The sequence below is a fragment of the Saccoglossus kowalevskii genome, chromosome 7 (assembly GCF_978046115.1).
Source record: "Saccoglossus kowalevskii chromosome 7, keSacKowa6.1, whole genome shotgun sequence".
Classification (NCBI taxonomy): domain Eukaryota; kingdom Metazoa; phylum Hemichordata; class Enteropneusta; family Harrimaniidae; genus Saccoglossus; species Saccoglossus kowalevskii.
In genome coordinates, this window is record NC_140647.1 from 39,992,085 (window position 1) to 40,219,965 (window position 227,881).

A 227,881-nucleotide genomic window follows, 5' to 3' on the forward strand; every position below is an offset into this window, starting at 1 on the left:
CTGTTTTGTCTAGTCATCCCTTGCCTCAACTGTTTTGCTAGTCAGCCTTTACCTCAACCGTTATGTCCTGTCAGCCTTGTTTCAACTGTTTTGTCTTGTCAACCCTGCCTCAACTGTTTGCTAGTCAACGCTGCCTCAACCGTTTTGCTAGTCGGCCTTGCCTCAATCGTTGTCTTGTCGGCCTTGCCTCAACTGTTTTGTCTTGTCAGCCCTGCCTCAACTGTTTGCTAGTCAACCCTGCCTCAACCGTTTTGCTAGTCAGTCCTTGCCTAAACCGTTTTGCTAGTCGGCCTTTGCCTCAAGCGTTTGGCTAGTCAACCCTGCCTCAGCCGTTTTGTCCAGTCATCCCTTGCCTCAACTGTTTTGTATAGTCAGCCCTTGCGTGAACCATTTTGTCTTGTCATCCCTTGCCTCAATCGTTTTGCTAGTCGACCCTTGTTTAAACAGTTTTGTGAGTCGGCTTTTGCTAGTCAGCCTTGTCTCAACAGTTTTGCTAGTTGGCCTTTGCCTCAACCATTTTGCTTGTCACCCTTGTCTCAATGGTTTTGCTAGTCATTCCTTGCCTCAACAGTTTTGCTAGTCAGCCCTGCCTCAACCGTTTTGTCCAGTCGGCCTTTGTCTCAACACTTTTGCTAGTCAGCCCTGTCTCAATCGTTTTGTCTAGTCATTCCTTGCCTTTGACCGCTTTGCTAGTCGGTCATTGCCTAAACTGTTTTGCTAGTCGGTCCTTGCCTCAATCGTTTTGCTAGTCAGCCTTGCCTCAACTGTTTGGTCCAGTCAGCCCTCGCCTCAACCATTTTGTCTCGTCATCCCTTGTCTCAACCGTTTTTCTTGTCATCCCTTGTCTCAACCGTTTTGCTTGTCAGCCCTTGCCTCAACCGTTTTGTCTAGTCATCACTTGCCTCAACCGTTTTTTCTAGTCATTGCTTGCCTCAACCGTTTTGCTCGTCAGCCTTTGCCTCAACCGTTTTCTCCAGTCGGCCTTTGTCTCAACACTTTTGGGGCTAATCTGCACTGGCTCGGAAGGTTGTAAATGATTAGCTAGTTTGAACTTGCATAACAATACTGACAATGAACGTGCATTCAACGCCACAAGTTTTTTTGTTTTTTTAGCCAATCAGAATTCATCTTCCGAGCCAGTGGAGATCAGCCGCACTTTTGCTCGTCAGCCCTGTCTCAATCGTTTTGTCTAGTCATTCCTTGCCTTTGACCGCTTTGCTAGTCGGTCATTGCCTAAACTGTTTTGCTAGTCGGTCCTTGCCTCAATCGTTTTGCTAGTCAGCCTTGCCTCAACTGTTTTGTCCAGTCAGCCCTCGCCTCAACCATTTTGTCTAGTCATCCCTTGTCTCAACCGTTTTGCTTGTCATCCCTTGTCTCAACTGTTTTGCTTGTTAGCCCTTGCCTCAATCGTTTTGTCTAGTCATCACTTGCCTCAACCATTTTGTCTAGTCATTGCTTGCCTCAACTGTTTTGCTAGTCAGCCCTTGCCTCAAACCATTTTGTCTAGTCATCCCTTGTCTCAACCGTTTTGCTTGTCATCTCTTGTCTCAACCATTTTGCTTGTCAGCCCTTGCCTCAACCATTTTGTCTTGTTATCCCTTGTCTCAACCATTTTGCTTGTCATCCCTTGTCTCAACAGTTTTGCTTGTCATCACTTGCCTCAACCGTTTTGTCTAGTCATTGCTTGCTGCAATCGTTTTGCTAGTCAGCCCTTGCCTCAACATTTTTGCTTGTCAGCCTTTCCTCAAATTCTGCTTCTTAGACATATTCACTAATATGGAGGAGAACATTTCTGGAATGATGGAAATTTTAAAGACAAAATCAGAAGATTAAATAGTTTTTAAAATCTACTGTAGTGTTGATTCTGATTGACAGTACCTCCCCACACTTCATACTCTTTGAAAGTGAAAAAAATCAAAAAAAAAGAATTTTTTGGGACAAAACAAACAAAACATGGTTTTATTCAAAAATGAATACAATTTTCTTCAATAATAGTGTTGAGAGAAAATATAAACCATAGGTTTGAGTACAAGTGTCAACAAACAGGGAAACTACTTTATGTGAAATTACTCGTATCAGCCAGACAATAGTGCTGTAACCTTCATCTTTGGCAGTTTTTGTAGAAAGTATTGAGAATGGAAACAAAGTAAGGGATTGGTCAGTTACTAGGGGGGTCGGCAGATTCTATTTTGCCAGCTGTAAATCTCAGTTGACCCACATCCTATCAAATAAAATAAAGTGGGTGACCCCCCCTCAAACATTATATTTTAAAACATGCTACCCCTCCTAAAAAACAAAGAAACATTAACAGTTTTGTCTCCGACATGATTACAAAATGTATTATATGTGCATTGAAAATATCATGGTTTGCCATAATTTTGACATAATTTTTAGTGTTTGCATTTAATAGACCTTAGGAGGGGAGGGGAAGCATAAAGCCAAAAAAGGACTACAGAAAAGGTTGCAGGAAGGAGGGAAATCTATGCTGCTAAAGATAGTAAATAAAAGCAAAGATGTGGAGTACTTACTCGATAAACGCCCTTATAAGATAAGAAAAGAGGATTTGAATCTAGGCGGTTTGAACTCTTTGAAAACTAAGCTGGATTTAAAATATCTTTCATATCTTATAGACCAGGAAAGCTTTACACCCGAAGCACAGTCTGTGCTCATGAAAACAAAGAAAACTTTGTTTTTTGCTTAAATTTGTGTTGGGTTTTGATATTTTACAGAGCAAAATATGGATATTTAAAAGTTAAAAAAACAAAAAAACTATTTATTTATTTTTTCATCATTTATTTTAATTTATATATCAACATTTTCACAAATTTAACTTTTTTGATTTTCTGAACAAAAGCTGTCACTGCTTTTTGTACTAATCGCTGTGTTGTCTTTCCGTCTGCTGTTATAATTGGATAAATCCAGTAAATATCTTATACGAAGGTGACTTCAGACTTTAAATAAAATAATCTGATACCAGCAGCACATGGACTTGGGATGTGTTTAAAACTTAACAGTATAATTGGGGTTATAGCCACATTGCATAATCTGTTTTTTGGCAACTTTAACCTCAAAATATTTAGCCTATAACATTTTTTGCATCAAGAAATTTATAGGTAATATAGGTAATAGTTATTATTAAGAACACATTTGTACAATTAACTTTTTTATCGTTTGTTCTGAAATAAAATTTAAAAAAATATATGCATGAGCACGTGTGTGAAATCCCCTATTCGCACAATCAAAAACAGGGTAACCCCCCCCTACTGATCCGACGACCCCCCAGGCCGAAGTAACTGATCAATCCCTAAGCTTACAGGAGTGTCAATAAAGTGGCGAAAAATGAAAGTAACTGATAACAAAATTATATTTCCTATTGTCAGAGGTCACAAGAAGAAGTATTCCAATCATTCGCACTCTATAATAATATGTAGTTCTAGTATTTACTCTATTAGAAGCACAAGAAAAGTATGTATTGTATAATGAATAATATATACTTTTTCTTCTAGTACTGATAGCAAAAATATGGGAGTCAAATTTCAGAAACAATATTTAAAATTCTCTTCTCGCACATAGACTAGACAACATGTGATAAACAAAGCATGTCCACATACGGTGTATATAAACACCATTATTTAATTACCTAGAGGGTCTTACTACAACAAGGCTACATAACTTACTTGTATTGACATGAGACATTTCTGAACGCATGATAACTGCTGCTTTACAAGTATTACAGATACTAATTATTTTGAGGTATGTTAAAAAACAATGGATATACATGTACAAGATGCAAATCACTAAAAGAGTTTTGTTGTAACTGAACATTTTAAAATTCTGCCTATAGAGGGCAGCATTGCAGGATGCTATGATTTCTTGGTTGTGCTGAATATGTTACCAGTGATCGGACAGACGTATTTATTCTTGGCACACTGTGTATGAGTGATGACTCCATTTGGGTACCGCGCAAATGTTGTATCATTGAATCGACGATTGCATACTGAACACAGCCTGAAACGAGACAAAACAAAAGAATTTTTAGTCCTAACCTCAGTGATGTTAAACACAGAATCGGATTGGATGGCACAGGCAATACCTCACAAGGTTTACTATTAATTTAAATGAAGACTTTGACTGGAATACCATTATAAATAGCTCAAAAACAACCAACCATTTACTACCACAAATGACCCTTTTAAAAAAAAAATATTCCACACCCTAGCTACTCATTTAAAAACATCACAAGAAATTCTTGATCCACATAACATAAGAACAAGCCATGATAACATTTTCCCTATAGAGAGTGGATAGTATTGAACAATGCAAAGAAGAATGATATTATTATACAACCAGTAGAATACATACGGTTGTCATGGAGAAATGAACTTATATTGTGTTATGACTACTCCAGAGGAAACTTTGTTAATTCCAACTACAACACAAAGGCTGGATGTGACGAGGCAACCCACTTTATACCCACTGAACCCAAACCACTTCTATGGGTTACCAAAAATCGATAAAAAAACAATGTATTACAAGTATCACTATCATCCCACATAGCTAGATACATCTACTATCACCTAATAACCATTGTGAGGTCATCACCATAGCAACCATAAATGTGGTTTCACTGTACACACATCCAAGAAAGTTATGATTGATCATAACATGACAAAATTCTACCCAAAACTTAAAGAATTTGTTTTGATGAATAACTATTTCGCATTCAAAAAAAAATTTTATCAACAAATATTAATATAAGTGTAATATAAGTGTAAATACCAAATGCTTCAGCATGGTATTAAGAGTTTGTTTTCAGGAGTGGGTGATACCAATGTGGAAAATGGATATGGGGTAATTCCTGGAATTGCAATAGAGAGGATTCAGGTTGAAATAAAAATATGTAGTGTTTACATAGAAAGAGGCTATTCCATTCTATGCAGGAATAATTGGGATTAGAATATGTGAGTATTATACTGGTTTGAAAATGTTGAATTTACATGCTTTGTGATGTTTTTTTTGTTTACTGAAAAACGCCCCTAATGGTTGAATCCGGGTTTGAAGGAGAATGGAACAGCTCACCATGTGATTCGTTTGAATACAATGGTGAAGGATTGGCATGATAGGCCGCTGTTCGATCTCGTGGAAAATTTCGAAGTCAGTCATACGTAGTTTAAATTTATGTTGAAGTTAAAAGTTCTTCTACAGAATTTTGCATTGGCAAACATGCCGTGCAACTGCAGTACTCCACTGACAGGATGACTTTCGTTGACAGCGGTCGACACTGACTGCACACTACAACTTCATTTGCGATTTTGCTTGCTAGCCGTGGATTTAATGAACTTGATTACCGGTTAAAATGTCGCTCATTTATTTGGAACTGGGTAACACCGCAACATCTCCAGCAGAAACCTCCTAGTACTTTGATGTTGATGGTTGTGCCTCCACGGCAATCACTAATTTTACTGCGGGTGGGTCTTCCGAGAGTCCTTCAGGGTTTATAAAACTCAGTTTCTAGGTGGTCAACATACATCAAGTTCTCACAATCGTAGTATTTCATGTGATGTACACCTAATATGCCAAAAATGTTGCTGAACGATTTGAACTGGATAAAAATAGCAGACGAAAATTTTATTACAAAATAAAAATAGTTTGGTTGCCAATGAAAATACCATGTAAATTTGCATATCGACTGTGAAAATACCGAAAACATCATGCATGGGTGATATGCAAATTAGTTTTAGTAAAAATACCAGTAAGTGACTGCCTAAAAGTAGCATTACTGTTGTTCAAATTTTATTTCACTCTGCAAGTATATTCATGTGCCCCAAGGATAAAATATCGTACTTCTAAATATTGCTTATTTCTGCTATGTTTCGAAAAAACTACTCCTGAATGAACTGTTTGCTCTCAGACCTCATTTGCATATGGGGTGTGGAAATACCGATTTTGATTTCAGGAACGAATCAAAATAAACTGCAGTACATATGTAATAATGTAGAATACTTCATTTTCACTGAAAACATTTTTCCGCTATAATAAATTCCAGTGAAAATGCCATTTCTCTCATATTGAGACTAGACGCAGCACAGTGAAAATTAGATACACACATAATGCTTGAAAACTTTTCAGCCTAAAAATAAATTAAGTGAAATTCTATGCGACTTCCTGAGAGTTGGAAATGAACAAATTATATGACACCACCCCTACATATACACTACACCCCTAAAACATCATTTCACCAGTGTATTCTATTTGACTTCAGGAGAAATTGAAAAAACAAATTATATGAAAACGAACGTAATTATAATTTCAGCCTCAAGTTCGACACTGATCAAATAAACTACCTTGTCTTTATGCCAAGTTATTCGTTGCCTACATCAGAGACTTCAAAATCTATGTTTCAATCCCAGGAATTTCACTTGCTATTAATTTCATGGGAGTGCCAGTCTTTTATTTCCTATTGTAATGTCAATTTCGTGCGATTACTTAAAACATGAAGCTGTAATCACAGAACATCTAGATGCTGTAACTACATCCTGGTATAGTAAGCACCGGTTAGGCAGGCTTGAACTATGCATGTGAAGCCAGCTAAGATATATATCTAATCCTATAGATTTCTAATTGTTTGGTAACTATTTGCTGCAAATGTAACAAAAATGATATAAAAACATTACCTACACAGTTACTTGTATAAATTAGTAGTTGCATTGGACAATAACAGTCTACTACATGCTTACAATAGAAGATGGAAGAGTCCATTATTAGTACTATAGTAGATAGAACAGTCTACCACATAGGTACAATAGTAGATAGAACAGTTTACCTCATGGGTAGGAGAGTAGATGGAAGAGTCCACCACATTGGTACTACAGTAGATAGAACAGTCTACCACATGGGTACAATAGTAAATAGAACAGCTTACCACATGGATAAAATAGTAGATAGAACAGTTTGCAACATGGGTACAATGGTAGATGCAACAGTTTAACACATGGGTACAATAGTAGATGCAACAGTTTAACACATGGGTACAATAGTAGATGGAACAGTCCACCACATGTGTACAATAGTAGATGAAACTGTTCACCACGTGGGTACACTAGTAAATAGAACAGTACACCACATGGGTACAATAGTGGATGGAACAGTTTACCACATGGGTACAATAGTAGATAGAACAGTTTGTCACATGGGTACAATGGTAGATAGAACATTCTACCACATGGGTACAATAGTAGACAGAACAGTGTACCACATGCGTACAATAGTAGATAGAACAGTACACATAATGGGTGCAATAGTAAATAAAACAGTTTACCACATGGGTACAATAGTAGATAGAACAGTACACCATATGGGTACAATAGTAGATGGAACAGTCTACCACATGGGTGCAATAGTAAATAGAACATTCTACCACATGGGTACAATGGTAGATGAAACAGTTTACCACATGGGAACAATATTAGATAGAATAGTCTAGCAAATTAGTACAATAGTAATTGAATCAGTTTCCACATGGGTACAATAGTAGATAGAACAGTACACCACATGGGTACAATAGTAGATGGAACAGTCTACCACATGGGTGCAATAGTAAATAGAACATTCTACCACATGGATACAATAGTAGATAGAACAGCAAACCACATGAGTGCAATAGTAAATAGAACAGTTTACCACATGGGTACAATAATAGATGAAACTGTTCACCACATGGGTACACTAGTAAATAGAACAGTTTACATGTGTACAATAGTAGATAGAACAGTTTAACACATGGGTACAATAGCAGATAGAACAATCTATCACATGGGTACAATAGTAGATGGAACAGTTTACCACTTGGCTACAATAGTAGAAGGAACAGTTTACCACATGGGTAAAATAGTAGATGGAACAGTTTACCACACGAGTACAATAGTAGATGGAACTGTTTACCACATGGGTACATTAGTAGATGCAACAGTTTACCACATGGGTACAATAGTAGATGGAACAGTTTACCACATGGGTACAATAGTAGATGGAACAGTTTACCACATGGGTACAATAGTAGATAGAAAAGTTTACCGCATGGGTGCAATAGTAAATAGAACAGTTTACCACATGGGTACAATAGTAGATAGAACAGTACACCACATGGGTACAATAGTAGATGGAACAGTCTACCACATGGGTGCAATAGTAAATAGAACAGTTTACCACATGGGTACAAGAGTAGATGAATCAGTTTACCACATGGGAACAATATTAGACAGAACAGTCTACCAAATTGGTACAATGGTAGATGTATCAGTTTACACATGGGTACAATAGTGAACAGAACAGTCTACCACATGGGTACAAAAGTAGACAGAACAGTACACCACATGTGTACAATAGTAGATGAAACTGTTTACCACGCGGGTACACTAGTAAATAGAACAGTTTACCACACGAGTACAATAGTAGATGGAACAGTTTACCATATGGGTACAATAGTAGATGAATCAGTTTACCACATGGGAACAATAGTAGACAGAACAGTCTACCACATGGGTACAATAGTAGACAAAACAGTGTACCACATGGGTGCAATAGTAAATAGAACAGTTTACCACATGGGTACAATAGTAGTCAGCATAGTCAACCACATGGATACAATAGTAGATGAAACAGTTTACCACATGGGTACAGTAGCAGATAGAACAATCTATCACATGGGTACAATAGTAGATGGAACAGTTTACCACATGAGTACAATAGTAGATGGAACAGTTTACCACATGGTACAATAGTAGATGAAACAATTTACTGCATGGGTACAACAGTAGATGGAAGAGTCCACCACATGGGTACAATAGTAGATGGAAAAGTTTACCATATGCGTACAATAGTAGATAGAAAAGTTTACCACATGGATACAATAGCAGATAGAACAATCTATCACATGGGTACAATACTAGATCGAACAGTTTACTACATGGGTACAATAGTAGATGGAACAGTCCACCACATGGGTACAAGAGTAAATAGAGCAGTTTCCCACATGAGTACAATAGTAGATGGAACAGTTTACCACATAGGTACAATAGCAGATAGAACAGTTTACCACATGGGTACAATAGTAGATGAAACTGTTCACCACATGGGTACAAAAGTAGACAGAACAGTGCACCACATGGATACAATAGTAGATAGAACAGTACACCACATGAGTGCAATAGTAAATAGAACAGTTTGTCACATGGGTACAATAGTAGATAGAACAGTCTACCACATAGGTACAATAGCAGATAGAACAGTTTACCACATGGGTACAATAGCAGATCGAACAATCTATCACATGGGTACAATAGTAGATGGAACAGTTTACCACTTGGGTACAATAGTAGATGGAACAGTTTACCACATGGGTAAAATATTAGATGGAACAGTTTACCACACGAGTACAAGAGTAGATGGAACTGTTTACCACATGGGTACAATAGTAGATGCAACAGTTTACCACATGGGTACAATAGTAGATGCAACAGTTTACCATATAGATACAATAGTAGATAGAAAAGTTTACCGCATGGGTGCAATAGTAGATAGAACAGTACACCACATGGGTACAATAGTAGATGGAACAGTCTACCACATGGGTACAATAGTAGATGGAACAGTCTACCACATGGGTACAATAGTAGATGGAACAATCTACTGCATGGGTACAATAGTAGATAGAATAGTTCACCACATAGGTACAATAGTAGATGGAACAGTTTACCATATAGATACAATAGTAGATAGAAAAGTTTACCGCATGGGTGCAATAGTAGATAGAACAGTTTACCACATAGGTACAATAGTAGATGAAACAGTTTACCATATAGGTACAATAGTAGATGGAACAGTTGACCACATAGGTACAATAGTAGATGGAACAGTTGACCACATAGGTACAATAGTAGATGGAACAGTTGACCACATAGGTACAATAGTAGATGGAACAGTTGACCACATAGGTACAATAGTAGATGGAACAGTTGAACACATAGGTACAATAGTAGATGAAACAGTTGAACACATAGGTACAATAGTAGATGGAACAGTTGAACACATAGGTACAATAGTAGATGGAACAGTTGAACACATAGGTACAATAGTAGATGGAACAGTTGAACACATAGGTACAATAGTAGATGGAACAGTTGAACACATAGGTACAATAGTAGATGGAACAGTTGAACACATAGGTACAATAGTAGATGGAACAGTTGAACACATAGGTACAATAGTAGATGGAACAGTTGACCACATAGTACAATAGTAGATAGAACAGTTTACCACACGAGTACAATAGTAGATGGAACAGTTTACCATATGGATACAATAGTAGATGAATCAGTTTACCACATGGGAACAATAGTAGACAGAACAGTCTACCACATGGGTACAATAGTGGACAAAACAGTGTACCACATGGGTGCAATAGTAAATAGAACAGTTTACCACATGGGTACAATAGTAGATAGAACAGTTTGTCACATGGGTACAATAGTAGACAGCATAGTCAACCACATGGATACAATAGTAGATGAAACAGTTTACCACATGGGTACAGTAGCAGATAGAACAATCTATCACATGGGTACAATAGTAGATGGAACAGTTTACCACATGAGTACAATAGTAGATGGAACAGTTTACCACATGGGTACAATAATAGATGAAACTGTTCACCACATGGGTACACTAGTAAATAGAACAGTTTACATGTGTACAATAGTAGATAGAACAGTTTAACACATGGGTACAATAGCAGATAGAACAATCTATCACATGGGTACAATAGTAGATGGAACAGTTTACCACTTGGCTACAATAGTAGAAGGAACAGTTTACCACATGGGTAAAATAGTAGATGGAACAGTTTACCACACGAGTACAATAGTAGATGGAACTGTTTACCACATGGGTACATTAGTAGATGCAACAGTTTACCACATGGGTACAATAGTAGATGGAACAGTTTACCACATGGGTACAATAGTAGATGGAACAGTTTACCACATGGGTACAATAGTAGATAGAACAGTACACCACATGGGTACAATAGTAGATGGAACAGTCTACCACATGGGTGCAATAGTAAATAGAACAGTTTACCACATGGGTACAAGAGTAGATGAATCAGTTTACCACATGGGAACAATATTAGACAGAACAGTCTACCAAATTGGTACAATGGTAGATGTATCAGTTTACACATGGGTACAATAGTGAACAGAACAGTCGACTACATGGGTACAAAAGTAGATAGAACAGTACACCACATGTGTACAATAGTAGATGAAACTGTTTACCACGCGGGTACACTAGTAAATAGAACAGTTTGTCACATGGGTACAATGGTAGATGAAACAGTTTACCACATGGGTACAATAGTAGATAGAACAGTTTACCACACGAGTACAATAGTAGATGGAACAGTTTACCATATGGGTACAATAGTAGATGAATCAGTTTACCACATGGGAACAATAGTAGACAGAACAGTCTACCACATGGGTACAATAGTAGACAAAACAGTGTACCACATGGGTGCAATAGTAAATAGAACAGTTTACCACATGGGTACAATAGTAGACAGCATAGTCAACCACATGGATACAATAGTAGATGAAACAGTTTACCACATGGGTACAGTAGCAGATAGAACAATCTATCACATGGGTACAATAGTAGATGGAACAGTTTACCACATGAGTACAATAGTAGATGGAACAGTTTACCACATGGGTACAATAGTAGATGAAACAATTTACTGCATGGGTACAACAGTAGATGGAAGAGTCCACCACATGGGTACAATAGTAGATGGAAAAGTTTACCATATGCGTACAATAGTAGATAGAAAAGTTTACCACATGGATACAATAGCAGATAGAACAATCTATCACATGGGTACAATACTAGATCGAACAGTTTACTACATGGGTACAATAGTAGATGGAACAGTCCACCACATGGGTACAAGAGTAAATAGAGCAGTTTCCCACATGAGTACAATAGTAGATGGAACAGTTTACCACATAGGTACAATAGTAGATGGAACAGTTGACCACATGGGTACAATAGTAGATGAAACTGTTCACCACATGGGTACAAAAGTAGACAGAACAGTGTACCACATGGATACAATAGTAGATAGAACAGTACACCACATGAGTGCAATAGTAAATAGAACAGTTTGTCACATGGGTACAATAGTAGATAGAACAGTCTACCACATAGGTACAATAGCAGATAGAACAGTTTACCACATGGGTACAATAGCAGATCGAACAATCTATCACATGGGTACAATAGTAGATGGAACAGTTTACCACTTGGGTACAATAGTAGATGGAACAGTTTACCACATGGGTAAAATATTAGATGGAACAGTTTACCACACGAGTACAAGAGTAGATGGAACTGTTTACCACATGGGTACAATAGTAGATGCAACAGTTTACCACATGGGTACAATAGTAGATGCAACAGTTTACCATATAGATACAATAGTAGATAGAAAAGTTTACCGCATGGGTGCAATAGTAGATAGAACAGTACACCACATGGGTACAATAGTAGATGGAACAGTCTACCACATGGGTACAATAGTAGATGGAACAGTCTACCACATGGGTACAATAGTAGATGGAACAATCTACTGCATGGGTACAATAGTAGATAGAATAGTTCACCACATAGGTACAATAGTAGATGGAACAGTTTACCATATAGATACAATAGTAGATAGAAAAGTTTACCGCATGGGTGCAATAGTAGATAGAACAGTTTACCACATAGGTACAATAGTAGATGGAACAGTTGAACACATAGGTACAATAGTAGATGGAACAGTTCACCACATAGGTACAATAGTAGATGGAACAGTTCACCACATAGGTACAATAGTAGATGGAACAGTTGAACACATAGGTACAATAGTAGATGGAACAGTTCACCACATAGGTACAATAGTAGATGGAACAGTTCACCACATAGGTACAATAGTAGATGGAACAGTTTACCATATAGATACAATAGTAGATGGAACAGTTCACCACATAGGTACAATAGTAGATGGAACAGTTGAACACATAGGTACAATAGTAGATGGAACAGTTCACCATATAGGTACAATAGTAGATGGAACAGTTGACCACATGGGTACAATAGTAGATGGAAGGCAATCATGAAACAGCCTAAAAAAATTACCTGTCATCTGAAATGTAGTCAGAATGCTTCATTTCCAACATAGTACTTGCTTTCAGCTGTAAGTTTTCACCTCGTGCCAGCATTCTTTCAAGCTTGACAGCTCTGTGAGCATGCATGTTTGTCCGCAGAGTTTTCCCTAAGAAGTGTTGCAGAAGTCCAATTGACCAGTTATCAGGCAACATCTGGAGAACCTGTCAGATATACAGACATCAAAGCCTGTGAATACTGGTGCACAGTGAGAACTTTCATTAAAATATTATGAAGAATATTTTTCTTTAATTTGCGTATTACATGTATTCCATGTAATACTGGACAATATATCAATATTTTAGTTTAGTTTAGTTTACATAAAAATGACATTTACCCATTGCAAACAGCAACGTGTGACTCACAAATACTGCAACTTTCACATATGATATTTTGGCAAAGTTACTCACAATTGGAGAGCTGTATTCAGAGAATTGTGACAATAACACAATTAAAAATTGTGTGTCAGCCATCTATAATCCCTGAAATAGTGTGAATGGGTGTGTCAGCCATCTATAATCCCTGAAATGGTGTGAATGGGTGTGTCAGCCATCTATAATTCATGATGTAGTGTGAATGGCTGTGCCAGCCATCTATAATATCTGATGTAGTGTGAATGGGTGTGTCAGCCATCTATAATCCCTGAAATAGTGTGAATGGGTGTGTCAGCCATCTATAATTCATGATGTAGTGTGAATGGGTGTGTCAGCCATCTATAATTCATGATATAGTGTGAATGGCTGTGCCAGCCATCTATAATCTCTGATGTAGTGTGAATGGGTGTGTCAGCCATCTATAATCCATGATGTAGCGTGAATGGATGTGCCAGCCATCTATAAGCCCTGATGTAGCGTGAATGGGTGTGCCAGCCATGTATAATACATGATGTAGTGTGAATGAGTGTGTCAACCATCTATAAGCCCAGATGTAGTGTGAATGGGTGTGCCAGCCATTTATAATCCCTGATGTAGTGTTAATGGGTGTGTCAGCCATCTATAATCCCTGATGTAGTGTTAATGGGTGTGTCAGCCGTTTATAATCCCTGATGTAGTGTGATTGGGTGTGACAGCCATCTATAATATCTGTTGTAGTGTGAATGAGTGTGTCAACCATCTATAATATCTGTTGTAGTGTTAATGGGTGTGTCAGCCATCTATAATATCTGTTGTAGTGTGAATGGGTGTGTCAGCCATCTATAATATCTGTTGTAGTGTTAATGGGTGTGTCAGCCATCTATAATATCTGTTGTAGTGTGAATGGGTGTGTCAGCCATCTATAATATCTGTTGTAGTGTGAATGAGTGTGTCAGCCACCTATAATCCCTGATGTAGTGTTAATGGGTGTGTCAGCCATTTATAATCCCTGATGTAGTGTGATTGGGTGTGACAGCCATCTATAATATATGTTGTAGTGTGAATGAGTGTGTCAACCATCTATAATATCTGTTGTAGTGTTAATGGGTGTGTCAGCCATCTATAATATCTGTTGTAGTGTGAATGAGTGTGTCAACCATCTATAATATCTGTTGTAGTGTTAATGGGTGTGTCAACCATCTATAATATCTGTTGTAGTGTTAATGGGTGTGCCAGCCATCTATAATATCTGTTGTAGTGTTAATGGGTGTGACAGCCATCTATAATCCCTGATGTAGTGTGATTGGGTGTGACAGCCATCTATAATATCTGTTGTAGTGTGAATGAGTGTGTCAACCATCTATAATATCTGTTGTAGTGTTAATGGGTGTGACAGCCATCTATAATCCCTGATGTAGTGTGAATGGGTGTGACAGCCATTTATAATCCCTGATGTAGTGTGATTGGGTGTGACAGCCATCTATAATATCTGATGTAGTGTGAATGGGTGTGACAGCCATCTATAATATCTGTTGTAGTGTTAATGGGTGTGTCAGCCATCTATAATCCCTGATGTAGTGTTAATGGGTGTGTCAGCCATTTATAATCCCTGATGTAGTGTGAATGGGTGTGTCAGCCATCTATAATATCTGATGTAGTGTGAATGGGTGTGACAGCCATCTATAATATCTGTTGTAGTGTTAATGGGTGTGTCAGCCATCTATAATCCCTGATGTAGTGTTAATGGTTGTGTCAGCCATTTATAATCCCTGATGTAGTGTGAATGAGTGTGACAGCCATCTATAATATCTGATGTAGTGTGAATGGGTGTGTCAGCCATCTATAATATCTGTTGTAGTATGGATGGGTATGTCAGCCACCTATAATCCCTGATGTAGTGTGGATGGGTATGTCAGCCACCTATAATCCATGATGTAATGTGAATGGGTGTGTCAGCCATCTACTATTCCTGATGTAGTGTGATTGGGTGCGCCAGCCATCTATAATATCTGATGTAGTGTAAATGGGTGTGCCAGCCATCTATAATATCTGTTGTAGTGTGGATGGGTATGTCAGCCACCTATAATCCCTGATGTAGTGTGGATGGGTATGTCAGCCACCTATAATCCCTGATGTAGTGTGAATAGGTGTGCCAGCCATTTATAATCCCTGATGTAGTGTGATTGGGTGCGCCAGCCATCTATAATATCTGATGTAGTGTGAATGGGTGTGCCAGCCATCTATAATATCTGTTGTAGTGTGGATGGGTGCGCCAGCCATCTATAATATCTGATGTAGTGTGAATGGGTGTGCCAGCCATCTATAATATCTGTTGTAGTGTGGATGGGTATGTCAGCCACCTATAATCCATGATGTAATGTGAATGGGTGTGTCAGCCATCTACTATTCCTGATGTAGTGTGATTGGGTGCGCCAGCCATCTATAATATCTGATGTAGTGTAAATGGGTGTGCCAGCCATCTATAATATCTGTTGTAGTGTGGATGGGTATGTCAGCCACCTATAATCCCTGATGTAGTGTGGATGGGTATGTCAGCCACCTATAATCCCTGATGTAGTGTGAATAGGTGTGCCAGCCATTTATAATCCCTGATGTAGTGTGATTGGGTGCGCCAGCCATCTATAATATCTGATGTAGTGTGAATGGGTGTGCCAGCCATCTATAATATCTGTTGTAGTGTGGATGGGTATGTCAGCCACCTATAATCCCTGATGTAGTGTGAATGGGTGTGACAGCCATTTATAATCCCTGATGTAGTGTGAATAGGTGTGACAGCCATTTATAATCCCTGATGTAGTGTGAATGGGTGTTTCAGCCATCTAATATCCATGATGTAGTGTGAATGGGTGTGACAGCCATTTATAATCCCTGATGTAGTGTGAATGGGTGTGTCAGCCATCTATAATCCATGATGTAGTGTGAATGGGTGTGTCAGCCATCTATAATCCCTGATGTAGTTTGGATGGTGTGATGTACATCAGGGAAATATGACCTAAAACATTATTTAGTGACAAGACAAATCATTTTTGTCATAAGTGTTTAAAATATTATCAATATGAATGTTTGCTAAATAGCGATAATTTCATGCATTGACAAATTTGCGTCTTCGTTATAAAGGTTTCAGCGTTACAACCATATTGTGGCAATGCACACACTCACAACTGCTTGCCAATTTACTGTTGATATGCTTGGATAACACTGTTAGAGCTGGCCCACAGTTTATGTTATTTAGATCTAATCTTCATGCTCAATGTAACTGCTAAACTATACTGTTATTGGCCAGTATTGGCTGTCACTGTCACTCTATGAATATTAGTACCATGTTTTATCAAAATTATTCTAATCATCTGCGGTTGTGGACATGATCAAGCATTAGAATTTTACATCCAAGATGGCCACTAGTCAGCCATATTTGTTGATTGAATCAAAAACAAAACTGATGTGCACAATTATGACAACATGCGTCGTTTTTGTACCAACACTGAAAGAGATTAGTCAATGAATTTCTGTTCCAGAACTGATGGAAGAATCCAAATTAATAGTAAAATGAACAAATTTGTCAAAAACACAAATCAGTACAGATGTTTGTTGTGGAAAATATTCTGGTATATATATATACATTTATAATTTGGTATAATAATAACATTAGATTTATATGTAATCAGACAATACGTGAATGATAACAATAAATGGAGGTTATTTTATTTTTACAATATCTGACAAAAAAAAAATAAACATTCAAGCACTAGAACACCAAAGCGAACTTTTGACATTTTTTACAAAAAGACAGTATTCAACAAGCCATGCATGGCACAGACCCTGTTAGTTATTACATTTACATTTAAGATATATAGTCTTGTTTATAGTAATATAACTGGAATATAACCATATCAGGAATATGATTTTTTAACATTAAAATGATTGACATTTGTATCTGATCGTCAAAAAGTACTTGTCTATATTAAGAGATATTGCTCTGGAACAGTATTCAAAATCAGCCATTTTGAATACATGTATATATATAACATGACGTATAACGAATATATAAAATTTGAATATACTCAGTCAAAGAATTTAAAAGATATGGCTCTAGAAGCCCAATCATTAAAACAAAATGGCCGCCAGTCAGCCATTTTGAATCTTATCAGAAAGAACAAAATTATTTGCATCAAGGTTCCATAATGTCTAATGCATATACAAGTTTTAACAAAATCCATCTGTAAACAGCCGAGAAAGGCTTGATTTTTAGGATTTTTTAGCACAAAAATGGCCGATTTTCGGTCATCTTGAATCAGATCGTGAAACAAATTGACGTGCATATGTATAATATCATGTATGATGCATGTGTGAAATTTGATTGTAATTGGTCCAGGCATTTCTAAGATACAGGGCCGGACGCACGCACACACGAGGTCAAAACATAAGTCCTTGTTTTCGGACTGTGTCCGAACGGGGACTAAAAATGTAGATTAAATATTTTCATGTAGTAAAAAAATAAACAATTATGAACAATATGCAAAATTTGCTTCAAAATTAATGAAAGTTCAAAGGATTAATGAAAACAGACATATATAGAAACCAGTTCTAGACATAGTCGTTATAAACTTAAAACACTTACCCTAATTGTGTCAAACTGTGAAGAGTTACTGTTCAAAAGTGATACTGCAGGTCCTACCAAGGCATCTTTAATTCTGAATAAAGTAAATTACATGTAAATATTAACAATCTGGAAAGTATCACCACATAATGAATGCACAAACACCTTTGTTGGCTGATATAGCTGCACTCCACAGTAAATAGACAAGATAGAAGACTAGAATTTCACAGTGAACCCAATTCAATGGATTAAAAGAATAAATTTTGCAATTACCTCTACCCATGATGTAAATACCCAAAACTAAAAATGTGCTTAAACATAATGTGCCTTAAAGATACTAACGAAAATTGAACCAGTAGAATAAGTTTGTAAGTAGAATATGTATTCTGTTAAACACAGAAATTGTCATCATTTAGCCATCTTGAATCAGATCATGAACCAAATAGACATACATACGTCTCCCAAGATGTGTTATGTATTAGAGAAGTTTGATAGTAATTGGTTGATGCATGCCCACAATACAGGTCGGGATAAATGTGCAAACACAAACAAGCATATACGAATATACAGAGGTCAATCAATAATTAGAGAAAAAAGTCACAACTAGACCAAATCTGAAACTTCATTAACAGCAAAGGCTAAAAATTGAAGCATCATCTAGCAACAACAAAGAATGGTTATCAGTATCTTATGCAAGAGCCATCATTAACAATGTTTTGTAACAGAAAAATTTACACTGGCAAACCTTATATATAAAGTCACAATAAAATTAGGTCTTAGGAACGACATTAACAGTGAGAGTGTCACTGTCTTGGGAATGCCATTTAAGAGTAACAGAATCCATAATTTTTCCTTTGGATGAACAGACATAATTCACTAATCATTTTGAACAATTCAGCAAAAAATTCTGATCAACTAACAAAAGCAGTGACACAGATCTTACCCCTCAAGTGGATCTAAATAAACACCTAATAATATATGATAAAGTCTTTGTCTGTGTGTCTTATCTTTCCCTGATGAGTTAACATTGCAGTAATTCTCAGCAGCCCCGTAGTCTTTCAATTTATAGACAAGTATTCTCAATGCCTTGTCGTGTTCTTCCATCTGAAAATATTTGACTTAGTTCAGTCTGTGAACACTATGGTTATTCCACACAGCATACATCACAATGGTTATTCCACACAGCATACATAACTATGGTTATCCCACACAGAGTACATCACAATGGTTGTCCAACACGGAATACATCACTATGGTTATCCCACACAGCATACATCACAATGGCTATCCCACATAGCATACATCACTATGGTTATCCCACATAGCATACATCACTATGGTTATCCGACATAACATACATCACTATGGTTATCCCACATAGCATACATCACTATCGTTATCCCACATAACATACATCACTATCGTTATCCCACATAGCTTACATCACTATGGTTATCCCACATAGCATACATCACTATGGTTATCCCATACAGCATACATCACTATAGTTATTCCACATAGCATACATCACAATGGTTATCCCACACAGCATACATCACTATGGTTATCCCACATAGCATACATCACTATGGTTATCACACATAGCATACATCACTATGGTTATCTCACATAGCATACATCACTATGATTATCTCACATAGCATACATCACTATGGTTATCTCACATAGCATACATCACTATGATTACCCCACATAGCATACATCACTATGGTTATCACACATAGCATACATCACTATGGTTATCCCACATAGCATACATCACTATGGTTATCACACATAGCATACATCACTATGGTTATCTCACATAGCATACATCACTATGATTATCTCACATAGCATACATCACTATGGTTATCTCACATAGCATACATCACTATGATTACCCCACATAGCATACATCACTATGGTTATCACACATAGCATACATCACTATGGTTATCCCACATAGCATACATCACTATGGTTATCACACATAGCATACATCACTATGGTTATCTCACATAGCATACATCACTATGATTATCCCACACAGCATACATCACTATGGTTATCCCACATAGCATACATCACTATGGTTATCACACATAGCATACATCACTATGGTTATCTCACATAGCATACATCACTATGATTATCTCACATAGCATACATCACTATGGTTATCTCACATAGCATACATCACTATGATTACCCCACATAGCATACATCACTATGGTTATCACACATAGCATACATCACTATGGTTATCTCACATAGCATACATCACTATGATTACCCCACATAGCATACATCACTATGGTTATCACACATAGCATACATCACTATGGTTCTCACATAGCATACATCACTATGGTTATCACACATATCTAAATGTATATATAAGTATATGATCTTCTCCAATATAAGCAAACAGTAAATGATCAACATGGTTCAAGACATGTCAATGAACCTTACCTTTCCATAAAGTATTGCACATTCAGCAAACATATCAGTTTCCTTGACTTTCCCAAGAATTAATTGAACACGATATATTGTTGAAGTTTGTAACATGTGTCGTAGCTGAGATCTCGCAAGATCAAGTTGTTCTTTTGGAGTATTTGGATTCTTCCGCAGCTGTAAGACTACATCTAAATACAGTACTGCTAAATGAGTGTGGTATTTCTCTTTCTGTGAAGACAGCAAACAAATCAAAGAAAGCTTAGAAAAAACTCCAATGTGCTGAGAGTATTGGAGACACATTAAATATAATTCAAAATTACTTAGCTGAAAACTAATTATGCAAATCAGAAAATTAATATGAACAGATTTGAGTGTAAAACTAATGAGGTCTGCGCAATGTAACAGAAAATCTATCTTTCCAAGTTTATTTGAAATGTGATTAGAACCAAAAAATTATGAATTATTATGCTTATTAGGGAATTAATATGAACAGATTTTTACTCCAAACTAATTAGGTTTGTACATTGTCCTAGAGCATCTTTGTACTAAGTTTCATTGAAATTGAATAATTAGTACTTTAGATATAAGTGTGAAAACTTAAAATTGATTAATTATGCAAATTAGGTAATTAATATGTACAGATTTTAACCCACAATTATCCAGGTCTGTCTATTGTCCTACAGCATCCATGTACATTCATTGATATGTGATGAATAGTACTTTAGATATCAGTAGAAAAGCTGAAAAGCTGAAAATTAATTATGCAAATTAGGTAATTAATATGCACAATTATTCACCCTAAAACTAATCAGGTCTCTGCATAGTCCTAAAGGATCTATGTACCAAGTTTCATTGAAATGCGATGATTAGTACTATTAGATACCCATGGAAAAGCTGAAAATTAACTAATTATGCAAATTAGGTGATTAATATGCACAAATATTTATCGGAAACAATCAATCACTGCATAGTCCTTGAGTATGTAAGTACCAAGTTTCATTAAAATATGATGACTAGTACTTATATCAAATGCTGAAAATTAATTATGCAAATTAGGTAATTAATATGTACTGATATTACCATAAAAACTATCAGGTCTGTGCATATGACATCTATGTACCAAGTTTCATTGAAATATGATGATTAGTACTTGAGATATCAGTGGAAAAATCGAAAATTGACTAATCATTATGCAAATTAGGTAATTAGTATCCATGGATTATTACCAAAAACTAATCAAAACCTAGCATTAGTTAAAGGGGCACCTTCCAGTTAAGATTAATTTCACAACAAATTTAATTTCTGGATTAAAATAACAATGGATAACAAAAGATAGACATTGTAAACAACATAAACAATAGTGTCCCATGATTCTTTGGTGCAATCCATGGGATTGAGCGGTTCCCCTTTAAGAGCATGTATGTACAAAGTTTCATCAAAATCCAATGAGTGGTTGTTTAGATATCAGTGGAACAATCATGGAACAGCTAAAAATCAGCTAATTATCATGCAAATTAGGTAATTAATATGCACGGATTTTTACCAAAAACTAATCAAATCTGCGCATATGTTCAGAGCATCTATGTACCAAGTTTCATCAAAATCCAATAAGTGGTTGTTTAGATATCAGTGGAACAATCATGGAACAGCTAAAAATCAGCTAATTATCATGCAAATTAGGTAATTAATATGCACGGATTTTTACCAAAAAGTAATCAAATCTGTGCATATGTTCAGAGCATCTATGTACCAAGTTTCATCAAAATCCAATGAGTGGTTCTTTAGATATCAGTGGAACAGTCATAGAACAGCTAAAAATTAGCTAATTATCATGCAAATTAGGTAATTAACGAGCATGGATTTTTACCAAAACCTAACTAAATCTGCGCATTGGCACATAGCATCTAATCACCAAGTTTCATCAAAAAACGATGTATGGTTCTTGAGATAGCAGTGGAACAGTCGGACACACATACACACACACACACACGCATACACACATGCTTCGCACATGGGAGTCAAAAAGTTGCATCAAGTAATTTTCAATACACAGCCTCATCTAGCGCATAAGGTCAAACTAATTGTTTTCTGATCTACTAAAAATAATAAACATGCCTCTACTACACTATATTCCTTGATGTTTACTAAACAAAAACATACAATCATTTAAAGCCTTGACCATTCTAATGATGCGCTAGCTGCATAAATTAATTCAACACAAAATATGCCAGCACAGTACAAGCATTGACAGTCCTTTTGTAGTTTCATATTATACAGTCGATCCAAAGTCTACTAAATGACTTATAATATGTATGACAATTTGAATGCAGTATGTCTCAAAGTGCTGAGACTGACAAAATTGTGTGATTCTAACCACACAGAAAGAGAAACGAGCATGAATACCATAAAACATAAGATAACTATCACTACGTTACCTCTTGATATTAATAAATAAATAAATTTAATTTAACTTAAAAATGAATACAAAAAAACAATGTACTTGCTGCCTGATATTTTTTTTTCCTTTTTACTTCTGTGACAGTAATAAATCTTTTTCCCTGATTGATCAAAGAATTGTGATGTTTTTGGTTCCTCTAAATGTAATCCATCTTCAATTTATAATCTAGAACCTATTCTCAACTACTTTAAATAAACACGAATGGAGGAAAATACAAAACATTATGCAAAATTCAACTTAATTTTATCGCGAAGAAATATTTAGCACTCTCAATTGATTTTGGTGAGGGAAATACTAACCAACCTTTTGACGAGGAAAGTAATAAAATGTAAATTTGTAAATTGGACTATATCTTACAGAGGAAATAGCATGAAAGAAAAATGCAGCCAGTCGGGTATTGTTGATCAAGTATCTCCAAAAGAAATATTGCTTGCACCGTAACCTAATATGTAAGGTCATCATTCAAAGTTTGATTGAAAACGCCCTATTCAACTTTGAACTGAATCAGGCCATATCGCCCTATTCAGCTCCAAGAAACAGTTCCAGACATGTTACAGAATGATATTTTTTTTGACAAAATGGCCAATATTTCGAAACATGGTATTGCGTTATCTTTAAGTATAGTACCTATGTACAAACTTTGAACTGAATTAATCTTATCTTATAGAGGAATCGGCACAAAAACGGGGAAAAACCAAATGGCCGCCAGTCGCCAACTTGGACCAAATCTTGGAAAACAAGACATGACATGTCATGTCATAGCCCCCGCTAAGAAAAATACTTAAAAACTTATATTGAACTTGGTTTGTGTCAGAATGAATTAATTCATCATGAGCTGTATTAAAATTCCGTTATCGATCGTTCAGAATTGATGTGTTACAATTTTAGGGGATGGGGTAAAAATTTATTCATTTGGTTTTTCTGAGACAATTTATAGCTTGTTAAACATATAATGCGATGTGCACTTGTAAACAATTATTACCTGTCCCTGTACCAACTTTAAACAAAACATATCTGAGAAAAAGCTGTTAACAGCTAGAAAAAGCTTGTTTTTTTTAGATTTTTGAGGGGAAAAATGGCCTCCAAGTCGTAAAAATTTATCCAATCAAACAGGTCATGAATAACACTGCCTTCACTTGTGGTCATTTGAAAGTTGCAACATATAATTTGTCCAGTTTTTGGCATGGACATAAATTGGCAAACATGATTTCTATGGCATTTTGAAGTTTATAGCACTCTCCATCCTGGTCTCAGCAAGAACACCAGAGAGCAACAAACAAGTACAAAAGGTAAAATGACATGCAAGTATGCAAATCAGATCTACAAATATGTTGAAGAGGCAGTGTTGTGTCTGTTTGGATAAACTTCCTTGTACAACTGTATTCCTAATACAAGAACACTGTCAATCACAGAATTGTTCCAGCAAAAAACTTCTGATATTTCAAAAAGTAACAGGGCAAAGATACCGTTTGTCATACTATCACCAGACGAGGAACTGAGAAACTGCAATGATCCTTGGAGTACGTTACCTGTGTCAACAACTTTACTTCCCATGTACTTCATGTACAGATCTACATGTAGTTTGTGGCCCTGAATTAGTTTCAATATCTCTAAATAAAGACAAGAGTACTTCTCATATGACAATGATACAAATAAAGTGCAAGAATCCAGAAAAATATTGTCAAGTTTTTATTATCATACAGTAATATTAACAAATCATGTGAAATTGAACTTTTATGTACAGAGAAACACATATTTATGCTTTGGTTGACAGCACTTCTCAAAGAAAAAAAAAGACGGCCTGCAAAACTTTATACAATTGTCAGACATGCAGCGAATAGTATGCTTTTGTAATATATGCAGTTTCAGTGGCTTTGCTTTCTGAGAAAAAATTCTGGCCTTGCACCTGAAAAAAAACAAAAAAACATTTAGTCAAAAGTAAGCAGAGGTTGTAGCATATACATGTATGCTCCCATTAGCTGTTAAATTTAATTAAAAAAGATATTTGTGTACCATCTTTTCAGTATGAAAACATATTACTTAATATATTTATACCAGCCAGAAAGAAATTGCAAGTTTTCACTGAGCAATTAGGAATATACATGGACAACAATTGATGCATGTCTAGCAATATACTGTTTGAAAGGCTGCAAGATGTAATGAAATAGCAAACCAATCACTACTCCAGTCTGACTGGCTGGGAAACTGCACAATACATATAAAAATGTATGCAAATGATATATGAGTAGCTCCACCAAATATAAAATCAAAGAAAGCTTAGAAAGAACTCCCGTGTGCTGAGAGTATTGAAGACACATTAAAAATTACCTGTACATGAGATATTGATAGAAAAGCTGAAAACTAATTATGTACATCAGGTAACTAATATGAACAGAACAGAACAAAAAAATTACGAATTATTATGCTAATTAGAGAATTAAGATGAACAAATTTTAACCCAAAATTAATCAGGCCTGTCTATTGTCCTAGAGCATTTATGTACCAAATTTTATTCAAATGTGATGATCAGTAATTGAGATATCAGTGTTAATTAATTATGTTAATTAGGTGATTAATAAGCATAAATATGTACCAAAAACTAATTGGATTTCTGCATAGTTCTCGTTAAAAGTTTAATTAAAATCCAATTTGTGGTTCTTCATATATCAGTGGAACATTATGCAAATTAGATAATTAATATCCAATTAAAACTAATTAGGTCTCTGCATAATCCTAGAAGATCTATGTAGCAAGTCTCATTGAAATATGATGATTACTACTTGATATATCAAAAGCTGAAAATTAATTAATTATTAATTAGATAATTAATATGTACTCATATTACCCTAAAAACTATCAGGTTTGTGCAGTGTCCTATGACATCTATGTACCAAGTGTCATTGAAATGTGATGATTACTACTTGAAATATCAAAAGCTGAAAATTAATTAATTATGCAAATTAGCTAATTAATATATACTGATATTAGCCTAAAACTATCAGGTCTGTGCAGTGTCCTATGATGTCTATGTACCAAATTTCATTGAAATGTGATGATTACTACTTGAAATATCAGAAGCTGAAAATTAATTAATTATGCTAATTAGGTAATTAATATGTACTCGTATTACCCTAAAAACTATCAGGTCTGTGCAGTGTCCTATGACATCTATGTACCAAGTGTCATTGAAATGTGATGATTACTACTTGAAATATCAAAAGTTGAAAATTAATTAATTATGCAAATTAGGTAATTAATATGTACTCATATTACCCTAAAAACTATCAGGTCTGTGCAGTGTCCTATGACATCTATGTACCAAGTGTCATTGAAATGTGATGATTAGTACTTGAAATATCAAAAGCTGAAAATTAATTAATTATGCAAATTAGGTAATTAATATGTACTCATATTACCCTAAAAACTATCAGGTCTGTGCAGTGTCGTATGACATCTATGTACCAAGTTTCATTGAAATGTGACAATTACTACTTGAAATATCAAAAGCTGAAAATTAATTAATTATGCTAATTAGGTAATTAATATCTACTGATATTACCCTAAAAACTTTCAGGTTTGTGCAGTGTCCTATGATATCTATGTACCAAGTTTTATTGAAATGTGGTGATTAGTACTTGAGATATCAGTGGAAAAGCCGAAAATTGATTAATCATTATGCAAATTAGGTAATTAATATTGCACAGATTTTTACCCAAAACTAATCAAATATGCGCATTAGTTTGGAGCATCTGTGTGCCAAGTTTCATCAAAATCCAATGAGTGGTTCTTTAGATATCAGTGGAACAGTCATGAAACAGCTAAAAATCAGCTAATTATCATGCAAATTAGATAATTAATATGCATGGATTTTTACCAAAACCTAATCAAATCTGCGCATTGGCCCAGAGCATCTATGCACCAAGTTTCATCAAAAACTGATGTATGGTTCTTGAGATATCAGTGGAATAGACGGACACACATACACACACACATACACACACACACACGCACACGCACACGCACACACACGCACACGCACACGCACACACACACACACACACACACACACACACACACACATACAGACACACTAACTGCAAAGACTCCCTTTTTGTGCTTCGCACACGGGAGTCAAATATTCTTTCCATAGTTATGACTCTAATGTGAATGTGATTTTCCACTCCTTAGCAATAGTAGTTAGTGTATTGTATTGTACTGTATCGTACAAGTTTATTGTGATTCTATATGTGTTTGTAATATTATTTAGCTTTATTTAGCATTCTGTTTAGTTGGTTAACTTTACTGTATCTTAATGTAGTTTATTTTATTTTTATACGACCATAGAACAACTCAGTCACTGTCGTTCGTTTTAATGTTGAATAAAAATTAAAATCAGTCACTGTATAGTGGTGATGTATTGTGCGAAATTGTTGCAAGGACAATACGTTTCTCGATTTGCGTGCCGTCGTGTGTCGATAACAAGTGCATTATTGCAATAGTCAGCAGTATCGATCAAGTTCGTCTAGTGTGACATTCGTGGCTGGCGAAAAGCAAGATGTCGTATAATCGTTTAAATAGGCATCAAGGAGGAGTGAAAGGCTCTAATTTGGTTCTACAATAGGCGTCATGAAATGTTGGAAAATCAAAAAAACTGTTCACATGACAACAAAAAATATTCACTATATTTATTATGCATTATTTTTCTGTTGGTAGGAAATGATCACGGTACGGTAGCTTACATTTTGTACTTGTTTTCGAAGTGTTGTAATTGTTGATTAGTACTCAGTAGTGATTATATTAACGTACAAAAAATAAATTTGTTGAATTGTTATGAAATGCAAGTAAAATTCAACTTAGTTTTATCGTAAGCAAATGTTTTCGGTTACATGTCAACGCTCGATGCGATACGAGATCCGCCATGTTATCCATTTGCACGAGGCGTGTTTATTGACCAGATAGGTAAAGTCGCTAATCAACCAATCAAAATGCTGGATAGTGCCCATGTGCTCAAATTACCATAAAGCGACAGTTCAGCGACCTCATAGTGAAAGCAACATGGAAGACCAGATTTACTGATGTTTTAGTGCGATCTTTTGCTTCGTTTTTCATGGGGAAAAAGGCATGATTTTTTTTTAATGGGCCCGATTTAGAAAAATAAATAAACGGACGTCCCAAATAAGAATGTACCGGGTGGAATTTTTCTGAGAAAAAAATAAATGTACCGGTACGTTTATTTGGGACATTTAGCGTTGTGGGCAAGTTCTCCTGAGTAGCAACATATTTTTAACTTCGTCTATGGCGTGATCAGTGGATTACGTAAATAAACCAACACTTTCAATGAGTACATGCCAACCCAACTAAACTTGTTTATGGCTGTTTATGAACAGCGAGGACGCATCTCATAGAACAATCATAAACAAATGTAAATGTTGCGGAAATCAAGCATGGCGATAATGATTTTGAGCGAGGCAAGCGTCTCAGAGCAGCATTGCGCCGACACCACCACAACGTTTGAATCCCGGTGAGAGCACTGCAAACCTCTTAAATCACAAGGTAAACTTTCAATTTACACAATACATAATCAGTTCCTACAATAATAGTGGAAAGGCAGTTTTTCTGGCGAAGCTCTCGCCAGGTTAGCAAGAGTTTCTTATGAGACATAAACGATAATATAAAGTGTATAAATACAAAAATGTACCATAACAAGCACAGTTTCTTACCTTTGAAATTGACGAGACACAATTTTGTCCATATAAGCGTTGCGCAAATAAAGATACAATTCCGGGATACAATATCCTCACACAAAAATGACTGTGATTTCCACTGAGACGAGAACTGCATATACGTCATCAATACTCGGATTAAACTTGGGTAATTACGGGAAAATGTTGAAAATCAAAGGAAAACACAGTGAAACTTTGAAGAATCGAAAAAATAACTCGATGTGCATAATAACACCATCAATTCCTGTCTCTGTACCAACTCTGAACTAAATTGGATCACACATATGTGAGAAAAAGCTGGTAACGTGAAAATGTGCACACACGAATGCACAGACACGACCCAAATTAATACCCGGCAGGTATAAATAAGGTAATAATAATCGCAGATCCGGCGGGGGCTAAAAAGTGACGTGCACCTATAACCCAATATGCATGATCACCATACAAAGTTAGATTTAAATCACCCTGTTCAGCTCCGAGAAAGAATTACGGACAAGTTTAAATATCAGAATTTAGCAAATTTGAAGGACAAAATGTCTGCCAGTCAGCCATATTTATACGAATCAAAACGAAAATTGGTGTGCATAGATTGACGGACAAAACCCACAATCAATAGTCGAACAGGGACTAATAAACTGAACTGTTAATAGTGAAAAGGAGAAAAAATACACATGCAGGGCAAAAATGATAGTTATGTAAATACAAAAACTATGAGGCCATCTGTAATTATGTAAAAACAATTATTATTATTCATGTAAGTCACTTGCACTGTATTAATCTAAGGGTGCCTTTAAGAATAATACCTGTGGATTCTTGTGTCAGTCTTTAGTCTTACCACTATCTCAAGCTGACATGGCTTACCACTATCTCAAGCTGACATGGTTTACCACTATCTCAAGCTGACATGGCTTACTACTATCTCAAGCTGACATGGCTTACCACTATCTCAAGCTGGCATGGCTTACCACTATCTCAAGCTGACATGGCTTACCACTATCTCAAGCTGACATGGCTTACCACTTATCTCAAGCTGACATGGCTTACCACTATCTCAAGCTGACATGGCTTACCACTATGTCTAGATTATATGGCTTACCACTATCTCAAGCTGACATGGCTTACCACTATCTCAAGCTGACATGGCTTACTGCTATCTCAAGCTGACATGGCTTACTACTATCTCAAGCTGACATGGCTTACCACTATCTCAAGCTGACATGGCTTACCACTATCTCAAGCTGACATGGCTTACCACTATCTCAAGCTGGCATGGCTTACCACTATCTCAAGCTGACATGGCTTACCACTATCTCAAGCTGACATGGCTTACTACTATCTCAAGCTGACATGGCTTACCACTATGTCTAGATTATATGGCTTACCACTATCTCAAGCTGACATGGCTTACCACTATCTCAAGCTGACATGGCTTACTACTATCTCAAGCTGACATGGCTTACCACTATCTCAAGCTGACATGGCTTACCACTATCTCAAGCTGACATGGCTTACCACTATCTCAAGCTGGCATGGCTTACCACTATCTCAAGCTGACATGGCTTACCACTATCTCAAGCTGACATGGCTTACCACTATCTCAAGCTGGCATGGCTTACCACTATCTCAAGCTGACATGACTTACCACTATCTCAAGCTGACATGGCTTACTACTATCTCAAGCTGACATGGCTTACCACTATGTCTAGATTATATGGCTTCCCACTATCTCAAGCTGACATGGCTTACCACCATCTCAAGCTGACATAGCTTACCACTATCTCAAGCTGGCATGGCTTACCACTATCTCAAGCTGGCATGGCTTACCACTATCTGAAGCTGACATGGCTTACTACTATTTCAAGCTGACATGGCTTACCACTATCTCAAGCTGACATGGCTTACTACTATCTCAAGCTGACATGGCTTACTACTATCTCAAGCTGACATGGCTTACCACTATCTCAAGCTGACATGGCTTACCACTATCTCAAGCTGACATGGCTTACCACTATCTCAAGCTGACATGGCTTACCACTATCTCAAGCTGACATGGCTTACCACTATCTCAAGCTGACATGGCTTACCACTATCTCAAGCTGACATGGCTTACCACTATCTCAAGCTGACATGGCTTACCACTATCTCAAGCAGACATAGCTTACCACTATCTCAAGCTGACATGGCTTACCTCTATCTCAAGCTGACATGGCTTACTACTATCTCAAGCTGACATGGCTTACCACTATCTCAAGCTGACATAGCTTACCACTATCTCAAGCTGACATGGCTTACCACTATCTCAAGCTGACATGGCTTACCACTATCTCAAGCTGACATGGCTTACCACTATCTCAAGCTGACATGGCTTACCACTATCTCAAGCTGACATGGCTTACCACTATCTCAAGCTGACATGGCTTACCACTATCTCAAGCTGACATGGCTTACCACTATCTCAAGCTGACATGGCTTACCACTATCTCAAGCTGACATAGCTTACCACTATCTCAAGCTGACATAGCTTACCACTATCTCAAGCTGACATGGCTTACCACTATCTCAAGCTGACATGGCTTACTACTATCTCAAGCTGACATGGCTTACCACTATCTCAAGCTGGCATGGCTTACCACTATCTCAAGCTGACATGGCTTACCACTATCTCAAGCTGACATGGCTTACCACTTATCTCAAGCTGACATGGCTTACCACTATCTCAAGCTGACATGGCTTACCACTATCTCAAGCTGACATGGCTTACCACTATCTCAAGCTGACATGGTTTACCACTATCTCAAGCTGACATGGCTTACCACTATCTCAAGCTGACATGGCTTACCACTATCTCAAGCTGGCATGGCTTACCACTATCTCAAGCTGACATGGCTTACCACTATCTCAAGCTGACATGGCTTACCACTTATCTCAAGCTGACATGGCTTACCACTATCTCAAGCTGACATGGCTTACCACTATGTCTAGATTATATGGCTTACCACTATCTCAAGCTGACATGGCTTACCACTATCTCAAGCTGACATGGCTTACTACTATCTCAAGCTGACATGGCTTACCACTATCTCAAGCTGGCATGGCTTACCACTATCTCAAGCTGACATGGCTTACCACTATCTCAAGCTGACATGGCTTACCACTATCTCAAGCTGACATGGCTTACTACTATCTCAAGCTGACATGGCTTACCACTATGTCTAGATTATATGGCTTACCACTATCTCAAGCTGACATGGCTTACCACTATCTCAAGCTGACATGGCTTACTACTATCTCAAGCTGACATGGCTTACCACTATCTCAAGCTGACATGGCTTACCACTATCTCAAGCTGACATGGCTTACCACTATCTCAAGCTGGCATGGCTTACCACTATCTCAAGCTGACATGGCTTACCACTATCTCAAGCTGGCATGGCTTACCACTATCTCAAGCTGACATGGCTTACCACTATCTCAAGCTGACATGGCTTACCACTATCTCAAGCTGACATGGCTTACTACTATCTCAAGCTGACATGGCTTACCACTATGTCTAGATTATATGGCTTCCCACTATCTCAAGCTGACATGGCTTACCACCATCTCAAGCTGACATAGCTTACCACTATCTCAAGCTGGCATGGCTTACCACTATCTCAAGCTGGCATGGCTTACCACTATCTCAAGCTGACATGGCTTACTACTATTTCAAGCTGACATGGCTTACCACTATCTCAAGCTGACATGGCTTACTACTATCTCAAGCTGACATGGCTTACCACTATCTCAAGCTGACATAGCTTACCACTATCTCAAGCTGACATGGTTTACTACTATCTCAAGCTGACATGGCTTACCACTATCTCAAGCTGACATGGCTTACTACTATCTCAAGCTGACATGGCTTACCACTATCTCAAGCTGACATGGCTTACCACTATCTCAAGCTGACATGGCTTACCACTATCTCAAGCTGACATGGCTTACCACTATCTCAAGCTGACATGGCTTACCACTATCTCAAGCTGACATGGCTTACCACTATCTCAAGCTGACATGGCTTACCACTATCTCAAGCTGACATGGCTTACCACTATCTCAAGCTGACATGGCTTACCACTATCTCAAGCTGACATGGCTTACTACTATCTCAAGCTGACATGGCTTACCATAATGTCAAGCTGACATGGCTTACCACTATCTCAAGCTGACATGGCTTACTACTATCTCAAGCTGACATGGCTTACCACTATCTCAAGCTGACATAGCTTACCACTATCTCAAGCTGACATGGTTTACTACTATCTCAAGCTGACATGGCTTACCACTATCTCAAGCTGACATGGCTTACCACTATCTCAAGCTGACATAGCTTACCACTATCTCAAGCTGACATGGCTTACCACTATCTCAAGCTGACATGGCTTACTACTATCTCAAGCTGACATGGCTTACCACTTTCTCAAGCTGACATGGCTTACTACTATCTCAAGCTGACATGGCTTACCATAATGTCAAGCTGACATGGCTTACCACTATCTCAAGCTGACATGGCTTACTACTATCTCAAGCTGACATGGCTTACCACTATCTCAAGCTGACATAGCTTACCACTATCTCAAGCTGACATGGTTTACTACTATCTCAAACTGACATGGCTTACCACTATCTCAAGCTGACATAGCTTACCACTATCTCAAGCTGACATGGCTTACCACTATCTCAAGCTGACATAGCTTACCACTATCTCAAGCTGACATGGCTTACCACTATCTCAAGCTGACATGGCTTACCACTATCTCAAGCTGACATGGTTTACTACTATCTCAAGCTGACATGGCTTACTACTATCTCAAGCTGACATGGCTTACCATAATGTCAAGCTGACATGGCTTACCACTATCTCAAGCTGACATGGCTTACCACTATCTCAAGCTGACATGGCTTACCACTATCTCAAGCTGACATGGCTTACCACTATCTCAAGCTGACATGGCTTACCTCTAGTTTCTTCATAAAAACTAAATATTCTAAATATCTAATAACGGCATTTGGGTATTTATGTAAATAATCAATGATGTCATCCGGTCGCAATCTTTCACTGGGTGCCTCATTGGCTGGTCTCTCTGTGAACACCTGGGTGAAAAGCAAAAGAAGATAACATTTGTGAAAGTTTTGCATAATGTCTCACATTTCATGCTGATCAGAACCAAAACAAAACATGTGTACTGGCAGTGCTAGTTATAAATCAATACTGAAATGAATATTTCCCCATATTTGCATTCAGTCACATTAAATATTCTCTGAAAAAAATTTAAACATACAATGTATGTATGTTCAATATATGTACAAAAATGAACAACAGCTGTTCATACCAGAAATGCTTGAATTTGATGCATTTTAAATTGGCCATTATTCAGTCAACTAGAATCAGATCAAAAAACCAAATTAATGTACATATATGTATGACATGATGCATCTATAATTGGTCAAACAATGTTAGAGATATGAAACCAGAACTGCATTCATTACTAAGTCATTTTTACTGCTCTGAAAGCAAAATGGTTGATTTTGACAAACACAGACAGGCACAGAGGATGATTCATAAGTTCCAGCTTTCAAACTGTATGTGGCACACTTTATCAGTATGCAAATTTGTATTTTAAGGTTTTAAGAATGTGGTGATAGAAGCAAAACTTTTTTAAGCTTAAAAAATAAATAATTAATGCAAACAGTAAATGAATTTTACATACAATTCTATCTCATTTCACCGTGAAACAAACACTGTATAAAAAATTGACATATAAAGACATGTTCTTACTTTTACTCCAATAAGCTCATTTTTTTGGAGTGCCCATCCCACATACCTCAGCACCAACTCATGATCACTGAGTCTGAAATAAGAAAACATAATTATCATAAATATCATATCATAAGTGGTAAGCCATGTCAGCTTGAGATAGCAACATATACTAGGAGACAGACTGTTATAGCAACATATACTAAGAGACAGACTGTTATAGCAACAGATACTAGGAGACAGACTGTTATAGCAACAGATGCTAGGAGACAGACTGTTATAGCAACAGATACTAGGAGACAGACTGTTATAGCAACATATACTAGGAGATGGACTGTTATAGCAACAGATACTAGGAGACAGACTGTTATAGCAACAGATACTAGGAGACAGACTGCTATAGCAACAGATGCTAGGAGACAGACTGTTATAGCAACAGATACTAGGAGACAGACTGTTATAGCAACAGATACTAGGAGACAGACTGTTATAGCAACATATACTAGGAGATAGACTGTTATAGCAACAGATACTAGGAGACAGACTGTTATAGCAACAGATGCTAGGAGACGGACTGTTATAGCAACAGATGCTATGAGACAGACTGTTATAGTAACAGATACTAGGAGACAGACTGTTATAGCAACAGATGCTAGGAGACAGACTGTTATAGTAACAGATACTAGGAGACAGACTGTTATAGCAACAGATGCTAGGAGACTGACTGTTATAGCAACAGATACAAGGAGACAGACTGTTATAGCAACTGATACTAGTAGACAGACCGTTATAGCAACAGTAACTCGAAGACAGACAGAAACAAAACATCAGCAGAAGAGAATATTGTTTAAGTACTTACTTTGCTAGAAAATCCACTACAAAATCCACTCCAGGAAATGAGGGATCATCAAACTTCCCATCAACAATACTGTAATGAAATGAAGTAAATTGTATAAAGTTTCATAAACAGTAGCAAAATGTGCAACCAGTAGCCAGTCATTTTCAATAGGAACTAAACTGATGTATAACTTAAGTGTAAAGGTTGATTTGATCCTGATTTAGAATATTAGAAATCTAAAAAATATAAATTATGTGATGAAATGACAATGTCCTCCTTGTTGAATAGTAAGAAAACTAAAATGACTCACCATTTTGAAAGAAAACTTGATACAAATAAATGTACATGCATTCATTAAAACAAAATGGCCATCAATAGAACATGTAGAATCTGATTTCAATTAAAGAAACCTAACAAGCAACTTCTGTGTGCTAAGAGTATAATTTGGCAACATAGACAACAAATCAAATATATATTTCAAATTAATTACAGAGTTAGATTGACGGAAATCAACTCTGAATTAAACATGTATGTGGCCCAACCACAGAGCACCAATGTATGAAGTTTAATTGAAATTTAAAGAGTGGTTGATACATGTATATCAGAAAACTTCCTAATCCTAAGTGGTCATGGAGCATGATGAATGGTTCTAGACAAATAAAAGTGTTTTAATTATACAAACCCTAACAAATATCAAGACAATTGGGCTGGTAGTTTTCTAGAAAAAGTCTTGTTACTTTTGGTAAAAAATGCTATTTTTGGCTATTTGCTAATAACAGAGAATTGAAGATAAACAACGTGTATCAAAACTCATTAAGTTAATGTACAGGAATTCAGCTCCGGAAATTTAAGCATAAAAATGACCACCTTTTAGACAATCTTGAATCACATCATGAAACAAAGGGACGTGCTTATGTGTCTCAAGATGTATGTGTGAAGTTGGAATGTAACCAGCACAGGCATGTCCAAGATAGAAGGTGGGCTTGGACACATGCATGGACAGACAGACTCACTGAATTAAATAAGGGACTAGAAAGGTTCATTTTTTGAGCAGGTGATCAACTAATTATTAGCAATTTTTGGTCAAGTACAATTATAGTAAACATTGTTTTGAACACCATAAAATCATACCTCAAAATAAGAACTGTCTTATGTAACTTTGAAGTATTTCTTCACATAATTGGTATGTTGTCACCTTGCCTTAATGTTATTATTTTGGCAACTATGGAGCACAACCAACACAATTTTTATTAAATTTCTATCAATAGACAACTGAGATTGGCAGAGATGCTTGATTTTGATGAATTTTGAGCACAAAATGGCAGCCATTTGTCAACCTTGAATCTGATTATCAAACAAATATATTTGTATCTGTGTGACATGATGTAAAATGTATATTTAAGGTTTAGACATGATGGGTCAGAGCATGCAAGAGATATGGCTCCGGGATAGCAATCAATAACACATCATAGCAGTTACTTACCCTATCCAAATCTGTATAGTTTTTTCATTATCACCATGGTATTTGCAGAGTAAACCTAAAGCGTAGTATCTATGATATTTTTCTAAAGTTTGTATACAGTCTTGCAGTGAGCATGAATTGTTGTCTGAAATCAAATCTATTAACTCAGGTGCATTGATCTCAGCATATAGTTTTACTAAAGCTGTGTCAACTTCCTAAAATGAAAAAAATAAATTTATCAACAAAATGTGTAGACAAATCTACCCATAACAGATAATGTATAATGAGTTTGATTTTGTTAACTTGATGAAACAAGCAGGGAACTTGCTGAAAATGATAGAATCAGTTAGACATTGATCAAATTGGCATCATGGAATATTTGCTACATGACTGCACCATTCACAGCAGCCTGAGGTAGTCAGTTACCTACTACATGACTGCACAATTCATCGCAGCCTGAGGAAGTCAGTTACCTGCTACATGACTGCACCATTCATGGCAGCCTGAGGTAGTCAGTTACCTGCTACATGACTGCACCATTCATGGAAGCCTGAGGTAGTCAGTTACCTACTACATGACTGTACCATTCATGGAAGCCTGAGGTAGTCAGTTACCTGCTACATGACTGCACCATTCATGGAAGCCTGAGGTAGTCAGTTACCTACTACATGACTGCACCATTTATGGAAGCCTGAGGTAGTCAGTTACCTACTACATGACTGCACCATTCATCGCAGCCTGAGGTAGTCAGTTACCTGCTACATGACTGTACCATTCATGGAAGCCTGAGGTAGTCAGTTACCTACTACATGACTGTACCATTCATGGAAGCCTGAGGTAGTCAGTTACCTGCTACATGACTGCACCATTCATGGAAGCCTGAGGTAGTCAGTTACCTACTACATGACTGCACCATTTATGGAAGCCTGAGGTAGTCAGTTACCTACTACATGACTGCACCATTCATCGCAGCCTGAGGTAGTCAGTTACCTGCTACATGACTGTACCATTTATGGAAGCCTGAGGTAGTCAGTTACCTACTACATGACTGCACCATTCATCGCAGCCTGAGGTAGTCAGTTACCTGCTACATGACTGTACCATTCATGGAAGCCTGAGGTAGTCAGTTACCTACTACATGACTGTACCATTCATGGAAGCCTGAGGTAGTCAGTTACCTGCTACATGACTGCACCATTCATGGAAGCCTGAGGTAGTCAGTTACCTACTACATGACTGCACCATTTATGGAAGCCTGAGGTAGTCAGTTACCTACTACATGACTGCACCATTCATCGCAGCCTGAGGTAGTCAGTTACCTGCTACATGACTGTACCATTCATGGAAGCCTGAGGTAGTCAGTTACCTACTACATGACTGCACCATACATGGCAACCTGAGGTAGTCAGTTACCTACTACATGACTGCACCATACATGGCAACCTGAGGTAGTCAGTTACCTGCTACATGTACATGACTGCACCATACATGGCAGCCTGAGGTAGTCAGTTACCTGCTACATGACTGCACCATTCATGGAAGCCTGAGGTAGTCAGTTACCTACTACATGACTGCACCATACATGGCAGCCTGAGGTAGTCAGTTACCTGCTACATGACTGCACCATACATGGCAGCCTGAGGTAGTCAGTTACCTGCTACATGACTGCACCATTCATGGAAGCCTGAGGTAGTCAGTTACCTACTACATGACTGCACCATACATGGCAGCCTGAGGTAGTCAGTTACCTACTACATGACTGCACCATACATGGCAGCCTGAGGTAGTCAGTTACCTGCTACATGACTGTACCATTCATCGCAGCCTGAGGTAGTCAGTTGCATACTACATAACTGCACCATTCATGGAAGCCTGAGGTAGTCAGTTACCTACTACATGACTGCACCATACATGGCAGCCTGAGGTAGTCAGTTACCTGCTACATGACTGCACCATACATGGCAGCCTGAGGTAGTCAGTTACCTACTACATGACTGCACCATACATGGCAACCTGAGGTAGTCAGTTACCTGCTACATGACTGCACCATACATGGCAGCCTGAGGTAGTCAGTTACCTGCTACATGACTGCACCATTCATGGAAGCCTGAGGTAGTCAGTTACCTACTACATGACTGCACCATACATGGCAGCCTGAGGTAGTCAGTTACCTGCTACATGACTGCACCATACATGGCAGCCTGAGGTAGTCAGTTACCTGCTACATGACTGCACCATTCATGGAAGCCTGAGGTAGTCAGTTACCTACTACATGACTGCACCATACATGGCAGCCTGAGGTAGTCAGTTACCTACTACATGACTGCACCATACATGGCAGCCTGAGGTAGTCAGTTACCTGCTACATGACTGTACCATTCATCGCAGCCTGAGGTAGTCAGTTGCATACTACATAACTGCACCATTCATGGAAGCCTGAGGTAGTCAGTTACCTACTACATGACTGCACCATACATGGCAGCCTGAGGTAGTCAGTTACCTGCTACATGACTGCACCATACATGGCAACCTGAGGTAGTCAGTTACCTACTACATGACTGCACCATACATGGCAACCTGAGGTAGTCAGTTACCTGCTACATGACTGCACCATACATGGCAGCCTGAGGTAGTCAGTTACCTGCTACATGACTGCACCATTCATGGAAGCCTGAAGTAGTCAGTTACCTACTACATGACTGCACCATACATGGCAGCCTGAGGTAGTCAGTTACCTGCTACATGACTGCACCATACATGGCAGCCTGAGGTAGTCAGTTACCTGCTACATGACTGCACCATTCATGGAAGCCTGAGGTAGTCAGTTACCTACTACATGACTGCACCATACATGGCAGCCTGAGGTAGTCAGTTACCTACTACATGACTGCACCATACATGGCAGCCTGAGGTAGTCAGTTACCTGCTACATGACTGTACCATTCATCGCAGCCTGAGGTAGTCAGTTGCATACTACATAACTGCACCATTCATGGAAGCCTGAGGTAGTCAGTTACCTACTACATGACTGCACCATACATGGCAGCCTGAGGTAGTCAGTTACCTGCTACATGACTGCACCATACATGGCAGCCTGAGGTAGTCAGTTACCTGCTACATGACTGCACCATTCATGGAAGCCTGAGGTAGTCAGTTACCTACTACATGACTGCACCATACATGGCAGCCTGAGGTAGTCAGTTACCTGCTACATGACTGCACCATACATGGCAGCCTGAGGTAGTCAGTTACCTACTACATGACTGCACCATACATGGCAGCCTGAGGTAGTCAGTTACCTACTACATGACTGCACCATACATGGCAGCCTGAGGTAGTCAGTTACCTACTACATGACTGCACCATACATGGCAGCCTGAGGTAGTCAGTTACCTGCTACATGACTGTACCATTCATCGCAGCCTGAGGTAGTCAGTTGCATACTACATGACTGCACCATTCATGGAAGCCTGAGGTAGTCAGTTACCTACTACATGACTGCACCATTCATCGCAGCCTGAGGTAGTCAGTTACCTGCTACATGACTGTACCATTCATGGAAGCCTGAGATAGTCAGTTACCTACTACATGACTGCACCACACATGGCAGCTTGAGGTAGTCAGTTACCTGCTACATGACTGCACCATTCATGGCAGCCTGAGGTAGTCAGTTACCTACTACATGACTGCACCACACATGGCAGCCTGAGGTAGTCAGTTACCTGCTACATGACTGTACCATTCATGGAAGCCTGAGGTAGTCAGTTACCTACTACATGACTGCACCATTCATGGAAGCCAGAGGTAGTCAGTTACCTGCTACATGACTGCACCATACACGGCAGCCTGAGGTAGTCAGTTACCTGCTACATGACTGCACCATTCATGGAAGCCTGAGGTAGTCAGTTACCTACTACATGACTGCACCATACATGGCAGCCTGAGGTAGTCAGTTACCTGCTACATGACTGTACTATTCATGGAAGCCTGAGGTAGTCAGTTACCTGCTACATGACTACACCATTCATGGAAGCCTGAGGTAGTCAGTTACCTACTACATGACTGTACCATTCATGGAAGCCTGAGGTAGTCAGTTACCTGCTACATGACTGTACCATTCATGGAAGCCTGAGGTAGTCAGTTACCTGCTACATAACTGCACCATTCATGGAAGCCTGAGGTAGTCAGTTACCTACTACATGACTGCACCATACATGGCAGCCTGAGGTAGTCAGTTACCTGCTACATGACTGCACCATACATGGCAGCCTGAGGTAGTCAGTTACCTGCTACATGACAGCACCATTCATGGAAGCCTGAGGTAGTCAGTTACCTACTACATGACTGCACCATACATGGCAGCCTGAGGTAGTCAGTTACCTGCTACATGACTGTACCATTCATCGCAGCCTGAGGTAGTCAGTTGCATACTACATGACTGCACCATTCATGGGAGCCTGAGGTAGTCAGTTACCTACTACATAACTGCACCATTCATCGCAGCCTGAGGTAGTCAGTTACCTGCTACATGACTACCATTCATGGAAGCCTGAGGTAGTCAGTTACCTACTACATGATTGCACCACACATGGCAGCCTGAGGTAGTCAGTTACCTGCTACATGACTGCACCATGCATGGCAGCCTGAGGTAGTCAGTTACCTACTACATGACTGCACCACACATGGCAGCCTGAGGTAGTCAGTTACCTGCTACATGACTGTACCATTCATGGAAGCCTGAGGTAGTCAGTTACCTACTACATGACTGCACCATTCATGGAAGCCAGAGGTAGTCAGTTACCTGCTACATGACTGCACCATACATGGCAGCCTGAGGTAGTCAGTTACCTGCTACATGACTGCACCATACATGGCAGCCTGAGGTAGTCAGTTACCTGCTACATGACTGTACTATTCATGGAAGCCTGAGGTAGTCAGTTACCTGCTACATGACTACACCATTCATGGAAGCCTGAGGTAGTCAGTTACCTACTACATGACTGTACCATTCATGGAAGCCTGAGGTAGTCAGTTACCTGCTACATGACTGTACCATTCATGGAAGCCTGAGGTAGTCAGTTACCTACTACATGACTGTACCATTCATGGAAGCCTGAGGTAGTCAGTTAGCTACTACATGACTGCACCATTCATGGAAGCCTGAGGTAGTCAGTTACCTACTACATGACTGCACCATACATGGCAGCCTGAGGTAGTCAGTTACCTGCTACATGACTGCACTATACATGGCAGCCTGAGGTAGTCAGTTACCTGCTACATGACAGCACCATTCATGGAAGCCTGAGGTAGTCAGTTACCTACTACATGACTGCACCATACATGGCAGCCTGAGGTAGTCAGTTACCTGCTACATGACTGCACCATACATGGCAGCCTGAGGTAGTCAGTTACCTGCTACATGACTGCACCATTCATGGAAGCCTGAGGTAGTCAGTTACCTACTACATGACTGCACCATACATGGCAGCCTGAGGTAGTCAGTTACCTACTACATGACTGCACCATACATGGCAGCCTGAGGTAGTCAGTTACCTGCTACATGACTGCACCACACATGGCAGCCTGAGGTAGTCAGTTACCTGCTACATTACTGCACCATTCATGGAAGCCTGAGGTAGTCAGTTACCTACTACATGACTGCACCATACATGGCAGCCTGAGGTAGTCAGTTACCTACTACATGACTGCACCATACATCGCAGTCTGAGGTAGTCAGTTGCATACTACATGACTGCACCATTCATGGAAGCCTGAGGTAGTCAGTTACCTACTACATGACTGCACCATTCATGGAAGCCAGAGGTAGTCAGTTACCTGCTACATGATTGCACCATACATGGCAGCCTGAGGTAATCAGTTACCTACTACATGACTGCACCATTCACGGAAGCCAGAGGTAGTCAGTTACCTGCTACATGACTGCACCATACATGGCAGCCTGAGGTAGTCAGTTACCTGCTACATGACTGCACCATTCATGGAAGCCAGAGGTAGTCAGTTACCTGCTACATGACTGCACCATACATGGCAGGCTGAGGTAGTCAGTTACCTGCTACATGACTGCACCATACATGGCAGGCTGAGGTAGTCAGTTACCTGCTACATGACTGCACCATTCATGGAAGCCTGAGGTAGTCAGTTACCTACTACATGACTGCACCATTCATGGAAGCCAGAGGTAGTCAGTTACCTGCTACATGACTGCACCATACATGGCAGCCTGAGGTAGTCAGTTACCTGCTACATGACTGCACCGTTCATGGAAGCCTGAGGTAGTCAGTAACCTGCTACATGACCGCACCATTCATGGAAGCCTGAGGTAGTCAGTTACCTACTACATGACTGCACCATACATGGCAGCCTGAGGTAATCAGTTGCCTACTACATGACTGCACCATTCATGGAAGCCTGAGGTAGTCAGTTACCTACTACATGACTGCACCATACATGGCAGCCTGAGGTAGTCAGTTACCTACTACATGACTGCACCATACATGGAAGCCTGAGGTAGTCGGTTACCTGCTACATAACTGCACCATTCATGGCAGCCTGAGGTAGTCAGTTATCTGCTACACGACTGCACCATTCATGGCAGCCTGAGGTAGTCAGTTACCTGCTACATGACTGCACCATTCATCGCGCCTGAGGAAGTCAGTTACCTGCTACATGACTGCACCATCCATGGCAGCATGAGGTAGTCAGTTACCTACTACATGACTGTACCATTCATCGCAGCCTGAGGTAGTTGATTACCTGCTACATAACTGCACCATTCATCGCAGCCTGAGGTAGTCAGTTGCGTACTACATGACTGCACCATTCATCGCAGCCTGAGGTAGTCAGTTACCTGCTACATGACTGCACCATTCATGGCAGCCTGAGGTTGTCAGTTACCTGCTACATGACTGCACCATTCATCGCGCCTGAGGAAGTCAGTTACCTGCTACATGACTGCACCATCCATGGCAGCATGAGGTAGTCAGTTACCTACTACATGACTGTACCATTCATTGCAGCCTGAGGTAGTCAGTTACCTGCTACATAACTGTACCATTCATCGCAGCCTGAGGTAGTCGATTACCTGCTACATAACTGCACCATTCATCGCAGCCTGAGGTAGTCAGTTGCGTACTACATGACTGCACCATTCATCGCAGCCTGAGGTAGTCAGTTACCTACTACATGACTGCACCATTCATCGCAGCCTGAGGTAGTCAGTTACCTGCTACATGACTGCACCATTCATGGCAGCGTGAGGTAGTCAGTTACCTGCTACATGACTGTACCATTCATGGCAGCGTGAGGTAGTCAGTTACCTGCTACATGACTGCACCATTCATGGAAGCCTGAGGTAGTCAGTTACCTGCTACATGACTGCACCATTCATGGAAGCCTGAGGTAGTCAGTTACCTACTACATGACTGCACCATTCATCGCAGCCTGAGGTAGTCAGTTACCTGCTACATGACTGCACCATACATCGCAGCCTGAGGTAGTCAGTTACCTGCTACAGGACTACACCATTCATCGCAGCCTGATTTAGTCAGTTACCTGCTACATGACTGCACCATACATCGCAGCCTGAGGTAGTCAGTTACCTGCTACATGACTACACCATACATGCAGGAATGTAAATGTACGGTAAAACAGCCATTGCGACCATCGCTGCAAATTCACAATGGCGAAAAAACAGGTGATTGCGAGTTCGCAATGGCAAAAAAACTGACGATTGAGAGTTCGCTTTGGCAAAAAAACTGACGATTGAGAGTTCACAGTAACACATAAAACAAAAGGCTGATATATATTGTTGAGCGTTGCCACAGTGGAAAATAGAAAACAGTTTTGAAACATCGTGTGAAACATCAAAGGTATGCGACAGTCAACCAATGGTAGATGTGGATTCACGCAACTCTGCTGTTACATTGTACCAAACATGAAGCAGAGAGATTTGACACAGCATAAACAAGACATGACATGTCATGTCATAGCCCCCGCTCAGAAAAAAATTTAATCAAAGAAAGCTTAGAAAGAACTCCCGTGTGCTGAAAGTTTTGGAGACACATTAAAAATTAATTCAAAATTACTTATACTTGAGATATTGATGGAATAGCTGAAAACTAATTATGCAAATAAGATAACTAATATGAACAGATTTAAGTGTAAAACTAATAATGTCTGCACAATGTATGAAGTTTCATTGAAATGTGATAAGAACCAAAAAAATATTAATTATTATGCTAATTAGAGAATTAATATGAACAGATTTTAACCCAAAATTAATCAGACTGTCTATTGTCCTAGAGCATTTATGTACCAAGTTTTATTCAAATGTGATGATCAATACTTGAGATATCAGTATTAATTATGTTAATTAGATGATTAAGAAGCATAAATATTTACCAAAAACTAATATGGTGCATAGTCTTACGTTCATTGAAATGTGATGGGTACTCTTTAAAAGTTTCATTGAAATCCAATGAGTGGTTTTTAGACATCATAGAACAGCAAAAAATTAACTAATTATGCAAATTAGGTAATTAAAAGGCACAATTATTTATCCCAAAGTTTTAGCAGGTCTCTGCATAGTCCTAGAATATCTATGTCGCAAGTCTCATTGAAATGTGATGATTAGTACTTGAGATATCAGGTGAAAAGCTGAAAATTAACTAATTATGCTAATAAGGTGATTAATATGCACAAATATTTACCCAAAAACTAATTAGATCACTGCACAGTCCTCAAGTAACTATGTACCAAGTTTCATTGAAACGTGATCATTACTACTCGAAATATCAAAAGCTGAAAATTAATTAATTATGCAAATTAGGTAATTAATATGTACTGATATTACCCTAAAAACTATCAGGTATGTGCAGTGTCATATGACACCTATGTACCAAGTTTTATTTAAATGTTATGATTAGTACTTGAGAAATCGGTGGAAAAGCCGAAAATTGATTAATCATTATGTAAATTAGGTAATTAATAATATTAACAGATTTTTACCCAAAACTAATCAAATCTGCGCATTAGTTCAGAGCATCCATGTGCCAAGTTTCATTGAAATCCAATGAGTGGTTCTTCAAAAATCAGTGGAACAGTCATAGAACAGCTTAAAATCAGTTAATTATCATGCAAATTAGGTAATTAATATTCATAGTTACCCAAAACTAATCAAATCTGCGCACTAGTTCAGAGCATTCATGTGCCAAATTTCATCAAAATCCAATGAGTGGTTCTTCAGATATCAGTGGAACAGTCTTGGAACAGCTAAAAATCAGCTAATTATCATGCAAATTAGGTAATTAATATTCATAGATTTTTACCAAAACCTAATCAACTCTGCGCATTATCCCAGAGCATCTATGTACCAAGTTTCACCAAAATTTGATTAGTGGTTCTTGAGATAACGGTGGAACAAAAAAAGTGACATACATACATACATACATACATACATACATACATACATACAGACAGGGTAACTGCAAAGACTTCGCACACGAGAGTCAAAAACTTATATTGAACTTAGTTTGTGTCAGAGTGAATTAATTCATTATGAGCTGTATTAAAATTCTGTTATTAAATGTTCAGAATTGATGTGTTACAATTTTAGGGGGTGGGGTAAAAATTTATTCATTTGGCTTTTCTGAGACAATTTATAACTTGTTAAACATATAATGCGATATGCACTTGTAAACAATTATTACCTGTCCCTGTACCAACTTTGAACAAAACTGGATGACACACATCTGAAAAAAAGCTGTTAACAGCTAGAAAAAGCTTGTTTTTTTTAGATTTTTGAGGGAAAAAATGGCCTCCAAGTCGTAAAACTTTATCCAATCAAACAGGTCATGAATGACACTCCTTGGTGTACATTACCTGTGTCAACAACTTTACTTCCCATGTACTTCATGTACAGATCTACATGTAGTTTGTGGCCCTGAATTAGTTTCAATATCTCTAAATAAGGACAAGAGTACTTCTCATATGACAATGATACAAATAAAGTGCAAGAATCCAGAAAAATATTATCAAGTTTTTATTATCATACCGTACATTACCATTAACAAATCGTGTAAAATTGAACTTTTATGTACAGAGAAACACATATTTATGCTTTGGTTGACAGCACTTCTCAAAAAAAAAAAAGCGACCTGCAAAACTTTATACAATTGTCAGACATGCAGCGAATAGTATGCTTTTGTAATATATGCAGTTTCAGTGGCTTTGCTTTCCGAGAAAAATATTCTGGCTCTGCACCTGAAAAAAACAAAAAAACATTTAGTCAAAAGTAAGCAGAGGTTGTAGCATATATGCTCCCATTAGCTGTTAAATTTAATTAAAAAAGATATTTGTGTACCATCTTTTCAGTATGAAAACATATTACTTAATATATTTATACCAGCCAGAAAGAAATTGCAAGTTTTCACTGAGCAATTAGGAATATACATGGACAACAATTGATGCATGTGTAGCAATATACTGTTTGAAAGGCTGCAAGATGTAATGAAGTAGCAAACCAATCACTACTCGAGTCGGACTGGCTGGGAAACTGCACAATACATACAAAAATGTATGCAGATGATATATGAGCAGCTCCACCAAATATAAAAATATTCTTTCCATAGTTATGACTCTAATGTGATCGTACAAGTTTATTGTGATTCTATATGTGTTTGTAATATTATTTAGCTTTATTTAGCATTCTGTTTAGTTGGTTAACTTTACTGTATCTTAATGTAGTTTATTTTATTTTTATACGACCATAGAACAACTCACTCTAGTTTGTTTTAATGTTGAATAAAAATTAAATCAGTCACTGTATAGTGGTGACGTATTGCGCGAAATTGTTGCAAGGACAATACTTTTCTCGATTTGCGTGTCGTCGTGCGTCGATAAAAAATGCATGGAATGGTAGGCAGTATCGATCAAGTTCGTCTAGTGCGACATTCGTGGCTGGCGACAAGATGCCGTATAATCGTTTTAAATAAATAGACGTCACGGAGGAGTGAAAGGCCATAATTTGGTGCTACAATAGACGTCATGAAATGTTGGAAAATTACAGTCAATCAAAAAAACTGTTCACATAACAAAAAATACTATATTTATTATGCATTATTTTTTTGTTGGTAGCAAATGATCTCGGTACGGTAGCTTTAATACTTGTTTTCGAAGTGTTGTAATTGTTGATTAGTACTCAGTAGTGATTATATTAACGTACAAAAAATAAATTCGTTGAATTGTTATGAAATGCAAGTAAAATTCAACTTAGTTTTATCGTAAGCAAATGTTTTCGGTTACATGTTAACGCTCGATGAGACAATATCCGCCATGTTATCCATGCCCATGACGCGTGTTTATTGACCAGATAGGTCAAGTCGCTAATCAACCAATCAAAATGCTGGATGGTGCCCATGTGCTCAAATTACCATAAAGCATTTAAATATGACAGTTCAGCGACCTCATGGTGAAAGCAACACGAAAGACCAGATTTACCGATGTTTTAGTGCGATCTTTTGGCTTCGTTTCTCATGGGGAAAAAGGCATGATTTTTTTAATCGGATTTAGAAAAATAAATAAACGTACCTTCCCAAATAAAAATGTGCCGGGTGGAATTTTTCTGTGGAAAAAATAAACGTACCGGTACGTTTATATTGGGACATTTAGCGTTGTGGGCAAGCTCTCCTGAGTAGCGACATATTTTAAACTTCGCCTATTGCGTGATCAGTGGATTACGTAAATAAACCAACACTTTCAATGAGTACATGCCGACCCAACTAAACTTGTTTATGGCTGTTTATGAACAGCGAGGACGCATCTCATAGAACAATAGCTGTGGAAATCATAAACAAATGTAAATGTTGCGGAAATCAAGCATGGCGATAATGATTTTGAGCGAGGCAGAGTCTGGCAAGCATCGCAGAGCAGCATTGCGCCGACACCACCACGACGTTTGAATCCCGGTGAGAGCACTGCAAACCTCTTAAATCACAAGGTAAACTTTCAATTTACACAATACATAATCAGTTCCTACAACCATAATAAAAAGGCAGTTTTTCTGGCGAAACTCTCGCCAGGTTAGCAATAGTTTCTCACGATCACCAAACCCGAGACACAAACGATAATACAAAGTGTATAAATACCATAACAAGCACAGTTTCTTACCTTTGAAATTGACGAGACACAATTTTGTCCATAGAAGCATTGCGCAAATAAAGATACAATTCCGGGATACAATATCCTCACAAAATTGACTGATTTCCATCGAGATGAGAACTGCGTAAGCGTCATCAAAACTCGGATTAAACTCGGGTAATTTCGGGAAAAGTCGAATTTTGAAGGAAAAATGTTAAAAATCAAGGAAAAAGAATCGAAAAAATAACTTGATGTGCACCATAGCACCATCAATTTCTGTCTCTGTACCAACTCTGAACTGAATTGGATCACACATGTGTGAGAAAAAGCTGGTAACATGAAAATGTGAACACACATTGCACATTCGCTACAGTAAACAATAAGCAAACCCTTCACTCTAGGTCGCAACCACAAAATTGTAACATTAGTGACTGGCGACATAAATGCTACTACTGATGCGTAGAAATAGTAAAGATAATATATATTTGAGACGATGTTTCGTGAAAAATACGGTTAGAAAGCTACACATCAAAAGACCAAGTTGAGTTCATCAGGGTTCATTGCCTGCTACATGAATTCACGTCTGTGATTGGATAATCACTTGACGCGTTGGCGAGATCCCATGCCCAGTTGATAAGTTTTTTTTTTTTAGCATATAGTTTTTTTTTAACGATTGTTTTCTGCATATGGCCCGCAATCGATCTTTTTTTGATGAGATAGTTGTTGGGTGTTTACCAACTACATACTTCAAGTTTCAGAAACAGATCATATAGGACTATGTGCATTCGTCATGACACACAAGTCATTGAAAATGACACAGTCCCCGTTAAGTTCTCTTTGTGCTCGTCATATTAAAGCGGAGGGGTTGTCGCGAGCGTGTCCTTGAAACTTGAGTTCCAAGTGGCGTATACAACAGATTGTTTATTTACATCAAAACATGTGTTTCGTGTCATAGTAATATGGCCAAAATAAAAACAGCCGTTATTCAGCCATCTTTGATCTGATTATGAAACACACTGATATGTATGATGTATGTGCCAAATACGAAAGAAAATGGTACATAAATTGTGGAAATATAGTAGTAAGGCCAAAAAGTCAGATGGCTGTCAATCGGCCATCCTTGACCAGATTTTGAAACAAATTGACATGGACATGCATCCTAACATGTATAAAGTACATGTATGTGCCAAATTTGAATGAAAACTGACAGAGCACGTCCAAGATAATGCATAAAAAAACAAAAACAAGATGCCTGCCAGTCGACCATCTTTGATCCAATTGCGAAATAAATCGTCATGGACATGTATCCTAACATGTATAATCTATGTACCAAGTTTGAATGACAACTGACAAAGCATGTCCAAAATACAACATTTTCAAAAAACAAGATGGCTGCCAGTCGGCCATTTTGAATCGAATCGCTAAACCACTGCATGTGCATATGTCCCACATAAGGTACTAGGCACATGCAAAGAATGAACGGAATCGGTCCACAGGATTCTGAAATATGACGTTGGATACACTGACACACGGACAGACGGACACACGGACGATCGGACGGACAGACTCAGGAACTCACGGACGGTCGGGGACATGTATCCTAACATGTATGATCTATGTACTAAATTTGAATGAAAACTGACAAAGCATGTCCAAAATACAACATTTTCAAAAAACAAGATGGCTGCCAGTCGGCCATTTTGAATCGAATCGCTAAACCACTGCATGTGCATATGTCCCACATAAAGTACTAGGCACATGCAAAGAATGAATGGAATTGGTCCAAGGGATTCTGAGATATGACTCCGGACGGACGCACAAACACACGAACGCACGGACGCACGGACGGACGGACGGAGACCGAATTATAAGTCCCCGTTTTCGGACTTCGTCCGAACGGGGACTAAAAAACTGAACAGGAAACATCGAAGCTACAAATGTACCTATGGAATTGACCTACATTTACCTCCCGTGGTATGGGCAGAGCTTAGTTTTTTTTTTTAATTCGACTGATTATTCAAGTACAGCAAACGTTCTCTGTGCACAGATAGTCAGCATGCGCGCTTATTGTTTGTGTGTACACAGTTACTAAAAAAGACCGTGTAACCGTGGTGTGTATAAACTGCGTGAAGTAAAACAAACAAGTAATTTCTGCCGACAAGGCAACTTGTGAGAATCCGAATTCAAGTCAGGTATATTCACAGTTCCGTCTAGATTGACGTGGTCTACGCTGCTGTATTCAGTTTTAGGACCTGACGTCTTTATTAGCGAGCGGACACTCTCCTCAATTCATCGTCCCTCAACACCGTGGTAGGGCCACTCATTACAATCACGTGTGATCTCAGGAACATGATACCGTCCCTTCCCTGCTGATCTGCACTGGCTCGGAAGATGAATTCTGATTGGCTAAAAAAACAAAAGACTTGTGGCGTTGAATGCACGTTCATTCTCAGTAATGTTATGCAAATTAGAAATTCAAACTAGCTAATCATTTACAACCTTCCGAGCCAGTGCAGATTAGCCCTCCCTTCCTGGTGAAACAAACATCTCGTTATCTGGGAAATACGTACAAATTATTTATTTATAACAAAAATAAAATGACGCCCAGGTTTTTATATTTGTGACAATTCAGATTGCAGTGCAGTTTGCCGGTGAAACGTACTGCTGTCTGCAGACTGTACGCCATGTTCAGGGTCGTTTTGTAATTCGAACTATGGATACAATGGTTCTGTGGAACGCTGTGAATTACATCCTGTCACAACGTTTTTTCCTCAAATAATTCACCAAATGAAACATCCTCGCAAGAGAGTTTGACTTTTATTATGTTGTGTCAAATCTCTCCGCTTCATGTTTGGTACAATGTAACAGCAGGGTTGCAAGAATCCACATCTACCATTGGTTGACTATAGGCATACCTTTCTATTTTCCACTGCGGCAATGCTCAACAATATAAATCAGCCTTTTGTTTTATGTGTTACTGTGAACTCTCAATCGAGTGTTTTTGTGGCATTGTGAACTCTCAATCGTCAGTTTTTTTGCCATTGCAAACTCGCAATCGCCTGTTTTTTCGCCATTGCGAATTCGCAGCGACGCTCGCAATGGCTGTTTTACCGAACATTTACATACCTCATACATAGCAGCCTGAGGTAGTCAGTTACCTGCTACATGACTACACCATACATGGCAGCCTGAGGTAGTCAGTTACCTACTACATAACTGCACCATACATGGCAGCCTGAGGTAGTCAGTTACCTACTACATAACTGCACCATACATGGCAGCCTGAGGTAGTCAGTTACCTGCTACATGACTGCACCATTCATGGCAGCCTGAGGTAGTCAGTTACCTGCTACATGACTGCACCATTCACACCAGCCTGAGGTAGTCAGTTACCTACTACATAACTGTACCATTCATGGCAACCTGAGGTAGTCAGGTATCTGCTACATGACTGCACCATTCATGGCAGCCTGAGGTAGTCAGTTACCTGCTACATGACTGCACCATTCAAGGCAGCCTGAGGTAGTCAGTTACCTGCTACATGACTGCACCATTCACACCAGCCTGAGGTAGTCAGTTACCTACTGCATAACTGCACCATTCATGGCAACCTGAGGTAGTCAGGTATCTGCTACATGACTGCACCATTCATGGCAACCTGAGGTAGTCAGGTATCTGCTACATGACTGCACCATTCATGGCAACCTGAGGCAGTCGGGTATCTGCTACATGACTGCACCATTCATGGCAGCCTGAGGTAGTCAGTTACCTGCTACATGACTGCACCATACATGGCAGCCTGAGGTAGTCAGTTACCTGCTACATGACTGCACCATTCATGGCAGCCTGAGGTAGTCAGTTACCTGCTACATGACTGCACTATACATGGTAGCCTGAGGCAGTATTGGCATAGATACAAAGAAGAATGTGCATGACAACCAGCTAACAGTCGTTGTTTGCTAAATAAACTGACATGTACTATGGAATCAGTTAATGTTTTGTTTACTTTACTTTATGACAAGAGTGCATACTTAGCGTATGCAATGCAATCCACATCACGTCATCCAAATGGGAGACATAACTTACCTCTCTGTGTCCAACTGTTAGTCTAGTACATCTAATATTTTTCAAATATGAAATTAAGAACTCTTTACATTTGGCTAATTTCTCTTTATCGTGTCGTACTATTTGGTTAATGTCTGCAAATTCATGTAAAAGTGGCACAGATCTTGTAAAGTTGGAGTTTGCTGGCAGTAGTAATGGAAATAAATTAATTAACTGAAAGAAAAGACAAATTATATTAAATTAAATTATATTATATTATATTATATTCCAGCTGTACTGTCTGAGTGCATACTTTGAGGTATTCTCGTAATAACCTTATTATTATACATCTTTTCCTACCAAGGATACACCATGGGAATGATGAAATTCAAAATGTTTAGAACAGAATCAGCGAACTTCTTTGTGTGGAGTCCGGTCAAACTCTGATGGAAGCCATGTTTGTTTTTATTATTATAGGAAGCTTACGCACGTAATCATTCCATATTTGGAATTTGCATTTCCTTGTATGATAGGATGAAAATACTCTGTAAAATACTGCAAAATTACGGCACGCTGTAACAGTTACAGATGTATAATAATATATTATATTTGGATGTTTACAAATCCTCATCTGTTAATTAGTATGGGCAAAATCACACTGTTATGTTATTGATTCAATCTGCTACGATGTGTGATTTGTAGAACTAGTTTAATGCTTTAACACAGAGGTTCATCGTACAATAACATACAAGATGGCTGATATTCGAACTCCCTAACCTGACCTTAATATTGTACTGATAGAGGGCGCACTATACAAATAGCAATATGTTGTCTATAGCAATAAATAACAATATTTCACACACAAAAGAACTTATTATATTTTTATTTTGTTCTCATAACTAAGAGGCAATTCCTTCAATTACCAAAAATAGAAGGCAAAGACAAAGTCAAGATTTACAATGTTATATTTTACTAGTAAAACATAAAACATTCATTAATGTAGGAAATATTTTGTCTTAGAAACTATACAAAACAAAGATGACACTGCCGTATCATTGTATCAGTGACTGATGTGATTAACAAAAAGATGATCAAGGTTCAAGAAAACAAAACCACATCCAGAAAAAAAAATGTACGATAATAAGTTACTGAAAGAGTTCATGCAGACACCAGCAATACAAGAGCCCAGAGAAATACATGTACCTCCATGTAAGCTAGAAAAACTATTGGCAAATTCATCATCAGTGTTCACAAACCTAACGGCAACAACTATGAGCTGAGTGCGCTTTGATCTATGGTGTCCATGAAACAGAAAAAACAAGCAGCCTATCGGCTGAGATAGCTCCGCTGTTAGAAATGCACATTTCAATTAAAGAACTGAAGACATCATCAGAAAATGAACAATATGTATAGTATCAAAGCAATCGGACTTACAGTTTTTAACAAGAAGTCGAAAATATCACTTTTTACCAAATATGACAAAAATATTCACCAAAATTATAGAATCCAAGATATCATCACAAAATGAACAAATCTGAGAGAGGTCCACATGTAGTACCTATATATGTAGTATCAAAGCAATTGGACTTGCGGTTTTCAACAAGAAGTCGAAAATATCACTTTTTACCAAAAATGATAAAAATATTCACCAAAATTAGAGAATTAAAGATATCATTACAAAATGAACAATTCTGAGAGAGGTCCACATGTAGTACCTATATATGTAATATCAAAGCAATTGCACTTGCGGTTTTTAACAAGAAGTCGAAAATATCACTTTTTACCAAAAATGACAAAAATATTCACCAAAATTAGAGAATTGAAGATATCATCACAAAATGAACAAATCTGAGAGAGGTCCACATGTAGTACCTATATATGTAGTATCAAAGCAATTGGACTTGCGGTTTTCAACAAGAAGTCGAAAATATCACTTTTTACCAAAAATGATAAAATAATTCACCAAAATTAGAGAATTAAAGATATCATTACAAAATGAACAATTCTGAGAGAGGTCCACATGTAGTACCTATATATGTAATATCAAAGCAATTGCACTTGCGGTTTTTAACAAGAAGTCGAAAATATCACTTTTTACCAAAAATGACAAAAATATTCACCAAAATTAGAGAATTGAAGATATCAACATGAAATGAACAAACCTAAGAGAGGTCTACCCAAGGTACATATACACCAAGTATCAAAGCATTCAGGCTTGTAGTTTTCAAGAAGAAGTCGAAAAAGTAAAACATTGACACGGACGACGACGACGGACAATCACTCATATGATAAGCTCCGCTCGACAAAGTCGACAGCGGAGCTAATAAAACCAAAAGAATTGAAGAAAGATGGGAAGGGTAACCTACCAAGAAAAACAGGAGCTACAACAGAACATGCATTTGAAATACTATGGAAACCAGAACAATTTGGTTTTGCAACAAGGTCTATTTTGGTTTACGTGGTGATACCAAGCACCATAATATGTGTTGGGTAGACATCTAGTTACATACACACTGGTAAGAACAATAACAGAAAAGTCAACCCAAGGATGTGGACCCTCCATACAAACCAAGAAAGATGCATCCTTGTGGCCTGCTAACTACTCATATGCAAATGACCCGTTTCTGTATCAGCACTCAGTCTCTGGGAATATCGAAACCAGGGCAACAAATTGGTATCAGTAATGAAAAAGATGGCAACTGCAGCTAATCTGTTTTGAGAAAACAACTAACAAACAAAACTGCAAGGAAAAATCTCTTCCAGAAATTAAGCGAACAACACACATCATGCAATCAAAGTTAAACTGTAAATAGTTCCTGTTTGATCAGAGCATGTATTATAAAGGTATAGGCTTGCCTAATAAGTGAATGTAATTGCATGTAAGTCAATCCATCAATAAAATTGATCAAGATGTCTGAGAATCTATGACATACTGTATATGGAAACACACGATTTTGATATGGGCATTTTGAAAAACATGCAAGAACACTATACTTGTAAACAAAGGGCACTAATGAGGCACTCTATGAATGAGGTATTTCTAGAGGTCGGGGTTTGTCTCGTCTGCAGTTGAATAATTTTTGCTTTGATTTTCTTATGGTTTTTTTTTCCCCAATGCGACTTAATTTCACTTGTTTTTTTAATTCTTGGTAATTAGTGTCATTAGCGATGGAGTAGTAAAAACCGCAATTAACCTCAGTGCAGCAAATCGGAATAGATCTTCCTGACGCAATGGGCAAATTTCGCTATTTTCGCTGACAAGTAAAATCTGCTAAATTAAACCTACGTGAACATGTAAAATAACAGCAGATTGTTTCCTTGACAGATTCTTGAAATTAAATCATCAAAATAATACAACTAAAAATTCTGTACAACATACCTAGAACAGATAAATAAAAACATCGTAGTTTAATGTTCGTCCAGACTTTGAGCCATTGAAAGTAAGTGATCCAGCCCTTACATATGCCAACGATTGAAATTTGTTTAATTGCTATCAAATTGTCACTCGAAAAAAAAATATTTCATTTGTGAGACGTGCTTTTGATACAAACCGAAGATCGCGATCGACCATAAACAAAACTACCGCTATTTTGTCTTCCTTGTCCTCGTTCGGCAAAAACAAAAAAACAAAAAAAACTCGCATATTTACTATTTGTTTAATGAGTGCATTTTTGTTTAAAAATATCAAACACTAAGTAAAATAGGAATCAACTGCTTCGTTTTATTTGAGTAAGATGGAAACCATGCGAAAACAAATGTGAAACATTACTGTATGCTCGAGGAGAAGACACTGGGAGTCGTGTGCAAAGAGATTGTTTACAAATTAGATCACATTGGAAGTGCTTTCAGTCACATTGTGTAGCTCCAATGCGTAAAATAGAAAATTTATATCTTGAATAAAACTGGCAAACTTCCTTGCTGCTGCTGTCGGTGTCTGCCTTATACATGGATTAAGTGTAGACGCGAGGATTCAGCTTTCTTTTTCTCTGCTCATGGCGTCACAATAGCGGTGAAGGTCAGTACTGGGTTGAACCGACAGCCATGGCCACTATATTTTGAATGATCATAAATACTTTTTGAACCCAATAGTAGTAATCACTGTCATTATTATATAAATTTCTTGCAAAGTCTGGAACTATACTGAAAAAAAATCGTTGATTTCCTTCTATATTCATGTTTGAAAGTAGGCCGAAGTATCCGCAGACCCACAGGTGAATACAAGTATCCAGATAATAAGCTAGCATCGATCAGTTCACACGAATTGTTCTGTTCTGATTCATCATTGCAAAACAATGGCCTGGAAATGGCCCAGCTTGAGGGAAACAGTATCGTGGAAAGAAAGAACAGTATCGGACACGATACCCTTAAACGACCTGATGAGAACACTGCAGAATCGCAGGCGAAACAAAAGTTATGCGGCTATTGTCTAAGCAATGCAGGCCCGAGGAGAATACTGTACATGTAACCAGAAAATTTACAAATCAAGATAGGCAGAAAGTTGTACGCATCTGTCTTTGATTTTGACTATTGATGAATATGATGCACAAAATGAAATTGAACTTGCGTTCATGAAAATCGGAAAGGGTACTGCTTTTTCGTCAAACTGAAAAAATGGCCGCGTCACTCTTGTAACTGCGCATGCGTACTCCCCATACTCGCATACATTTGATGTTTTTATTTGATGCTCAAATAACATCCATTATGATATAATAAATCATTATACACTAAAATTCGCAAATTTGCAGACCTTCCAATGAAATATTACCAGTTTTTTTTTGCGACAGAATACGTTATTGCAATATGCAAATTAGGCTACTCACCCTAGTCAAATATTTGTTAAGAAACTTTAAAGACTAAGTTATAAATTAATTAATGCAATAATTGACTAATTAATATGCATGGAATTGCACCAAAATCTAATCAGCACATCTACTCATCATATATTAGCTGTGTGCCAAATTTCATTTGAATTGAAATTGTAGATCTCAAGTTATCAGTGGAACAAATTTTAGTCACAGAGTCACAGAGTCACAGATACCGGTACCACATAAGCCCCGTTTAACGGGAGCTAAAAAACGGTCACTGGAATATCCAATCGATCATCCAGTACAGTACCATTTCCAAGATGCAACATACTGTAAAATGACTGATTTTCACTGGGTTTAAATTTGGCTGATTTATCATTTCAGGCATATTCAGTGGGTTATAATTTAGATAATGTGTTCTACACTAAACATTACATATTCACTGGGTTTTAATTTAGCATATTTTCCAGTCAGCGAAATAAGCAAATTTAAAACCCAGTGAATAATTAACCCCTTTACAGTAAGCAGATTTCTGACATTCTAAATAATACAGAAAACATTCGAAATTGTAGCATGTCACATGACCAAATATCCATCCAATCTACTCAACGAAGTAAAACCACTTCACGAGTCTACGACAGCACCAATACTTGGTGGTCTAATTTCCAGAGGTGTATTTAATGTACATGTATATTACAAGTCAACCAGTCCAACAAAAAATGGAGAATATGTGAATATGTGGAATTCTTCATTCATGACACTGCACTGCACTGCGACTTGAATATTCCTTACTAGTATTTGACACTTTTGATACATGACCAGCCATCTACAGTTGCCAGAAATTACATATATTATAACCATGTCTACTTTAATATGGCAGTCAATTTCTTGTATTTTATTCAACTTTTGTCATTGTAGTTTATTGTTGTAAACTCCATGATTATTAAAGTTACATGTTCATGCAGTGTTCTAACAAAGCCTTGTTATTTTTGTTCAATCGACTCGCTTAGTTTTAGAACAAAATTATTATGCAGATGTTTATTTTGTCGTTGTCATGACAGCTGTCGAAAACTTAATTGTGACGGTAATTTACTGATAACAAATACATGGAATAAATAAGAAACAATTGACAACCAACCCACCTCTCTCACATCCAGAGCACCAGTTTTAAACAATTCAGCAGCTTCTTTGAACCGTAACTGTGAGAATTCAATGAATCCAGCTTGCTGCTGAATTCGTCGATAAATCTGTGAAAAGACAAATACAGTAACATTTGTTGAGAGGCAACTCATAATATTTATACTTGTAGTATGAATCAAAGTTTCACAAAACCAATATTTTGTGTTCAGAGAGAAGCAGTACATAGTCAAACATAGTATTGTATTGTATTTGACTAAAATATTAAATATTTTTTTAAATTGCCATCCAGTTGGTTAAATAAAATAGAAACCCCTCTTCAGGATGCATAAAGCCAAAGTTCATAATACAAACAGAAAACAAAAGGAACTGCAGTCATTGGTTTATCCCAGAGCATCTGCACCATGTTTAATTGAAATCTTAGACTGATATTTGGTAATTGAGATATTAAGAAGTTACCCAATTTATGCAAAGTGGTAATTAAAATGCATGGATCTTGTAACTGTAGATTACCCTGTACCACCATGATTTATTGAAATCTGGTGAGTGGTTATCACAATATTTGTCAATGAGCATATCTTAACTATTAGAATCTTGCACATTGAGAATTTGGATTAAATAACAAATATGTATCGATGGATAACATTCTTATCCTTGCATGGAAAAATTGCGTATAAAAGTGCTTAAACAATGAAATAATATAATATTCTATACATTTTTCAAAAAAAATAGTGGTTTAGATGTAACCATTTCTAATCAAAAAATAAAAAGCAATGAAGTCATCATACAAGGTAAGGAACTTTTGGAATAAGAACAGGGAATATTTAAACTTAATTCCAAATTTAAGAAGCCTGAATGTGATTTACAGCATTGAAGTTTATAATTACAGTATCACAAAACAATTTTATTAAAACAAAACAAAATACATTTGATTTGCAGTTTGATTTATTCCAGAGAACCTGTGCAAAAAGTTTAATTTAAATCCTATTTTTGAGATATGCATACGAGGTGAATAATATGCATTGTTTCTGTGACATGCCCCAGAATATCTACATTGAAATCTGACTTGTGGATGTGATGTATTTCTGTGTTTTTACTACTATTAGGATTGTGCTATTTAGTTTTGTGTTTTTAAGAATGTACCCCATAACTTTTCTATAAAGGGGTCATCAGATTTGAATTTATGGTCATTCATTATTCTCATGTTGCTACATGGTGTGCAAGACAATCAAGTACCAATTCACTGCATGTATTCCAACACTGTTGTGTATAGTTGTACACTCCCAATGCTGAATATCCGACACAGTAATTTACTTCAAGTTTGTTGTCTGACTACTTCAATCCTACAGCTAAAGAACTACAAGGTGCGTGAACATCATCGTCGTCTCAAGTATGTAATTCTACGTTGCCGTTCCAGCATTATTGTACATTGCTATGTTACTATGGCAAAGATATTTCTTATGGAACTAATCTTTTTCATGAACTGTTTTAAGAAGCAAGCATTCTGAATAATCATGACATTATCAGAATATAGTTAGAATGTTTGCTTTATGAGAGTGTAATTTATGTAGTGATTAATGTGGTTTGGTGGAGTTTCTGAAGCATTGTTAAAATAATTGAATTGGAGTGCATCTTTTTAAAACCTGGCCGTAGTCAGGTGTAAAGATAATATATTCATGGGATGTTCTGAATGTTTGGCTCATATTTGTAGTTGTATTTATAGTCACATACAGTTGAAAGTTCTTGATATTTGAGGTACGTATTTGTATTTGACTGATAATGAATGTATAGTAATTCATTGTAAATAATTTTCATATATTGTACAATCCAGTGTACCTTGTGTGCACAGAACAAACAAATTTATATTCTGATAGTGAAATCATCTTTCTTTGTCAATCCTTAGCATTGGGAGGTCACATCTATTGCTGTAACAGTGACTCAATTTATTTAAATTAGGTTAGTAATACAGTGTACATGTGGTTCATGGATTACTCTCAGAGCATCTATACACAGATTTCAACTAACAAATAAACAGGACTGTGGAAAATTACAGAACACTTGTGTACATTGAAGAACTTGTTTCAATAAAGCTTTTTTTACAACTCTAACTGACCTCTCAGCTGACCCATTGGATTGTGGGTGATAAGGTGGAACCAAAGTATACTTTATGCCATTTTTACGCATAAATTCAGCCAACTCTACAGAAGTAAACTGTGGCCCATTATCAGACACAGCCTCTTTAGGTAAGCCATGGTCAGCAAAAACTAAACACAACTCATCAATGGTACGCTCAGCAGTAGTAGAGGTCATATGTTTCGCCTCAATCCACTTTGAATGGCTATCAACTACTACAAGAAAATAATCACTACCTTTTTGACAAAAGTCAATATGGATACACTGAAATGGTCTAGTTGGCCATTTCCAAGTAATAATTGGTGCACTAGGTGGAGTATTTCTCACATTTTGACATACTGTGCAAACTCTCACACCACCTCTTCAATTTGCTCATCCATTTTTGGCCACCATACACAAGTACGAGCAATTGCTATCATACTACATATGGATGTTCCCAGTGCAATTCTTTTAACATTTTTTCCCTTAAAACTGACGGAATAATCACCCTGGAATCTCAAAGAACACAATTTTGCTCACAAGACAACTCAAGTCTTCTACATGTATTATGATATGGTTTAAGAGTCTCGTCACTACAACTCTTTGGCCACCCTGACATAACAAAATGAAATACTTTACTAAGTACTGGATCAACATTTGTAGCTTTCCCAATGTCCTTTGCTGTTATTGGGAAATCATCATTGATGGCACTCGCTTGATATATCGCACTCTGACTACCCTCTCTGGAGTCTCCATGTGGCAACCTGGAAAGTGCATCGCAGTTAGCATGATCTTCAGATCTTCTATATTGAATTTCATAGTCATATACTGAAAGTATTAACCCCCATCTCTGCATACATGCTGCTGCAAGGGTGGGAATTGCTGAAATGAGTGATAATATTGGATCATACTCAAAAATGATCTCAACTCACTAACATTGAGTGAAACAGGTACTTGTTTTATAGCATCAATTTTCTCACTCCCAGGATGCAAACCATCAGCATTTACTTTCAATTCTAAGTAGATCACTTCAGGTTTCAGAAATTCACACTTTTGTAGTTTCAAGTGAACATTGTTTGCGAAATCTCTCGAAAACATCAACTAGGATTCTCCTGCCAGTTATCACCACCAATGGGAGCGTCATCTTGTTTACACACTCATTTCTTTATCCCCTTGTAGCATCTGATCCATTTTAGCTCGGAAAATTTTAGGAGTAGATTTGACCCCAGAAGGCAACTTGGTATAAGAATACAGTCCTTTATGCGTGTTAATTGTCAAATACTCTTGACTCTCTTTATCAACACTGAGTTGTGCATATGCATGTGACAAGACAAGTTTAGTAAAAAATTTAGATCTAGCTAGCGCTGCATACAAGTCCTGAGTAGTAGGAAGTGGATACTGTTCATCCTCTACAGCTTGGTTGATGGTCACCTTATAGTCACCACAAATTCTCACAGACTTATTAGATTTTGGTACAACCACTATTGGACTTACCCAATTTGATCTCTTCGTTTTCACAATCACACCGTATCGCTCCAGTTTGTCCAACTCTTTTTCAACTACATTTTTCAAAGCAAACAGGACTTGATGTGGTTTTTGTTTACAGGTTTCACACTATCTTGCATAGTTATGTGGGCTTCAAACCCTTTCATACCCTCATAGCCCTCTTTAAATAGCTTGCTATGTCTTGGTAACAGCTCATCAAGTTGAATTTTGGCACTGGAAGATTCCAATTTAGTGACACTAAATATCTCAGCCCACTGAAGCTTTATATGGTTCAACCAGTTTTTGCCTAACAAAGTAGGTTTACCTTCATAATTTGCTACAATTATTGGCAATATATACTTATGACCTTTGTACAGAACATTACATCTCATCTCATCTCTCCACACACCTTAAGCATTTCACCAGTATATGTTTTCAACTTAACATCTGATAAAATAAGTGGAATATTACTAAATTTCTCTTTGTACATGCTCTTACACATAATTATTCAATCCACACACAAACAGGTCTCTCAATGCTCGATTCAGGAAATGTCCGTAATTGCAGTGAATGGACAGTTTCTTCAATGACACAATATAGTCACTGATCGATTCGCCTGGTTTCTGATTTTGAGTTCCAAAATGAAAACTCTCAGCAATTTTTAATGGTGCTGGATTATAATATCGCTCTAGTGTTTGTACGATGACGTGTAATTGAATGTCTTTGGGCTTTGCTGGCACTAACAGCGTTCGGCATTAAACTCGATCGATGAATGCTCCAACGTCTGCCATCTCGCACACATTGGAAGTTTTGGATTTACGAACACAATCCTTCTCAACTTAGGGAAAATTCACACTTTTTTCTCCTAGAAAACTTCAACACTTGTTTGGCATTCATCCACATAGGAATTGAACATTCTCGTCACCAAAATGTAATATATTGACAAGTTTCAAGATTCAAAATGGTGAAACACTCTTACTGTTTATTAGCATTGAACTCTGGGTAATTAGAGCAGTGACGTAATCATACTCAAATAGAACCTTTAAAACATTACAGCTTGTAGTACTTTTTTCAAGTTATTTTCTCGGATTTTAAAACAATCATATATATACTTAGCATTTTGAGGAACCAATTTTGTACTACCATTGTTCAGTATTGCAACTATTTTTTCTTTGTAAGAAAGTTTGGGAGGTAGCAGCAAATTTTTGAGAAGTTCATTTCTATCTTTTTTTATAAAAGGTGCATTTAAGAAGGAAGTGCTTCATTTTCATTTCGTTAATTAACAAAACTAACATTTTCTATTTCTATTCCTATTCCCACATTGTTTTTAGATGTCTGTATGTACGGAATTTATTCTGATGTTTTGTTTGTAAAGTTTGAATGTGATGAGTGATTCTAGAGATACCTGTAGAACATTTACAAATTGGCTAATTATTATGCAAATCAGCTGTTTAATATTCATTTTCCACCAAGAAATATCCAAGTATGTGGATTATGCTAGAACATCAATCCAACTCAGCTGTCAATCAGCAATGGCCTTACAGTTAGATGACAATTTTGGTTTCAAATACCCAGAGAAAGTGTTCTTCATGATATTTAGTGTTTGTATGCAAAATATTTTTCCACACAAAAAAAGACGAATTCGTCCAAATTTTGTTTGGTTTAATATTACTTCAATGAAACATTTGACTGTGAAAGTGTGGTATGTTTTCCCTGATTTGTAAGAATCTAAAAAACATGTTTCTCAATTTGTCCCTTATTTATGCCGTATTAAAGATGGCAGCCCCTTGTAGTAAATATCAAATTTATTTTATTATCACTTGTACGCTAGCAGACTGTGACCATGGAGTTTAGATGGTTCATACCTTTAGGAATTTATCTTTACTCAACCCTGCTCGTTTTGCATTCTTGGCAAGAGCAAGTGCCTCATCAACACGCTTGTCATGCAGCAAGGCTTGTATCTGAAAATGAAGTAAATATGTATATGTGTTATTTGCAATGGTATGGTATGTATGTATTTGCAACTGTTGCATGTTATACAAAATGAACAAAACTAACAGTGGTCCATCCAAGGTACCTACATACCAAGTATCAAAGCAATAGAACGGATAGTTTTCAAGAATAAATTAAAAAATAGCATTTTTTACAAAAAATTACAAAATATTCGCCAAAAATAGAGAATTGGAGATATCGCCAAGAAATGAACAAATCTGACAGAGGTCTACATGTACCAAAGATATATACATACCAAGTATCAAAGCCGGCAGTTTTCAAGACGCAGTCGAAAAAATGTAATTGTTGATGAATGAACAGACTAAAACCAAACCTGCATCAATGCCTTAAAGTGCCTGTGCAATGCCCACCCTCACGTTTCCCATTTTAGATCTGTATCGCACTGAAATGGGCAGTTATAGATTTTTTTGCTGAAAATGATTACTCGTATCCAAGTGAATTTGAGATATTTCCCGTGTTGTAGCCACGCCCACCTATCCTGAAATGGTCGACTGTTTCCGGATTTCCGACTCTCGCCGAAAGTGCGCCACCAAATGCCAAAATGTGAGAGGAAGTCATACCCCTGAGCCGTAATAACACTGGTCATTCAGTATACTTTTAAACGATAAACATTTTTCAGTCGGCGTTTTTTTTTCTTCTTTTTTTGTCTATTTTCTTTTTTTTTGGAGAGAGAGCAGGTTTTTAGATGTTGTGTTGTGGGCAGTTGCAGTGAAACGTATTGTCATAGTGTAAGTATTCACACGTTTCTAATCGATTCGAAGGTGCGACATCAGTGGACGAAAGCCACTTAACCTCAGATTCATTTTTTGGAAAAACTGTCCTCGTCCATGATAAAAACAACTAGGTTTAAAGAGAAATGTCGACAACATAAACCTTGTGCAACACTTTTGAAAGAAATAGATTCCGGACCATGATCACCGAGGCGAATTTCAGAAGAGAGAGAGACGTCCGGCAAGTGTTTCAAATGAGTTGACTTTTTTGCGATCGTGATTATCGTTTTATAGAGACCGCTTAGTAAAAGGTAGTAATAATTTTGACAGTGACACGAAAACAAAGCGTCGGACAAACAAGAAATTACACAGCCCTTACACACTGCTAATTGTTTTCATTTTCGAAGGCTAAAAGTTTCTGAATTGTTTGGTGGTTTGTGTTGAATGTCGAATTCACACCTCTGTTCTTTTTTTACCTCCATGCTTGCAGCTTGATCTGCGTAATAATTTCTGAAATAAGAATCCGGGCTTGGTCAATGCTGTTCCACCAAATAAAGTTTTAATATGATGTTATAATTATGACAATCACGCCATGGATCACGCTAACTCGAATCCACTCTGAATTCATCTGTATGTGTGTCGATCTTGATTATTTTTGTTATCCAATTAAACGCCGCTTTTAACGCACTTGTCCTCTTTGTGACCCGACGCGTTCACCTATTTCAACAAAATTTCAATTTATTTCCACGCGGCTGTCATTTATTTAGTAACTGTGATTAAATTATTTTATAGTGATCACTATGGTCTAATGTTTAGAATGTCAAAATATGTTCTCTTTTATTTTAATTGTGAAAGTTTTACTCAGACGATCGATGAAATAAAACAGTGTAGTGACGTGCCTAGTAACCTCCTAAATAACGAGATAATTCCCACGTCAAATTCTATTTTGTCCAGCGACAGTGTACAAACGTGCGCCGCTGACGATCACGGTGACCAGCTACACCAGAACGAGCACATTTCGCATCTAACTCAACCCCATGCAACAAAAATTGATACTATGTGTTCATTATGGTCCATTCCCCCTCGACGAAGTACATAAGTGAAAATTTAGTCAAAGACGAGAAAACTGCAGAAGAAATTTGCCTTATTTACACGTATTGGCAATGCAAGCTGCCATGCGACTTCCCCTACTAACGTCACAAGGGGAATTTCTGTATGCAAATAAGAAGCTAATGAGGAGCCTCGTTTTAAAATATATATACACAAAAAATAAAGTTGCCGTAGATTGAGTTTAAAACACATTTTTTCACTTAAAAAAATAATTCATGCTTAGAAACATAAAAAAATAATAATATTTATGTATCAATGGATAATTTTAGGCGTGAAAATAGCAGCTATTTCACAGGCACTTTAAAAAAGTCATTGTACAATTCTTTTTTTTTCATTTATTTTTAATAACTACATTAACACACACATGTATCTGTCATATATTATTATCACAGTATTACTTTGTTCATTTATTGGAAAGCAGACATGATTTTGATTCTTAATAGCTAATTTCCACTTTCCATTATCACACAGTGATGATCTACAATTTAATATGACAATTCAATTGATGAAAATTATCTGTTGATGGATATGGTGTACATTTAGTTGTTTATCTGCTTATACAAACAATCCTTACCTGTTTATCGACTGGCACAGGCACTAAAGAATAGACTTCTTTATTGGATGCAACAAATAATCTCCCCTCAAAATTATTCATCACCTTCCCTCCCTGGAATGGAATGGTCTGTTTTTGCTGTTGATCTAAGATACTAAATAATAAAAAATAATCAAAGAAAGCTTAAAAAGAACTCCCGTGTGCTGAGTTTCATTGAAATGTCCCAGTTACAGGCAACAAAGATTTCATTGAAATGTGATTAGAACAAAAAAACTATGAATTACTATTAGAGAATTTATATGAACAAATTTCAAACCAAAATTAATCGGGCCTGTTTATTGTTCAAGAGCATTTATGTACCAAATTTTATTTAAATGTGATGAGATATCAGTGTTAAGTATTTTAATTAGGTGATTAATAAGCATAAATATTTACAAACAACTAATTGGGTCGCTGCATAGTCCTAGATTCATTGAAGTTTCATTAAAAGTGGAACATTCATGGAAAAAAATTAACTAATTATGCGAATTAGGTAATTAATATCCACAATTATTTACCCTAAAACTAATCAGGTCTCTGCATAGTCCTAAAGGATCTATGTAGCAAGTCTCATTGAAATATGATGATCACTACTTGAGTTATCAGGCGAAAAGCTGAAATTTAACTAATTATGCTAGGTAAAATTAGATAATTAATATGCATGGATTTTTACCGAAACCTAATCAAATCTGATTATTGGCCCAGAGCATCTATGCACAAAGTTTCATCAAAAATCAAAGTATGGTTCTTGAGATATCAGTGGAACAGACACACACACACGGGAGTCAAAAAATTCTTAGATGGAGTTCAAGTCATAATGCATTGTGTGTGTCATATGCAGTATGTTCAAAATGTTGCGCAGTGTTCAACATCTCAAGCAGACTGTGTTCAAGATGTAATACAGTATGTGTTTAACACGTCCTGCAATGTGTTCAAGACATGCCAGGGTAATTCAGTACTGTATTTCAAATTGTCACACAGTATTTTTTTTTATTTATACATTAAGCAGATCAATGGTCAAAGAACAAACTCCAACTTTTGCGAAACCATGTCTAAATTGTAACTCAAAGTTCAACTTGGAGTCACGGGCAACATACATTTTTGTTTTTGTTGAACGCAAACTTTAATTAACAGTTAACCGAACGTCCCAGTTACGGGCAACAAAGATTTTGTTGTTTTCTATCAAAGCAGAGTTGACCTTTAGTCGAAGTGTTAACTATCTGTTTTCTCCTAATAGAACATGTTTTGCACTACAATTACAATGTAGTAACATTAACCATATGTATATGTCACAATGCTTCAAATCCCCTAAGTAAGAAGAATTACAGAAGAAACAACTAATCCTCACTGAGAGGCTAATCTAAAAGTGTTTTTATATAAGGCAAATGTGTGTTTAATATTATCACATGCAATACATTTCGTTACTGAAGAATAACAAATAACCTTGCTAAACTATACCTATGAACTGTGATAAATTCATCATCTAGTGCAGACACATATGGGAACGTGAATCCTGTTGCCATGACGCTACTTGACCATTGTAATGGTGGCCGTTGTGATATGCCTTCACAAGTAACAAACATACCAAGTGCATTTGGACCACTTAACAAAAACTCTCCCTACAATATAATAAATTTTAAAATCCAAACTGTGAATACATTAAAGGAGCTAACACAAAAATAATGTTAAGATAATAGACATTAAAAACAATTCATTGAAAATGACACAGTCCCTGTTAACATTATTGCACTTGGTAACGACTTTTAATAACTCTTAATTTGTGATTTATTTTATCATTTTATCAAGTCATTACATAGCACCATTTAACATACTAAGTTTATTCTTTTTACCAGTGATAAACAGAATCACTCAAGACGTGATCAAGTAATCATTAAACTAATACAGTCATAAAATTCACAAGTCATTGTTAATGACACAGTCCTCGTCCCAAATTTTGTGATCTGACATATCAATTTGATGCTGATGAAGTCATTGAGATGAGATTGAAACCATTAATAGGAGATGGATTTGTAAAAAAATATGATTTAGTGCTTTTACACAAGAATTGGACATTGGGCAGTCATATTGAATCAAATTACAAAAAACAAGTGGCGTATACAACAGATTGCTTATTTACATCAAAACACGTGTTCCGTGTAGTAGTAATATGGACAAAAATAAAAACAGCCGTTATTTGGCCATCTTTGATCTAATTATGAAACACACTGATATGTATGATGTATGTGCCAAATACGAATGTAAATGGTACAGAAATTGTGGAAATATAGTAGTAAGGCCAAAAAGTCAGATGGCTGTCAATCGGCCATCCTTGACCAGATTTCGAAACAAATTGTTATGGACATGCATCCTAACATGTATAAAGTACATGTATGTGCCAAATTTGAATGAAAACTGACAGAGCACTTCCAAGATACTGCATAAAAAACAAAAACAAGATGCCTGCCAGTCGACCATCTTTGATCCAATTGCGAAATAAATTGTACTGGACATGTAGCCTAACAGGTATAATCTATGTACCAAGTTTGAATGACAACTGACAAAGCATGTCCAAAATACAACATTTTCAAAAAACAAGATGGCTGCCAATCGGCCATTTTGAATCGAATCGCTAAACCACTGCATGTGCACATGTCCCACATAAGGTACTAGGCACATACAAAGAATGAATGGAATCAATCCACAGGATTCTGAAATATTACTATTGACAGACTGACGCACGAACGGACGGACTGACGGACAGACTCAGGAACTCACGGATGGTCGGGGACATGTATTCTAACATGTATGATCGATGTACTAAATTTGAATGAAAACTGACAAAGCATGTCCAAAATACAACATTTTCAAAAAACAAGATTGCTGCCAGTCATCCAACTTTGATCCAATTGTGAAATAAATCGTCATGGACATGTATCCTAACATGTATAATCTATGTACCAAATTTGAATGAAAACTGACAAAGCATGTCCAAAATACAACATTTTCAAAAAAACAAGATGGCTGCCAGTCGGCCATTTTGAATCAAATCGCTAATCCACTGCATGTGCACATGTCCCAGATAAAGTACTAGGCACATGCAAAGAATGAACGGAATCGGTCCAAGGAATTCTGAGATATGACTCCGGACGCACGCACGGACCGAATTATAAGTCCCCGTTTTCGAACTTCAACGGGAACTAAAAAGAAACTGGCATATACACCATGAAACACATAATGGGAATAACCAACCATATCACAGGAAAGTCAATTTGGTGGGAATGATGGCATTCAAGGGTTAAACTCAATACAGTGAGAATCATGGCATTCAAGGGTTAAATTGAATTGAGTGGGAATCATGGCATTCAAGGGTTAAACTCAATTTAGTGGGAATGATGGCATTCAAGGGTTAAATTCAATTGAGTGGGAATGATGGCATTCAAGGGTTAAATTCAATTTACTAGGAATCATGGCATTCAAGGGTTAAACTCAATTTAGTGGGAATGATGGCATTCAAGGGTTAAATTCAATTGAGTGGGAATGATGGCATTCAAGGGTTAAATTCAATTTAGTAGGAATGATGGCATTCAAGGGTTAAATTCAATTTACTGGGAATCAAGGCATTCAAGGGTTAAATTCAATTTACTGGGAATGATGGCATTCAAGGAATAAAGTCAATTTACTGGGAATGATGGCATTCAAGAAATAAAGTCAATTTAGTGGGAATGATTGCATTCAAGGGTTGAATTCAATTTACTTGGAATGATGGCATTCAAGGGTTAAATTCAATTTACTGGGAATGATGGCATTCAAGGAATAAATCCAATTTAGTGGGAATAATGGCATTCAAGGGCTAACTTCAATTTAGTGGGAATCACGGCATTCAAGGAATAAAGTCAATTTAGTGGGAATGATGGCATTCAATAGATGAATTCAATTTAGTGGCAATGATGGCATTCAATATATAAAGACAATTTAGTGGGAATGATTGCATTCAAGGATTATACTCAATTTAGTGGGAATGATGGCATTCAAGGGTTAAATTCAAGTTGGTGGGAATGATATCATTCAAGATATAAAGACAATTTAGTGGGAATGATTGCATTCAAGGATTAAATTCAATATAGTGGGAATGATGGCATTCAAGGATTAAATTCAATATAGTGGGAATGATGGCATTCAAGGGTTAAATTTAATTCACTGGGAATCAAGGAATTCAAGGGTTAAATTCAATTTAGTGGGAATGATAGCATTCAAGGGATAAAGTCAATTTAGTAGGAATGATGGCATTCAAGGGTTAAATTCAATTTAGTGGGAATGATAGCATTCAAGGAATAAAGTCAATTTAGTGGGAATGATGGCATTCAAGGGTTAAATTCAATTTAGTGGGAATGATGGCATTCAAGGGATAAATTCAATTTGTTGAGAATGATTGCATTCAAGGGTTAAATTTAATTTACTGGGAATCAAGGGTTAAATTCAATTTACTGGGAATGATGGCATTCAAGGGTTGAATTCAATACAGTGGGAATGATGGCATTCAAAGGTTAAATTCAATATAGTGGGAATGATGGCATTCAAGGGTTAATTTCAATATAGTGAGAATGATGGCAATAAAGGGTTAAATTCAATTTAGTGGAAATGATATCATTCAAGGGTAAGTCAATTTACTTGGAATGATGGCATTCAAGGGATAAATTCAATTTAGTGGGAATGATGGCATTCAAGGAATATATTCAATTTAGTGGAAATCATGGCATTCAAGGGTTAAATTCAATTCACTGGGAATGATGGCATTCAAGGGTTAAATTCAATTTAGTAGGAATGATGGCATTCAAGGATTAAATTCAATTTAGTGGGAATGATGGCAATAAAGGGTTAAATTCAATTTAGTGGAAATGATATCATTCAAGGGTAAGTCAATTTACTTGGAATGATGGCATTCAAGGGATAAATTCAATTTAGTGGGAATGATGGCATTCAAGGAATAAATTCAATTTAGTGGAAATCATGGCATTCAAGAGTTAAATTCAATTCACTGGGAATGATGGCATTCAAGGGTTAAATTCAATTTAGTAGGAATGATGGCATTGAAGTGTTAAACTCAATATAGTAGGAATGATGGCATTCAAAGGTTAAATTCAATTTAGTGGAAATCATGGCATTCAAGGATTAAATTCAATTTACTGGGAATGATGGCATTCAAGGGTTAAATTCAATTAACTGGGAATAATGGCAATTAAAGGTTTAAACTCAATTTACTGGAAATGATGGCATTCAAGGATTATATTCAAGTTGGTGGGAATGATATCATTCAAGGATTAAATTCAATATACTGGGAATGATGGCATTGAAGTGTTAAACTCAATATACTGGGAATGATGGCATTGAAGTGTTAAACTCAATATAGTAGGAATGATGGCATTCAAAGGTTAAATTCAATTTAGTGGAAATCATGGCATTCAAGGATTAAATTCAATTTACAAGGAATCAAAGCATTCAAAGCTTAAATTCAATTTAGTGGGGATGACATCATTCAAGATATAAAGACAATTTAGTGGGAATGATGGCATTCAAGGGTTAAATTCAATTTACTGGGAATGATGGCATTCAAGAGTTAAATTCAATTTACTGGGAATGATGGCATTGAAGTGTTAAACTCAATATAGTAGGAATGATGGCATTCAAAGGTTAAATTCAATTTAGTGGAAATCATGGCATTCAAGGATTAAATTCAATTTACAAGGAATCAAAGCATTCAAAGCTTAAATTCAATTTAGTGGGGATGATATCATTCAAGATATAAAGACAATTTAGTGGGAATGATGGCATTCAAGAGTTAAATTCAATTGACTGGGAATGATGGCATTCAATTTAGTGGGAATTATAGCATTCAAGGGCTAAATTCAATTTAGTAGGAATGATGGCATTGAAGTGTTAAACTCAATATAGTAGGAATGATGGCATTCAAAGGTTAAATTCAATTTAGTGGGAATCATGGCATTCAAGTGTTAAATTCAATAAAGTCAATTTAGTGGGATTGTTGGCATTCAAGGTTTAAACTCAATTTACTGGAAATGATGGCATTCAAGGATTATATTCAAGTTGGTGGGAATGATATCAATCAAGGATTAAATTCAATTTACTGGGAATGATGGCATTCAAGGGTTAAATTCAATTAACTGGGAATGATGGCATTCAAGGGTTAAACTCAATTTACTGGAAATGATGGCATTCAAGGATTATATTCAAGTTGGTGGGAATGATATCATTCAAGGATTAAATTCAATATACTGGGAATGATGGCATTGAAGTGTTAAATTTAATTTACTGGGAATGATAACATTCAAGGGATAAAGTCAATTTAGTGGGAATGATGGCATTCAAGGGTTAAATTCAATTTACTGGGAATGATGGCATTCAAGGGTTAAAATCAATTTACTGGGAATGATGGCATTCAAGGGTTAAACTCAATTTACTGGGAATGATGGCATTCAATTTAGTGAGAATTATAGCATTCAAGGGCTAAATTCAATTTAGTAGAAATGATGGCATTCAAGGAATAAAGTCAATTTACTAAGAATCAAGGCATTCAAGGCTTAAATTCAATTTAGTGGGAATGATATCATTCAAGGATTAAATTCAATTTACTGGGAATGATGGCATTCAAGGGTTAAATTCAATTAACTGGGAATAATGGCATTAAAGGTTTAAACTCAATTTACTGGAAATGATGGCATTCAAGGATTATATTCAAGTTGGTGGGAATGATATCATTCAAGGATTAAATTCAATATACTGGGAATGATGGCATTGAAGTGCTAAACTCAATATAGTAGGAATGATGGCATTCAAAGGTTAAATTCAATTTAGTGGGAATGATGGCATTCAAGGAATATATTCAATTTAGTGGAAATCATGGCATTCAAGGGTTAAATTCAATTCACTGGGAATGATGGCATTCAAGGGTTAAATTCAATTTAGTAGGAATGATGGCATTCAAGGATTAAATTCAATTTAGTGGGAATGATGGCAATAAAGGGTTAAATTCAATTTAGTGGAAATGATATCATTCAAGGGTAAGTCAATTTACTGGGAATGATGGCATTCAAGGGTTAAATTCAATTAACTGGGAATGATGGCATTCAAGGGTTAAACTCAATTTACTGGAAATGATGGCATTCAAGGATTATATTCAAGTTGGTGGGAATGATATCATTCAAGGATTAAATTCAATATACTGGGAATGATGGCATTGAAGTGTTAAATTTAATTTACTGGGAATGATAACATTCAAGGGATAAAGTCAATTTAGTGGGAATGATGGCATTCAAGGGTTAAATTCAATTTACTGGGAATGATGGCATTCAAGGGTTAAAATCAATTTACTGGGAATGATGGCATTCAAGGGTTAAACTCAATTTACTGGGAATGATGGCATTCAATTTAGTGGGAATTATAGCATTCAAGGGCTAAATTCAATTTAGTAGAAATGATGGCATTCAAGGAATAAAGTCAATTTACTAAGAATCAAGGCATTCAAGGCTTAAATTCAATTTAGTGGGAATAATATCATTCAAGGATTAAATTCAATTTACTGGGAATGATGGCATTCAAGGGTTGAATTCAATTAACTGGGAATAATGGCATTAAAGGTTTAAACTCAATTTACTGGAAATGATGGCATTCAAGGATTATATTCAAGTTGGTGGGAATGATATCATTCAAGGATTAAATTCAATATACTGGGAATGATGGCATTGAAGTGTTAAACTCAATATAGTAGGAATGATGGCATTCAAAGGTTAAATTCAATTTAGTGGAAATCATGGCATTCAAGGATTAAATTCAATTTACAAGGAATCAAAGCATTCAAAGCTTAAATTCAATTTAGTGGGGATGATATCATTCAAGATATAAAGACAATTTAGTGGGAATGATGGCATTCAAGAGTTAAATTCAATTTACTGGGAATGATGGCATTGAAGTGTTAAACTCAATATAGTAGGAATGATGGCATTCAAAGGTTAAATTCAATTTAGTGGAAATCATGGCATTCAAGGATTAAATTCAATTTACAAGGAATCAAAGCATTCAAAGCTTAAATTCAATTTAGTGGGGATGATATCATTCAAGATATAAAGACAATTTAGTGGGAATGATGGCATTCAAGAGTTAAATTCAATTGACTGGGAATGATGGCATTCAATTTAGTGGGAATTATAGCATTCAAGGGCTAAATTCAATTTAGTAGGAATGATGGCATTGAAGTGAAACTCAATATAGTAGGAATGATGGCATTCAAAGGTTAAATTCAATTTAGTGGGAATCATGGCATTCAAGGGTTAAATTCAATTTACTGGGAATGATGGCATTCAAGGATTAAATTCAATTTAGTGGGAATCGTAGCATTCAAGGGATAAATTCAATTTACTGGGAATGATGGCATTCAAAAGTTAAATTCAATTGACTGGGAATGATGGCATTTAATTTAGTGGGAATTATAGCATGCAAGGGCTAAATTCAATTTAGTAAGAATGATGGCATTCAATGGATAAATTCAATATAGTGGGAATGATGGCATTCAAGTGTTAAATTCAATTTGCTGGGAATAATGGCATTCAAGGGTTAAATTCAATTTACTGGGAATGATGGCATTCAAGGATTAAATTCAATTTAGTGGGAATCGTAGCATTCAAGGGATAAATTCAATTTACTGGGAATGATGGCTTTCAAGGGTTAAATTTAATTTACTGGGAATGATGGCATTCAAGGGTTAAATTCAATTTACTGGGAATGATGGCATTCAAGGGTTAAATTCAATTTACTGGGAATGATGGCATTCAGGGTTAAATTCAATTTAGTGGGGATCATGGCATTCAAGGGTTAAATTCAATTTAGTGGGGATCATGGCATTCAAGGGTTAAATTCAATTTACTGGGAATGATGGCATTCAAGAAATAAAGTCAATTTAGTGGGAATGATGGCATTCAAGGGTTAAATTCAATTTAATGAGAATTAAGGGTTAAATTCAATTTAGTGGGAATGATGGCATTCAAGGGTTAAATTTAATTTACTGTGAATGATGGCATTCCAGGGATAAACTCAATTTACTGGGAATGATGGCATTAGTACTTACTTGTCCGATTCTTTTCACTATAGGATTTGTTAGGTCAGGTTCAAATGGAAATAAATCTGTTGATTCTAAGTTATCAAAATTGACCATTACATAATTACATGTATGTGCCACACAGATAAAATAACTGTCCATATCCTAATAAAACAAGAAATAATATAAGCATAACTTTTCCTTCACTTCAACAAAGAATGCAGATTATATGATCAATATGCACTAAAACTAAATAATCATATTGTATGCCATTAGTCCTCTCGGATTAATCACCATGACAACCTGTTGTACTTCACATTTTCCCTTACAGTCAACATACTATGGTCTTATGTATATGCCTTGAATATAACAATCAGAAAATTGAAAAATGTGTTGCTTACCAGCGTAATTGGGATATCTACAGTTGTTATGTCTTTATTTAAAATCATTTTATCTTCAGTGACAGTGTATAACTGAATTAATCTTTTTTTTGTTGCCACACAGACCTGTAACATATATTACAACATACATCATTATAAAGCAACACTATACAATACTATTAAATAAGCAAAGAAACTAGCTTGCTTTGAATAATTTTATTTGTTGTGGTCATAATAGCTAGTGACACACCTAATTTACACTTTACATTTTCCAGTATAAACACAAGATTTGTAAGTATGCTTAGAAATACATTTATGCATACTAATGAGGTTATAAGGTACCCTCAGTGATAGTATGCTTCGAAATACCAGGTACATTTATGCATACTGATGAGGTTATAAGGTACCCTCAGTGATATTATGCTTCGAAATACCAGGTACATTTATGCATACTAATGAGGTTATAAGGTACCCTCAGTGATAGTATGCTTCGAAATACCAGGTACATTTATGCATACTAATGAGGTTATAAGGTACCCTCAGTGATAATATGCTTAGAAATACCAGGTACATTTATGCATACTAATGGGGTTATAAGGTACCCTCAGTGATAGTGTGCTTAGAAATACCAGCTACATTTATGCATACTAATGAGGTTATAAGGTACCCTCAGTGATAGTATGCTTCGAAATACCAGGTACATTTATGCATACTAATGAGGTTATAAGGTACCCTCAGTGATAGTATGCTTCGAAATACCAGGTACATTTATGCATACTAATGAGGTTATAAGGTACCCTCAGTGATAGTGTGCTTAGAAATACCAGGTACATTTATGCATACTAATGAAGTTATAAGGTACCCTCAGTGATAATATGCTTCGAAATACCAGGTACATTTATGCATACTAATGAGGTTATAAGGTACCCTCAGTGATAATATGCTTAGAAATACCAGGTACATTTATGCATACTAATGGGGTTATAAGGTACCCTCAGTGATAGTATGCTTCGAAATACCAGGTACATTTATGCATACTAATGAGGTTATAAGGTACCCTCAGTGATAGTATGCTTCGAAATACCAGGTACATTTATGCATACTAATGGGGTTATAAGGTACCCTCAGTGATAGTGTGCTTCGAAATACCAGGTACATTTATGCATACTAATGAGGTTATAAGGTACCCTCAGTGATAATATGCTTAGAAATACCAGGTACATTTATGCATACTAATGGGGTTATAAGGTACCCTCAGTGATAGTATGCTTAGAAATACCAGGTACATTTATGCATACTAATGAAGTTATAAGGTACCCTCAGTGATAATATGCTTCGAAATACCAGGTACATTTATGCATACTAATGAGGTTATAAGGTACCCTCAGTGATAATATGCTTAGAAATACCAGGTACATTTATGCATACTAATGGGGTTATAAGGTACCCTCAGTGATAATATGCTTAGAAATACCAGGTACATTTATGCATACTAATGGGGTTATAAGGTACCCTCAGTGATAGTATGCTTCGAAATACCAGGTACATTTATGCATACTAATGAGGTTATAAGGTACCCTCAGTGATAGTATGCTTCGAAATACCAGGTACATTTATGCATACTAATGAGGTTATAAGGTACCCTCAGTGATAGTATGCTTCGAAATACCAGGTACATTTATGCATACTAATGGGGTTATAAGGTACTCTCAGTGATAGTATGCTTCGAAATACCAGGTACATTTATGCATACTAATGAGGTTATAAAGTACCCTCAGTGATAGTATGCTTCGAAATACCAGGTACATTTATGCATACTAATGGGGTTATAAGGTACCCTCAGTGATATTGTGCTTAGAAATACCAGGTACATTTATGCATACTAATGAGGTTATAAGGTACCCTCAGTGATAATATGCTTAGAAATACCAGGTACATTTATGCATACTAATGGGGTTAGCTTTGACAGTATGCTTAGAAATACATTTATGCATACTTATGAGGTTAGCTTTTATAGTAAGCTTAGAAATACCGGGTACATTTATGCATACTAATGAGGTTATAAGGTACCCTCAGTCAAAGATCATTGTGAACTACAAATTTAAGTCATGTCATGATATGACTGAGTTCTTGATGTAGAACAAAGCAGAAATGAATCTGCCATATTAAATCAGAACTTGAAACAAATTTGAACTAATAAGACATAGTAACATTTTATAACATATGGCCAGTACAAAGTATAGCAATCGATCAGGAAATAAAAAGAATATGTCTGTGATCTTGGCATACAATATCCACATCAACCATGTTTGCAGTAAAGTTTGTATGATCTATAGAAATCCTGGGACAAACATTTAATGAATACACTGTGGAAATTTCTGATTCAGCCACCCCTGGAGTATTGCTTCCACTTATGGGCACCATCAAGTACTGATCAAACTAAACAAATTTGCTCACACTTCAAAAAATAGCTTTCTCAGGCATCCTAATTAATGGGAGAGATTACAAGCTTTAGGCTTGTCATCTGTAGAGCATGAAATGGAGCAAAAGTATCATATAAACATGAAACCATAAGTTCTCTGTTTATGGAAGAGTATCATATAAACATGAAACCATAAGTTCTCTGTTTATGGAAGAGTATCATATAAACATGAAACCATAAGTTCTCTGTTTATGGAAGAGTATCATATAAACATGAAACCATAAGTTCTCTGTTTATGGAAGAGTATCATATAAACATGAAACCATAAGTTCTCTGTTTATGGAAGAATCTGTATCATGCACATATCAGTACCCAAGTCACAACAGCTGCAGTAAAATCACTTTCTAAATCCAGCTAGTAAATGGAATCAAACTTTTCAACTGTCTGTCTGACTATATACATTATGTTATACAAATAATTTGTATACTGTAAAATACTTTATTTTCGCTGGAATTAATTTGCACTGAAAAGGCTTTTCGGTGTTTTGTATGGAATTTATTTTCACTGATTTTTGATGAGTTGAATGTGAAATATAGGAAAAAGGGTATATTCGCTGGATTTTATTTTCACTGAATCAGCCCTTCAGCAAAAATAGCGAAAATAAAGTATTTTACAGTATCGACCGAGGCTGGGGTCAATATTTGTATTATTATACCGAATAAAACAATCATTTTGTAAAAGGCTGTATTACAAATATGTCTTGTCCAAGTTTTAAATGACAACATCCAGAATGTTCTCCATTTACATGTACAAGTAACTGTTGCATCACACTTCAAATAGTTTGTATGAATTTCAATTCCATAATCGCTTCCTAAATTGTTATCATATTTAAGATTTGTGTAGGTATCAACTAGCTACAGACGACTGTCTGACATTTTAAAAGCCAAGATTTTTATACATGAAGCGCATGCAAACAAACAATCAAAGAAAGCTTAGAAAGAACTCCCGTGTGCTGAGAGTATTGAAGACACATTATTAAAAAATAATTAAAAATTACTTGTACATGAGATATTGATGGAAAAGCAGAAAACTAATTATGTAAATCAGGTAACTAATTATGAATTATTATGCTAATTAGATAATTAATATGAACAAATTTTAACCCAAAATTAATCAGGCCTGTCTATTGTCCTAGAGCATTTATGTACCAAATTTTATTCAAATGTGATGATCAGTAATTGAGATATCAGTGTTAATTAATTATGTTAATTAGGTTATTAATAAGCATAAATATTTACCAAAAACTAATTGGGTCTCTGCATAGTTCTCTTCAAAAATTTCATTAAAATCCAATTCATGGTTCTTTATATATCAGTGGAACATTATGCAAATTAGGTAATTAATATCCAATTAAAACTAATCAGGTCTCTGCATAGTCCTAGAAGATCTATGTAGCAAGTCTCATTGAAATGTGATGATTACAACTTGAAATATCAAAATATGAAAATTAATTGATTATGCAAATTAAGTAATTAATATGTACTGATATTACCCTAAAAACTATAAGGTTTGTGCAGTGTCCTATGACATCTATGTACCAAGTTTTATTGAAATGTGATGATTAGTATTTGAGATATCAGTGGAAAAGCCAACAATTTATTAATCATTGTGCAAATTAGGTAATTAATATTGCACAGATTTTTACCAAAACCTAATCAAATCTGCGCATTGGTCCAGAGCATCTATGCACCAAGTTTCATCAAAAATCAATGTTCTTGAGATATAGTGGAACAGACACACACACACACACACACACACACACACACACACACACACACACACACACACACACACAGACAGACACACTAACTGCAAAGACTCCCCTTTTGTACTTCGCACACGGGAGTCAAAAACAGCACACAACAGTGGTCAATCAGACCTAAATACAATATAATATAACAACATTTCTGTTAAATGAACAATTCTGAAACCCACATGTATGTACAATACACGAGTACTGGTAGTAAAATTACCTTGATGAAATAAATAGAAGTACTAAACTTCAGTATACAACATCAACAATTCCTGGAATGTCATGACAACCAGAATATACCAGTCGTAAAAATTCAAACTCTATTCTGGCATGACAAAAGTCATAGAAGATACAACAGCCATGTCTGTCTATGTCTAAGCTGGAGCCTGAGTTTATTCATGCAAACTTAACTATGAACTAATATACCGTTAAATATAAAAACAAACATGCGGCCTCAAACTTGTTGATATTATTTATTTTTTAACTACTGGTATGCTATTAGGGTTATTTATAATATGTAGATATTACCTGAATGCTGAATGGATTACTACTCGTTGGATTCTCATTCACACAAAATGATGTAACCTACAATAGAGCAGTGTTTACAGTGTTAAACCTAATAATACCATACATGTACTATGGTAACATATTTTATGGCAACTTTATGGATAATTTAACGTTTTTAATTCCTAATAAATTTATTAAATGCAAATTTTGTGTTTTAATATACATTGTACTTTAAAAATACAACCACTTAATTATTTAGCAGATATTTGTAATTTACTGGACCAGGTGTAAACTGAGAACTGACTTCTCAGAGTAAAGTGAACCAAGAAATTATTGGTCACCAAATCCGGGAGGAGAATGACGCACTGGAGAGAAGCACTTGTAACTAAGATGTTTATTACTCAACTGCTAGGCCTGGAACTGAGCCAAAGTTTTCAAGAGATGTTCCATACAATGTATCAATAACATTATGCAAATGACTAAACTTGTGTCATAGCCTCAAATCATCACAACTGGTTTCTGAAATTCTAGAAGACCTTTCAAAGCATTGTGCTGTTTTGGGTTCTCTAAAACTGTTGGCAGTGATTTTGCTGCTCAATTATCACTTGTTAAAAGGTAAACATGTATGGAAAAAGTTTTTACAGCTTTCATAATGATAATAGATATTTGTAAACCATTTTGTGACTGTGTTTTGACGGAAATATTCTGTCAACTAATGATTGTATCATGTATGCCACCTAATTTTTTTGTAGTCACTGTTTTCAACAACCAGTTCAAAATGTCAATGTAATTTTGTAAAAAAAAACTAATTATTTAAAAGCAGTTGAAATTTTCACAATAGATTAGTGAGAATACTTACCCCCCTGATCTTGGCACCACTTAACATTGGCTACAAAAAAAGTTCAATATAGAGTAGTAATCCCTTGAATGTAGAGATGGTGGCATTTTGATTTTGAACACATTTAACACATTCTCCTATTAGTGCAACATTTTTAATTTCCTTGTTGATTTTCCACTGAATTAACCATATTTATCTGAAAAATCACCCATGGGTGATGAATCAAATCTTTGGTGAAATAAACACAAAATAATTGTTTTTTCAAAAGTGTGAAATAAAAAAATACAAATTGACAATCACAGGATCGGTGAGAAAATGAGTGTTGTACCGAAGATGTGTTGACGTCCGGGCTTAGAAATGAGGCGTGATCTTTCAGATAAATAAGGAAATATCCCATGGGTCTTAATAACATTTTTTTTTTTAAATATAGCAGCAAATCATAACGACACAATCCTCATCTGTTTCCATTTCAAGTTCATATAGGAATGCATGTGTATATGTGTCCCATGATATAACATTAGGGCATGTCATAGATACATCTGTGGAACAGCATTGGTTAAATATAGATACGCACCAGTCAGCCATTTTCAATCTGATTTAAAAGCCAATATGACAAATGACCACATAATTTCTATACTAAGCTTGAACCAAATGTGTCTATGCATGGCAGAGATGTGGTTTTGGAATAAAGGAAATGTTAACTTTCAAATTGAAACAATTTTAAAGTGTTGTCATGGAATGTTAACAAGATGTCCTTTCGCCAACTCAACTTTTTGCGTTTTTTTGCCAAAAACAAACGAGCCATGCATGGCACTGTCCTCATTAGTTATCAAACTTAAGATATATAATTTTGTTTATAGGAATATAGTTCAAACATAAACATGTCAGAGATATGGATCCAGAAGCTGATGCTTGATTATGATGATTTTTTAACATTGAAATGATTGATATTCAGTCATCTTGTATCTGATGGTCAAGTACATTAATTAAAACAAAATGGCCACTGGTTGTATATTTATAACATGATGTATAATGAATATATAAAATTTAAACTTAATCAGTCAAATCATGTCACAGATGTGGCTCAAAAACGGCATTTATTAAAACAAAATGGCCACCAGTCAGCCATTTTGAATCCGATTTGAAAAATAAAATGACATGCATCAGGGACCCATAATGTCTTACCGGTATGTATGTACCAAGTTTGAACAAAATCTATCCTTAAACAACCAAGTTTCAGTTCCGGAATGACAGAAATGCTTGATTTTTTAGCACAAACATGGCCACCATTTGGCCATTTTAAATCAGATAGTCTAGTCTAACAAATACATCTGTATATCTATGACATGATCTACAATAAATATATAAAATTTAAACATAATCATTCAAAGCATGGCAAAGATATGGCACTAAAACTTCATTATTTAAAAAAAATAACCACCAATTGGTCATTTTAAATCTGATCTGAAAAACGAAATGTGCACCAAGGATCCACAATGTCCGACATATGTACCGAGTTTGAACAAAATCCATCCATAAATGCTTGATTTTGATGATTTTTCAGAACAAAAATGGCCGCCTTTCGGCCATCTTGAATCAGATCGTGAAACAAATTGATATACATACATGTATGTATAATATTATGTATGTGTGAAGTTTGAATATTATCGGTCAAGGCATGTCTAAGTTATATGTTCGGAAGCATGCACGAGTGCATGGACGTGCAGACACATGGATGCACGGACACACATAAGACGCTGTTTTAGGACTGTGTCCAAACCTGGACTAAGAAAATATCGCAAGTCCAAATTGTGTCATTGTCAACATCAACAAAAGATTATTAGTTACTACAAAGTAACCAACAATGGCAAGGTTGCAAAAAAAAAGAATGCCATCTCTTGATTCACATATATTCTCTGTGGTTAGTTATTGTATGTTACATCAGTGTCAAAAAAAACACAGAATTGAAACAATGTTTGGAGTGGATTGAATAAAACAATATATTAACACAGCTACATTGTAAAACAATAAGACAATGTGAATAGCACATTACTCATATTAATATTACTTTTAAATTATTATAACACAATACTAATATCCAAGTCTTACCTCCAGGTTAAACATATTAAGTAATGCTACAGTATTATCACATAATACTAATATCCGAGTCAACGCAGAGGCAGCTTTCAGTTGAATTACTGGCTTTTTCTGAAAAAACAAACAAGTATTGTTACAGAATCAAGAGTGAACATTTAGCCCCAGTAATGAAAATAGTCCCCAGAGATCTATTAATCAGTCTATACATACACATTCTATTTGCACTTCTCAAGACACAATTCATTTTTTGATCTGATACAATATCTGATGGTAAAGTAAAATTTCCATAGCTCCTAAAAACTAATATGCAACCAATTTGACAGTGAACAAGTCATTGAAAATGACACAGTCCCCATTAAATTTTTGAAAGTTCTCTTTGTGCTCGTCATATTAAAACGGAGGGGTTGTCGCGAGTGTGTCCTTGAAACATTTACGTCAAAACACGTGTTCTGTGTAGTAGTATTATGGCCAAAAATAAAAACAGCCGTTATTCGGCCATCTTTGATCTGATTATGAAACACACTGATATGTTTGATATATGTGCCAAATACGAATGAAAATGGTACTTAAATTGTGGAAATATAGTAAGGCCAAAAAGTCAGATGGCTGTCAATCGGCCATCCTTGACCAGATTTTGAAACAAATTGTCATGGACATGCATCCTAACATGTATAAAGTACATGTATGTGCCAAATTTGAATGAAAACTGACAAAACATGTCCAAAATACGACATTTTCAAAAAACAAGATGGCTGCCAGTCGGCCATCTTTGATCTAATTGTGTATTAAATCATCATGGACATGTATCCTAACATGTATAATCTATGTACCAAGTTTGAATGAAAACTGACAAAGCATGTCCAAAATACTGCCAGATGGCTGCCAGTCGGCCATTTTGAATCGAATCGCTAAACCACTGCATGTGCATATGTCCCACATAAAGTACTAGGAACATGCAAAGAATGAAAAAAATCGGTGTAAGGGATTCTGAGATATGACTCCGGACGGACGCACGGACGAAAGCCGAATTATAAGTCCCCGTTTTCGGACTTCGTTCCAACGGGGACTAATTAAAAAAACATTTATTCTTTAACCGGCACATCAATTATTAGCTGAAACATGTACTCACCACTGCTAAGTATTTGTGGCTTTGTTTCTGACTGGTCAGGATAACCTTGCCATTAGGCTGTGTCTTCTCTTCCAGCAGAAAATGAATAACAAAACTGAAAAGACAGGAAATCAGGAGGAATGCACAACTGTGAAAAAGCAGGCAGGTAACTAGTAATTGCCATATTGTTCTACTAGGCTGGGATTTCAGCCCAAAGGCAAACTAAGCAGGTCTGTGCATTGTTCTAGAGCATTAATGTACTAAGTTTCATTGAAATGGAATAATTAGTACATGTGATACATGTATCAGTGTAAAAGCTGAAAATTGGCTAATTATGCAAATTAGGTAATAATATGCACTGATTTTAACCCAAAACTAATTCGATCTGTGCATTGTCCTAAAACATCTATGTACCACGATTCATTGAAATGGGAAATTAATACTTGCGATATCAGTGTAAATGTCGGAACCACAATCGAACTGCGGAAACCACAAAGAGATACGTTATGTACTTAAGATAATTATTATTGAGTTAGTTGATTGGGTACTCAGTAACGAGTTACGTAAGCCCAAACTTCCGGCCACACTGTATGTATACTTTCAACACACGCTTTATTCGGCAGTAGCTGTATAGTATTCGTGTAGTCTATATCGTATAATAAAGTCTCCTTCCTTGACTTAATCGATCGTCTCCTTTATCCTGTAATTTCGATTCCCACAGTAAAAGCCGAATTAGTTGAATAATATGCACAGAATTTTATTCAAAATTAATCAGGTTTCTGCATCTACACTAGAGCATGTACCAAGTTTCATTGAAAAGTAATGAAGTAATAGTACTTGAAATATCGATAGCTGAAAATTTATTAATTATGCAAATTAGGTAATTAATATTTTACATATCTGTGTGTGGGTTGTCCTATGTATCTAAGTAAATTTCATTGAAATGTGATGATTAGTACCTGAGATACGTACACGCACACACACACACACACACACACACACACGCATGCACGCACGCAAACATGCACGCACTCTTACCAGTCACTAAGATAAGAGTAGGCATTGATTCCACTTACCAGTCACTAAGGTAAGAGTGAGCATTGGTTTCACTTACCAGTCACTAAGGTAAGAGTGAGCATTGGTTTCACTTACCAGTCACTAAGGTAAGAGTGAGCATTGGTTTCACTTACCAGTCACTAAGGTAAGAGTGAGCATTGGTTTCACTTACCAGTCACTAAGGTAAGAGTAGGCATTGGTTTCACTTACCAGTCACTAAGATAAGAATAGGCATTGATTCCACTTACCAGTCACTACGATTAGAGTAGACATTGATTTCACTTACCAGTCACTGGTCCCAATGTATAAATTCTTACCACAGCATTCAATACATTCTATCTGTAGATACAAACAAGTAAACAATTTTTTAAACATTACATTGTGAAAATCAGTTATCTTCTGATTACAATGAAATTTCAAACTGAACATGTACATAGGGCCAGTATGTAATGTCCAAGTTTTAAAAGCTTATTTTGATTTGCAGTGTTTTTTGTAGTGAATGTCTCGATAGCAAGGTTTAGTTTTTATTGCATTTGTAAGAATACCTCATACAGTAATAATAAGTGTGCCAGTGTTAATGTTCTCATTAAAATTTATCCATTTCCTACTCGCAGATTCTGCGTTTTGCTATTTATTAGTATGCATTTGTACAGAATTAGTATTCAAATTTTGTTGACATATTTTAAATGTTAGCAACAACACAAGCAACATAGCAGGTAGAATTGATTCCAGTAGGCTGCCACTTGTCTATTATTTAAAGTCATTTACATATTTCAGACACTTGGTTTCATTGAAGGAAGACAATATTGCATACGATGCATTGATTGAAATGCAAAATCACACCCAGGATGATCATTGGCTGTCACAGTCCCCATCATTTAATTCTAAAATACTCATGTTAGAATAATACATGGAACATCTGCAAACAATTGAATTAATATGTACTCTATGTGGGTACAATTCATCATAAAGTGATGCTGCACTATGATTTATAGGAATTTTAATCAATAAATTACACTACTAACAAATACGTTAATTTTGTCATGTTATATACCATATAAAAGTTTCTTGTCCTCCTGTCTCCTCGCTATTTGAGGCCAAAATGACGATGTGGTTTTTGTATTGGTGATCGAAACTAGATGAGCGTCTGTTTCCTTTGCCGATTGCTCACCTTCCCATAATTTTCTTTCTGTTAATTTTGAAATGTTTTCCATTTTGTTTCTGAGAATCTACCTTGCTCAACAACAGTCACCATTCAAATATCTCAACTCAGAAAACTCCCACAGCCTTGTCGCATCTTTTCATGCAGGGTCAAAGGTCCTTTCCCACAGGTACAGGTCGCGGCTTTTTCTAAGTATTAGTTCAGGAACATTAGGTTGATTATTCTCAGGACTGAGGTGGGGACGAACCCCTTGACTCAGTTTGCCGGCGAAAACACACGTGTCTAAGACCGCGTCTTGTTGCACAGTAGTGGCCCCGGCCAAGAGAGCCAGGTGACACTAGGGGATGTCGCACGTAGATCTCAGAGTCCTGGGCATGCACAATAATGCGCTCAAGCAACTCTGCCCTCAGGGCGTGATGGATTGTCTCAGATTGAGCTGTCGGTTTGCCAAATGGAAATTCGTGATACCGGGGTCTGGGGAAGGAACCCTGGGATCCGGTTGGGAATGTTTTGGTCTGATCCCACACTTTGGGGTCTGATCCCAAAACCACACCGACCGGGTACCGTTTAGTCCAGTTTGTTGCACAAGATTTTACCCCACCCAGGGGCCTTAAGCGTTACCTCCTCCGCTGCTGACCAACGTTCGCCCATCAACACCGTTTGCACGCCATGCGCCCCACTCCGCACTCGGCCGGACAGTGCCGATGAGGTTAGGGTTGCTTTGGATCCCAACACCCATGATCCCATAAGCGTTGAAGCAACTGTAAGTGGTCGCCTTAGGATCAAGGGTGGGGGTATTTACATCGTATCACTAGGATCGATGATACCTCGCATCACCCAAATGGCGTGGCTCACCGAATCGTAATGAATGGAAGACTCTGGGAGATCGCCCGAGGTACGGGCTGTATCCGACGCAAGTGAACTGTCTCCTTTCCACTTAAATATGTGAGAGAGAGCGTGTTCGACTGTGCTTCTCATGACAAGGTCGGTTCCTACTGGGGACGCCCGTGGGTCAGTAAGAAGAAAGTCAAAACCCACAGCGAAGACCGAAGATCTTCGTAAGATTACATTGGATTACGTAACTCCCTACGCACTCTTTTATCTCCTTCCATATTTCTCCAGTGTAATCAGCAATACTTTACAGAAACTTCCAAAACGTTCACAGATTGTGAATTTTCCAAATTACCAAATTGACCAAACTTACAGAATGATGCGTAATTGGTGTATACAATTTGTGTTTCAGATATTAAATATTATCAAAGATATTCTATCATTGATGCAGCCTTTGAAGAATTCAAAACTCTTGACCTGTGGCTTAAGTTTATCCGTAAATTACTAGCGATAACAGATTGCACTAATAATAATCACCAAATTATTGCAAAAGGTATCCATAACAAGCGCTAACAAGTATCTGTCAATGCTAGAGTGGGGTAAGTGGGGATATGTCATAGTCCTGCACTTTGTGCTGAGCAGTCACAATTTTGAGTTTACGACTTTGATTATCACATTTCTGCAAGATCAATGGAAACAATGTGTAACAATGCACAGCTAGGAATTACGTTTGAGGTGTGAAAGTGTCACATGAGGACCACTGCAGCTTTATCAAGTGAAAATCCAGTTGAACATTATTTAGCTTGTTAATAAATTTATGTGTTTTGTAATCGTTTTGCAACAAGGAAGTTATTTTCACGAGTGATGCGGTGTATCCTGCGGCCGTACTTTCACGAGCGAAGCGAGTGAAAGTACAGCAGAATACACCGCATCTCAAGTGAAAATAACTTCCATACGCAACGAAAGCCACGGGGAGGGTGTGGGGTTCTGTTATTATTACATATGTTCCATACTCGATTATTTCGTATTAAAGAAAGAACGTGCAAACCGTTGCACCCAATAATTTAGGTCGGGGAACCCCATTGCCCATTAATATGTTCCAATATAAGTGTTACGCCCTAGCAGCGCAAGTCAGTGTAGAACGCGCCCGGAGAACGCGTGTCACTGTTTGTTTGAAATTTAAATAATCAGACGTCTAATCTGAGTCACTGTCCGAATAAATAACTCGTTGACGTTTAGTTGGGACCACGGCAGAACCAGAACTTGAACTGGATGACTATGATACACAGTTTATGTTGAAGTTAAAAGTTCCGCCACAGAATTGTGCATTGACAAACATGCCATGCAACTGCGGTACTCCACTGACGGGATGACTTTCGTCGACAGCGGTTGTCGCTGAGCTGCACGCTACAACTTCGTGTGTGATGTTGCTTGCTGGTCGTGGATTGACTGAGTCTTGATTACCGGTTAAAATGTTGCTCTTTTGGCGTTGGTATTTTTTATTTAGAACTGAGTAACGCCGCAACGTCGCCAGCTGAAACCTGGTATCTCGATGCTGATGGTTGCGCCTGCATAGTAATCGCTGATTTTACTGCTGGTGGATCTTCTGAGAGCCCATCAAGGTTTATAAAACTCGGTTTCCAGGTGGTCAACATACATTAAGTTCTCCCAATCGTAGTATTCCATGTGATGTACACCTGACCTGCCAAAAATGTTGTTGAACGATTTGAACTGGATAAAAATAGCAGACGAAAATGTGTTTATAAAATAAAAATAGTTCGGTAGCCAATGAAAATACTATGTTCATTTGCATATCGACCGTGAAAATACCGAAAACATTATTGCATGGGTGATATGCAAATTAGTTTGGGCCAAACTAAGTGACTGCCTAAAAGTACCGTTACTGTTGTTCAAATTTCATTTCACTCGGCAAGTATATTCATGTACCCCAAGGGGAAAATATCATACTTCTAAATATTGTTTATTTCGAAAAACTGTACTCCTGAAGGGACAACTTTGTTTGCTCTCATACCTCATTTGCATATGGGTTGTGGAAATACCGATTTTGATTTCAGGGACGAATCAAAATAAACTGCAGTACATATGCAATAATATATTTTATTTGGAACGTACCCTAAAAAAATGAAGTTAATGTCCAAAAGAGCAAAAAGACATTACTACAAGACTAAAACAAAATTGGGCCATTCCAGTTTATATCTGCACCCCCCCCCCCCCCCCCCCCCTGTTGATGAGGTCGGATTTCCAGCACTGTATGATGGGGAAAATACCCCGGAATTCCAACTGTATATGGAGAAACAGAATCTGGAAATCCAGACGTGTATGGAACAATTTTTCCTGGAAATCCAGGCAGTTATGGCTACTAAATTAAATGTGGCCTAGTTTATCTCGCCACATACCGGTTGATGAGGTTGGATTTCCAACACTGTATGACTAAAAAAAACTTGGAATTCTGATTGTGTATGGTAACACAATTTGGCCAGTATGAAATATGCATTACTGAAATTAGATGGCCACTCAACAGAATGGGTCTAATAATTATCTTTACATAGCAGTTGATGAGGTTAGATTTCCAACATTGTATGGCAAAAAGGCAAGCTATGGCAGTATTTAAGCTATATCTTTGAACACAAGTTTAGCTGCCACTATATCAAATGGGAATCTGTTTTTAAGTTTAAACTTAGGAAAAAGATTAAGGAAAAGATGATTGAATCTGTCTGACAGGTACATTTTTTAATCCACCAATGTGTTACATGTATCATGAAATAAATTGCAAACTATCTCCTGCAGGAGCCACAGGGTAGCCACACATCAAATACTCCATGGTTATCGTAACTGTGTTTAATTAAGACTGTTATAAAACACATAAATGATACTACATTGTATTTGATGAAATATTTGTAACTAGTTAACACACTTAATTTGTGGCAGGCATGGATAATAATATACACCGCCTTTTGGTTTAAGAGTGGTATATGAAATAGTCTGTGCATATAATATTAATATCATTGTTATATTGCTTCGTTTGTGATGTTACTAATGTCATATAATGTTATAGTCTTCATAGTAAGACTTTTAAACATTTTATTGACATTGTAGACACTCTGAAATCATTATAACATCACAAAGACTAAGGAAGTAAACAATTTCATGACTTCAATACTAGTACGGTATATGCACCAGACCAGTGTTTTTTTAAGGGCAGTAACCAGGTATTGCCATTTCACCTGCCCCCCCGAAATAGATGTAAGGATAGGATATGAATATTTTACGTGTTTCCTCCAAATTGTTACTTATGTTATCCTACCTTAGCAAAACCACTGCATGTTGTAAGACAGGTTGCTCAAATATTTAGAATATTATACCACTGCACATATAATAATAATTTTCTTGTGTGCTCACTGGCCAAAATAACACTTTTTACATACCATGTTTTATTTATTCAGCTTTAGGGGAGAGTATGAAATCAAACGAATGGTGATCACATTTTATGCAAATGTATGCATAGATTCCATGGTGCCAGTTGACCAGTCATCATGTATGTTAGTTGCGCGTGGAAAAGGTGAGGCGCAGTTTTATATATGCCACTCAGCACATACGCGCAAATCAGACTTTCGCGTGGCATTCTAATCATAATCTTCACGCAAACCAGACTTGCGTGTGGCAATAAAATACAAGTTAGAACAAAGGAAATGTACGCGAAAATGAAATGAAAGCACAAAAGATCCAGAAAGACATAGAAATCAACATAATATAAAATATGATCGCATGATTATGTGAATATACATCATGCATAGTCTAAGAAAATGTTTACAAAGATTAATGTTTCGCGTAGACCATAATCACGCAAAGTATAAATTCAAAGTGTTTTAATACATTGGTGAGAGATCGCATTTTATGTGAACAAGAACATGCACTAAGAAGGAAAAGCAAGCCAAAGTCGAAACGGGGTGTATCATGGATTATAAAATATGCTGCGACATCATTTTGGAGTGCAAATGAACTTCAAGTGCGTTTTTGCGAAACTTGCTTCAGGCGATGCTGACATCAAGTGTGTGTTGGCCGAAGTTTGATCTCCAAGTCACGCGCTGAACTGGCGCGTTACCTTAGCAACCTTTTTCTTTCGTGCTCCGCGCGTCGAACTAGTGAAATTGTTATTATATCTCAAGGCACTGTAATTACGCAACTCTGTACTGGCTTTGAATATTTCAAAATCGTTTACTTAGTGCGCTGCTTTTCTATTTAGGCAAATTTGTTTACAATATTGTACCGGCTCTGAATAGTTCAACATTCTAATTGCTTTCATAATAATTACGTAAACTCAACGTATTGGGTCTGTGAATATTGATATATTACTGACTTGACAATGCGTTGCATTCGTAACAATTACGCAAACTTAAACATGGACGCATTTAATACCAATAACATAAGAAGATATAAAATATTATAATAAAATGTATACAAGTGTTGTAATGTTCGGTGTAATAGCTAGATGTTGAGTTGAGTTTTAAATTTGAATGTGAAGTATTCCAGTTCATGGGTGGCAATAAAAGTTGAGAAAAACTGAAAGGTACAAGTCGGACTCTTTGAAAGAAATGAATCAAGAGTATACACAAGATTATTTGCCCCAACACATTGGTTTATTCTTTATTCTAAGTTGCGTCCGTATAAATAAGTATCGGCAGTCTTGTGATTGGTTGTTGACAAACGCTGAACAGGCCACGCCTCCAACTGTGCTGTGCGTTCGGGCAAACCGTTAGGAATTCCTAAATGGAGTAAATTTGTGTAGTTTTCTTGATTTATTCTGCAGATATCGGTAAAATGTAGGTAGGGCTTTGGTGAAATTTGAAGGAGCAACTAATATTCTTCAACCTGGTATTTTTTTTAGATTTTATTTTTCATTCTTTCCATCTGTTTTTTCGAGTTTAAAAAATGTGAGCTGGCTGGAGCCTTCATCCCTTGTCTATTTCTTACACTAGATACCAGCCGATACCCCCCCCCCCTCGCTCAGAGACTGCGTATTACAGTTGATTATAGTTCCTGGGCTCCCTGTGGCGAGAGCCTTTATCCCTGTTTCCTGTAATAGGAATACAAATATACAAATATACAACAAATGATGCATTTCTAGAAATATACAAATCTTTGTTTGTCAGGCCGCCAGATATAGTCAAACAGCAAACCAATCACTACAATGATGATGTATTCCACTTTGTCGAGCGGAGCTTATCATATGAGTGATTGTCCGTCATCATCCGTGTCAATGTTTTACTTTTTCGACTTCTTCTTGAAAACTACAAGCCTGAATGCTTTGATACTTGGTGTATATGTACCTTGGGTAGACCTCTCTTAGATTTGTTCATTTCATGATGATATCTTTAATTCTCTAATTTTGGTGAATATTTTTGTCATTTTTGGTAAAAAGTGATATTTTCGACTTCTTGTTAAAATTCGCAAGCTCGATTTCTCTGATATTACATATATAGGTACTATATGTGGACCTTTCTCAGATTTGTTCATTTCAATATGATACCTTCACTTCTCTAATTTTGGTGAATATTTTTGTCATTTTTTGTAAAACGTGATATTTTCGTCTTCTTGTTGAAAAGAGCAAGTCCGATTGCTTTGATACTATACATATTGTTCATTTTCTAATGATACATGTATCTTCAGTTCTTCAATTGAAATGTGTATTGCTAACAGCAGAGCTATCTCAGCTGACAGGCCGCTTGTTTTAAAATGCTAATTCTGTGACTAATATGATGTCCCTCCCCTTTACCGCAGTTGGAGTTTGAACTTGGAAAACTGGCATCATATGACGAGAGTTATATTTGGAAATCCTGCTCTGTATGGTAGCACGAATGAGCTCATCAACACCGTGAATCAGGACTAGTTTGGATTTCCATTATCAAATATAAAATTTTGAACTTGGTAAATTAGCATATGATGAGAGTTATATTTGGAAATCCTACTCTGTATGGTGGCACAAAGGAACTCATCAACACCATAAGTAGGAACTATAGTTTTGGATTTCCATTACTGTATGGTGAATGGTGATTTGGAAATACAACTTTGTATGACTTATACACCCATGGAAATTATACCCTGTATGAACTAAACACACAAACTCATCAACAGGGGGGGTTGCAGATATAAACTGGAATGGCCCATTGGAAAAGATAAACTTGTTAATACTAAAATTTTGAAAAAGTGGCTCATTAATAAAGAGAGCTGAGAAAAATTTCTGTCTATAGTCTCTGATAATGCTATAATGACAATGAAATATGTAACGTTTTTTATCTCCAATCTTGTTACAATCATAGATTTTACATAGCCTTTCTTCTCTCTTAATCTCTGAATGTCTCTCAGATTCAACTGGTCCTTGTCAGAGCAATCCTGTGTATTTTTATTTGTAATGTCATCTAAATACCTTTTCAAAAACATATTTATCACTCTTAATTTTTTTTGTACAAGTCTAATTTTTGTTGCCCTGTTCATCTTTTTGCCACTTAATCTGGTACACATTCCTTATTCTTTCTCTGAAAAGAACATTGAAATTGTTAGCTTTAAGATCAGTAGAACTAAACTGAGTAATTTCCATTAATTTATTAATAATACTAACCCAGGGATCATCATTCTGACTATTTTCCACAAAGTCAGTTATTAGTTTGTTGACAATAAAGTCTTTGATAAAATCACCATCAAACTACAAATGTCAATGTCAACCTAATTCAGGTAGCAAACTTGTCAGAAAACAATTATGAAGTAAATTTATCATTTTCTATAACTGATATTTTTGCCTGAACCATCAAATATATTCACATGAAAAATTCCCTATATATCTGCCCCATACAGTAAAGTGAGTTTGACCACAGAGTCAAAAAGCTTGTTAGCTAATCTCACAGAAAAACATTCATTACAATCCCATGGCATTTTGTACATATCAAAACAGTGTTTTTTGAGCCTTGTCATAAAGTCTAGAGGTAGCTGCACTAAATTTACCATTAGACTGGAAAATAATTCCAAGATAACTGTAATTATCAACATAATTGATTGGCATTGCATTCAGATAAAACTGAAATTCTTTCTCTAGATTTTTACCTGACCCATTGAAAATCATCACTTTGCTCTTTTTAACATTAACTTTGAGTTGCCACTTTTGACAATAATTACTGAGCATTAATTCCTTGTTTCTCTTGACTTGTTAATAATAAATAATCAGCATACAAAATACAATTAAATTTGACATCATTCACAGAACTTGATCAAATCCATTCACTTCCTCACAAATGTCATTTAAATACCGGTAGACTAGGGCTAAGGTTATATCCCTGTTATAAGGTGTGACTCCCTGTTTCAATTTAATACTTTACTTGGTATTGATGTAAATAGCCTTAACAACCTTATAATAATAATATAATAAAAAAGACTTTTAAAATAATAACAAGATATATGTCAAGTTATTGAAAATGACACAGTCCCCGTTAAACTTTTAAAAGTTCTCTTTGTGCTTGTCATATTAACGCGGAGGGGTTATCGCGAGCGTGTCCTTGAAACTTGAGTTCCAAGTGGCATATACAACAGATTGTTTATTTACATCAAAACACGTGTTCCTTGTAGTAGTAATATGGCCAAAAATAAAAACAGCCGTTATTCGGCCATCTTTGATCTGATTATGAAACACACTGATATGTATGATGTATGTGCCAAATATGAATGAAAATGGTACATAAATTGTGGAAATATAGCAGTAAGGCCAAAAAGTCAGATGGCTGTCAATTGGCCATCCTTGACCAGATTTTGAAACAAATTGTCGTGGACATGCATCCTAACATGTATAAAGTACATGTATGTGTCAAATTTGAATGACAACTGACAAAGCATATCCAAAATACAACATTTTCAAAAAACAAGATGGCTGCTAGTCGGCCATTTTGAATCAAATTATAAGTCCGAACGGGGACTAAATAAATATTGTACAAAAAACAAAAGAACATACATGTAACTAGTATTTAAATGTTAAATAAATCTTTTTGTGTGTAAGTATAATTGGCAAGTTCTATGATTATGCCAGGATCTTTGCTTGAGAGTACAATAATTTGTTTGGAATATCAATCCTCATTGGTTTCTCCAAACAGTCCCGACGTCCATCATTCAACACAATCAGCATTTATTTACCGTAATTCTTGGGGATCATGTCCCGTAATTTGCGGGCTGTAAAACCAAATAATTAAATAAATACTATTTATTATATTTTTTTTTACCTCACGAAACTACAACACAGCGTAGAGTTGTCACGGTGAAACAGTCGCCTTGAAATCGATGGAACTTCAATTCACAGTCAGCTGGCATCGGTGTCGCTGGTTGTATATAATAGAGGGAAGTTATGCAACGAAATTTGCAGAGTTCGCAGATTTTCGCCAATAAAAAAATAACCGAGGCAAAAACTCACGGTTTTTCAGCATTTTTGTAATAAAGACATTATTCTCTATCAATAATCCGCCCAAAATAGGAACATTTCTACTAATTCTTGTGTTTTTTTTCGACGTTTTTCGAAAAACCTGTGATTAGGCTGCAAAAGTAGAACATTCCGGAAGGGGTGAAACGAAAGAGCATCGGCAGGCGATGGACGCGGGGCTCTTTGGCAACGACCGCAAACATATCGTGTCCAGTCATTGGTTGGCCACATAGAGGTCAAAATACGCATTCTATTTTTACACGTTAAATGTGGATTTATCACGATTTTCCTTGCAGTCAATACGACACTCGTCACCTTGCAGATTGCAATGTACTTCACAAAGTTTTTGGTACCCAATACTCACAACATTAAATAATTAAACAAGATATCTTTTTAAAATGTCATTTTACTCTTGGTCATATTATTTTATTCCCCTTACCGCCTTCAATTTTCAAATCGATTACATATCGAACTTCTGTGCATGTGTTTTTCTCTACTGCCTTTCCATGTGAAAATAATGAGGTCATACTCATGTCACAATACTTTGAAGCTGATGCCATGTTGATGCCATGAGATTGCGAAGCTGAGGCGACAATGAAGCCACAAAAGCCAAAGCTTTCGCGAGAACTGTACTGTATATGTGAACTGTATATTTTTATTTTTTGGATGAGAGTAGTGTCATAATTTTTTCGATGAAGTTTTCCCTGTGTGTGTAATATTTTGGGCAATTCAATAGAAAATGTTCTTCATCTTCAATTGAGTTTGTGTCAGTTATTGCATATTCTTTTGTTTATAGGGTTCTTAGGAAATGAATATCTGCCTTCCTCTATTGCCAAGTTATGGTTCTAATTCTAAATTTTGTCAACATTATCTTCTTACAATGTATGAGTGTCAAGTTCATTCAAATATGGTTCAAAGATGTAATCTGTTTTAAATTTAGCATATGTTCTCAGTTTGCCATTTTCTTTGAAAATCATTTCTTTCCAGAAACTGGCATATTTATTTTCAAGGGAAATTTTTAAAATTTGATTAATTTGATTTTTTTGTTTGATAGTGAATGTTTTTTTTCTTTTATGAAGTTTAGTGAATTGTCTTTCAATATTGTATGTATTGAATTTAGCCATTTGTATTGTATAGTATTGTGTTGTGTTGTGTTTGTTCTAGGTATGCCCGTTTTGTTAGATTCAGCAAAACTCCCATTTGATTTTATTGTGATTCCTAAATATGTTAATAATAGTCTTTATTGAAGTTGTATCCTAAAAATAGACATAGATCTAAGTACAATAAAGCATGGTTGTCATTCCATGTTAGAAACATTCAGAATATAAAAAAAGAAGATACACTCGTATAAAAAAACTAAACTAAACAAAACTAAAACAAACTTGCCCGAAAGTGGACTAGAAATGCAAATTAATAAAAGTAAATGTTAGGATTACTTATTTAGATATCTGTGAGGCAGCTGTTTATGTTGAAACATTCGTATATATATTTTGCTAGACATTTTCAGTATTCTTTGTGCATAGTATGTTGATAAAGCTTGTATCAGTGTATCACTTTCTAATTGTGTTGAGAAGGATCTGTCTTTCACGTTTGTATAACTGACATTTTAACAGAAAGTGCTCTTCATCTTCAATATCATTTGTATTGCATACAGGACAGCTTCTTTCGGTAATGTTAATTTTATGGTATCTGCCCATTTCAATTTGTAAAACATGTGCGCTTAATCTTAGTTTGGTCATTGATGATCTTTGTAGTGGGTTATTTACTGTCAGCAGATAATTTTCAAGTCCAAATTCAGTTTTTAATTTTCTATAAGTACGTAGTTTATTTCTGTGGTTAATACCTTTATTGTCATTGTTTAGAGAATCCCTACTGTTTATTTTGAAGTTTGTTTCAAGTGCTGTAGTAATATTATTTATTAGGTATTTGTTCTCATTAATCTTTACATTTTCCCACTCATGTTCCATATTAAGGTCTTTGAGAATCGTTTTAAGACAATTGACCCAATTTTGGCTGTCTGAGTTATCCATATTGATTGCCAATCTGTATGCTTCATTAATGAGGCTGTTTTCAAGAATATTGCGCAATCTCAACCAATATTTAAACATGTAGTTATTAGGGGGTATCGTCCCAATTCTACATGTAACAAGTCATTGTCAACGACACGTCCCCGTTCCATTCATATGTGCGTGACATATACATTCAGAGCAGATCATGATCGAAATCTCAGACCACTTTCAGTGGTATGATCCGAAATACACCTGCATATGTACAACACATTGTACTAAATCTGAACAAAATCCATCCATGCATGACTGAGATCCGGTTCCGGAATTGTGAAAATACGCGATTTTGATGCATTTTCGGCCTTAAAATGGCCATCATTCAGCTATTGTTAAGCGGATCATGAAACAAATTTGTGACATGATGTACCACGTGTGTGTGAAGTTTGCATTTGATCAATCCAGAACTGAATTCTTTAAAACACAAGCCATGCATGGCACAGTCCCAGTTAGTTATCAAATTTAAGACACATGTATATAATTTTGTTTATAGTAATATAGCTGGAATATAACCATGTCAGGAATATGATTTTTTTAACATTAAAATGATTGACATTTGTATCTGATCGTCAAACAAGTACTTGTCCATATTGATAGATATTTCTCTGGAACAGCATTCAAAATCAGCCATTTTGAATACATGTATATATATATATATATAACATGATATATAATGAATATATAAAATTTGAATATAATCAGTCAAAGCATTTAAGAGATATGGCTCTCAAAGCCCAATCATTAAAACAAAATGGCTGCCAGTCAGCTATTTTGAATCCAATCTGAAAAATAAAATGATGTGTATCAGGAACCTGTAATGTCTAATGTATGTTATACGTTTGAACAAAATCCATCCATAAATGCAAGAAATGCTTGATATTTGATTATTTTTTTAGCACAAAAATAGCCACCATTTGGCCACTTTGAAAAGGATCGTCAAACCAATATATTCGTATATCTATGACATGATGTATAATGAATATTAAAAAATTTGAACATAATCAGTCAAAACAAGTCAGACATATGGGTCTGGAAACCCATTCATTAAAACCAAATGATCGCCATTTTGAATCTGATCTGACAAATAAAATGATGTGCATCAGGAACCCGTAATGTCTGATGTATGTACCAAGTTTGAACAAAATCCATCTATAAATTTGTAATTTGTAATTTATTCATTTAGAATAGTACATCCATAAATGGTTTTTCATGCACAGCATATAGATGAATAAAAATTAACATAGAATTAAACAAACCACTGCAAAAATGACGAGAACACAATAAAGTAAAGCATAAATAGGGTATAAAATGAGATGACTACGAAATAATATGATAAAATTACAATAAAAAAATGACAATAACATAGCAGTCCGAACAAAACGATAAAATGCATAAATGGGGTAAATATGAATTGACAACAAAGTAGTAAGATAAAATTATACAATATTATTAGAAGCTGTAGCTGCGCGATATTTAAAAGAGCGAGTGTGAGATTTTGAAATATGAAATCGATTTCTGGTATTGTAGGAATGGATGGCAGAGTTTGAAATGAGAAGGTCAGATAAGTATGGTGGGACTAAATATTGCTTGCATTTGTAAACGAGTTTATTAAAGTGTTTAGTTTGTCTGTCTTGAATGGTTGGCCAACCAAGAGCTGATCTTGCAATGGAGACAGGTTCATGTCTTTTTAAGCACATTGGATGCATACAGCAAGGTTGATGATACATGTACGTTGCAGATTACTTTTTAGTGTAATGCTGCAGTTAGAATACACAGTGTCACAGTAATCAAGTAGTGAGAAAACTGTAGCAGAGATAATGTCCTTACAAGCTTCCTCAGGAATGCAGCGACGAGATCTTGCGAGGCGTGATAGGCAGAATCCACATGTCCTACGAAGGTAGGCTATACGGTTACACCATTTTAATTCAGGATCCATTCTCAGCCCAAGACAAGTTGCAGATGTAGTTGAGTGAATTGTTTGATCTTTTATAATGAAAGTTTTGATGTGAGCAGGTACTTTCTGTAGTTGTTGACGAGTGCCAAACAGCATATACTGATATTTTGATAAGTTGGGTTGAAGTGAGTTAGCAGAAAACCACAGTAGAAGGCAGTTACTTTCTTGTTCAATTTCATTGTGAATGCAGTCAAGGTTGGTGTAAGTAGACGATTTGAGGAGATTGAGATCATCAGCGTAGCCATATATTGGTGAAGAAGATTGAAGCCAAGTTGGCAGATCATTGATGTAGATGGAAAGTAAAACAGGTCCACATACACTACCTTGTGGGACACCAGTCTTGACACCAATGAGCTTGGAGTAATGGCTACCAAGTTCAACACACTGAGTGCGGTCAGAAAGGTAGCTACGGAACCAATGTAAGGTTGTGGGATGGAAATTGTAATGCTTGAGTTTGTGGAGAAGAATATCATGGTTGACGGAATCAAATGCTTTTGATAGGTCTAACATTAGAAGACATGACAGTTTCTTATTGTACATGTTTTTGAGAATGTCATCTGTAAGGCGTTGTAGAAGTGTAGTTGTAGAGTGCTTTGGTCTGAATTCCGAGAAGGTGGGATGGAGAATCTTATTTGCTTCCAGGAATTGAAGTAGTTTGCAGACTAGTTTTTCTAGTACCTTTGATAAGGTTTGTAAAAGTGAGATTGGACGATAGTTCTGGAAATCCACCTTATCCTTCTTGCCTTGTTTGAATATTGGTGTAATAGTAGCCTTCTTCCACATTGATGGCATAATGCCCTGTCTTATAGACATGTTGAAGATATGAGTGAGAGATGGTACAATGGTTGGTATGGATAATTTGATTGCTGTAGTATTAATATCACCAGTGGTGGAGACTTATGAGAAGGCAACAAAGACAGTGCATTCAGGACTTCTGTTTCAGTAATACAATGTAGTTGCGAGTTGAAATGAGTTCTCAGGCTTAGGTATATGGTCCAGTAGGGGAGATGTAGGTGGAAGGTTTTGTTGTATAGTGACACCAATATTAGCGAAATAGTTATTGAAGTTAGTAGCAACAGGTGATGGATAAATGCTAGAAATGCTTGATATTTGATGATTTTTTTAGCACAAAAATGACCACCAATTGTCCATTTTGAATAGGATCGTCAAACCAATATATCTGTCTATCTATGACATGATGTATAATGAATATTTAAAATTTTAACAATCAGTGAAAGCCAGTCAGACATATGGCACGAGAACGACATTCATTAAAACATTGAATCATTGAATTCATTGAATCTAATCTGAAAAACAAAATTATTTGCATCAAGGTCCCATAATGTCTAATGTGTACACCAAGTTTGAACAAAATCCATCTGTAAACAGCCGAGAAATGCTTGATTTTTATGATTTTTTGGCACAAAAATGGTCGCCATTTGGCCATCTTGAATCAGATTGTAAAACAAAATGATGTGCATCAAGGTCCTATAATGTCTAACGTATATACCAATTTTGAACAAAATCCATCTGTAAACAGCCGAAAAATGCTTGATTCGACCATCTTGAATCAGATCGCGAAACAAATTGACGTGCATATGTATAATATCATGTATGATGTATGTGTGTAGTTTGATTGTGATTGGTCCAGGCATTTCTAAGATACAGGTCCGGACGCATGCAGGCACGCAGGCAGGCACGCACGGACACACAGAGGTCAAAACATAAGTCCCCGTTTTCGGACTGTGTCCGAACAGGGACTAATATTGGCCGCCAGTCGGTCATTTTGAACTTGATCCGGAAAAAAAAATGATGTGCATCAAGGTCTATTATGTTTAATGTATGTACCAAATTTGAACAAAATCCGTCCATGCATAACTGAGATCCAGGTCTGGAATGGAGAAAATGTGCGATTTCAATGCAATTTCGGCCTTAAACTTAAAGCGGCTGCCATTTGGCTATCGTTAATGAAATCATGAAACAAATGCACATACATATTTGTGACATGATGTACCTTGTGTGTGTGAAGTTTGAACTCGATCAATCCAGGCATGTCTCAGATACGGATCCAGAACTGAATTCTTTAAAACAAAATGGCCACCAGTCAGCGATTTCAAACCCGATCCAAAAAAAAATGACGTGCATCAAGGTCCTATTATGTTTAATGTATGTACCAAATTTGAACAAAATCCGTCCATGCATAACTGAGATCAGGGTCCGGAATGGTGAAAATGTGCGATTTTGATGCATTTTCGGCCTTAAAATGGCCGCTATTTGGCCATCGTTAATCGGATCATGAAAAAAATGCATGTGCATATGTCCCATATAATGTGTGATGTACGAGTGAAGTTTGATCCACGCATGTTCGAGATACAGGTGATCACGGACGGACGGACGCACACAGGGCAAACCATAAGTCCCCATTTTCGGACTACGTCCGAACGGGGCCTAATAAGCAGGCAAGGTTTGTGGTCCTGCAGTTTACCTTCAGTATGTACTTGCAAACTTTTAAGTGCATTTTTTCCATTGGTGACAATAAGTGCATCAGATTGTTTTTATTTGTTATTATGTCACATGTCCAAATTGCTGCACAATATGTGAGTATTGGTTTGATCATAGTGTCAAACATTTTCAGATAGATTTTGATGAAACTTGTGTTTCCGAGTAGAGCATCTGCTTCAGTTTGAAAATAGCCTTCAGAGCCCAGTTTTTCGAGTCTACTTGTGCTATATCTAGGTTCCAAATTGAAATCAAAGATTATGTAACTGCCGTAGGAAATCTGAATGCCCCTTAGACTTAAATTGTTTACAATCGGCCTTTACCAAGCTAATATCAGACGGCAAGACAACAACAAGAGTGAAACATATGTGGGACTAACAGGAAATGAATTTAAAACCCGGTACAGAAACCACACTGCATTGCTACACAACCAATCATTGAGAAACGCAACAGAGCTCAGTAAATACGCTTGGTCATTAAAAGACAATAACATCAATTACGACATCAAATGGAGAGTGTTATCGCGTGCTGCACCATACAATACTTCAAGCAAATGTTGCAACTTATGTATTAGAGAGAAATATATTATAATTTTCCAACCACATTACTGTAGTTTAAATAAAAGAAATTAGCTTTTTTCTTCCTGTAGACACAGAGCCAAATCGTTGCTATGCAACAACTAGTTTTAATATCGTAAACACACTCCATTGTTATGCAAATCTGTAGCGCTTATAACGTAGTCTGTTTCGGTGGTTTATTTAATAAAGTCTTAACTCCTGATGAGTGAGGTACTCCATGTACCTTACGAAACAGTACTGTAGAGTGAACTTTACTCATGTAGTCGTGTCTTAATTTCTCTGTCCATGTATGTAAATCTGCTCTACAAACTCATCGTTTAGTATCGAGCACTCTCACCTGGAATAATCGACTACCTTCCTATATATATATATATATATATATATATATATATATAGAAATACAACTTATTTCTATTATTGAGTTACAATTGTCCAAAAGATTGACAATTTGGTGTTTTTACTTGTGTAAACTATATGCATGCCATAACCTGTTAGTGTACAACCCTAATCCTAATGCCAAGACACGTTCCTGTTAATAATTGCTCAATAATGATACTCTGTTGTGCACTGTCTGCGGGTAAGTTGCATTGATGTCAACTGATTAAACAAGTCGCGTTTAATTATTTTACATCATTACAAGTTGTTAAATTGAGAGAATAAATGTATGGACTAATATATTTAAGACTTATTTTGGTGTAGACAAGTCGCCTTTAATTAACTTTCACCATTACAAGTTGTTAAATTGTGAAAATAAATGTGTGGACAAATATTTGCGGTCCTACTACTTAACACGCGGGCACGCGAGGGAGTGTCCGGTCACGCGAGGGAGTGTCCGGTCACGCGAGGGAGTGTCCGGTCACGCGAGGGAGTGTCCGGGCACGCGAGGGAGTGTCCGGGCACGCGAGGGAGTGTCCGGGCACGCGAGGAAGCGAACAAGGGGGGAATACCTAATGCGCGAGGCAGCGGCAGCAATCCTTGTACTGTATAATATCCGTGTATGCTCAAAATTTAAACCAGAGTGGCGAATTCAAGCAGCTATCCACACTTTTTATGATCGACGCCCGGGCATTCCGGCGAGTCTAGTCCGCCATGTTGTTTACTAATTTTGGTTAGCGTTTAACAATAGGACAATACCATTCGATCCATGGGGGTGACAGTCTTACGAATGTGCCGACATTGTCAAAGGACAAGGACAGGACAAGTTTGTGCAAGTGTGGCGAGACTCTCGTAGTATTGTTTAGTAAGATTCATTTAAAAATGACCATGTAAGACGTCTGTTATGCAGAAATTATTCACTTCATGTAGTTTTCTCATTGTTATGTGTCCCCATAAACACAGCATTGTATGCAGGTGACAATGCTACGTACACATGCTATGAAATAGGTATACTAAGAATATTGTAACGTCTTTGTGTTTCCTGTTGCAGTGCAAGTTTGTATACGGTAAATATCGAGAACGGTACAGAGGGGACATTTTCGTAGGCTGTGGTCCAATGTTTTTATACTTTGTAATGTAATTCAAACAAATAAAAAACGTATATTCGTAGCCATGGACAAGATTTAAATGTAATCAATAGTTTTATTCATCCATGATTTGTACAAAGATCGTATATTTTGTAAGTGTACATGTATAAAGCATTTTCCACATTAAGCTTCCAATATAGATTCTTAAACACAAAATATCAAATATATCTTTAAGTGTAAAAATCGATTTTTTTACTGTAAATTGTAACTTCCTGTAAAAACTTAAGATGCCTTTTTTTATTTCCTGCATCCTGTACCAGTCACCCACCCCCTGTCCCCACTCTTACAGCATGCGGTAAATTTCGTATTGTACAAGCAGTTTACGGTAAACCTGGTTTATACCTCTTGTCGAAAGCACAGAGTTTAGTCAATCTCGTGCACAATATAGCGTACAGTATATTACATTTCGTCCACATATTTCAAAGTGTTGACGCCACGACACGTATTCAGCTGTGATTGACACTCTATTGTACAACTACAACATGGAGGGAACATACACTGTTCCTAATTCGGTTCAACCACGGTCACTATTTTTTAGTAACCGTCATTCAACCCAAGCAAGGAACTTTTTTTTTTCAAATAAACATGACATACCAAATATGATACACTTGTGTAATTCAGAAAAAATTTTGTCATTTGTTCCAACATTTACATAACCAGGGCGAGTTGCGTTTAGAGACAAAGCATTTGTTGTTTCTGTTCAGAGCTGTAACAGGTAACAAAAGGTCTTGAATAAATTAATGGCGTGATAAACGCACCTTGTATTTCTATTTTATGGAACCTCTTGTAGTTTGTTTGTGTGGTGTACAGTTACAGTAGATTATTTACAAGCTGATCCCAGACCAATTTGTAACGGCCGGGCTCGTAACACAGACCACATGATCCCCGAGCAGGGTGTGAGTCCGGTATGTGAGCTACTATAAAATCGCGATGCGACGGCTATGACATCTATTCGCAAACATGCTTCCGGTGCGCTAATGTAACCTGCCATTAACAATGAAACTGAAACTGAATGACGTTCCCACTTTTATTAAATATAGGTAGTAATAAAGAGAGTATCACAACGCCTTGGAAGCGACACATCGAAAGGTCAAGTTCAGTTCATCGCCCGCTGTACGAATTCACGTTTGCGAATGAATGACCACTTGATGTGATAGAGAGATCCCAAGCCCAGTTGGCGAGTTACATACCAGTAGTTTTCTGTATACACGCCCCGTGAGCGTTTTTTTTTTTTTAAATCAGTGTATGACGTTGCTTTTAGTATGAACAATTTAACTTGCCGACATGATAATGTTTTTTTTTTCAGAACTATTATTATGCCATTGTCTTAGGTGTGAACGATTGAACTTGCAGACGTGATAATGCCGTTCTTTGGAACTAATGGGAGGCATGCACAATTGTACTTCCCCGTTAATATTTTAACTTGGTGTTCTGATACTGCATTATAGCGACAATTTTGTTAGCCAGGATTTATTTTGTTTATAATCAAAATGCACAAGTCACGCAGACTTTACCGTCGACGTAGAATATAATATTATTGCTGTCGTATCCTGTATTTGAGGTTTTGATGAAAAGTTTAATAAAGTGATACTTTCTAAAAACATGTAAAAAAGTGCAGTGCAGTGCAGTGCAGTGCAGTGCAGTGCAGTGCAGTGCAGTGAAGTGCCAGTGCAGTGCTAGTGCCAGTGCCAGTGCCAGTGCCAGTGCCAGTGCCAGTGCCAGTGCCAGTGCCAGTACCAGTACCAGTACCAGTACCAGTACAGAACTAAGGCGCTCAAATTTCCAAACATAGAAAAAAAAAGGTTGATTTGTATTTTCTGAAGCAGCTGGTTTAAGCATTTCACTTTTAATTGAATTTTCTCGTTATGACGTTTTCATCTTTATTATTATATAAAGTATTAAATAATAACTGTTCATTGTTTTTGTTGTCATGAATAATGTTGTGTTTTTTAATTGTTTGTAATTAAACAGGGGCATTCCCATAGTATGATCAAAGCACAACAGTATGTATTGTTGACATCATAAATATAACTTGGGTGATACATACTGTGTGTAACATAACGTGTTTTTAGTGGTATTTGTTGACGTAAATATAATCATTTACCTTGGGCAATTCCAGTGTACAGATGTTTTCGTGGAGATGTTGAAGGGTGGCCTCAGGTGTGAAACAATTGACAATCGGATTCTTTTAATGTTTTCATTCATACACCACCAACCAATCATTTCAATCATGTCTGTCTATTTACAATACATGTTTCAATTTTCGTTTTAGTTGACTTGTTCTTCAGTAGCATATACAAGACTAATTTTGAATAAAACTATTTTATGTTATGCGAGTTTTAATTTTCGTTTTAGTTTACTTGTACTTATTTTGGCGGTTTGTTTTGATTTTGGCGGTTTGTTTACTATACATGTTTTACAGTGGGCGCAAACAAGATTCAAGTTTTACTGAACATTGCAATATAGCGAGACTTTCTTAGCGGCACTGTTTTGAAAACGATTTGCTACATTTTGCGACAATCTCACTTTTCCTGGCAACACTCGATTATCGACAAATTATGTTTTGTCTCAATACATATTATGACTGAGTGGTCTGTTTTCACATTGTAACATTATTTTGACTACACAACCACGACGCTCTTGGATGCTAGCCCTGCATACAGTGCTGTGTGTAAGGGGGCACGTTTGGTTGATAGACGACCCAACCACAGCCCGGCATACCTCCATAGACTGTATGCAGGACTACCTAGATCCATGATACGATACAATATAGCACAACAATGAGAAACGATGCTTTTTTTACAAGAGGTAAATAATTTCTGCGTAACTACGGGAGTCTCGCCACACTTGCACAAACTTTTCCTGTCCTTGTCTTTCGACAATGTCGGCACATTCGTAGGACTGTCACCCCCATGAATCAAATGGTTTGTCCTATTGTTAAACGCTAACCAAAATTAGTAAACAACATGGCGGACTAGACTCGCCGGAATGCCCGGGCGTCGATCATAAAAAGTGTGGATAGCTGCTCGAATTCGCCACTCTGGTTCAAATTTTGAGTATAAATGAATATTATAAAGTACAAGGATTGCTGCCGCTGCCCCGCGCAATGCAATTGGTCAGAAAAAAATAAAAAAAAAATAATAAAAAATACATAAAAAATGCTAAATTTTAATTAAAATGTAAAATAACACAATGAATTTAAGCAGCCAATCATTAGTAACATTCTTACCAAGTTGTATAAAAATCGTTTTAATGCTTCTTGAGATACAACTGAAATAGCTTAAAATTCACACATTATTATGCAGATGAGCTCATTAATATGCATGGATGTCAACCAAAAACTAATCAAATTTGCGCATTGCCCCAGACAAGCTATTTCATTGAAATTCGAACATTGGTTCTTGAGATATCGATGGAACAGACACACAGACACACTAACTGCAAAGACTCCCTTTTTGTACTTTGCACACGGGAGTCAAAAATTATAAACAAATATTTTCGTAAATAATACTGACCGTGAAATACACCCTTCAGAAGTGTTACTGACAAAATATTTTATATTGCAATTTCTTTCAATTTTATTAGTTGTATTGCAATGCATTAGTAATAATGTAAATATATAAATATACATTTCTTTATTTCTTTGATGAGACTGAGTTTATATATCTGTCACGTACTATAATTTATCTATATTGGAAAACAGTTATGGGGATTATTAATTTTAATAATAAAACAATATTCAACTATCCTTTGCAATAAGATCATAATGATAATGTTTCTTGGTTTTTGAAACTATGGGCATTATCAGAGCATGGGTCTTACCAGTATTATGGAACTCCTGCCGGAGCAACATCACAAATCAAAAGGACAAATTAATAGCTTCTAGGAATGGTATTCCCAGAATAGCACAAGTTGTTAAAGAAACATAAAACAACGATGAAAAGACAGTTACTGTGAAAAAGCTCTACACCCTGCGAGACCCACCCAATACGAAACCCACTTACCGCGAAAGCCACTTACCGTGAAGCTACTAGTTAAAATAATGAAATAAATATACTGGTATCATTGGATTTAATTGTGAAACTTTCTAACAACATGTTAACTATTGACACAAGCCCTCAATCAACAATTCCGCAGACACATTATAAATTCCACAACACCACAGAAGATATTGGTCTGTTGCCTAAATTGTTTTCGTAATATAGGGAATGTCATCGACACTTTAACAAAACTTACTTGACTTGGGTCTTGTTTATCTCTTGTCACAATCTGGAAACTGTTGAACAAATTACGCGTCGTCCAGTTTAAGAAGCAAGTTATTTTATTATTTATTCATTCAGTTTTACATGGTAGAGTTACGTGAGGTTTATTATTTTTTCGCGACGTTCTTTGTTTACTTGTTACAGTTTGAGGGAATTCAGTTTATTTAATTGATTTACGTTTTTACGGTAGCTCTGAGCGGGACTCGAACCCAATGTCTTTTCAAGCTAATTTTGTTTTATATGGATGGCACGCTTATGTACCACGGCACGACGTTGGTTGTTGAGTGGTGTTCATTTTTCTAACTACTCCAATGTACTGATGAGTTGAATGGGAAAGCCAAAACGATTGCTGGTTTCTGATTTCTTCGGTTCTGGCGAGTGTGTATGGAGTGTGATTCAAACCCATGCCGTTTGTATTGTGCTTTTTTTTATTTCCCATGTTGGCTACGCCGTAATATGCAACCACTTGCCCGTTTTATTGTGATTTTGTGAGTGTTTAATGATGTCTTCCTCACCCGTCACGCCATGACCAGTTTCAACTACACTGCCATTTTGCAACGAAGTGCGTGACTCTTGGCGTGACCCGACTGACTATATGATCGTTCTGTTCAACTGTTAAGCTAGAATTTATTACCGTTATTATCATTATATTGTCACATGATTTGTTTACCTTATGTGTAATGTCTTGAGTATCTTTATTGTAATTTGTATATACCAATTCGTATACTAGTATACCGGAGGTATGTAAGGGTACATAAATACGCCAGTTGCGAGTGGCGAGTAGCAAGTAGCAAAATGTGTCAGTTGCGAGCGCTCGAAAGTGGCAGTTGCTAGCGCTCGAAAATGGCAGTTGCTAGCACTAAAAATAGCAGTTGCTAGTGGCGATTTGTATGTAGTTGCGAGTGCTAGCTACATCAACATTGTGTGAAATAAAATTAAGTCTGATGTCCTAGCCACTTGTTTTCAAGTTACAAGTGTTGAAATCTAGCGAAATTTTGAATGTCTACGAGGCTACACTAAACCATGGACGTACTAACGTAGCAGTTGCGAGCGAGTCTGGCCGCTAGATCAATCGGAACTATGTGAAATAATAAAAATATGCCCTCGCCTCCGATGTCTTAGCGGCATATTTTCTTGTTGCGAGTTTTGACATGTATTGGTATTCTAAATCTCTATCATTGAAATCGCCGATTTCTAGACATCTCGACCCAAGACACTTCGTCCCAAATTGGTCATCTCGACACAGACACCCTGGACATCTCGACCCTTCGCATTGACGCGACTATATCTCAATGTGGCGACGCAAACCTCTATCTAGTTCAAAGTTGATCGACATCTATTGATTTGAAACACAGGCTACAGAGAGCAATCTAGTGCAATGGATCAATTCAAAAAATGTTCAAGGGTTGCGTGCTGTGAAATGAACAACGAAAGTACATAACCGCCACTGTCCGCTTCATGTATATCAACATAGTTTTACAATGTAATACCTAATAGTTGTTAGTGTTATCTGTTTTAACATTTTATTTTATTTTTTATATCTGTATTTATTGTTATTGTGTTTTTTTGTGTATGATTATTGACCATGGTTAATGTATTTCCAATTCATTAATTTGAGTCAAATAAAATATACTATACTATATAACTATACTATATACACATTCACTGGTAGACTGTTGCTTTCTTGTTGTGTCAATACAAACATGATTTAAACTCGTCTTTTCCGGTGTTTCTTTTCCCTTGCCATCATATTTAATATACGAAAATAGCACGTGTGTCTGCATGAGCGAAAGAGGCTGGTGAGACTGTGTCATAACGTGTTCTATTTATTTCTAACGCACGTGGTCGGCGCCTTTGATTGCACATTTATTTTGTTTTATTTTATTCGCGAAATATATCACTGGCAGCGATTGTCATGTATCACAACTGAATGTTCAAGCTGACTTTGTTTTGGCTATAGGTGTAGGTGGGTCGAGATGTCCAACGAAAAATGAGTCAAGATTTTTTGGGGTTGAGATGTCCAGTACCCGAAATCGCCAATAGCCCCGACATGCTATAAATCGGTCAGGCGACTGTGTTCAGGTTTTCGGCTGTTACATGGACATTCTGAATTGCGTCTCCAAGTATTAAAGTGAGGGAATTATATGTAATTCCTACTGGAACCGAGTCAATATGTTTCGTCTAAATCACGAGGTCGATTGGGATGAAGGTGAAGCCGACTCTAGGTGTGAAATCCCGGTGTCTCCATTCATCGAGACTTGTGTGACACGCATCCGGTTAAACCATGGAGCTAAATGGTTAAACCAACAATATAAGCATTTTGATAATTGTAAACTCGCAACAATCTTGAGACGACAAGAAAAAAAAAACTAACTACAGTGAAGTCAGCAAACGGATAGAGTCTCACGAAGGTGTATAAAACACATCGTGAATGTGTGTCACCGCGCGGTCAATGTGAATGTCTCCACAGTCCCATGACCTGATCGCCAAGTCGTGGCGCCAGTGTCTATAATACAGAAATAGACAATGAATAATAAATAAATGCGTTTAGTCCGTGCGATTTGCGTCGATGTTACCAAGTCCAAGTGGGTCGTCGGTAGGATGACAGTAATATCAATGAAATAATGCATGTTTTTTTCAGTGGTTTAATGGAAACTTTAAAGCATTTAATAAGTGTGTGAGAATACACACTTGTTGACAGAAAGCACTTGTCGATTAAATACAATGGGGCGTGGGCGGCTTCAGTTGTTGAAAGAGAATAATTATCGACTGGATACAATGGAGTATGGTAAGTTCAACTCGTTAACAGAAAATAATGTTGTCACAAAAATATGTAGGACCATGATTGACCGGCGAAAAATATATATTGAACGCAATGAAGCGTAATCAAGTAAGTAATCCACTGTCGTTGTTTAGAGTATGTCGCTCTTTGACGTTTTACTTCAAGTGTGTCAAAATAATATTCTTTGTTTATATACATAGTACAAATCGAGCCCTGGCAAAACAAAGCATTTCATTACAAAAAGGGCATACATAAAAAATCAAAGCAATGTGGTACGATTGTTACCCGTTGTGGTAGGTTCACTCCCAAAAGCAAAATTATGTGTGATAAATATGCATGTTTATAAACTGTATTCAAAAACACCTCGCGTTATTTTTACTGTAACAATTGGAGTTTAATGTTTATTCCTAAAGTTTAGTGAGTCGGCAGTCACTTCATGCAAAATTTTGCAGGCGAAGCGCAGGCGGCGATTGACAGCACATCGCGTTTGTTATTGTTGTGCTGTTTAGAATTAGCTTTATTCAGCATTTAACCGATTGCCACTTTAATCTTTTGTGAAGGCGTCAACTGTTGACAAACAATAAAGACCCATAGCGGCTTCATCAATAATGTGCATGCTGGTCCAAGATAAAATACCGTCGGTCTCGTCGTTTCGCGACCTCAAACCAGGATGCGTTTAATACCACACCAACATGGGATCAGTTTTATCTGTTATATTTTCCCGAACATGACACCTACCTACGTTCTGAATGTGTAACAGGGCCGTCATAAAATTGCTTTCCAATGATTCGTTTCTGACATAAAAATGACATTCAACCACTTTAACGCAAAATAAGACTTAGTGAGAACATGGATGTACTATTAACAAATATCACCGTTACTTAAAATCAGAGCATTGTACCGTCCGCTGTACATACAACTCAAACAAAGGTCAATTTGATATTTCGAATGAACTGACGATATGACGCTGTTTACAGTGATTTTGTATTTTTCTCGGTTAAAAAACAGCGATTACGGGAACGAGACTACAAAGATCTTGAGTGAAGATTTGTTTTTTCCACAAACAATCTCAGACACGTCCGCTTTAAATCCTCGCAACAAGAACATATGCCGCTAAGACATCGGAGGCGAGGACTTATTTTTATTATTCACACAGTTCTAGCGGACTGACTCGCTCGCAACTGCTACGTTTAGTCACCGTCCCTCAACACATGAGGGACGGTGGTTTAGTGCACGTACCACACACGCACAAATAGCATCGTAGACATTCAGAAATTTGATACATTTCAACATGTGTAACTTGAAAACAAGTGGCTAGGACATCGGACTTAATTTTATTTCACACAATGCCGATGTAGCTAGCACTCGCAACTACATACAAACGCCACGAGCAACTGCTATTTTTAGCGCTAGCAACTGCCATTTTCGAGCGCTAGCAACTGCCACTTTCGAGCGCTCGCAACTGACACATTTTGCTACTTGCTACTCGCAACTCACCACTCGCAACTGGCGTATTTATGCACCCTTACATACCTCTATACCGAGGAAACGACTCTGATTGAAGGTGATGTATTTTGTGACGTCACCAATTCGTGTGTAGGTATGGGTTCTAGAACCGTGCCAAATTTAATAACACATACTTGCTTTACATTACCAAACTGTTTTAATTCGATTATTTTGAGCAAGGGCAAGGTCCTGTACCGGGAAATAGTTGCTCCGCCGCATGGACGTCCATGCTGTATTGAGACAGTAGCTACACTTACACTTATCACAATGTACATGTATAATAGTTTCGTTTAATTGTTGTTCAAGATCATTATACCAACACATTGTTCACCAGCCATTTGATTTGTGTATTATTCAGACAAATTCCCCAGGTTACAGAGACCGGGCGGGCAAGCGCCGAGTGCTTATCGTTGTCTTTTGCCTCCTGAGGGGGAGGAGCACACGAGACTAGTGAAGGATGACTTACCGACGTCTTTGCCTTGTCTCCCATCAACTGTAGCCTTTCTATGGCTGGTACAAGTTCAAATGCTTTAATACTCATTGTATGTCGTTATCTGATGTACAACGGTTGAAGATCTTGGATTAAATCAGCAAAATTATCCACAAATAGAGTCATTTCCTGAATTGTTTGTTTGTTTGCGTTTTATAGCGTTCTACAAATTGTGTCGTCTGAGAGCGCTGTACTGTTGGACAAAAAATATTTGGTTTGGTTTGGTTTTCACTTTTATGCTCCAGGTCAAAAACGTATTTCAAATTATCATAAGAGTTGTAGTGATATCATGGATTAGCTCCACTGTTTTAATTGTGGCAAGCACCAGGCGATATATTTTGACCCCAGTGTTATTGTTTGACCCTGGGTCAACAGATCAACGCAACTTGGTCCACGAAGCTACCCCGGTAGGTGACGCCGGCACAGGGAAAGCTCGTATTTCTAAATCTTGTTTTGGAACGTTTTGTAATCGTGTTAATTAGCCTCGTTTTGAAACACTGTCGAACTTTAAAAAGAATGCTACAAAGCAATTTTGGGGAAATTGGGAAGATACCCTCTTGCCATAAAAATTATTTTTTTTTTTATTTTTTTTTTTTTTTTTTTTTTATTAGACGCATAAAATCCTTAGGAAAGGATAAAAAGGGTCTTACAGAAAGAAATTAAAAAAACAAAACAAACTACAATCTAAAAAATAAAACAAAAAATAAAAACTTTTCTAAAAAAAATAAAATAAAACAAGTCAAAAACAAAAAAATACAATTTGCAGCCAATGGTGAATACAGAATATAGAATGAACACAAAATGTGGCCTAATACACTGATAGTTGTTGCTGTTTTGTTCCATAGCTGTTTTTTAAGAAGACAGCTAAGGCTGGTGCTAGAGTATGGTTTGCCATAATCAAAATGAATTTATTCTGACTATTAATATATACTCACAAATAATTAAATTCTGTTTCAGATCTTAACCTCCAGAGACGCCCAAGTTAATAAAAAGTACCTTTGATAAGGTCAATATAATACAGACTGGGTCAACAAAACATGTTGACAAAATAATCAGTGATAACAAGCTTGATGAAGCAAGACAAATTGGCAAATTATAGAACATTCAAAACTCAGAAGCTATAGAGACAACCTAGCAGATAAAGCAATCAAAGCCATGTACCGGTATGCTCTAAAGCAGACTTGACCAAAACAAACAGACTGTAAAACATACATCCATCTGTTTAATATATGTATCAAACCAATTTTACTGTACTTGTATAGTATGGATCTAAAATTTGGGAATGGAAAATATAAGTAACAATAACATGGACAAAACTAAACAGAAAAAGTACATCTAAAATTCATTAAACAACTACTTGCAATTGGCTTAATAAATACACAGCAAATGATGCATGTCAGGGTGAAATTTGGGCATTTCCATTGATAACTGAAGTGAAAATTAATATGATTAAGTTCTGGTCCCATGTCACAGACAAGTCACAAAATAATTATATAAAGATAGCGTTAAGCGATCAGACATTGTCAAAAGCACAATGGGAAACATCAATCAAAAATATCTTGACAGATGTAGACCTCTCTAAAACATCACAACTATTACACCAAAGCCCCCGCTCAGAAAAAAATTTAAAAACTTATATTGAACTTAGTTTGTGTCAGAATGAATTAATTCATTATGAGTTGTATTAACATTCCGTTATTAAATGTTCAGAATTGATGTGTTACAATTTTAGGGGATGGGGTAAAAATTTATTCATTTGGTTTTTCTGAGACAATTTATAACTTGTTAAACATATAATGCGATATGCACTTGTAAACAATTATTACCTGTCCCTGTACCAACTTTAAACAAAACATATCTGAGAAAAAGCTGTTAACAGCTAGAAAAATCTTGTTTTTTTTAGATTTTTGAGGGAAAACATGCATGCAAGACATGCAAGTATGCAAATCAGATCTGCAAATATGTTGAAGAGTCAGTTTTTGTGTCTGTTTGGATAAACTTCCTTGTACAACTGTATTCCTAATACAAGGACACTGTCAATCACAGAACTATTCCAGCGAAAAACTTCTGATATTTTAGACAGTAACTGATACTGTTTGTCATACAAGTACTAGCAGATGAGGAACTGAGAAACTGCAATGATCCTTGGTGTACATTACCTGTGTCAACAACTTTACTTCCCATGTACTTCATGTACAGATCTACATGTAGTTTGTGGCCCTGAATTAGTTTCAATATCTCTAAATAAGGACAAGAGTACTTCTCATATGACAATGATACAAATAAAGTGCAAAATATTATCAAGTTTTTATTATCATACATTAATATTAACAAATCGTGTGAAATTGAACTTTTATGTACAGAGAAACACATATTTATGCTTTGGTTGACAGCACTTCTCAAAAAAAAAAAAAAAAAGACAACCTGCAAAACTTTATACAATTGTCAGACATGCAGCGAATAGTATGCTTTTGTAATATATGCAGTTTCAGTGGCTTTGCTTTCCGAGAAAAAATTCTGGCTCTGCACCTGAAAAAAACAAAAAAACATTTAGTCAAAAGTAAGCAGAGGTTGTAGCATATATGCTCCCATTAGCTGTTAAATTTAATTAAAAATGATATTTGTGTACCGTCTTTTCAGTACGAAAACATATTACTTAATATATTTATACCAGCCAGAAAGAAATTGCAAGTTTTCACTGAGCAATTAGGAATATACATGGACAACAATTGATGCATGTCTACTGTTTGAAAGGCTGCAAGATGTAATGAAGTAGCAAACCAATCACTACTCGAGTCGGACTGGCTGGGAAACTGCACAATACATACAAAAATGTATGCAGATGATATATGAGCAGCTCCACCAAATATAAAAATATTCTTTCCATAGTTATGACTCTTATGTAAATGTGATTTTCCACTCCTTAGCAATAGTAGTTAGAGTATTGTATTGTAGTGTATCACACAAGTTTATTGTGATTCTATATGTGTTTGTAAGATCAGTTGGTTACACCCATTCTAATGTATGGGTCAGAAATTTGGCACAAATGACACTAATAACCTAGAGCAAGTTTGTAATAATTATTATTGTTTTATTCTTGGTGTTAGTAAATTTACACCATCAGTTGGTATAAGGGGTGAACTAGGTAGATTACCAGTAAGAATAAATGCAATGGTTTCAAAGGTTAAATACTGATACAGAATAAATTTGCTTCCTGAAAATCACATATTAAAATGTGCATTAAAGGAAATACAAAATAATTCTACCTGGATTACTCAAATAAAAACAATTTTTGGAGAAAAAAACTTGTCTAAAATAAAAGAAACTAACAAGATCAACAATATTAATCAACTAACCAATGTTGTAAAAACAAAGCTATCAAATGAATTTATTCAATCATGGAGAAAACAATTAAATAAAAAAGAGGGGAACAAACTTAGAACATATAGTGTATTTAAACAAAAATTTGAATTAGAAAACTGTCTAAATGAAATGAAAAACTTCAGCCAACGTAGAGTTTTAGCAAAGTTTAGGCTCGGTGACCACAACCTTGAAATTGAATTGGGAAGGAAGAGTAAACCAAAAACCCCAGAAAATGAAAGAACGTGCAAAAAATGCAATTCAGATCAAATTGAAGATGAAATGCATTACATCTTAGATTGCAATTTCTATGAAGTAGAGAGAAAACATGTCTTGAAGTATTTTAAAATAAAAATTAATGACTTGTCCAGAATGGAAAGCTTTGTGAAAATAATGGGAAATAATATGGCTTTGTCATATTATTTAAAAAATACAATTTTCTAAAAGATAAATATGTAACTGTGGTCTGGGAGAACCTTGCTGCTGTTTAATCGTTTTTTTCCCAGAGATTTTCTAATTTGTATTTCTTTCTATGTTGAATTTCAGTGTATTTTAATTTTATTGTCTTATTTTATTTGTCTTTTGTATTCATTTTACCTTACTAAACCCACAGATGGTTAAGTTGTGTAATAAAGTTATTATTATTATTATTTAGCTTTATTTAGCATTCCTGTTTAGTTGGTTAACTTTACTGCATCTTAATGTAGTTTATTTTATTTTTATACGACCATAGAACAACTCACTGTAGTTTGTTTTAAGGTAGCGAGAAGGGAAATTTTCACTTTTTTCTTGATTTTTCAAAAATTTATAAAACGGTTACTTTAGACCTTGATACATCACCCTAGGTTTACAAAAGATCGAAATTGCAAAATAACGTTGCTCAAATTAGTGTTTTAAAACACTAGCAGAAAAGACTACAACTGCCGTTTCGTGGATATTTGCATAGTGTTTATCTTTGGAAGGACTTAAATGATAACATCTTATCTGTATACTCTGTTGTTGACGATTCTGATATAACGGGTGATAAGCTTCCAGTTGCAAACAATGTGTGTTTATCTAACGTCCATTGTCAGCATTATTGTCAGTCGAGACTTCGTCGGAGAAACATGGTCATACAGTACTCATTTCGCCCAACCTTCCGCTTTTATATCGTCCGCTTATCGCTTAATTTCCGACCACGCGGTCTTGTCCGACCGGAAACCGACCGCATTTTAATCGCGTTTTTTTTTTCGCTCGCTCGCTCATTGAAAATATTGACCGCTCGCCCAAACACTGAAAACTGGCACATGGGTGGTCGAAATGGTGGTTTTGATAGTAAAGTGTGAACATACAACTAGTATTAACTATTATTACATTCTGAACGACACTTCAAATCTAATAGCTGTATTACACTTGTATCGTGAAAGCAACTGAACTGGGACTTCTTGTTACGTGTTTTGGGTGCTTGTTCTAGATGTAATATTTTTATTTTTATTTTTATTTTAATGAGACAGTTACGTGAAAAAAAGCCTAGGTAACTCCTTTTGGCAGAGCAGAGAAACGACGAAATGTTAGTGATTAATTCCAAAAATAACGATATCGAATCCACATCGGTCCACGTCTGGTAAAATTTGACATTTAATTTTTAAAATTAAGTCACGATCATTGAATGAGCTCGGTCTATACCGTATACGTACCGCAAAAGTGTTCCCACAAAAAATATTTTCGACTAAAAACGGCCACATGCCCTGAAAAAATCGAACAGAGCTTGACATGTATGAATAATTTATTGGGCTTAAATGAAAAACGTGTCAAATTTAGTTATAGCCATAACTATTTGGTGGCCAGTCGATGAACAATTCAAAGTCCTTCAGAGCTGAAAATCATCGACGCTACTCTGGTTTACTTTATTTCACAACTTGCAGAGAAAACTGATTCGCGTGAGCTCTAATGTATCTTGGCCTAGTATTTTCTTTTTGAACTAAGGTCAAATTCCATCAGTTTGTCAAAATATATGTTTTTCAGCGAATAATTTTGAAGCCTGTCACAGCACAAACAACTATGTGAATCGACGCCGGTGATTGGATTGTACGACGACCCTTCAATTAGCGTCAAATATGCTTTGTTACAACATCATTGATTGGCTGAGAGTCACCTGATCGGAGCACGAACTGGGTCACAGAACCATATTTGTCCGTATTATCAACAGGACTTTGCAAAATAACCACACCCACATTTTCAATCATTTTTAGCGCGGAAGTTGCCAACAAATGTAAAAAAAATCGTGAATTTCATGGATTCGAATAAAATAAAGCAAGCGATTGATAAGGATGATTATTAATATTTTCCCCGATGCTCTTCGAATTTTTATTTTTTTTATTTCAAGGTAAGAAATGGCTAGCTGAAGTTGCATCGTCTTCAATGCGGTTGTTTCACCGCGAACAACTCTAGCTCTGTTTTGGGCATGGTTTAGTTTTGCGATGTAAAATAAAATATATATTAAAATAATAATGCTTGATTAATTATTTGGGGTTTCAGCCCACAAATTACGGACATGATCTCCATGAATTACGGTCAATGTTTGTCTTCTCTCGGCTGATTGTCACGGTGTTGATCGACGCCCTTCCTAAACTCAGTATGGAGAAACCAACGGGGATCGACATTCCAAACAAACAATCGAAATTATCAACGAAAGACGAGATTTGTCTAGATATTTACAAACATACTGTCATGACAAACATATGTAAAATTAACAAATACACAAAGAGGTGTAATATTAGGTTTTATTTTAGGCTTAGAAATATTTTCTTTCACTCAGCCCATGCATGTAACTGCCATTTAGCTTTACGGTCCTTCAGCATCGGGGGAAAACAACAATAATTATACAAAACACATTGCGAAGACTCAACAATCAGGAAAGAAACCCCAGACAACCCTGTCGTACTTGTGTTGAAATACATTTTGTATTTCACGTCAGAATATTGTTTAAAATAAAATATTCAGTCCAAGCCAAATCGAGGTCAAAGGGTCAGGTTGCGTGCATATAATTATATATAGTTAAAACAAAAAGTATTTGAACTTTTGTCAGCTGTTCAACATCTATAAAAACCAGAAAGACAATTATAAGACAATGTGAACCTCGGAAATTATTCTGTTAGTCACGGTCCGAATTTTAAATGCGCGCGAGCGAGCAGGTGGGCGGTGATATTTCGGGGTTTGCGCGGTCGAAAATAAAGCGGAAATTGTTCGGTCGAATTCAACAAGCGGTCGCAAAAGCGAGAGAAAAAGGTGATTGGAAAGCGAAAGCGGGCGGGAGGTTGTGCGAAAGGAGTACTGTAACTTTGCACAACTTTCTTTTAAATCGTTTTATTTTCCAAGTCAATATTCTATTTTACTAATAATTTTTTTTTCTAACGCAATGGCGAAGAAAAGAAAGAAAGCGTTGACAGACGAGGCAAAGAAAAATCTGCCACTCAGTGTCGCACTCTGACACAGCAATTTTTTTTTCAAACATCGGCCATTTTGTTTCACCATGAAAACCGTTTTATCAGATGTCTTATCTCAGACACTTGAAGGATTAGCTTGTTTGTAAACTGTCAGCGTGTACAGTGGGACAGTAATGTTTGTCAGAGGATTATCCCTCGTTGTTCGTTTGCATAACAATGGAAAACCCGAACGTTCCTGGAGTACGGACTCAAATGCCAGCAATTTTCTTCATTTTTCGCGCTCGAGCTTGAAATTATCCATTATCTGACACTCTTTATGAGTTCTATGATATCAGTGGTTAATATGTTTGGCCATTTTTAGTGTATATTTATAATAATGCAGCAAATCTACAGTGTTTTATTAACTAAAACTGTTTTTCGCGTTTTTCTCGAGTTGAAGTTTTGATCGAGAACGACTCATTGGGACCGCCGCCAAATCAAGTGCGTTCGGACTAGGACATTCAAACTCGCAGTTATCGTTCAAAAGATAATGATGGTGCGAAATATGTCTGGGTTTTTAAAGAAAATGCTTTGTCACAGATTAATAGTCTGTTAAAGGTGCCAAGTATGAAATAATTTGGGGACAAAAAAACAAACCTGCATAGAAATCGGAATAATAGGTCTTTTGATTATCGGAGACGCATTTCAATGGACTTGATTACGGACAATGCATAACTTAAATTTCACCAGGAAATTCCGCAGTGTGCTCTCGCAATCGCGTACTTAGTCATTTTTACAAGGTTCGCCATTTTTGATGTCAATTTGATGATAATTATGTAAACAATGTCTGTCCAGTTTGTGCGAACTTGCACCTCTATACTTAGTCTTTTGATATATATAACCTAAATTACTGTTCTGAACGAGACAACAGACAGAGAATGTTTTATTTAAAAACGTCACAAAACCTTCTCGCTACCTTAATGTTGAACAAAAATTAAAATCAGTCACTGTATAGTGGTGATGTATTGCGCGAAATTGTTGCAAGGACAATACTTTTCTTGATTTGCGTGTCGTCGTGCGTCGATAAAAATGCATGGAATGGTCGGCAGTATTGATCAAGTTCGTCTAGTGTGACATTCGTGGCTGGCGACAAGATGTCATATAATCGTTTAAATGGGCGTCAAGGAGGAGTGAAAGGCCCTAATTTGGTTCTACAATAGGCGTCATGAAATGTTGGAAAATTACAGTCAATCCAAAAAACTGTTAACATGACAACAAAAAATATTCACTATATTTATTATGCATTATTTTTTTGTTGGTAGCAAATGATTACGGTACGGTAGCTTACTTGTTTTCGAAGTGTTCTAATTGTTGATTAGTACTCAGTAGTGATTATATTAACGTACAAAAATTAATTTCGTTGAATTGTTATGAATTGCAAGTAAAATTCAACTTAGTTTTATCGTAAGCAAATGTTTTCGGTTACATGTCAACGCTCGATTAGACGATATCCGCCCACAACGCGTGTTTATTGACCAGATAGGTCAAGTCGCTAATCAACCAATCAAAATGCTGGATGGTGCCCATGTGCTCAAATTACCATAAATCATTTAAATATGACAGTTCAGCGACCTCATGGTGAAAGCAACACGGAAGACCAGATTTACCGATGTTTTAGTGCGATCTTTTGGCTTCGTTTCTCATGGGGAAAAAGGCATGATTTTTTTTAATCGGATTTAGAAAAATAAATAAACGTACCGTCCCAAATAAAAATGTACCGGGTGGAATTTTTCTGTGGAAAAAATAAACATACCGGTACATTCAGCCTTATGGGCAAGCTTTCCTGGGTAGCACCATATTTTTAACTTGCCTATTGTGTGACCCAACTAAACTTGTTTATGGCTTGTTTATCTCATACAACAATATCTGTGGAAATCATAAACAAATGTAAATGTTGCGGAAATCAAGCATGGCGATAATGATTTTGAGCGAGGCAGAGTCTGGCAAGCGTCTCAGAGCAGCATTGCGCCAACACCACCACAACGTTTGAATCCCGGTGAGAGCACTGCAAACCTTTTAAATCACGAGGTAAACTTTCAATTTACACAATACATAATCAGTTCCTACAACCATAATAAAAAGGCAGTTTTTCTGGCGAAACTCTCGCCAGGTTAGCAATAGTTTCTCATGATCACCAAACCCGAGACACAAACGATAATACAAAGTGTATAAATACCATAACAAGCACAGTTTCTTACCTTTGAAATTGACGAGACACAATTTTGTCCATATAAGCGTTGCGCAAATAAGATACAATTCCGGGATACAATATCCTCACAAAAATGACTGATTTCCACCGAGACGAGAACTGTGTAAGCGTCATCAAAACTCGGATTAAACTCGGGTAATTTCGGGAAAAGTCGGATTTTGAAGGAAAAATGTTAAAAATCAGGGAAAAACACAGTGAAACTTTGAAGAATCGAAAAAATAACTTGATGTGCATAATAGCACCATCAATTTCTGTCTCTGTGCCAACTCTGAACTGAATTGGATCACACATGTGTGAAAAAAAGCTGGTAACATGAAAATGTGCACACACATTTGCACAGACACGACCTAAATTAATACCCCTCGCCCGGATCGCAGATCCGGCGGGGGCTAATTAGCAGCACTATTAAACAACAATACATAACATACTGGAGAGAGAATATGACAAATGAAAAACAAAACTAAGAACATTTAAAATGAATTTCAATCTGGAAAATCACCTAAATGTTTTGGATAATAATCAAAGATTATCAATGGCTAGATTCAGGACAAGTAGTCATAATCTCGCCATTAAAAAAGGCAGACATACCAATCCAAAAACTCCATTAGAAAATAGAATTTGTAAACAATGCCCATTACAGGAGATCGAAGACAAACTACACTTTCTTTTAGTTTGCCCACGATATCAAACAGATAGAAATGATTTTATTTCCAGTATTTTATTCTTCAAAGAAATCATTACCAACCTGCGAAAATTTGCATATTTAATGAAACGTAATGACAGAAATATAATTCGACTTTTAGGGGAATTTCCACATAAATCATTCATTTTAAGAAATGAGCTTTCTTTGGATATAATGCCTAGACTCCTTTTATTCTATTTTTTTGTTATCTTACTTTACTATTATTTTAATCACATAAAAATCACATTAATGTATGCCATTTCTAATTGATGATTACATTATTGGTCAGTTAAAGGGATTATCTTTCAGCCAATCATTATCCTAGTACATGATTAGGAAAGTTTATCTTTTGGATTACTGACCATGTCTTAAATAAGCCCCTCTTAACACCTTGTGTAAGACTGGACCCAAGCAAGTGTCAGTATACTATGCTTATTGCTGTTCCTGTAACTTTGTTCTTAGCTAGTTCGATAGTCTATGTAGTACTGTTCCAGTAATATCCTGCTGTGAGTATCTCAATTGGTTAATTTGTATCCTGTTTCTTATGACTTTATGGTTGTGATATATGATTTCACAAATCAGTGTTGACTACAACGATTCCCCACAAAATTGGTGCCGAGACCAGGATTGCTGCTAGATGTCAACTCATCACAACCAGACTAATCATCGCAAGCTCTAACTACTGCTTCCAGTAAAGACCAACATTTCTTCAAGTTCTACAAAGTTTGTTACTTTTTTAACCAGCTGTTGTTTATTTAAACAACATTCTTTATTGTATTATTTTCAGGATCCCAATAAGGATACAAAATCAATAAAGTTATTTACTACAAATCAGCCGCCACAATGCTGAGGTTCTAAATGAGACAAAGCCAGGACACAACTGCTCAACGTTCTAACACCTATTGAACTACTTCTAGACCAATACAACAAGGCAACCAACAAACCAGCAGCCTAGAGAGAGATTGTAGCACGCAAATTGGCTGTCGACAATCGACTATCAACCCTCATCAAAGCTAATGAAGCAGACGTTGATCTAGTCGATGCAGATCTAGAAGAATTCACTGATACTGAGCAATTCAAAGTAGACATATTAACTCGCTTCTCTCGACTCACCATGTTCATCGAAGATAATGCCACAATAAGAATGCCGCAAAATCAACAAGTACAACCCACGCAGACAGATCAAAGAACCACCACACAGCAACAAGACGAGAGACCCAGATTCAAATCTGTGAATTTACCACGCCTGGAAATCCCTACTTTCTACAGTGACCCACTTACATGGTCAGAATTCATAAACAATTTCCAAGCAGCAATACATGATGATCCTCATATCTCTGACATCCAGAAATTTGCCTACCTCCGTAGCTTCGTAGATGGCAAAGCTAAACGATTAATAGACGGCTTCCCTACTTCCGCTGAGAACTACAATCTCACATTCGACCTTCTACATACATCACCGCCATACAATGCAGCAAGTTTAAGAGAATACCACGATGGGATTGAATCCACAGTCAGAGCTTTAAAAGCCCTTGGTTGAGATGAACAACAATACGAGGTACTAGCCTTTCTACAACAGATGACGCCTTCAAATGGTGACAACACTAGGACATTAGTTTCTCTCAGCAAATCTATGCTTCGGGAAATACGTGTACATGTATTGAGTGTCGGACATAACAACCACACTTTCAACTCAAACACACATCATCCTTCTTCAGTCGCTGTCTTTAACACCGAAGTAAGTGCTCATCCAACCAACTCCACTGAAGTTTCAACATTCCATGGTTCAACTCAACGTAAACCTCGCTACCACAACCCGTCTACGAAAAACAGATATGTCGCTAACCATGGATTTCATTCACCGGCTCCAGATCGCCGAGTAGAGTCTACAACTGAATCTACTTGTCGATCAACCAACTCAAGATTTGCTCAACGATCCTGTTGTTATTGTAAAGGTGAAAATTCATCGATGAACTGCCAAACCTTACCCACGCGTAGAGAACACCTAGATTATGTAAAACTTTGTTTGGGACATCATGAAGCCAAAGTATGCCGTTCACAATATACTTGCAAACAATGCAATGGTAAGCACCATACTTCCTTACACTCTTGATGTAACTCAATCTGATTCCAAGTCAGCAGTGAGCATTAATTTCTCCCACACCACACGAGATTCTACCAAGCATAATCGTTCATCCAAAGACGGACAATACTCTGGAAAACCCGACCTTACACATCGTAAGATGCTGTTGAAAACTGCGAAAATCCCTACCTCCTACAATGGGAAACAAGCTATGGCTACGGTTTTTTTGATGAAGGCGCAGACCGTAGTTTCATTACAAGCCATTACTGAATCTCAAATCATTTAGTAACCCACGCACCGCATTGAAAACCATCCCCCTGACCACTGTCAACTCGCTGAAACGAGATGGTTCATGTGCTCCGATTGACTTGCTATACATTGATGAAATGTCAGATAACTTAAAGAACAATATCAGCCATGATGTAAGAAAACTACAAAACTACCCTTAGCTCACCCCGTTTCCAATGAATCTACGATAACACTAGACATTCTCATTGGTGTGGATAGGTATTGGAATTCTGTTGGTGACAAAATCATTTGTGGCAATGGCCCGGTAGCAGTCGAGTCATCTTTCGACTACTAGTATCTACTTTCGGGACCTATGCACACTGGCAAACAACAAAGTTCACAAGTGCAAACTTTCCACTTCACTACTATGAAGTCTACTGATGAACAGCTCGAACCGATGAACGGATTGCATCACCAATCAACTCCAATCAAAGGAACGAACACTAATTCTAATCCTAAAGTGACACAAGAAACTTCACCTAACATTGGCAACATTATGTATGTAAAGTCACATCGCGATCTCCAACACTTGCTGCGTGTTACATCGCTTGTACTTAGATTTATCAACAACTGTAAACACCAGCTACAAAATCATAACAAATCGCCGCCATCTTTGAATGACGTCATCACAGAATCTTCCCATTGCAAACGTCAACAAAAAGAAACTCCATCTGCTACTGAGATGACAAACGCAGAAGTACTATGGATCCATGCTGCACAATCCGAATTTTCTGATATTATTTTTGGATTACTTCATAACAACAGCAAATTCGGACCTTTGAAACGTCAACTCAAGCTGTTCGTGGACGATAAAAAACTACTGAGAACTGGCGGTCCGTTAGCTACATGTATGATGCCATACACCCCTTGCTATTACAAAGTCATCACCTGTTCACATCAATTGTCAGTACAGACACTCATTTACGATTAAACCACAGCGGTACGCTTGCCACAACTACGTCATTAAGAGAACGGTACTGGATTACTGGTATCCGCAGAACAGTCAATTCTGTGCTCAACCGATGTGTAACCTGTAAAAAGGAGGACGGACAACCCTACTCTCAACCTATACCAGCTCCTCTACCAATTTATCGAGTTAATCAAGCCGAACCTTTCTCTAAATGTGAAGTTGATTATACAGGAGCTCTAATAGTAAAGAACCCTAATGACATTCAACATCAAAAGCTTGTATACCGGCATGACTGGAGCAATACAATTAGAACTCTTAAACAACCTAACAAGTGGATCATTCCTACTAGCTCCATGTCGATTTGAAGCTCGCCGATCTACCCGTCAACTTATGATATCTGATAATGCAACATTTGTATCGGCTGCTAATATCGTGTCAGATAACAGTGTACAATGGTACTTGCCAACAACAGAATTACCTGGCGATTCATACCAAAACGATCACCATGGACAGGTGGATTTTACGAGAGACTTATCAGATTAACTAAGACATCTCTGAAGAAAGTGCTGGGAAAAGCACTCGTCACTACTACTGAACATTCAACTATCCTGACGGAGATAGAAGCCTCACTGAACGACCGTCAATTGACCCACTTATCAACAAGCAGTGACAAACTGACACTTCTAACTCCATCACACCTTCTCAACCGCCGCCCTATTCGAAGCCTCCCTTCAATGACACCAGTTGACAGCGACGCTATCTTGAATAATACACAGTCATCCATCGTCGATATCAATATATCTCTTTTCTCCAAATACATTCTGGAAATTCTAGTCATTGGAATACCTCACTTCTCTACGCGAGAGACATCAAAGGTGTGAAACATAACACTGTGAAAATCAGAGACATTGTATTAATTCATGACAATGTGAGTAATGTGTACATGTCCAAAGTTACTAAGCTGTTACCAGGTTCGGATGGTATAGTACGCTGGGTCGAAATACTCACTCGTCAGGGAACGACAAACATACCAATATCCCGACTAGATCCACTGGAATTAAATGCGGAAACCTCAAATTCTAATTCAGTTCAGACAGAAAAGGAACCTATCGGAATGAGTTCAACCATACAAAACCCAGACACAATGCAAACCACTTCCAGACGACCAGTGAGAAAGTCTGCTGTGAAAGCAAATGAACTTGTGCAGAGATTGATAAATAACAATCTTGTTTAATTGAACAATATTGTGACTCTATACATATTGTTGTCATAAAATGAACCCTGAACTCTCACCTTGAAAACGAGGCATGACATGATGACATCATCATTTATTATTGTATAAGCCATTACAATCTCAATGTCATGTCAACTAACTAAAAGTAACATAGTAACTAAAACATGCGCAATCGTTTTTGTTGTTTGGCCGGGAATATATCGCTGGCTTACCGGTACTCTGACATGTTTTAGGTTTGTGTTAGTTTGTAGCATTTAAATGTCTAGAAATGATACTTATTCTTGCTTGATTTTGTTCATTCTTGTTTTATACGTATTATCAAATTACTGTCTTTCTTAATTGATTTACTTGATTAAGCATTGTAATGTTAGAAGTTATGTGCATTTCAACATGTTTTACTAGTGTGTTTACCTCAACTTAACATTGAACTCTATGGCAAAGAAACACACTTCCTGTTAATGTATGCCATTTCTAATTGATGATTACGTTATTGGTCAGTTAAAGGGATTATCATTATCCTAGTACAGGAATTAGGAAAGTTTATCTTTTGGATTACTGGCCATGCCTTAAATAAGCCTCTCTTAAAGGCCCAATGCCAGTATGGACACAGACCTGTTGTATACAGAGCTTGGACTACAACCAGACACTTCGGTTGGAGCGCTAACGAGCGAGTAACTCTGTTTATTTCTTAACGGGAAAACAGAATCAACATGGCGGGGAAAACACAACGAGAGAACAGAGCATGCGTAGCAAAATGTAAAGCAAACACAAAAGGGCGTTAACATGATCGTAAATACAGTAAACACACATAGTGGCGTAACCACGTATTTTCTTTAACTTACACCATTTTCGAAAAGTCTAAAGAAAACGCATGAGGAAAAATGACTCACTACATGATAATACAAAATTGCTGTTGGACACAAAAAATAATCTAAACTGAATGCAGACTTAAAAGTCCATGACATAATCTTTTAGATGTTCCGGAAGTCGGCGGTTATGGCTTGATCGTCTATGTTGAATTGGCTGCATGACTATTGGAGTATCGTCAGCCAGGGATGTTGGTGTCGGGTCTCCAGGAGTCAACAATATTGAGTTGACTGAGCCAATACTTTGCGACTCAGTTTCTAAAGGAGTGTCAGTGCAACCTGTTGCCGGTGTTAGATCGGAAGGTATACTTGGTGGTATTGGTGGATGTGTTGGAGATAGTGGAGTTTCGTCTTCGTCAGGAAGATATGACATAGGGTTTTGATCGGTGTCTTTCAAAGAAGGTACGATATAACATTCCGACTCATTCACACGGTATAACGTTTGCCTGAGTTGACTACCGCGGAACTTGCGGATGTTGCGCCATTGGCCATCGATACCAGTCACTAAGTAGTGATCACGGGCACTAGACTTATTGCGGTCACACTGCAGATAGACGAGGTCTCCAACTTCAAGTTTGGGTGCACTGGTGGTTTTTACTGTAGGGGCTTTTGATTTCTCGCTAGCTTTATGGTTAGCCAAACGTTTCGTGTGTTGGTCTAAAATAAGTTTACGGTCGCTAATAGGAAGCTGATAATTGGTAAATTGGTCTCTTTGGGTCCACATTTCACGTGCCGATAAGCCATTTGAACGTATGCGAGAGTTAACATGAGTGATTGCTATGGAGAGGGAGAGTGGTGTAATAGTTGCACACAGTGGATCCTGACGGAGTATCTCATCCTCAACTTCCTGTATTGCTCTATCTGCGACAGGGTTTTTGTTGCGATTCTTGATGCGGCCGGCCTCAATATTCAGACGGTATTTTCGAAGAAGGCTGTCTTTAGATAGGGCTACAAAACCTGGAGCTGGTTCTGTCCGTATAAGTTTGGGTGGACCATCAAGGGGCTCAGGTCAATGCAAAGTCGCAGTAGGGCATTGCGCAATGTTTCACTGCGTTCGTCTTCTATGAGGCATGCTGTGGTGTATGACGTGACGCATTGTCTGACGACCAGGACTAATTGTCTTTCACGTTTAATTACATCTGCTGCAAATAAACTGCCCACAGATTCTGGTGGATCTGAAGTTGATTGCTTAACAATTGTGTGAGGTACTTTGTTAAGTGAGGCACACTGGTGACAAGAGGTGGATGCGTGTTGGATTGCTTTGTCCATGTCCAGTGTGAAAAAATAACGATGGAGGACCTGCTTCATTTGGTAACAAGACGAGTGACTGAGACGAATATGAATTGCTGTCATGAGGCCATCTAACACCTGTTGAAGTACAACAATGCATTCGCGAGATAGAGCGAATGGATCAGTACGCTTGACTACAAGTAGACCGTCTTTGGCAATAGTAACGGTGTTGAGGTAGCGTTTGACGTCTTTGATGTTAGTTAGCTTTTTAGATGGACGAGTTCCCTGGGTGAGATGAGAATGTGTGCGTCTTAAATCAGAACATTCTAACTGGATAGTTTGCCACGCTGCCCTATTGGTGAATGGTAGGCGTTTATTTCCTGATATGTCTTCAATGGATGTGTTCATGACAACAGAGTCTTCCACACGTTCTACAAACGAACATATCTGACAGGTAGGGGTGGTACACTCTGCGGCATTGCGGCTGGCAAAGTCTGATGGAATATTGTCCTTGCCCGCCAGGTGGCGCACGTTGGCCTGGTAATGACTAATAGAAGAGAGGAATGTTGTTACATATGGGCTTGCTGAGAACTCACCCCGACAAAGTTTTTCGTACACTTGCACACATGGCTTACTGTCGGTAACACGGTTTATGGTGGGACTGAATGATGTATGGACCAAAGTGCCTTGTTGCGATGGCAATAGAAAGGGCCTCAATTTCACATGGAAGCCATGTTGCCTGGCGTCCTCGAAGCTTGGCACTGAAGAAACCTGCGAGGTGGAGCTTGTCACCATGCAAGACATACATGGTGGACCCAACACTGTGTTTTTTAATGGCTGCATCAGTGACGATCCATATCTGATCTGTGCGTCTGGGGAGTGTGATCGTGCGATTTGACAATAATGCTGCCTGAGCAACACAAAAAGAATCGCGAAGCTCATTCGACCATTGAATTCTATCTTGGGATTGTTGTCGAATAGTTGCATCTTCTAGTGGAGCAACAAGAGAAGCACAGCCTGGTAACACTCTAGCTAGGACCTTATATGCGCCTATGAATGATCATAGGTTGCGTATCTTTTCTGGTGGAGAACATGATGACAACGTAGAGATACGGTGTTGGCTTGCGCGGATGGTTCCCTCATTCCATACCCAACCGAGAATTGTGACTGTTGCGGGGCAGATGACGGTTTTTGATGGTGACAATCTTAGTCATTGGCTGCTAACTTACACAGGAGATGTCTCCAGTTTATAAGAAGGTCCTTGATAGTATTCGCACCGCAGTACAGATCATCTGCGAGTTTGGCAATGCTACCATCCTCAAGCATGTCACCAAGTACGCGACACATTAACTCCTCCAACGCTGTCTCAGAGCCTGGCATTCCCATGGCTGAACGCACGTATACGCGGACACCTTTGGGTGACTCGTGTGAAAGGGGAATCTGGTAGAAGGCCTTAGTGAGATCGGTGGTGATGATATACTTCCATTGTGCAATTTGGCATAATGTGCTGTCGATGTCTGGCATGAGGGCGGGTTGTGGCTTACTGTAGCGGCCAACGTCTGCAAAAGCGGTGACAAGACGGAATTCACCGTTTGGTTTTTTGACTAAGAATGAGGGGTTCACATATTCCACATTGACATGTACATTCTCCGGGCGAGCGAAAACACCTAGCTCTTCAAGTTCATCAAACTTTTGTTGTAACTCGGCCAACTTGTCACGGGAGTATTGGGGAACACGGCCCTTGCGCTGCGGTGGTTGAACAGGACCCATATTGACGACTGCTTGAAATGGGCCAGAAACACCGTTATAACCCTTGATTGCAGTGTTGAAGACATCATCATATTCATGGTGTAATGTAGCAAACTTTGCTCGGTGAGACGGAGAGAGGTCAATTTTAACCGAATCTGAGTAGCTCTTTTCTGAAAGAACTGATTTGTGTGGTGATGTTACTCGAAGTGTAGTGTCTATGCTGTCATTGTTTGTCGGTGGTACGAAGACAGGACATATTTGGCAAAAATGTTCATTGTGTTTCAAATTTTGAGGTCTGTTAGTCTGGTTTGGAATCCGAATTTTACCCGATATGGTTGAATAAATGTTTGGAGCAGGCCATGGCTTGTCACATGATATGACTGAGAGCGAGCGAGATTCTACCCGTGGTTCAAGTGCAAATGCCTCGCTTGAGTCTTTGATTTCTGTAGGCAAGTCAAGTTCAATGAAATCACCGGGCCAAATTGTTGTTGACTTTGGTGGTGCGCGTAGTACAAGTGTTCGGCGAATGCGATGACTGCCCTTTGGCGATGAACCGTATTGTATATGTAGTGTAGGAAATGGTTGTCTGGACGGCTGGCCTGCTTACATAATGGACATGAACGGCTTTTGCATTCCCTTGGCCGAGCCTTTTGATATCTCACTGGTGTTGGTGTGATGCGACCCTTCTGAGGCCTTGAAGAAGCAGAGAGCATGACAGTGGCATCCTTATCTAAAAGTGAGCTCAATGCTTGCGAGATCTCAGGCTTTATAGAAGCTAGAGTCCATGTCCGCAGCTCAGTCCCATACCGCTGTTTAACCAGTTTGGGGAGGTCACTATGAATTAGTTGTAACCAAGTGAGTACAATGTAGTTCTCAAGTGAAGGGGAAATTTTCTCATCGTCAGTTATTGTTTCACTGTGGTGTGAAATACCATTGTCGCTACGTAACAGGTTATCATCAACAAATGCTGTTAAGCGCAGGAAGAGATCTTCTGGGCGTTCATCTGGTTCAAGGTGTATATTACAAAAATCTAGCAGGTGTGCACCAGTGGACTGGAACCCAAAATGAAGACGGATTACCTGCCAAATATTGCTCATGGATGTCGAATTTTTGACTATCATGTTGCGAGATATGATTGGGCAGAAGTTGGCTATTGCCCCAACATTAGCTCTAGGGCACTGACCTTCTGCTGGGCAGTTTGTCTTCTGCCGGCCTGGATGTTTTCCCCATCATCTGTGAAACCTCTCAGCGGTGTAGCCTTGGTTCGCTTTGTCCACTGTACGCCCTCACCGAGGAACTGTGCAAAATTTGAGTCTAATGAGAGTGTGTAGACCAGGTTCTGAAGCCAGCTTTCAAACGAAGTAATTGTTTCTGATTTTGTCAGACACCACTGTTTAGGCGCCCGTTGTTGGTTGGCCATAATGATTAGTATTGATTAACAAAATCAACGTCGGTATTATCCAGTCAATATATTGACTGACTGGCTGTACACAATATGCGTGTGTAAAGTCCGTACATGTATAGCAGGCTAGTGATGTCCGTATTACCTTTCAATGATGTGTAGATCCGAAGGACGCTGCCACCACACCAGTATGGACACAGACCTGTTGTATACAAAGCTTGGACTACAACCAGACACTTCGGTTGGAGCGTTAACGAGCAAGTAACTCCATTTATTTCTTAACGGGAAAACAGAACCAACATGGCGGGGAAAACACAATGAGAGAACAGAGCATGCGTAGCAAAATATAAAGCGAACACAAGAGGGCGTTAACATGATCGTAAATACAGTAAACACACATAGTGGCGCAATTTGCTTGCCCGGGGCAAGTGTGAATTGGAGGTGTGGCTATGCTAATGAGTGTTGTTAATCACTTGTATAGCCTATGACGCATCTTGTTTCAGCGGTCCAACATCATGTGACTTTGATTGACAGTAGTTAATTATTCAAGATTAGTAGCGCATCCCTTTCCTTGGTTTGTGTTTTTGACTTATCTGCCAAAATCTCAGCAACTACTGGGCAATATTGATTTTGAACCACAACGGGGCTATATTGATGTTGAGCCACTACAGGGCAATATTGATGTTGATCCACTACAGGGCAATATTGATGTTGAGCCAGTACAGGGCAATATTAATGTTAAGCCACTACTGGGCAATATTAATGTTGAGCCACTACAGAGCAATATTGATGTTGAGCCACTACAGGGCTATATTAATGTTGAGCCACTACAGGGCAATATTGATATTGAGCCACTACAGGGCTATATTAATGTTGAGCCACTACAGGGCTATATTAATGTTGAGCCACTACAGGGCTATATTAATGTTGAGCCACTACAGGGCAATATTAAAGTTGAGCCACTAGGTCAGTATTACAGATGAACCACTAAAGGGCAAATAGATCAATATAGAAGGGTATATAAAATACCCCTGCTGCCTGTAAAAAAAAATCATAGTTAAAAATAATTATATAATTTGAGAATACTAAAATTCTAGACAGAAAAAAGAAATAAATTTAATTTAAAACAGCGTAAGACTTTGATTCATGTTCTACAGCATGAACTGTATCTATTAACACAAGACAATACGCAAGATAAGCCTTCAGCAAGCACTCCTGAAATTTCAGATCATTGGTACCATGTTTTTGGATACATTCAATATTAATTCACAGACAACAAAATAAAGATTTTCAATAACATACAAGTTTTCCAGAGTTGATGGTTGTAAGGCACTTGCATGGCTTCGCCAGTTTTACTTTGGAAGAAGTTGGAAACAATGACAGGAAGGGGCTACATGGCTACATCTTTTTTTTTCAATTTTAATCAAGCATGATTTTTTTTTTTTTTTTACAAATGTCTATTTCAGAGCAACAGAAACAAAACCAATAAATGTGTAGGTAGACATTTTAACAATTGCACAATTAATATTGGATTAAAACATCATTACTGATATAAATCATAATTCTGTTCAAACAATTAAAAATAAGATCACATTTAATTTAGTCAGTTTTCATAATGAATTACATAATAACATGTACTTATAAAAATCTCTGGTTTAGGTGTTACACTCAGAGAAGAGTGAAAGGCCTTAATTTTGTTCTAAAATAGGCATCTCGAAATGTTGAAATTGTAAAAAAATGTAATATGCATTATTTTTTTCTAATTTTGTTGATAACGAAAAGTAAAGTATGTTCTAAAAGAAGTTTCGAATAAATACAAACATGAATACATTGCTTAGTGGTTAGTACGGTAGCAAAAGATCAAGGCAGGCTGATCTCAGTAACACAATTCGGTCATTCTTTGATTCGCAAGTGAATAACTTACTTGTTTTCAAAGTATTGCAATTGTTGATTATTTAAACAATAATGAACAACCCGACAACCCATAATGGGCGAAAGCTCACTATGTGCGACATATATGTACGAGGCGTGAGCAGACTACAATACCCTCACAATATTGCCTGATTTCGATATTGAAATCAGCTGTTATTGGTTATGGACCATTTTCTTCGATGCCGATTTTGGTATTAAATACTTGTTATCTAACAATTTCTCTTCTTTTTCAATAGTTTCTTCTTTATTCGTTTTCGAAAACAACATTGTATTCATATCCATGGACCAGGGCCTTGATGCTCAATAATGTAATACATTATCGCGAATAATCTGCTGCAATGACGTCATAAAATCCACTGGTATTGATAATGCTATAATATAATATTCAGTAATGATTATAATAACGTACAAATAATGAAATTCGTTGAATTTTAATGAATTGGAAGTAAAATTCAACTTAGTTTCAACGTAAACGAATGATTTTGGTCGAATGTAAATGCTCGTGGTACTGTACACAGTCAGCTGACGCATACGTGATAATAAATAAATACGATATTTACTATATGGGCCCGCCATCTTGAATTCAGCGTAAAACTAAATAAGAGACAAGTTGTGAAACGTGTTTTTCAGATTCCTACAAATTAGGACAAAAATACCAATCTTTTATAAAAATACGAACCGTTGGGATTATATTAGGCCAACCGATAACAAAAATCGGCCGAATTCGACGTTTTTGTGTGGAAAAATCGAACACCTAATTACGCGAAGAACTTAGAACACTTTCCTGGGGTATTTGTACTCGACCTACTGTCCATACACGTGTTGTCACTGTACATCCGCCATGTTGAATCGCACAAGATCGACAAAATCTTCATAGTATGATTATGCGTCAGCATAGTCTGCGTTAATGCTCGGTAACGACGCCACAGTTTTAATCCCTAACACATGACTTACGCAACACACGCCAGTCGTAATCCCCTGCACATGACATCAACGTGTGCCCCTATTCATAGGCACGCGACCTTCCATCTCGTGCACGTCTCGCCCGTGCTATTTCCATTCACACGCATATTGTAAGCTCATACTCTCGTGACGGTCATTTGCCTAATCCTACTTGCCATGCATCGTCAAGCTTTCCTGTATCCCGCTTCGCCTTAGCATAGTCATTCTACGTTCAGCAAGCGACCTGAACCCGTCTCCAAGCTATTACTCAGGTTCTTTTTACGCACTCCTGTCTGTATTCCAGTCCGAACATTCTCTGTATTCGACAGTTCCTTAGATCTTTCTCAAAACCACCGTCATCCAACATGGGAAAGGCCAAGTCAACCAGAAAGTCCACTCGCGCTACTCGAAGACCAGCCCGTCTTGTCGATTCCTCAATGATGTCACCAACACAACCAAGATCAACTCCAAGTCGTCCATCCAACAAGAAAAGTTTGAACTCGTCAAGTGATCTTCCAAGTAATATCGATGACCTCATTCAAGCTCGAATCTCAACGGCGCTCGCATAGTTGCAACCGGTAAACATCACTCGGTCCAATACTGCAAACGGTTTGGAAGATCACAGCGTCACAGCAACCACCAACTACCGTGATGTCCCAAACTCGCCATCGAAATGTTTGTCTCCAGTTTCGGGGATTGATTTAGCTACTGAACCACAACAGCCCACCGCTTCTCACACGAAGCATAATCCGACATCGCTACTATCAAGTCAACAAACGGCAGCCATTTCTTTTCAACCTCCCGGCAGACTCCCGGCGTAGGTGGCGCACTCCCCAGTACGAACGCAAACATGGCTGCCCCCATATATCAACAACCAGCCGTTCAGCTTACCAGATCAACCGGACAACCAGCCGGATCACCAGCCGCTATCCCACCAGCAAATCTTCATATGCAGTATGTAGACTCATCAATGCTTTCAGCCATTTCTCAGGGTAAGTTCATCGAACTTAGTGATTTACATCCTGACACTCTCAGGCCTTCAACTACCCAGCAGAAATCTATCAACCCGAAGCTTGGCTTGCCTACGATAAATCATTCCGGATGAATGCAGCACGATATCCAACAACCAACTGGAGTATCCCCGATCCTCAGCTAGACTTTGTTCATTTTCAACAACACCCACACCTCATCATACCAACATGTTTTTCCTGTGGCAAGAAAGGACATAGAAAATCGGAGTGCACAATAAACCAGCAAATTGATACAAACCCATACTACTGGAGCAACCCCAAGCCACGATCATCATCTGGTACCCGCACATCAACTGCAAACTCCAGTCAGATCTGTCGGAAATTCAACAATGGTACATGCAGCAGTCCCTGCCAAGCTGGATGTATTCACAAGTGCCTCATATGCTCCGCTTCCGACCATGGTTCGTCAAGTCATGGCAGTAGTGGAGCCAACTCAGCAAAGCAGCCCTTTCATCTGCAGCCCTTTCGAGGAAATGATCATGGCAACTAACGCAACCCACACCATATTTCCGGCAACACCACTCAAGCTGCATGCCTTCACATCATCCCTACATGACCACCCAGACAAAGAATTCACAGCTTCACTACTACGCAACATCTCAGAAGGTGCAAATCTTGGCTTTAAAGGACACCAGCATTGTAGAACTACACCTAACGCAAAATCAGCTCTCGCAAACCCTGACGCCATCACTAAATCTATTCTGAAGGAGGTCAAGCTCGGACACACCATCGGGCCATTCACCTCACCACCGCTGCCAAATTTTGCCGTCAACTCGCTTGGTCTTCGTCCAAAAAAAGACTGGTGGTCATCGTCTGATCCTAGACCTATCTCAACCCACATCCGACAGCGTCAACCACCACATAAATAAAGAAGACTATACACTACATTACTCCCGCGTTGACGATGCCATTGCACTAATTCAGAAATGCGGTCAAAGTTCACTACTAGCAAAAATCGATATCCAACATGCCTTTCGGCTCTGTCCCGTGAGGAAAGATGACTGGAATCTCCTCGGTTTCAAGTGGCTTGGATGTTACTTCTTCGACAGAGTCCTCCCGTTCGGCCTCAGATCAGCTCCGTACCTTTTCAACCAGCTAGCCGAAGCAATTCACTGGATCATCACCCAACGAGCAAACACACAGAACCTCATTCACTACCTGGATGACTATTTAGCCGTTGGCCCCCCAACTCACACGCATGCCTACACATCATGAACACCATGCTATCTGTGTGCAAAGACTAGGCGTTCCTATCGCCAAGGAAAAGGTGGAAGGCCCCTCATCTACGCTCACATTTCTCGGGATCGAACTTGACACTGTCAAGATGGTCATCAGACTACCAGACGTCAAGTTGAACGACCTACTACAAGTACTCCCCACTTGGCTCCATAAAACCTCTAGCACGAAACGAGAGCTCTTGTCACTGATTGGCACGTTGAGCTTTGCTTGTAAGTGTGTGCCTGACGGACATATTTTCCTCCGCCGCATGATCAACCTCAGCACATCTGTCACCAATATCAACAGCATCGTTGCGTTGACTGAAAACTTCAGACTTGATGTTCAGTGGTGGTGCGACTTCCTACCATCCTGGAATGGTTCCGCATCATTCTTAGAGTCCAACTGGTCACCTGCTCCGAAGCTCGAACTCTTCACAGACGCATCAGGTTCTATTGGTTGCGGCGGCTTCTACATTGGCCATTGGTTTACCATACCATGACCAGCATATTTTCCAACATCCATTGAATGGAAGGAAATGTATCCTATTCTAATCGTCTGTTCAATTTGGGGGCATTCCTGGCACGGTCAACGCATACTGTTCCACCGCGACAATGAAGCCGTTGTTAACATCTGGAAGAAAGGATCAACACGATGTTCAAATATCATGCGCCTTATCCGGGCAATCTTTTTCGTTGCTGCAAAAGGGAACTTTCATGTTATGATCACCCATATTAATGGCGTCAATAACTCTATTGCCGATTCACTTTCTCGTTCACAGATGCAACGCTTCAAGCAACTGGTTCCAACAGCCGACCACGCCGCTACTCCAATTCCACCCGATCTACTCCCAGAGCACATCATTCCTCAGAACTACCAGCTGCACACTGAAGTACACAAGCCCTAGCAGCACAAGCACATTTGTACATGCAATGCAGCATCGCAGACTCAACCCGTCGAACATACCAAGTCGGCCAAAACCGCTACCACAACTTCTGTGACCTATACTGGCTACCAGCATACCCAGTCACACCACAAACAACCATACTATTCGCCACCTACCTAGCTCAGACTGTCGTAACGTACAAAACCATTAAGGTCTACCTGGCAGCCATTATCCATCTACACACTGACTCAGGTCAACCAGACAACATCTCGGACAACGTACAGTTACAACGTACACTACTTGGCATCAAAAGGTCATTAGGGGACACCAAGAAACCACGACTCCCTATCACTATGAACATTCTAAGACGCCTGAAAGAATCACTCCGAACGCACCCGTCCATCCACACAAATGACAAACTCATGCTATGGTCAGCATTTACGGTTGCCTTCTTTGGATTCCTAAGAGTCAGCGAGTTTACTGCAACGTCGCCCCAGCATTTCGACAAAACCCGTACTTTACTGATCGAAGACACAACATGTGCAATCGAGCTATACGTCCAGTTACGAGCCTCCAAAACAGATCCATTTCGTCATGGCTGCATCATCAAAATTGCGCCTACATTCACCTCAGTCTGTGCCGTTCGTGCGTACACCAAGTATTGCAGCATCTGTGCCCCATCACCCCAAACGCCTGCCTTCCAGTTCCACTCAGGGAGTTGGCTTACACGTCAAAGCCTAACTACCCACTTGCGTGACCTGTTGACTAGAGCTGGGATCCAAAATCCACGCCTGTACACAACCCACAGCTTCAGACGAGGGGCAGCGACAACCGCAGCAGAAGCGAACGTGCCAGATTGGTTAATCAAGACTCTAGGAAGATGGCGAAGCGACGCATACCAAGTGTATATCGACACACCTTCGTCAACGCTACAAGCCGTGCCTCGAATCCTCTGCGGACATTCATCTTAGGCGCCTCCTTCTACTACCTGTGGATTCTCAACCTCACGTGACTCTCACACTGGCATCTCGTTTGCCACATCCACGTACTTGCGTTATGCCGTGGTGCTACCTTCGACCATCCAACTTTGTACTCGCTCATTATTACCTCGTTACATTTATTTACATGAACTATATTTCGCTTTAGACATTTACCTTGACATGTTCGTATCATCTATTTCACTTTCAGTCGTGTCGACCACCTCTTGCATTATATATATCACGAGCAACATCACAGTTATGTACTTTAATGCCACAACATATATTTATACCGATTCCTCGGCTTGCTTGTCGCTGCGCCATTCCCGGCCATCTCATAATTTGGGGGTTGTCATCGCAGTGCATGCGGGCACCACTCGATTAACACGCTGCCATTCTTCGTGAATAGAGTCAAACATGCGACTCTGTGCACGGAAATGGTATCCACAACGACGGTCGGGTGGTGACCCCTGCGTTGACTGGCCTCGATCAAGTACCACGCTAATCTCTCCGTGATGTGAATCAAATCTGCGACTCACATCACGGAACAGGTTTCGGCGACGACGCTTGACCGTGGCTCACACCCCTTCTGCTCTCAGCCAAGACTTGGTCTCTAGTGTCGTTTCTTAGCATTAATAGTATGATTATGCATCAGCATAGTCTGCGTTAATGCTCGGTAACGACGCCACAGTTTTAATCCCTACACATGACTTACGCAACACACGCCAGTCGTAATCCCCCTGCACATGACATCAACGTGTGCCCCTATTCATAGGCACGCGACCTTCCATCTCGTGCACGCCTCGCCCATGCTATTTCCATTCACACGCATATTGTAAGCTCATACTCTCGTGACGGTCATTTGCCTAATCCTACTTGCCATGCATCGTCAAGCTTTCCTGTATCCCGCTTCGCCTTAGCATAGTCATTCTACGTTCAGCAAGCGACCTGAACCCGTCTCCAAGCTATCCCACCCACCCACTACCTCATAATTTAAGCATTCAAATCCTGCATCATTCTGTATTACATTTCTACATTATTTCAATAAAGTTAAGGGGGGGTTGTCATCGCAGTGCATGCGGGCACCACTCGATTAACACACTGCCATTCTTCGTGAATAGAGTCAAACATGCGACTCTGTGCACGGAAATGGTATCCGCAACGACGGTCGGGTGGTGACCCCTGCGTTGACTGGCCTCGATCAAGTACCACGCTAATCTCTCCGTGATGTGAATCAAATCTGCGACTCACATCACGGAACAGGTTTCGGCGACGACGCTTGACCGTGGCTCACACCCCTTCTGCTCTCAGCCAAGACTTGGTCTCTAGTGTCGTTTCTTAGCATTAATTACAACTAACAGTTTAATGCTCACAACATAACAAATACGAATATAATCATAGGCAACCTGCTATTATATAATGAATAAATTGATCGACACAGGGACATTCTTTTCCCTCGAGTTGTGGATATTTCGGAAATCGCAACACAAGCAAAAGACCGGAATACAATTTACTTGAAAACTATGTCCCCATGAATTAATCGTTCGTGTACAATAATTTGACAGGGTATACAATTTACAAACTTACCTTTGCAAACACGTCTCTTATGCCGCCTTCTTGAAGTTCTTGAAATCAAATAAGGTTACTAGTTCTTCTAGTAACTAGTGAATGAGACCAGTGAGCCGAACAAAATACACGTATAAACAGTACTGCACGCAATGGAGAAATCACGTGCCGTAATAACAGCAGCGTTATTACTTACAGATCTAATCTACTGTAAAATATTTTATTTCAGCTGGAATTATCATCCGCTGAAAAGACTTTTTCTGGGTGTTTTGTATTGAATTTATTTTCATTGATTTTTAACAAGTTGGATGTAAAATATACCCGTTGTATATTCGCTGGATTTTATTTTAACTGAAACATTCCTTCAGCGAAAATAGCGAAAAAAAGTTGCAAGCGAAAATATATTTTACAGTAATTAATTTATTCTGAGCATGCGCAGTCGTTTTGTCAATGTTGTCGGGAGCGGTAATTTTTGATGAAAGTCATGAAAAAGACCCACTTGGGATTTTCAGATTTGGAAAATAAATTACGTGCCTACTCGGCAGAGACTTGTTCATCAACCTGCCAAGTTTCACTGATATCTGCTGCAGAATTTCTGAGAAAATGTTGGAGACGGAAAATGGAATATGGAAAACAGACATTTGACAAAACCTGAATTATAAAGTCCCCTTTTCAGGCTGCGCCTGAACGGGAACTAACAAGACATAAATGTTACATATATACAAAATACTTGTATTAAAATAATACATGGAACATCTGCAAACAATTGAATTAATATGTACTCTATGTGGGTACAACTCATCATAAAGTGATTTCCCTTAATCTGATAACTGAAAACTTTCATTGACTCCTGTCCAAAATCTCACAAATGCAACCAAACTATGTCTCATAAATGCTCAAGAAACTGCATTCATAAATCTGAGTAAAGCTTGATGTACCTTTAATAACAACTTGACTTCTTTGTTAATTCAGGTCTTAATTGTTTCAGGTTTGTTTCAGTATCACCACTATAATTCCCATCAAAATATTGCCTTGACACCCCTCAACATTTTCCACTGAGATTGGTAATGTTACAACCCATCTGTCACTGATTCAGATCAAGGTTATGACCAGGTCATGACATCACTAAAAACAATAGCTTACAATCTAAGCTAATCATTTATTCTGAGCATGCTCAGTTGCTCTGTCAGTGCAGTAGGAAATTTTGAAAAAGACCCACTTAGGATTTTGAGATCTGGAAAAAAATTATGTGCATACATGTATGTAACACAGACTTGTTCATCAACCTGCCAAGTTTCATTGACATCTGCTGCACAGTCCCTGAGAAAATGTGAGAGATAACTTGAAAATGAGAAAGAAAGTAAATCTAGTACTCCCCATTTGGGAACTAATAGATTACGCATTTACAAGACATTTAAATCAAAAATATGAATTTGAGCCATATCTAGAACTTGTAAATAATATTAATCATAGAACAAGTATAACCAAATTTAGAATCTCTGCTCATAGACTGCCATTCAAAAGGTTAAGATACAAAGGTATGCCTCCAGTGGAAAGAATTTGTAATTTGTGTTAATAGTCTGGTGGCAGAGACCGAAAAGCGTGCAATTCGGTCCATACAATGTTTTTTTGCTGTTTCTATACCTCTGAAGCGTGCTTTTTAAGAATGTGGATGATGCCACTCTGTCACCCTTGGGCAATTCGAATAATATGCAAATTAAGGTAGCCATTACAGAAAATTTTGTATTCGTCAATATCTCATTTACTACACATTGTATCAACATGATTTCGGTGCCTATTCACATGTTTTGAGGGGTAAAGAATCAGTTTAGGCCATTTCAGTAAAGTTTACACAAATATTTTGTTCTGAATATATATATAATATCCTAATTAAGGCGGTCATTACGGAAAATCATGCTTGTGTAAAATACCCAAGGTATTACACATAATATGAAAATAATTTCAAATCAAATTAATAGATTTGAATTTCCCGCCCAAAAGCCATTCAAAAACATATCTTGCAACTATGATGAATTTCTTAGGTTTCTTAGGTGCATCAGCAGCAGCAGCAGCAGCTGTAAGCAATGCATCGTTATTCGTTAGTCATACACAATTTATTAATACTTTGTCATTGTAGTCTACTAACATTATCAGAACAAAACATGTTTTAACAAATCTAAAAATTCAAATGATGGTTTCATTACAAACAGCCTGGGGAAGTTCATCAATGATATTTTAACAGAAAACAAAAATTAAATCTTTAATATTTAACATTTGTCTAACATTTATTTTATATTCTTACAGTGTTTGTTTATTTGTTTGTTTGTTTATAAGGTAATGTATATGGCCATAGATGATGTATTTTCTATGCAATATTTTGTGTCAAATAAAATATACTATACTACACTATACATGGTACCAAAGGTACATTACTTGGGGTTTGCAACTATGGTGACATGATACCAAGATCCCGTTTCAATCTCGCTCTTGCATAAGCATTCCAACTCAGAAAAATGTGAATGCGCATGCCCAAGGTAACTTGGGTACTGGGATGTCCAGGTGGATCAAAATAGCTGCTCACGATATATTTTCTGTACATTTTCGATGTATTACATTCTTTCACTATGAATACGGTAATACATGTTTTATTGTTTTATTACAAACCGCCTATGTCATGTCAGAAGGTCGTAGCATCAGTCTCGCTATCTACGAGATGAGACTTGAATGGGATCTTGGCATGATGTCACCATACAGTACTATGCGCGTTACAAACCCCAAGTAATGTACCTCTGATGGTACAAATATGCTGTAACCATGATGTCTCCATGATTTATCTTGCAACATTTACGAAATGCTTCATTTTCAAAGAAAGAAAGTACCTAAAACGTACAGGTAACAGGCAGTGGCAAAAATTATAATGTTTGTTTGTATCACATGATTTTTTATCACTGTTGAGGATTTTTCATCCAGTATGAAATATCATTTTGTTGGTGGAAAACTGAAGAACATTAAAAAAAATGGCCTTTTTGGAACTACATGTATTTCTATTTGAATTCATGCAAGAGCATTATGTTATAAACAAATAAATAGTTATACTGGCAAAGTCGGATCTCTTTTACAAAAAAATATAATTAATTGTCAATTTAGCCTTTTTAATGTGATCACGAAAACTAGCGTGACTGCAAAAGAAATTCCGACTGGATGCATCTGCAGGCAACCTCCTGCGTTGGAGTGAAAATCCGGGCGGAATCTCTCCAGTGATTATGATAATTAAAAGCTGTTGACTCGCATTCACTTCTTGATTTTGAAAGACTTATATACATTGAACATTTGTTGTTTTCAGTAAACATGGATGAAAGTATCGTTTTCGCACTTAGAAAGTTAAAGTATCCATCTCCGCGATCGATTTGAATCAACCTTTACTTTCACACACCCACTCATGAATAATCAATGACATCATGAATAATTAATAGCAGTCAAATGCTTGCAGATGCGTCCAGTCAGGATTTCTTTAGTGATCCAGTTAGTTTTTGTGATCACGCTAAAAGGACTAAAAGAACAATTAATTATTTCTTTTTGTAAAACAAAAAAGAAGTCCCGACTTTGCCAGTCTAATAAATAGTATTCATTGGAATTACTAATAATTTGGCACAACCCTAAGTATCCATCTTGTATATGTTTGGCTGCTTGCTAACAACTTCTGATCCAGATATATTGTGAAAACCATAATTGTTGTACAGTTGGTATATGGCATATATTACTTCACACGTCAGAGGCTGCACACAAAATATATCTAATGTGCATAATATTTAGCCACTGATATCTCTCTGATTACTTCACAGATATACTTGTAATCGGTGCTCTGGGACACTCCAAATCCACAGACGTGAATAGTTTAAGGTTGAAATTGGTGTACACCAATTATAACACAATGTACTGTCCAATTTCAGTGTTCTAAATACTGGCATTAAAGACCATAACACAATGTTCTGTCCAATTTCAGTGTTCTAAATACTGGCATTAAAGACCATAACACAATGTACTGTCCAATTTCAGTGTTCTAAATACTGGCATTAAAGACCATAACACAATGTACTGTCCAATTTCAGTGTTCTAAATACTGGCATTAAAGACCAAAACAAAATGCACAATCTTGATCTACTAAATTCATAAAAAGTTTATCTGAGGCAGTCAAGAGAATTTAAATTTCTTATCAGTTCTTCAAATACCATAGAAACAATTTTAATAAATCTTTCTGTAACAATTCAGAAACAGCTGTTTTGTATTTTGTAAAGCTATGAACTTCTGTTGCTATCAGACATATTGCCACTAAAATGAACAAAAATAGAATCAATATGACAAAAACAAGTTTGACCAAGACTGTTCTTCACAAATTAATTTTGCGACCACGAGTTCACCAAATGAACGGTATCAAAACTGCTGTATTCTTTACATATCTCTGATATTGTGCATTCTGTCCCCATCTATGTTGACCTATCTTCTCTAACAGTGGCACGCCTGAGACCTGTGTCAGGAGATATGTCACAAACAGTGGTGATACAATGGTAAGATACTGATAATTGTGATTATACACAGATGAAGCACTCACATATAATCCAAACCACAATAGAATCTCTCCAAAGTAGTTTGGATGACGACTTATACTCCACAGACCAGTATTTATCCAGGTATCCTGCATTGTGAAAAGATGAATACATGGAAAGTGACAAAAAGTCATTTTCGGTTATCATTCTATATATCACATGATCTAACAAATAATTTGAATTAGCAAATAAAGCAACTCATGGATTTTACATTTTGATTTAAAACTATGAAAAAGTTTTCAGCAACACTACAACAATGTATGTTAGGAATATCATTATGTAATTTGGACCTACTGCATTTTCTGGATTGGCACGGAAAACAGATTTCTGGTGATCAGCAACAGCTTCCAGGAAAAACCCAATGACAAACATACTCCAACCGATGTAATCTCTCTTAGTTAAGGGTTTATCCTTACTTTCAGAATTCAATATCAGAGTAGGAAGCAGAGTTATCCAAATCCAAATAGCTACAAACAAAAAGACAGTCTAAGTAGGAACAGAAAGACAGTCTTGTTAGGAATAGAAAGACAGTCTTGTTAGGAATAGAAAGACAGTCTTGTTAGGAATAGAAAGACAGTCTTGTTAGGAATAGAAAGACAGTCTTGTTAGGAATAGAAAGACAGTCTTGTTAGGAATAGAAAGACAGTCTAGTTAGGAATAGAAAGACAGTCTAGTTAGGAATAGAAAGACAGTCTTGTTAGGAATAGAAAGACAGTCTTGTTAGGAATAGAAAGACAGTCTTGTTAGGAATAGAAAGACAGTCTTGTTAGGAATAGAAAGACAGTCTTGTTAGGAATAGAAAGACAGTCTTGTTAGGAATAGAAAGACAGTCTTGTTAGGAATAGAAAGACAGTCTTGTTAGGAATAGAAAGACAGTCTAGTTAGGAATAGAAAGACAGTCTAGTTAGGAATAGAAAGACAGTCTTGTTAGAAATAGAAAGACAGTCTTGTTAGGAATAGAAAGACAGTCTAGTTAGGAATAGAAAGACAGTCTAGTTAGGAATAGAAAGACAGTCTTGTTAGGAATAGAAAGACAGTCTTGTTAGGAATAGAAAGACAGTCTAGTTAGGAATAGAAAGACAGTCTTGTTAGGAATAGAAAGACAGTCTTGTTAGGAACAGAAAGACAGTCTAGTTAGGAATAGAAAGACAGTCTAGTTAGGAATAGAAAGACAGTCTAGTTAGGAATAGAAAGACAGTCTTGTTAGGAATAGAACGACAGTCTAGTTAGGAATAGAAAGACAGTCTAGTTAGGAATAGAAAGACAGTATTGTTAGGAATAGACAGACAGTCTTGTTAGGAATAGAAAGACAGTCTTTTTAGGAATAGAAAGACAGTCTAGTTAGGAATAGAAAGACAGTCTTGTTAGGAATAGAAAGACAGTCTAGTTAGGAATAGAAAGACAGTCTAGTTAGGAATAGAAAGACAGTCTAGTTAGGAATAGAAAGACAGTATTGTTAGGAATAGAAAGACAGTCTTGTTAGGAATAGAAAGACAGTCTAGTTAGGAACAGAAAGACAGTCTTGTTAGGAATAGAAAGACAGTCTTGTTAGGAACAGAAAGACAGTCTTGTTAGGAATAGAAAGACAGTCTTGTTAGGAATAGAAAGACAGTCTTGTTAGGAATAGAAAGACAGTCTTGTTAGGAATAGAAAGACAGTCTTGTTAGGAATAGAAAGACAGTCTAGTTAGGAATAGAAAGACAGTCTAGTTAGGAATAGAAAGACAGTCTTGTTAGAAATAGAAAGACAGTCTTGTTAGGAATAGAAAGACAGTCTAGTTAGGAATAGAAAGACAGTCTAGTTAGGAATAGAAAGACAGTCTAGTTAGGAATAGAAAGACAGTCTTGTTAGGAATAGAAAGACAGTCTTGTTAGGAATAGAAAGACAGTCTAGTTAGGAATAGAAAGACAGTCTTGTTAGGAATAGAAAGACAGTCTTGTTAGGAACAGAAAGACAGTCTAGTTAGGAATAGAAAGACAGTCTAGTTAGGAATAGAAAGACAGTCTAGTTAGGAATAGAAAGACAGTCTTGTTAGGAATAGAACGACAGTCTAGTTAGGAATAGAAAGACAGTCTAGTTAGGAATAGAAAGACAGTATTGTTTAGGAATAGACAGACAGTCTTGTTAGGAATAGAAAGACAGTCTTGTTAGGAATAGAAAGACAGTCTAGTTAGGAATAGAAAGACAGTCTTGTTAGGAATAGAAAGACAGTCTAGTTAGGAATAGAAAGACAGTCTAGTTAGGAATAGAAAGACAGTCTAGTTAGGAATAGAAAGACAGTATTGTTAGGAATAGAAAGACAGTCTTGTTAGGAATAGAAAGACAGTCTAGTTAGGAACAGAAAGACAGTCTAGTTAGGAATAGAAAGACAGTATTGTTAGGAATAGAAAGACAGTCTTGTTAGGAACAGAAAGACAGTCTAGTTAGGAATAGAAAGACAGTCTTGTTAGGAATAGAAAGACAGTCTTGTTAGGAATAGAAAGACAGTCTTGTTAGGAATAGAAAGACAGTCTAGTTAGGAATAGAAAGACAGTCTAGTTAGGAATAGAAAGACAGTCTTGTTAGGAATAGAAAGACAGTCTAGTTAGGAATAGAAAGACAGTCTAGTTAGGAATAGAAAGACAGTATTGTTAGGAATAGAAAGACAGTATTGTTAGGAATAGAAAGACAGTCTAGTTAGGAATAGAAAGACAGTATTGTTAGGAATAGAAAGACAGTATTGTTAGGAATAGAAAGACAGTCTAGTTAGGAATAGAAAGACAGTATTGTTAGGAATAGAAAGACAGTCTAGTTAGGAATAGAAAGACAGTCTAGTTAGGAATAGAAAGACAGTCTAGTTAGGAACAGAAAGACAGTCTAGTTAGGAATAGAAAGACAGTATTGTTAGGAACAGAAAGACAGTCTTGTTAGGAACAGAAAGACAGTCTAGTTAGGAATAGAAAGACAGTCTTGTTAGGAATAGAAAGACAGTCTTGTTAGGAATAGAAAGACAGTCTAGTTAGGAATAGAAAGACAGTCTAGTTAGGAATAGAAAGACAGTCTTGTTAGGAATAGAAAGACAGTATTGTTAGGAATAGAAAGAAAGTCTTGTTAGGAATAGAAAGACAGTCTAGTTAGGAATAGAAAGACAGTCTAGTTAGGAACAGAAAGACAGTCTTGTTAGGAATAGAAAGACAGTCTTGTTAGGAATAGAAAGACAGTATTGTTAGGAATAGAATGACAGTCTTGTCAGGAATAGAAAAACAGTCTTGTTAGGAATAGAAAGACAGTCTAGTTAGGAATAGAAAGACAGTCTAGTTAGGATCAGAAAGACAGTCTTGTTAGGAATAGAAAGACAGTCTTGTTAGGAATAGAAAGACAGTCTAGTTAGGAATAGAAAGACAGTCTTGTTAGGAATAGAAAGACAGTCTTGTTAGGAATAGAAAGACAGTCTAGTTAGGAATAGAAAAACAGTCTAGTTAGGAATAGAAAGACAGTCTAGTTAGGAATAGAAAGACAGTCTAGTTAGGAATAGAAAGACAGTCTTGTTAGGAATAGAAAGACAGTCTAGTTAGGAATAGAAAGACAGTCTAGTTAGGAATAGAAAGACAGTCTTGTTAGGAATAGAAAGACAGTCTAGTTAGGAATAGAAAGACAGTCTAGTTAGGAATAGAAAGACAGTCTAGTTAGGAATAGAAAGACAGTCTAGTTAGGAATAGAAAGACAGTCTAGTCAGGAACAGAAAGACAGTCTTGTTAGGAATAGAAAGACAGTCTTGTTAGGAATAGAAAGACAGTCTTGTTAGGAATAGAAAGACAGTCTAGTTAGGAATAGAAAGACAGTCTTGTTAGGAATAGAAAGACAGTCTAGTTAGGAATAGAAAGACAGTCTAGTTAGGAATAGAAAGACAGTATTGTTAGGAATAGAAAGACAGTCTTGTTAGGAATAGAAAGACAGTCTAGTTAGGAATAGAAAGACAGTCTTGTTAGGAATAGAAAGACAGTCTTGTTAGGAATAGAAAGACAGTCTTGTTAGGAATAGAAAGACAGTCTAGTTAGGATCAGAAAGACAGTCTTGTTAGGAATAGAAAGACAGTCTAGTTAGGAATAGAAAGACAGTCTAGTTAGGAATAGAAAGACAGTCTTGTTAGGAATAGAAAGACAGTCTAGTTAGGAATAGAAAGACAGTCTAGTTAGGAATAGAAAGACAGTCTTGTTAGGAATAGAAAGACAGTCTAGTTAGGAATAGAAAGACAGTCTAGTTAGGAATAGAAAGACAGTCTAGTTAGGAATAGAAAGACAGTATTGTTAGGAATAGAAAGACAGTCTTGTTAGGAATAGAAAGACAGTCTAGTTAGGAATAGAAAGACAGTCTAGTTAGGAATAGAAAGACAGTCTTGTTAGGAATAGAAAGACAGTCTTGTTAGGAATAGAAAGACAGTCTAGTTAGGAATAGAAAGACAGTCTTGTTAGGAATAGAAAGACAGTCTAGTTAGGAATAGAAAGACAGTCTAGTTAGGAATAGAAAGACAGTCTAGTTAGGAATAGAAAGACAGTATTGTTAGGAATAGAAAGACAGTCTTGTTAGGAATAGAAAGACAGTATTGTTAGGAATAGAAAGACAGTCTTGATAGCAACAGAAAGACAGTCTAGTTAGGAATAGAAAGACAGTCTAGTTAGGAACAGAAAGACAGTCTTGTTAGGAATAGAAAGACAGTCTTGTTAGGAATAGAAAGACAGTCTAGTTAGGAATAGAAAGACAGTCTTGTTAGGAATAGAAAGACAGTCTAGATAGGAATAGAAAGACAGTCTAGTTAGGAATAGAAAGACAGTCTTGTTAGGAATAGAAAGACAGTCTAGTTAGGAATAGAAAGACAGTCTAGTTAGGAACAGAAAGACAGTATTGTTAGGAACAGAAAGACAGTATTGTTAGGAATAGTAAGACAGTCTTGTTAGGAATAGAAAGACAGTCGTGTTAGGAATAGAAAGACAGTCGTGTTAGGAATAGAAAGACAGTCTAGTTAGGAATAGAAAGACAGTCTTGTTAGGAATAGAAAGACAGTCTAGTTAGGAATAGAAAGACAGTATTGTTAGGAATAGAAAGACAGTATTGTTAGGAATAGAAAGACAGTCTAGTTAGGAATAGAAAGACAGTATTGTTAGGAATAGAAAGACAGTATTGTTAGGAATAGAAAGACAGTATTGTTAGGAACAGAAAGACAGTATTGTTAGGAACAGAAAGACAGTATTGTTAGGAATAGAAAGACAGTCTTGTTAGGAATAGAAAGACAGTCGTGTTAGGAATAGAAAGACAGTCGTGTTAGGAATAGAAAGACAGTCTAGTTAGGAATAGAAAGACAGTCTTGTTAGGAATAGAAAGACAGTCTAGTTAGGAATAGAAAGACAGTATTGTTAGGAATAGAAAGACAGTATTGTTAGGAATAGAAAGACAGTCTAGTTAGGAATAGAAAGACAGTATTGTTAGGAATAGAAAGACAGTCTAGTTAGGAATAGAAAGACAGTCTAGTTAGGAATAGAAAGACAGTCTAGTTAGGAACAGAAAGACAGTCTAGTTAGGAATAGAAAGACAGTATTGTTAGGAACAGAAAGACAGTCTTGTTAGGAACAGAAAGACAGTCTAGTTAGGAATAGAAAGACAGTCTTGTTAGGAATAGAAAGACAGTCTTGTTAGGAATAGAAAGACAGTCTAGTTAGGAATAGAAAGACAGTCTAGTTAGGAATAGAAAGACAGTCTTGTTAGGAATAGAAAGACAGTATTGTTAGGAATAGAAAGAAAGTCTTGTTAGGAATAGAAAGACAGTCTAGTTAGGAATAGAAAGACAGTCTAGTTAGGAACAGAAAGACAGTCTTGTTAGGAATAGAAAGACAGTCTTGTTAGGAATAGAAAGACAGTATTGTTAGGAATAGAATGACAGTCTTGTCAGGAATAGAAAAACAGTCTTGTTAGGAATAGAAAGACAGTCTAGTTAGGAATAGAAAGACAGTCTAGTTAGGATCAGAAAGACAGTCTTGTTAGGAATAGAAAGACAGTCTTCTTAGGAATAGAAAGACAGTCTAGTTAGGAATAGAAAGACAGTCTTGTTAGGAATAGAAAGACAGTCTTGTTAGGAATAGAAAGACAGTCTAGTTAGGAATAGAAAAACAGTCTAGTTAGGAATAGAAAGACAGTCTAGTTAGGAATAGAAAGACAGTCTAGTTAGGAATAGAAAGACAGTCTTGTTAGGAATAGAAAGACAGTCTAGTTAGGAATAGAAAGACAGTCTAGTTAGGAATAGAAAGACAGTCTTGTTAGGAATAGAAAGACAGTCTAGTTAGGAATAGAAAGACAGTCTAGTTAGGAATAGAAAGACAGTCTAGTTAGGAATAGAAAGACAGTCTAGTTAGGAATAGAAAGACAGTCTAGTCAGGAACAGAAAGACAGTCTTGTTAGGAATAGAAAGACAGTCTTGTTAGGAATAGAAAGACAGTCTTGTTAGGAATAGAAAGACAGTCTAGTTAGGAATAGAAAGACAGTCTTGTTAGGAATAGAAAGACAGTCTAGTTAGGAATAGAAAGACAGTCTAGTTAGGAATAGAAAGACAGTATTGTTAGGAATAGAAAGACAGTCTTGTTAGCAATAGAAAGACAGTCTAGTTAGGAATAGAAAGACAGTCTTGTTAGGAATAGAAAGACAGTCTTGTTAGGAATAGAAAGACAGTCTTGTTAGGAATAGAAAGACAGTCTAGTTAGGATCAGAAAGACAGTCTTGTTAGGAATAGAAAGACAGTCTAGTTAGGAATAGAAAGACAGTCTAGTTAGGAATAGAAAGACAGTCTTGTTAGGAATAGAAAGACAGTCTAGTTAGGAATAGAAAGACAGTCTAGTTAGGAATAGAAAGACAGTCTTGTTAGGAATAGAAAGACAGTATTGTTAGGAACAGAAAGACAGTATTGTTAGGAACAGAAAGACAGTATTGTTAGGAATAGAAAGACAGTCTTGTTAGGAATAGAAAGACAGTCGTGTTAGGAATAGAAAGACAGTCGTGTTAGGAATAGAAAGACAGTCTAGTTAGGAATAGAAAGACAGTCTTGTTAGGAATAGAAAGACAGTCTAGTTAGGAATAGAAAGACAGTATTGTTAGGAATAGAAAGACAGTATTGTTAGGAATAGAAAGACAGTCTAGTTAGGAATAGAAAGACAGTATTGTTAGGAATAGAAAGACAGTCTAGTTAGGAATAGAAAGACAGTCTAGTTAGGAATAGAAAGACAGTCTAGTTAGGAACAGAAAGACAGTCTAGTTAGGAATAGAAAGACAGTATTGTTAGGAACAGAAAGACAGTCTTGTTAGGAACAGAAAGACAGTCTAGTTAGGAATAGAAAGACAGTCTTGTTAGGAATAGAAAGACAGTCTTGTTAGGAATAGAAAGACAGTCTAGTTAGGAATAGAAAGACAGTCTAGTTAGGAATAGAAAGACAGTCTTGTTAGGAATAGAAAGACAGTATTGTTAGGAATAGAAAGAAAGTCTTGTTAGGAATAGAAAGACAGTCTAGTTAGGAATAGAAAGACAGTCTAGTTAGGAACAGAAAGACAGTCTAGTTAGGAATAGAAAGACAGTATTGTTAGGAATAGAAAGACAGTATTGTTAGGAATAGAAAGACAGTCTAGTTAGGAATAGAAAGACAGTATTGTTAGGAATAGAAAGACAGTCTAGTTAGGAATAGAAAGACAGTCTAGTTAGGAATAGAAAGACAGTCTAGTTAGGAACAGAAAGACAGTCTAGTTAGGAATAGAAAGACAGTATTGTTAGGAACAGAAAGACAGTCTTGTTAGGAACAGAAAGACAGTCTAGTTAGGAATAGAAAGACAGTCTTGTTAGGAATAGAAAGACAGTCTTGTTAGGAATAGAAAGACAGTCTAGTTAGGAATAGAAAGACAGTCTAGTTAGGAATAGAAAGACAGTCTTGTTAGGAATAGAAAGACAGTATTGTTAGGAATAGAAAGAAAGTCTTGTTAGGAATAGAAAGACAGTCTAGTTAGGAATAGAAAGACAGTCTAGTTAGGAACAGAAAGACAGTCTTGTTAGGAATAGAAAGACAGTCTTGTTAGGAATAGAAAGACAGTATTGTTAGGAATAGAATGACAGTCTTGTCAGGAATAGAAAAACAGTCTTGTTAGGAATAGAAAGACAGTCTAGTTAGGAATAGAAAGACAGTCTAGTTAGGATCAGAAAGACAGTCTTGTTAGGAATAGAAAGACAGTCTTCTTAGGAATAGAAAGACAGTCTAGTTAGGAATAGAAAGACAGTCTTGTTAGGAATAGAAAGACAGTCTTGTTAGGAATAGAAAGACAGTCTAGTTAGGAATAGAAAAACAGTCTAGTTAGGAATAGAAAGACAGTCTAGTTAGGAATAGAAAGACAGTCTAGTTAGGAATAGAAAGACAGTCTTGTTAGGAATAGAAAGACAGTCTAGTTAGGAATAGAAAGACAGTCTAGTTAGGAATAGAAAGACAGTCTTGTTAGGAATAGAAAGACAGTCTAGTTAGGAATAGAAAGACAGTCTAGTTAGGAATAGAAAGACAGTCTAGTTAGGAATAGAAAGACAGTCTAGTTAGGAATAGAAAGACAGTCTAGTCAGGAACAGAAAGACAGTCTTGTTAGGAATAGAAAGACAGTCTTGTTAGGAATAGAAAGACAGTCTTGTTAGGAATAGAAAGACAGTCTAGTTAGGAATAGAAAGACAGTCTTGTTAGGAATAGAAAGACAGTCTAGTTAGGAATAGAAAGACAGTCTAGTTAGGAATAGAAAGACAGTATTGTTAGGAATAGAAAGACAGTCTTGTTAGCAATAGAAAGACAGTCTAGTTAGGAATAGAAAGACAGTCTTGTTAGGAATAGAAAGACAGTCTTGTTAGGAATAGAAAGACAGTCTTGTTAGGAATAGAAAGACAGTCTTGTTAGGAATAGAAAGACAGTCTTGTTAGGAATAGAAAGACAGTCTTGTTAGGAATAGAAAGACAGTCTAGTTAGGATCAGAAAGACAGTCTTGTTAGGAATAGAAAGACAGTCTAGTTAGGAATAGAAAGACAGTCTAGTTAGGAATAGAAAGACAGTCTTGTTAGGAATAGAAAGACAGTCTAGTTAGGAATAGAAAGACAGTCTAGTTAGGAATAGAAAGACAGTCTTGTTAGGAATAGAAAGACAGTCTAGTTAGGAATAGAAAGACAGTCTAGTTAGGAATAGAAAGACAGTCTAGTTAGGAATAGAAAGACAGTATTGTTAGGAATAGAAAGACAGTCTTGTTAGGAATAGAAAGACAGTCTAGTTAGGAATAGAAAGACAGTCTAGTTAGGAATAGAAAGACAGTCTTGTTAGGAATAGACAGACAGTCTTGTTAGGAATAGAAAGACAGTCTTGTTAGGAATAGAAAGACAGTCTAGTTAGGAATAGAAAGACAGTCTTGTTAGGAATAGAAAGACAGTCTAGTTAGGAATAGAAAGACAGTCTAGTTAGGAATAGAAAGACAGTCTAGTTAGGAATAGAAAGACAGTATTGTTAGGAATAGAAAGACAGTCTTGTTAGGAATAGAAAGACAGTATTGTTAGGAATAGAAAGACAGTCTTGATAGCAACAGAAAGACAGTCTAGTTAGGAATAGAAAGACAGTCTAGTTAGGAACAGAAAGACAGTCTTGTTAGGAATAGAAAGACAGTCTTGTTAGGAATAGAAAGACAGTCTAGTTAGGAATAGAAAGACAGTCTTGTTAGGAATAGAAAGACAGTCTAGATAGGAATAGAAAGACAGTCTAGTTAGGAATAGAAAGACAGTCTTGTTAGGAATAGAAAGACAGTCTAGTTAGGAATAGAAAGACAGTCTAGTTAGGAACAGAAAGACAGTATTGTTAGGAACAGAAAGACAGTATTGTTAGGAATAGTAAGACAGTCTTGTTAGGAATAGAAAGACAGTCGTGTTAGGAATAGAAAGACAGTCGTGTTAGGAATAGAAAGACAGTCTAGTTAGGAATAGAAAGACAGTCTTGTTAGGAATAGAAAGACAGTCTAGTTAGGAATAGAAAGACAGTATTGTTAGGAATAGAAAGACAGTATTGTTAGGAATAGAAAGACAGTCTAGTTAGGAATAGAAAGACAGTATTGTTAGGAATAGAAAGACAGTATTGTTAGGAATAGAAAGACAGTATTGTTAGGAACAGAAAGACAGTATTGTTAGGAACAGAAAGACAGTATTGTTAGGAATAGAAAGACAGTCTTGTTAGGAATAGAAAGACAGTCGTGTTAGGAATAGAAAGACAGTCGTGTTAGGAATAGAAAGACAGTCTAGTTAGGAATAGAAAGACAGTCTTGTTAGGAATAGAAAGACAGTCTAGTTAGGAATAGAAAGACAGTATTGTTAGGAATAGAAAGACAGTATTGTTAGGAATAGAAAGACAGTCTAGTTAGGAATAGAAAGACAGTATTGTTAGGAATAGAAAGACAGTCTAGTTAGGAATAGAAAGACAGTCTAGTTAGGAATAGAAAGACAGTCTAGTTAGGAACAGAAAGACAGTCTAGTTAGGAATAGAAAGACAGTATTGTTAGGAACAGAAAGACAGTCTTGTTAGGAACAGAAAGACAGTCTAGTTAGGAATAGAAAGACAGTCTTGTTAGGAATAGAAAGACAGTCTTGTTAGGAATAGAAAGACAGTCTAGTTAGGAATAGAAAGACAGTCTAGTTAGGAATAGAAAGACAGTCTTGTTAGGAATAGAAAGACAGTATTGTTAGGAATAGAAAGAAAGTCTTGTTAGGAATAGAAAGACAGTCTAGTTAGGAATAGAAAGACAGTCTAGTTAGGAACAGAAAGACAGTCTTGTTAGGAATAGAAAGACAGTCTTGTTAGGAATAGAAAGACAGTATTGTTAGGAATAGAATGACAGTCTTGTCAGGAATAGAAAAACAGTCTTGTTAGGAATAGAAAGACAGTCTAGTTAGGAATAGAAAGACAGTCTAGTTAGGATCAGAAAGACAGTCTTGTTAGGAATAGAAAGACAGTCTTCTTAGGAATAGAAAGACAGTCTAGTTAGGAATAGAAAGACAGTCTTGTTAGGAATAGAAAGACAGTCTTGTTAGGAATAGAAAGACAGTCTAGTTAGGAATAGAAAAACAGTCTAGTTAGGAATAGAAAGACAGTCTAGTTAGGAATAGAAAGACAGTCTAGTTAGGAATAGAAAGACAGTCTTGTTAGGAATAGAAAGACAGTCTAGTTAGGAATAGAAAGACAGTCTAGTTAGGAATAGAAAGACAGTCTTGTTAGGAATAGAAAGACAGTCTAGTTAGGAATAGAAAGACAGTCTAGTTAGGAATAGAAAGACAGTCTAGTTAGGAATAGAAAGACAGTCTAGTTAGGAATAGAAAGACAGTCTAGTCAGGAACAGAAAGACAGTCTTGTTAGGAATAGAAAGACAGTCTTGTTAGGAATAGAAAGACAGTCTTGTTAGGAATAGAAAGACAGTCTAGTTAGGAATAGAAAGACAGTCTTGTTAGGAATAGAAAGACAGTCTAGTTAGGAATAGAAAGACAGTCTAGTTAGGAATAGAAAGACAGTATTGTTAGGAATAGAAAGACAGTCTTGTTAGCAATAGAAAGACAGTCTAGTTAGGAATAGAAAGACAGTCTTGTTAGGAATAGAAAGACAGTCTTGTTAGGAATAGAAAGACAGTCTTGTTAGGAATAGAAAGACAGTCTAGTTAGGATCAGAAAGACAGTCTTGTTAGGAATAGAAAGACAGTCTAGTTAGGAATAGAAAGACAGTCTAGTTAGGAATAGAAAGACAGTCTTGTTAGGAATAGAAAGACAGTCTAGTTAGGAATAGAAAGACAGTCTAGTTAGGAATAGAAAGACAGTCTTGTTAGGAATAGAAAGACAGTATTGTTAGGAACAGAAAGACAGTATTGTTAGGAACAGAAAGACAGTATTGTTAGGAATAGAAAGACAGTCTTGTTAGGAATAGAAAGACAGTCGTGTTAGGAATAGAAAGACAGTCGTGTTAGGAATAGAAAGACAGTCTAGTTAGGAATAGAAAGACAGTCTTGTTAGGAATAGAAAGACAGTCTAGTTAGGAATAGAAAGACAGTATTGTTAGGAATAGAAAGACAGTATTGTTAGGAATAGAAAGACAGTCTAGTTAGGAATAGAAAGACAGTATTGTTAGGAATAGAAAGACAGTCTAGTTAGGAATAGAAAGACAGTCTAGTTAGGAATAGAAAGACAGTCTAGTTAGGAACAGAAAGACAGTCTAGTTAGGAATAGAAAGACAGTATTGTTAGGAACAGAAAGACAGTCTTGTTAGGAACAGAAAGACAGTCTAGTTAGGAATAGAAAGACAGTCTTGTTAGGAATAGAAAGACAGTCTTGTTAGGAATAGAAAGACAGTCTAGTTAGGAATAGAAAGACAGTCTAGTTAGGAATAGAAAGACAGTCTTGTTAGGAATAGAAAGACAGTATTGTTAGGAATAGAATGAAAGTCTTGTTAGTAATAGAAAGACAGTCTAGTTAGGAACAGAAAGACAGTCTAGTTAGGAATAGAAAGACAGTCTAGTTAGGAATAGAAAGACAGTATTGTTAGGAATAGAAAGACAGTATTGTTAGGAATAGAAAGACAGTCTAGTTAGGAATAGAAAGACAGTATTGTTAGGAATAGAAAGACAGTCTAGTTAGGAATAGAAAGACAGTCTAGTTAGGAATAGAAAGACAGTCTAGTTAGGAACAGAAAGACAGTCTAGTTAGGAATAGAAAGACAGTATTGTTAGGAACAGAAAGACAGTCTTGTTAGGAACAGAAAGACAGTCTAGTTAGGAATAGAAAGACAGTCTTGTTAGGAATAGAAAGACAGTCTTGTTAGGAATAGAAAGACAGTCTAGTTAGGAATAGAAAGACAGTCTAGTTAGGAATAGAAAGACAGTCTTGTTAGGAATAGAAAGACAGTATTGTTAGGAATAGAAAGAAAGTCTTGTTAGGAATAGAAAGACAGTCTAGTTAGGAATAGAAAGACAGTCTAGTTAGGAACAGAAAGACAGTCTTGTTAGGAATAGAAAGACAGTCTTGTTAGGAATAGAAAGACAGTCTTCTTAGGAATAGAAAGACAGTCTAGTTAGGAATAGAAAGACAGTCTTGTTAGGAATAGAAAGACAGTCTTGTTAGGAATAGAAAGACAGTCTAGTTAGGAATAGAAAAACAGTCTAGTTAGGAATAGAAAGACAGTCTAGTTAGGAATAGAAAGACAGTCTAGTTAGGAATAGAAAGACAGTCTTGTTAGGAATAGAAAGACAGTCTAGTTAGGAATAGAAAGACAGTCTAGTTAGGAATAGAAAGACAGTCTAGTTAGGAATAGAAAGACAGTCTAGTTAGGAATAGAAAGACAGTCTAGTTAGGAATAGAAAGACAGTCTAGTTAGGAATAGAAAGACAGTCTAGTCAGGAACAGAAAGACAGTCTTGTTAGGAATAGAAAGACAGTCTTGTTAGGAATAGAAAGACAGTCTTGTTAGGAATAGAAAGACAGTCTAGTTAGGAATAGAAAGACAGTCTTGTTAGGAATAGAAAGACAGTCTAGTTAGGAATAGAAAGACAGTCTAGTTAGGAATAGAAAGACAGTATTGTTAGGAATAGAAAGACAGTCTTGTTAGCAATAGAAAGACAGTCTAGTTAGGAATAGAAAGACAGTCTTGTTAGGAATAGAAAGACAGTCTTGTTAGGAATAGAAAGACAGTCTTGTTAGGAATAGAAAGACAGTCTAGTTAGGATCAGAAAGACAGTCTTGTTAGGAATAGAAAGACAGTCTAGTTAGGAATAGAAAGACAGTCTAGTTAGGAATAGAAAGACAGTCTTGTTAGGAATAGAAAGACAGTCTAGTTAGGAATAGAAAGACAGTCTAGTTAGGAATAGAAAGACAGTCTTGTTAGGAATAGAAAGACAGTATTGTTAGGAACAGAAAGACAGTATTGTTAGGAACAGAAAGACAGTATTGTTAGGAATAGAAAGACAGTCTTGTTAGGAATAGAAAGACAGTCGTGTTAGGAATAGAAAGACAGTCGTGTTAGGAATAGAAAGACAGTCTAGTTAGGAATAGAAAGACAGTCTTGTTAGGAATAGAAAGACAGTCTAGTTAGGAATAGAAAGACAGTATTGTTAGGAATAGAAAGACAGTATTGTTAGGAATAGAAAGACAGTCTAGTTAGGAATAGAAAGACAGTATTGTTAGGAATAGAAAGACAGTCTAGTTAGGAATAGAAAGACAGTCTAGTTAGGAATAGAAAGACAGTCTAGTTAGGAACAGAAAGACAGTCTAGTTAGGAATAGAAAGACAGTATTGTTAGGAACAGAAAGACAGTCTTGTTAGGAACAGAAAGACAGTCTAGTTAGGAATAGAAAGACAGTCTTGTTAGGAATAGAAAGACAGTCTTGTTAGGAATAGAAAGACAGTCTAGTTAGGAATAGAAAGACAGTCTAGTTAGGAATAGAAAGACAGTCTTGTTAGGAATAGAAAGACAGTATTGTTAGGAATAGAAAGAAAGTCTTGTTAGGAATAGAAAGACAGTCTAGTTAGGAATAGAAAGACAGTCTAGTTAGGAACAGAAAGACAGTCTTGTTAGGAATAGAAAGACAGTCTTGTTAGGAATAGAAAGACAGTATTGTTAGGAATAGAATGACAGTCTTGTCAGGAATAGAAAAACAGTCTTGTTAGGAATAGAAAGACAGTCTAGTTAGGAATAGAAAGACAGTCTAGTTAGGATCAGAAAGACAGTCTTGTTAGGAATAGAAAGACAGTCTTGTTAGGAATAGAAAGACAGTCTAGTTAGGAATAGAAAGACAGTCTTGTTAGGAATAGAAAGACAGTCTTGTTAGGAATAGAAAGACAGTCTAGTTAGGAATAGAAAAACAGTCTAGTTAGGAATAGAAAGACAGTCTAGTTAGGAATAGAAAGACAGTCTAGTTAGGAATAGAAAGACAGTCTTGTTAGGAATAGAAAGACAGTCTAGTTAGGAATAGAAAGACAGTCTAGTTAGGAATAGAAAGACAGTCTTGTTAGGAATAGAAAGACAGTCTAGTTAGGAATAGAAAGACAGTCTAGTTAGGAATAGAAAGACAGTCTAGTTAGGAATAGAAAGACAGTCTAGTCAGGAACAGAAAGACAGTCTTGTTAGGAATAGAAAGACAGTCTTGTTAGGAATAGAAAGACAGTCTTGTTAGGAATAGAAAGACAGTCTAGTTAGGAATAGAAAGACAGTCTTGTTAGGAATAGAAAGACAGTCTAGTTAGGAATAGAAAGACAGTCTAGTTAGGAATAGAAAGACAGTATTGTTAGGAATAGAAAGACAGTCTTGTTAGCAATAGAAAGACAGTCTAGTTAGGAATAGAAAGACAGTCTTGTTAGGAATAGAAAGACAGTCTTGTTAGGAATAGAAAGACAGTCTTGTTAGGAATAGAAAGACAGTCTAGTTAGGATCAGAAAGACAGTCTTGTTAGGAATAGAAAGACAGTCTAGTTAGGAATAGAAAGACAGTCTAGTTAGGAATAGAAAGACAGTCTTGTTAGGAATAGAAAGACAGTCTAGTTAGGAATAGAAAGACAGTCTAGTTAGGAATAGAAAGACAGTCTTGTTAGGAATAGAAAGACAGTCTAGTTAGGAATAGAAAGACAGTCTAGTTAGGAATAGAAAGACAGTCTAGTTAGGAATAGAAAGACAGTATTGTTAGGAATAGAAAGACAGTCTTGTTAGGAATAGAAAGACAGTCTAGTTAGGAATAGAAAGACAGTCTAGTTAGGAATAGAAAGACAGTCTTGTTAGGAATAGACAGACAGTCTTGTTAGGAATAGAAAGACAGTCTTGTTAGGAATAGAAAGACAGTCTAGTTAGGAATAGAAAGACAGTCTTGTTAGGAATAGAAAGACAGTCTAGTTAGGAATAGAAAGACAGTCTAGTTAGGAATAGAAAGACAGTCTAGTTAGGAATAGAAAGACAGTATTGTTAGGAATAGAAAGACAGTCTTGTTAGGAATAGAAAGACAGTATTGTTAGGAATAGAAAGACAGTCTTGATAGCAACAGAAAGACAGTCTAGTTAGGAATAGAAAGACAGTCTAGTTAGGAACAGAAAGACAGTCTTGTTAGGAATAGAAAGACAGTCTTGTTAGGAATAGAAAGACAGTCTAGTTAGGAATAGAAAGACAGTCTTGTTAGGAATAGAAAGACAGTCTAGTTAGGAATAGAAAGACAGTCTAGTTAGGAATAGAAAGACAGTCTAGTTAGGAACAGAAAGACAGTATTGTTAGGAACAGAAAGACAGTATTGTTAGGAATAGAAAGACAGTCTAGTTAGGAATAGAAAGACAGTATTGTTAGGAATAGAAAGACAGTCTAGTTAGGAATAGAAAGACAGTCTAGTTAGGAACAGAAAGACAGTCTAGTTAGGAACAGAAATACAGTCTAGTTAGGAATAGAAAGACAGTATTGTTAGGAACAGAAAGACAGTCTTGTTAGGAACAGAAAGACAGTCTAGTTAGGAATAGAAAGACAGTCTTGTTAGGAATAGAAAGACAGTCTTGTTAGGAATAGAAAGACAGTCTAGTTAGGAATAGAAAGACAGTCTAGTTAGGAATAGAAAGACAGTCTAGTTAGGAATATAAAGACAGTCTTGTTAGGAATAGAAAGACAGTATTGTTAGGAATAGAAAGAAAGTCTTGTTAGGAATAGAAAGACAGTCTAGTTAGGAATAGAAAGACAGTCTAGTTAGGAACAGAAAGACAGTCTTGTTAGGAATAGAAAGACAGTCTTGTTAGGAATAGAAAGACAGTATTGTTAGGAATAGAATGACAGTCTTGTCAGGAATAGAAAAACAGTCTTGTTAGGAATAGAAAGACAGTCTAGTTAGGAATAGAAAGACAGTCTAGTTAGGATCAGAAAGACAGTCTTGTTAGGAATAGAAAGACAGTCTTCTTAGGAATAGAAAGACAGTCTAGTTAGGAATAGAAAGACAGTCTTGTTAGGAATAGAAAGACAGTCTTGTTAGGAATAGAAAGACAGTCTAGTTAGGAATAGAAAAACAGTCTAGTTAGGAATAGAAAGACAGTCTAGTTAGGAATAGAAAGACAGTCTAGTTAGGAATAGAAAGACAGTCTTGTTAGGAATAGAAAGACAGTCTAGTTAGGAATAGAAAGACAGTCTAGTTAGGAATAGAAAGACAGTCTTGTTAGGAATAGAAAGACAGTCTAGTTAGGAATAGAAAGACAGTCTAGTTAGGAATAGAAAGACAGTCTAGTTAGGAATAGAAAGACAGTCTAGTCAGGAACAGAAAGACAGTCTAGTCAGGAACAGAAAGACAGTCTTGTTAGGAATAGAAAGACAGTCTTGTTAGGAATAGAAAGACAGTCTAGTTAGGAATAGAAAGACAGTCTAGTTAGGAATAGAAAGACAGTCTTGTTAGGAATAGAAAGACAGTCTAGTTAGGAATAGAAAGACAGTCTAGTTAGGAATAGAAAGACAGTCTTGTTAGGAATAGAAAGACAGTCTTGTTAGGAATAGAAAGACAGTCTAGTTAGGAATAGAAAGACAGTCTTGTTAGGAATAGAAAGACAGTCTTGTTAGGAATAGAAAGACAGTCTTGTTAGGAATAGAAAGACAGTCTAGTTAGGATCAGAAAAACAGTCTAGTTAGGAATAGAAAGACAGTCTAGTTAGGAATAGAAAGACAGTCTTGTTAGGAATAGAAAGACAGTCTAGTTAGGAATAGAAAGACAGTCTAGTTAGGAATAGAAAGACAGTCTTGTTAGGAATATAAAGACAGTCTAGTTAGGAATAGAAAGACAGTCTAGTTAGGAATAGAAAGACAGTCTAGTTAGGAATAGAAAGACAGTATTGTTAGGAATAGAAAGACAGTCTTGTTAGGAATAGAAAGACAGTCTTGTTATGAATAGAAAGACAGTCTTGTTAGGAATAGAAAGACAGTCTTGTTAGGAATAGAAAGACAGTCTAGTTAGGAATAGAAAGACAGTCTTGTTAGGAATAGAAAGACAGTCTTGTTAGGAATAGAAAGACAGTCTAGTTAGGAATAGAAAGACAGTCTTGTTAGGAATAGAAAGACAGTTTAGTTAGGAATAGAAAGACAGTCTAGTTAGGAATAGAAAGACAGTCTAGTTAGGAATAGAAAGACAGTATTGTTAGGAATAGAAAGACAGTCTTGTTAGGAATAGAAAGACAGTATTGTTAGGAATAGAAAGACAGTCTAGTTAGGAATAGAAAGACAGTCTAGTTAGGAACAGAAAGGCAGTCTAGTTAGGAATAGAAAGACAGTATTGTTAGGAATAGAAAGACAGTCTTGTTAGGAACAGAAAGACAGTCTAGATAGGAATAGAAAGACAGTCTTGTTAGGAATAGAAAGACAGTCTTGTTAGGAATAGAAAGACAGTCTAGTTAGGAATAGAAAGACAGTCTAGTTAGGAATAGAAAGACAGTCTTGTTAGGAATAGAAAGACAGTATTGTTAGGAATAGAAAGACAGTCTTGTTAGGAATAGAAAGACAGTCTAGTTAGGAATAGAAAGACAGTCTAGTTAGGAACAGAAAGACAGTCTTGTTAGGAATAGCAAGACAGTCTTGTTAGGAATAGAAAGACAGTATTGTTAGGAATAGAAAGACAGTCTTGTTAGGAATAGAAAGACAGTCTTGTTAGGAATAGAAAGACAGTCTAGTTAGGAATAGAAAGACAGTCTAGTTAGGATCAGAAAGACAGTCTTGTTAGGAATAGAAAGACAGTCTTGTTAGGAATAGAAAGACAGTCTAGTTAGGAATAGAAAGACAGTCTTGTTAGGAATAGAAAGACAGTCTTGTTAGGAATAGAAAGACAGTCTTGTTAGGAATAGAAAGACAGTCTAGTTAGGAATAGAAAAACAGTCTAGTTAGGAATAGAAAGACAGTCTAGTTAGGAATAGAAAGACAGTCTAGTTAGGAATAGAAAGACAGTCTTGTTAGGAATAGAAAGACAGTCTAGTTAGGAATAGAAAGACAGTCTAGTTAGGAATAGAAAGACAGTCTTGTTAGGAATAGAAAGACAGTCTTGTTAGGAACAGAAAGACAGTCTAGTTAGGAACAGAAAGACAGTCTTGTTAGGAATAGAAAGACAGTATTGTTAGGAATAGAAAGACAGTATTGTTAGGAATAGAAAGACAGTATTGTTAGGAATAGAAAGACAGTCTTGTTAGGAATAGAAAGACAGTATTGTTAGGAATAGAAAGACAGTCTTGTTAGGAATAGAAAGACAGTCTAGTTAGGAACAGAAAGACAGTCTAGTTAGGAACAGAAAGACAGTCTTGTTAGGAATAGAAGGACAGTCTTGTTAGGAATAGAAAGACAGTCTTGTTAGGAATTGAAAAACAGTCTTGTTAGGAATAGAAAGACAGTCTAGTTAGGAATAGAAAGACAGTCTAGTTAGGATCAGAAAGACAGTCTTGTTAGGAATAGAAAGACAGTCTTGTTAGGAATAGAAAGACAGTCTTGTTAGGAATAGAAAGACAGTCTAGTTAGGAATAGAAAAACAGTCTACTTAGGAATAGAAAGAAAGTCTAGTTAGGAATAGAAAGACAGTCTAGTTAGGAATAGAAAGACAGTCTTGTTAGGAATAGAAAGACAGTCTAGTTAGGAATAGAAAGACAGTCTTGTTAGGAATAGAAAGACAGTCTTGTTAGGAATAGAAAGACAGTCTAGTTAGGAATAGAAAGACAGTCTAGTTAGGAATAGAAAGACAGTATTGTTAGGAATAGAAAGACAGTCTTGTTAGGAATAGAAAGACAGTCTTGTTAGGAATAGAAAGACAGTCTTGTTAGGAATAGAAAGACAGTCTTGTTAGGAATAGAAAGACAGTATTGTTAGGAATAGAAAGACAGTCTTGTTAGGAATAGAAAGACAGTATTGTTAGGAACAGAAAGACAGTCTAGTTAGGAATAGAAAGACAGTCTAGTTAGGAACAGAAAGACAGTCTTGTTAGGAATAGAAAGACAGTCTAGTTAGGAATAGAAAGACAGTCTAGTTAGGAATAGAAAGACAGTCTAGTTAGGAATAGAAAGACAGTCTAGTTAGGAACAGAAAGACAGTCTAGTTAGGAATAGAAAGACAGTATTGTTAGGAATAGAAAGACAGTCTTGTTAGGAATAGAAAGACAGTCTAGTTAGGAACAGAAAGACAGTCTAGTTAGGAATAGAAAGACAGTCTAGTTAGGAATAGAAAGACAGTATTGTTAGGAATAGAAAGACAGTCTTGTTAGGAATAGAAAGACAGTCTAGTTAGGAACAGAAAGACAGTCTTGTTAGGAATAGAAAGACAGTCTTGTTAGGAATAAAAAGACAGTCTAGTTAGGAATAGAAAGACAGTCTAGTTAGGAATAGAAAGACAGTCTAGTTAGGAATAGAAAGACAGTCTTGTTAGGAATAGAAAGACAGTCTAGTTAGGAATAGAAAGACAGTATTGTTAGGAATAGAAAGACAGTATTGTTAGGAATAGAAAGACAGTCTAGTTAGGAATAGAAAGACAGTATTGTTAGGAATAGAAAGACAGTCTAGTTAGGAATAGAAAGACAGTCTAGTTAGGAATAGAAAGACAGTCTAGTTAGGAACAGAAAGACAGTCTAGTTAGGAATAGAAAGACAGTATTGTTAGGAACAGAAAGACAGTCTTGTTAGGAACAGAAAGACAGTCTAGTTAGGAATAGAAAGACAGTCTTGTTAGGAATAGAAAGACAGTCTTGTTAGGAATAGAAAGACAGTCTAGTTAGGAATAGAAAGACAGTCTAGTTAGGAATAGAAAGACAGTCTTGTTAGGAATAGAAAGACAGTATTGTTAGGAATAGAAAGAAAGTCTTGTTAGGAATAGAAAGACAGTCTAGTTAGGAATAGAAAGACAGTCTAGTTAGGAACAGAAAGACAGTCTTGTTAGGAATAGAAAGACAGTCTTGTTAGGAATAGAAAGACAGTATTGTTAGGAATAGAATGACAGTCTTGTCAGGAATAGAAAAACAGTCTTGTTAGGAATAGAAAGACAGTCTAGTTAGGAATAGAAAGACAGTCTAGTTAGGATCAGAAAGACAGTCTTGTTAGGAATAGAAAGACAGTCTTGTTAGGAATAGAAAGACAGTCTAGTTAGGAATAGAAAGACAGTCTTGTTAGGAATAGAAAGACAGTCTTGTTAGGAATAGAAAGACAGTCTAGTTAGGAATAGAAAAACAGTCTAGTTAGGAATAGAAAGACAGTCTAGTTAGGAATAGAAAGACAGTCTAGTTAGGAATAGAAAGACAGTCTTGTTAGGAATAGAAAGACAGTCTAGTTAGGAATAGAAAGACAGTCTAGTTAGGAATAGAAAGACAGTCTTGTTAGGAATAGAAAGACAGTCTAGTTAGGAATAGAAAGACAGTCTAGTTAGGAATAGAAAGACAGTCTAGTTAGGAATAGAAAGACAGTCTAGTCAGGAACAGAAAGACAGTCTTGTTAGGAATAGAAAGACAGTCTTGTTAGGAATAGAAAGACAGTCTTGTTAGGAATAGAAAGACAGTCTAGTTAGGAATAGAAAGACAGTCTTGTTAGGAATAGAAAGACAGTCTAGTTAGGAATAGAAAGACAGTCTAGTTAGGAATAGAAAGACAGTATTGTTAGGAATAGAAAGACAGTCTTGTTAGCAATAGAAAGACAGTCTAGTTAGGAATAGAAAGACAGTCTTGTTAGGAATAGAAAGACAGTCTTGTTAGGAATAGAAAGACAGTCTTGTTAGGAATAGAAAGACAGTCTAGTTAGGATCAGAAAGACAGTCTTGTTAGGAATAGAAAGACAGTCTAGTTAGGAATAGAAAGACAGTCTAGTTAGGAATAGAAAGACAGTCTTGTTAGGAATAGAAAGACAGTCTAGTTAGGAATAGAAAGACAGTCTAGTTAGGAATAGAAAGACAGTCTTGTTAGGAATAGAAAGACAGTCTAGTTAGGAATAGAAAGACAGTCTAGTTAGGAATAGAAAGACAGTCTAGTTAGGAATAGAAAGACAGTATTGTTAGGAATAGAAAGACAGTCTTGTTAGGAATAGAAAGACAGTCTAGTTAGGAATAGAAAGACAGTCTAGTTAGGAATAGAAAGACAGTCTTGTTAGGAATAGACAGACAGTCTTGTTAGGAATAGAAAGACAGTCTTGTTAGGAATAGAAAGACAGTCTAGTTAGGAATAGAAAGACAGTCTTGTTAGGAATAGAAAGACAGTCTAGTTAGGAATAGAAAGACAGTCTAGTTAGGAATAGAAAGACAGTCTAGTTAGGAATAGAAAGACAGTATTGTTAGGAATAGAAAGACAGTCTTGTTAGGAATAGAAAGACAGTATTGTTAGGAATAGAAAGACAGTCTTGATAGCAACAGAAAGACAGTCTAGTTAGGAATAGAAAGACAGTCTAGTTAGGAACAGAAAGACAGTCTTGTTAGGAATAGAAAGACAGTCTTGTTAGGAATAGAAAGACAGTCTAGTTAGGAATAGAAAGACAGTCTTGTTAGGAATAGAAAGACAGTCTAGTTAGGAATAGAAAGACAGTCTAGTTAGGAATAGAAAGACAGTCTAGTTAGGAACAGAAAGACAGTATTGTTAGGAACAGAAAGACAGTATTGTTAGGAATAGAAAGACAGTCTAGTTAGGAATAGAAAGACAGTATTGTTAGGAATAGAAAGACAGTCTAGTTAGGAATAGAAAGACAGTCTAGTTAGGAACAGAAAGACAGTCTAGTTAGGAACAGAAATACAGTCTAGTTAGGAATAGAAAGACAGTATTGTTAGGAACAGAAAGACAGTCTTGTTAGGAACAGAAAGACAGTCTAGTTAGGAATAGAAAGACAGTCTTGTTAGGAATAGAAAGACAGTCTTGTTAGGAATAGAAAGACAGTCTAGTTAGGAATAGAAAGACAGTCTAGTTAGGAATAGAAAGACAGTCTAGTTAGGAATATAAAGACAGTCTTGTTAGGAATAGAAAGACAGTATTGTTAGGAATAGAAAGAAAGTCTTGTTAGGAATAGAAAGACAGTCTAGTTAGGAATAGAAAGACAGTCTAGTTAGGAACAGAAAGACAGTCTTGTTAGGAATAGAAAGACAGTCTTGTTAGGAATAGAAAGACAGTATTGTTAGGAATAGAATGACAGTCTTGTCAGGAATAGAAAAACAGTCTTGTTAGGAATAGAAAGACAGTCTAGTTAGGAATAGAAAGACAGTCTAGTTAGGATCAGAAAGACAGTCTTGTTAGGAATAGAAAGACAGTCTTCTTAGGAATAGAAAGACAGTCTAGTTAGGAATAGAAAGACAGTCTTGTTAGGAATAGAAAGACAGTCTTGTTAGGAATAGAAAGACAGTCTAGTTAGGAATAGAAAAACAGTCTAGTTAGGAATAGAAAGACAGTCTAGTTAGGAATAGAAAGACAGTCTAGTTAGGAATAGAAAGACAGTCTTGTTAGGAATAGAAAGACAGTCTAGTTAGGAATAGAAAGACAGTCTAGTTAGGAATAGAAAGACAGTCTTGTTAGGAATAGAAAGACAGTCTAGTTAGGAATAGAAAGACAGTCTAGTTAGGAATAGAAAGACAGTCTAGTTAGGAATAGAAAGACAGTCTAGTCAGGAACAGAAAGACAGTCTAGTCAGGAACAGAAAGACAGTCTTGTTAGGAATAGAAAGACAGTCTTGTTAGGAATAGAAAGACAGTCTAGTTAGGAATAGAAAGACAGTCTAGTTAGGAATAGAAAGACAGTCTTGTTAGGAATAGAAAGACAGTCTAGTTAGGAATAGAAAGACAGTCTAGTTAGGAATAGAAAGACAGTCTTGTTAGGAATAGAAAGACAGTCTTGTTAGGAATAGAAAGACAGTCTAGTTAGGAATAGAAAGACAGTCTTGTTAGGAATAGAAAGACAGTCTTGTTAGGAATAGAAAGACAGTCTTGTTAGGAATAGAAAGACAGTCTAGTTAGGATCAGAAAAACAGTCTAGTTAGGAATAGAAAGACAGTCTAGTTAGGAATAGAAAGACAGTCTTGTTAGGAATAGAAAGACAGTCTAGTTAGGAATAGAAAGACAGTCTAGTTAGGAATAGAAAGACAGTCTTGTTAGGAATATAAAGACAGTCTAGTTAGGAATAGAAAGACAGTCTAGTTAGGAATAGAAAGACAGTCTAGTTAGGAATAGAAAGACAGTATTGTTAGGAATAGAAAGACAGTCTTGTTAGGAATAGAAAGACAGTCTTGTTATGAATAGAAAGACAGTCTTGTTAGGAATAGAAAGACAGTCTTGTTAGGAATAGAAAGACAGTCTAGTTAGGAATAGAAAGACAGTCTTGTTAGGAATAGAAAGACAGTCTTGTTAGGAATAGAAAGACAGTCTAGTTAGGAATAGAAAGACAGTCTTGTTAGGAATAGAAAGACAGTTTAGTTAGGAATAGAAAGACAGTCTAGTTAGGAATAGAAAGACAGTCTAGTTAGGAATAGAAAGACAGTATTGTTAGGAATAGAAAGACAGTCTTGTTAGGAATAGAAAGACAGTATTGTTAGGAATAGAAAGACAGTCTAGTTAGGAATAGAAAGACAGTCTAGTTAGGAACAGAAAGGCAGTCTAGTTAGGAATAGAAAGACAGTATTGTTAGGAATAGAAAGACAGTCTTGTTAGGAACAGAAAGACAGTCTAGATAGGAATAGAAAGACAGTCTTGTTAGGAATAGAAAGACAGTCTTGTTAGGAATAGAAAGACAGTCTAGTTAGGAATAGAAAGACAGTCTAGTTAGGAATAGAAAGACAGTCTTGTTAGGAATAGAAAGACAGTATTGTTAGGAATAGAAAGACAGTCTTGTTAGGAATAGAAAGACAGTCTAGTTAGGAATAGAAAGACAGTCTAGTTAGGAACAGAAAGACAGTCTTGTTAGGAATAGCAAGACAGTCTTGTTAGGAATAGAAAGACAGTATTGTTAGGAATAGAAAGACAGTCTTGTTAGGAATAGAAAGACAGTCTTGTTAGGAATAGAAAGACAGTCTAGTTAGGAATAGAAAGACAGTCTAGTTAGGATCAGAAAGACAGTCTTGTTAGGAATAGAAAGACAGTCTTGTTAGGAATAGAAAGACAGTCTAGTTAGGAATAGAAAGACAGTCTTGTTAGGAATAGAAAGACAGTCTTGTTAGGAATAGAAAGACAGTCTTGTTAGGAATAGAAAGACAGTCTAGTTAGGAATAGAAAAACAGTCTAGTTAGGAATAGAAAGACAGTCTAGTTAGGAATAGAAAGACAGTCTAGTTAGGAATAGAAAGACAGTCTTGTTAGGAATAGAAAGACAGTCTAGTTAGGAATAGAAAGACAGTCTAGTTAGGAATAGAAAGACAGTCTTGTTAGGAATAGAAAGACAGTCTTGTTAGGAACAGAAAGACAGTCTAGTTAGGAACAGAAAGACAGTCTTGTTAGGAATAGAAAGACAGTATTGTTAGGAATAGAAAGACAGTATTGTTAGGAATAGAAAGACAGTATTGTTAGGAATAGAAAGACAGTCTTGTTAGGAATAGAAAGACAGTATTGTTAGGAATAGAAAGACAGTCTTGTTAGGAATAGAAAGACAGTCTAGTTAGGAACAGAAAGACAGTCTAGTTAGGAACAGAAAGACAGTCTTGTTAGGAATAGAAGGACAGTCTTGTTAGGAATAGAAAGACAGTCTTGTTAGGAATTGAAAAACAGTCTTGTTAGGAATAGAAAGACAGTCTAGTTAGGAATAGAAAGACAGTCTAGTTAGGATCAGAAAGACAGTCTTGTTAGGAATAGAAAGACAGTCTTGTTAGGAATAGAAAGACAGTCTTGTTAGGAATAGAAAGACAGTCTAGTTAGGAATAGAAAAACAGTCTACTTAGGAATAGAAAGAAAGTCTAGTTAGGAATAGAAAGACAGTCTAGTTAGGAATAGAAAGACAGTCTTGTTAGGAATAGAAAGACAGTCTAGTTAGGAATAGAAAGACAGTCTTGTTAGGAATAGAAAGACAGTCTTGTTAGGAATAGAAAGACAGTCTAGTTAGGAATAGAAAGACAGTCTAGTTAGGAATAGAAAGACAGTATTGTTAGGAATAGAAAGACAGTCTTGTTAGGAATAGAAAGACAGTCTTGTTAGGAATAGAAAGACAGTCTTGTTAGGAATAGAAAGACAGTCTTGTTAGGAATAGAAAGACAGTATTGTTAGGAATAGAAAGACAGTCTTGTTAGGAATAGAAAGACAGTATTGTTAGGAACAGAAAGACAGTCTAGTTAGGAATAGAAAGACAGTCTAGTTAGGAACAGAAAGACAGTCTTGTTAGGAATAGAAAGACAGTCTAGTTAGGAATAGAAAGACAGTCTAGTTAGGAATAGAAAGACAGTCTAGTTAGGAATAGAAAGACAGTCTAGTTAGGAACAGAAAGACAGTCTAGTTAGGAATAGAAAGACAGTATTGTTAGGAATAGAAAGACAGTCTTGTTAGGAATAGAAAGACAGTCTAGTTAGGAACAGAAAGACAGTCTAGTTAGGAATAGAAAGACAGTCTAGTTAGGAATAGAAAGACAGTATTGTTAGGAATAGAAAGACAGTCTTGTTAGGAATAGAAAGACAGTCTAGTTAGGAACAGAAAGACAGTCTTGTTAGGAATAGAAAGACAGTCTTGTTAGGAATAAAAAGACAGTCTAGTTAGGAATAGAAAGACAGTCTAGTTAGGAATAGAAAGACAGTCTAGTTAGGAATAGAAAGACAGTCTAGCTAGGAATAGAAAGACAGTCTAGTTAGGAATAGAAAGACAGTCTAGTTAGGAATAGAAAGACAGTCTAGTTAGGAATAGAAAGACAGTCTAGTTAGGAATAGAAAGACAGTCTTGTTAGGAATAGAAAGACAGTCTAGTTAGGAATAGAAAGACAGTCTAGTTAGGAATACAAAGACAGTCTAGTTAGGAATAGAAAGACAGTCTAGTTAGGAATAGAAAGACAGTATTGTTAGGAATAGAAAGACAGTCTTGTTAGGAATAGAAAGACAGTCTTGTTAGGAATAGTAAGACAGTCTAGTTAGGAATAGAAAGACAGTCTAGTTAGGAACAGAAAGACAGTCTTGTTCGGAATAGAAAGACAGTCATGTTAGGAATAGAAAGACAGTATTGTTAGGAATAGAAAGACAGTATTGTTAGGAATACAAAGACAGTCTTGTTAGGAATAGAAAGACAGTCTTGTTAGGAATAGAAGGACAGTCTAGTTAGGAATAGAAAGACAGTCTAGTTAGGAATAGAAAGACAGTCTAGTTAGGAATAGAAAGACAGTCTAGTTAGGAATAGAAAAACAGTCTAGTTAGGAATAGAAAGACAGTCTAGTTAGGAATAGAAAGACAGTCTAGTTAGGAATAGAAAGACAGTCTAGTTAGGAATAGAAAGACAGTATTGTTAGGAATAGAAAGACAGTCTTGTTAGGAATAGAAAGACAGTCTTGTTAGGAATAGAAAGACAGTCTTGTTAGGAATAGAAAGACAGTCTTGTTAGGAATAGAAAGACAGTCTTGTTAGGAATAGAAAGACAGTCTTGTTAGGAATAGATAGACAGTCTTGTTAGGAATAGAAAGACATTCTAGTTAGGAATAGAAAAACAGTCTAGTTAGGAATAGAAAGACAGTCTAGTTAGGAATAGAAAGACAGTATTGTTAGGAATAGAAAGACAGTCTTGTTAGGAATAGAAAGACAGTCTTGTTAGGAATAGATAGACAGTCTTGTTAGGAATAGAAAGACAGTCTAGTTAGGAATAGAAAAACAGTCTAGTTAGGAATAGAAAGACAGTCTAGTTAGGAATAGAAAGACAGTATTGTTAGGAATAGAAAGACAGTCTTGTTAGGAATAGAAAGACAGTCTAGTTAGGAATAGAAAGACAGTCTTGTTAGGAACAGGAAGACAGTCTTGTTAGGAATAGAAAGACAGTCTTGTTAGGAATAGAAAGACAGTCTTGTTAGGAATAGAAAGACAGTCTTGTTAGGAATAGAAAGACAGTCTTGTTAGGAATAGAAAGACAGTCTAGTTAGGAATAGAAAGACAGTATTGTTAGGAATAGAAAGACAGTCTTGTTAGGAATAGAAAGACAGTCTAGTTAGGAATAGAAAGACAGTCTTGTTAGGAATAGAAAGACAGTCTTGTTAGGAATAGAAAGACAGTCTTGTTAGGAATAGAAAGACAGTCTAGTTAGGATCAGAAAGACAGTCTAGTTAGGAATAGAAAGACAGTCTAGTTAGGAATAGAAAGACAGTCTTGTTAGGAATAGAAAGACAGTCTAGTTAGGAATAGAAAGACAGTCTAGTTAGGAATAGAGAGACAGTCTTGTTAGGAATAGAAAGACAGTCTAGTTAGGAATAGAAAGACAGTCTAGTTAGGAATAGAAAGACAGTCTAGTTAGGAATAGAAAGACAGTATTGTTAGGAATAGAAAGACAGTCTTGTTAGGAATAGAAAGACAGTCTTGTTATGAATAGAAAGACAGTCTTGTTAGGAATAGAAAGACAGTCTTGTTAGGAATAGAAAGACAGTCTAGTTAGGAATAGAAAGACAGTCTTGTTAGGAATAGAAAGACAGTCTTGTTAGGAATAGAAAGACAGTCTAGTTAGGAATAGAAAGACAGTCTTGTTAGGAATAGAAAGACAGTTTAGTTAGGAATAGAAAGACAGTCTAGTTAGGAATAGAAAGACAGTCTAGTTAGGAATAGAAAGACAGTATTGTTAGGAATAGAAAGACAGTCTTGTTAGGAATAGAAAGACAGTATTGTTAGGAATAGAAAGACAGTCTAGTTAGGAATAGAAAGACAGTCTAGTTAGGAACAGAAAGGCAGTCTAGTTAGGAATAGAAAGACAGTATTGTTAGGAATAGAAAGACAGTCTTGTTAGGAACAGAAAGACAGTCTAGATAGGAATAGAAAGACAGTCTTGTTAGGAATAGAAAGACAGTCTTGTTAGGAATAGAAAGACAGTCTAGTTAGGAATAGAAAGACAGTCTAGTTAGGAATAGAAAGACAGTCTTGTTAGGAATAGAAAGACAGTATTGTTAGGAATAGAAAGACAGTCTTGTTAGGAATAGAAAGACAGTCTAGTTAGGAATAGAAAGACAGTCTAGTTAGGAACAGAAAGACAGTCTTGTTAGGAATAGCAAGACAGTCTTGTTAGGAATAGAAAGACAGTATTGTTAGGAATAGAAAGACAGTCTTGTTAGGAATAGAAAGACAGTCTTGTTAGGAATAGAAAGACAGTCTAGTTAGGAATAGAAAGACAGTCTAGTTAGGATCAGAAAGACAGTCTTGTTAGGAATAGAAAGACAGTCTTGTTAGGAATAGAAAGACAGTCTAGTTAGGAATAGAAAGACAGTCTTGTTAGGAATAGAAAGACAGTCTTGTTAGGAATAGAAAGACAGTCTTGTTAGGAATAGAAAGACAGTCTAGTTAGGAATAGAAAAACAGTCTAGTTAGGAATAGAAAGACAGTCTAGTTAGGAATAGAAAGACAGTCTAGTTAGGAATAGAAAGACAGTCTTGTTAGGAATAGAAAGACAGTCTAGTTAGGAATAGAAAGACAGTCTAGTTAGGAATAGAAAGACAATCTTGTTAGGAATAGAAAGACAGTCTTGTTAGGAACAGAAAGACAGTCTAGTTAGGAACAGAAAGACAGTCTTGTTAGGAATAGAAAGACAGTATTGTTAGGAATAGAAAGACAGTATTGTTAGGAATAGAAAGACAGTATTGTTAGGAATAGAAAGACAGTCTTGTTAGGAATAGAAAGACAGTATTGTTAGGAATAGAAAGACAGTCTTGTTAGGAATAGAAAGACAGTCTAGTTAGGAACAGAAAGACAGTCTAGTTAGGAACAGAAAGACAGTCTTGTTAGGAATAGAAGGACAGTCTTGTTAGGAATAGAAAGACAGTCTTGTTAGGAATTGAAAAACAGTCTTGTTAGGAATAGAAAGACAGTCTAGTTAGGAATAGAAAGACAGTCTAGTTAGGATCAGAAAGACAGTCTTGTTAGGAATAGAAAGACAGTCTAGTTAGGAATAGAAAGACAGTCTTGTTAGGAATAGAAAGACAGTCTTGTTAGGAATAGAAAGACAGTCTAGTTAGGAATAGAAAAACAGCCTACTTAGGAATAGAAAGAAAGTCTAGTTAGGAATAGAAAGACAGTCTAGTTAGGAATAGAAAGACAGTCTTGTTAGGAATAGAAAGACAGTCTAGTTAGGAATAGAAAGACAGTCTTGTTAGGAATAGAAAGACAGTCTTGTTAGGAATAGAAAGACAGTCTAGTTAGGAATAGAAAGACAGTCTAGTTAGGAATAGAAAGACAGTATTGTTAGGAATAGAAAGACAGTCTTGTTAGGAATAGAAAGACAGTCTTGTTAGGAATAGAAAGACAGTCTTGTTAGGAATAGAAAGACAGTCTTGTTAGGAATAGAAAGACAGTCTTGTTAGGAATAGAAAGACAGTCTAGTTAGGAATAGAAAGACAGTCTTGTTAGGAATAGAAAGACAGTCTAGTTAGGAATAGAAAGACAGTCTAGTTAGGAATAGAAAGACAGTATTGTTAGGAATAGAAAGACAGTCTTGTTAGGAATAGAAAGACAGTATTGTTAGGAACAGAAAGACAGTCTAGTTAGGAATAGAAAGACAGTCTAGTTAGGAACAGAAAGACAGTCTTGTTAGGAATAGAAAGACAGTCTAGTTAGGAATAGAAAGACAGTCTAGTTAGGAATAGAAAGACAGTCTAGTTAGGAATAGAAAGACAGTCTAGTTAGGAACAGAAAGACAGTCTAGTTAGGAATAGAAAGACAGTATTGTTAGGAATAGAAAGACAGTCTTGTTAGGAATAGAAAGACAGTCTAGTTAGGAACAGAAAGACAGTCTAGTTAGGAATAGAAAGACAGTCTAGTTAGGAATAGAAAGACAGTATTGTTAGGAATAGAAAGACAGTCTTGTTAGGAATAGAAAGACAGTCTAGTTAGGAACAGAAAGACAGTCTTGTTAGGAATAGAAAGACAGTCTTGTTAGGAATAAAAAGACAGTCTAGTTAGGAATAGAAAGACAGTCTAGTTAGGAATAGAAAGACAGTCTAGTTAGGAATAGAAAGACAGTCTAGCTAGGAATAGAAAGACAGTCTAGTTAGGAATAGAAAGACAGTCTAGTTAGGAATAGAAAGACAGTCTAGTTAGGAATAGAAAGACAGTCTAGTTAGGAATAGAAAGACAGTCTTGTTAGGAATAGAAAGACAGTCTAGTTAGGAATAGAAAGACAGTCTAGTTAGGAATACAAAGACAGTCTAGTTAGGAATAGAAAGACAGTCTAGTTAGGAATAGAAAGACAGTATTGTTAGGAATAGAAAGACAGTCTTGTTAGGAATAGAAAGACAGTCTTGTTAGGAATAGTAAGACAGTCTAGTTAGGAATAGAAAGACAGTCTAGTTAGGAACAGAAAGACAGTCTTGTTCGGAATAGAAAGACAGTCATGTTAGGAATAGAAAGACAGTATTGTTAGGAATAGAAAGACAGTATTGTTAGGAATACAAAGACAGTCTTGTTAGGAATAGAAAGACAGTCTTGTTAGGAATAGAAGGACAGTCTAGTTAGGAATAGAAAGACAGTCTAGTTAGGAATAGAAAGACAGTCTAGTTAGGAATAGAAAGACAGTCTAGTTAGGAATAGAAAAACAGTCTAGTTAGGAATAGAAAGACAGTCTAGTTAGGAATAGAAAGACAGTCTAGTTAGGAATAGAAAGACAGTCTAGTTAGGAATAGAAAGACAGTATTGTTAGGAATAGAAAGACAGTCTTGTTAGGAATAGAAAGACAGTCTTGTTAGGAATAGAAAGACAGTCTTGTTAGGAATAGAAAGACAGTCTTGTTAGGAATAGAAAGACAGTCTTGTTAGGAATAGAAAGACAGTCTAGTTAGGAATAGATAGACAGTCTTGTTAGGAATAGAAAGACAGTCTAGTTAGGAATAGAAAAACAGTCTAGTTAGGAATAGAAAGACAGTCTAGTTAGGAATAGAAAGACAGTATTGTTAGGAATAGAAAGACAGTCTTGTTAGGAATAGAAAGACAGTCTTGTTAGGAATAGATAGACAGTCTTGTTAGGAATAGAAAGACAGTCTAGTTAGGAATAGAAAAACAGTCTAGTTAGGAATAGAAAGACAGTCTAGTTAGGAATAGAAAGACAGTATTGTTAGGAATAGAAAGACAGTCTTGTTAGGAATAGAAAGACAGTCTAGTTAGGAATAGAAAGACAGTCTTGTTAGGAACAGGAAGACAGTCTTGTTAGGAATAGAAAGACAGTCTTGTTAGGAATAGAAAGACAGTCTTGTTAGGAATAGAAAGACAGTCTTGTTAGGAATAGAAAGACAGTCTTGTTAGGAATAGAAAGACAGTCTAGTTAGGAATAGAAAGACAGTATTGTTAGGAATAGAAAGACAGTCTTGTTAGGAATAGAAAGACAGTCTTGTTAGGAATAGAAAGACAGTCTAGTTAGGAATAGAAAGACAGTCTTGTTAGGAACAGGAAGACAGTCTTGTTAGGAATAGAAAGACAGTCTTGTTAGGAATAGAAAGACAGTCTTGTTAGGAATAGAAAGACAGTCTTGTTAGGAATAGAAAGACAGTCTTGTTAGGAATAGAAAGACAGTCTAGTTAGGAATAGAAAGACAGTATTGTTAGGAATAGAAAGACAGTATTGTTAGGAATAGAAAGTCAGTCTAGTTAGGAATAGAAAGACAGTCTAGTTAGGAATAGAAAGACAGTCTTGTTAGGAATAGAAAGACAGTCTAGTTAGGAATAGAAAGACAGTCTAGTTAGGAATAGAAAGACAGTCTAGTTAGGAATAGAAAGACAGTCTAGTTAGGAATAGAAAGACAGTCTTGTTAGGAATAGAAAGACAGTCTTGTTAGGAATAGAAAGACAGTCTTGTTAGGAATAGAAAGACAGTCTAGTTAGGAATAGAAAGACAGTCTAGTTAGGAATAGAAAGACAGTCTACTTAGGAATAGAAAGAAAGTCTAGTTAGGAATAGAAAGACAGTCTAGTTAGGAATAGAAAGACAGTCTTGTTAGGAATAGAAAGACAGTCTAGTTAGGAATAGAAAGACAGTCTAGTTAGGAATAGAAAGACAGTCTTGTTAGGAACAGAAAGACAGTCTAGTTAGGAACAGAAAGACAGTCTTGTTAGGAACAGAAAGACAGTCTTGTTAGGAATAGAAAGACAGTCTTGTTAGGAATAGAAAGACAGTCTAGTTAGGAATAGAAAGACAGTCTAGTTAGGAACAGAAAGACAGTCTTGTTAGGAACAGAAAGACAGTCTTGTTAGGAATAGAAAGACAGTCTAGTTAGGAATAGAAAGACAGTCTTGTTAGGAATAGAAAGACAGTCTTGTTAGGAATAGAAAGACAGTCTAGTTAGGAATAGAAAAACAGTCTAGTTAGGAATAGAAAAACAGTCTAGTTAGGAATAGAAAGACAGTCTAGTTAGGAATAGAAAGACAGTCTAGTTAGGAATAGAAAGACAGTCTTGTTAGGAATAGAAAGACAGTCTAGTTAGGAATAGAAAGACAGTCTAGTTAGGAATAGAAAGACAGTCTTGTTAGGAATAGAAAGACAGTCTAGTTAGGAATAGAAAGACAGTCTAGTTAGGAATAGAAAGACAGTCTAGTTAGGAATAGAAAGACAGTATTGTTAGGAATAGAAAGACAGTCTTGTTAGGAATAGAAAGACAGTCTTGTTAGGAATAGAAAGACAGTCTTGTTAGGAATAGAAAGACAGTCTTGTTAGGAATAGAAAGACAGTCTAGTTAGGAATAGAAAGACAGTCTAGTTAGGAATAGAAAGACAGTCTTGTTAGGAATAGAAAGACAGTCTAGTTAGGAATAGAAAGACAGTCTAGTTAGGAATAGAAAGACAGTATTGTTAGGAATAGAAAGACAGTCTTGTTAGGAATAGAAAGACAGTATTGTTAGGAACAGAAAGACAGTCTAGTTAGGAATAGAAAGACAGTCTAGTTAGGAACAGAAAGACAGTCTTGTTAGGAATAGAAAGACAGTCTAGTTAGGAATAGAAAGACAGTCTAGTTAGGAATAGAAAGACAGTCTAGTTAGGAATAGAAAGACAGTCTAGTTAGGAACAGAAAGACAGTCTAGTTAGGAATAGAAAGACAGTATTGTTAGGAATAGAAAGACAGTCTTGTTAGGAACAGAAAGACAGTCTAGTTAGGAACAGAAAGACAGTCTAGTTAGGAATAGAAAGACAGTCTAGTTAGGAATAGAAAGACAGTATTGTTAGGAATAGAAAGACAGTCTTGTTAGGAATAGAAAGACAGTCTAGTTAGGAACAGAAAGACAGTCTTGTTAGGAATAGAAAGACAGTCTTGTTAGGAATAAAAAGACAGTCTAGTTAGGAATAGAAAGACAGTCTAGTTAGGAATAGAAAGACAGTCTAGTTAGGAATAGAAAGACAGTCTAGTTAGGAATAGAAAGACAGTCTAGCTAGGAATAGAAAGACAGTCTAGTTAGGAATAGAAAGACAGTCTTGTTAGGAATAGAAAGACAGTCTAGTTAGGAATAGAAAGACAGTCTAGTTAGGAATAGAAAGACAGTCTTGTTAGGAATAGAAAGACAGTCTAGTTAGGAATAGAAAGACAGTCTAGTTAGGAATACAAAGACAGTCTAGTTAGGAATAGAAAGACAGTCTAGTTAGGAATAGAAAGACAGTATTGTTAGGAATAGAAAGACAGTCTTGTTAGGAATAGTAAAACAGTCTAGTTAGGAATAGACAGACAGTCTAGTTAGGAACAGAAAGACAGTCTTGTTCGGAATAGAAAGACAGTCATGTTAGGAATAGAAAGACAGTATTGTTAGGAATACAAAGACAGTATTGTTAGGAATACAAAGACAGTCTTGTTAGGAATAGAAAGACAGTCTAGTTAGGAATAGAAAGACAGTCTAGTTAGGAATAGAAAGACAGTCTAGTTAGGAATAGAAAGACAGTCTAGTTAGGAATAGAAAAACAGTCTAGTTAGGAATAGAAAGACAGTCTAGTTAGGAATAGAAAGACAGTCTAGTTAGGAATAGAAAGACAGTCTAGTTAGGAATAGAAAGACAGTATTGTTAGGAATAGAAAGACAGTCTTGTTAGGAATAGAAAGACAGTCTTGTTAGGAATAGAAAGACAGTCTTGTTAGGAATAGAAAGACAGTCTTGTTAGGAATAGAAAGACAGTCTTGTTAGGAATAGAAAGACAGTCTTGTTAGGAATAGATAGACAGTCTTGTTAGGAATAGAAAGACAGTCTAGTTAGGAATAGAAAAACAGTCTAGTTAGGAATAGAAAGACAGTCTAGTTAGGAATAGAAAGACAGTATTGTTAGGAATAGAAAGACAGTCTTGTTAGGAATAGAAAGACAGTCTTGTTAGGAATAGAAAGACAGTCTAGTTAGGAATAGAAAGACAGTCTTGTTAGGAATAGAAAGACAGTCTAGTTAGGAATAGAAAGACAGTCTAGTTAGGAATAGAAAGACAGTATTGTTAGGAATAGAAAGACAGTCTTGTTAGGAATAGAAAGACAGTCTAGTTAGGAATAGAAAGACAGTCTTGTTAGGAACAGGAAGACAGTCTTGTTAGGAATAGAAAGACAGTCTTGTTAGGAATAGAAAGACAGTCTTGTTAGGAATAGAAAGACAGTCTTGTTAGGAATAGAAAGACAGTCTAGTTAGGAATAGAAAGACAGTATTGTTAGGAATAGAAAGACAGTATTGTTAGGAATAGAAAGTCAGTCTAGTTAGGAATAGAAAGACAGTCTAGTTAGGAATAGAAAGACAGTCTAGTTAGGAATAGAAAGACAGTCTAGTTAGGAACAGAAAGACAGTCTAGTTAGGAATAGAAAGACAGTATTGTTAGGAATAGAAAGACAGTCTTGTTAGGAACAGAAAGACAGTCTAGTTAGGAATAGAAAGACAGTCTTGTTAGGAATAGAAAGACAGTCTTGTTAGGAATAGAAAGACAGTCTTGTTAGGAATAGAAAGACAGTCTCGTTAGGAATAGAAAGACAGTCTAGTTAGGAATAGAAAGACAGTCTTGTTAGGAATAGAAAGACAGTATTGTTAGGAATAGAAAGACAGTCTTGTTAGGAATAGAAAGACAGTCTAGTTAGGAATAGAAAGACAGTCTAGTTAGGAACAGAAAGACAGTCTTGTTAGGAACAGAAAGACAGTCTTGTTAGGAATAGAAAAACAGTCTTGTTAGGAATAGAAAGACAGTCTAGTTAGGAATAGAAAGACAGTCTTGTTAGGAATAGAAAGACAGTCTTGTTAGGAATAGAAAGACAGTCTAGTTAGGAATAGAAAAACAGTCTAGTTAGGAATAGAAAAACAGTCTAGTTAGGAATAGAAAGACAGTCTAGTTAGGAATAGAAAGACAGTCTAGTTAGGAATAGAAAGACAGTCTAGTTAGGAATAGAAAGACAGTCTAGTTAGGAATAGAAAGACAGTCTAGTTAGGAATAGAAAGACAGTCTTGTTAGGAATAGAAAGACAGTCTAGTTAGGAATAGAAAGACAGTCTAGTTAGGAATAGAAAGACAGTCTAGTTAGGAATAGAAAGACAGTCTAGTTAGGAATAGAAAGACAGTCTTGTTAGGAATAGAAAGACAGTCTTGTTAGGAATAGAAAGACAGTCTTGTTAGGAATAGAAAGACAGTCTAGTTAGGAATAGAAAGACAGTCTAGTTAGGAATAGAAAGACAGTCTACTTAGGAATAGAAAGAAAGTCTAGTTAGGAATAGAAAGACAGTCTAGTTAGGAATAGAAAGACAGTCTTGTTAGGAATAGAAAGACAGTCTAGTTAGGAATAGAAAGACAGTCTAGTTAGGAATAGAAAGACAGTCTTGTTAGGAATAGAAAGACAGTCTAGTTAGGAATAGAAAGACAGTCTAGTTAGGAATAGAAAGACAGTCTAGTTAGGAATAGAAAGACAGTATTGTTAGGAATAGAAAGACAGTCTTGTTAGGAATAGAAAGACAGTCTTGTTAGGAATAGAAAGACAGTCTTGTTAGGAATAGAAAGACAGTCTTGTTAGGAATAGAAAGACAGTCTAGTTAGGAATAGAAAGACAGTCTAGTTAGGAATAGAAAGACAGTCTTGTTAGGAATAGAAAGACAGTCTAGTTAGGAATAGAAAGACAGTCTAGTTAGGAATAGAAAGACAGTATTGTTAGGAATAGAAAGACAGTCTTGTTAGGAATAGAAAGACAGTATTGTTAGGAACAGAAAGACAGTCTAGTTAGGAATAGAAAGACAGTCTAGTTAGGAACAGAAAGACAGTCTTGTTAGGAATAGAAAGACAGTCTAGTTAGGAATAGAAAGACAGTCTAGTTAGGAATAGAAAGACAGTCTAGTTAGGAATAGAAAGACAGTCTAGTTAGGAACAGAAAGACAGTCTAGTTAGGAATAGAAAGACAGTATTGTTAGGAACAGAAAGACAGTCTAGTTAGGAACAGAAAGACAGTCTAGTTAGGAATAGAAAGACAGTCTAGTTAGGAATAGAAAGACAGTATTGTTAGGAATAGAAAGACAGTCTTGTTAGGAATAGAAAGACAGTCTAGTTAGGAACAGAAAGACAGTCTTGTTAGGAATAGAAAGACAGTCTTGTTAGGAATAAAAAGACAGTCTAGTTAGGAATAGAAAGACAGTCTAGTTAGGAATAGAAAGACAGTCTAGTTAGGAATAGAAAGACAGTCTAGTTAGGAATAGAAAGACAGTCTAGCTAGGAATAGAAAGACAGTCTAGTTAGGAATAGAAAGACAGTCTTGTTAGGAATAGAAAGACAGTCTAGTTAGGAATAGAAAGACAGTCTAGTTAGGAATAGAAAGACAGTCTTTTAGGAATAGAAAGACAGTCTAGTTAGGAATAGAAAGACAGTCTAGTTAGGAATACAAAGACAGTCTAGTTAGGAATAGAAAGACAGTCTAGTTAGGAATAGAAAGACAGTATTGTTAGGAATAGAAAGACAGTCTTGTTAGGAATAGTAAGACAGTCTAGTTAGGAATAGACAGACAGTCTAGTTAGGAACAGAAAGACAGTCTTGTTCGGAATAGAAAGACAGTCATGTTAGGAATAGAAAGACAGTATTGTTAGGAATACAAAGACAGTATTGTTAGGAATACAAAGACAGTCTTGTTAGGAATAGAAAGACAGTCTAGTTAGGAATAGAAAGACAGTCTAGTTAGGAATAGAAAGACAGTCTAGTTAGGAATAGAAAGACAGTCTAGTTAGGAATAGAAAAACAGTCTAGTTAGGAATAGAAAGACAGTCTAGTTAGGAATAGAAAGACAGTCTAGTTAGGAATAGAAAGACAGTCTAGTTAGGAATAGAAAGACAGTATTGTTAGGAATAGAAAGACAGTCTTGTTAGGAATAGAAAGACAGTCTTGTTAGGAATAGAAAGACAGTCTTGTTAGGAATAGAAAGACAGTCTTGTTAGGAATAGAAAGACAGTCTTGTTAGGAATAGATAGACAGTCTTGTTAGGAATAGAAAGACAGTCTAGTTAGGAATAGAAAAACAGTCTAGTTAGGAATAGAAAGACAGTCTAGTTAGGAATAGAAAGACAGTATTGTTAGGAATAGAAAGACAGTCTTGTTAGGAATAGAAAGACAGTCTTGTTAGGAATAGAAAGACAGTCTAGTTAGGAATAGAAAGACAGTCTTGTTAGGAATAGAAAGACAGTCTAGTTAGGAATAGAAAGACAGTCTAGTTAGGAATAGAAAGACAGTATTGTTAGGAATAGAAAGACAGTCTTGTTAGGAATAGAAAGACAGTCTAGTTAGGAATAGAAAGACAGTCTTGTTAGGAACAGGAAGACAGTCTTGTTAGGAATAGAAAGACAGTCTTGTTAGGAATAGAAAGACAGTCTTGTTAGGAATAGAAAGACAGTCTTGTTAGGAATAGAAAGACAGTCTAGTTAGGAATAGAAAGACAGTATTGTTAGGAATAGAAAGACAGTATTGTTAGGAATAGAAAGTCAGTCTAGTTAGGAATAGAAAGACAGTCTAGTTAGGAATAGAAAGACAGTCTAGTTAGGAATAGAAAGACAGTCTAGTTAGGAATAGAAAGACAGTCTAGTTAGGAACAGAAAGACAGTCTAGTTAGGAATAGAAAGACAGTATTGTTAGGAATAGAAAGACAGTCTTGTTAGGAACAGAAAGACAGTCTAGTTAGGAATAGAAAGACAGTCTTGTTAGGAATAGAAAGACAGTCTTGTTAGGAATAGAAAGACAGTCTTGTTAGGAATAGAAAGACAGTCTCGTTAGGAATAGAAAGACAGTCTAGTTAGGAATAGAAAGACAGTCTTGTTAGGAATAGAAAGACAGTATTGTTAGGAATAGAAAGACAGTCTTGTTAGGAATAGAAAGACAGTCTAGTTAGGAATAGAAAGACAGTCTAGTTAGGAACAGAAAGACAGTCTTGTTAGGAACAGAAAGACAGTCTTGTTAGGAATAGAAAGACAGTCTTGTTAGGAATAGAAAGACAGTCTTGTTAGGAATAGAAAAACAGTCTTGTTAGGAATAGAAAGACAGTCTAGTTAGGAATAGAAAGACAGTCTTGTTAGGAATAGAAAGACAGTCTTGTTAGGAATAGAAAGACAGTCTAGTTAGGAATAGAAAAACAGTCTAGTTAGGAATAGAAAAACAGTCTAGTTAGGAATAGAAAGACAGTCTAGTTAGGAATAGAAAGACAGTCTAGTTAGGAATAGAAAGACAGTATTGTTAGGAATAGAAAGACAGTCTTGTTAGGAATAGAAAGACAGTCTTGTTAGGAATAGGAAGACAGTCTTGTTAGGAATAGAAAGACAGTCTAGTTAGGAATAGAAAGACAGTCTAGTTAGGAATAGAAAGACAGTCTAGTTAGGAACAGAAAGACAGTCTTGTTAGGAATAGAAAGACAGTCTTGTTAGGAACAGAAAGACAGTCTTGTTAGGAATAGAAAGACATTCTTGTTAGGAATAGAAAGACAGTCTAGTTAGGAATAGAAAGACAGTATTGTTAGGAATAGAAAGACAGTATTGTTAGGAATAGAAAGACAGTCTAGTTAGGAATAGAAAGACAGTCTAGTTAGGAATAGAAAGACAGTCTAGTTAGGAATAGAAAGACAGTCTAGTTAGGAACAGAAAGACAGTCTAGTTAGGAATAGAAAGACAGTCTAGTTAGGAATAGAAAGACAGTATTGTTAGGAATAGAAAGACAGTCTTGTTAGGAACAGAAAGACAGTCTAGTTAGGAATAGAAAGACAGTCTAGTTAGGAATAGAAAGACAGTATTGTTAGGAATAGAAAGACAGTCTAGTTAGGAACAGAAAGACAGTCTTGTTAGGAATAGAAAGACAGTCTAGTTAGGAACAGAAAGACAGTCTTGTTAGGAATAGAAAGACAGTCTTGTTAGGAATAGAAAGACAGTCTAGTTAGGAATAGAAAGACAGTCTAGTTAGGAATAGAAAGACAGTCTTGTTAGGAATAGATAGACAGTCTTGTTAGGAATAGAAAGACAGTCTAGTTAGGAATAGAAAAACAGTCTAGTTAGGAATAGAAAGACAGTCTAGTTAGGAATAGAAAGACAGTATTGTTAGGAATAGAAAGACAGTCTTGTTAGGAATAGAAAGACAGTCTTGTTAGGAATAGAAAGACAGTCTAGTTAGGAATAGAAAGACAGTCTTGTTAGGAATAGAAAGACAGTCTAGTTAGGAATAGAAAGACAGTCTAGTTAGGAATAGAAAGACAGTATTGTTAGGAATAGAAAGACAGTCTTGTTAGGAATAGAAAGACAGTCTAGTTAGGAATAGAAAGACAGTCTTGTTAGGAACAGGAAGACAGTCTTGTTAGGAATAGAAAGACAGTCTTGTTAGGAATAGAAAGACAGTCTTGTTAGGAATAGAAAGACAGTCTTGTTAGGAATAGAAAGACAGTCTAGTTAGGAATAGAAAGACAGTATTGTTAGGAATAGAAAGACAGTATTGTTAGGAATAGAAAGTCAGTCTAGTTAGGAATAGAAAGACAGTCTAGTTAGGAATAGAAAGACAGTCTAGTTAGGAATAGAAAGACAGTCTAGTTAGGAATAGAAAGACAGTCTAGTTAGGAACAGAAAGACAGTCTAGTTAGGAATAGAAAGACAGTATTGTTAGGAATAGAAAGACAGTCTTGTTAGGAACAGAAAGACAGTCTAGTTAGGAATAGAAAGACAGTCTTGTTAGGAATAGAAAGACAGTCTTGTTAGGAATAGAAAGACAGTCTTGTTAGGAATAGAAAGACAGTCTCGTTAGGAATAGAAAGACAGTCTAGTTAGGAATAGAAAGACAGTCTTGTTAGGAATAGAAAGACAGTATTGTTAGGAATAGAAAGACAGTCTTGTTAGGAATAGAAAGACAGTCTAGTTAGGAATAGAAAGACAGTCTAGTTAGGAACAGAAAGACAGTCTTGTTAGGAACAGAAAGACAGTCTTGTTAGGAATAGAAAGACAGTCTTGTTAGGAATAGAAAGACAGTCTTGTTAGGAATAGAAAAACAGTCTTGTTAGGAATAGAAAGACAGTCTAGTTAGGAATAGAAAGACAGTCTTGTTAGGAATAGAAAGACAGTCTTGTTAGGAATAGAAAGACAGTCTAGTTAGGAATAGAAAAACAGTCTAGTTAGGAATAGAAAAACAGTCTAGTTAGGAATAGAAAGACAGTCTAGTTAGGAATAGAAAGACAGTCTAGTTAGGAATAGAAAGACAGTATTGTTAGGAATAGAAAGACAGTCTTGTTAGGAATAGAAAGACAGTCTTGTTAGGAATAGGAAGACAGTCTTGTTAGGAATAGAAAGACAGTCTAGTTAGGAATAGAAAGACAGTCTAGTTAGGAATAGAAAGACAGTCTAGTTAGGAACAGAAAGACAGTCTTGTTAGGAATAGAAAGACAGTCTTGTTAGGAACAGAAAGACAGTCTTGTTAGGAATAGAAAGACATTCTTGTTAGGAATAGAAAGACAGTCTAGTTAGGAATAGAAAGACAGTATTGTTAGGAATAGAAAGACAGTATTGTTAGGAATAGAAAGACAGTCTAGTTAGGAATAGAAAGACAGTCTAGTTAGGAATAGAAAGACAGTCTAGTTAGGAATAGAAAGACAGTCTAGTTAGGAACAGAAAGACAGTCTAGTTAGGAATAGAAAGACAGTCTAGTTAGGAATAGAAAGACAGTATTGTTAGGAATAGAAAGACAGTCTTGTTAGGAACAGAAAGACAGTCTAGTTAGGAATAGAAAGACAGTCTAGTTAGGAATAGAAAGACAGTATTGTTAGGAATAGAAAGACAGTCTAGTTAGGAACAGAAAGACAGTCTTGTTAGGAATAGAAAGACAGTCTAGTTAGGAACAGAAAGACAGTCTTGTTAGGAATAGAAAGACAGTCTTGTTAGGAATAGAAAGACAGTCTAGTTAGGAATAGAAAGACAGTCTAGTTAGGAATAGAAAGACAGTCTAGTTAGGAATAGAAAGACAGTCTAGTTAGGAATAGAAAGACAGTCTAGTTAGGAATAGAAAGACAGTCTAGTTAGGAATAGAAAGACAGTCTAGTTAGGAATAGAAAGACAGTCTTGTTAGGAATAGAAAGACAGTATTGGTAGGAATAGAAAGACAGTCTTGTTAGGAATAGAAAGACAGTCTAGTTAGGAATAGAAAGACAGTCTAGTTAGGAATAGAAAGACAGTATTGTTAGGAATAGAAAGACAGTCTTGTTAGGAATAGAAAGACAGTCTTGTTAGGAATAGAAAGACAGTCTAGTTAGGAATAGAAAGACAGTCTTGTTAGGAACAGAAAGACAGTCTTGTTAGGAATAGAAAGACAGTATTGTTAGGAATAGAAAGACAGTCTTGTTAGGAATAGAAAGACAGTCTTGTTAGGAATAGAAAGACAGACTAGTTAGGAATAGAAAGACAGTCTAGTTAGGAATAGAAAGACAGTCTAGTTAGGAATAGAAAGACAGTCTAGTTAGGAATAGAAAGACAGTCTAGTTAGGAATAGAAAGACAGTCTAGTTAGGAATAGAAAGACAGTATTGTTAGGAAAAGAAAGACAGTCTTGTTAGGAATAGAAAGACAGTCTTGTTAGGAATAGAAAGACAGTATTGTTAGGAATAGAAAGACATTCTTGTTAGGAATAGAAAGACAGTCTAGTAAGGAATAGAAAGACAGTCTAGTTAGGAATAGAAAGACAGTCTTGTTAGGAATAGAAAGACAGTCTTGTTAGGAATAGAAAGACAGTCTTGTTAGGAATAGAAAGACAGTCTAGTTAGGAATAGAAATACAGTCTAGTTAGGAATAGAAAGACAGTCTAGTTAGGAATAGAAAGACAGTATTGTTAGGAATAGAAAGACAGTCTTGTTAGGAATAGAAAGACAGTCTTGTTAGGAATAGACAGACAGTCTAGTTAGGAATATAAAGACAGTCTTGTTAGGAATAGAAAGACAGTCTTGTTAGGAATAGAAAGACAGTCTTGTTAGGAATAGAAAGACAGTCTTGTTAGGAATAGATAGACAGTCTTGTTAGGAATAGAAAGACAGTCTAGTTAGAAATAGAAAGACAGTCTTGTTAGGAATAGAAAGACAGTCTTGTTAGAAATAGAAAGACAGTCTAGTTAGGAATAGAAAGACAGTATTGTTAGGAATAGAAAGACAGTCTTGTTAGGAATAGAAAGACAGTCTTGTTAGGAATAGAAAGACAGTCTTGTTAGGAACAGAAAGACAGTATTGTTAGGAATAGAAAGACAGTCTAGTTAGGAATAGAAAGACAGTCTTGTTAGGAATAGAAAGACAGTCTAGTTAGGAACAGAAAGACAGTCTTGTTAGGAATAGAAAGACAGTCTTGTTAGGAATAGAAAGACAGTCTAGTTAGGAATAGAAAGACAGTCTAGTTAGGAATAGAAAGACAGTCTAGTTAGGAATAGAAAGACAGTCTTGTTAGGAATAGAAAGACAGTCTAGTTAGGAATAGAAAGACAGTCTTGTTAGGAATAGAAAGACAGTCTAGTTAGGAATAGAAAGACAGTCTAGTTAGGAATAGAAAGACAGTATTGTTAGGAATAGAAAGACAGTCTTGTTAGGAATAGAAAGACAGTCTTGTTAGGAATAGGAAGACAGTCTTGTTAGGAATAGAAAGACAGTCTAGTTAGGAATAGAAAGACAGTCTTGTTAGGAATAGAAAGACAGTCTTGTTAGGAATAGAAAGACAGTCTTGTTAGGAATAGAAAGACAGTCTAGTTAGGAATAGAAAGACAGTATTGTTAGGAATAGAAAGACAGTCTTGTTAGGAATAGAAAGACAGTCTTGTTAGGAATAGAAAGACAGTCTTGTTAGGAATAGAAAGACAGTCTTGTTAGGAACAGAAAGACAGTATTGTTAGGAATAGAAAGACAGTATTGTTAGGAATAGAAAGACAGTCTAGTTAGGAACAGAAAGACAGTCTTGTTAGGAATAGAAAGACAGTCTTGTTAGGAATAGAAAGACAGTCTAGTTAGGAATAGAAAGACAGTCTTGTTAGGAATAGAAAGACAGTATTGTTAGGAATAGAAAGACAGTCTAGTTAGGAACAGAAAGACAGTCTTGTTAGGAATAGAAAGACAGTCTAGTTAGGAACAGAAAGACAGTCTTGTTAGGAAGAGAAAGACAGTCTTGTTAGGAATAGAAAGACAGTCTAGTTAGGAATAGAAAGACAGTCTAGTTAGGAATAGAAAGACAGTCTAGTTAGGAACAGAAAGACAGTCTAGTTAGGAACAGAAAGACAGTCTTGTTAGGAATAGAAAGACAGTCTTGTTAGGAATAGAAAGACAGTCTAGTTAGGAATAGAAAGACAGTCTTGTTAGGAATAGAAAGACAGTATTGTTAGGAAGAGAAAGACAGTCTAGTTAGGAACAGAAAGACAGTCTTGTTAGGAATAGAAAGACAGTCTAGTTAGGAACAGAAAGACAGTCTTGTTAGGAAGAGAAAGACAGTCTTGTTAGGAATAGAAAGACAGTCTAGTTAGGAATAGAAAGACAGTCTAGTTAGGAATAGAAAGACAGTCTAGTTACGAATAGAAAGACAGTCTAGTTACGAATAGAAAGACAGTCTAGTTAGGAATAGAAAGACAGTCTAGTTAGGAATAGAAAGACAGTCTAGTTAGGAATAGAAAGACAGTCTTGTTAGGAATAGAAAGACAGTCTAGTTAGGAATAGAAAGACAGTCTTGTTAGGAATAGAAAGACAGTATTGTTAGGAATAGAAAGACAGTCTTGTTAGGAATAGAAAGACAGTCTAGTTAGGAATAGAAAGACAGTCTAGTTAGGAATAGAAAGACAGTATTGTTAGGAATAGAAAGGCAGTCTTGTTAGGAATAGAAAGACAGTCTTGTTAGGAATAGAAAGACAGTCTAGTTAGGAATAGAAAGACAATCTAGTTAGGAACAGAAAGACAGTCTTGTTAGGAATAGAAAGACAGTCTTGTTAGGAATAGAAAGACAGTATTGTTAGGAATAGAAAGACAGTCTTGTTAGGAATAGAAAGACAGTCTAGTTAGGAACAGAAGGACAGTCTTGTTAGGAATAGAAAGACAGTCTTGTTAGGAATAGAAAGACAGTCTAATTAGGAATAGAAAGACAGTCTAGTTAGGAATAGAAAGACAGTCTAGTAAGGAATAGAAAGACAGTATTGTTAGGAATAGAAAGACAGTCTTGTTAGGAATAGAAAGACAGTCTAGTTAGGAATAGAAAGACAGTCTAGTTAGGAATAGAAAGACAGTCTAGTTAGGAATAGAAAGACAGTATTGTTAGGAATAGAAAGACAGTCTAGTTAGGAATAGAAAGACAGTATTGTTAGGAATAGAAAGACAGTCTTGTTAGGAATAGAAAGACAGTCTTGTTAGGAATAGAAAGACAGTCTTGTTAGGAATAGAAAGACAGTCTAGTTAGGAATAGAAAGACAGTCTTGTTAGGAATAGAAAGACAGTCTAGTTAGGAATAGAAAGACAGTATTGTTAGGAATAGAAATACAGTCTTGTTAGGAACAGAAAGACAGTCTTGTTAGGAATAGAAAGACAGTCTTGTTAGGAATAGAAAGACAGTCTTGTAAGGAACAGAAAGACAGTATTGTTAGGAATAGAAAGACAGTCTTGTTAGGAATAGAAAGACAGTCTTGTTAGGAATAGAAAGACAGTCTAGTTAGGAATAGAAAGACAGTCTTGTTAGGAATAGAAAGACAGTCTAGTTAGGAACAGAAAGACAGTCTTGTTAGGAATAGAAAGACAGTATTGTTAGGAATAGAAAGACAGTCTAGTTAGGAACAGAAAGACAGTCTTGTTAGGAACAGAAAGACAGTCTAGTTAGGAACAGAAAGACAGTCTTGTTAGGAATAGAAAGACAGTCTTGTTAGGAATAGAAAGACAGTCTAGTTAGGAATAGAAAGACAGTCTAGTTAGGAATAGAAAGACAGTCTAGTTAGGAATAGAAAGACAGTCTAGTTAGGAATAGAAAGACAGTCTAGTTAGGAATAGAAAGACAGTCTTGTTAGGAATAGAAAGACAGTCTTGTTAGGAATAGAAAGACAGTCTTGTTAGGAATAGAAAGACAGTCTAGTTAGGAATAGAAAGACAGTCTTGTTAGGAATAGAAAGACAGTCTTGTTAGCAATAGAAAGACAGTCTTGTTAGAAATAGAAAGACAGTCTAGTTAGGAATAGAAAGACAGTCTAGTTAGGAACAGAAAGACAGTCTTGTTAGGAATAGAAAGACAGTCTAGTTAGGAATAGAAAGACAGTCTAGTTAGGAATAGAAAGACAGTCTAGTTAGGAATAGAAAGACAGTCTAGTTAGGAATAGAAAGACAGTCTAGTTAGGAATAGAAAGACAGTCTAGTTAGGAATAGAAAGACAGTCTAGTTAGGAACAGAAAGACAGTCTTGTTAGGAATAGAAAGACAGTCTTGTTAGGAATAGAAAGACAGTCTAGTTAGGAATAGAAAGACAGTCTTGTTAGGAATAGAAAGACAGTATTGTTAGGAATAGAAAGATAGTCTAGTTAGGAATAGAAAGACAGTCTTGTTAGGAATAGAAAGACAGTCTAGTTAGGAATAGAAAGACAGTCTTGTTAGGAATAGAAAGACAGTATTGTTAGGAATAGAAAGACAGTCTTGTTAGGAATAGAAAGACAGTCTAGTTAGGAATAGAAAGACAGTCTAGTTAGGAATAGAAAGACAGTATTGTTTGGAATAGAAAGACAGTCTTGTTAGGAATAGAAAGACAGTCTTGTTAGGAATAGAAAGACAGTCTAGTTAGGAATAGAAAGACAGTCTTGTTAGAAATAGAAAGACAGTCTAGTTAGGAATAGAAAGACAGTATTGTTAGGAATAGAAAGACAGTCTTGTTAGGAACAGAAGGACAGTCTTGTTAGGAATAGAAAGACAGTCTTGTTAGGAATAGAAAGACAGTCTTGTTAGGAATAGAAAGACAGTCTAGTTAGGAATAGAAAGACAGTCTAGTTAGGAATAGAAAGACAGTCTAGTTAGGAACAGAAAGACAGTCTTGTTAGGAATAGAAAGACAGTCTTGTTAGGAATAGAAAGACAGTCTAGTTAGGAATAGAAAGACAGTCTAGTTAGGAATAGAAAGACAGTCTAGTTAGGAATAGAAAGACAGTCTAGTTAGGAATAGAAAGACAGTCTAGTTAGGAATAGAAAGACAGTCTTGTTAGGAATAGAAAGACAGTCTAGTTAGGAATAGAAAGACAGTCTTGTTAGGAATAGAAAGACAGTCTTGTTAGGAATAGAAAGACAGTCTAGTTAGGAATAGAAAGACAGTCTAGTTAGGAATAGAAAGACAGTCTAGTTAGGAACAGAAAGACAGTCTTGTTAGGAATAGAAAGACAGTCTTGTTAGGAATAGAAAGACAGTCTAGTTAGGAATAGAAAGACAGTCTAGTTAGGAATAGAAAGACAGTCTAGTTAGGAATAGAAAGACAGTCTAGTTAGGAATAGAAAGACAGTCTAGTTAGGAATAGAAAGACAGTCTAGTTAGGAATAGAAAGACAGTCTTGTTAGGAATAGAAAGACAGTCTAGTTAGGAATAGAAAGACAGTCTTGTTAGGAATAGAAAGACAGTATTGTTAGGAATAGAAAGACAGTCTTGTTAGGAATAGAAAGACAGTCTAGTTAGGAATAGAAAGACAGTCTAGTTAGGAATAGAAAGACAGTATTGTTTGGAATAGAAAGACAGTCTTGTTAGGAATAGAAAGACAGTCTAGTTAGGAATAGAAAGACAGTCTAGTTAGGAATAGAAAGACAGTATTGTTTGGAATAGAAAGACAGTCTAGTTAGGAATAGAAAGACAGTCTAGTTAGGAACAGAAAGACAGTCTTGTTAGGAATAGAAAGACAGTCTTGTTAGGAATAGAAAGACAGTATTGTTAGGAATAGAAAGACAGTCTTGTTAGGAATAGAAAGACAGTCTAGTTAGGAACAGAAGGACAGTCTTGTTAGGAATAGAAAGACAGTCTTGTTAGGAATAGAAAGACAGTCTAATTAGGAATAGAAAGACAGTCTAGTTAGGAATAGAAAGACAGTCTAGTAAGGAATAGAAAGACAGTATTGTTAGGAATAGAAAGACAGTCTAGTTAGGAACAGAAAGACAGTCTTGTTAGGAATAGAAAGACAGTCTTGTTAGGAATAGAAAGACAGTCTAGTTAGGAATAGAAAGACAGTCTAGTTAGGAATAGAAAGACAGTCTAGTTAGGAATAGAAAGACAGTATTGTTAGGAATAGAAAGACAGTCTAGTTAGGAACAGAAAGACAGTCTTGTTAGGAATAGAAAGACAGTCTAGTTAGGAATAGAAAGACAGTCTAGTTAGGAATAGAAAGACAGTCTAGTTAGGAATAGAAAGATAGTCTAGTTAGGAATAGAAAGGCAGTCTTGTTAGGAATAGAAAGACAGTCTAGTTAGGAATAGAAAGACAGTCTTGTTAGGAATAGAAAGACAGTATTGTTAGGAATAGAAAGACAGTCTTGTTAGGAATAGAAAGACAGTCTAGTTAGGAATAGAAAGACAGTCTAGTTAGGAATAGAAAGACAGTATTGTTTGGAATAGAAAGACAGTCTTGTTAGGAATAGAAAGACAGTCTTGTTAGGAATAGAAAGACAGTCTAGTTAGGAATAGAAAGACAGTCTAGTTAGGAACAGAAAGACAGTCTTGTTAGGAATAGAAAGACAGTCTTGTTAGGAATAGAAAGACAGTATTGTTAGGAATAGAAAGACAGTCTTGTTAGGAATAGAAAGACAGTCTAGTTAGGAACAGAAGGACAGTCTTGTTAGGAATAGAAAGACAGTCTTGTTAGGAATAGAAAGACAGTCTAATTAGGAATAGAAAGACAGTCTAGTTAGGAATAGAAAGACAGTCTTGTTAGGAATAGAAAGACAGTCTTGTTAGGAATAGAAAGACAGTCTTGTTAGGAATAGAAAGACAGTCTAGTTAGGAATAGAAAGACAGTCTAGTTAGGAATAGAAAGACAGTCTAGTTAGGAACAGAAAGACAGTCTTGTTAGGAACAGAAAGACAGTCTAGTTAGGAATAGAAAGACAGTCTAGTTAGGAATAGAAAGACAGTCTAGTTAGGAATAGAAAGACAGTCTAGTTAGGAATAGAAAGACAGTCTTGTTAGGAATAGAAAGACAGTCTAGTTAGGAATAGAAAGACAGTCTAGTTAGGAATAGAAAGACAGTCTTGTTAGGAATAGAAAGACAGTCTTGTTAGGAATAGAAAGACAGTCTAGTTAGGAATAGAAAGACAGTCTAGTTAGGAATAGAAAGACAGTATTGTTTGGAATAGAAAGACAGTCTTGTTAGGAATAGAAAGACAGTCTTGTTAGGAATAGAAAGACAGTCTAGTTAGGAATAGAAAGACAGTCTAGTTAGGAACAGAAAGACAGTCTTGTTAGGAATAGAAAGTCTTGTTAGGAATAGAAAGACAGTATTGTTAGGAATAGAAAGACAGTCTTGTTAGGAATAGAAAGACAGTCTAGTTAGGAACAGAAGGACAGTCTTGTTAGGAATAGAAAGACAGTCTTGTTAGAAATAGAAAGACAGTCTAATTAGGAATAGAAAGACAGTCTAGTTAGGAATAGAAAGACAGTCTAGTAAGGAATAGAAAGACAGTATTGTTAGGAATAGAAAGACAGTCTAGTTAGGAACAGAAATACAGTCTTGTTAGGAATAGAAAGACAGTATTGTTTGGAATAGAAAGACAGTCTTGTTAGGAATAGAAAGACAGTCCTGTTAGGAATAGAAAGACAGTCTAGTTAGGAATAGAAAGACAGTATTGTTTGGAATAGAAAGACAGTCTTGTTAGGAATAGAAAGACAGTCTTGTTAGGAATAGAAAGACAGTCTAGTTAGGAATAGAAAGACAGTCTAGTTAGGAACAGAAAGACAGTCTTGTTAGGAATAGAAAGACAGTCTTGTTAGGAATAGAAAGACAGTATTGTTAGGAATAGAAAGACAGTCTTGTTAGGAATAGAAAGACAGTCTAGTTAGGAACAGAAGGACAGTCTTGTTAGGAATAGAAAGACAGTCTTGTTAGGAATAGAAAGACAGTCTAATTAGGAATAGAAAGACAGTCTAGTTAGGAATAGAAAGACAGTCTTGTTAGGAATAGAAAGACAGTCTTGTTAGGAATAGAAAGACAGTCTTGTTAGGAATAGAAAGACAGTCTAGTTAGGAATAGAAAGACAGACTAGTTAGGAATAGAAAGACAGTCTAGTTAGGAACAGAAAGACAGTCTTGTTAGGAATAGAAAGACAGTCTTGTTAGGAATAGAAAGACAGTCTAGTTAGGAATAGAAAGACAGTCTAGTTAGGAATAGAAAGACAGTCTAGTTAGGAATAGAAAGACAGTCTAGTTAGGAATAGAAAGACAGTCTAGTTAGGAATAGAAAGACAGTCTAGTTAGGAATAGAAAGACAGTCTTGTTAGGAATAGAAAGACAGTCTTGTTAGGAATAGAAAGACAGTCTAGTTAGGAATAGAAAGACAGTCTTGTTAGGAATAGAAAGACAGTATTGTTAGGAATAGAAAGACAGTCTTGTTAGGAATAGAAAGACAGTCTAGTTAGGAATAGAAAGACAGTCTAGTTAGGAATAGAAAGACAGTATTGTTTGGAATAGAAAGACAGTCTTGTTAGGAATAGAAAGACAGTCTTGTTAGGAATAGAAAGACAGTCTAGTTAGGAATAGAAAGACAGTCTAGTTAGGAACAGAAAGACAGTCTTGTTAGGAATAGAAAGACAGTCTTGTTAGGAATAGAAAGACAGTATTGTTAGGAATAGAAAGACAGTCTTGTTAGGAATAGAAAGACAGTCTAGTTAGGAACAGAAGGACAGTCTTGTTAGGAATAGAAAGACAGTCTTGTTAGGAATAGAAAGACAGTCTAATTAGGAATAGAAAGACAGTCTAGTAAGGAATAGAAAGACAGTATTGTTAGGAATAGAAAGACAGTCTAGTTAGGAACAGAAAGACAGTCTTGTTAGGAATAGAAAGACAGTCTAGTTAGGAATAGAAAGACAGTCTAGTTAGGAATAGAAAGACAGTCTAGTTAGGAATAGAAAGACAGTCTAGTTAGGAATAGAAAGACAGTATTGTTAGGAATAGAAAGACAGTCTAGTTAGGAACAGAAAGACAGTCTTGTTAGGAATAGAAAGACAGTCTAGTTAGGAATAGAAAGACAGTCTAGTTAGGAATAGAAAGACAGTCTAGTTAGGAATAGAAAGATAGTCTAGTTAGGAATAGAAAGACAGTCTTGTTAGGAATAGAAAGACAGTCTAGTTAGGAATAGAAAGACAGTCTTGTTACGAATAGAAAGACAGTATTGTTAGGAATAGAAAGACAGTCTTGTTAGGAATAGAAAGACAGTCTAGTTAGGAATAGAAAGACAGTATTGTTAGGAATAGAAAGACAGTCTTGTTAGGAATAGAAAGACAGTCTAGTTAGGAATAGAAAGACAGTATTGTTTGGAATAGAAAGACAGTCTAGTTAGGAATAGAAAGACAGTCTTGTTAGGAATAGAAAGACAGTCTTGTTAGGAATAGAAAGACAGTCTTGTTAGGAATAGAAAGACAGTCTAGTTAGGAATAGAAAGACAGTCTAGTTAGGAATAGAAAGACAGTATTGTTTGGAATAGAAAGACAGTCTTGTTAGGAATAGAAAGACAGTCTTGTTAGGAATAGAAAGACAGTCTAGTTAGGAATAGAAAGACAGTCTAGTTAGGAATAGAAAGACAGTCTAGTTAGGAACAGAAAGACAGTCTTGTTAGGAATAGAAAGACAGTCTTGTTAGGAATAGAAAGACAGTCTAGTTAGGAATAGAAAGACAGTCTAGTTAGGAACAGAAAGACAGTCTTGTTAGGAATAGAAAGACAGTCTTGTTAGGAATAGAAAGACAGTATTGTTAGGAATAGAAAGACAGTCTTGTTAGGAATAGAAAGACAGTCTAGTTAGAAACAGAAGGACAGTCTTGTTAGGAATAGAAAGACAGTCTTGTTAGGAATAGAAAGACAGTCTAGTTAGGAATAGAAAGACAGTCTAGTTAGGAATAGAAAGACAGTCTAGTTAGGAATAGAAAGACAGTCTAGTTAGGAATAGAAAGACAGTATTGTTAGGAATAGAAAGACAGTATTGTTAGGAATAGAAAGACAGTCTAGTTAGGAACAGAAAGACAGTCTTGTTAGGAATAGAAAGACAGTCTTGTTAGGAATAGAAAGACAGTCTAGTTAGGAATAGAAAGACAGTCTTGTTAGGAATAGAAAGACAGTCTTGTTAGGAATAGAAAGACAGTCTTGTTAGAAATAGAAAGACAGTCTAGTTAGGAATAGAAAGACAGTCTAGTTAGGAATAGAAAGACAGTCTAGTTAGGAATAGAAAGACAGTCTTGTTAGGAATAGAAAGACAGTCTAGTTAGGAATAGAAAGACAGTCTTGTTAGGAATAGAAAGACAGTCTTGTTAGGAATAGAAAGACAGTCTTGTTAGGAATAGAAAGACAGTCTAGTTAGGAATAGAAAGACAGTCTAGTTAGGAATAGAAAGACAGTCTAGTTAGGAACAGAAAGACAGTCTTGTTAGGAATAGAAAGACAGTCTTGTTAGGAATAGAAAGACAGTCTAGTTAGGAATAGAAAGACAGTCTAGTTAGGAATAGAAAGACAGTCTAGTTAGGAATAGAAAGACAGTCTAGTTAGGAATAGAAAGACAGTCTAGTTAGGAATAGAAAGACAGTCTAGTTAGGAATAGAAAGACAGTCTTGTTAGGAATAGAAAGACAGTCTAGTTAGGAATAGAAAGACAGTCTAGTTAGGAATAGAAAGACAGTCTTGTTAGGAATAGAAAGACAGTATTGTTAGGAATAGAAAGACAGTCTTGTTAGGAATAGAAAGACAGTCTAGTTAGGGATAGAAAGACAGTATTGTTTGGAATAGAAAGACAGTCTTGTTAGGAATAGAAATACAGTCTTGTTAGGAATAGAAAGACAGTCTAGTTAGGAATAGAAAGACAGTCTAGTTAGGAACAGAAAGACAGTCTTGTTAGGAATAGAAAGACAGTCTTGTTAGGAATAGAAAGACAGTATTGTTAGGAATAGAAAGACAGTCTTGTTAGGAATAGAAAGACAGTCTAGTTAGGAACAGAAGGACAGTCTTGTTAGGAATAGAAAGACAGTCTTGTTAGGAATAGAAAGACAGTCTAATTAGGAATAGAAAGACAGTCTAGTTAGGAATAGAAAGACAGTCTAGTAAGGAATAGAAAGACAGTATTGTTAGGAATAGAAAGACAGTCTAGTTAGGAACAGAAAGACAGTCTTGTTAGGAATAGAAAGACAGTCTTGTTAGGAATAGAAAGACAGTCTAGTTAGGAATAGAAAGACAGTCTAGTTAGGAATAGAAAGACAGTCTAGTTAGGAATAGAATGACAGTATTGTTAGGAATAGAAAGACAGTCTAGTTAGGAACAGAAAGACAGTCTTGTTAGGAATAGAAAGACAGTCTAGTTAGGAATAGAAAGATAGTCTAGTTAGGAATAGAAAGACAGTCTTGTTAGGAATAGAAAGACAGTCTAGTTAGGAATAGAAAGACAGTCTTGTTAGGAATAGAAAGACAGTATTGTTAGGAATAGAAAGACAGTCTTGTTAGGAATAGAAAGACAGTCTAGTTAGGAATAGAAAGACAGTCTAGTTAGGAATAGAAAGACAGTATTGTTTGGAATAGAAAGACAGTCTTGTTAGGAATAGAAAGACAGTCTTGTTAGGAATAGAAAGACAGTCTAGTTAGGAATAGAAAGACAGTCTAGTTAGGAACAGAAAGACAGTCTTGTTAGGAATAGAAAGACAGTCTTGTTAGGAATAGAAAGACAGTATTGTTAGGAATAGAAAGACAGTCTTGTTAGGAATAGAAAGACAGTCTAGTTAGGAACAGAAGGACAGTCTTGTTAGGAATAGAAAGACAGTCTTGTTAGGAATAGAAAGACAGTCTAATTAGGAATAGAAAGACAGTCTAGTTAGGAATAGAAAGACAGTCTAGTAAGGAATAGAAAGACAGTATTGTTAGGAATAGAAAGACAGTCTAGTTAGGAACAGAAAGACAGTCTTGTTAGGAATAGAAAGACAGTCTTGTTAGGAATAGAAAGACAGTCTAGTTAGGAATAGAAAGACAGTCTAGTTAGGAATAGAAAGACAGTCTAGTTAGGAATAGAAAGACAGTATTGTTAGGAATAGAAAGACAGTCTAGTTAGGAACAGAAAGACAGTCTTGTTAGGAATAGAAAGACAGTCTAGTTAGGAACAGGAAGACAGTCTTGTTAGGAATAGAAAGACAGTCTTGTTAGGAATAGAAAGACAGTCTAGTTAGGAATAGAAAGACATTCTAGTTAGGAATAGAAAGACAGTCTAGTTAGGAATAGAAAGACAGTCTAGTTAGGAATAGAAAGACAGTCTTGTTAGGAATAGAAACACAGTCATGTTAGGAATAGAAAGACAGTCTTGTTAGGAATAGAAAGACAGTCTAATTAGGAATAGAAAGACAGTCTAGTTAGGAATAGAAAGACAGTCTAGTAAGGAATAGAAAGACAGTATTGTTAGGAATAGAAAGACAGTCTAGTTAGGAACAGAAAGACAGTCTTGTTAGGAATAGAAAGACAGTCTTGTTAGGAATAGAAAGACAGTCTAGTTAGGAATAGAAAGACAGTCTAGCTAGGAATAGAAAGAAAGTCTTGTTAGGAATAGAATGACAGTCTAGTTAGGAATAGAAAGACAGTCTTGTTAGGAATAGAAAGACAGTCTTGTTAGGAATAGAAAGACAGTCTTGTTAGGAATTGAAAGACAGTCTAGTTAGGAATAGAAAGACAGTCTAGTTAGGAATAGAAAGACAGTATTGTTAGGAATAGAAAGACAGTCTTGTTAGGAATAGAAAGACAGTCTTGTTAGGAATAGAAAGACAGTCTTGTTAGGAACAGAAAGACAGTATTGTTAGGAATAGAAAGACAGTATTGTTAGGAATAGAAAGACAGTCTAGTTAGGAACAGAAAGACAGTCTTGTTAGGAATAGAAAGACAGTCTTGTTAGGAATAGAAAGACAGTCTTGTTAGGAATAGAAAGACAGTCTTGTTAGGAATAGAAAGACAGTCTAGTTAGGAACAGAAAGACAGTCTTGTTAGGAATAGAAAGACAGTCTAGTTAGGAACAGAAAGACAGTCTTGTTAGGAATAGAAAGACAGTCTTGTTAGGAATAGAAAGACAGTCTAGTTAGGAATAGAAAGACAGTCTAGTTAGGAATAGAAAGACAGTCTAGTTAGGAATAGAAAGACAGTCTAGTTAGGAATAGAAAGACAGTCTAGTTAGGAATAGAAAGACAGTCTAGTTAGGAATAGAAAGACAGTCTTGTTAGGAATAGAAAGACAGTCTAGTTAGGAATAGAAAGACAGTCTAGTTAGGAATAGAAAGACAGTCTTGTTAGGAATAGAAAGACAGTATTGTTAGGAATAGAAAGACAGTCTTGTTAGGAATAGAAAGACAGTCTAGTTAGGGATAGAAAGACAGTATTGTTTGGAATAGAAAGACAGTCTTGTTAGGAATAGAAATACAGTCTTGTTAGGAATAGAAAGACAGTCTAGTTAGGAATAGAAAGACAGTCTAGTTAGGAACAGAAAGACAGTCTTGTTAGGAATAGAAAGACAGTCTTGTTAGGAATAGAAAGACAGTATTGTTAGGAATAGAAAGACAGTCTTGTTAGGAATAGAAAGACAGTCTAGTTAGGAACAGAAGGACAGTCTTGTTAGGAATAGAAAGACAGTCTTGTTAGGAATAGAAAGACAGTCTAATTAGGAATAGAAAGACAGTCTAGTTAGGAATAGAAAGACAGTCTAGTAAGGAATAGAAAGACAGTATTGTTAGGAATAGAAAGACAGTCTAGTTAGGAACAGAAAGACAGTCTTGTTAGGAATAGAAAGACAGTCTTGTTAGGAATAGAAAGACAGTCTAGTTAGGAATAGAAAGACAGTCTAGTTAGGAATAGAAAGACAGTCTAGTTAGGAATAGAATGACAGTATTGTTAGGAATAGAAAGACAGTCTAGTTAGGAACAGAAAGACAGTCTTGTTAGGAATAGAAAGACAGTCTAGTTAGGAATAGAAAGATAGTCTAGTTAGGAATAGAAAGACAGTCTTGTTAGGAATAGAAAGACAGTCTAGTTAGGAATAGAAAGACAGTCTTGTTAGGAATAGAAAGACAGTATTGTTAGGAATAGAAAGACAGTCTTGTTAGGAATAGAAAGACAGTCTAGTTAGGAATAGAAAGACAGTCTAGTTAGGAATAGAAAGACAGTATTGTTTGGAATAGAAAGACAGTCTTGTTAGGAATAGAAAGACAGTCTTGTTAGGAATAGAAAGACAGTCTAGTTAGGAATAGAAAGACAGTCTAGTTAGGAACAGAAAGACAGTCTTGTTAGGAATAGAAAGACAGTCTTGTTAGGAATAGAAAGACAGTATTGTTAGGAATAGAAAGACAGTCTTGTTAGGAATAGAAAGACAGTCTAGTTAGGAACAGAAGGACAGTCTTGTTAGGAATAGAAAGACAGTCTTGTTAGGAATAGAAAGACAGTCTAATTAGGAATAGAAAGACAGTCTAGTTAGGAATAGAAAGACAGTCTAGTAAGGAATAGAAAGACAGTATTGTTAGGAATAGAAAGACAGTCTAGTTAGGAACAGAAAGACAGTCTTGTTAGGAATAGAAAGACAGTCTTGTTAGGAATAGAAAGACAGTCTAGTTAGGAATAGAAAGACAGTCTAGTTAGGAATAGAAAGACAGTCTAGTTAGGAATAGAAAGACAGTATTGTTAGGAATAGAAAGACAGTCTAGTTAGGAACAGAAAGACAGTCTTGTTAGGAATAGAAAGACAGTCTAGTTAGGAACAGGAAGACAGTCTTGTTAGGAATAGAAAGACAGTCTTGTTAGGAATAGAAAGACAGTCTAGTTAGGAATAGAAAGACATTCTAGTTAGGAATAGAAAGACAGTCTAGTTAGGAATAGAAAGACAGTCTAGTTAGGAATAGAAAGACAGTCTTGTTAGGAATAGAAACACAGTCATGTTAGGAATAGAAAGACAGTCTTGTTAGGAATAGAAAGACAGTCTAATTAGGAATAGAAAGACAGTCTAGTTAGGAATAGAAAGACAGTCTAGTAAGGAATAGAAAGACAGTATTGTTAGGAATAGAAAGACAGTCTAGTTAGGAACAGAAAGACAGTCTTGTTAGGAATAGAAAGACAGTCTTGTTAGGAATAGAAAGACAGTCTAGTTAGGAATAGAAAGACAGTCTAGCTAGGAATAGAAAGAAAGTCTTGTTAGGAATAGAATGACAGTCTAGTTAGGAATAGAAAGACAGTCTTGTTAGGAATAGAAAGACAGTCTTGTTAGGAATAGAAAGACAGTCTTGTTAGGAATTGAAAGACAGTCTAGTTAGGAATAGAAAGACAGTCTAGTTAGGAATAGAAAGACAGTATTGTTAGGAATAGAAAGACAGTCTTGTTAGGAATAGAAAGACAGTCTTGTTAGGAATAGAAAGACAGTCTTGTTAGGAACAGAAAGACAGTATTGTTAGGAATAGAAAGACAGTATTGTTAGGAATAGAAAGACAGTCTAGTTAGGAACAGAAAGACAGTCTTGTTAGGAATAGAAAGACAGTCTTGTTAGGAATAGAAAGACAGTCTTGTTAGGAATAGAAAGACAGTCTTGTTAGGAATAGAAAGACAGTCTAGTTAGGAACAGAAAGACAGTCTTGTTAGGAATAGAAAGACAGTCTAGTTAGGAACAGAAAGACAGTCTTGTTAGGAATAGAAAGACAGTCTTGTTAGGAATAGAAAGACAGTCTAGTTAGGAATAGAAAGACAGTCTAGTTAGGAATAGAAAGACAGTCTAGTTAGGAATAGAAAGACAGTCTAGTTAGGAATAGAAAGACAGTCTAGTTAGGAATAGAAAGACAGTCTTGTTAGGAATAGAAAGACAGTCTTGTTAGGAATAGAAAGACAGTCTTGTTAGAAATAGAAAGACAGTCTAGTTAGGAATAGAAAGACAGTCTAGTTAGGAACAGAAAGACAGTCTTGTTAGGAACAGAAAGACAGTCTTGTTAGGAAAAGAAAGACAGTCTAGTTAGGAATAGAAAGACAGTCTAGTTAGGAATAGAAAGACAGTCTTGTTAGGAATAGAAAGACAGTCTAGTTAGGAATAGAAAGACAGTCTTGTTAGGAATAGAAAGACAGTCTAGTTAGGAATAGAAAGACAGTCTAGTTAGGAATAGAAAGACAGTCTAGTTAGGAATAGAAAGATTGTCTAGTTAGGAATAGAAAGACAGTCTTGTTAGGAATAGAAAGACAGTCTTGTTAGGAATAGAAAGACAGTCTTGTTAGAAATAGAAAGACAGTCTAGTTAGGAATAGAAAGACAGTCTAGTTAGGAACAGAAAGACAGTCTTGTTAGGAACAGAAAGACAGTCTTGTTAGGAATAGAAAGACAGTCTAGTTAGGAATAGAAAGACAGTCTAGTTAGGAATAGAAAGACAGTCTTGTTAGGAATAGAAAGACAGTCTAGTTAGGAATAGAAAGACAGTCTTGTTAGGAATAGAAAGACAGTCTTGTTAGGAATAGAAAGACAGTCTTGTTAGGAATAGAAAGACAGTCTTGTTAGGAATAGAAAGACAGTCTAGTTAGGAATAGAAAGACAGTCTGGTTAGGAATAGAAAGACAGTCTAGTTAGGAATAGAAAGACAGTCTAGTTAGGAATAGAAAGACAGTCTAGTTAGGAATAGAAAGACAGTCTTGTTAGGAATAGAAAGACAGTCTAGTTAGGAATAGAAAGACAGTCTAGTTAGGAATAGAAAGACAGTCTTGTTAGGAATAGAAAGACAGTCTTGTTAGGAATAGAAAGACAGTCTTGTTAGGAATAGACAGACAGTCTTGTTAGGAATAGAAAGACAGTCTTGTTAGGAACAGAAAGACAGTATTGTTAGGAATAGAAAGACAGTATTGTTAGGAATAGAAAGACAGTCTAGTTAGGAACAGAAAGACAGTCTTGTTAGGAATAGAAAGACAGTCTTGTTAGGAATAGAAAGACAGTCTAGTTAGGAATAGAAAGACAGTCTTGTTAGGAATAGAAAGACAGTCTAGTTAGGAACAGAAAGACAGTCTTGTTAGGAATAGAAAGACAGTATTGTTAGGAATAGAAAGACAGTCTAGTTAGGAACAGAAAGACAGTCTTGTTAGGAATAGAAAGACAGTCTAGTTAGGAACAGAAAGACAGTCTTGTTAGGAATAGAAAGACAGTCTTGTTAGGAATAGAAAGACAGTCTAGTTAGGAATAGAAAGACAGTCTAGTTAGGAATAGAAAGACAGTCTAGTTAGGAATAGAAAGACAGTCTAGTTAGGAATAGAAAGACAGTCTAGTTAGGAATAGAAAGACAGTCTAGTTAGGAATAGAAAGACAGTCTTGTTAGGAATAGAAAGACAGTCTAGTTAGGAATAGAAAGACAGTCTAGTTAGGAATAGAAAGACAGTCTTGTTAGGAATAGAAAGACAGTCTAGTTAGGAATAGAAAGACAGTCTTGTTAGGAATAGAAAGACAGTCTTGTTAGGAATAGAAAGACAGTCTTGTTAGGAATAGAAAGACAGTCTTGTTAGGAATAGAAAGACAGTCTTGTTAGGAATAGAAAGACAGTCTTGTTAGGAATAGAAAGACAGTCTAGTTAGGAATACAAAGACAGTCGTGTTAGGAATAGAAAGACAGTATTGTTAGGAATAGAAAGACAGTCTTGTTAGGAATAGAAAGACAGTATTGTTAGGATTAGAAAGACAGTCTTGTTAGGAATAGAAAGACAGTCTTGTTAGGAATAGAAAGACAGTCTTGTTAGGAATAGAAAGACAGTCTAGTTAGGAATAGAAAGACAGTCTAGTTAGGAATAGAAAGACAGTCTAGTTAGGAATAGAAAGACAGTCTAGTTAGGAATAGAAAGACAGTCTTGTTAGGAATAGAAAGGCAGTCTAGTTAGGAGTAGAATGACAGTCTAGTTAGGAATAGAAAGACAGTCTTGTTAGGAATAGAAAGACAGTCTAGTTAGGAATAGAAAGACAGTCTAGTTAGGAATAGAAAGACAGTATTGTTAGGAATAGAAAGACAGTCTTGTTAGGAATAGAAAGACATTCTTGTTAGGAATAGAAAGACAGTCTTGTTAGGAATAGAAAGACAGTCTAGTTAGGAACAGAAAGACAGTATTGTTAGGAACAGAAAGACAGTCTTGTTAGGAATAGAAAGACAGTCTAGTTAGGAATAGAAAGACAGTCTAGTTAGGAATAGAAAGACAGTCTTGTTAGGAATAGAAAGACAGTCTAGTTAGGAATAGAAAGACAGTCTAGTTAGGAATAGAAAGACAGTCTTGTTAGGAATAGAAAGACAGTCTTGTTAGGAATAGAAAGACAGTCTTGTTAGGAATAGAAAGACAGTCTTGTTAGGAATAGAAAGACAGTCTTGTTAGGAATAGAAAGACAGTCTTGTTAGGAATAGAAAGACAGTCTAGTTAGGAATAGAAAGACAGTCTTGTTAGGAATAGAAAGACAGTCTTGTTAGGAATAGAAAGACAGTCTTGTTAGGAATAGAAAGACAGTCTAGTTAGGAATAGAAAGACAGTCTTGTTAGGAATAGAAAGACAGTCTTGTTAGGAATAGAAAGACAGTCTTGTTAGGAATAGAAAGACAGTCTTGTTAGGAATAGAAAGACAGTCTAGTTAGGAATAGAAAGACAGTCTAGTTAGGAATAGAAAGACAGTATTGTTAGGAATAGAAAGACAGTCTTGTTAGGAATAGAAAGACAGTCTTGTTAGGAATAGAAAGACAGTCTTGTTAGGAATAGAAAGACAGTCTTGTTAGGAATAGAAAGACAGTCTAGTTAGGAATAGAAAGACAGTCTAGTTAGGAATAGAAAGACAGTCTAGTTAGGAATAGAAAGACAGTCTTGTTAGGAATAGAAAGACAGTCTAGTTAGGAATAGAAAGACAGTCTAGTTAGGAATAGAAAGACAGTCTAGTTAGGAATAGAAAGACAGTCTAGTTAGGAATAGAAAGACAGTCTTGTTAGGAATAGAAAGGCAGTCTAGTTAGGAGTAGAATGACAGTCTAGTTAGGAATAGAAAGACAGTCTTGTTAGGAATAGAAAGACAGTCTAGTTAGGAATAGAAAGACAGTATTGTTAGGAATAGAAAGACAGTCTTGTTAGGAATAGAAAGACATTCTTGTTAGGAATAGAAAGACAGTCTTGTTAGGAATAGAAAGACAGTCTAGTTAGGAACAGAAAGACAGTATTGTTAGGAACAGAAAGACAGTCTTGTTAGGAATAGAAAGACAGTCTAGTTAGGAATAGAAAGACAGTCTAGTTAGGAATAGAAAGACAGTCTTGTTAGGAATAGAAAGACAGTCTTGTTAGGAATAGAAAGACAGTCTAGTTAGGAATAGAAAGACAGTCTAGTTAGGAATAGAAAGACAGTCTTGTTAGGAATAGAAAGACAGTCTTGTTAGGAATAGAAAGACAGTCTTGTTAGGAATAGAAAGACAGTCTTGTTAGGAATAGAAAGACAGTCTTGTTAGGAATAGAAAGACAGTCTTGTTAGGAATAGAAAGACAGTCTAGTTAGGAATAGAAAGACAGTCTTGTTAGGAATAGAAAGACAGTCTTGTTAGGAATAGAAAGACAGTCTTGTTAGGAATAGAAAGACAGTCTAGTTAGGAATAGAAAGACAGTCTTGTTAGGAATAGAAAGACAGTCTTGTTAGGAATAGAAAGACAGTCTTGTTAGGAATAGAAAGACAGTCTTGTTAGGAATAGAAAGACAGTCTAGTTAGGAATAGAAAGACAGTCTAGTTAGGAATAGAAAGACAGTATTGTTAGGAATAGAAAGACAGTCTTGTTAGGAATAGAAAGACAGTCTTGTTAGGAATAGAAAGACAGTCTTGTTAGGAATAGAAAGACAGTCTTGTTAGGAATAGAAAGACAGTCTAGTTAGGAATAGAAAGACAGTCTAGTTAGGAATAGAAAGACAGTCTAGTTAGGAATAGAAAGACAGTCTTGTTAGGAATAGAAAGACAGTCTTGTTAGGAATAGAAAGACAGTCTTGTTAGGAATAGAAAGACAGTCTAGTTAGGAATAGAAAGACAGTCTAGTTAGGAATAGAAAGACAGTCTAGTTAGGAATAGAAAGACAGTCTAGTTAGGAATAGAAAGACAGTCTTGTTAGGAATAGAAAGACAGTCTAGTTAGGAATAGAAAGACAGTCTTGTTAGGAATAGAAAGACATTCTTGTTAGGAATAGAAAGACAGTCTAGTTAGGAACAGAAAGACAGTCTTGTTAGGAATAGAAAGACAGTATTGTTAGGAACAGAAAGACAGTATTGTTAGGAACAGAAAGACAGTCTTGTTAGGAATAGAAAGACAGTCTAGTTAGGAATAGAAAGACAGTCTAGTTAGGAATAGAAAGACAGTCTTGTTAGGAATAGAAAGACAGTCTTGTTAGGAATAGAAAGACAGTCTAGTTAGGAACAGAAAGACAGTCTTGTTAGGAATAGAAAGACAGTCTAGTTAGGAATAGAAAGACAGTCTTGTTAGGAATAGAAAGACAGTCTAGTTAGGAATAGAAAGACAGTCTTGTTAGGAATAAAAAGACAGTATTGTTAGGAATAGAAAGACAGTCTAGTTAGGAATAGAAAGACAGTCTAGTTAGGAACAGAAGGACAGTCTTGTTAGGAATAGAAAGACAGTCTTGTTAGGAATAGAAAGACAGTCTTGTTAGGAATAGAAAGACAGTATTGTTAGGAATAGAAAGACAGTCTAGTAAGGAATAGAAAGACAGTCTTGTTAGGAATAGAAAGACAGTCTAGTTAGGAATAGAAAGACAGTCTAGTTAGGAACAGAACGACAGTCTTGTTAGGAATAGAAAGACAGTCTTGTTAGGAATAGAAAGACAGTCTTGTTAGGAATAGAAAGACAGTATTGTTAGGAACAGAAAGACAGTCTTGTTAGGAATAGAAAGACAGTCTTGTTAGGAATAGAAAGACAGTCTAGTAAGAAATAGAAAGACAGTCTTGTTAGGAATAGAAAGACAGTCTAGTTAGGAACAGAAGGACAGTCTAGTTAGGAATAGAAAGACAGTCTAGTTAGGAATAGAAAGACAGTATTGTTAGGAATAGAAAGACAGTCTTGTTAGGAATAGAAAGACAGTCTTGTTAGGAATAGAAAGACAGTCTAGTTAGGAATAGAAAGACAGTCTTGTTAGGAATAGAAAGACAGTCTTGTTAGGAATAGAAAGACAGTCTTGTTAGGAATAGAAAGACAGTCTTGTTAGGAATAGAAAGACAGTCTTGTTAGGAATAGAAAGACAGTCTAGTTAGGAATAGAAAGACAGTCTTGTTAGGAATAGAAAGACAGTCTTGTTAGGAATAGAAAGACAGTCTTGTTAGGAATAGAAAGACAGTCTTGTTAGGAATAGAAAGACAGTCTAGTTGGGAATAGAAAGACAGTATTGTTAGGAATAGAAAGACAGTCTTGTTAGGAATAGAAAGACAGTCTTGTTAGGAATAGAAAGACAGTCTTGTTAGGAATAGAAAGACAGTCTAGTTAGGAATAGAAAGACAGTCTAGTTAGGAATAGAAAGACAGTCTTGTTAGGAATAGAAAGACAGTCTTGTTAGGAATAGAAAGACAGTCTAGTTAGGAATAGAAAGACAGTCTAGTTAGGAATAGAAAGACAGTCTTGTTAGGAATAGAAAGACAGTCTTGTTAGGAATAGAAAGACAGTCTAGTTAGGAATAGAAAGACAGTCTAGTTAGGAACAGAACGACAGTCTTGTTAGGAATAGAAAGACAGTCTTGTTAGGAATAGAAAGACAGTCTTGTTAGGAATAGAAAGACAGTATTGTTAGGAACAGAAAGACAGTCTTGTTAGGAATAGAAAGACAGTCTTGTTAGGAATAGAAAGACAGTCTAGTAAGAAATAGAAAGACAGTCTTGTTAGGAATAGAAAGACAGTCTAGTTAGGAACAGAAGGACAGTCTAGTTAGGAATAGAAAGACAGTCTAGTTAGGAATAGAAAGACAGTATTGTTAGGAATAGAAAGACAGTCTTGTTAGGAATAGAAAGACAGTCTTGTTAGGAATAGAAAGACAGTCTAGTTAGGAATAGAAAGACAGTCTTGTTAGGAATAGAAAGACAGTCTTGTTAGGAATAGAAAGACAGTCTTGTTAGGAATAGAAAGACAGTCTTGTTAGGAATAGAAAGACAGTCTTGTTAGGAATAGAAAGACAGTCTAGTTAGGAATAGAAAGACAGTCTTGTTAGGAATAGAAAGACAGTCTTGTTAGGAATAGAAAGACAGTCTTGTTAGGAATAGAAAGACAGTCTTGTTAGGAATAGAAAGACAGTCTAGTTGGGAATAGAAAGACAGTATTGTTAGGAATAGAAAGACAGTCTTGTTAGGAATAGAAAGACAGTCTTGTTAGGAATAGAAAGACAGTCTTGTTAGGAATAGAAAGACAGTCTAGTTAGGAATAGAAAGACAGTCTAGTTAGGAATAGAAAGACAGTCTTGTTAGGAATAGAAAGACAGTCTTGTTAGGAATAGAAAGACAGTCTAGTTAGGAATAGAAAGACAGTCTAGTTAGGAATAGAAAGACAGTCTTGTTAGGAATAGAAAGACAGTCTTGTTAGGAATAGAAAGACAGTCTTGTTAGGAATAGAAAGACAGTTTATTGACTATATAATTATATACGGTATATACATTGAAATAAAGTACATAGAATTGAATGGTCGAACCACTATGTGAACTAATGTAAACTGAGCAGGTGAAGCAACTACTGTTGTACTTTTAGAACAGTGAAAACTATCAAACAACCAAAGAAACAAAACTAGACTGAGAATCTGCTGGCACTAGGTGGTGCTATACACTAAATCTAATAAAATAGATAGAGGGGGCTACAACAGAGAATACTAAGGCTATACTAGTAAATGTGCAGCAATTAAACAAATTGACACTGAAAACAAATTTAAGGGAATTAAGTCAAGTTGCACTCTAAGGTTGTATTTTATTGGACTATTACTAATAGTGTTAATGTGAAGAAATTGAAGGAAATATATCATCTAAATTTAAATTTTAAGTCTGTCTGTAGGATGCAGACTTTCCATTTCATTTTTGTTTTCATTTCATTCACTATGTGAATAGTGTTCCAACATGAGTTGACAAATATTTCCCTGAATTTGTTCATTTTTATAGCATCAAAAAGCCTAAAAGTGTTATGCAACTTAATTATAAATTATTACTGACCTTGAATAGTCCAATAGAAGAAAAATGAAGATGGATTATTTCTTACTTTATTGAATCGTCTATCTTTGCCATCCCTCACAATTCTTGCAAACAGGAATAATCCAAGTCTGTAGAATTCAGAAAAAATAGTTTTAAACTATTTTTTGAACAATAACAGCAATATGAGCAACCAGTCTTGATATCACAATGAGAATATTTATTGACACATCTATTTGCATATTCATGAGCGTCTTTATGTTGCTACGTCATCAGTTTCTTCAAGCTGTACACATGCTTGAAGCAGTCTATTTGACTTCTTGAATATTATATACTTTTGCTTCTGAAATGGAAAGTTCTACCACTGATAGAGGCAGGAGTCGAGGCCGGAAATGCCGTGCTCCTTCGCCAATACCAAGTCCAGTCAGAGATGAAAACGCTCCTCGGAGACGGGGAAGAAATTCCAGAGGCCGTGGCCGGATGATTTCATCACCCAATACATCAAGGACAACTAATGATGGAATCAACGCATCAACGTCGAGAACATCGAATTTGCGAGTCTTGGACACCACAAACCCCAAAAATTGGACAGTACGTCAAATTCGACAAAAACTTCAGGACATTGGCATACTCTTACCGTCTACCAGGAGCAAGAAAGAAGCGATCAACTTGTACAAGCTAAATAGCCAGCAACAAAGGGGCCCATACGCTACCAACATTAGCGCAACGAATGCTGCGACAGAATTAGATTCAGATCCCGAACCCCCAACTCTGCCTGAGCAGGAATCAACTGGTGTAAACAGAAGAACTACGACTTTCAACACGGACAATTTATTTCCAGGCGAAATGGATTTATTTCAACCAGCACGCTGTCGCAACTCAAATCAAACATCGGATACCAGGCTGGCGGTAAACAACATGGCAGCCGCCCCATCGTGTGGGGTCGATCGTGTTCACACTGATCGTGGGCCTACAAGCACGCCTGTTTATGGACCTCCTTACGCCTCAGATTTTACACCACCTGCGAGGAGGAGATTTGGGATTGTGTCACACGACCTGCCAAGAATTGTTGCAGTTACTGATGCTATGTGGAACAATATAACCCAAGGTAAATATGTCAACCTAGCAACGTTACTGATACCCGCACATGAAAGTATAGAGAGTCGTTCTATTTTGGACGCCATGGGAAATGAAATACGACTGAAGGGTAATCCCGATCCCCGACTCAACAAAATGTTAACTCATAACGAGTTCTTGGTTGCGTTTGGCAGATATAAATCCATTATATGTGAAGTTTTCCCACATAGGCGTGAAGAACTAGACTGTTACCGAGACGACATAACGGACATGGCCATTAGCTTCGGGGGTAGCCTATTCTACGAGTACCATGTCGAATTTGCCACTCGTGCAGCAGCTTGGTTACTGCAAAGAAACATCAAAATTGACTGGTCGATCCGAGATGCGGATATTTTTATGCGCCTCACTGCCGGACGTAAAGCTAATGCATGCTCAATTTGTGGTAGTACAATTCATTCGTCAGACTTTTGTCCACGTACAGTACTTATTCCGCCCAACCTCCCGCTTTTATCGCTTTTTTTCCGACCGCTTATCGCTTAATTTCCGACCGCTCGCTGCTTTCCGACCGGAAACCGACCACTTTTTTTCCGCTCGCTCGCGTTCGCTTTTGTTCGCTCGCTCGCTCGCTTTTGTTCGCTCGCTCGCTCGCTCGCTCGCTTTTGTTCGCTCGCTCACTCCTGCTATGGCTGGCTTCAGAAACATCCGCTTGCCAGCCGACCGCTGGAGTAACAATGATCGTACATTGTATGTATCAACTTAAGTTTGTATTCGTAATAAATTTAGGTTTTAATGACGATTCAAAACACAACGCCTATTGCTTCTCTGTTTTGGAACAAAGACGCCTTCAAATCACTTGACACATTGTAACGTTTGCTACGCAAGTCGAACTGTGACCTGTATTTACATATTTAGGTCCTTGTGTGTGTAGTTCAAGCAGCTATATAACTGGTCAATCGCGATATGTATTGAGTACTAGTATTTGTGTGTTGTGTGTGTGTTTCTGTGTGTGATTATGACTAAATTTATTCCGAACGGCGCTCAAAATAATTTGACACTTTGTTATTTTTGAACGCAACTCGCACTATGACCCTTACTCAATTTGCATAAGTAATACGAATGCTGTAGTTCAGAAAATCTATTGGTTAACTTTTGCTCGTGTCTGGGTGCGCAAAACAAAACTGCACATATAATTATCGCATAGCTGAATTTCTACAAATCAATTGGACTTAAACTACTAGTATAATGATTGTGACGACTAATCGCTTGTCTGAGTACATGCGGCGACGAATTATTGGATTGGCAGCAGCCGGACGAAAAATGAAAGAGATCTCGGAACAGTTAATTTGTTGAGGAAAACAAAACAAACGCAGCCAGTGATACATTTTGAAAACAAAAATACAAAATAATCGCAATCAGAGGCGCCGACCACGCGCGTTGGAAATAAATAAAACGTGTTGTGACAGTCTCACCAAACTCTTTCACTCGCACAATATAATTATGTTATTTCCCAAAGCACTTATATTTAATACATTGACGAAAAACACCGCAAGAAAAATGTAAATCAGGCTTGTAATTACTACTCGAACGCAATGTTGATCACTGTAAAAGTGGATAAATTCGAACCGTCATCAAATTCAAAATTCAAGCGATCTCGTTGAATGTCAAAAATAAACTCGATGTTTAGAAAGACAAAAACAACACCATATTAGAGTGCAAAAAAAGTTAGCAGCAAAGAACGAGAAGTGCATGTGGGAAAGCGATGAGTGAACTCGAGGAAAATTATGCTGATGTGAGAACAAGCCATATACTCGCGGAGTACTCGCTAAAACATCGAGAAAATGTGCCATTTCAAAGGGCACCCTTACAAATAATGTCTGCGATTGTGTGAACATGAAAACGTGCAAACAAGGAACAGAACTCGTGGTCCACAAGGAAACTTAGCGATGACGCAGTTAGATGTATACGGCTGTTGAAAACAGACTCCTTCGATCTCATATAAGCAGGTTCACGTGGATGTATCATTTTCAACTATTACCAACAACGCTATGATAACAAAGACATTGTGAAATTCATTTGTTTTATGTAGAAAAATACAGTAATTTTACCAAGTAAAATCATATTTATTAATATTGATTGCGTTTATTTTGTTCTTTTATTCAGTGAACGTAATCTATCACTGGCAGCGTTTGTTTTTTCGCGTCTCACAACTTAATGTCCAAGCTGACTTTGTTTTGGCTGTAAGTGAACTACGTACAGCTCATGAAAGTATTTCGCCCAGAGTTCGCAAAAAACGGAATACCCTGCAAAATTTGAATCCTTTATTTTATAACGAGACATTTGGCGCAAACATAAAAACCATAATTGTAATTCAACAGATTTATGTAACGTGTTAGTCCGCTTGCCAGCCGCCTAGTTAGAAAACGCGATCTCCAGTGAAGTCGGTGTCGACAACTTCGGACAAGTAAGATGGGCGCTGGCCGACATTACATTTGCAAGTATTGTATTTGTTTGACAAATTGTACACTACGGTCATTCTATAACAATCGATCAGTCGTTTTTTTCACAGTCTTACTATTCCTGCAGATATTCTTCAATTGTTATAGGTGCCACGGATTTTAACATAACTACAACTTGACCCGTGTTAAACCCAAACCATGCGTGCATGACAACCGTCACCCTACACACGGTTTAACTCAACGAATACCGTTCTCTACAGTAGACATTTTTCGCTCTCCACCAAAAATAGAATGGTTTTATTTCATATTAGTTGTGTCTGTGTCAGTGTCGTATTTGATTTCACATGTTTGGTTCGATCTTGTTTATGGTGTACATTATTATCACCAATTTTATATGGCCGTGTGATCCACCGTATTTTTTTCAACGGTCGTTCTATAAATTTCTAATTGTATTTATTCTTATTTTAACATCATAAAAACAAAAATGATACACTTGTACATGAAACAGTAGGTAATGAACTGTAAATGCGGGCGGTTGTGCTGTCAGGCGAGCGAGCGAGCGAGCGAGCGATTGCGCGAGCGGATACTTCCAGATTTGCGCGGTCGAAAAAAAAGCGGAAATTGCGCGGTCGGATTGAACAAAGCGAGCGAAAAAAAAGCGATCGAAATCCGGAAGCGGGCGGGAGGTTCGGCGAAATGAGTACTGTACAGTGGAACAATGGAGCTTCTGAAAATTTGGTCCACACTTACGACAGTGAGGAAAAGTAGGCCATCAACTATTGATGACGTGTGTAATGAACCTTTGTTTTTTAACTCACTTATAATACACCATGTTCGTAATACTCCACTGAACATGTTTCATTTCCATCAAGCCGGGCTTACTAAAATCGGGAATCTAAAGCGGAAATTGCGCGGTCGGATTGAACAAAGCGAGCGAAAAAAAAGCGATCGAAATCCGGAAGCGGGCGGGAGGTTCGGCGAAATGAGTACTGTAGGCAATTCTTTACAACCAACCAACAACAGGCTAATTCAACTGTCGACGTTAGAGGACGCCCCAAGACTTATTTAGAAGGTAAAGAAGTGTGTAATAACTATAATACCAACGGTAAAGGGTGTTCTAGATATCCATGCCCTTTTTTGCATGCCTGTACTTCATGCAAATCCAGCCTCCCAGTATATAGTTGCCCCAGGTCATTCAATGCAGCCAGGGCTCCTAAATCCATTGCCGTTAATCCTGGTACCACTCAGTGACTGCCCACACCTAGTACACCGGTTAAAGTTGATTTATTGGAAGAATATTTGACTAATCACCCAGATTCAGACTTTGTCAGCCAATTATGTTCAGGCCTTCGTCATGGCTTTAAGACTGGCATTGAGGACACACCAACTGTTTCCTATGAATGCTTGAACAATTTGTCTGCTCAGAGAAATCCAGAACCTGTTACACGTTTATTGCAGACTGAGTTAGACAAAGGATATGTAATCGGTCCTTTTGATTCACCTCCATGCTGAGACAAGCTTCCTCTGTATCTAAGTTACATCACCAAGTCACATTGAATAAAGCTTGCTGTTTAGAGTTGCGTATATGGGGGCTATTTTTGGAATCTTGGAATGGTATCCACTTATTTCTGAACAGTGACATAATTAGTGCTTCTGACCTCCACATTTTCACAGATGCCTCATCAACTAAAGGGTTTGGAGGTTATTTCCAGGGACACTGGTACTGTGAGGTTTGGCCTTCACAGTTGATGATAGAGCAACGAGATGATTGGTCAATGGCATTCCTTGAGTTGTATCCCATTGTTGTGGCTTCAATGTTATGGGGAAAGTTCTGGTCTCAGCAACGTATTCATTTTAACTGCGACAATCAAGCCACAGTTCAAGTCATCAAAAAGGGAAGGGCATCATCTCACTGTCATGCTATAAATACTCTACTACGTCGACTGACACTGACCGCCATGCAGCACAATTTTATTGTTCTTGCACAATTCATTCCAGGAAGACAGAACACTGTAGCTGATGCATTATCTCGTTTCCAGTTTCAGGAATTCAGGCACCTTGCACCAGAAGCACACAAGCACAAGACACCGTGTCCACCATATTACAAAGTAATGCAAATTTAGGGCAAAATGTGCGTGAACTGTGGAGTTGTACATTAGCGCCTAGAACAAGGCAAGCTTATAACTCAGGTTTAAACCTTTTCATTCGTTTTGTGAACATGCACGCTGAGTCATGCTCTTTCGGTAATTTACCAGCAGTATCAGAGGACTTATTACTACTTTTTATTACACATTGTTACAAATATCTACAACTCAAAGAATCTACGATAAGACTATACCTTCCTGGGATTCGTTTCAGATACATTGAAGCAGGTGTACCTAATCCATGGCAGGTAACTGTCATTAGTACGGGTCAATTTGTTACTCAGGGCGATTAAACGTAATCAGGGATGAGGCACTAGGCCACGCTGTGCTTTCACAGCTGATATTATTTATTTAATGTTTAGTACTCTTGAGTTAGGAGTATTTACCCAGTTCATTGATATCCTCATGCAAACTGTTGTGTTAGTAGCTTTTTTTGGTTTCCTGCGCTGTGGTAAATTCACCGTCAAGTCCTATGGAGCGTTTAATAGAGATTTTCATTTATGTATTGAGGATGTCAGTTTTCAAGGTGATGCTCAAGTTTTTCTACGGTTGAAGTCATCAAAGTCAGATCAATTTCGTGAAGGAGTGGTAATTAGATTATTCAGAAATGGCCGCATGTGTCCAGTACAGAGTCTGAAGCGATATTTGTCTCTTAGAGTGGCTTTGCGTCCTAGACCTAGTTTAGGGGACCCTCTGTTTGTAACTGAAGACAACTTACCACTGACACGTTCTGTTTTCCTACAGTATTTACGCAGACTTGTCTGCTCATTGGGTCTCAGTTCATTTCAATTTACAGGCCATTCCTTCTGCAGCAAATGCCGGTATCCAAGATCACATGATTAAGGCACTAGGCAGATGGTCTTCAGTTAGCTACTTGAGGTACATTCATACTTCAGGGATGTCAGTCAGATCTGCACATTCTACATTAGTCAGTAGTTTCTAATCTAATTCATTATATATTCCTCTATCTTGGGGACATTTCATTTGGGGGCTTCGTATATTTATCATATACTCTTTTTCCCCCAAGATTTGGTTTCCAGCTTTTTAAATTATTATTTATGTATTTTATTCGTATGTATTTATTTATTAATATTCATTTACTAAACACATCGTAGTTTACAACCTCCGCTGTTTTCTACCAGTTCCGGACAGCTTCAGCTATCCTCTGCCAGGTAGTTGCAGCTTCCGCAGCTTCTATCGATAACACTGTTACCTCACGTAGCTCACAGCTACATAACCTACTTACTTCACGTAGCTTTCAGCTACAATAATCGACCTACAGCTTCCGCTGTTCATTTCTCATATTAATATACTAACATTAATGCTAACGTTTTACAAGTCAGTATTTACTGTTTTTTGCAGACTGTTTTTGGGGCTTTTCAGATTTGCTGTACTTTACTACATCTTTTCTGCGGTAGTAGTTTGACACTGCTAACCATCTCACTGGGGGGGGCTCGCTGTGGGACTAGTCTAGGCAAGTTAGGTAGCACTCATTGTTAGGCAGATTTCAGCTATGCATTTCAGACTGTTTGTATGGTCCCAGCAGCGTGCCCCCCCCCCCCTGTTTTGCCAAATAAACATGTATTCTTATCTCTTTATCTGTTGTGTCATAAATAGTGCTCTGCTGAAGTTAATATTTTCAGAAAATTATAATGTTGTGTTTCTATGGAAACTGTATCCTGGTACAATTTGTGAAAGATCAAAAAGTGTTATTCCCCCCAAATAAATTATTCTTTCATGAATGCAAACATACCTCAAGCCCCATACAACTACCATTCCACTCTGTATATTTTGTCTTGAAAAGTAATTTCCAGTCCATCTTAACATCTGGATGACAAGAAATATAAATGTACCAGAGCCTGGAAATAATTAAAAACAGATATAACTGACATGCACTCAGTCTATGGGGATTGGTAAGTACATGGTTATATCCACCATGGCTTTTTTGTATTATATAAAACATATCACATGAATAGACCAAGCAGGAACCACGATTTTCAAAGGAATACACTACTACTATTCCATATGTTACTCAGTACAACTTTCTAACAGTGAAAGTGGTAAACAGCAAGCATTTTTATCACATGACATGGCTAGACATGTTGTCCATTCAGAATCCAGGATTTGTGGGGATTGTAAGCCGTAATTTACTTTTAGGAATGACGAAAGTCATAAGCATACTAATTACAAATCACAAAATTCTGCAAAATTTTTATCAACCAAGTTTATCCCCACCATGGTGGTATTTCTGAATGGAATTTCTGTAGTTGGCGTTGAAGAACTTGACTTTAAATTTTAGGTTTCTTGTTTGGTTTGTAAGACCTGGGTCATAGATTACAATGAATAATGGACATGGCGGTGGACAATAACAGTCAGTTGTGTCCTGCAGTGGCATACAATATTACTAGATTTTTCTTGGTAATTAATGGTTCAAATGTTGGTATTTCATCAAGATTGAGATAATTTCAGATTTGTTCAGCCCTTTGCTCTGCCACGTTGAAGATTATACAGACACTACCCAAATGGAAGAAATACACATGCTGCATCAGTTTTTGTTGGCTATACATTAAAACAGATCATCAGATTTCATAACACCCTAATGAAACATATGGTCATCACCAAACCAATTTTCACATAAAAAATAGGCAACCTCATAAAATGGTAATTTTTAAGCTATTTATACCATTGGTATAAATATGTTAAATAATACCATTGGTTGCTAATAATGGTAAATAATACCATTAGTTGCTATGGTAAAAGATCTCAAAGATCACTCCGTTTATAGTTAAACATTCATACAATGTATGCAATGAGTACTCTAGGTAAATATTTAAATTCTTTATGAAATCAAACTATTTGAATTTTTTCAGGCAGTTTCTCAAAAATATATTTCACACTAGGTGAACAAAAATGAAAGTTTTGTCCACATCAATAATTATGTAACAATGTAACAAACACAAATGTTTTGCCTTTTTTTACTAGTAGGTGAAATGTTAAGTCCCAAAAGTAGGTAACCTGTTGTTAACTATTGAAGTAATTATAATAACAGTGAAATAAATAAAGAAGACATGTCAACATAGCAGATGGTGCTTTATGGATGATTAATTCTATGGGCAATGTTTCTCTGTGAAAACCATTTTGATTTTAGAAAAGAAATTGTGTGAAATATTAAAACTTTCTATCTCTGAACACAATGAATTTAATCAATGAAAATCAAAAAGTTTAATTTCAAATTTGAACACCCTATATGTCCTTTAATATGCACATTTACTGATAACAATGTTCCAAGGAATACTGCAATGTCCCCAGTGAAAAAGAATGACAAATATGCAAACCAAATTATGCACATCGTATGTTTCTTTTCCTAGATCCTAGTTTTTTTTTGTTTTTTTTTTTAATTTTTGTTTTGCAATATTTATAAATAATATAATGGCAATTTAATCAAACCAATCAACAAGTGCAGTGCATAATGAAGCCATTTTAAATATTTCATGTCAATAAAAACATTTTTTTGAGTTTGAATTAACAAAATTGTATAAATATTAAAGTTGGTGGTGGTTATCATGCACTGTGCATGCACGAGATATGGTTCTCATATGAACAAAGATGGCGACTTGTTGCACAGACCAAGGAGCACAAAGTGAAACGTTACCAAGCTTTAACTAGGTAATTTCATTGGTGATTGGAAGGTATTGAAAGAGTCATCAACATAAGTTTTGCATGTCGCGCCCAGGTCAAAACTTGTGCTTGTGATTTACACTAAAAGAGTGCATTTGATTTTGGGAAATACATGATTATCAACACAAATGCTGCACATGTGAGTCGAGACGACTAATGCACTAATACAAGTAAAGGAATGAATTTGTTGTGTCAACAGTATAGGATTTTGCTCCACACATTGTGGTTCAGTGTTTTATAGACAACCTTAATTTCAGGGATACCTTAATTACCTTCATTAATGTGGATTGGGTTAGGTTCAAGAGAGGACAGTGCTATTGAATACTGTAGATTAAGACATGACTTCATTACTATGTTCACAAACCTGCAAGGTCATAGAACTTTTCTGTTTGGAAATAAGCAGCGATGACAAACAAATTCCATTGTATTCCAATGTCATAGACGAGACTTCGAACTAAATTATTGGTCATCGAACTTGACACTTTCGATATTATGTCACCCATTCTCGAGTACCTATAATCGTGGCAAGAATGAACTTGGAAACTATAAAGTCACGTGATGTGTACCAAAGGTCATAATGACCCTCGGCCTTCGGAGTAATCATGTCTCCATATTACCGTATAACCAAACGGAGTGTCTCGTGCCACGCCCGTGGCAGGAGACAATTATGGCTACTGCCACGTCCCGGAAGTAAACGTACCGACGTCCTATGTGTAGTTTCGGCCGTCATACACAGATTTTTCACTTGTTTTACTATCGGTGTTTGAATAAAATACTTTCACAGTGGTGTCGTTGTCAGAAATAATTTCAATTCGCGCATTTTATACGAAAATGCGAAGTCCAACCATTGACGGAAACTTTGTACGCCCTCCGGTGTTGGGAACTTGGAACACTACGTTTACCTAAAGCCAACCTCGGCGTTTATCAATCTAGTAAAACTCGCAAATCACGGCGTCGTTACCGTATTTTTAAAGTTTTAAATAAAATTAATATAGTACCAATAATATATTATTTCCTCTTTTTTTACAGTCAGAGAAATGGTTAATGTTAAATGTAACTGGGAATTACCAATATTCAATAATATGCAACAGGTGATACTTTGAATTATGACGACGAGGCTATCGACTGTACGAATGAAAACCCAAGTTATTTTATCTGAATAATAAAACAGGTTTTATAATTGAAATTGAGCTTATAACAGAGAGCATGAACACGCTTGTAGCACGGCGAATATCAATAGTATTGTCATGAATTTGTTTTCGCGTATCTGTTAACCGACTTAATTAGTTGATTATTAGCTGAATTGCTGTGTTATGTCTGTCATCGTTTAGGCCTATTTGAAGTTTTGGACGAAACTTGGCTCAGTGATTTGGAACTAATTACGAGATAATCGTCGCCATTCTGACAGTTTATATTCATAGTTATTAATGTAGCGAACGATTAATCAAAAGATATGACGTATTCAGTACTTAGTGTGATTGGCTTTATGATTTAAGGTTACGCCCTAGAGTCTTTTTACTACTTTGTAATTGGTTAGAGTTTTGAAAAACCCTCTGTTACTAAAACACATACTAAACAGCATGTCACTAAACCGCACATTGCTAAACCACTAAATAACAAGCAACATCAAGTAGGTGGTGGTGTTGAAATATTCCTTGGAGCGACGTTTCCAACATATCCAGAATTTCTAACAAGTTACAAGCAATGGTGTGATGAGAACAGCCACCCTATGAGAACTTTAAGAAGCCATCGCAATATAGGTAATGTAGATTCCAATTATCCATATAATAACATCACGTTTGTTTGCAAGCATCATGGTAAACCACGGATTAGAGGTAAGAATGAGCGACCACTACAGAGTTATTATGCATCTGACTGCAGTGTGAAGCTCAAGTTAATTTTTGTTGCTAACTCAAACTGCTATAAAGTTTCAGTTTTGTGTACAGAACATAATCATGCGATTTCAACAGAAAAATACAGGTGGTATCCAGATAACAGAAAATTGAACACAACTGAGACGGCAGAAGTTGAACAACTACTTGATTTGGATGTTGAAGTAAGGAATATTAAGAGTGTTGTTGCATGGAAGACAAGCAAACAGGTAATTTCAAAAGATATACATAATATGAAAAGGGTGATAGAAGAGCGCAAATCAGAAGGTAGGTCAGAAGGTCAAAAGGTTGCTGATAAATTAATTGAACTACAGGGTCTTGATCCAAATATAACAACTGTTATTGAGATGTCACCAAAAAATGAACTTGACTTAGTATTTTTTCAAACAAGTGAGATGAAAAGATTATATAATGAGTATCCAGAAATTCTTTTTGTTGATGGAACATATAAGGTAAATATTGAAGGCTATCCACTGTACCCGATACTCATACAAGATGGTCAAGGTAAGGGGCGTTCTATATATAACCAAAATACCAAAGTGCCAAATTTGATCAGAATGCGCTCAGAAGTTTTGTTTTATAGATTTTGCTTAAAAGAGAAAACTATCATGTAAATTAGCTACTTAATATGCCACTAGTATTTGTGGACATTGTCATTGTATTAGGTGGTATTTCGTTAACATCACGGGAACAAAATGTGGTTCTGGTTTATTTGATAAAAAGCCTGATTAAAACAATACGTCTTTTCTCAAAAAATCGTGGGCAACCAAAAAAATGACGTGGTCTGTCATGAAAAGTATATTTCATTGCACAATTAGGTCGATCTTGCTCTTTGTTAGAAAGTGTCCTCTCACGGCAACCACACGCACCTCCCTCCGGGCGTCACTTTTAGACATAATTTCTCTATTTCAATACAGAGACCACAACTCAAGAAATAATGTATTACCAAAAAAAGACAGTTAATACTTCAAAAAGAGCATTATCAATTTCCTATTGGAACATTCAATGTTTAGGAAGGAATAAGAAGATGGTGACTTTATAGCAAATATAAATTGCCATGATATCGTTGGTCTAGGAGAAACATGGTTGAGTTCAAAATCTAACACTATAGACATACCTGGATACTATTGTTACTCTATAACAAGGAACAAGCAACGAGGAGGAGGAATATCAATTGCCATAAAACAACATCTTAAAAAAGGGCATCACAATTGAAGATACAACTTTTGAGGATATGCTATGGTGTAGAATGAACTTTTTTAACCTTACAAGAGACATTTACTTGTGCTTCACTTATCATCCACCTTCAAACTCAAGACACTGCAAATCAGACTTTTTTGACATTTTACAGAATGAAATATCCAAATTTTCAAACAAAGGCAACATTATTCTACTCGGAGATCTTAACAGTAGAACAGGCACACTACCTGATTATGTTGATAATGATAATAATAGATTTACACCATTACCTAATTCTTACTTAGATGATGACATATCAGAACCAACAGTTCGTAATAACAGGGACACGTCCATTAATGCACATGGCAAAGCATTATTAGAATTATGTAAAAATTGTAACATCAGAATTCTAAATGGAAGAATGCCCGGAGATTCCAGTGGCAATTTTACATGCTACCATTACAATGGAATAAGCACTGTTGATTATGCCATAACCTCACTAAACATATTTGACAGTATTGAATATTTTAAAGTTCATGATTTTACATGTACACCAGAGCACTGCCAGATATCGTGCTTACTACGATTAGATCAGAATGCACTTGATATACCGATAAATAACACAGGTACTTTAAATAATTTACCAAAGAGTTGGGTTTGGGATAGATTGTCAGTCTTCGATTACCAGGATAATCTAGCATCTAAGAAGGTTCAAGCTATTGTAAAGTCATTTATTGATAAAATTTATAGCATAGATAAGAAAGGAATTAATACTGCTGTAGAAGATTAATAATGCAGCCAGTCAGATTTTTAAACATAAACGAAAGAGTAATGGTGGAAATGTTAAACGTAAATCAAAGAAAAAATGGTTTGACAAAGAATGTAATATTCTTAAAACAGATCTGCGTAATACTGCACGTATAATCAGCAAATATCCTTTTAATGCTAACTTACGAAATGTGTTCTTTGCCAAGAAAAAGAAATACAAAAAGTTAATTAGATCAAAACAAAAGGAAGAACAAAATAAAATTGTTAATAAATTAACTGACATAAAAGAAAATAATCCCCAACAATATTGGAAAATAATCAATGAACTAAAAGGCTCAAGAAATGATCAATCTAATCCAATTTCACCAGGAAAATGGCAAGAATTCTATGAACAATTAAATAATAATGCTACTGATAATAATAATACTCTTTTTCAAAAACAGATCATCTCTAACATCTCAGCTATGGAAGTAAAAGAACATTTTTACAATTATAATTTAAATAATGAGATATCTGAAAAAGAAATTAGGCTAGCCATTAAAAAAACTAAAGAGTAAAAAATCATCAGGATATGATGGTTATTGCCCAGAATTACTTAAATACAGTTCAGACTTCCTAATTCAGCCACTACGTAAATTATTCAATATAATCCTGGACTCAGGTATTTATCCAGATCTTTGAAACATTAGTATTATCTCTCATATCTTCAAAAAAGGAGACAAAACTGACCCAGAAAATTATAGAGGAATAGCTGTTTCTAGTTGTGTAGGTAAAACCTTTTGTAGTATAATTAATACTAGAATTAGTCAAAATACCGAAGATAATAACATTATAAACAATAACCAGGCAGGATTCCGTAAGGGATATCGTACTACAGATCAGATATTTGTATTGAAAACTATTGTCAACAAATACTTGAAATCAAAGGGAAAATTGTACTCGTGTTTCATAGACTTTCGAAAAGCATTCGATAAAATCTGGAGACAAGGGCTTTTCTATAAATTACTTAATAATGGTATAAATGGTAAAATCTATAACATCATTAAAAATATGTATCTAAATACAAAATCATGCATTCGTTTCAAAAATAAAATTACACCCATATTTGAAACGACCAAGGGTGTTAGGCAGGGTTGTGTCATTAGCCCAATGCTTTTTAATTTGTTTATTAATGACTTAAATAAATCACTAGAAAATGAATCATTAGATCCGGTTACATTGAATAACTGTAAAATTAGTTCCCTACTCTATGCAGATGATCTAGTGTTAATATCTGAAACAAAAAACGGTCTACAAAATGCACTAAATAGTTTAGAAGTTTATTGTCATAAATGGAAACTTCAGGTAAATCTGACAAAAACAAAAGTTGTTATTTTCAGACGAGGAACACTGAAAAAGACAGAAAAATTCTATTATAATGAACAAAATATTACCTGTATAGATATGTACAACTACCTGGGTATAAATTTAAAGTCAAATGGCTGCTACACTGAAGCCAAACAAAATTTAGCAGATAAAGCAGCCAGAGCAATGTATGCATTGAAACAGTTCCTACCACCAGAAACAAATTGTAGAACTTTCATCCATCTTTTTAAAAGGTG

At 36.5% G+C, this 227,881-nt stretch overlaps 2 protein-coding genes, 1 long non-coding RNA gene and 1 pseudogene across 4 annotated transcripts; 1 reads left to right on the forward strand and 3 right to left on the reverse strand.

Moving 5' to 3' along the window:
• Window positions 1–3,602: 3,602 nt before the first annotated feature.
• LOC102800727 (transforming growth factor-beta receptor-associated protein 1-like) lies at window positions 3,603–223,337 on the reverse strand. Of its 2 annotated transcripts, XM_085501557.1 has the most exons (26): window positions 222,806–223,337; window positions 220,517–220,622; window positions 213,111–213,217; window positions 147,511–147,683; window positions 147,222–147,305; window positions 86,750–86,802; window positions 85,429–85,522; window positions 84,312–84,410; window positions 82,224–82,253; window positions 81,386–81,442; window positions 76,644–76,748; window positions 76,273–76,407; window positions 68,595–68,755; window positions 67,119–67,251; window positions 64,577–64,672; window positions 59,120–59,224; window positions 53,215–53,406; window positions 36,994–37,187; window positions 35,532–35,600; window positions 34,694–34,766; window positions 33,874–34,008; window positions 20,710–20,922; window positions 19,178–19,338; window positions 18,256–18,328; window positions 13,237–13,427; window positions 3,603–4,008 (listed from the first exon to the last, which is right to left on the reverse strand). In XM_085501557.1, exons 1-26 carry the CDS (start codon window positions 222,942–222,944, stop codon window positions 3,864–3,866), a joined length of 3,123 nt encoding a protein of 1,040 aa, XP_085357683.1. In that variant the 5' UTR covers window positions 222,945–223,337; the 3' UTR covers window positions 3,603–3,863. The 2 variants fall into 2 exon arrangements, with proteins under 2 accessions (XP_085357683.1, XP_085357684.1); XM_085501558.1 differs by lacking the exons at window positions 147,222–147,305; window positions 147,511–147,683; window positions 213,111–213,217; window positions 220,517–220,622; window positions 222,806–223,337 and adding an exon at window positions 114,563–114,735.
• LOC146740977 (uncharacterized) lies at window positions 47,010–49,681 on the reverse strand. Its single transcript, XR_014929943.1, has 2 exons — window positions 49,159–49,681; window positions 47,010–47,253 (listed from the first exon to the last, which is right to left on the reverse strand). It is a non-coding gene; the product is annotated as an uncharacterized LOC146740977 (long non-coding RNA).
• Window positions 129,765–134,081, reverse strand: LOC144347815 (uncharacterized; annotated as a pseudogene).
• An 833-nt stretch (window positions 223,338–224,170) lies between the features above and the next one.
• On the forward strand, window positions 224,171–224,947 carry LOC146740978 (uncharacterized). The gene has a single exon (XM_085501938.1). The coding sequence runs from the start codon at window positions 224,171–224,173 to the stop codon at window positions 224,945–224,947; it is 777 nt and encodes a 258-aa protein (XP_085358064.1).
• Window positions 224,948–227,881: the final 2,934 nt, after the last annotated feature.

Excerpts from the sequence above, each read along its gene's own strand:
- LOC146740978 (XM_085501938.1), top strand. The coding sequence starts at position 224,171 with ATGAGAACTTTAAGAAGCCATCGCAATATAGGTAATGTAGATTCCAAT.
- LOC102800727 (XM_085501557.1), bottom strand. The coding sequence starts at position 222,944 with ATGGGTGACATAATATCGAAAGTGTCAAGTTCGATGACCAATAATTTA. Across the intron at positions 84,411-85,428 it reads GCCACAAATACTTAGCAGTG|AAAAAGCCAGTAATTCAACT; the intron begins GTGAGTACATGT and ends TTGTTTTTTCAG. Across the intron at positions 81,443-82,223 it reads GTGGTGCCAAGATCAGGGGG|GTTACATCATTTTGTGTGAA; the intron begins GTAAGTATTCTC and ends GCTCTATTGTAG.